The following is a 278,557-nucleotide window of genomic DNA, read 5'->3' on the forward strand; positions in this document are numbered from 1 at the left end:
TCTGGGCGTTTTGTGCCTCAGGTACTAGGGCTAAGCAGCCTGGGGCCGGCTCTTCCCATCCCGGCAGCGTGGGCCTGGATAAGCACACAATGCATGACCAAGAGCATATCATGGAACATCTAGAAGGCATCATCAACAAACCAGAGGCAGAGATGTCGCCACAAGAACTGCAGCTCCATTATTTCAAAATGCATGATTATAACGGCAACAGTCTGCTTGACGGCCTAGAACTCTCCACAGCCATCACTCATGTCCATAAGGAGGGAGGGAATGATCAGGCACCACCGATGAGGGAAGAGGAACTGATTAACTTAATAGATGGTGTTTTAAGACACGATGACAAGAACGATGGATATATAGACTATGCTGAATTTGCAAAATCACTACAGTAGACATTATTTGACCATCTTCTAGTTATTATGCAAATATGACCCATTACAATGTGATTGAAGACTTTCAGTAATGTAGAATTCATTTCCAACTACTGCTGAAGTATTCTGGTAAAAATCCGTAGCAAGTATTACACTGGTGTGAGAAAGAGAAGCCAAGAGAAATGGAGGAGCAGGGAAAAGGGACATGTTGTAGTCCCCAAGTACTGTAAGTCTCCTGTTGGACAAGGGCTTGATTAAAGAATCTTTTTAAGAATATTGGATAATTGGAGCTGAGTACTCAGGAACATGGCTGTAGAATACTGCTAGTCTCTTGGTTTCAATTCATGCAACTTGAAACGTAAGATGAGCTTTGCCAAGTAGGCAGACGTTTCAGTAACTATGAAGGAGTGGAATCCATGCCAAATGTTCCCCTTTTGGGTCCTGTGTCTTCAGGTAAATGTGGTCAGTATTCTGTGACGTTCCCTGGCTTAAATGATTACTTGCTCTGGGCAAGTGAGTACTGATTAAGCTATTTCAAAGCCACAGCATAACATGAATGTCAGATATTGAGCTCAGCTAGCCAGAGTCTGGATCTTCTGGCAGTTGGATATGATACAGCACTGACCTAAGTGATTAACCTTTTTTCAGTTTTTCAATATTTTATAAAACTACTGCCCTATCCTTATACGTTATTTTTTTATGTCTTCTTCAACCTGGGAGAGGCCTTGAATTTAAAAGTGTTCTCTAATCAATAACACATGTTTTGGCTTTCTTAACATTTGTATTTAACTCTTGTTTCTAGGGTTTCATTTTTGCAGTTTAGAAACATAGGAATGCAAGGATTTATCTCTTCTTGATACAGTGGGGGTAAAACCACTTGCCGCCTAGCCTAAGTGCAAAGTGAAAAGATCGTTCACCAAGCACAGTGATTAACCTGATACAAGTTGTATTTAGAAGGAGTGTTGTTTAAATGGCCTCTTCTAGCCTACATTTGTGAATTCTTTCAGATCAGGAAAGATTAGAAAAAGAAGCCTAAAAACTCTTAGCAGTGTGAGTCTCAGTAAACAGTTGAAAGTGAGAAGCAGTGGTAAATTCTAATTTGGTTTATTGGATGTGATGGACATATTGTGATAAAAAAATCATAAAATGACTGAATGGGAGGAAAACTGTATAAAATTTGCTATATGATGTACAGAGACTTATTTTCTTTATTAAAGTATTCTTATAAGAAAACGTATGTATTTGTAAAAATGGTTTCCTGTGTCAAGTATTTGTGCAGTCAGAGCTGAATTATAAACTATTCTTATAAAATCTAGTTATTTTGAAAGATTTATATAATGAATTCTGGATATATGATCAATAAAACTGATGAAACAAAACCAAACCAAACAAAAAAGACACAGACTAGCTGAATGGATAAGAAAACAAGACCCAAATATACTCTGTCTACAAGAGACCCACCTCAGAACAAGACTCACACAGGCTGGAAAAAATTTAAAAACTTCTGGAGGACTTTCAGGGAGAGATGGACAGCAATACAGTCACAGTAGGGGACTTCAACACCCCACTGACTTTACTGCATAGATCTTCCAGACAAAAAATCAACAAGGAATCAGTGACTGTAAATGACACACTAGATCAGATGGATTTAATTGACATTTACAGAACATTTCACCCCAAGGCTGCAGAACATGCATTCTCCTCAAGTGCACATGGAACATCCTCAAAGACAGACCACATGTTAGGACACAGAACAAGTCTCTACGAGTTCAAGAAGATTGAAATCATATCAAGCATCTTCTCAGACATTTACACCATGGAATACTATGCAGCTGTAAAATGAAGGACCCCTTACCCTTTGAAACAGCATGGTGGGACCTGGAGAGTATTAAGCTAAGTGAAATAAGCCAGCCGGAGGAAGACAAGTATCATATGATCTCACTCATATGTGGAATCTAATGAACACAATAAACTGATAAACCAAATAGATCCAGAGACATAGAAGCATGGAACAGACTGACAAATCTCAGCAGGAAGGTAGGGGGTGGGGGATGGGGAGGCAGAGATTAACCTAAGAATTTATATGCATATATGCATAACCCATGGACACAGACAATAGTGTGATGAAAACCTGGGGGGGGCAAGTAGGAGGGGATCAACGGGGGTAAAAAGGGGACATCGGTATTACTTTTAACAATAAAGATAAATTCAAAAATAAATAAATAAAAAGATTAAAGAAAAAATATATAAATTATGTACACCAACCAAAAGAAATAGCTATAAAAATATAGTGAAGGTGGTTCTTTACCTAAGTGCTAAGAGGATGCAGATTAACTAGAGGGTTTAGGTGCAAAGAGGGCAGCTTCTTGGGAGAATTGATCCTATTATCCTGCCTCGAGGAAATGTCATTATTCATTTATTCCACATACTTACATAGGGTACCTCCTCATGTCATAGGCATGGGGTAGCATGTGAAATAATACATGATGCAGGAAGGTCTTATCCAGAGGTGGATGAAGAACCCTGTACTCATTTTTTTGAGTATTTAAAGTCAAGCATTGTTCCAGGCACTGGGGCTACAGCGATAAATAAGGCAAACCCAGGCCCAATTTCCTGCTTTTGGAAAATAGTGAAACAACACTAATGATAATGACCATGACCACAGCTACCCTTTCTAGCACTGTGTTACACCTTAGACATGCACTATATCTTTAATTCTCACAATGTCCTTAGAGTGAGAGATTTTATTGTTTCATTTATAAATAGGCATCCTGAGGATCAGCAAGATTAAGTAAGTTGCTGAGGAAGACAGAGATCTCTGGCTCTGTTGTTCACTGAGGCATCCCAAGCATCTAGGACAGTGTCTGGCACGTGGCAGGTCACCGATAAATATATGCTTGGTGAATGGTTGGTGGTCTAACTCCAAAGCCCATGCTCTTAGCTATGGTGCCATGCAGCTTCTCTCACTGAGACGAGATCTAAAGAAGATGGGGCAGGGTTGTAACACTAATAAAGACCCATGAAGCTCCTCTGGTGCCCCCAGCCTTGGGCCACCACAACCAGACTGAAGGCAAAGAAAACTAACCCTGGTTCTCCTTCTCTACCACCAGGCCTCTGCGATCAACAGTTGCTACACAAGGACACCTCCACCAACAAACTGACTCCTGGCATGCCCACCCATGGGTGACCCTCACCCTGGCCTTCTCATCAGATACCAAAATGAGGATCCAAGTCACGGAGCTGGAACCCCTGTCCCCTTCACCAAATAGGCAGGGCTCCTGTCTTACTCTGAGGTAAGAAAACCCACAGTGACACTGAGCACTGCAGAAAGTGGGGGCTCTTTCTCCTACAGTTTCTGAGTGAGGAAGCCAGGCACAGCGAATTATGGCCACCCGGAATCTATTCCATGCCTGTGATTGCAGATTTATACTTTACCCCAGGTGTCTCATTGAATCCAGGGTTCTAGGTCACTCAATCTAGAACTTTCTATGTTCTCCAGGTTTCCTCAGACAGGAATTTTCCATTCTCTGCTCTGCTTTTGAAAGGGAGAGACAGATTCCTGTGGTGCCTCATGCCTCCTCCCCAGCTCTGCCCCCTGCTCCTACAGATCTGCTCCTGGAAGGGGGCTGCTGAACCCAGAATCAAGGACCAGAATGTGCCCTGTGCTTCCCAGGGTGACCAGAGGGTGGGTGTTAATGATGTGGAAAGCTTCAAAGCCAAGGTGAGGCCAGTGTTGCTGGAGGGGCGGTCCTGGGTGGGCCAAGGTCTGTCAGTAACACCAAATAACAGCATTTAGAACCTCTTCAAGGAGGAATCTCCTTTGAAATATCCCAACATTTCACAGATCTCCACGTGACAGAATTTTGTACCTTTACCACCTATTGATTAAGAAAAGATAATGACAAATAATTGTTCTATAGTGAGAGCACTCTTGAAAGAAGTGATATTTAATAAATACAAATCCTACAGTCATATGAAGAAAAGAAATAGCCACAATGAGGCATATCATTTTACTCAGTCCATTGACAAGATTTGCTGAATGATCAAATCATAAACCTTTTGATTAACTTACATGACATGCCCGTCAGCTCCTCCCAATATTGCTGGCTCTAAACTCTAGTGTTTTTATGCCTCTGTCCCCCAAGAGATTGTTAACTCCTGCAGTGACCTGCACTTGTGCACCCGTATATCTCACGTCAGATACCATGTAGGGCAGACAGTGGTAGGTTCTTCTAGAGATGCAGACAAAGTGCTCTGGGAAATTGAGGAAGGAGTGTGATCCTGGCTGGGGAGATGAGAGAAGGGGTCATGGTGAAAGGGTCTTTGAGAAACTCTTAAAGCAGAGAAACTGGGCACTCTGAGGAGAGTCCTGCTGGGGCAGACACGGCAGGGTGGAGAGGAAAGGGGGGAACGGACTTGGAGGACAAGAGGCAGATCCACACATCTGGGACCCTGAGGAAGGACTGGTGCAGGAGGAGAGGATCTGGAGAGGGAAATTGGGGCCAGCAAGGTTCCCATACCAGCCCTACCCTCTAACTCCCGGCCTTAGTGCAGGAGTGAGCCATGTCCCCTGTTAGGAGACAGGGAAACACTCTGGGGGAACACACAGCCATGCCCTAAGGAAGTCCCAGGGATCTGGTGAAGGAGAGAGGCCTCAGGAGGCCAGAGTCATGAAGACACAGAACTGGTGCGTATCTCTGGGAAAGCTTAGTCTTCCTTTTGGTAAATGAACTCATCAGGACCAGCAGACGGTACCTGCAAATGCAGTAGCTCAGTGCAGAAAAGGCCGAGGTGTTAGGCTTCCAACCTAAGGAGGTCCCATATCATTTACTACTCATGTCTCCACCCACACCCACACCCCACGCCATGCTTCTGTCAGAACAGGGAGATTCTACAATGACTCACACCTAGAAGGGATCAGGACTCAGCCATCGAGACCCCCAGCCCAGGGCCATGTCCGGAAGCCTCAACCACTCACTGGGCAGAGGATGCTGGAGAGAAAAGGGCCCTGTCTCCATGAGGAATCTGGGCTCTGGAGCTGGTCTGGCCACTCTTCCCTGGGCTCCTCTACCCCCATCTCACTGCTCACACAGACCAACTATCTGACAGAAGCCTTGGTGGGGTCAGGGTCTGGTTGCTGGACATGGACAACTTCGTTGGCTCCTTTGGTCACCAGGGCTGATACCCGCTCATCAAGGCACTGTAGCTGGAGCTAAATGAGTAAGGGGCAAGGACCACAGACAGGATTCAGTATTCACCTCTCCCCCACTTCCAGAACTGTTCCTGGCTCCTTCTGAGGAAATGACTTTGCCCCAAAACCATTGTTTCCCAAATTTCATGCACCCCAGGAGCTGAGGAAACTGTTAACATTATTGCCTTTTTACGCTTTTCTTCCTTTTTCTGATTCGTGCAACACCCGCCCCAGGTATCAATAACCAGGGCCTTCCTGAAGGGGCCCGCAGCCTGGCAGCACAGCTTGCTTCCCTCTTCTCAAGAAACCCTGTACTCGGCCTCTAATGTGGGACCTCCACAAGCCCTCGCCAGTATATGGCTGGGGTTTACAGGTGGTAGGTGGCCGTTAGCTGCCTTTCACACATGTAGCCAGTGTTCCTGCCGAGCTCTGCTGTGACCACAGGCGTGGCTGTTGTCTGGCTATTTTCTGCCTACAGGGTGTAGGGTGTTGACCTGCCGCCTGCCCCTGTTGCTGGCTGCATACAAGGCCTAAGGGTTTGGGGTTTCTTGGGGGAGCCTTCACTGAATCTTCACTGATCCCCAGTTCTCCTATAGGTGCCTTTAGGACCCCAGATCCTGAAGTTCCCACACCAGGTCAGCCTCCTGAACCTGAGTATGGCCCAAGGGCAGGGCTGAGAGGCTCTACACTAACCCTCAGGGCAGGTCCTGCTACTACAGATTGTAGGGGTGTGGTGGTTCCAGCAAAGCTTCCCAAGAAGCCTGGTGTTCAGCTCCTCCTGCCAATGCAGCATCTGGAGTTAAGTCCCCAAGGCGTCTCCAGCCCCAACCCCCAAGCCAGAGCCCAGGATCCCTCCGCAGCCTGACTCCAAAGCTCTCCCTGCCACTGCAATCTGACTCCTGAGGCCTTTGTGTGGTTTTTCTGTACCCAAGATCTTTGCTGTCAGACCTGGGTTCCTTGTCCTCTGGGCTACCTTTTCTACATGCAGAATAAATCTTTGGTTTGCACCCCACTGCACCCAGGTGTGGTGACCTACAGAGGCTCTCTAAGCATATTGTTACTTCAAAACTGCCCTCAGGAAGGTAGGCAGGCAAAAGAGGAGGGTGGCATGAAGCATGCATAAATAAGAGCCAGGTGGGAAGGCAGCTGTTTCAGAGCCTGCACAACCATGCACCAGGATTCACCTTGAGAACTCCACATTTCAGTGGGCAGCTTCCAGGGCACAGAAGACCACATCCGGGGCACACTCATTCTTTATTGGCTCAGAAGCCACGTGACAGTTTTTCCTGGTGGTGCTATTTAGGCGTTATTCCCAGGATGCTCACTAGATGGCAGCAGAGAAAAACATTTTTGGTAACCTCTCAAGTTTTCCTGGAGAGCGCACACTACATAGCAGAAGTGTTTCCTGGTGACCTCCACTTAGGTGTTATTCCCAAGATGCGCTAGTTGACAGCAGGCAGGAGGGTGTCTCTGCCTTCACGGCTCTGCCCACACTGAATTAAAATTTAACGAGAATCCAGACCCAGTACTGAGCTCACTCTGAGATACATCCAGTTTTAGGCCCTTCATATGTTCTTATCTCATTTACTGTTCCCTTTAGCCAGTGAGGCAGGAACAATTGTTATCTCTAATTATTATTATTGTAAAACAGGTATTTAAACTGATGACTGATTCTAACACACTTCTGAGTCCCGTACTGAGGCCTAAATGGACCAGGATGGGCCAGAAGGACATGCACACGCAGTATTCTGGACAAGTAGTCATGCAAATAGTCCTGGCAGCTTTGGGTTGAACCTTGGTCATTCTATTTGAATAAAATCTACACATTACCTAATGTTCAGCTTGCCATGCACTCACCCAAGCTCTTCTAGGGGGTAGGACTTAGGTAGGCTGCTGGGGGTGGGGGTGGGGAAGGGAGGAGGGAGCCTAGCCCTTCACAGGAGTACAGCCAGAAGCAGAGACCTGGAACAGTAACTCCTGCACTTCTGCACCCTGCCTGTCCCCAGCCTTTTAAAATCTGTTCTTCCTCAGTGAAGAGCACTAAGAGAGGGGAAATTAAAAGTCGATTAATATAAATCTATTGCATCAAACTGGAAACCTAGAGGAAATGGGTGATTCCCTACTAAAAATAAACATTAATAAAATGAATCCTAAGATAAGGAAAATTCAAACAGACTAATTAGCCATCCAGGGACCTCTTTCCCTGCTGGGTCTCCTCTCACTGTTCTGGGGTTTTCCTGTCACTGAGCAGGGAAAGAACAGGGACAGAGCTGTTGGGCATTTCTCCTGGTACCTGACCCCATCCAGTATCTTCATCTCCCCCAGGCATGCCCATGTAGTGTGGGCACCCTGCAGGGGGGCTCTCAGGGATATTGATTCTGATGTGTTTGTTGGCCAGGAGTTTTTTGTTGTTGTTTTGTTTTTAAATATATCTTTATTGATTTCAGAGAGGGAAAAAGAGGGAGAGAGATAGAAACATCAATGAGAGCCGGCCATAGATCAGTTGCCTCCTGCACGGCCCTGACTGAGGATCAAGCCTGCAACCCCGGCATGTGCCCTGCCCAGGAATCAAACCTTGATCTCCTGGGTCCTAGGTTGATGCTCAACGGCTGAGCCACACCTGGCTGGGCGGCCAGGAGTTTTTGATTGCAAGGGACTGGACACACTTACTGAGGTAAAATATGTTAATCATTTTTAAGTGGTAGAAATAAATGAATACTTGCAAGAGGAAAGCTTAAACCTGGTTTGTACCTGGCAGATCCAGGGGCTCATACTCTCAAAGTGGGACCTGGTCCCTTTCCCGCTCCCCATCCTGCTAAGTGCCTTTGGGGAGCTCCACTCAGGGGCACAGTCTCTCTCACTGCGTTTGGGGCCTCCAGCAATTCCAGATTGACACCACTCACCATCCATTCTACTGGGAAGGGCTTCACCTTCCTGAGGGTTCTGTCAAAAGTCACAGCTTTAAATGCCTGTGGCTGGGCTTGGGTCACGTCTTCACCCTGGAACCCCCCCCCCCAGCCCCCGGAAGATGAAACAGGAGGATTGGCTACATGTGGGACCAGCCCTCTGCAACTGTTTGGTCTGGAAGCAGATGAGATGTAGTTCCCAAAGGAAAGCTGAGGTGCAGGACTTGAGCATCAGAACAGGGAAACCAGCAGACTTCACAGCACTAATGGCCCACTGCACAGCTGCAGACCTGAAGCCCAGGAAGGAAGGATTTTACTTCAGATGAGGGGCTGCAGCCAACCATCCAGCTCCCTTGCTGTCCTCACACAGTGGCAAGAAGCAATTCCACTTGCTAAAAACACAGCGTTGCTGTTGGTGGTAAACCGTCTCCTGCCTTGGGCATTGGGTCCTTGCATCAAAGAAGCTGGCCCAGAATAGCTCATGTGCCCTTAGGTGGCACCCAGACCTCATCAGTGTCCCTGGAAGGTGGGACCCAAGAGTCCTATCTGGCCCCTGGCCACATTAACCAGCCATCTCCAAAGAACAAAGTGGCTCATTTTTCAGTTTCTTTCTCTTCTTTACAAAGAGCAGAGACCAAATGTGAGGGTGGTAAGAAAATTCTTGCCAGTGAAGTAGTGTGAGGCTCAGTGATTTTTCCATACCTGGGAACCTACAACTGGTCCACTTACTGAAGACCCAAGGGGCTGGACCATGGACACATGTGGCTCTCTGAGTCCACGCAGCCTCCACGTGAAACAGCCTGTTGGGAGATGCAGTTGCTCCCAATCTTTGATTCTCAGTGAGTGAAAATGGCAAAGGTTTGTTACAACGGGAAAGGGTCAAAAGATTGCAGGTCCAGTCTGCTGGCTGGTGGCTGTGTGCGGGGCTAATACCTCTCTTGGAAGGCTAAGAGGCCCTGAGGGAGGTGGTGCTTGTCTCATCCACATGGATGTTGAAAATTGAAAAATCCCAATGGGCTGCTGACGCTGCTCAGGCAGCAGTTCAGTCGCCCAGAAGCACGGTCAGCGCAGTTATTGGCCACGGAGGTCGACTGGGTCCAGGCTGGCCTGAGCTGAAGGAGCACATATGCCTGCCTGGATGGCAGGGAGCCAAGGGCTGTCCTGTCTCAGTCCTGACTGTGTACTGCTGGCCACTCAGATGGGACAAAGGATCCCGCCAGTCCTGGGAGGGCCCCGTCTGCCCTTAGGAAGGTGTACCTGGGGGGTGGCAGGTCATTGCACCCTGTATAAATCTACACTTGTCTACTGAGCGCCCTCGTGTGTCAGGGCTGTGTTGGAACCTGTCTAGACACAGTGGGGCCAGCACCACCCTTCTCAGGTGGGAGGACAAGAGAAAACCTTGCATGACCTCTGAGGCCCTCCACCACCCTATACTGTGGTTGAGTTGGATTTGATACAATGACCAGAGCAGACATGTCTCTTTCTCTTTGGAGATATTGTCTTACCTGTCTTTCCTCTAGCAAATCACAACCCCAGAAGGCTGCACCATGCCAGGAAAAGCCTGGGATGTCAGAAATCAAGGTCACACTCAGCTTCTGGCTGCACCTGGCAGAGGCCAGCCTGTTGTGTCTCGGTGACACTTGCAGCTTGCAGTTAGAGGGGATAACTCAACACTGCCAAGCCACTCATCTGGCCTTGCTTTTACAGGGTGTGTCCGGGGGGGTAATGTTCAAAAGGCCAGGTGGTAACCAGTTAGCTCCTGATCATGGAGTGGGTCTTCAGAGCGAGCTCAGAGCAGTGTTCATTTCTACCAAGGCTGGGAGCATTTCAGTGTTATAACAGGTAAGGCTGTGTCCATGCCCCTGCATCATCAGTTTGATGACATCCCACTAAGAGACATTCCTGCACTGCCCCTCTCACATTTCATGTATCAAAGCTGCTAACAGGAAAGTCACAGCCCCCATGCCATGACCACAGCACATGACTGTGGAAAACAGCACAGCCACAGCAGGTCTACAAGCTCTGTGGGCTCAGGCCAGCTACCAGATTAGACATGTCAGTAACAACATGAGTGAATGTGTAAACTGGTGATTATCTGAGAGCATGAACTTCAGAAACACCTCCTTCAGAATTTACCTTCATCAGCAAGGGGGTTTCCTTGGCCAAAGATATGGACACATCCTGTCAAATGAGAACCAGTCCCTGATCTATCAGGTCCCCAGCAAGGAGGCGTGGCCACAATGTACCTTGGGGCCTCTAGGGAGTTTCTGACTTGAAGATAATTGTACCAAGAAGGGCAAGGAGGCTGACTATCCCAGTTCACAGGTAATATACATGTTTGTGGAACAAGACCCAGCTGTCACCCTAAACAGTTTCATCACAAATCATTTCCCCGGATAAGAAACATGCAGGAAAAGGAATTGGGACGTCATGGACCAATATCCCAGGAGCATTCACATCCAGGTAAAGAGTGAACATGGAACCCCTACAGGGTGCCTGAGGATGGAAAGTCTGCCTCCCCTTGGGCCATTTGATAATTACCTTCTCTTGGCCCTGTCTTTCCCACATGCACAGTTGGATCACTTACATGTTTTTCCTGACTTAGTGCTGATGCAATTCTAGAGACTAAACTAGAAAACTACAAGTTCCTCTTATTTTGTTAAAAGAAACTCAACAAGAGATGCGGAGAATGTTTTCTGTTCCACAAGGATTAGAAAGTAGGCACTGTCATGGTGCAGGAAGTGCTATGGTTTTATCATTTAAAAATTTTTAGAATTAAAGTTGACATTCAATATTATATTAGTTTCAAATGTACAGCACAATGATTAGACATTTACATAATTTACAAAGTGATTATCAAGAGTAATAATTTTAGATTCCAAAATGGTGGTGGATTGAGTGGAAACTACACTGACATCCTCCCAGGACCAAACTGAAATTACAACTAAAATATAGAAAAAACATCCTGAATAATAAACTGAAGACTAGCTGGAGAGAACCTTCATAAGCCAAGGACAAAAAGTGGAGACCATGTAGAGACTGGTAGGAAGTGTGGAGGCACGAGAGGCCTGGTTGGGATCCCACAGGGAGCAGCTGAAGGTCTGGAGGGAGATCTCAGCTGTGGGTGAGCCTAAACCTCAAGCTAGGCTTCCCAACCCAGAGCTCCAGAACTAAAGAAGGTGCCCATATAACATCTGGTTGTGAAAAGCAGCGGTTGGGGGGGGGGTCTTTCTACCAGGGAGAGACAGCAAGAAATGCAGGCACCTTCTTAAAGGGCCAATGCACAAAGTTTTGTGTGCAGCCACTCACCTTGGGTTCCAGTGGTGGGAGGGCAGAGTGGACTAGAGCTGTGTGAGAAGAGTCTGGGATTACTGGTTTCGAGGGAGTAGAACTCAGAGGGCAGCCATCTGGATTCTTGTTCTGAGACAGTCCCCCATACTGCAGAGGACATATTTCTAAGGCAGATATTTAACATCCAAGCAGCTTTTGCCTGGAGGCGGGGGAAGCAACTGCCCCACCCCATGGGAAAACCTCTCACCACCACCCCCATGGCATTCCTACTGCCCTAGGTTCATTAAGAGACTGAATAACTTTCAGCCTCTGGGTGCTTTGAGTCTTTGCCTGATATGCTCTGGACCTCAGGCTTGGAAAAGCAGAACTTGGTGCACATCTCTGTCCTTTCCAAACACACCCAGCCCCTGCAGAGGAAGCCACAAGCTATGGAGTGAGGAAAGCTTGAAACAAGGTACTCAAGGCCAATCACAAACAGCATCTGACATTGGCTTGCACCAGAGACCATCCATAAGACTGGGAGTCCTAGCAGATCTACCTAATACATAGAAACAAATCCAAACAGGCAGCCAAAACGGGGAGATAAAAAAACAAGTCCCAAGTATAAGAACAAATGAATTCTCCAGAAGAAGAGCTGAGTGAAATGGAGATAAGAAATCTATCAGATATAGAGTTCAGAATACTGATCACAAGGACGCTCAACAGCATGAAGATAGATATGGAAATTAAGAATAGTATAAACAAAAAATACAACATTGGAAGTAATAAATAGCAGATTAGAGGAAGTTGAGGATTGGATCAGCAAATTAGAAGACAGGGTTGAAAAAAATCACTCAATCAGAGAACCGAAAAGGAAAAACAATTAAAAAACAGGAGGACAGCTTAAGGGTGCTGTGGGACAACATGAAACGTTACAATATCACATCATAGGAATGACCTAAGAGGAAGAAAGTGATCAAGGGATAGAGAACCTGTTTGGAGACATAATGGCAAAAAACTTCCCTAACCTGGTGAAGGAAAAAGTCACACACATTCAGGAGGTACAGAAAGTCCCAAGCAAGAAGATCCCAAAGAGACTCACACCCAGACACATCATAATTAAAATGCCAAAAATTCAAGACAAGGAGAGAATAGTAAAGGCAGCAGGAGAAAAGCAATCTATTACCTACAAAGCAGCTCCCATAAGGCTTTCAGCTCATTTCTCATCAGAAACTCTACAGGCCAGAAAGGAATGGCATGAAGTATTCAAGGTAATGAAAAGCAAGGATCTGAAACCAAGGCTACTCTATCCAACAAGGCCATCATTCAAAATAGATGGTAAAATGAAGAGCTTTCCAGGCAAAAGAAGTGCTAAAGGAGTTTATCACCACCAAACCAGAATTGCAAGAAATGTTAAAAGAACTGCTGTAATAAGAAGTTGATATAGAAAGTGAAACATAGCCACAAAGAAATAAAATGGCAATAGATAAGTACCTATCAATAATAACCTTAAATGTAAGTGGATTAAAGGATCCGATCAAAAGACATAGGGCAGCTGAATGGATAAGAAAACAAGACCCAAATATATGCTGCCTACAAGAGTCCCACCTCAGGACAAAAGACACACACTAGCCATCCAGTGTGCATGAATCAAAATTATACCAATTTTTGTCAGATATACAATTTTTTACCTATATATTATATTTGTGGGACAAAATTTTAGTGATTAGTTTGTGTCTCATGAGATGAAAAAGATTGAAAATTGTTACTCAGGTCCATCCTTGATTTTGCAAATGGTATGATTTCATTCTTTTATGGCTAAGCAATATTTCATTGTCCATATGTACCACATCTTTATCCAATCACATACTGAAGGACACTTAGCTTGTTTCCTTATGCTGACTATTGTAAATAATGCTGCAATGAACATAGGAATACATATATCTTTTAGAATTATTGTTTTGGATTTTTTGGATAAGTGACCAGAAGTGGGATTGCTGGGTAATATGGTAGTTCTATTTTTAATTTTTTGAGGAACTTCCATTGTGTTTTCCATGGTGAATACACCAATTTGCAATCCCACTAACAAGGCAAGATGGCTCCCATTTCTGCACATCCTTGCCAACACTGGTTATTTGTTAATTTAGTCATTCTGACAGGTGTAAAGTGAAATCTCATTGTGGTTTTCATTTGCATTTCTGTAATGGTGAGTGACTTTGAGCATCTTTTTATATGTCTATTGGCCATCTTAATGTCCTCTGGAGAAATACCTATTCTGGTCAATGCCATTTTTTAATTGGGTTGTCTCCTTTGTGTTAAGTTGAATGACTTCCTTATATATTTTGGATATTAACCCCTTATCAGATGTATCATTGGCAAATATCTTCTCCCATTCAGGAGGTTGTATTTTCATTTTGTTGATAGCTTTCTTTTCTGTGCAAAAACCTTTTAGTTTAATGTAGTCTCATTTGTTTATTTTTTCTTTTGTTTCCCTTACTCAAATACATATATCCAAAATAATATTACTAAGAGTAATTCAGAGAGTTTATGAACTAGAACTTTCTGGGTTTTTTTCTAGAACTTTTGTGGTTATCAGTCTTATCAGTCTTACATATAAGACATTTAATCCATTCTGAGTTTATTGTTATGTATATCTGTCAAGTATTCCAAACACCATTTATTGACTAGACTGTCTTTATCTTATTGTATATTCTTGCCTCCTTTGTCATATATTAATTGACCATATTAAGTATGGGTTGATTTCTGAGATCTTTCTTCTGTTCCATTGATCTGTCTGTTTTTATGCCAGCACCATGCTGTTTGATTACTATAGCCTTGTAGTTTGATGTCAAGTAACATGATGCCTCCAACTTTGTTCTTCTTTCTCAAGATTGCTTTGGCTATTTAAGGTCTATTGTGGTCCCATATAAATTTTAAGATTATTTTTTATAGTTCTGTGCAATTGGTATGTTAATAGATATTGCATTGAATATAGATTGCTTTGGGTAGTATAGATCCCAGACTGCATCATGGTTGACATAAGAGAGATAGTAGGATGTGCAGGAGTTTTAGGAATGACTCAAGCAAACTTAGGGTAAAATGAGCAGCACTTTCATGAAGTGGGAGCCAGAGTATGTTTTGGTGGAAGTGTTAGGTGCCAGAAACCTACTAGAAAGAATTCCTCATCCAATTCAGAACTGAGGTTGGTTTGCTTCATTGTTGCCAGTAACTACATTTCACAATTTTGCTGGTGATACTTTTTGTTTGTTCCTTTCATTGTTTGTTTGTTTGTCTTTAAATCCCATAGAAAGACAACACTGATGACACATTTATTTCTGCTGTTAATTTTTCAACTATTAGATGGTTAACTTTTTAAAAATAGATCGATTAATAATTTGAAATTGTTATATTTTATGATATAAACATTTTACACTAGATAACGAGGAGCAATGTCAAGTGGCCATTGGAATTAGTCATTAGTGAAGCTCACAGCAGCAAGTTTGATAAAGTGGAGGAGGGTAGAGGACTTTAGCGCACTTTTTTATTGAACTTAATGGGGTGACAATGGTTAACAAAACCATACAGGTTTCAAGCATACAACTCAACAAAATATCATCTGCATCGTGTATCTAGTGCCCACTGCCCAAAGTAAAGTCTCTTTTTGTCCCCATTTATCCTCCCTGTGCCCTCTACCACCTACACACACACCCCTTTCCCTCTGGCTATCATCATACTGTTTTCCATGTCTATGTGTTACATATATTTATATATTTTTGGCTAAATCCCTCCACATTTAAAAATATATATATTTTTATTGATTTCAGAGAGAGGAAGGGAGAGGGAGAAAGAGAGTTGAAACATCAATGATGAGAGAGTCATTGATCAGCTGCCTCCTGCACGGCCCCAACTGGGGATCGAGCTCACAACCCAGGCATGTGTCATGATCTCCAGGATCCTTGGTCGATGCTCAATCACTGAGCCATGCCTGACTAGGCCCTCTCACATTTTTTCACCTAGCCCCCAAATCTTTCCCCTCTGACAACTGTCAGTCTGTTCTCTGTATCTATGCTTCTATTTTGTTGGTTGAACTATTTTGTTCATTAGATTCCACATACTAGTAAGATCATATAGTATTTGTCTTTTTCTGACTGATTTCACTTAGCATAATACTCTCCAGGTCCATCCAAGCTGTCACCAAAGGTAATATTTTCCTTTTTTAGAGCTGAGTAGTATTCCATTGTGTAAAGGTACCACAGCTTTTTTACCCACTCATCTTCTGATGGGCACTTGAGCTGTTTGGAAATCTTGGCTATTGTTAATAATCACTGCAATGAACATAGGGGTGCATGAATTCATTGGAATTAGTGTTTCCAGTTTCATCAGCTAAAGTACCAGAAGTGGAATTGCTGGGTCAAAAGGAAGTTCCATTTTTAATTGTTTGAGAAAATTCCATACTGTTTTTCACAGTGGCTGTACCAGTCTGCATTCTCACCAGCAGGCACGAGCATTCCCTTTTCTTCACATTCTTGTCAGCACTTGTTGTTTGTTGATTTATTGATGATATCCATTCCGACATGCATGAGGTGATATCTCATTGTGGTTTTAATTTGCATCTCTCTGATGATTAGTGACAGTGAGCATCTTTTCATGTCTATTGGCCATCTGTATGTCCTCTTTGGTGAAACGTCTATTCAGATCCTTAAATTAGATTGTTTGTTTTTTACAATGATGAGTTGTATAAGTTTTTAATATATTTTGGAAGTTAATCCTTTATCAGATGTATCATTGGTGAATGTGTTCTTTCATTCACTGTGTTGCCTTTTTATATTTTTGATGGTTTCTTTTGCTGTGCAAAAACTTTTTAGTTTGATGTAGTCTCATTTGCTTAATTTTCTTTTGTCTCCCTTGCCCAAGGAGATATATCAGCAAAAGCACTGGTACCAGAGATGTCTTAGATTTTACTGCCTATTTTTTCCCCTAGGGTTCTTATGGTTTCGCAATGTACATTTAAGTCTTTACTGCATTTTGAGTTTATTCTTGTATATGGTGTAAGTTGGTGGTCTACTTTTTTCTTTTGCATGTGTCTGTCCGATTTTCCCAGCACCATTTATTGAAGTGACTGTCTTTACCCCATCGTATGCTCTGGCCTCCTCTGTCAAGCACTGATCAACCATGAAGGAATGGGTTTCTTTCCTCTTCCTTTGATCTGTATGCCTGATCTTATACCAGTACCATCCTCTGGTGATTACTGTAGCCTTGTTGTATAGTTTAATATCAGATAGTGTGACGCCTCAAACTTTGTTCTTTTTATTCAAGATTGCTGAGGATATTCAGGGTCTTTTGTGGTTCCATATACATTTTTGGAATATTTGTTCTAGATATCTGAGATATGTCATTGGTATTTTAATAAGAATGGCATTGGATAGTATGGACTATATAATAAAGATAGTATGGACATTTTAATGATGTTAATTTTCCTATCCATGAGCATGGTATAAACTTCCACTTGGTATCTTCCTCAGTTTCTTTCTTCAGTATCCTATAGTTTTCTGAGCACAGGTTTTTACCATTTTGGTTAAATTTATTCCTAGATATATTATTTTTTGTTGCAATAGTAAATGAGATTGCTTTCTTAATTTCTTATTTTGATACTTCATTATTGGGGTATAAAAATGCCACTGACTTCTGAATATTATTTTGTATCCTGCTGCTTTAACAAATTCTTTTCAGTTCTAGTTTTTTGGTTGAGTTTTTAGGGTTTTCTTTATATAGTATCATGTCATCTGCAAATGATGACAGTTTTTACTTTCTTCTTTCCAATTTAGATGATTTTTATTGCTTCTTTTTATATGAATGCTGTGGCTAAAACTTCCAGTGCTATGTTGAATAAGAATGGTGAAAGTGGACATCCTTGTCTTGTTCCTGATCTTAAGGGAAACACTTTTAGTTTTTGCCCATTGAGTATGATGTTAGCAGTGGGTTTGCCATATATGGCCTTTATTATACTGAGGTATGACCCCATAATTCTTACTTTGTTGAAAGTTTTTATCATAAATAGGTGCTGGATTTTGTTGAATGCCTTTTCGGCATCTATTGATATGACCACGTGATTTTTATCCTTCATCTTGTTTATGTGATGTATCATGTTTATTAATTTGCAAATATTGTATTAACCTTGCATCCCTGGAATAAATCCCACTTGATCATGGTGTATGATCTTTTAAATGCATTGCTAGACCTGGTTTGCTAGTATTTTGTTGAGGATTTAGCATCTATGTTCATTGGGGATATTGGCCTATAATTTTCTTTTTTAAAAAATATATCTTTATTGATTTCAGAGAGAAGAAAGGAGAGGGAGAGAGAGATAGAAACATCAATGATGAGAGAGTCATTGATTGGCTGCAAGCCCTCAACCCAGGCATGTGCTCTGACTGGGAATCAAACCCTGATCGCCTGGATCTTAGGTCGACGCTCAACCGCTGAGCCACGCCAGGCTGTATAATTTTCTTTCTTTTGTGTCTCTATCTGGTTGTGGAATTAGGATAATGCTGACCTTATGAAATGAGCTAGAAGTCTTCCCTCCTCTTGAATTTTTTGGAATAGTTTAAGAAATATAGGAGTTAGTTCTCTGAATGTTTGGTAAAATTCACCTGTAAAACCATATGGTCCAAAACTTTTCTTTGATGAAGATTTTTTATTGCCCCTTGATTTCATTATTTTAAATGGTTTATTAAGATTTTATGGTGCTTCCAAATTCAGTTTTGGACGATTGTATGTTCGTAGGAATTTATCTACTTAGTCCAGGTTGTCCCTTTTGTTGGTATATAGTTGTTCACAATATTTTCTTGTAATGCTTTGTGTTTCTGTGGTGTAAGCAAAAACGTGCATTCAAAATCATTCAAACACTTTGATGATCAAGTAAAAAAAAATGAAAACAATGTTTCTTCCACAGGCTCAGATCCTGTTCTTCAGAGGTAAGCAATTTTTATCATTTTCTTTTTTCACTATGTACTATTTCCTTGAACTCTAAATAATGCTATAGAATAATTTAATTTGTTTAATCAATTTTAAGTAAAATCTACTGACTTTTATGAATGATAGAGAATATAGCTCATTTTTTCCACTTTCTTCTCCTAAAAGCACATTTTCCATTTGTTCTTTAACCTAAAAATTTAAGGTTTTTAAATTGTTTACTTTCTCTAAATAATATACTTACTATACTTATTATTATGTTTAAATAATATAGTGTCTTTCCACTGTGACCAACATTGGCTGGCTCAGTAAGATGCAGAGATTAGGGCCCAACTTTTCCTCCCCTACAACATTCCCCACCATGCTTTCAGGTTTTAGCAAATACAGGTCAATGTTTATATGGTCACATCTTATGTAATTTACATTCTCTTTTGTAATTATATTAAACTGTTCCATACTGTGTCCATAGGTTGATTTTGATCATGGAATCTCAAATAAAATAACAGTACCATGATTATGGGTTGTTGTTTTTTAAACACAAGTGCAGGTAGCATGAATTGATTTGTATGAAGGAAATGAAATCATATGTGAACACCTAAGCCTCCAAAACACTCCAGTCTCCAAAAATCAAGAAGATGAACTATCTTTTTTCTCTCTCTCTCTCTTTTTTAATATCTTTATTGATTTCAGAAAGAGGAAGGGAGAGGCAGAGAAAGAAAGAAACATCAATGATGAGAGAGTCACTGATTGGCTGCCTCCCTCGCAACCCCGACTGGGGATAAAGCCCGCAACCCGGGCATGTGCCCTGACCGGGAATCGAACCCTGATCACCTGAATCCTAGGTCGATGCTCAACCGCTGAGCCATGCCCGGCCGGGCTCTTTTCTCCTTTTTAAAACATGTATCTTTATTGATTTCAGAGAGAGGAAGGGAGAGGGAGAAAGAGAGATAGAAACATCAACAATGAGAGAGTCATTGATTGGCTGCTTCCTGCATGCCCCCTACTGGGGATAAAGCCCTCAACCCGGGCATGTGCCCTGACCCAGACTCAAATAGCAATCTCCTGGATCCTAGGTCAATGCTCAACCACTAAGTGATGCCGGCTGGGCTTTTTTTTCTTAATTAATTGTTTGAAATGTCATTTTTTTAAAATGTTTTTATTGATTTGAGAGAGAGAGGAAGGAAGAGGGATAGAGAGATAGAAACATCAACAAGAGAAACATCGATAGCTGCCTCCCACACCCTCCTACTGGGGATCGAGCCTACAACTGGGACACGTGCCCTGACTGGGAATCAAAATGGTGACCTCTCCTCAGTTTGGGTCAACACTCAGCCACTAAGCCGCACAGAGCCAGGTTTAAATGTCACTTTTTAAATTATATGCCATCAATTGTAAAATACATTTCTGAAAAGAGACGCAATCTACAACTGATATCATTTTAAATACCTAAAAATATGGCAGTTTTACTCAACTATTGTACATTTATGGTACATTATTTTTTATTTTCCAGGAGTTTGACTAACCTTTATTTTGAATGACTAAAAAGAAACATAACATCTCTTGCAGCACATCACCAAGATAACCTAATTCTTATCATTCTCTTTGATAAATGATTGATTTTGGACAGAGAGGTTGGTAGGCCTGCTGCCAGCTCTCAGCATCAGTTTCTTGGATGTTCATTTCAAGTACATTCAGCTGTTCTTGGATCTAATGACTGTTTCTTTCATTAAGTTTCTTTCTCATATTTTTCCCTGAATGAGTGTATGATAGTTAATTTTCCTGTGTACTTAAGTGTCTCAGGAAGGTTTTAATTTCTCTCATTTTGCATTAACATTTTAGTTAAGTGATTTACACCCTTTGTTTTGTAACATCCCGTCGAGATGATAGAAAGTAAGACCATCCTTTAAAGAAGCATTGGCTTTCATTGACATCAGCCTTTTCAACAGCAATGCTGGAGACAAGACTACAGGGGAGGAATATTTTAAAGAATTGAAAAGAAACAAATTTTAAGCCTTGGATTATATGCAGCTAAGGTCTTTTAAACAGGAAGACACAGGAAAAGATGTTATCAGAAAACAAGGCTTCAAAAGTTGTATTTCACATAAATCCCTTTGGAAATATTTCTAGAGGAAATACTCCAGTAGGAAGAAAAATAAATCTATGAACACGCTATTACTTTGTGGAAAAAATGATTGATGTTAATGGCCTTTATTGTATCCTAAAATGTACATGAAAGTGTAGCACATTCAAATAACCCAGAATTAAAGCTCCAGACAATATCCCCTTGCAATAAGGGCTGTCATGACGCAGAAAGCAAAATCAGAGGAGGTGAGAAGAGGCAAGAGCACTTGCTCGGTTTGCTGAGATGATGCCAATATTGACACACACAAGACACTGAAGAGGAAATTACCATAATTAATGGCATAAAGCATTACAATGTAAAAAATTTCCAAATTACATGTAAACAAAAAGAACATTTGATCTATAAAGTGGAAGATGGCAAGAGGAGGGGGGAAAAAAAAGTATGGAAAATAAAGAATAAACTAAGATGGCAAAATAAATCATAATAGAACAATAAAAGAATCAAGGTAAAGATAGTCAGATAAGAGTTTTAAATGTAAAAAAAATAAACAAAACATTGAAAATAACTGAAAAAATGCAGAGGGAAAATATGAATACAGGACAACCTAAGCCCAAATCCTGATAAAAGCTTGAACTCCAGGTGAGAGTGGCATGAAGGAGGAGAAGCCTGCGGCCCACAGAAGTGACAGTGACGCAGGAACGTGCTCGTTCCTGACAGCGCAGCCAGACAAACGCAGATGCCCTTGTTCCCGGAGAGCTGTGTAAACTATTACGACCAGCAAGCAGGACACGCATTCTTTCTAGGTGTACCTGGGTGTTAAGACACTTCCCATGGGAATCCCTCGGTGGGTCCTGACCACTGCTGAGGGGATGCCGAGGGCGCCACAAGGGAGGCTTGTGTGGTGCTCACAGCTCTCTCCAGGCGGTTCGGCTGGACCGGAGGGTCCGGAGGGGAGGGCGCGCAAGGCCAAGGCACACTCGGAACAGAGAACATGTACAGGACACACTAGCGATATCTGAAGAGGCTGCTTAAGATCTGAACCAGCCCCAGGCTTTGACCCCTTGTCTCACCTTCCACCCTACAAACCTTAAGGGTCATACCTTAGCCCACCCTAGCCCACTCCTGGTTTCTGGGTGTAGCACATGTGCACATGTCTGAAGGTTTGTGGGCTCTCCCCAGATTTATATGTTGAAATCCTAACTCCTAAAGGTGACCAGTGGTGGTGCCATTGAGTGGTACTTATAGTCCCTTATTAATGGGATCGGTGTCTTATAGCAGAGGCTCCAGAGAGACCCCAGGCCTCTTCCCACCATGTGAGGACACAGCGAGAAGGCTCTAGCTATGCACCAGGAAGGGGGCCCTCACCAGGAGGTGACCTCGTGCCTTGACCTTGGACTTCCCAGCCTCTAGAACTGGGAGAAGTAAATTTCTATTGTTTTTAATCTACCCAGTTTGTGGAATTTTTTTCTAGCAGCCCTAATGGACTAAGACACATGTTTCAAAACTTATGTGGAGAGTAAATGTTCAAGAGAACATTTGAAAAAATATTTTAAGTAGAAAATTACGGATTCTTGGATTTGAAAATATTGAATTGGTTTTTGAAAGGATGTGTGTGTGTGTGTACACGTTTCAAAGTCTTTGTGCAGTTTAAAGATTTCCTAATTCCAGAATTATAAATGCTATAAATTTATAAAATTATTATTTAAAGGCTTAACTTCATATAATTCTTTTGTACTTAGATTTATAAATGTTGAAAAATAAGTTATTTTAACTTTTTGTGTATAGGTCGCTCTTATGGAAAATGTGACAAACACTACCCCAAATTCATAAAACTAAGTAAGTGTAAAAGTTCTGTGCCTGGATTTATACAACCCAAGACCATTGTGGGGAAGCTGGAGTTGAGGACAGAGGAAATAGAGTGAAAATCCCCAGGAAATAGCCCAAATTTCAGGGTCAACTTCAGATTTTGAAGAGGTATGAAGCTGATGGGCCTCAAGTCAAGATCTCTAAGGGACAAAGGGAACCGGGTAACATCTGGGTTCCAGATGAAATTGATAGAAAATTGGCTAAGGTCTGACAGGATGAGAGGAGCTGGAAGGAGAGAGCTAGAAAGCCCAGAAGGATACAGGGGCAGGTGGGGCTGGATGGTGGGGCTGGATGGTGGGGCTTGGGCAGCCTCCGCTTCTTATTGTCCCTCCCCCGCCTTCAGGAACCTTTGTGACAAGGCCACAGCTCTGTGATGCGGGCCGGGTTTCTGCCCCAAGGGAGCTGCCAGTGCTCAGTTCCTGAGGGCAGCCGAGCACTTCAGATGATGGAGAACCCTCTCTTCTCTCTGAAAAGCGTCATTGCTGCCTGGCTGCGCTCCAGTCCCTCCTTGGTGACTGAGACCGTCCTCGGCATCCTGTGTGGAGCGCTGCTCTTCCTGGTGCTAGTGCACTTCTTGGAGAGCGAGCCACCCTCACCACCACCTAGGAAACGCAGAACCACCGGGAAGGTAAGGAGCCCTGGGCCCAGACCTCACAGAGATGATTGTTTTTCTATTATTTCCACATTTCTGAACCACCTAGAGAGACTCCTGAGTTGGGAAAGATAGAATTTCATCCTTCTAGGAACAAGCCCAGTGGGGCTGGGGTTAGAGCAGGCAGGAGGATTTCTACACAGAGATCTCTGACCAGGAGTCCAGGTGTGGTGGAGGGCTCTAGGCACAGCCCCAAATGCAGTGACCAGTGGCCAAGGCCTGGGTTCTAAGAGCTGGATCACTGTGGGGACAGGCCCAGAGCCCTGGTTGACCAGCCACCTCTCGTCTGTTGGGGCTGACCCGCGGGCAGGGATTGGAGGGAGGCCCTGAGAGCCTCTGAGCAGAGGCTGGGGGGGCTGCGGTCAGGAAGCAGAGGCCTACCTGAGGGAGCTCAGGCCGCCTGGCGGTCTGAGAATGTGTGTGTGTCTGGAGCAGAGGAGCAGTGATGGAGGGAATCGATGGTGGGTCTCACATAGAAAATTCTTTTCTGCATTTTTCAAAAGAAAACAAAATATTTTACCCACTTTAAAAATAAGTAAAAGCCATCTTTTAAATCAACATGGCCTTATTTCTATCATAAAATACTCAGTGTACCATGCATTTCTGAGTACTTTGGAGAAGAAAAAATAAAGCTGAGAATCCACAGCCTATTTTAGCATCAAAGAAACTCTGATACTGAACATCAGTAATAACAAGTAAATGGAAGAACCAGGGAGCCCCAGAAGGTAAGTGTAGAGTCGTGTTCACGACCCTGAGTGTCTGCCGCTCATCTAGAGAGGGTGAGACTGGGGTCCCGGCCCCTCGTTTCTTCTTGTCTCTCAGCGGTCGGTGGAGCCAAGGCGGAGGAGTAGGTGCAGGAAGAAAAGAGGAGCTTTGAAGGGTGAGCTTCTGCCCCCAGCCCTGCCCTCCGAGACTTTGCCTCCATCTGTCCTGTCCCTGAGGGCCCAGGGTGAGGTCCCTGAGGATGCCAGTGGCAGAGCCTCCCGGAGGCTCCTCGGAGGAGGTCAGAACCCGGATTCTTCCCAGATTCTGTGCTGGGAACGAAGCCTCCAGGGCCTAGAAATGGGTGTTTCCCTAGCAGGGGTGTCCCAGCAGGGACATTTGGGCTGCGTGGACCAACAGTGTCTGACTGGGAGGGGGGACCTCCAGGTCCAGCCGTGGGCGTGTTTACCTTCATTCAAGTGCCTCTGAGGTGGCCCTGCCCTTTCTCCCCGCAGGGCAGTGGGGAGGCCAAGGGGGTACTGGATGTGGAAGCACTTTGTAAATGACAGAGCGCCACTGTCAGGAGCCTCCCATCGCTGTTAGGGCTTATGTGGCCTTGGCCCCAAGGCTTGGACTCCTGAGTCCACTCTCCCAGGCGTGTCCCCTAAAGCCCCATGGCACTCAGCCTCCTGTAAGACCCCCGGGCCCTGCTCCACCATGTGACCCAGCCTCCTGATTTCCAGCCTGCAGAGAGTGCCTGCAAGAACTGGAAAAGGCTCGGGGCCTCATTTCTCTTCTTGGAAGGTAAAGAATCTGCCCCTACTCTCCTGGGTCTTCTTTCCTCCCAAACCTATGATGTCAGCTGAGAGCTACAGGCCACCGTGCACTGACCTGGGGGGGGACAGGTTGTGGCTGCGGCCCTGGGGTGAGGGACAGCAGGAGCACTGGGAAGTCAGTGTTGGGGCCATGGAGCACCCTGGGCCCCAGGTGCCCACCCCCATCTGACCTGCCCACCTGCTCCTGGCTGCAGCCTGTGCCTCCATCTCCTGCAGACACGTGGGGAGGCCCCCTGAACAGGGCGGCTTTCATCACCTCTCATGTCAAGACCCCCCTGGTGAGGTGTGCAAAGCAGCACCTGAGGGAGCCGCCTGGCCCTGCGGGGAGCCTGTGGAAGATGCTGCTCCTGCCATGTCCACATCCAATTCCCCAGCTCCTGTGACTGGGTGCTCACCGCCTCTGGCCTCCACCCCGTCACCAGGTCCAACAACCCCATCAGTTTCCATTCAGTCACACTCATCCCTGAGTGCCTCTCAGCCTCCAGAGCCTTTCCTCCCCTTGGATGGCCTTTCACCCCAGCCACATGCACTTTCCCAGCCCCCCTCATGTGCCCCTGATTCAGAGGCCCTCCCTCCACCTCCCACAGCCTCCTCTGCACCCCCAACACCAGACTCCGCTCTCACTGTTCCCCAGGGTGGCTCAGTGGCATGGCCACTGGGCACCATCCCACAGGGTTCGTCTCCACATGCCCCTCAGTCGACTGCTCCGACCCCAGCCATCTCAGGCCTTGGGAACTCAAGCTGTCCCATTTTGGCCCTGTCCCAGTGGCACCTGTCCCACCACCCACCAGAGACTTCGTTCCAGGAAGACTCCACAGGCAGACAGGTAGAGGTCAGTAGCCTCCCTTTCCTCACCTCTGATGAGCAGAATCTCCTGGAGATACATGTCACAAAGAAAATCAGTGTCAAGGTTTTGAAAGAAAATGAAAAAGATGCATTATATCAGAAACAAATGAACCCAAACTACCACCTGAATTCTTTGGGAAATACGTGGAAATCACCAGTTGCTGAGCAGGACACCACAACCCCCCAACCCTTCTGGAGCATGAATGACAAACAAGAGCAACTGGCTAGTCCTAAGCAGCTCTATAACCAGCTGTTTTGGGGGCTCCCTTCTCTGCACAGCGAATCCCTGGAGGCTACTGCCTGGACCTCTGAGGGCTCTTCCACACTACAGTCTCCACCTTTCTTATTCAATGGCATCTCGAATGCCTGCCCAGTTCAACTGCAGCCTACAGTATCTCCACTGCTTTCCCATTCCCAGCCCATGTCTCACTTGGAGTTCCCACCTCAACCCTTGTTTCCAACCGTGCTTCAATTCCAGCCCCCACCTCTGGCTCAGCTCCAGACCTGGAGCCATCTCCAACCCTCTGTACCAAGCCTACCGCTGCCTTCTCCACCTCAGATTAGGGCTTGTGGAGTATCTTGCCCCACAGCCCAGAATAAGCCACAATCTTTAATTCCAATTGAGATTCAACACCCAGAAAGGCCCTTGTTGGAGACGCAACTAGAAAGTAGGTGGCATTTATCCTCTGTAGTCAAAAGATCTCAGGAAGTCTTCAGGGTCTTCACTTCCAACCACCCCAAGGGCAGAATCCTTCCTGAGAATTTTCCAGTCAGGTCTGAGCTCCAGAAGCAACTGGAGCAACACCTCCAAAACTGGCATATACAACACAGCTGGGAGTTGTCCCCCAAGATCCAAGAACCTCTGGAACTAAGGCAACATCAGGGCGAATTACCAGGGACATGTCAGGCAAGGGGCAAGCATGGGCCCTCCCAGCCCTCTTCATTCACAGGTGAAAGCAGCAAGGATGCACAGAAGATGGGGATCCAGCTAAGCCACAATACAGGGAAGGTCCAAAAAGATCTCTCCAAGGACTCAGAAAGCTCCCTAGTGACGATTCAGATGGTAGACTCTGAGGAGTCAGAAAGAGACCTGATGCTTTTGAGGAGGGACTCCAGAAGTGATTTACTGAGAAACTTAGACAAAAATCCAGAAAACACCCTAAAAGGCCATTTGAGCAGTGAGTTGGGGCAGATGAACAATATTTTGATCCCTATGAGTGTGCATGGATCCTGGCTTGCTGTCACCCACTCTTCTGCCACAGCTGACACTCATGTGGAAAACAAAAATCTAGGAATCTTAAAGGGTTGGGAACCCTGTGTGAACACCTCCCACAGGGTTTTCTTTCTTGATACAGACATTCAAAAGGTGCTAGAAGCACATATCACAAAGTTTCGGGTGAAGCACAGGTGGGGCCTGCCCCTCAAGGTGCTCAAGCCCACGAATCTCATTAAGTTGAAAAAGGCTAAAGCCTCACACACTCAGCAGTTCACCCTTCCCTCCTCATCCGCCTCTGTATCTGGGGCCTACCCGATAGTCAAGTTTGCTGAGTTCCTGGGAAATCCTCCTGAGGCCTGTCTGGGAGGGAGAGTGAAAACAGAAGAGTCAGTTCCCACACTAGCGAGACCTTGCCCTGGCGCCTCACCTGTGTGTGAGGAAATCCAGAGTGTTCTGGGGGGGACTCCATTTGGTGACGACCATGGGCCTTCAAAGGCCTCTCTGACTAGAGAGAAGGGTAGGCCAACTTCTCAGTCTCTCACGCTAACCTGGCAGAGTGGGACTGTGGAGTGGGCTGAGAGGGGCAGACTTGATCTCAGTCCAACTTCAGCAATGGTCTGCAATGAGCCAAGAGGGAAGACTAGGGGTGGGGACTCACAAGACCCCTACAATAGGGTAACAATGCTGGAGGTGAACTTAGGATCCCAATCTTTGAGGGCCAGGGAGACAATGGAGGCAAATGTGTCCCCTGCTCTTCAACCAGAGTTGGGAACCAATGTACTGACAAAGTCCCAAAACATAAATGCACATTTGAGGAGTTTAGGAGCTGCAAGGACCAGTAAAAGCTCCCTATTCCCTATAGTGTCTGTTCTCCAAGATCCAGAAGAGCCATGCCTTAACAAAGAGGTCGTTAATGAAGTTATGTCCATAGTGAAGGTACAGTCAAAGAACCAACCTCAAGACTGTCCCACGGACATGACCCTTGCTGCAGACAACTTGGCTTCTCAGATGCGCCACTGCCACACCCAGAGGATGCCCACTGGAGAAAGGCTAGCTTCCCATGTGTTATGTTGCCTTAAGACAGCCCTAAGGAGCAGCCTAGGGAAGCAGGAGCCCAAGATCTCTAATGTCCAGAACACTTGGAAGAATCAGAGACAAATGATTGCCCCTACCTACAAGAGAGAGGACTGCAGGAGGCCTGACCCAGGAGAGCATGTGGAAGTGCCTGAAAATTTGGGGACCTCTCAAATCAGTAGAATGAGGCCCTCTGCCAGGGCTACAGGAACAGTAGGCTCTGTTGACAGGAAATACTTCCAGCTGCGGCCAGAGAAGAAACAGGGTCCTCCAGAAAGTTTCTTCAGACAAAGAATGAAGCTCTTTTTACAGGGGATTTTCCCCAATAAAACACTCAAAGGTCAGGATGCTCTGCAAAAATACAAGCCCAAATCAATCACTGCCCAGAGCCAAGGACCAGTCCAAAGCAGATCAGTTACGGACAACACGATCCCTGAGGCTCAGACACTCTTAAGAGTTGTGGGACAGATGCTAGAGGAGAAAGTGGCCATTCATCATGGACTTCATACCACAAAGTTAAATGAGCAAAAACAGGAACCCCAAACCCCAGGGTGTGGGTGTTTTTCCCACCACAGGCCTCCCTTCTACCCCCAGAAAGGGAGAATGATGAGTCATACAGGCTGCAGTCACCAGGCCAACTCCAAGGACCAGAGTTGCTCCATCAGGGAAGGGCAAGTCAGACAGAAAGAGTCCTTGAAAAGTGTCAGAGCCAATGATGAGCCATTGGGTCTGAGTCACCTCCCATCCCGGACCCTCAAGAAGACTTTGTCTCCAGTCAGTCCCTGCCAGTATGGGCCAAATATGCCAGGTGCCCTAGGCCACCATCAGCACTGCCCGAAGCAGTGTTTTTCTCAGGGAGGTGTCTTGCCTGGTCAACCGTAGACATGTCTCCAACAAAAAAATCAGCCCATTTTCTCATTAACACGTTCAAAAAATTTAATTTTCCTCTGTTTTTTTCCTCATAAGGCGTTGGTGTGGTGGCTTTTGTCTGTGGTGTGCTCGGTATGCCCTTTGGCTTCTACAAGGGAGGGGCATCGAGGAAGACTAACCGTGGCATTGCCAGCTCACTCCTTATCTCAAGTCCCTTCATTGCACTTTCCGTTTTCACAATTCTGTCATGACAAACAACAAAAACTACTCTAAAACAAAATGAGGAAAAACCATGAAGACCCCACCCCAGGACCGGGTTCAACCCACCTTTCTCCTGCTTCCACTCTACTTTGAACTTTATGCAACTCTAGGGGACAGGTTTACAGGGACATCACAGGGCTGGACATTCCCACTCAGTCTCCAGGAAGTGTCAGAGCAAAGTGGATGAATGTTTGTGGGGTAAGGGAGTGGAGGTTGCTGGGCCCTGAGTTCAGAAGCAAGAGAACTCTTGCCCCTGGATATATCGGTGGGAAATAGATAGCATCTGCCCTTAAGGCCCCTTCTCTCCCTGATGAAGGCTGGGGTGGAGATAGCCCTGTGAACCCTCTTAGCTTCTCCTGGATAAAATGTACAGCTCCCCCCCCCCCCCACTCCTGCCTTTCCCACACTTAGAGCCCAGTGAGGATGGTACTTCTTGCTCTGTGTGTGTATAGGTGGGTGTCAGGGAGTCTGATGAGGGCTGTGTTCACCTCTGCACCAAATGAATGAATGGCCATGGCCGTGGGCCACCTGCCTTCCCCTATGTTAATCCTAGAGAAGCGGTTCTGACTGAATGAAAAGGAGTGTGACTGAATGTGGTAACTGACAGACGCTCTGAACCTTGGGAGGAAAGTGGGTGAAGAATTGAATACTTTGGATCTAAGGCAAAATGGCATCAAGTGTTCATAAATGTGCAGTGACCAAGGAGCTCTGATGTCCCACTGCCATCTACTGGCCTGGGGGGCTGCAACCCAGGTCTTCACCTGCTCCAGCTCCAAGACGACAGACCTAAAGAAGCCACCTCTAGGGCCAAACTTGTGAAAGTGAAGCAAGTCAGGGAGGGTTAATGTCCTCACAATAGTTAATAAGCTTGCACATGCTCACCTCCTGAATTCTAGAAAGGATGACCTGACAGGTGCGGAAGCCAGACAGGTAGGGGAGTGGAGGTTGCTGGGGCCTCCCAGTATGGTAACCTTTGCAGAAACACGTGGCCCAAGGACTGCTCCATGGGGGATGTGGGGACTCAAAATCTGAGAGACTAGCTGCCATCACGTAGTATTACCTGGCTCCAGTCTTGCTTACCCCAGAGCTGGGAAGGAGAGGCCATCAGACAGGATTTGCCACACGGGAAGGTGGAAGTGATCCGCCCAGAATGGGGGGTGCAGCCCAGGAGCGGTCCCTTTGTGCTCTACTCCTAGTGCAGCTTGCCTCCTCCCCACCCCAATCGCACAGGAAGCAGGAAGACAGCAATTTCTCTAGTGACTGTGAGGGTGGGTGCAGCAGTGACAGCTCGCTCAGGACCTGTGGGAAGGGGAAGACCAGGAAAGAGAGTGCTTTGGGCCCTCAGGAGCTCAGGACCTCGAGCCTGGCTGTCACTGGATGTTCTCGGGCACAGAGAAGTGAGTTCTTGGCGTGGGGGGATCTCGATGTGGATCCCACGTTCCTGTCAGAAGAAGTGCCACAGACTGACTGGGATGCTGACGAAACAAACACGGAGGAGCAAGTCTCACTGCCCATCGGATGCTGCTGAGCCTTCCATAAGGTGCAGGATGCCAACTACAGAGAGGCCCACACAGGGACCTCTCTCGCAGACACCCCCCAACGGAGACACACAGAGACATCAGAGACACTTCCCAACAACGACCTCTCAGACACACACAGAGACTTCACAGAGAGACTCCTCAGACACTCCCAACAGACACAACACAGACCTCACACGCTCCCAGCAGAGGCAACACAGAGACCTCACGGAGACACCTCCCAACAGAGACGTCCCCCACTGAGATGACCCACACTCCACACACACACAACTCACAGAGACCTCACAGATATCTCCCAACAGACATGTCTCACAGTCACTTTCTGGAGACCTCATACTAAGACCCCACACAAATTTCAGAGACTTCTCAAAGATACCTCCAACACAGACCTCACCCAGAGATGATGCAGAGACCACATATGGCCTCACAGGGATCTCACATGGGAACCTCACGGAGAGGCTTCATCTGGAGACAGGACACAGAGACTTCCCACAGCCCACACGACTTGGCACAGAGACCTCACATCCATTCTTCAGGATCCTGAGCATCACCCATCGACAAGTCGTTCCCCCGGAACATGAAACCCCTTAGTGACTGGCAGCACCGAAGAGGCATCAGCTGTGCCCCTTTGAAATCTTCCAGACACTAAATGCCGTCAGTGTTACACTGAATGGGGGCGTCTGCTTGGGGCAGTGCTTGGGAATTTTTGTTCTTTTGTAGTATCACCGCCTCTGAACACAAAATCACAAATTCCCTGTATAGATTTGTAAAATTAATTGTTCCACAGGTTTTCATTAGTTGGAGAATCACAAATTTTAAACACAACTAAAACACTGTCAGTCTCCAATGAGAGAAAATATCCTTCGTCCAGTTTGTTATTGTCCAGTCAAATGCTGTCACTGTCACATTTCTATTTTGTTGGGGACAAGACCTGAACTTGACATGCCTTGCTTGTTCACTTTGGGACATAGCGGTGTATAATAAATGGGCGTTAGGAATGAAATAGGCCAGGAAAGAGCCTCTGGACTTCACAGCCACCTCCCCAGGGCCAGCTGCTATCACAACACCGTGCACATCCACAGCTCACATCAGATTGGTGGTGGTGGTTTTATTTTTAACAAGCTAACAGTCATGAGGGCTTTCACTGGCAATATTCTTATATCACCTGGCAAAATTATACTTTTTAAATATTTTACTCCTTAAAATGTAGCAATGCCTTCTGATATGATTGCACATATTCCAGGCTGTAACACAGCCGTAAGGTTCAGCTGACATACTTAAAATGTGAGCTATTAGGGTTTCATTTTTTAAAAATTCTATGAAATGTGTATTTTCTAAGACAGCCAGCATCCATTGTTAATTACAGAGCTGAAAAAAGGACACGTGGCCTAAACTAATTTTGAAATATTACAAAATGCATCAGTCCATGCTGAGAACGACAGCCTAATGGAGGCACAGAGGAGGGGCTGCTTTCACACCAGAATGGAAGGCAGTGGACACTCAACCTTTGCATTATAATAATGAATAACAAAAGGCCTCACCTGTTGGATATCCAGCACTTCCCAAAGGGTGCACTTTGATGAGGCTACATATTTCTCACTGCTCATAGGAAACCTGTCCTTGCCTTGGTGAAATCTCTAATGACAGTTGTCAAGCAGGTATCGCTGGTTAAGTCAGATTACCCATCGGGATGATGGCCTCACAGCCCTTTCTCCAAGAGGAGCGGGGCTGACACCAGGGCTCTCTTGGCCTATTTATTTCAACAAAAAGTAATCATTTTTTCTGTTCTCCATAATTAACAAATGTGGAACTGTCAATATTTCTACTCTACTCCCTTAAGTCATTGAGTCATAAAGTGATTGAGTATGGTCATGGTATCATCTAATAGTCCATCGGATCTTTCTTACAGCACAACATATGCTGGGTAAGTGTATTAATCAGAACAAAATGGGATCAATTTGGGGACAGTTCATAGGGGAAAATATCTTTTTCAAGTTGACTTTTAATGGGGTTAAAATAAGTGATTGTTCTTTCATCGTTCGAATTAAAGTTGCTCATCAGGGTGGTCAGAAAGTCTGGAAATATGGGAAATGCCCGTAACAAGTCATTTATTACTACATGTTGAATGCGCTGGTCTTCAGTAATTCATAGTTCAAAACCATCCAGTGGCATTCCACCTAATTGTAATAAATCCAAAGTCTCACCTGTGCCTCAAAGTCCTGCCTGATCACCTCCCCTTCTCCATGTTGCTCTTCTCACCATTGGCCCCCTTGCTTGAGGCAACCCAGCCAAACTTGCTTTTCCTTCTGGCTTTTACTCAGCCACCACAGGTAAACAAAGAACTCTTATAACTTAATGGGCAAACAGTTCAATTATGTTGGGCAAAAATTTAATGAGTTACTTCACCATAGAAGACGCATGAATGGTCAATAAGCACATGAAAAAGTGCTCAGCATTATTGGTCATCAAAAAAAATTAAAACCACAATGAAAATAACTTCACACCCACTAGAATGACTAAAATTAAAAAGATTGATCACACCAAATGCTAAGAGTGTGGAAAAACTAGAACTCATCCATTGGTGGTGAAAGTGTAAAATGATGTACTACTTTGGAAAACATTTGGCACTGATTTACCATATAACCCAAAAATCTTACTCCCAAGAAGTTACACAAGAAAAATAAAAACATGTCCACACAAAATGTGTATACAGAAGTTCATAGCAACAACTTTATTCATCATTGTCCCAAACTGGAAACAAAGGTCCATCAAAAGGCGAATTAATAAATACATTTTAGTATATCCATATTATATAGAAGGGAATGAAATGTTAAAACAACATAGTTGGATCTCAAAATATCATGGGTAAAAGATATGGACACAGTACACACTGTAAGACTCTATTTATATAAAATTTGAGAACAGGAAAATTATAGTCACGGGAAGCAAATAACTGGTTGCTTTTGTAGGAAGGTGGGGATTGATCACAAGGTGCCTGAGGAAACTTTCTGAGTAATAGAAATTGTTTATATCTTGATTGTGGTAGTGATTACACAACTGGAAAGCACAAGGTCTCGGTGGCCCTCAAGCTGGGGTCCTGCACGTCCAGGCGGGGCCAGGCCTGGAGCCAGCCCAGACTGGGCTTTCCCCTGCAGGCCCCTGGACTTGCTCCAGCCTGAGTCTCAGAACTGGACCCAGGGTCTCAGTGTGGCTTTCTCCCTTTTCGGGGAGGGCAGTTTGATCCCAAGGACATGCGGCCTACGGTGCTCTGTGAAAGGCAAAGGGGCTTCTGGCCACTGTTGGGGAGACTGGAGCCAGTCAGAGATAAAGCCACAGTTGTTTCGTTGTTTGCTTTTGGTGTATTTTTTTTAAACCCAGAGCACTGAATTTTCGTTTGCAGCTGCTCACCTGAGGCTTTGGTGGAGGAAGGGCTGGAGTGGGAGGCACTGGAGGAGACGTGGAAAAGCGGTGGCCGGGAGACCTGCAGCCTGTCGTACCCCCCTAAAAGAGAAGGCCATTTTTCCTAAGGGGTGCATGCCCCTCACAGCAGCCACAGCTCAGGAAAAGGAAAATACCTCTTGCTAGGAGATACAGCTCACCCCACCCTCAGGGAACTTGCCCACCACCACACCCACCACCTTCCCTGATATCTGAATGGCACTTTCCTTTCATAGGAGACACAAAAGTCTTATACTCCCGATTCCACCTAAAGCCCTTTTAGAAACTGACTTTTCAGTGATTAGGATTGACAGCTGGCCAGCAGGCGAAGGCAGGCAGAGGCAGAGCCCGGGAACCTGGGGAAGTTGGATAATCCTTCCCTGGGCCCTGTGTCGCTAACAAACTGGCTTAAAGAGCAGCGTGGCCCCTCCCTCAGCCAAATCCTGTGCAGACATTCACAGACTGTGGAGTACTTGAAGTTTCCAACTGGTTGCTGAGAGCCAAACACGCACAGCTCCTGACAGTGGCCACCACCAAAGTACCTTCCGGAGGCCCACAAAGGCAGACAAAGGGGCCAGCCTCAGGCAACAGAGGAGCCGCCCATAGGGAGCGCCCGCAGCACTAAGCTCCCCGGAGCCCAAGGCCACCTGGCTTGTATTTGCATCAGCATCTTTATTGCTTTGTTATTTTTGTCTTTCTTTTTTTCTTTCATATCTATGACTTTCCCCTTTCCTTTTCTTACTCTATTTTTCCTTTCTCCTGCTTTCTTTTTTCCCCTTTTCTTATTTTTTGTCTTTCTTCTTTCTCCTTTTTCATAATTTTTTTCTTCCTGTTTTTATACCATTGTCCTTCCCTTATTCTTTATTCTTAATTTCTTTCCCTGCTACATTTTCATATTATTTTTTCTTCCCCTTTTATTCCTTCTTGTATATTTTTACGTTTCTTATTCTTGTTCTATTTTCTCTTTCCTAAATCTTTTTTCTTTTGTGGTTACTTTTGTTGTCAATAAATCAACAAAAAACAAGTGCTGGCGAGGGTGTGGGGAAAGGGGAGCCCTGGTACACTGCTGGTGGGAATGCAGACTGGTGCAGCCACTATGGAAAACAGTATGGAGTTTCCTCTAAAAATTAAAAATGGAACTGCCTTTTGAGCCAGTGATCCCACTTCTGGGAATATATCCTAAGAATCCTGAAACACTAATCATAAAGAATATATGCACCCCTGTGTTCATAGCGGTTTACAATAGCTAAGCTCTGGAAACAGCCCAGATGCCCATCAGTAGATGAGGGGATAAAAAGCTGTGGGGCATTTACACCATGGAATACTACGCAGCTGTAAAGAAGAAGGATCTTGTACCCTTTGAGACAGTATGGACGGACCTGGGAAGTATTATGCTAAGCGAAATAAGCTAGGCAGAGAAAGATAAGTATCATATGATTTCACTAAAATGTGGAATCTAATGAACAATATAAACTGATGAACAAAACAGGACCACAGGTATGGATGCATGAAACAGAATAACAGGTTTTAGTGGGAAATGGTAGGAAGAGATTAACCAAAGGACATATATGCATAACCCATGGACACAGGCAATAGTGTGGGCAAGGCTAGGAGTGGGGTGAGGGTTGGCTGAAGGGAGACAAAAAGGGAGAAAATGAGAGACATCTGTAATACTGTCAACATCAAAAAAGCTAAAAGGGAAGAAAAATTTAACCCCCCATAGGTAATAAGAAATAACAAATAAGAAAAGACATTGATGTAGGGCTGGAGTAGGTTCTAAAGAAATTTAGCTACCTAGAGAGTAGGAAGGTTATAGATAGTTCCAGGTGAGAGGAGAGTGAACAGAGCAGCAGGGAGCAGCACTCAAGGCTCAGGGAAGAAGCTCTTTACCAACCAATATAAAAGTGTAATTTTCTACAACTTCACAACTGGTACAGCCTCACTTCTGTGTGTCAACTAAATATCAGCCCTAATAATATAGACCTTGTTCTCACTGTTTTATAATTTGCTAGTTTTTCATTAGGGATATGGGGTTTCAACATGATTTTTGTGTATTTATTCAGATTATTCTTTCTTCTTAATCTATTCCTGTCTAATTACATTGATTTTTTAAAAATATGTCTTTATTGATTTCAGAGAGAGGAAGGGAGAGGGAGAGGGAGAGAGAGAGAAAAACATCAATGATAAGAGAGTCATTGATTGGCTGCCTCCTGCACGCCCCTGACTGCAGAGCAAGCCTGAAAACCGCACATGTGCCCTGACCGGGAATCGAACTATGATCTCCTGTATCCTAGGTCGATGCTCCACCACTGAGCCTTGCCGGCCAGGCTCATTATACCGATTTTTGAAGATAAAACCAACCTGTCATCCTCAGAACAAACACCACTTGTGTATGTACTAGTCTTTTTAGATATTGTTGGATTTGATTTGCTGAAATTGTGTTAAGAATTTTTCCATTTATACATTTTGGTTTTGTTGGGTGGATTCGCATAATTACCTTAGGCTCTGTTTACATTTCTTGATTCCTTTCTGCTCTGAGAACCGATTAATTTTAAATGACTTGTCTTGAAGATTGCGGATGCCTTCTTCTGCCTGTTTGAGCATTTTTGAACCCCACTTGTGAATTTTTCAATTTAGTTATATTGTTCAGCTCCAGATTTCAGGCTGTTTTCATTTTAATAAATTATCTTTTTTAAAATATATATATATTGATTTCAGAGAGAGGAAAGGAGAGGGAGAGAGAGAGAAACATCAATGATGAGAGAATCATTGATCGGCCGCCTCCTGCAAACCCACGATTGGGGATGGAGCCCGCAACCCAGGCATGTGCCCTGACAGGGAATCGAACCCCGATAGCTTGGATCCTAGGTTGACGCTCAACCGCTGAGCCACGCCCGGCCGGGCTTAATAAATTATCTTTGTGATATGCTCATTTTGTTCCTACATCATCTTCCTGATTTCTTTCTTTCATTATTTGTGTTGTCCTTTTGCTCTCTGAGCATATATAAGACAGCTGTTTTATAGCTTTCATCCAGGAAGCCTGTGGCCTGTGTTTCTTTAGGGCCTATGAAGGGGATTTACGATGTTCCTTTGAATGGGCCATGTTTTCTTGTTTCTTTCTATGCTTTTTGAGCTTTTGTCAAAAAATTCGCACTTGGAGAAACAGCTCACCTATTCTTGCAGACTGGATATGTACAGAAGACTACCATCACTAATCAGCCCAGAGTAAAAGTTTAAGTCTTCTGAGATCTTTTCTGAGGATGATGCATCTTCTCTGGGCCTGTGCATGGGCCCCTCTCCCCTCAGTGCTCCCACATATACAGCTGCTTTTAAATGTCTTAACTTTCCTAATACTCTCACCACTGGCTTCTTGAGCCTTCAGTGTTCTTTTTTATTTCTCTGCCTGTAATCTTTGACCTCCAGGTGTGTACAAGTCTGCAGTTGCTGTAAAGTTTCCATGTGCCATGGCACCTATCCCTGCTTTAACAGCCACCTACCTGATATACAAAATGTCCCACCATTCCCATCTCAGTTCTGACTCATGTGAGACAGAAATCAGTCTCTCAGCTCCTGTCAAGCCAAATACTGCAATCAAGTTGCACTCTTTTTCACTCTTCTCCCACAGCAGAACCAGTAATTGGGTGGTTTTCACCCTACTATCCCCTACTGAGGCAGGAATGGGTCAGGATGAGAGTGAGCAAAAATGTCATGAAAGATCCTACCATTCTGAATGTGGATTTTTTGACTGGTTTCTAGAGCTCCCAGCAAGCAATGATACTTTTACTCGGTCCATTGTTTACTTGATGCTTTCACTGTGGTACAGGCCTGAAGCTTCCTCCTCTGTCATCTCACGTCACTCTTCTCCTCCAATTTTGAAAGATGGTTTTGTTGAATAAAGAATTCTTGGTTAAGAGTTTTTTCAACATTTAAATATATAATCCACTTGCTTTCTCTCTTGATGCTTTCAAAATTCTCTATTTGTTTTTAGCTTTGACACTTTACTATATATACTCTCTTTGTGTAGATACCAAGTTTGTCTTGCTGAAGTTCACTGAATTGCTTGGATATGGAGATTCCTGTATTTCATCATATTTGCGAAGTTTCAGACAATATTTCTTAAAATATTTCCCCTTTCTGTCTCCCCTCTTCCTCTTGAATCCCTACTATGTGTATATAGTCTTGTGCCACATAACAATGTTTTCATCAATGACAGACCACATATACAATATAAATGAGCTGAAAAATTCCTATTAGCCTAAGGATATCCTAGCTCTCATAATGCCATAGCTGTCATGACCATCATAACGTCCTAGTGCAACACATTACTCACATGTTCTATACAACCTATTGCACTGCTAGTTGTATAGAAATATGGCCTATGCAATTCTAATAGTAAATGTCACCATTGATGTGTAAGTGCACTCTATGATGTTCACACAATTCAAAATCGCCTGCTGATGCATTTCTCAAAATGTATCCCTATCATTAAGCAGCACATGACTATTTCAGCTAATTGGTGGTGTCTTATAAGTCTCTTAGGTTCTGCTCATTTTTCTTCACACTTTCCTTTTTCTGCCCCCACAATGGATACTCTCAATCAGTTCTTCATATTTGCCAATTCTTTATTCTCTGTGCTCAAGTCTGATTTTGAACCCATCTAGTGACATTTTCACTTCAGTTACTATGCTTTTCAATTCCAGTATATTTGATTTTGTTTTGTAATCTTCATCACATTATTAATATTCTTCACTTTGGGAGACACTGTTCTCCTGATTTCCTTTAGTTTTTTTGTTCTTTCCTTTAGTTCATTTACTTCTATGGGAATATTTAAGAGGGTGATTTAAAGTCTTTGTAATGCTGGGTTATCTCATAGACAATATCTATTATTTTTCCCCACACACAGGCCATGCTTTCTTGTTTATTTCCATGCCTCATAACTTTTTATTGAAAACTTGTTATGTTGAATAATATAAAGTAGAAATTCTGGCTATCTCTTCTTACCACGGTTTGCTGTTGTAGCTGTTTGCTGTTGGTGTTGCTCCTGTTTGACTCTAGCTTGCATTTGGGAAGATGTAATGTTACAGGTGGACAGGAACTTTCCTGATGAGAACCCTATACTGCTTTTATGATTTTATTTTAAATTAACATCAAACAGCATTGCTTTTCTGGACATATTCTTCTGTTCCAGGTTTCTAACATTTAACATTTAAACCTTTGACAAAAGTGTATTACACATGGTCACCTAGGACTTTTGTGTTTTTTAAATCTATTTGATGGAAAGTATTCAGTGGTGAGATTATATATATATATGTGTGTGTGTATATATATATATACACACACACATATATATACCTTCACATTACACCATGGACTGTGAGTGCCTTTTAAACCACTGCAAATAGTCTTTAGTGCCTTTGAATCCAATCAGACTAGAGAACCAATTCCAGAAATCCCAGAATCAATTCAGAATCTTTTGTTAAACTAAGGTACAAAAACAAGATTGGCCCTGGCCAGGTGGATCAGTTGTTTAGAATGTCATCCTGTACACCAAAAGGTTGTGGGTTTGATTCTGGTCAGGGCACATACCTAGGTTGCAGGTTCGATCCCCATTCATGGCATTTAAGGGGAAGCAACCAATCAATGTTTCTCTCTCTCCCTTCCCCTCTCTCTATAAAAGAAAAAATACAAAAACAAGATTGAATGGTTGTTCCTAACTATAATGGATGAAGTGAAAGAAATGAAATCATTACCTTAAGTCTTCAAATTCCGAGCTAGAATTATACATAAAAGACCGAAAAGAATCTACCTCTATCTGCCCTGGCCAGTGTGGCTCAGTTGGTTGGAGTGTCATCTCTGCCCCAGAAGGTTGCAGTTTTGATTCTGGCCAGGGCACATACCTAGGTTTCCAGTTCCATTCCTTTGTTGGGCACGTGCGCAGAGGCAACCAATAGATGTCTCTCTCTCACAACATTTCTCTCTCTTTCTCCCTCCTTAAAATCAATTTTAAAAAAGTAATCTATGTAAGCCCTGAAAGAAGCTTTTATCTCCTGCTGTCACAGAGCTGACATTTTTTAAAGCAAAACCCAGAGATTCAGTTTTAATTACAACGTGAGGTAAATTTCCAATTCTGCAGAGGGAATTCTGTTAAAAGTGAGTTTATTTATTTGGAAGAATGGATTCTTGAACACTGAAAAACATATGTAAAGGTTCTGATGAAGCTGGGGGCAAAATTTTACTAAAACTTTTTAGCTTGTAGAAATAGGCATACCACAAACCACCTGAGTTTAACCTTGCTTTGTTTCAATAAACTCTAATAACTTCCTCTAAGGAAGTTGCCTTGCAAGTCTCTGTTCATTCTCCTCAAGACACCCTTACAGCCCCGCCTCATTTCTAGTCCTCAGTCTCAGAAGACCACGAAGAGTGAGATAACAAGTCTGTCCCAGGAAGTGGTGCATTACACACCAAAGAACTGCCTGGTTTTTCTAATTTAGAAAGACATAAATCCAGGTAATATGTTTGGAAAGTGACATAAAGGGTGCAGGATAATGGGGGAAGGGACATAAAGTTGTATCAGGCCTACTTTTTTTGGTAATACTGAGACATTCTAGACTCAGTGTTTTAGCTTGAATGGAAATACAGGGCTCTAACAGTTTGGTTGGTTAGCTGCAAGATGGAAGAAAAAGATGACCTATAATAAATGAAGTTGAAATGCCAGAACTGTCTTGGTGTATTATACATTACAGTCTCCAAAGACTCAGGGAGACTGGAAAGTTAGAGAACACTTACTATATATACTCACTCCAGGAAGGACCAAAGCGTTGTCGTAAAAGGAACAATTCCCCGTGCGCAAGGAGGTCTGAAAAGTGTGGGGACAAATCCCAGGGCCTTTGGGGCGTTGTGCTCAGCCTCGGGCAGCTCTAGACAACCTGGGTATCCTAGCTCCGCGCGCTAAGAGCATTGTGGGTAGCGCAGTCCCGCGCCCCGGGGCACTGTGGGTAGCGTAGTCCCGCGCCCCGGGGCACTGTGGGTAGCGTAGTCCCGCGCCCCGGGGCACTGTGGGGACCGTAGTCCCGCCCTGGGCACTGTGGGTAGCGTAGTCCCGCCCTGGGGCACTGTGGGTAGCGTAGTCCTTCCCTGGGGCCCTGTGGGGACCGTAGTCCCGCCCTGGGCACTGTGGGTAGCGTAGTCCCGCCCTGGGGCACTGTGGGTAGCGTAGTCCTTCCCTGGGGCCCTGTGGGGACCGTAGTCCCGCCCTGGGCACTGTGGGGAGCGCTGTCCCAGGGCCGGCCGGTAGAGCTTGGTGTATGGCGAGACTGCTTTTGTGCTTTTGGAGGGGAAACCGAGTGGTTGTAGGTTGGGGGAGGGAACGGTCGCGAAAACCAAGGATGGCGGCGAGGCCAGGCTCGCGCTGGCCACGGGTTCCTCGAGGTTTGACTTTCGGGCGGGTGGGCGGCGGGGGCCCAGCGCCCTGTCCTGGTGGGACCTGCAGTAGTTCCTGTGATTTAGGGAACACAGGCGCCCCGGCTCAGAGCAAACGTGCTCACAGCTGTGGACTTGCAGCTCGGGCTTCCGTCCTGGGTATTCAGGAGGGCGCCGGGCCAGGTAGTGCCCGAGGACCCGGGTTTGGGGGAGCATTGGCTTGCAGACTTAGATGGGTGGTGGGGCGGCTGAGGCCCAGCGACTGGGGTCCGCGGCCTCAGAGCCTCGGGGAAGCTGGGAGTCCAGGCGGGGTCAGGGTGAAGGGTTGCGTGGGGCTTCCACGTGTCCATATGGCTCCCGCCAGTGTGGGGGCCCTTCCAAGGGCCTGGGGTAGAGTAAGTGGAGTGGCGCCCACGGGCAGGGAACTCCCCCATCCCAGCAGGGCTGCTGCCCCTCTGAATTACCGGGGAGGGGGGAGGGTAAGACATCTACACTTAAGTTTGTATTTTCAACTTTTCATCATGAAAACATTGCAAGATGTAGCCGTGAGGCTCCATGGATCCATCCCTCAGATTCACCACTTAACGAGAACCTGGCCTTTCCCCCAGATCTGCAAGTGTGCATCTCTGTGGGCACTGTCTCCACCCGGGAGCCCCTGCCAGGCCTGCAATCCCTGCCTCGGTGGGGAGTTCAGATCCGGGTTCTCACTGAAGCTGCCCTCAGTGTGGAAAGAGGTAAAACTTGTGTCCAGCACATGCTAAGTGCTTTGTGTTTTTACTGAACTCCATAGGCTCAAGGAAGATGATGTCATGCTGGGTGTTAGCATGACCTCAAAGCAGGCTTGCTCTAAAACCCACACCCTGACTCTGTAGGGACAGAGAACCTTCCAGGTTCTGCTACTTCAGTGAAGTGGACCCCAGCTGCAGGCTTGGGGGTTTCCAGCCTGCCCCCTGGGCTGGGAGAGGATCCTATGGCCGGAGCTGCTTCTCTCATGCCCAAGTCAGCCCTGGTGCACCCCATGCTTCTCCCACATCCAGAGGCATTGCCTGTTAGGTGGGGAGAAGGAGGGGCCTGGCAGCCCCTTCTCGGGTGGGCGGCGCGTCCTTGTGTTCCTGTGGTGCCTTTGCTCACAGTAGAGGGTCATTGCTTTGCAGGTCCCTGGTATCTTGTGTGTAGCATTTCTCTGTGGGCTGAGCTGCAGGTGGTTTCTCAGGTGCTTCCCGACATCTCCAGGGAGCTCCCTCCCTGACCCAGCTGTATTCTCTCGGCCTCTGAGCCCCGGAAGAACAAAGGTGGTGAGAAGTAGTGTTTAGAGAGCAGAAGTCCTATGTTGGCGGTGTGCTTTCTGCGCACTGCACAGTTTGTTTCCTCAGCCATCCTTGTACATTATGTAGAATTCTCATTTTATAGAGAGGGAAATGGTATAGTAACTTTTACCTTGGAGCCAGCTGTTCTTTAACTTTCAAAGTTTCAATGAAAATTTAAAAGGAGGTACTCTTTCAGGTTTGTCTTGTGCATCTGTGATAAAGATAAAACATTTGTTCACTTTCTCCTGATCCTTTGTCCTAGCCCCTAATGACATTAACTTTCCTTGATGACAGGGCACCAACAGAAGGCAGGAATCAGACCATCCAGTGTTCGTAGTTTATCCCCTCTTAAGGTTTTTTTTTCTACTTTTGGGGGTGTGTGAAGGGAGGTGGCTTATTAAATTTAAAATTATTGAAATCTGACAATACAGCCAAAACTAGTGAGAATACTGTAAGAGCACCTGCGTGTCCCTCTCAGCTTCAGCAGTTAGCATTCTGCTCTTTCAGTTTTCTCTGCTGAAGTACTTGCAGCAAACCCCAGATAACATTTTACCTGTAAATGCTTCAGGAGGTAATACTTTTGAATTCAGACTTTAAAGAAAATAACCTTTATACCGTATTTTCTTACCCTACAAAATTAACCCCAATTCATTAATGTCATTTAATATTCAAGCTGTGTTCAGTTCCCCCAGTTGTCACAAAATTCCTTGCTATACAGTTCAAAGCCTGCTGTCAACAGCCCAGGTAAGAGGCATGTATAGGACAGTATTGGGATTTCTGCCTTCTGAATCCCTTCGCTCTTCTCACCCATTCCAGCTCTGCTGATCTTGTTAATGGCAGGAGTCCACCTCTGGGCACATACTGCATGACCTCAGGGGTCTTGCCTCCTTGAGTTTTCCAGATTTCCCACTATCTGATAAGCTGTTAAGTCTTGTCCATTCTTGCTCTTCTCCTTTCTCCTCACCTTCAGTTAGCTCAGCATATTGTCTTTCCCCATGTTCCAGTTCACCTTCCTGCTGCAGAAAGGTCCTCCTCTCTTTATTGTGGGTTTTGAAGTCAGACTCAACCTCCATTGGTACGGACTCTGTGACCCTGTGCATTTGCCTTCACTGGGTGTCACTCCCTTTTTCCCATCAGTAAAATAGGGCTAATAGCAATGTCAGGGTTGGGAGGTGGAAAGGTGATCTTCAGAAGTGGTGAGGGCTCAGGGACAGTGCACTGAGGTGATGGTGATGCTCCATTCTGACCTGGCCACTCAACAGCCTTCCCAGAACCATCACCCTTCACTCCAGCTGGCTTACTGCCACATGGGAGTCTACTCCACTGAGGGGAGTTTTACTCCCTCATGCCTTTATGCTATACACATTCACCCTGTCAACTAGCTGAGATGCTTCTCTAGTGCAGAGATTTGAGTGTTCTCTGACTGTTATTCCTAGAGCACTTCTACGTGAGGACTTCGGGGCTCGCCTGGTGCATACCGACTGAGATTGTCCCACTGGTGTTGACATGGTTCTCTGAAGGACAGGCACCTTGTCTAGCTCCCGGCTCCTCCTGAGTCACTGCTTGGTACCCAGATGTGAGGCTATGAGGGGTTGTCCTTTCTGCCTGGAAATCAACATTTGTGGGGGGAGGAGTGATGGAAACTCAAGTGGGAAATGGTGTTGGGCTATTATTGGGGAGGGTTGTGGGTGGCAAGATAATAGGTGTGGATCTTGTTCTGTGGCCAGTGAGAACCACTGCTGGGTATTGACCAGAGGAGGATCATGATTTCTTCCTTCAGTTATTACCTCATTTCTTTGCTCCCCTTTATAATGAAAGTCATCCTGAGAATTGTTTGTGCTTGATAAATGCAGTTTTTCTCCACCCAGTGTCTATTTAATTTCCAGACATTTTGGGATTTTTCTAGATAGCTTATTGTTACTGTTTCTTATTTAATTCCATTCAGGTCAAAGACAAAGTATGTACAATGTCAGCCCTTGTAAGTTGGGAGTTATTTCCCGACCCAGTATATACCTGGTGAATGTGCCCTGGGCCCTTGAAAAAAATGTATTCTGCAGTTGTTGGGTGTTGTTCTAATACTGTGTTAGCTCAAGTTGCTTGATTGTTATATCCAGATCTTTTATAGCCTTATGATTTGTTTAATTATTTTTATCAATTTACTGAGCAATAGTTTCATCATTTTATCATTTACTGTGACAGGGTATTAAATTCTTCAATTTGATTGGATTGTGGAATTTTCTTTTCTCTCAATTCTGTTTTTTTGTTCATTTGTTTTTGTTTTTTTGCTTCATGAATTTGGAAGCACTATTATAAAATGTGTATACATTTACCTTTGGTGTATTTTCTGAAGAAGTGACTCTTTCATTATGATGAAACGTGTCTTTGTGTCTCTGGTAACACTCTTTGTTTTGAAATATGCTTTGTCTGATATAGCACCACTCGTCTTCCTATGCTGACTGTATGCATGTTGTGTCTTTTCCCACCTGTTCTTTCAGCTGACCTGTCTATAGTTAGTATGCTGCTTTTGTTTTTTAAATCTTCACTAGAGGAGATGTTTTTCATTGCTTTTTTAGAGAGAGGAAGGAAGAGAGAGAAACATTGATGTGAGAAAAACATCAATTGGTTGCCTCCCACATACACCCTGACCAGGATTGAACCTGAAACCTTTGGTGTACAGGACATCACTCCAACCAGCTGAGCCACCTGGCCAGGGCTAAAGTGTGCTTCTTGTGGACAGCATATGATTGGGCCTTGTGTTTTTTTAAATCCTCACCAGAGGATATGCTTACTGACTTTAGAGAGAGGGGAAGGAGGAGGGAGGAAGAGAGAGAAAGAAAGAAACAGAGAGAGAGAGAGAGACACCTCAGTGTGAGAGAACATCAATTGTGCTCTGTACATGCCCTGATGGTGCCTCGACCGGGGATTGAACCCGCAATTTGGGTATGTGGGAGAATGTTCCAGTCAACTGAGCCACACCGGACAGGGCAGAGCCTTGCTTTTTTATGCAGTCTCACAGTCTATTCCTTTTAATTAATTGGTGGGTTTATTTCATGTAATTATCAGTATGGTTAGATTTAGGTCTCTGTTTTCTATTTGCCCCTCTGTTTTTTGTTCCTCTGTTATTACTCCTGCCTTCTTTGGGTCAATTTCTTTTTTTTGGAATTCCACTTGTTTTAATTGCCATTTAGCAATTACTGCTTTGCATTTTTACTTTTTGTAGTGGTTGCTCTAGATAGGACCACATACATCCGTAACTTTGCAGTCTACTTAGAGTTAATATTGTACCAGTTCATGTAAAATGAGGGAGCTTGCAGTCCTTCACTCCCCCATTCTTTATGCTTTAGTTGTCGTGGGTATTGCATCTACATATGCCATCAATCACAATGTGATTTCAACGTTTTTGCTATAAACAGCCATATGTATCTTTAAGAAATCAGGAGGGAGGAAAGAGGTAGACTTTTCTTTGTATGAACACACTTACCAGTTCCGGTGATCTTCAACCATCACAGAAGATCCAGGTCTGCTGTTGGCATCATTTCCCATGAGCCTGAAGAAGTAAACCACTTCTCATAGCAAAGACTGCTGGCAATAACTTCTTCTGACTCTCTCATCAATCCCAGGTACTTTGGGAATGGCTGGATCATAGGTATATGTTTTTCATTACAGGAAACAGCCATACAGTTTCCAAAACTTGTGCAGTTTTACACTTCCACAAGCACTGTATGAGGGTTCTGTTGCCTCCTGCCCTTCCCAACACTGGTATTGTCTTCAAGCCCTTTTAGTTGATACAAAGTTTGTTATTAAGTTGATCTGTTTTATACTTCTTTTCCAATCTTTATTTCTTTTAATTATTTTTTTCACTGTTGGCATTATTTATGTCTTCTAATCAAAAGTTGCTTAGAGCTGGTGAGATCAGACATCTTTTCTTTGTTCCTGATTTCAGGAAATTCATTCAATATTTACTAGTTTACTGAGAGTTTTTAACCATTGACTCTTGTCATATGTTTTTTCTGCATCTATCAAGGTGATTTTTATACTTTATCCTATTAATGAAAATAATTGATTTTTTTTTTTCAACTGTTAAACTAACATTGCATTTCTTGCCTAAAATCTCACATGTTCATGATACATCATCCTTATATTGTTAGGTTCAGCTTGCTAATGTTTTAAAGGACTTTTACATGAAAGATACTCGTCTGTGATTTTCCTTCTTGTCATGTCTTGTTCAGGTCTCGGTATCTGGGCTATGCCAGCCTCATAAAGTGAATTGGGAAGTAATCCCTTCTCTTCCTACTTAATATTTGATAGGATTTATCAATGATCCTGAACTTCTCTTTCTGATAAAGTTTAAAATTATGATTTCAATATCTTGAGCAGATATAAGACTATTCCAAATATCCATATTAATTTTGATAAGTTTTGTTTGCAAAGGATCTGTCCATTCCATCTAACTTTGGATCAACAGTTTATTCTTATTTTTTAATTTTCTTTATTTTTTAATCCTTACCTGAGGATATTTATTCTATTGATTTTTATAGAGAGTAGAAAGGAGGGAGGGAGGGAGAGAGAGAGAGAGAAACATTGATGTGAGAGACACATCGATTGGTTGCCTCCCACCCCCCCCCCCCCCCCGCAGCTGGGGCCGGGAATTGAACTGCAGTGCAACCCAAGTAGGTGCCCTTGACAGGATCGAACCTGAGACGCTTCAGGCTGACACTCTAACCACTGAGCCAGGGCAACAGTTTATTTTTTAATAGGAATCTCTCCCTGTCCTTTTAAGGCTTGTATGGTTTGTAATGTGTCCTCTTTCGATCCTGGTATTGATTGATTGACTTTCCTTTTGTTGTTATTTAATAACTCTTCCTAGGGGTTTAGCACTTTTTGTGTAAGAGATTTGACTCTTTTTTTTATTGTGATAACATATATTTACCCTCTTAACAAATGTGTACAGTACAGTACTGTTCATTGTATCCACACTGCTGTACAGCAGATCTCTAGAACATTTTCATCTTGCACGAGTGAAACTTACCCATTGAACAACTGCTTGTGTCCGCTTCCCTCCAGCTCTTGGTAACCAACTGCCAGCTATTCTCCATTCTGTTTAGATACCTCACATAAGTGGAATAATGCAACATTTGTCTCTGTGACTGACATTTTTCACTTTGCATAGTGTCCTCAGGGTTCATCCATGTTATAGGAAAAGGCAGGATTTCCTTCCTTTCTAAGACTGAATGAATAATATCCCACTTTATGTTCTTGCCACTTTTTCTTTACCCTTCATCTATGGATGGACATTTAAGTTGCTTCCACACCTTGGCTAACATGGCTGTGTAAATACAGTATCTTTTCAAGATCCTGTTTTCAGTTTTTTGGGGTATATATCCAGAAATGGGTTTGATGGATCATACTTTTATTGTTAATTTTTTTAGCAACTTTCCTACTATTTTCAATAGTGGCTGCACCACTTTATAATCTTAGCAGCGGTGGATTGGGTCTTTCTCCACACCCTTTCCAAAACTTATTTTCTGTGTTTTGTTTCGTTTTTTAAATAATGGCCATTCTAACAGGTAAAGATAGTATCTCATTGTGATTTTGATTTGTGTTTTCCCGCTCATTTGTGATGTTTAGCATCTTTTCATGTGTTATTGACAATTTGTATCTCTTGTTTTGGAGAAATGTTAATTCAAGTCCTTTGCCCACTTTTCAGTCAGGTTATTTATTTTTAGGTGAGGAGTTGTAGTTCTTTTAATATTCTGGGTGTTAACCCCTTATCTGGTATATGGTTTGCATCTATTTTGTCCCATTCTGTACGTTGCCTTTACACTGTGTTGTTTCCTTTACTGCGCAGTTTTTAAGTTTAGTCTCATTTCTCTACTTTTGCTTTTGTTGCTGGTGCCTTCGGTGTTATTGACAATTCCATTGTTATGAAGCGTTTTCCCTGTTTCCTTTTTATAGTTTTAGGCCTGGGGCTTAGCAATTCTAATATTTGCAAATTATCAACCTTAATTATCTTTATAGTTTTATTTATATTTCATTGATTTTTCCTGTTTATTGCTTATTATCTTGTTATTTAACTTTTGTTATCTTCATTTCCTAACTTGGGTGGGAGCTGATTTTTTTTAATTAAAAATGTTCTCCTTTTCTGGTGCATTCATTTAAAGATACAACTTTCCCTTTAAGAACTGCTTCAGCTGTATTAGTTTGCTAGAACTGCTGTGACAAAGCACCACAAACCAGGTGGCTTAAATAGCAGAAATGGATTTTTTCACAGTTCCAGAGGCTGGAAGTTAAAGATCAGGTGTTGACAATGCTGGTTTCTTCTGAGGCCTTTCTTGGGCTTGTAGATGGCCTTCTCCCTGTTTACATCCTCTGCTCTGGAAACCTCTATTCAAATCCTTCTTATAAGGGTAACAGCATATTGGACTAAGCCCACCTTAATAATATCATTTTAACCTATTACCTCTTTAAACGGCCAATCGCCAGATACAGTCACATTCTATAGTACAGGGGGACGAGGGCTTTGACATATGAATTTGATAGGGGACACGTGGTACAGCCCATAACAACGCCATGTCACAAATGTGGTTAGTTGTGATATGTTTTCTGTGTTATGTTTATTAGAATCATTCCATTCATAGCATTTCTTCATGTCCCTTGGGATATTTGCTTTCATCTATATCTCCTTTAGACCAATGCAGCTTAATTTCTAATTATGGAGGTCTTTCTAGATGTCTTAGTGTTATTGGTTTCTTCTTTAATTCCATCTTGGGCAAAGAACATACTCTCTAAACTTCAGTCCTTGGTAACTTGTTTTATATGCCTTAGAATTTCATTTATCTTGGTGAAGAGTCTGTGTGTACTTCTGCACTCGGGTTTGTGTTCTCTGTAAGTTTAAATTAGATCAATACTGCCTGGTAGTTTTTTCAAATCTTCTGTTTCCTTCCTATTTTATATCAGTTTGCTTTTTCGTTTGCTGAAAGATGTAGTGAGTTTTCTTAATTCTGATTATGATTTTTTTTTCTCTCTTTCACTCTGTCATTTTTTTCTTCAGGTATTTTCTCCCAATCTATGACTTGACTTTTTATTTTCTTACCAGTATTTTATAGAGCAGAAGGTTTTAATCTTAACAGAATCCAATTTACCAATTTTTTCTTTCACGGATTGTGCTGTTGGTGTTATATGTGAGAAGATATTGCCACACCCAAGGTCACCTAGATTTTCTCCTAGGAGTTTTATAGTTTCACATTTTCCCTTTAGGTCTATGACCCATTTAGAGTTAATTTTTGTGAAAGGTGTAAGACCTGTGTCTAGATTCTTATTTATTTGGCATGTGGAGGTTCAGTTGTTCCAGTACTACCATTTATGGAAAATACAGTCTTCTCTCCAGTGAATATCCTTTGCGCTTTTCTCAAAGATTGGTTGACACTATCTATTTGGGTCTATTCTACGCTTTTCATTCTGTTCCATTGATTCATTTTTTAAAAAAACTTAGTTACATTCAATATTATTTTGTATTAGTTATAGGTGTACAATATAATAGTTAGACAATATACTTTACAAAGTGGTCCCCTCAATATTTCCAGTACCCACCTGGCACTATACACAGTTATTACAATATGCTGTACTTACATCCCCATGACTATTTCTTAACTACAAATCTGAGTTTTTTCAAATTTATCTTTTTGCCATAGCTTTATACTGTTGTAACATCCAGTTGTGTCAGTCTTCTGAGTTTGTAATTCTTCAGTATTGTGTTGGTCTTTCCACATAATCTTTCGAACCAGTTTGTTGCTATACTCAAGGTAAGTTGCTGGGATTTTGATGAAGTTTGCACTGAATATGGATGGATCAAGTTGAGAAGAACTGACACCTTCATATGGAGCCTCCCTATCCATAATGTGGACTATCTCTCCATTTATTTAGATCTTCTTTGGTTTCTTTCAGCAGAGTTCTGTAATTTTCCTCATATAGATCTTATACAATTTTTAAAAAATACTTATACCTAAGAATTTCACTTTACTGTGAGCTAATATAAATGTTGTGGTGGTTTTAACTTCAAATTCCATTTGTTCATGGTTGGTATATAGGAAAGCAGTTGATTTTTGTATATTAACCTTGTATCCTCAATCTTGATGTAATAACTTATTAGTTCCAGAAATTCCTTGTTGATTCCTTGGGGTTTTCTACATAGACAGTTAGGTCATCCGCAGACAAAGACAGTTTTATCTCTTCTTCCCCAATATATATTTCTTTTATTTCCTTTTCTTGTCTTCTTACATTAGCTAGGAATTCCAGTATGATACTGAATAGGAGTGCTGATAGGGGACATCCTTGCCTTGTTTCTGATCTTAGCAGGACAGCGTGGAGTTTCTCATCATTAAATATGATGTTAGCTTTAGACTTTGCACTCTTTATTTAAGCATAGCCACAGTTATTTGCAGAGGGTATGAGTACAGCCCAATCTTACCCTAAGCTGAATAAAATTAATATTATTTAATGCCATCTAATATCTATTCAGTGTTCAGATTTCCATGATTACCTCAAAAATGTCTAACCAGAGGTCCACATGTTGCATGTGATTGATATGTCTCCTAAGTCTCCCTTGATTCCATAAGAGTGCTTGCATGCCTCCCCTTCTCTCCCTTACCACCTTTCTCCGTTAACTTGTTGAAGGCCTTACATTTTAAGAAAATTACAAATATGTCAAGTCACCCCTCAGAATTTCAGCCACATTTCTTTTTTTAAAAAAAGTTCTTATTGAATTTTTAGAGAGAGAGAAAGGGAGAGGAATAGAGAGACAGAAACATCGATGAGAGAAAAACATCAATCAGCTGCCTCCTGCATACCCCCTCCTGGGGATCCAGCCTGAATCCCAGGCATGTACTCTTTCCTGGAATCGAACCTGTGACCTCTTGGTTCATAGGTCAGTGCTCAACCATGTAGCCACACCGGCAAGGCTCCACTACATTTGACTCATTTTTCTCTGTACTAGAATATCATGATCACCCTGAACAATATTCACAATAATTCTCTAACATCATTTAATACCCAGTTCATATTGAACTGTCATTCAGAGTCCGTAAAATGTTCATTTGTGCAAACAAGGCCTATAGATGACATCTGAAGAATGGTTTCTCTCTTAAGTTACTTTGCATTAAGAAAAATCTCCCTTGTTAAAAATTTCTTTATGAAATTCATTTGTTGAAGATCTGGGCCATTTGCTGACTGCCCATTCTTAAATTTCAAGACATATTTCAATTCTTGGGAACCTAGTCTTGGATATATAAGTGGAGGGGAAGTTGAAATAAGGTTATAGCTTCCACCCTGCTTCAAGTTTCCCCCAAATCTACATTCTGTGGAGCCTGTGGTGTTCTCTGTTTTGACGATCCTGGGCCTTGTCCTTTGTCCTCAGGGCAGATGTGGCTGGGGAACTTCTGTTTTCAGTATGTTAGGTCACTTTATTTCTCAATGTGAATGCTCACCTGAGGCCCTTTCCACTTAAGTCCACACAGTGACAAAGTCTCACCAGCTGCTGGGGACTTCATTTTCCAACCAATCCTTGGGGCTGAGCCCCCTGCTGGCCCAGCTCTGGGGGCCGTAGTTACAGGACGCTGGTTAAGGATGAGCTACTGCGATGCCCTACAACCTGCCTTCCGTACTGCGCCTCACTCCTGCTGAACCGGGATGCTAGCTGGAGGGGTGATCCTCCTAAGCACCCCCCACTTTTCTCTTCCCCAGCTCTGCCTGTGCACGTGACTCAACTCTTGGACGAGCACGAGGAATATGGCTCCAGGGCTCCTGACAACCAGGGATGAGGTGAGTCCCGAAATTCCTTTCTAGCTCTTGCAGGATGCGCCCATTGCATTGTCTTGTCCTAACACCTTGCTGGTATTAGGCCGTACCTAGCCTGACCTTGGAGGTGGGGCCCATCTTACCTGGAGCCTTCTCTTGGACTCCTCTGCTTCATTCACAACTCAGGCATTCACCAAGTGGGAAACTCTGATTGAAGTTAAGTTAAAAATAGTGGGTGTTCATGCTTATGCGCCCAGCAATATCCGGGCCCAAATAAAGTGGAGGAAAGCTTTTGAGGGAGGAACTGACTGTGCCCCCTGACCAACCCCCTAATGACCTCGGCAAAGTGAAGAGCTGAGGGAAGGCATTTCTGTTGAAATGGGGCAGGAACCATAGTGTGTCTCAGAGTCTGGGTGACTGACAGTCTGTCCCTCACCATATGGGAAGCTTGGAGCTGCCAGTGGCCTTTGGTCACAGCAGTTTTCTCTGTGTAGAGGTTAGGGTGCTGAACTGCTGTTGCTTGTGACTCACGGATAGATTTAGTTTGGTTGGGTCCATGCTTTATATTTATATTGGAAGATTACATCTAAAGGTCTGGATTGCCAGCTTCTCTGAGAACAGAGTATTTCCCCCTGTCCTACATCTACACTCCTGGTAGGTGACTAGTGGCTGGAGCCAAACTGTCTCCACAGTGTAGTCACACTGCTTTCACCCCAAGGCTGAGGCGCCTGCTACACTCACTCTTTATTTGCCTGGCCCCTGAAGGTTTTGCCTTCACCCCCTCTGAGCCTGGATGGAGATGATCAGGTAGGAAATAAATAGTAACTGAATGAATATATGTCCTAATAGAAAGATTTTCTAATCTAAGACGGCAGCATGGGAACTTGTCATAACCAAATGCAGTTAATATTTACTGACCATCTAAATAGATGCTGCTGGGGCACTTCCGTGCTGGTTGGGTCCATGATACATCATAGTGTCAACTGTGCTAATTCAGATTTGTATTCCCTGTTCTATAAATATGTCCAAGGTAGATTTTTTTTTGAAAGATGTGAACTTGATGTTAATACTGGGCTCATATGTTAGCTATTTGCCTGTTACTGTGTAAGTTAAAAATGTCTATAGTTTTGATGTTGTCAACATCATTGAGAGCTGTGTGTCCCTCAGCTGTCAAACATTTTATACTTGAGCAGAAATGTGTATATTGTACATATAATTCAGAATGCTCCCTATCATAACAGGGAAACTTTTCTTTTGTATGTTTCATTTTCCCATTTCTGGTGTTAATAAAGAAGCATTTTTGGCCAGAATGGAATGCTCTACCAGCTTACTTTTCCCATCCCTACTCTGCCACTTCCTGTGGGACCCTTAGCATATCCTGAACTGAATCCTGTCTGACCAACATCTCTCAATAAACAAGTTTTCCTTTGATTCGCTTCCTTGTGAAAGATTGATGCCAGGTATGAGCATCTGAGTGGGTTAGTTTTTTAAGGTGAAGTTTCCATACCTGTAAGTGTGTCAGGCACTCAACATACTTGTTTCATAAAGAGACCACTAATTTTGAAAGAATGAAGGAACAAAGGGGTTTGTTTTGCTGTTTGTTATTTGAGGCACACAAGTTACATATGTTAGGACTCTTTAAACTGCATTTCCAGGTACTTTGTATGTGTTGGATCTGAATTATATAGAATATTCTGGCCTACACATACAACATGACACTTGGCCAATTCCGCTCAGGGCTTTTTCCTGAAAGGAGAAATTTTAATATTGTATTTCCACCAACAGTCCCTTCAGGTATTTCTAACATGCACTTCAAAACTCTCCCAGACTCTACCCATTACACAGTTCCAAAGCCACTTCCATACTTTTAAGTGTTGGTTACTGTAGCGCCCCACTCTCAGAACCAAAATCTAATCTGAATTAGTTTGCTGGGGCTGCCACAACAAAATACCTAACTTGTGGCTTAAACAACAGAAATTAATTTCTCATAGTTCTCGAGCCTGGGACGTGTAGGATCAAGATGCCAGCTGACTTGATTCCTGGTGAGGGCTCTCTTCCTGGCTTGCAGATGCCTATTTTCTTGTTATGTGCTCACATGGCAGAGACAGAGAGCGTACGAGAGCTCTGGTGTCTTCCTTTTCTTATAAGGCTCCAGCCTATAATATCAGGGCCCCACCACCTTTATGACCTCATTTAACCTTACTTCCTTAGAGGCCATATTGTTATTGGAGTAATTGGGTGTCCTGTTCCCCACTGGGTGCTTGGAGTAGAGTTCTTACGATATCTCGAGAAAATTGATTTTCTGAGACTAGCCTGGGAAAATAAGTGATTTTTATTTGTGTCGAATTACAATCCTGGATTTTCAAAGACCCATTTCCCTTAATCCAGTTATAGAAGAAGTGTAGCTGGGGTTTGAGTAGAGCTAGAAGCAGAGTCAGAGTCCAGAGTTTCCTTTCCATGTTGGAGCCAGGTCCAGTTCAGCACCAGGCTAGCAGCAGTCCATTAGTCCATTCTGTTTGGCCAAATACAGAAGAGTGCGCCCCAAGCAATTAGAGTCCCAAGAGCATAAGAGTAACCAAGAGAGCGAACTCCTTTGTTTAGCACCCATGCAGTGGCCATGCCCGTTCTAGCCAATGACCTGTTCCCCGGTGTGACTGAGAGGCAAGTACCTTCCCGACATCACCCCATCTTTACTGGGCATGTGTCTATTCTCCCCTTGTCCAGTCCCTTCCCTTAGTGATCTGCAGGGAATAGACTGGTGGCTCCTTCAAAAGTGTAAACCTTTAGCTTCCTGGTGAAGCTGCCCAAATGGCATGCCTATAATGTTTGGCCTTCCCTTTTGCTCCATTCCTCTTATTAATAACTAGGTTATTAAAATGGTATCAATATCTCCAGATATAGACACTTTTGTGGGTTAGGACTTAACATATGAATTTTCAGAGGACACGGTTCAGCCCATACCACCCCATAAATCTTCGTGAATGTGGAAAAGCCTTTAGTCGAAATTTACAAGCATCAGAGAGATTCCACAAGCCAAAATTCAAGGGGGTAGAGAAAACCCTATAAATACAGTGAATGTGAAGCTCTGGATTTAAAATCAACATGCAAAAGTCAGTTGTATTTCTGTACATTTCCAGTGAACTATCCTAACAAAAATTTTTTTAATTCCACTTAATAGCATCAAAAAGAATAAAATGCTCACCAGTGAATTTAACCATTAAAGCAAAAGACTTGCTCACCCAAACTACAAAACATTCCTGCAATCACAGATGACCTAAATAAATGGGAAGACTTCCCATGCTTATGGATTAGAAGACTTAATATTGCTAAGGTGACTGTAGCAGTGAAAGGGATCTACAGATTCATTCCAGTCCCTATCAAAATCTCATGTATGTGTTGTAGGTCTAGAAAAACCTGTCCTAAAATTCATTTGGAATCTCACAGAACCCTGAATATCCAAAACCAGTTTAAATAGAAAAAGAACAACTGGAGGATTCACACTGCCTGATTTCAATAGTTAGTACCAAGCTAAAAACAGTGAGAAAATGGTTGTATTGCCTTAAGGATAAAAATATAGATCTCAGAATAGAAATGAGAGCTCAGAAAACATAATCCTCACATATGTGATCAATTGGTTTTTGGCAAGGGTGCCAAGTCCATTCAGTTGGAAAAGGACCATCTATACAAGTGGTATTTGGACCACTGGATATCCATAGTTAAAAGAACACACTTAAGATAATGAAACATTAGAAAGCCTCTGCAAAGAAACAGAAGTTATGGTGAATAATTATATGGAAAGTTCAGAGCTGAAAAATACTTACCTGAAGGAAAAGCTCAGGAGATGAGCTTACTAGCAGATTCGAGGTAACAGAAATGAATGAACTAAAGGATAGAACAATATAAATTACCCAGTTTGTACAACTGGGAGAAGATATACTGGGGAGAAAATGTACAGTCTTGAGAACTGTGGGAGTGTAACAGAATATCTAACAGTTGTGCCTTTGTAGTTCTGGAGACGTGAAGGACGACAGGGTTGAAAAAGTCTTAGAAGAATCAATGCCTGCAAACCTCCCAAATTTGGCAAGGGATGAAAACCTACAGATCCATAGCTCCAAGTGTATGTCAAACATGATAAACCCACTGAAATCCCTGCTAAGACACATTATAATGAATCTTCTGAAGACTAAAAATGTGGAAAACACCTTGAAAGGAGCCAGAAAAATAGAACACATTTTCCTCATAGGTTAAAATCTATGAGAATGGTAGTGGATTTCTCACCAGATGACCTAGGTTAGATGGAAAGGATGCAAAGTTTTTCAGGGTCTTCCAGACCCTGAAATGCTCCTATTTCTACTTCTAATTACAGCAGTTCCTTTAACATTTTCTGCGATGATGGTTTGGTGATGATAAACTCCTTTAGCCTTTTTTTGTCTAGGAAGCTATTTATTTCAACATCTATTTTGAATGATAGCCTTGCTGGATAGAGTAGTCTTGGTTTCAGATCCTTGTTTTGCATTACCTTGAATACTTCATACCATTCCCTTCTAGCCTGCAGAGTTTCTCATGAGATGTCATCTGACGGCCTTATGCGAGCTCCTTTGTAGGTAACAGATTGCTTTTCTCTTGCTGCCTTTAAGATTCTCTGTCTTGAACTTTTTGCATTTTAATTGTGATGTGTCTGGGTGTGGGCCTCTTTGGATTATTTTCCCTTGGGACTCTCTGTGCCTTTTGAACTTGTGTGAGTTTTTCCTTGACCAGGTTAGGGAAATTTTCTGCCATTATTTCATCAAACGGGTTCTCTAACTCTTGCTTAATTTCGACCTCCTCTGGCACTCCTATGATGCAAATATTGTAACATTTCATGTTGTCCCACAACTCCCTTAAGCTGTCCTCCTGTTTTTTAATTGTTTTTTTCTTTTTGGATCTCTGATTGATTTTTTCTACCCTGTCTTCTAATTCACTGATCTGATCCTCAGCTTCCTCTAATCCGCTGTTTATTTCTTCCAATGTATTCTTTATTTCTGCTATGTCATTCTTCATTTCTGACTGGTCATTTTTCATAGTTTCCTTATCTTTTTTCATGCTGTTGAGCATCCTTACAATCAGTATTATGAACTCTATATCTGATAGATTGCTTATCTCTATTTCATTTAGCTCTTTTTCTAGAGACTTCTCTTGTTCTTTCATTTAGAGGGTTTTTTTTGTCTCCCCATTTTAGCCACCTATTTGGGTTTGTTTCTATGTATTACATAAATCTTCTAGGACTCGCAGTCTTTTTGGAAGATCTCTGGTGCAGGCCAGTGTCAGGCACTGCTTGTGACTTGCCTTGAGTACCCTGTTTGGAGCTATCAACAACCCACGGCTAGAGGTCCCCTGTGTTGGGGTTGGGTGCAATTGGACTGGACCAAGATGCACACCAAAGTCTGCTTTTCCAAGGCACGGGTCCAGGAGCAGATCAGGCAGACTCAAAGCATTCTGAGGTTTGCCTCAGCCTGCAGGCTGATTAATCTGATTCTCTTAATGAGCCTCAGGATGTAGAAACTCCTCAGGGTAGGGCGAGAGGTTTTCCAGCAGGGTGTGGCAATTGCTTCCCCCTCAGGCAAAAGCTGCTTAGAAGGTAAATGTCTGCCTCTGCAGTAAGGGGGAATGACTCGGCACAGGAATCAAGAGGGGTGCCCTCTGAGCTCTATCTCCAGAGCCCACAGTCCTAGATTCTCCTCACATAGCTCCAGTCCACTCTGCCCTCCCTCTTCTGGAGCCCAAGATGAGTGGCTACACACAAAACTTTAAGAAGTTGCCTGCATTTCCAGCCATGTCTCCCTGACAGACAGAAACCTGGCTGCTTTTCACAGCCACTTGTTATGTGGGCATCTTTCTCATTCCTGGTGCTCTTGGCTGGGAAGAGTCCTCAGTGGGAAACCCCCACAGCTGAGATATCCCTCCAGGCCTTCAGCTGCTGCCTGTGGGAGCCCAGCCATCCCTCTGGTCCCTCCATACTTCCTACCAGTCTCTGTGTGGTCTCCACTTTTCCTCCTTGTTTATGAGGGTGCTTTCCAGTTCGTCTTCAGTTGCAGTGGGTCATTCAGGATGGTTTTTCTATATTTTAGTTGTATTTCCAGTTTGATCCCAGGAGACCATCAGTGTAGCTTGCACTCAGTCAACCACCATCTTTAATCTCTGAGATCTCAAATTTTAATATGTGCTAGGCAGAGGCTGACTGTGTGGTCAGCTCCTACTAAAAAAGTTTAATACTCAGCCTTTTATGAGTTTGTTAGACAACATTATCACATGTTGTCACAGTCATTGCTGAAGGAATTAAGTGGGTCATGTGTGTCTCCATTGGGAGAGGATTCTTGGAAGCTAGTTCCTGGTTTCCTTTGGACTTTGTTTCTCATACCATTTCCCTTTGTGGATTTTGCTTTGTGTCCTTTTGTTGTCACTATAGCCATGCATACAACTATATGGTGAGTCTTGTGAGTCCTCCTAGTGAACATCAAACCTGAAGGTGGTCTTGGGAACCTTGACGCAATCAAGATGAAAAAGAACACAGTATGGAAAATATGGGTAAATACAGTAGGTACTCCTCCTACACATAAATTTTCTAAGCTAATTTTGGTGTTTGAAACAAAAATAATTAAATGGTCTGATATGATTCCAAATGTATATAGAAGAAGTACTTTAAAAAGTTACATTTTAAGTCAGAAAGGCAAGAGGATATATTTGGAGGTAAGGTTTCTATACTTCATTCAAACTGGTAAAATGACATGAGCAGTAGATTGATAAGTTATGTATACATAATGTAACACCTAGAACCACTAAAACTGCTATACAAAGAGATATACTAAAAAAAACTATAGATAAATCAAAATAGAATTTTTGAAAAAGCTCAGGTAACCCACCAGAAGTCAGTAATAAGAAAACTGAGAAACAAAAAGAAGAAACAAAATTAGAATGCTCTAAATACACCAACTGAAAGAGAGACTGGCACAGTGGATTAAAAAAAACTCCTATGTGCTGTCTAAATGAAAGTTCATATGCAGTGTGTGGACAGGTTAAAAAAATACAGGGTTAAAAAAGCTGCATCATACAAACAACCAAGTAAAGCAGGAGTGACTATATGACTAAAAGGTTAAGTCGATTTCAAAGCAGGGAGAGTTTACCGGACACAGAGGGTCAGTTCACCTGGAAGACATTATGCTTCTCAATGTGTATGCATCAAATAAAAGAGCTTCAAATAGGGGAACAAAAAATTGAAAAGAGAGATAGACAAATCAACAATTCAAGACTTAAACACCTTTCTCTCAGAGGTAGATAGAATAGCTAGACCCCAAATCAATAAGAATTTGTCAACACTATCAACCAACAGAATCTAATCAACATTTATAGAACATTCCACCCAATAATAACAAAGTACATATACTTTTCAAGTGCCCTCAAAAACATATAGCAAGATAGACACATCCTGGGCTGTAAAACAAAACAAAAACTTGTTTACTGTAATAAGTTTTAAATAACTGAAATCATACAAAAGTATGTTCTCTGAACACAGTGGAATCAAACTAGAAATCAGTAAGAAAAAAAATTAACAGAAAAATCTCTAAACACTTAGAAAATAGATAACGTGCTAGAAGGAATAATCCATGAATAAAAAATGAAGTCACAAGGGAAATAAAAAGTACACAAAAAGGAAATACAATATATCAAAGTGTGTGAAATATAGCTAAAGTAGTCCCGAGAGGGAAACCTGTAGCACTAAATAAACATGTATGTTAGAAAACAGAAACTGTCTTAAGCCAGTCTTCTAAGCTTCTGCCTTAAGAACCTACAAAAATTAGAGCAAAATAAACTCGGAAAAATGGAAGGAAATAATAATGATAAAGGCAGAAATCAATGAAATTGAAAATAGAGAAAAAGTGAAATAACTGCTTCTTTGAAAAAACAATTGAAAACATCTAGGAAGACTAACTAAATAAGAGACAGTAGACACAAATTACCAGTATCAAGGGATATTCCTACAACTCTGTAGCCATCAGAAGAATATCCACTCATAAATTTGAAAACTTAGATGAAATGAACCTATTCCTTGAAAAACAAAAACTACCTTAACTTTCCCAATATGGAATAATTTGAACTACCCTATAACTTTTAAGGTAGTCCAATTTGAAATTTAAAAACGCCCACAGAAGGAATCTGTAGGCCCAGGTGATTTTACTGGGGAATTCTGCCAAATGTTTAAAGGAGGCTTAACACCAATGCTAGATAATTTCTTCCAGAAAATAAAAGAGAAGAGAACACCTTCCAATTCACTTTATGGAGCAGGTATTAAACTGATATCGAAAGCAGATAAGGACAATAGATAAATCTAAAACTGGACATCAACATGTCTCAAGACTATAGACATGAAAATCCTTAGATTATTAACAAATTGAATTCAACACTATATAAAAGCAACTGTACACCATTACCAAGTACCATTTATTACAGGGATACAAGACTGGATCCATATTTGAAACTTACTTAATGTAACCCACTATATTGACAGACTGAAGATCAAAACCACATGATTCCAGCAGTTGATGCCATAGAAGTATTTGACAAAATTCAACACCCGTTTGTGAAAAGAAACAGAACAGTAGGAACAGACGGTAACTCCTCTATTTTTTAGGAATGTCCACAACAAATCTATAGCTAATGTACTTGTTATTGCTAATAACAAAATTTCTTATTTTAACTATTTTTAAGTATATATTGGGTCCTTGAATAATGTGTTTTCCTTCAATGTCATTTTGTTCTAATGCTGAGATACTGTAGGAAATTAATTCTGGTTTATATCAATTGGCCTATGGTAAAATGATTACACATCATTTTGCTTAAAGTCACAGAATCTATGGAGAATGTTAAGTGAGGAATTAGTGTGCAGTTCAGTTGCACTAAGTATATTCACAGTGTTGTCCAGCCGTCGTTCTCCATTTCCAGAACTTTTTTATCTTCCCAAAGTGAAATTCCATCCATTAAACAATAACTTCCCCTTCCCCATTTCTCCCCAGCTACTGGTAACCTCTATTTCACTTTCTATTTCTATGAATTTGCCCGTTCTGCTTACCTGCTATCGTGGAATCAAACAATATTTGTCCTTTGTGACTGGCTTACTTCACTTAGCATAATGTCTTCAAGGTTAATCCATGATGTAGCATGAATCAGAATTTCCTTCCTTTTTAAGACTGCACAATATACAATTGTCTGTACATAATACATTTTCTTTATTTATCTGTTCATAGACATTTGGGTGTTTCCACCTTAGGGCAAATGTGAGTAATGTGTTATGGACATTGGTGCACAGCTATCTGTTTGAGTCCCTGCTTTCAGTCATTTGCTAGAGTCTATGGTAAACTGTATGTTTAACTTTTTGAGGAACTGCCCAAGTCTTTTCCATAGAAAGCACAATTTTACTTTTCTCACTAGCGATGCACAAAGTTCTCATTTCTCCAGTCCCTGTCAAAAACTGTTCTTTTCTGTCTCTTTGGTAATAGGTGTCCTAATGAGTGCGATGTGGTATCTCAGTAGTCTTAATGCTGGAGACATAAAGTTTCCCTCCTTATATCAACAAGGCAAGGATGTCTGCTCTTACCACTCTTATTCATTATTGTGCCAGAATAAAGGCAAGAAGAGGAAATGAAATGCATACAGATTCTAAGGGCAGAAATAAACCTGTCCCCGTGGCCAAGTGCCATAATTGTCCATGTAGAAAATCTCAAGACACCTAGGAGAAAAAGTACTCTGAGAGCTAATAAGTGAGTTCAGCCAGGTTGCAGGACTGAAGATAAACAGACAGACAATTGTATTTCTGTATCATAGCAATGAAAATATGGTCACTGAAACTAAAAATATAATTTGAAAAAGAGGAGAAATTCTTAAGAAAACATATATAGGACTTGCATGCTGAAAACCCCCAAATGCTGATGAAGGAGATCGAAGAACATCTCAGTAAAAGGAGACACAGCAATGAGTTCATGGAGCTGAGTCAACATATAGTGAAGATGTCAGTTCTCCCCCAGTTGATACATGGGTCTAATGCAAATCTCGTGAAAAATCCAGCAGTATTTTTGGTTGCTACTGATGAGTTTATTCTTAAATTTATATGGAAAGGCACATGCTCTAGAGGAGCCAAAATACCTTTAAAATGAAGGATGAAGTGGGAGGAATCAGCCAGCTGATTTCAAGGCCTACTGCATAGCTACAGTCATCAGAACTGTTTTTGACAGTGGCACAGACGTAGAGATCAACTGAGCAGAACAGAGGACTCCTAAATAGACTTACCAGCAACGTGGGCAGGGGATTTATAGCGTTGAACACGTGGCATCGGGGTTCAGGTTAGAAGCCGGATCTGTGGGCCTCGTCCAGGTGCCCCATGGCAGCCTTCTTGCTGTCTCTGCGCTGGTTAGGAGCTTAGGTAAAGTGGATTAGTGGCTGTGGCTGGCTCCTGGGTGAGCAGGGATGTGTTTCTGTTACAGGCATTAATAACCTTCAGAGATGTAGCTGTGGCCTTCACCGAGAAGGAGTGGAAACTACTGAGTCCTGCTCAGAGGACCCTGTATCAGGATGTAATGCTGGAGACCTACAGCCACTTGGTGTCGCTGGGTAAGGACGGCCCTTCTCAGGCCTTGGAGTCTGCCTGTGGGCATTTCAAGATCTATGCAGCAGCCACCATGCTTTGGGCTGAGAACGAACAATACCGTTGTCCCTTTACCCCCAGAAAATGTCTGGATTCTATAGATTTGGAAGTAGTGGTTATTTATGGGTGTGTATGCGGAGTCTTACTGCGTTTCATCCCATTAAGTGACTGTTTCCAGGCCTCTTCCTCCCAAGAGATGGTGCTTCAAAGGGGGAATATTTTTTCACTCAGGCACGGGGAGAATCCATGTACCGCCTTTAGGGCCGGATTACCCCGTCCCTCAGTCATTCTTTGGTAGCTTTCAGAGAGCCTTTGCCCTCCTGTGGGCTTCCTCACCCCCTTCTGGGTTATTGCATTCCCCAGCTGACTCAGTTCTGTGACAGCCTTTTAATCCACTAGCACAAGGTCACCTTGGTTTCTTTTCCTGTGAGTAGGAATTGCCTTTTCCAAACCCAAACTCATCACACAACTGGAGCAAGGGGATGAGCCCTGGAGAGAGGAGCGCGAATGTCTTCTGGACCCCTGTCCAGGTGAGTGGGAAGCACCAGGCAGACAAGGAGACAGCCCCGAGGCGCTCAGCAGGTGCGGAAGGAGTAGCGCCTGTGAGCTCCTGGGGGAAGCTCTTCTTCAGGCCTCCCTTCCACGCCCTCCTGCTCACCCCAGAGAGGGCCTCCCTGGCACACTGCCCTCCTCCCCCACTCACTCTACTCACTTGGCATCCCACCTCCAGCACCTCTAAGGTGTCCCTATTTGGGGGCTTTTCTTGGTTGGCCTGATCTCCGACATAGTACTTGCCCTCTGAGCCTATGTCCTCTGCCCCTGCTAGATACTGTCCCCTTTCTGTTCCTGACCTGGTAACATTTTTGTGCATTGGCTCTAGCCCATACTTCCATTAGCTTTGTTCCTTTTATTTTATGATGGCTTATTTAAGATTACAGCAGGGTATAAAGAATTATGCAGCGAGTGCCACTGTGCCTTCCCTGTAGCCTAATAAATGTTGTAAGTCCAGGCCTCAGCCCTGTGCCCTCCCTGGCTGTATTTTGCTCCTCCCCTGCCTGAGAATCCAGTTTCTGCATCCCTCCTTTTTATTTGGGCTGTTTCTTTCTGTTACTGATTTGTAGAAATTCCATATAAATTCTGTGAACATTATAGGTCTTAATTTTATGTGAATGTTGGGAGGTAAGGGTAAATTTTTTGTGATTTGTCTTTTTTCATTGTTTTATTTTCAATATTCCTGTCATTTTGTTTTTGTTTTTATTTATTTACTTGGCTTCTAAATACAACCATACATCTGGACGTGCACTTTACAGTAAATTCACAGCTTTGGCCCAATTTTTAAAAACTATTATATAAGCTATAATTATGGTATAATAGAAAAACGTGTTATTATGATGTAATAGTTAAGGGATAATTATATATGATAAATTATCAAAGTATAATAAACTACATATATTTAAAGTGTTAAATTTGGTTAAGTTCTGACATATGTATATAGCCATGAAACGGTCACCACTGTTGTCTCACTGACCTGTACCCCCCACTCCCATTCCCAGGAAACCACTGATCTGCTTTCCATCATAGATTTGTTTACATTTCTGGAATTCAGAGGAATTGAATCATACAGAATACATAGTGGATTCTCTCACTCAACATAATTACTTTGAATTTCACACATAGTATTGCATAGATCAGTAGTTCATTTCTCTTTGTTGCTGAGTTGTATATCATTATATAGCTATCACAATTTATTTAACTATTCTGTTGAAAGACTTTGGGTTGTCTCGAGTTCCGACAAATACAAATAAAGTTTGTGTGAACACATTCCCATCAGCAGTGTACGAGAGCTCCAGATGCTCCGCATCTTTGTCAACACTTGGTATTATTTTAGGTTTAGACATTCTCCTAGCTGTGTGGTGGCGTCTAACTGGTTTTACTTGACATTTTCCCAATGACTGACAATGTCGAGGATCTTTTCATGTGCTTCTTTGCCATCTATATATCTTCTTTGGTGAAATGTCTTCTCAATTTTCTTTTACCCATTTAAAAAATTAGTTTTTTATCTTTTTATTAAATTTTGAAAATTCTTCATATGTTCTGTATAGAGATGTCCATTATCAGATATTTGATTTACAAATATTTTCTCTGTGGCTTGCTTTTAATTTTCTTAATAGTGTATTCCAAAGAGCAATTCTTTATTTTAATGTTCAAGTTTCAACTTTCTCTTTCATGAATCTCACTATCTTTGCCCAAACTAAGGTCAAAAATATTTTCATATATATATTGTTTTCATTTTAAAAGTTTTATAATTTTTATTTTACATTTAGGTCTATAATTTATTTTGAGTAAATTTTTATACTTGATACCAGGTCTGGATTTTTAAGTACATTTGGGGTTTTTCACATACAAATATTTATATTTTTTGCAGCACCATTTATTGGAAAGAACCCTTTCTTTATTGAATTGCCTATGCACTTTTGTGGTAAATCAGTTGACCATATGTGTATGGGTCTATATCTGGACTCTATTTTTTCCCCACTTCTTTCTTTGTATATCTTTTTTAAAAATCCTCGCCCAAGGATATGTTTATTAGACAGAGAGAGAGGGAGAAGTGAGAAAGAAACATTGATTGGTTGCCTCCTGTATGTGCCCCAACCAGGGATCGAACCCAAAACCTAGGTATGTACCCTGACTGGGAATCAAACCCACAACCTTTTTGGTGTACAGGACAATGCTCCAACCAACTGAGCCACCTGGCCAGGGCCTCTATTTGTATATCTTGATGCCAATACCATGTAGTCTTATTTTATTTTAAAGGGGTACTTTTTTATTATTAAATTTATTGGAGTGACATTGGTTAATAAGATTATATAGGTTTCAAGTATATATCTATGATACATGATCTGTGTATTACATCCACATAGTTCTGATTATTGTAGCTTTATAAAAAGTCTAGAACTCAGTATAAATCCTCCAACATTTTTTCTTTTTTAAAAAGTTGCTTTAGTTATTCATGATTTTTTGCATTTCCGTATGGATTTCAGAATTAGCTTGGTACTTTTCACCAAAAATAGGCTGCTGAGATTTTTTTTGGTTTGAGTTGAATCTATATCAATATGTGGGGAATATACATGTAAATAATATTGTGCCATCCAATATGTGAACACAATATATTGCTTCATTTTTTTGGGACTTAATTTTTGGCAGCATTGTTTTGTAGTTTTTAGTACAGAGGTTTTATGCATCTCATGTCAGATTTACATCTCTGTGTTTCATATTTTTGATGCTATTTAAATTAACCTATTTTTAAATTTCAATTTTTAGCTGTTTGTTGATAGTGCATAGAAATACAATTAATTTATGTATAATGATATTGTATTGGGTAAACCTGCAAAACTTACTTCTTAGTCCTAGTAGCTTTTTTTGTGGATTCTACAGGGTTTTCTGCATAGATGACCATGTTACTTGTGAATAAGCATAGTTTACTTCTTTCTTTTCATTTGGTGTATCTTTTTCCCTTCCTTGCCTCATTGCACAGGCAAGAACACCCAGTGCGATGATGAATTTAAATGGTGAGAGTAGACATCCTTTTCTTGTTCCTGATCTTATGAGGAATGCTTTCCTCCTAAGTGTAAGTTTTACAACTGCCCTTTATCAGCTTCACAGACTTCTCTCCTAGTTCTTGTTGGATGAGAGTTTTATTGGGAGTGGATGTTGGATTTTTGTGAAATGTTTTTTTGACGTCTTTGATCTCAAAGACGTCATCTACGTTTTTCCTTTTTTCTAGTTTTTAACTTGGTGAATTACACTGATTTTTTTTTCTTGTTAAACCAAGCTTGTATTTCTGTTAATACAATGCACTGACCTTATTCAGATTTCACCAGTTTTACCTTCACTCTTTCATAAGCATGTATGGTTTATTTAGTTCTATGAAATTTTATCCCATGTACATTCATGTAAGTACTACTATATTTAAAGATACAGAATTGTTACATCACAAGGATCCCTTGTGCTACCCTTTTATGACCACAGCCAATTTCCTCCCTTCTCCCATCTCTTCCTCTGGCACCACTAATATGTTCTCTGTCTATATAATTTTGTAACTTAAAGAATGTTATATAAAATAAATCATATCATTTGGCCTTATCTGAAGTGATTGCATCTGCAAAGACTGAATTTCAAAATTAGGCCACATTCACATGTTCCAGGTAGACATGAGTTTGGGTGGGACACTATTCAACCCATTATACTGGGTCATAAGGTAACTGCCTGTGTAGTTTTATATGAAATGACTAGCCCATTTGCAGAGTGATTGTGCCACTTTTCCATTTCCATGTACAACATATAAGAGTTCCTATTGCTTCACATTGTCCCGGATAGTTTTCATTTGATCTCAGGTGATGGATGTGTGGTGATATCTCACGAGGGTTTTAATTTTCATTCCCCTAATGGTTAACAATGTTGCACATTTCCTATGTGCTTTTTGATCATTCATATATATTATATAGTTTGTGAAGTAGCCATTCAAATCTTTATCCAATTTTTTATTGCATTGTTTTTTATATTATTGAGTTCTGTGAGATCTTTATTAATCCTGGATACTAATCTTTTGCCATGCGTACATTTTGAAAGAATTTTCTCTCGGTTTGAAGTTTTCTGTTCATTTTCTTAACAATAACTTTTGATAAGCAGATGTTTAGTTTTCAGAAAGCAATTTTTCACTTTTTAAAATTTTTTTATTGCCATGATTATAATCTATACCTTCTGCTAAATGCTCTATGGTTTTAGCTTTACATTTAGGTCTATAATCCATCTTGAATTAACTTTTGTATATTCAAAGTGTGAGGCAGTGATCAAGGTTTATTTTTTTTCTTTTTCATATGGTATCTAGTGGTCTAGCACCACTTGATGAAAAGTCTTGCCTTTCCCTTATTGGATTGCTTTGTTGAAAACCCAGTGACTGGCTAAGTGTAGGTCTATTTTACACTCTCTGTTCTGTTCCTTCAGTTAACATGTCCTTAAACCAAACCACAATGCCTGATGGATCATAAGAAGTGTTGAAATCAGTATTAGTCTTCTCCCTTTGTTTTTCTTTTTTCAAGATTGCTTTAGATAGTTGAGGTCCTCTGTATTTCCATTTAAATTTTAAAATCAGCTTCTCATTTAAAAATAGTAAAGAAAAATTAAAATCTTGATAGTCTTTATTATTGAGATTTTAGTGTATCTATAGATAACTTGGGGGAAATTACATCTTACCAATATCAAGCCTTATAACCCACTACCTAGATGTTTTAAATTCTTCAGCAAAATAAAAAATCTGTGAGATGCAGTTAAAGCAGTGCTTAGAGGGAAATTTCTAGCCTTAAGTGCTTATATTTGAAAAGAAGAAAGGTCTATGATCAGTGATTTAAGATTTTACCTTAAGAGGTTAGAAAAAGAACACAGTAAATACAAAGTGAATAAAATGGAGAAATAATGAAAGAGCAGAAACCAATGAAATATACCACAGATTAACAACATAAAAATTTGCAAGCCAAATGTTGATTCTCTAAAAAGATCAACAAAATCATATATTAGGTAGACTAACCAAGGTAAAGAGAAAGAAGACATGAATAATCAATTCAGCAATAAAAGAAATGTTATCACTATGTATCCTTCAGACTTTAAAAGGACACTAAAGGGATATTATAAACAAGTTTATACTAACAAGTTTAACAACTTATACCAAATGGATGAATCCCTTGAAAAATACTAATGACATGGTATTAGTAATGAGTAATAACTGAGTAATGCTACAATTATTAAAGTAATTAAGTTGGTGATGGACCCATGAACCTACACATGGGATAAAAGTATTCAAATTGAATCCAGTCTTGTTTCAAAAGGATTATATACCATGCCCAAGTGGAATTTATTCCACACATGCAAGGCTCAAGTCTTACATTAGAAAATCCATACTATAAAATACTAGTCAGTTCATATTTATGTATCCTTTAATAAGATGGAAGCTCACTCCAGCTGTCTGTTCTGTGTCCTCACCAAAATCACCTCTAACACATCCATATTTCTACCTACAGTTTCTTCTTGTCAAATTAGGTTTTTTCAAGCACGCACCTCCCTTTACTTATTACCTAGTTCCAAACCACTTCTACAATTTTAAGTATTTGTTACAGCAGCACCCCACTTCTCAGTAGTAAGGTTATCCAGTGTAACAGAACCAATAGGATAGGATTTGTGTACACACACACACACACACACACACACACACACACACACACACGATGTAATATAAGGAATTGGCTCACACAATTATGGAGGCTAAGAAGTCCCAAGATCAGCATTCAGCAAGAGGAAGATCTAGGAGAGCTGATGATGTGGTTTCAGTCCAAAGGCCACTAGGCTCGACACTCATAAAGAACTAATGTTTCAGTTTGAGTGCAAAAACAGGAAAAATGAATACACCCTTCTCATAACCCAGCTTAAAGTCTGTCAGGCTAGAAAAATTCCCTCTTATTTGAGGGCGAATCAGCCTTTTGTTCTATTTAGGCCTCAAATGAGTGAAAGAGGGCTGCTCACATAAGGAAGGGCAATGTACTTTACCATCTACCCATTTATATGTTAAAGTCATCCAAAAACACCCTCACAGAAACATCCAGAATAATGTTTAACCAAATATCTGGGCAACTCATGGACAGCTAAGTTCATACATAAAATTTACTATCACATTTTTTAACATTTATTTTATATTGTCTTAAAATCATGGAGATGGCATATAATGAAAGTTATCCAATCTCTAAGAACTCTGATTAACATTGAAAACGTGCACCTTTTACATTTGTGGACCAAGTCTTAATTCTTTAAAGTGTTTAAAAGCAGTGAATATACATAGCATTCCTCTTGTGAGCCAGTATCTAAGGCCATTCACTTAACTCACAGCTATACTTTTATACTACATCCAGCAGCTGCAAAAGGAAGCATTTCCTTAAGGAGCCATTGAGCATTGATTTTTCTCATTGTATTGGAAAGTTTTGAGTTCATGTACAATTACTGATATACTTATTGACCTCAAAAATCAATTGGCCCAAGAGCAGTTGTAGATTTTTCAAGAGTTTATTAATGGATTAATTTTCTTCTACATCCTGGAAATTTTTTTAATAACTGAAAAGCATTACCTTGCTAAATTTTATTAGTATTTCTCCTTTTATTCAGGAACTTCTGGATGTTTAAAATTTAAAGCCCAAGCCGGTTTAGCTCAGTGGTTAGAGCACCAGCTCATGGATTGAAGGGTCCCAGGTTCAATTCCAGCCAGGGGCATGTACCTCTTGCAGGCTCGATCCCCAGCCCTGGTCGGGGTGCTTGCAGGAGGCAACCAATCAGTGTCTCTCTCTCTCATCAATGTTAATCTTTCTCTCTCTCTTTCTCTGAAATGGCAAAAAGATCCTTGGGTGAGGATTAAAAAATAAAAAAAAATAAAACCATGTTAAAGTTTAGGGTTTTACAAAGTTGACATTGTAATTCTTTTTTTAAACACTTTATTAAATTTATTGGGGTGACAATGGTTAATATGAACATACAGGTTTCAGGTGTGGGTTTCTATGTTACAAGATCTGTATATTGCTCTGTGTACCCATTACCCAAAGTAGTATCTTCTCCCATGACCATTTATTAAGACCCCTTCACCACCCAGCCCTCCACCCCCTTTCCTCTGGCAACCACCACACTGCTGTTTATGTCTACAAGTTTCAGTTTTATATCCAACATATGAGTGAAATCACATGGTTCGTACGTGGCCTTTTCTGACTGACTTATTTCACTTAGCACAATATTCTCAAGGTCCATCCATGTTGTTGCAAATAGCAGTATTTCATCCTTTCTTATGGCTGAGTAGTATTCCATTGCGTGCATGTCCCACATCTTTATCTAGTCCTCTATCTCAGGACATGGGTTGTTTCCATGTCTTGGCCACCGTGAATAATGCTGCAATAACATAGGGGTGCACATATCTTTGCAAACACGTTTTTGAGTTTTCCAGGTATATACCCAGGAGAGGGATTGCTGGGTTCTATGGTAGCTCTATTCTTAATTTTTTGAGGAATCACCAGACTGCTTTCCATAGTGGTTGTACCAGTCTACATTCCCACCAGCAGTGAACGAAGGTTCCTTTTTCTCCACAACCTCTCCAACACTTACTATTGCTTGTCTTGTTGACAGTAGCCACTCTAACAGGTGTGAGGTGGTGTCTCATGGTAGTTTTTATTTGCATTTCCCTAATTGCTAGTGAGGTCTAGCATAACATCTTCTATGTCATTGGCTGTTCCTTTGTCTTCTTGGGAGAGGTGACTGTTCAGGTCCTCTGCCCACTTTTTGGTTGGGTTGGTTGGTTGGTGTTAAGTTTTATGAGTTCTTTATATATTTTGGAAATTAAACCTTTGTGGGAGCTACTGTTTGCAAATATCATCTCCCCTCTGGTTGGCTGCCTCTTTGTTTTGTTGTCAGTTTCTTTTGCTGTGTAGAAGCTTTTTAGTTTGATATGGTCCCATTATTTATTTTTGCCTTTATTTCCCTTGCCTTTGGGGTCAAGTTCATAAAATGTTCTCTGTGACCAAGGTCCATAACTTTGGTCTCTGTGTTTTCTTCTATGTAATTTATTGTTTCAGATCTCACATTTAGGTCTTTGATCCATTTTGAGTTAATTTTTGTACATGGGGACAAACTGTAATCCAGTTTCATTCTTTTGCATGTGGCTTTCCAGTTTTCCAAACACCATTTATTCAAAAGACTATCTTTACTCCATTTGTGTGTTTCTGGCTCCTTTGTCAAAAATTATCTGTCCAAATACGTGCGGTTTTATATCTGGGCTCTCTATTCTGTTCCACTGATACGTGTGTGTTTCTGTGCCAATACCATGCTGTTTGATCATCGTAGCTCTGTAGTATAATTTGAAGAGAGGTAGTGTAATACCTCCAGCTTCATTCTTTTTTCTTGGGATTGCTTTGGCTCTTCTGGGTCTTTTGTGGTTCCATACAAATCTAATGATTTCTTGTTCTATTTCCCTAAAAAATGACATTGGTATTTTGATGGAGATGCATTAAATCTGTATATTGCTTTGGGTAATATGGCCATTTTAACTATGTTGATTCTTCCAATCCATGAACAAAAGATATTTTTCTGCCCTGCCAGGCGTGGCTTAGCGGTTGAGCGTCAACCTAGGATCCAGGAGATTGGGGTTCAATTCCCGGTCAGGGCACATGCCTGGGTTGTGGGCTGTAGCCAATCAATGACTCTCTCATCATTGATGTTTCTGTCTCTCTCCCCCTCCTTTCCTGTCTTTGAAATCAATAAAGATATGTTTAAAAAAAAATTTTTTTTAAAAAAACACACAAAAGTTATTTTTCTATTTTGTTTTTTTTTAACCTCTTTTAATAATGCTTTGTAATTTTCAGCATATAGGTCTTTCACATTCTTTGTTAAGTTTATTCCTAGGTATTTTATTCTTTTGGTCACAATTACAAAAGGAATTTTTTTTCCATTTCTTTTTCTGAAGTTTTGTTGTTACTATACAGGAAGACAGTGGATTTTTGTACACTGATTTTTGTATCCTGCAACTTTACTGTATTTGTTTATTGTTTCTAATAGTTTTCTGGTGGAGTCTTTAGGGTTTTCTATACACACAATCATGTTATCCGCAAAAAGTGACAGTTTTACTTCTTCCTTCCCTATTTGGATGCCTTTTTATTGTTTTCTCTTGCCTTATTGCTCTGGCCAGGACTTCCAGAACTATGTTGAATAAGAGTGGTGAGAGTGGACGTCCTTGTCCTGTTCCTGATCTTAGAGGAAAAGCTTTCAGTTTTTCACCATTGAATACGATATTAGCTGAGGGTTTATTGTATATGGCCTTTATTATGTTAAAATACTTCTATTCATATTTTATTGTTTTAATCATAAGTTGTGCCTTATCAAATGGTATTTCTGCATCTATTGATAAGATCATATGATTTCTATCCTTCTTTTATTAATGTAGTATTACATTGATAGATTTACATATGTTGAACCATCCTTGTGCCCCTGAATGAACCCCACTTGATTGTAATGTATTATTTTTGATGTACTGCTGTATTCAATTTGCTAGTATTTTGTTTAGGATTTTTGCATCTGTATTCATTAGAGATACTGGTCTGTAGTTTTCCTTTTTTGGTGTTTTCCTTGCCAGGTTTTGATATCAGGGTTATATTGGCCTCATGAAATGTGTTAGGAAGTATTTCCTCTTCTTCAATTTTTTGGAAGAATTTGAGAAGGATAGGTTTTAAATCTTCTTTGAACATTTGGTAGAATTCACTGGTGAAGCCATCTAATCCTGGACTTTTATTTTTTGGTAGGTTTTTGATGGTTGTTTCAATTTTCTTGCTGCTGATTGGCCTATTTAGATTTTTCCAATTCTTAGTGATTTAGTCTAGGAGGTTATATATTTCTAAGAACTTCTCCATTTCTTCTAGGTTGTTGAGTTTGGTGGCAGATAGTCTTTCATAATATTCTAATATGATCCTTTGTATATCTGTGATGCCTGTGGTGACTTCTCTCTTATTTCTGATTTTGTTTACATGGGTCTTTTCCATTTTTTCCCTAGTGAGTCTAACCAGGGGGTTGTCAATTTTATTAATCTTTTCAAAGAACGAGCTCTTTGTCGTATTAATTTTTTGTATAGTCTTTTGTTCTCTATTACATTGTATTCTAATTTTTATAATTTCCTCTGTTCTGCTGACTTTGGGTTGCTTTTGTTCTTCTTTTACTAGTTCTTTACGATGTGATGTTAGGTTGTTTACTTGGGGTTTCTCTTGTTTCTTGAGATAGGCCTGTAATGACATTAGCTTCCCTTTTCTTACTGCTTTTGCTGCATCCCAGAAGTTTTGTTATGTTGTACTGTCATTCTCATTTGACTCTATATATCTTTTGATCTCTTCTTTTATTTCTTCTTTGGCCCAGTCATTTTTTAGTAGTATGTTGTTTAATCTCCATGTATTTGTGGGTTTCTTTACTTCCTTTTTAGAGTTGATTTCTAATTTCAAGGCACCATGGTCAGAGAATATGCTTGGTATAATCTTAGTCTTCTTGAATTTTTTGATGCTAGTTCTGTGACCCAAAATATGGTCTATCCTTGAAAAGGTTCCAAGTGTGCTGGAGAAGAATGCATAATCTGATGTTCTGCGATGGGAAGTTCTGTAAATGTCAATTATGTCCATTTGGTCTAGCATGTCATTGAAGGCCGATATTTCTTTATTGATTTTCTCTTTGGTTAATCTGTCTAGAGCTGTCAATGGAGTATTAAGGTCCCCAACTATGATTGTGTTTTGGTCTGTTTCTCCCTTTAATTCTGTGAGTAGTTGCTTTATTTATTTCGGTGATCACTGGTTGGGTGCATATATATTAAAAAATGTTGTTTTCTTGATGTAGTGTCCCCTTTATCATTATAAAGTGTCCATCTTTGTCTCTTTGTTGCCTTGAAATCTATTTTGTCGGATATAAGTATGGCTACACCTGCTTTTCAGTGGATGTTATCTGCTTGGAGAATAATTCTCTACCCTTTTACTTTGAATCTACCTTAGTCTTTGCAGCTTAGATGTGTCTCTTGTAGGCAGCATATGGTTGGGTTTTGTTTTTTGATCTACTCTGCTACTCTGTCCCTCTTTATTGGTGAATTCAGACCATTTACATTTAGGGTAATTATTGATGTATGAGAATTTCCTATAGCCATTTTATCTCTTGTCTTCTGATAGTTCTGTGCTTCCACTGGTTCTTTTCCTTTGTACTTCTGTCTGTTGTTTTTGTTTGGTGGTGTTTCATACTTCTTTCCTGTGTCCCCTTTTTTTAAGCTCTGTGTCCTGGTTTGGGGATTTTTGTGTGTGGTTACCATTAGGTTGCATATATACAATAGTTTTTTGTGTGTTTTTTCTAATGCATCTGATATTCATCCTCCTTTGCTGGTTCAGACCTTTACTCCCTCCCCTTTTATGTTTTTATTGTCACAAATTATCCCTGTTTATGCTGTAAGTTTTTTGGTGACCTTACTTGTATAGTGTTGTGACCTTATGTGCTTTGTTTCAAGTAGAATAACTCCCTTGAGTATTTCCTGCAATGGAGGTTTTCTGTTGATAAAATCTCTCAGCTTCTGTATGTCTGGGAATGTCTTTATTTCTCCATATTAAAGGATAATTTAGCTGTATATACTATTTGTGGCTGGTAATTTTAAACAAATATATCTTTATTGATTTCAGAGAGAGGAAGAGAGAGGGAGAGAGAGAGATAGAAACATTAGTGATGAGAGAGTCAATGATTGGTTGCCTCCTGCACGCCCCCTACTGAGGATCGAGGCTACAACCTGGGCATGTGCCCTGACCAAGAATAGAACCTCGATCTCCTCGATCATAGATCAATGCTCAACTACTGAGTCACACCCAGCTGGGCAGGTAATTTCTCTTTCAGATGTTTGAATATTTGGTTCCACTCTCTTCTGGCTTGTAGAGTTTCTGCTGAGAAGTTGGATGAAATTCTGATGGGTTTTCCTTTGTAGGTCACTTCTTTCTTTTCCCTGGTTGCTTTGAGAATTTTTTCTTTGTCATTAATTTTTGACAGTTTAAATACACCGTGCCTTGGAGAGGGCCTCTTTGAATTGAGGTAACTAGGTGTCCTGTTTGCTTCTTGGATTTGAGTATCTAGTTCTTTCTATAGGTTTGGGAAGTTCTCATCCACTATTTGTTTGAATAGACTCTTTGTTCCCTGCTCCTTCTCTTCTTCTTTTGGAATGCCTATTCTAATATTGCTTTTTTTGATGGAGTCAGATAGTTCTTGTAGAGTTCTTTCATTTTTCTTTATGCTCAGTTCTCTCCCTTCTTCCCTCTACATAATTTCCAGATTATTAGCTTCAATATCACTAATTCTTTCCTCCATCTGGTTGGCTCTGTTTTCTATGCTCAGTAGCTCATTTATAATCTCCTAATTGCATGCTTCATTTCCAGGATTTCTGATTGGTTCTTTTTTAAGGTTTCAATCTCTTTGGTAAAGTACTCATTTTGTTCATGGATTTGTTTACTGAGTGCAATGAATTGCCCATCTGTATTTTCTCACATCTCATTGAGTATTTTCAGAACTGCAATCTTGAAATCTCTGATATTTGTATCACATATTTCTTTGTATCCCAGCTTGCTTTCTAGGGATTTTTCATTTTCTTTCTGATCATCTTCATTACCCTGGTTGTTCATGGTATTTGCTCCTCTCCTTTGTCTAGGCATAAATGTTCCTTCCATATCAGCAATCTCTGAAGGGACCTTTCTACTATTTTCCAGTAGATGGTGTTGAATTGCAAGATTTTTTTACCTCTCTCATCTCCCAGATTTGACCTCAATGGGCTTCTGTAAGACAGTACAGCAGCACTGCTTGTTTTTCCCTCACCATAATGGCGACCCCGACCTCTGTGGGGTCCCACCCTAAGCACCAAACCCAGGGATCTGTAACAGAGGGAAACAGCAGTTCCACAGCAATAGCTCTTGGTTTATAGATAAAATGTTCCTCAACCCGACACCAAGGGCAACAAACAAGAGTCAAGTTTTGGGAGTCCAAGGGGTGGCAGGGCTCTGTGTTTCAGTTTCTTTGTCAGAAACACCCCCACCCAACAGTGGGCAGCCACACAGGCCGTGCTCTGTCAGGCGACTGCTGTCTCAGTCACTGTTCATTCTGCTTGCCCTACTGGGCTGCTCCCCACAGCTCTCTGTTCCCCCTGGCCTGATAAAGGAAGGGCCTACTACTGCTGGCCTCCTCCCCTCTCCTGGCTGCACCATGAGCTCCCAGGTGTGGGGCTGCATCTGCTGGCTATCTGGGCTTTCCTCCCTTCTTGTCTCCCCATTTACTCCCATTTGCCCACCTTTAGATGTTTCAGTGTGCGGGTCTCTTAGGCGTGCCTCTGTATTGAGTAGGAAATTCTTTGTTGAATTATAGTTGGTTAATTTGTTAAAATTTCAGAGGAAGAGGCCAAGGGTATCTGTCATGCCTCCATTGCTCTGTCATCCTGTAATTCTAAATCATTTTTAGTTAAAATGTGCCAAATTACTAGCTAGGCACAAAAATTTTGATGAATATTCTTAATAGAAGAATGGTTGGAATTGGTTCCCATAAGAACAACATCAAACATATTTAAATCAGAGGACACACAAACGTGCTTCCTTTTCCACTGAAAGGCACTCCTGTAATGATGTATGGTTCACCACTGACTTTAGGATTTATGACACATTATGTATACAAGCAAGAAAAAGAGAAGGCAATGGCTGCTTTTCTCTTCCCATTGCATCACAGACAAGTAGACAGTTGTGCAATACTGAAACCTCAACTGTCAAAACTCTTATTGGAAACTGCTGGTCAGAAATGTACACAACCTTCCACAGATGGTGAAAATGTGGACAGCCTAGCTTAACAGAATAAACCCACTGACATTTCAGTGAGCTACTTGCTGATGAGAGCAACCATGGTGGGACCTCTGATGGCCAGAACTATATTCAAGGCTGAAAGGATATTCACTGTTACATTTGGATGTCCAATTGAGTCAGCAGTTGTGATTTATCAAGCCCATTTCACAGGAGCATCTAGATATAGCTGCATATACACACATGCACAGATATAAGTTTATCAAGTAGTTTGCTGAAAATTCAGAAATGTAGGGGCTTCTAAGTGTTAGGAAGTGATTTCATAGTGGCTAATTTTGTTAGTAATGAAAGTTAGCATTTTAAACCAGATGGAATGAGTCAATACTATAGCTCAGGATTCAGGAAAGATTTTCCTTAAAAGGGCCAGATAGTAAATATCTTAGGCTTTTCAGCCTTTATGTTCTTTGATGCAACTACTCAACTTTATCATTGTGTGAAAGCTCCCACAGACACTACATGGAGAGTGTGGCAGTGGTCCAGTAGACCTTTATTTACAAGACATCTGGTGGACTGTAGTTTGCTGACCCATGTTGTAGATAGTTCATAAAATGCATCTCATTTTGATTGAGTAAGAAAGAATATGGCAAATCTGAAAAAGCCTGGGATAGTCAGTTTGCTTAAGTGTCATGGTATTTTTCATAAGCTTCAGGTGGATAGAACCAGTGTAATAAAAGAAGGCATACAAATTGATGTCTCCTAGGCAAGAGCTATTGCAGGGGTATTGTTCCAAACACTTGTTTAGGATGGTGGAAACACCTTCCGGTTCATTTACCACATGGATCTCTGACCTCTCCTACAGGGCCTCTAGGTGGAATGACTCCTTTTAATGCTTTCTTGTAGGAAAAGTCTCCACAAAAATTCATAATAAGTTTTGTCATATAGTTTAACTTAGTAAAAGCATACATTTGTGGATAATGTGTGTTTACATCAGGGTTAATGACTGTGGCTTATGAAATAATTGTATTGAGGGAAATGTATACAGTGCAACCTTGGTTCTCAATTCATTCAGGAAGGCTGTTTGAGAAGCAATTTGTTTGAAAACTGAATCATTTTTTCCCATAAGAAAATATTCAGAGCACAATTTCCTGAGATGTTAACAATGAGAGGTTTGGTGATAACCTGACTCATATTCACTCATTCTCTCCTTTGTTTGTTGCCTGAGAGATGTGTGACTGATCATACAGGTATCAGCATGAAACAGCTGTCAGGTCAAGAAACAAAACTTTGTTTGACAACCAAGACATTTTTCTGTGAACAACTTGGTCAAGAACCGAATTGTTCGAGACTAGAGATGTTCGAGAACCAAGATTTGACTGTAACTCTAATGACAACAATTTATAGGGCTGGAGCTGTCGCTGATGTTTTCTGGAAACTATCTGTCAGGCTGATAATTTAGAGCTGGCTCATCTTGTGAGTTTTTTGTGTTGCAGCAGGATAGACATTAAGGTGTCACTGTGGGATGGAAGGCAGGTTTGTAAAGGAAGTGTTTCTGTGAACAACTGAGGAATAACTGCTGGGTAAGTCTCACTGTCCACAAGGTATCTGTGGTGATTGTGACAGAAACTTTCTCTCCAGCAGAACCAAGGACAGAATTCCAGCCCAGTCTCTCCTGCCTGGTGGCCTTTTCCAGTCTGCAGTTCCTCAGACAATATGTGCCGTGTGGTCACCCCCCTGAGATTTCCCCAAGCTCTTCTGTAGGAAGTCACTTCCCACTGGAAGCTCCAAGCTGCTCGAGTGGAAAAGCAGAAGACGGAGAGAGAGAAGGCTCTGGCACCATGTTTAGGAGGCTGCAGCCAAGTGGGACTTCAAGCATATTCTTTGGCCCATTTCAGGGTCAGCCGGTAGACAGGGTGGAAGGCAACAGAGGTGAAGGAACAGACCAGAAGGTGAATCCTAGGGGGCAGACACAATGTTGACAGGGGCAGAATGCTCAGAATCTGGAGCAGTCGTGTGTGAAAAATACAGAGGACAACGCAGCACAAACTTGAGCCTCTTCAGCCACCAGAAGCCTCATGTGTGTCCTGAATGTGGCAGAGGTTTCTGCCAGAGGTCAGACCTCCGCAAGCACCAGAGGATGCACACAGGAGAGAAGCCTTATAGTTGTGGGGAGTGTGGGCGAGGCTTTGTCTGGAAGTCCTCCCTCACCAGACACCATAGGAAACACTCAGGAGAGAAGCCCTACGTGTGCAGGGAATGTGGGCGACACTTCAGGTATAGGTCCTCGCTCACTAACCACAAGAGGATACACTCTGGAGAAAGACCCTTTGTATGTCAGGAGTGTGGGAGAGGCTTTTGCCAGAAGATTGCCCTCGTCCTGCACCAGAGGACACACTTGGAGGAGAAGCCCTTCGTGTGTCCTGAGTGTGGGAGAGGCTTTTGCCAGAAGGCATCGCTCCTCCAACACCAGAGCTCACATTCTGGTGAGAGGCCCTTCTTGTGCCTGGAGTGTGGGCGTGGCTTCAGGCAGCAATCCCTGCTGCTTGTTCGCCAGGTCACGCACTCAGGGGAGAAGCCCTATGTCTGTGCTGACTGTGGGCATGGCTTTCGCCAGAAGGTCACCCTCATCAGACACCAGAGGACACACACAGGGGAAAAGCCTTACCTGTGCTCTAAGTGCGGGCGTAGCATTCGTCAGAAGGTCTCCCCCGTGGGACACCAGAGACTCACACAGGGGAGAAGCCCTATGTGTGCCCTGAGTGTGGTCAGGGCTTCAGTCAGAAAGTCACCCTCATCAGACACCAGACGACACACACAGGGGAAAAGCCTTACATGTGCTCTGCGTGTGGCCTCACCTTTGGCTTCAAGACACTTCTCACCAGACACCAGAGGACACACTTAGGGGAGGAGTCTGATGTGTATGGAGCCTGTGAGCAGGGACTGAGCCAGAAACTTGACCTCACCTCTGACCAGAAGACACACTCAGGAGAGAAACCATGTGTGTGTGGAGAGTGTGGGCGTGGCTTTGGCTTCAAGTCAGCCCTCATCAGACACCAGCGGACCCACTCGGGAGAGAAGCCATACGTGTGCAGGCAGTGTGGTCGTGGCTTTAGCCAGAAGTCTCACCTCCACAGACATAGGAGGACCACGTCTGTCCATCACCCCCTGCCACAAGAGCTCTTCTCCTGACCTTCCCCTTCCTTTCTCCATCAGCATGAAGATGGCAGAAATCACTAGGAAATGTTCCACTTTTCTCAAATGCAGTGGAGAAAAGAGTACTGCATTCTTTCAGTGATAAGAGAGTTGGTTTATGGTTTCCCTCCTACACTAGGGGTGTGTTTTATTTTTCCAGGGCAGCCATAATAAAATACCACAGACTTGGTGCCTTGAAAAACAGAAACTTATTTTCTCAAAGCTTTTGAGACCAGGAGTCCAAGATCAACACGTAAGCAGTTTGGTTTCTACCAAAGCCTCTCTCCTTGGCTTGCAGATTGACTCCATTCTTGCTGTGTTCATGTGGCCCTTTTTCCATGTGTGTGCTTTCCTGGTGTCTCTCCCTCTTGTAAGGATACCAGCCATGTTGGGTTAGGGACCTTATACCATTTACCTTTTAAAGACCCTGTCATCAAATATGTCACATGGTAGATTATCCCTTCAACATATGAATTTTGTGGAACAACTCAGCCCATAACACTCAGCCCTCTAGCCTACCCCTCAAATGAATGTCCTTTCTCACATACAGAATACGCTCATCTTAAGAGCCTCAAAACTCAATGCACTCCAGCATCAACTGTATGTCCAGAATCTCACCTAAAACACATGGGTGAGACTAGAGATGTGTTTCACCCTTAGGCAGAATTCCTCTTTACCTGTGAACCTGTAAACCAGACAAATTATCTGGTTCAAAAATACAATGGTGGGACAGGCCTAGAATTCCCATTCCCATTCCAAAAGTGTTGAAGACAGGATTGATGGTCCCAAGCAAATCTAAAACCTAGCAAGGCAGATTCTGTTATGTTTAAGGCTCAAGGACAATCTTTGGTTGGATCCTCAGCTCTCTGGTCCCACTTGGGTGGCATTGGTGGTGCCAGGCACTGTGAAACCATGCAAGAGACACACTGGCTCCTCAGACTTTTACTCTCTGGGCCCACTGTGGGAGTAGCAGACCTGCTCATCTCTGTTTTACCTTTGGGGTCATTCTCTGCTCTTACTCATGGGCCACACATGTTCTCCGTTGAGTAGATCTATTCTCCTCAGCCCTCCCTAGTCTTCAGAATGCCTTCAGTCTGTCCCATGTGTATCACCATTAGTCCAACCTGCCAGAGTTTCTGCTGAGATAGCTGAATGGTTCCAAACTAATCTCTTTTTATCAAAGGACTGTCTAGCCACATCATGATGTTCTTTCCAGAACATGCTTTCTCATTTTTTATAATATGGATAGGCTGAGAATTTTCCAATCTTCAAGTTCTGTTTCCTTTTTGTTTAACAGTTCCTTCAGTTTATCCTTCTCTCACATTTTACTATAAGGAGCAAGAAACCAGGCTGCACCTTCAACGCCTTGTTCAGTGATCTCTGCTAAATATTAGTCATTTATGCCCTCTAGATTCCCAAAATTTATGTGGCCGTATATGAACTCCTGCCATAAAAATGTCTTCTGACCTTTCCTTTCCATTACCCATGAATGTGAAGATAGCAGAAATCACTAGGAAATGTTCTGCTCTGCTGAAATGGAATGGAGGAAAAACAATGTTCATGAGACAGTCTGTTTATGGTTTACTTTCTAAGCAGCAGTCCTCTATATTATATTTCCTTTTATTTTAATAAACTGCTTGATACAAAGATGCACACCTGGTTGTGTACTTCATTCTGTCAAGAACCTCAAGGTATTCAACCTCTTGGGAGACATGGGAGAGTCGCTCTATTTTGTTCTGGGCTCTGGTCCTATAAAGGGGATAGGAGCAATATTACCCCTTCCTAAGTCCTCCAACAGATATATGAGATCCCTAAGCTAGACACACAGCCTCCCCCAACACCAGATTGAAGGGCATCTATGAATACTTGTCCTTGCAGCCCAAGGCCCCATCCTGTTAGCTGTGACTACATGCCAGTGATCCAGGACTGAGGGCTTCCAGCCACAACCCTCCCCAGTCTAGAGGGTCTAGAGTGCACACCTTTTATCCAGGCAAGACACTGCCCCTTTAGCCATTGCCTCTTTTGATCTCTAATCCTCAGAGCCTAAAAAATGCCAGCCCAGGGCTGGCCATGTCCCCTTGCTTTGGGCATTGAGTGGTCATTACAAGATAATTTTTCCCAGGCCCAGGTGCTCTCCTGGCTTAAAATCAAGAGATAAAAGATTTCTGATAAAGTTGAATACAAAAGCAGTATTTTGCATGACAAAAAATACCATAAGTAATATCAAAATATAAATGACTGGAAGAGAAATATATCACATAAGTCAACATATTGCACAGATAAAGGGTTAATATCCCCACTTTGTAGGAACTTTTAAAAATCAAGGGGGAAAGACCAGAAGTTCTGGAAAATTGGGCAAGAAACATGCTCAGTTTACCAAAAGAGGTATAAACAAATGAAAAGATGTTCAACTTCACTCATGATAAGAGAAAGACAAATTACAACTTCACTGAGATACCATTTCTCACTCATCAGCTTGGCAAAAATTCAAAAGCTTGACAGTACTCTGTATCAGTGAGGCTGTGAGGAAACAGGCATTTTCATACATTGTTGCTGGGAATGCAGAAAGGTAAAGCCTTTCAGAGGGCAATTTGGCAATATGTAAACTGTACACATGTAACTATTGACACAGCAAGCACACTTCCAAGAATCTATCCTGAAGGGTCACTTGCAATTTTATCACTATACACATGCACATGGTTATTTTTCATAGCATTATTTATAGTTCCAAAATGTTGAATATTGTTTGAATGTTTAAGCATATAATTGTATAAACTGGAGCATACACACAGTGGAGTAAAATGCAACTGAGAAAAATGAAGATACTAGTGAGACAATATGGAGGAAATGTTCCTAAATGAAAAGAGCCAAGTGCCATAAGCATATATAGTTTGTCAGCTTTTGTTTAAGAAAGAAGAGAAAATAATGAACATAGTATTTTATTGTATATCCTCAGTCTTGGGCAGAGTTCAATTTTACATGTGTGTGTTAGAATTACAAACAAATCTTAAACTCTTTAGTGAGTTTGTTTCTTGTAGCAGTATGGTGAAGCAATTCTAAAACTATTTTGGATCCACCATAGAATTGAACAAATGATGTGGCTGGGAGCCAGTGTTCTCACTGAGGAAGGAAAGCCATCCAAAAATAGAATGGCACCAAGCAAGGAAGAACCTGTGAGGATGTACTGGTGTGAATTTAAGATTCCTTTGACAGTTACACACGTGTGTCTACATGTTTATGTGCTCAAGCATATGTGTGTGTGTGTGTGTGTGTGTATACTTGTATTCATTTTCTACTTCTGTCTGCTGAAAAGGCCAAGAAGCAAGGACAGTCCAGGAGCAGTGAGCACATCTAGCATACAGATCTTAGTCCCTAACACCATTTTCCATTAGTGGAAACCCTAGCTTCTTGGATTAATGGCTGCTTTCAGCGTTAGGGCAGGGTAGGTATGAGATGATCCCCAAACATCTGGTAATGCCAAGGAGAAAGGAAGTGAAAAAAAAAATCACCCCAAAACCATGATAGAGCATGACACTAAAACACAGGAGCCAGTTTAAAGGGATCCCCACCCACTGGCCACATCTGGGATGATTCAAGCTAATTGAGTTCACTGAGTTATTTATTGGGGGAAAAAGAGAAACTAACGGGTCTATAACAACATATATAAATGAAGTTTGTTGCTTACAGTGCAGTGCCAACAGCAAATGGTAACCACTTTTTTCTCCTAAAATTAACATCTTACATAATTATAATACATTTATTAAGGTCAAGAAGTTAACATTGTGACAACACTACTAGGAACCTGCTTGCTGTATTCGAATTTTCCACTACTGTCCTCTTTCTAATCTAGAATCCAGCCTAGGACCCCACATTGCATTTAGTCACTGTATGTCTTTGGTCTCCTCCAACCTGTGACAGTTCTTCAGTCTTTCTTTTTCTTTCATGACCTTGACACTTGAAGAAAGCTGGTCAGGTATTTTATTGAATGCCCCTCAATTTGGGATTCTGTGATGTTTTCTATTAGATTTGAATTTTGGACTCTTTGGAAGAATACCACAGAAGTAAAATGTCTTGACTGCATCTCATCCAGGGATACATGATGCCAACAGGACTTCCTCCTGTTGATGTTAACCCCAGTCACTTGGTAAAAGTAATTTGCTAAGTCCAGCCCATACTCCAAGGGTTGGGAATTAAGCTCTATCTTTGCAGAGAGGACCTTGGGACCAGAAGAGCAACATAGTGTCAGTGCTTCTTACATCCCCCCATCTCACACACAAAAAGTGGCCCAGTGTTTCTTGGTTCCCAAAGTAGCCCAGGTACATTCCCTCCTCCCTGGGTGGGGTGTAAGTCCTTCTGACAACACCAGGTGAGCCCAGCAGCACCAGCAGGCGGGATTGATTAGGATCCCTGCTAACAGTGGTGAAAAGTAGTGCTTTGTTTTTACATAGGATTCACAATATCCTCACCTTGAGAGAACAGGCAGTTAGGTGGTACCAGCAGGGAAACTGTGCCACAGAAATACCTGTCCTGGGAAGTGCTCTGTAATCCCATAGACCTGAGAATCCCCACCTACATGCAAGACAACTGGGAGCCAGGCGGTACCAGAAATGACATTCCCTGTAAACAGCCCAGCCTAGGAAGGGACTTGTGTGCCCTGACAGACATCTGGTAGCCAGGAGGCACAGGAAAGTGGAATCCTGACACATCAGTGGCTCAGACTGTGAAGTTTTTCCTCCCTTTTACCCTAGAGCATCCATTTCCCTATCCTGAGATAAAGCAGCCTGTTTTGGAGAAGCTCCTAATGCAAAAAAAGCAGGGGAAAGTGCTAGCAATGGTGTTACCAAATAAGCTAAGCAGACCTAAGTAGCATCCCAAGAGCTCTGAAAATTCAATTGTCATTGGAATAAGAAAAGTAGGCCAGGATCTGGGGGCTATACCTAAAAACAAAGAGACTTCCTGCTAAAATGAAAGTTGTAAATACGACCAAGAATCTCTTAACAGTTAACATTCAGGATACAATAGAAGATTAACCACCATAACAAGAACGAGGAATCACATCCTCAACGAGGAAAGATGATCGACTGACACCAGCAGTGAGATGAGTATGACACTGGAATCACCTGACAGGGATACTAAAGCAGCTATCATTACAATGCTTAAGGCAACTACAAGTTCTCTTGAAACAAATGAAAAAGTACAAAATATTATCTAAAAAATAGAAGTTATACCAAAAAATCAAGTGGCAAGTATAGGACAAATAAATACTTCATGATTCCACATCTATGGGGTATATAAAATAGTGAAGCTTCTAGAAGCAGGAAGCAGAATGCTCTTTGCCAGGGTCTGAGAGAGTATTCTACCAAACATTTGAGGAAGGATTAATAACAATTTTACACAATCTCTCCCAGAAAATAAAAAAGGAGGAAACATTTCTTAATTTATTTTGTGAGGGCAACACTACCCTGATTCCAAAGCAGACAAAGAAAGTGCAAAGGAAGACAGGTGAAAAAAATGTTCAAAAATTAGCAAATTAAATCCAAACATGATTTTAAAAAAAAGAATCATATAGTTATAACTTGGAGATATTGTGGGTTCAGTTCCAGACCATGACAATAAAGTGAATATCAAAATAAAACACATGAATTTTTTGGTTTCTGATTATATATAAAAGTTATGTTTATACCAAACTGCAGTAAATTAAGTGCTCAGTTGCATTATATCTAAAAAATGTACATAATTTAAAAAATACTTTCCTGGCACAAAATTGCTACCATCATCTGAGCTTTCAGTGAGTCATAATCTTTTTGGTCATGAAGGGTCTTACCTTCAACTTCTAAAAACTCAATTATCTGCAAAGAGCAATAAAGTTAGGTACAACAGAATGTGGTATGTTTGCACCTCATGACCAAGTAGGATTTATTTCACATGGGCAAGGCTGGTTCATTATTAGGAACTCAGCAATGAAAGAGAATGAAGAATTGATAAAAACCACCACCCTGATCAATTTGCAGAGAAATATGCTGACTGAAAAGCCAGTCCCAAGAGGTTACATAACTATATGACATTCTTGAAGTGACAAAATTATAAAGAACCTCATGGGTTAGGGATGAGGTAAATGGGACAGGAGAGGGGGTGTAACTGTAAAAGGGCAACATGAAAGATTCTTGTGGTAATGAAACTGTTTTGTGTTTTCACTGTGGTGGTGGGCAGATGAACATACACATGTGATCAGAATGCATGAAGTAAATACACATGCACACACAAACTCATAAATGTAAAACTGGGGAACCTAAAGAAGATTGATGAATCAATAGTATGAATGTGAATATCCTTGTTAAATTCTTTTACCATATTTTGTGAAAGATATTGTCACTGGAGGAAACCATAAAGGTACATGGGTCCCTATGTATTATTTCTTGCAACTCTGTAAGAATGTACAATTATCTCAATAAAAAGTTAATGAAAAAAGAAAAAAGCTGAGATCAAACAACAAAGGTAAATTTTAAGCCTTGAAAACTATTTAGAGACTCTGGTCTAATCTGGGTTTCCCTGATGCCATCATAGTTAGAGCAGAATTTTACGATACATTTTAGGCCTTTTTTGTTTTGTGAATTTCACACTATTAGGGGTGGTATGAACTTACTTATTCCTGCTATATGGAAGGAATGCATGAAGAAGCAGAGTAACTAGAAGCCAAAAACAAAAACAAAAACAAAAACAGATTCTTCCTGTCTTCCAACGCACAGGTCTTTCTCCTCGCTGCTAAGTCTCTTATTATGAGGTTAATTTTATGTCCACTTGGCTGGGCCACAGTGCCCAGGCATGTGGTCAAACATTATTCTGGGTATTTCTTAAGGGTGTTTTTTGAATGAGATTAACATTTAAATTGTCGGACTCTGAGTAAAGCAGATTACCCTCCATAATATGCATGGGCTTCATCAAATCAGTTGAAGGCCTTAGTAGAACAAAGACTGACACTAGTCACAATAAAGCTGTGGATTAAATGTGTTAATAAATGTAAAGTGCTTAGAATAGTGTCCAGCATGGTGGAAGTGTTATTTTACTCACAGAACTCCAAATCATGACTCTTGAGTCAACATAGAATGCAGTTAGAGAATGTTCTCTTAGCAAAGCTATATTTCCTTCACCCATGTCTTCTTGTAGACTGGTTGGCTCCAGTCTGAAATCCCTGCCTTCAATGACTGCATTAAAAGTGCCCAAATTAACAAACCCAAGCTAACATTCTAGATTTTTTTCTACCATTTCTCCTTATCCTATATTTTGTGTCCCAAGATAAGTAGATATCTCTCTGATATTTCATCACTTTGTAATAAAGATCTGTAATTTTATTGCCTGGAATAATTGGATAGTCTCTCCTACCTCCCCCATTCAGCCAGTTTTAAATAACAGAGTCTATATCTTGCAATTCCATTTCCAAGTAGGTCATTCTTTATCAGGAATCCAGGAAACTATGGTAGGGACTTAAACATACCAGAAATTATTATTCTCACCTAACAAGAAATCCAGTGTTGGGGAGAAAGCAGCTCAATTATGTGATAAAGAACCCAGGCTATTTTTATCACTCTGCCCCATCGTATTTGGAAAGTGTTCTGCTTTTGTGTATACATGACTGACCTGAAAAATGACAACAAAAGTTGGAAGCAGTTAGGAAAAAAAATGCCTAGAGAAAAAAAACTATAATTAATTTCATTGTGGGCCAGCACAGAGTCAACGAGAAGTCCCTGTTATGAATTTTTGAAGTATCAAAAGAACATCTTTCAATAGTGGATAGAACATCCAGACAGAAAAGCAGAAACAAACAGCTAATATGAATCATGCTATATACCAAATGAACCTAATAGATACATAGAGAAAATTCCACCCAATAGCAGCTCTCAAACACCCATAGAGCTTTCTCCGAGATAAATCACTTATTAGGTCACTAGTATTTTAGTGTGTACTGTGTGCAGTGCCGTTTTCGTTACTCTCTTACCCCTAGACTCAGGGGTGAATGAAATAATTTCCCTGTAGTCTAGAGTTTACAGCCCAGTGACCAAGACAAACACATAAGGAAATGAATGTGAAACGATAGGATCCTGCCTCTAGTACAATAAGTCCAGGACATTACACCCTGGAGTAGACAAGGGCAAACATGTCTTTGAAATTTGGATGCTTCCTTCACTCCATGGGGAAATCACTGATTGGGGAGGGTGTCTTTATCAATATCTGAAAATGTTTACAGATTGATGGTTGAAAATGATGGTTTTTCATTTTCTAGATAACTAGATTTCCCTTTTTTTCCTGTTTAAGAGTCTTTTAAATTTCCTCTTTTATGAATTACCTCTTCATACCCTTTCCCGTGTTTCCATGCATACTCTACCATCTTTTCTTACTTATTCATAGGAGCCCTGATTGCACTGTGGTCCAGCCCACACTCCCACTGGGTCAAAGGCCGGGCACTGTGGGAGTTGGGTTCAGAAGCCCACTACCTGAGGAGTCAAGGCAGGGTCACGGACGGGTCATGGCTAGGTCAGGCTGGGTCTGTCTTGGGTAGGGGGTGTAAGGGGTTGGGGTAGAACAGGGCTAGGTCGGGGCCATGGTCAGGGCTCAGCTGAAGTGGGAGTAAAGGCAGGGTCAGGACAGGGTCAACTAGCGTCAGGCCAAGGTCAGTGGCCCTGGCGATGAGCGCAGAGGTGTGAACCCACCGAGGCCGAGGCTGGCCAGTGGACCGGCTCTGGCTCCTGCTGCTACTGCACTGTTCTGCCCCAGGGCTGTCAGGATACCTGTCCTCTGTCACCCTTGCCGCAGCTCCAGGCGAGGCAGTGGAGGGCGGTGCAACCAAACCATTGAACAGAGCTTGGCCTGGATCCCCAGGTTCCTGGGAGGCGTTGTGTGGGGTGAACATCAGACACTGAAGGGCTGGGGTGGTGGGAGGGACTGTGCACGGGGATCCAGTGCCCGGGGTCATCTCAGTCTCCCCTCCTCTCCACCTTCATATCCACTAGGCAGCCCAGAGAGCACTAGCACGGGTGGGCCTCAGACACCCACTCCCCTCCTGGGCCTCTGGTGGAAACTGCCCCAGGACCTGGGGGCGGGGGTGGAACTGGCGTTGGGGGGAGGAGAACACCAGGGCTGCTGGATGAGGGGCCCTGAGTCAGGCCCAGGGGTCCTAGTCCCCTCCCTGAAGCCCAAGCAAGGCCATGGACAAGGATTCACCTCAAAGGGCCGGGGCTCACTCCTGCACCCCATCCCTCCCAGGTGTGAGTCCTAGAATCAGGGTTATAGTCATAACTCACCCTGCTTCTTTTATTTTTTGTTTTTCAACTGACAGTTGACATTTGATATTATTTTATATTAACTTCAGGTGAGCAGCATAGTGGTCATTTATTTATGAAGTACTCCCCCAATAAGTGTAGTACCCACCTGGCATCATATATAGTTATCACAATATTATTGACTATATTCCCTACGCTGCACTTTGCATCCTTGGGACTGTAACTACCAATCTGTACTTCTTAATCCCTTCACCTTTTCACCCACACCCCCAAGCTCCTCTCATGTGACAACCAGCAGTTTCTTCTCTGTATCTGTGAGTCTGCTGTGCAAAAACATTTTAGTTTGATGTAGTCCCATTTGTTTATTTTTTCCCATGTTTCCCTTGCCTGAGATATATCCAAAAACATATTAGTAAGAGCAATATCAGAGAGTTTACTGCCTAGGTTTTCTTCCAGGAGATTTATGGTTCGGGTCTTACATTTAAGTCTTTAATGCATTTCGAGTTTATTCTTGGATATAGTGTAAGAGAGTGGTCTAGTTTTCCCAGCACCACTATTGGAGACTTTACCCCACGGTGTGTTCTTGCCTCTGTCATAGATTAATAGACCAGAAAGGCGAGGGTTTATTTCTGGGCTCTCTGTTCTGTTCCATCGATCTGTGTGTCTGTTTTTACGCCAGTCCCATGCTGTTGTGATTACTACTGCCTTGTAGTATAGTTTGATATCAGGGAGCATGAGACCTCCAACTGTTTTTCTTTCTCAAGACTGCTTGGCTATTAGGGGCCTTTTGTGGTTCCGTATAAATTTTAGAACTATTTGTGAACAAATACCAAATTATTGGTATTTGGATAGGGATGACATTGAGTCTATAGATTGCTTTGGGCAGTATGGGCATTTTAATCGTGTTAATTCTCTCCATGGGCATGGTAGATGCTTCCATTTACTTGTATCTTCTTCAATACCTTTTCTCAATGTCTTAATTTTTCCAGTAAAGGTCTTATACCTCTTTGGTTAAATTTATCACTAGGTATTTAATTTTTTTGATGCCTTGGAGCATATTGGCATTCATTTACTTAAAGATAATGTAACATACTTGTGTTCATCAAGGTGCTCTCTGGATGTAATTAAACACGGATGCCCATCTTATATAAGGGATAAAACTTTCAAAATTGCAATCAACTTTTGCACTGCTAAAAATAGCTCATATTAATTGAGAAAATTTTATTATGGTCTGTTTCAAACACAATTAGAAATGACTATAAGGAAACAAAGTTACAACTTGGGTAACTGCTATGCCAGAACATTTATTCTCCCCAATGCAGGCACACTTTGCTTGACTGCGCTTTGCTTTATTGTGTTCTGCAGGTACTGTGTGCTTATTGTGTTTGTTTGTTTGTGTTTTACAAATTGAAGTTTTGTGACAACCCTGCCACAAAGTGTATAAGTCTATCAGTGCCATTTTTCCAACAGGCTCCGATGATAGCATTTTTAGCAATGAAGTCTTTTTAAATTAAAATATGTACATTGTTCAGATGTAATGCAATTGCACCCTTAACAGGCTACAGCATAGAGTGAACACGACTTTTCTATGCACCTGGAAGCTGAAAACACCATGCGACTTGCCTCATTGTGACACTCAGTCTGTTGCCGTGTTCCCGAACCGAGCCCGCAGCATCTCCGAGGTGAGCCTGTGACGGGCACTGGAGGGAGACTCACAGGGCAAGTGCTCCCGTCGGCGCCTCACGGGCTGTGCGAGAGCAGTTGTCCCTTTACCTTCACTACAGGGGGCGATGCGGGAAATGCAACGCAGTGGCCAAGCATGTTATTGAGAACATCACCGGAGATGATGCCATGGAGCCAAGTGCTTTAGTATTAACTAAAGAGTGCGTGCGGTGGAAGGTTGGAAACACGGCGTAAAGAGCCATATTTACATCAGGATTTTCCTGTTAGTGCTCTAGTTCATAACGCAGTCTACTGAGTTAGGCCTAATCAATCATGAGTTTTCAGATAGTCAAACCTGGGATGTGAAAAGAAAGAAAAAGAGTGGGGATAGCTCTGGCCGGGTTGCTCAGTGGTTATAGTGTCGGCCCGAAGACTGAAGGGTCCTGGGTTTGATTTGGGTCCAGGGCACTTACCTCTATTGGAGGCTTGATCCCCGGCCTGGCTGTGTGGGGGAGGCAAAAACTCAATGTGTCTCTCTCACATCAATGGTTCTCTCTCTCTCCGAAAAGCAATGGAAAAAATATCGAGTGAGGATTAAAAAAACAAGAGTGGGGATTAAATTACATGGAAATGCTAAACAACAAACAAACAAACAACCCAGCTCCCCAGCATTTTAACACAACCTAACTTGCAATCCTTTTATGCCTTAAGAAAAATTTCTTCTGAAAGCCTCACCAAAAGTACACTACACTCATGAAAGTAAGTTAAAAAGAGCTTCCTTGCAAGTGGCTCTAATTAGTGCCCTCTTGGAACTTACGAACTCAGCTTGGTTTTTACCCCACACCACCCACAATCTTGCCTCCTCTCGACACTGCTGTTCTTTATGGAAAGCCCATGAAGCCTCCCTTGTTCCAGAGTCAATAACAATTCCTCTAGGCAGGGTTTCCTCCAGCACGGGGAATTAAACAGCTTTACCAGTGGCTCAAAGAAGTCATTCTCAGGTAAACTAAGAAGTTGCTAGAGAGATAAAAATTACATTTCATCATCATTAGATCCTTTGAACAGTATCCACATGTAATAACCTTTCCACAGTGATACTTTTACTCTAGGGATGCAGTGAAAGGAGAGAAATTACGTGTGAGTGTTTGAGCTCTATTTGACTTCCACCATCAGAAAACTTGTCTCCTCTAAAACTCCCAACTCGATTCACTAAGAACGACTCACACACAAAAATGAATTTAATCGATATCTAATTCTCCATTCATTTTTTTCCTTTATCAGCATTTTGATTACAAAGCCAGTATGATTTGGTAAGAAATGGAAAAGTGCTTAAAATCAGGCTTTACATATAATAACTTATTTTTTCATTTAAAAAAATTATACAGCTTTGATTTCAAGGGATCTAACGTGGAGGACACTGGCTGCAGCCACGCTCAGCACATCAGAGCTTCCTCTGGGGAAGGCAGGATGAAGTGAGGTCTAACCGTCACTCCTCCACCAGGGCATTTCATGATGTCTCTGTGTGGTGGGCACTGGACACTGGATTCACCGTTTCCATTCCACTCTCCTTCTGGCCCCAGTGGTGGAAGCTACACTTGAAATTACATATTAGTGTAAATTGAGGTGATGAGATTTGGAAGGTGGCAGTGAGACAAGGTCCTCCATCTCCCCCATTCAGCTCTTTCTACCAGGAAGCAAAGTCTTGGAAACGTTAAGTTTTCTTTCCAGTTCTCCAGTATCCCTTCTCCACCCGGAGGGGTGAGAGGCTGTTAGAGCAGCTGCAGCACCTCCTCTCAATTCTGGCTTCCTTCCCCTGGATCACGGCTCCCGGTTGTGTCTTGAAATCTCACTACTGGAGGTAATGAAGGCAGAAGCTCTGCTAGGCAGTCAGTTTTGTCTTATTCTGGGTGGGATGGTGCAACAGTTTTAAGGCTTTAAAGTATAGAAAACTAAAGAATTCTCGTATAACATAAATAACACAGGAATCATCTTTCTATTGGAAACCTTGTTGTTACTAGGTTGAAACTTCAAAAAGCTTGTTAGGTGAACATGGGATAAGAGGAAAATTGGATAGGGCTTTCGCACATATTACTCAGAAATGTGTTTAATACAACCCCATCCAAACTGTCATAGAGAAGTGATGTCTACATTATCTGAATCTTCCATAACAGTGTTCATTTAAAACAGTAAGTATTGAATTTTTGGTTACAAAATATGATTACAACTACAAAGTACATATTTTCAGTGAATAAAACACAGTATTCATATCCAGTTATGAGACGTGAAAATGAAGTAACAAGAACCCAGACTATAAGAAAACATCACACATCATGTCTACCCTGGGCTTGGCTTCCCTTCCAACTAGCAATCTTTTCATGACTCAAAGAAACCCCCATCGCTTCCTCTCTAGTGAAGATGTTTCAACACTCTCCTTCACGCCCCATCCAACTACTTTCCCTCTTGACTTGGTGATGCTCCAATTGGCTTAGCTGGAGTCAACTGCCCACCCATCCGCTGGGGGAGCAGAGGGCGTCTAAATTAAGAACGCCCCAAGACTGCACACAGGTAAAGTAGCTCCTCCCAAACAAGGAGGGAAGGATGCCAGTGGCCAGAGGATGCGAACTCCTAGGCATGGTGTATGTGACCCGTCACAGCAAGGCCCTGCCAACTCTTCAGGATGCTCTCCTCCCTCCTCTCTTCATTCCCTCCCAGCCGTCCCATGTGCCGCCCTCTATGGCATCTGCCTACTTTTGGACTCTCCTTCCCTACACCTGGCTTGGTCCCCTCCAGTTCAATTTTCAAGACCCTGTTCAGCTGTCAACTCTTCAGCAAGTCTTTCCGACAACTCTCTCTTCCTCCCTCGCCGCCCCTCCAGGGGGGATGCCCTTCTCACGTGTTCCCATGCCACCCAGTTGTCATGATATGTTCAGACTGTCTGTGTACTTTCTTTCTCCCCATAGATGGTGGGCTCCCTAAGGGCAGGGCCATATCTAATTTACCTCACTAATCCCTGATGCGTAATGGAGCAGCACGTATACAACAGGCATAAGGCTATTCAATGCATAAAGGGAGCTCCAGATTTATTAATAACCCCTGGTCTATGCTGGGAAATATCAAGCTCAAACTTTTCCATTCCTTTTGACTTTTTACCAAGCATGTTTGCTTTCACAGCACCATACGGGTATTCTGACATGACTATTTTTTCATTGGTGTGTCATGCGAGGCCTGCTTCCTGAGCTACAGGGCAGCGGTCGTAGCCTCCTGTTTGTTGATTTTTGTCAGCCTTAGACGGAGGGGCCTTTGTGGACTCAGCACACAGAATCCTATTCCTTAGGCCCCTGTGCTTGCAGTACTGTGCAGCAACTCGTGTCAGACGGTTTGGTCTATCTAAAGGGTCCTCTGCATTCTAGTTTGTCAGCATTACACCTCCCAGTGCTCATCTGCACCACGGGGCTGGGAACGCCTGCCCTGAGGGGTAAGCAGGACCATGTGTGCAAAGGGCCTAGCCCAGTGTGAGTCACAGACTAGGTTTTTCCTCATAAGTTGTTGAGCACATTTATTTCCCCTGAGCTGTGTGTGTGATAAACACCCCCCTCCCTGCAAAGGTTAAAGAACAGGATGTAGTGGGGCCTGCAGGTTGTCTTATGCAAACGCATTCCCCCCTTTTTGTGGAAGGCGATTGTGTTGAGGGCAGGACTGTGCTTAGACCACATCTCCCAGGTAGGTGAGGCCCGTGGCTAAATTGACAGCTACGGGACCTGGGTAGAAGTTGTTGGGGTTCAGGAAGGGCCCTTTCTAAGTGAGGGCGTGATGGGTGGAGCCCCAGCCTCCATTCTGGCACAGGAGGGACCTTTGAGGGTGGGCGCCGATATGTAAAGATGAGAAAGCAGGCGAGTTTGGATCCCTGGGTACCTACCTAAGACTTCCTTTCATGACAGAGTTTTTAAAACCTCACGGGTTCAGAATATTGAAATTGTTTCTGTTACCTGTCGGTGACCCAGCAGCCCGGCTGTTGCACAGCAGGCACGGGGTGCCCGCCGGGCGGGGCTCCCAGCCCAGCCCCTCCCGTCCCTCCTGGAGTCGTCGGGAAGGCCCCGGGCCAGCGGGGGCTGGGTGGCAGGGTCGTGCCAGGATGGCATCAGCGCACAGAGGCGGGAAACTGGCAGGAGCGCCGCGTCCTGTGTGAGAGGCGGCCGAAGCCTGGCCGCTCCTTCCCCCCCTTCTCCCGCCCACGTCCAGTCCGGTCTGAACGCCGCGGGAGTCAGAGCCGGACCTGGGCCCGCGCCCGCCGGGGCCTCTCACCCCGCACGGCCCAGCGACCGGCTGCCTCGCGCCCTGGTCCCGCCTCCGCGCCGCCCACGGACCCCGCACAGCCCGCGCCCCGGACCCTGCAGGCTCCCAAGGCGCTCGGACTAGGCGGCGCCGGCTTCGAGGCGCCCAGAGCCTGCGGCTGCGTCGCGGCCGCCACGGGCTGCCATTGGCCGGCTCGCGTCACGTGCTGGCGCGCGCGGCAGCGATTGGTGCGGAAGGAGAGGCGGAGGCGGGGCTCCTCAACTGTGAGGCCCGGGAGGTGGGGCGTAGTCGGCGCTCCTGGGGTGCTGGGCGGGTAGCTGAGGCCGGGAGGGGTGGCAGCGCTGCGGCTCCTGCCCCTGGGCTCCAGGCGCCACCAGGGGGAGTCCTGGCGGCGGGGCCAGGGCGGCGGGGCGGGAAGTCGGCGCCGACCTCTGTGAGGCAGCAGCACCAGCGGCTCCAGGCGTCCCGACCTCCGGCTGCTGCGGTGAGCCTGGGCCCCTGCATTGCGGGGAGGGGTCTCGGCCGCAGGTTCGGGGCTGTGGGTCCGCGCGGTGGGCACCGACCTGGTCTCGAGAAGCTGAATGTCGGACTCTCACGTGGAAGCGCCCGGCTTTCTAGTGGTGGCCGCTAGTTGAAAGTACCTCGCTGAACGCCTGGGAAGCCAGGGGAGACCTTTGTGACAGTTGTAGACCCGGTTCTGCCCGCGTTTGTGGTGCCGCCTGACCTGTCGCCTCCCAGGAGGCTCCCTGCTCACGTTCTTGGGGGCAAATAGGACTTAGCGCAGTGCCCCGAGCCCTCCCAGAGGCTGCAGAGCAGAAGCAGATGTGCAGTGTCTCTGTGAGCCTTTGGTGTCCTGGGGCAGGGGATTAGGAGAGAAAATGTCTAGAAAGGCTCCTGGGGGGAGGCGGGGACCATGAGGAAAAGGTGGGAAACTGCTTTGGGGAGAAGCAGGCGGTCCCCAAGGGTTGCATGTGCATTAAGGGATCAAGGCCAACCAGCATTCACACATAGGGACACACAGTTTTACGTGGTCGTCCCAACAGGGGAAGTGTCACCCCACTTCTGTGTGAACACCCGAGGCTCAGAGGGCTTGGGTGACTTGCTGCAGTCAGAGCAATTGATGGAAGACCTGAGACTGAAACCCACCTGCATGGGTCCAAACCCACCAGCCCGTCCTGCTGGTTCTCAGCCGCCAGCCCAGGTGCGCCCCAACCTTCTGCACAAGAATTCCACCTTGTGACTTTTAACAGATGCAGATTCCCAGCAGCCCCTTCAGAAACGTGGATTCAGTATCTGGAACCGGGCCTGGGCATCTGCATTTTCACCGTTTTCCCAGGTGATTCCACTTTGGTGATCCAGGGAGCATTTTGAGAACAACTCCTATAGTCCAATTTCCCACTCAGTTCTCATGGGGTTGTACCCAGGGAACTCAAAATTTCCCTTCCTCAGCAGAGAATCCAACTCCTCTTCCAGGCAGGAGGCTGACCAAGCTTCGGGAGGAAATCCTGTGTTGAGAGAAACCAAGGCTGATGAGGAGAGAGCACCTTGCACTGCAGAACAGCTGTTTGAGAAAGTGCTGACAGTTGCTTTCCCTTTTCTTTTGTAGAGCTTCCTTCAATGCTATCCTGACCTTCCTAAAAAATCAGGTCAAGGCATTTATTTTATATATATCTTTTTTAAAAGTATATGTCTTTATTGATTTCAGAGAGAGAAAGGGAGAGTAGGAGAGAGAGAGAAACATCAAAGATGAGAGGGTCATTGATCCGCTGCCCCCTGCAGTGCTCCTGCTGGGGATCCAGCCCACAACCCCCGGATGTCCCTAACTAGGAATTGAACTGCAGGCTCCTAGGTCATAGATAGGTCAGTGCTCAACTACTGAGCTATGCTGGCCAGGTAAGGTATTTCTTTTAAAGTTAATATTAAACTTTAAAGCACCATGAAAAAGTTTAAAAACCACAGTTCATCCATAAATATCACCAGCCTAATAGAATTATTTTCACATTCTGATGTTTTGTCCTATGCATTAACGATCTTCCAGTTGTTAATCACGTAGATTGTTCAGGTTCACAAAGTTTAGGAAATTCTTCCAAGAGATGGGCTTGAACTTTAAATTCCAGTTGGAAACCTGAAAATTATCCTGAAGATAAATCTTAAATCACAGTTCTGTTAAAGGCATATCTTCCTTTTTCCAAACTAAAAATGCCTCAAAGTCTGAAGATCTTTAGTTCTAAAATAAGTAGTATAATGGAATTGAAAATGTATACATTGAAATGTTTCTTTTCTAGTGACTTTATCTGTTCTTTCCCATATCACTTCAACCTCACCAAAGGATGCATTTAATTTAATTACTTAAATTCTTATATATTTCCTTTTGTAAAAATTATATAAATTGAATAATCTAAACATTTCTTTGCAAATAGTAACTGTATCATTTAATGCACTTAGTGTGTGTTACTACAAGAAGTTATATATATATATATATATATATATATATATATATATATATACATATATAATATGTTTTTATTGATTTCAGAGAGAGGAAGGGAGAGGGAGAGAGAGAGATAGAAACATCAGTGATGAGAAAGTCATCGTTGATTGGCTGCCTCCTGCATACCCCGACTGGGGATCGAGCCTGCAATCTGGGCATGTGCCCTGACCAGGAATCAAACTGTAATCTCTTGGATACTAGGTTGATGCTCAACCACTAAGCCATGCCCAGCTGTACTATATATATATATATTTTTCTGGTTCTGTAGAGAAAACATGGAGTAGAAGAGATAAAGTGGGCTTTGGTTTAAGAAAGAGATGTTCTAATTCCAATTCCAACACTTTCTTGACCTTGGGCCAATGACTTCCCCTCTGATTCTCACTTCACTCATATTTATAGTGCCTCCAAGGTTTTATCTAAGAAAGCATGTATAAAACCCTAGTAGAGTAATAAGCACAATTATTTTTCTATGGTTAGTTCTTTCTCCTTCACTCTCTTTAAAACAATTTTGTAAGTTCCAACCCTGCTGTGATATTTGAGGTCATTTTCATTTCTGAAAAGCTGCAGCTTTTTTCAGGATCTACTATGTGTGAAGCATTTTTTAAAAAGCCATAAAAATTACGATCCAGCTTTTAAAAATATTTTTGAGAAATCTAAGGGTATACTGTCTAGCTTTTTACCATATTTTGCTATGACCGAAATCATCCATTTGTTAATTCAGTAAATACTTACGAACACTTGTTAGTACCAGGTACTAGGTTAGATGTAGAGGATATACCAGTGAAGAAGATGGGGTCCCTGATCTTACAGAAATTATGTAGGGAAAAGACAATAAGCAAATAAAACAGGTAATTACTGATTGTGGTAGATGCCTGAGCAGTGAAACTATAAAGTCTCTGAATGTTAACATGGTGAGGAAATGTGTTCCTCACTGTCATTTATAACAAAATATTGGTTAGACAAGTCTCTTAAATTCATGTCTCAAGATAGTGCAGGTAGGTTGTGTGTCAGGAAATGGGGGAACTTAAGGAAAGTAAATTAACGCAATTAAAGATTTCCCAGGTCTGAAATATTGTTTACAGTTGATCCAAGAGATGTAGTTTCTGTTTGTTCCATAAAAATGTCAGTGCTTTGATAGTCCTTTGGCTTAACTTCTAGGAAGTTCTAATCTTATTTTTCTTGGAAAATACTGCCTTTAATAGCAATTAGCATGGGCACCTAATTTTGCAAGTGACTAGTTGTAATGATGAAGAATCAAAACTCCCTAACTGCGCAGCTGGGCGTGGCTCAGCGGTTGAGCATCGACCTAGGATCCAGTGATCCGGGTTTGATTCCCAGTCAGGGCACATGCCTAGGTTGCGGGCTCTATCCCCAGTTAGGGGCGTGCAGGGGGCAGCCGATCAGTGACTCATCATTGATGTTTCTATCTCTCTTTCCCTCTCCTTTCCCCTCTCTGAAATCAATAAAGATATATTTTTTAAAAAAACTCCCTAACTACTTATACTTGCACAAAAAAATAACTTAAAATATGAATAGGGATTCTGCCATAGCATTTCCTCAGTTTATTAATTTTGTTTTCCAGCTATCTAGGTACACATTTGGACATTACTTTTTTGTCATGGTTTAAAAATCTAACATTTGTCCTGTTTGGTGGTAAACCTTATGATTTTAATCCACAACCGTTTGAGTGACAGTTTCTACCACAAGGTGATCACCTAGCCTCATTCTGGCTGCTATGAAAAACACGTCCTCTCTGTTCTTTCTGTGTGGGCATGAATGTGTATTATCTCTGGATCAGACTTTTTGTCTGGATGCTGCAGTGTTTGTAGCACAAGAAGCTGGCAGTGCAGGTAGGGAATAGCTAGGAGAAGGCCCAGATAGTTTGCTTGAGGGAGAAAAGGCCTGCCCTTTTCGTCTCTGCCTCATATCTATTCACTGTAGTCCAAGCAGCACCTCTTCTTCTCCAGCACATTTAATCTAGTAATTGTGGCATCCTGCCCTTCAAAGGAAAATCTCCTGGCTATGTGTATATACACATATATGTATACGTATATGTATTTGGACTTTATTTCATCAAAACATTTTGAGCACTTACTCTGTGCCAGGCATTGTAATGGATTAAATGGATCTACTTTAATAGATTAAATGGCAAATTTTTGTAGGTATGTGATCTTAGCTACTCATGGAAACATTTTTTCATTTAGAACCATGCCTTTGCAAAGTCATCTTTGATAAGTTTTTGCTTATAAATATTAATTCAACTCTAGGTACAAAAGGTTCTAGAGAATGACATTTTCTTCATTTTTAAAAATCTGTTTTAGAGGAATTAAATTACCCAGTAGTTTAATTAGTATTGTGACTGTGTTTTATTTTATTCTATTCCCAATACTGTTTCCCAAGAAGTTTGTATGTAATTTATATGATCTTTTAAAAATAACATTTTTTCTTATAAATGTGATATGTATTCAGTGTCAAATATTGCAAATCAGAAAATAAGAACATACACCCTGTTAATATTTTGATATATATTCTCTGAATCTTTTGTCTATATACATACTTCATTTATATTTTTATAAAAATGAAATCATACTCTGCTTTTCAGTAACATGATTCCCGTTCTTTTAAAGCAATTGTTATATCACTGGAATAGGAACCAAATAATCCATTTATTAAAAATTGCTCTGCAGGATAAATTCAGAAACCCAAACCACCCACCCAGGAAGAAAACCCACTTCTTTCCTTCCTGAGTTCTGATCCACTTTATCTCCCACCGGCTATCCTCCCACCTCTACCCACAGGAGGATTTTCTTGGGAGAGCCTCTGAAGGAAGCTTTATCTAGTCAGCTACACATAGTTAACATTTTAAGTTATCTTCTTTTCAAACCTTTTCAGCCAATTTTTGGGCATTTTTATTTTTTATTTTTTTGCTCAAGGTAAAGCATTGAGAGTGGAGTTTGGAGAATTTGGAGCAATATGGGAAAATAAATATGATGGGATTCTTTCTCAGAATTGTAGGTAAGGGGGAGGTACCTGAATAAAAATGTGTTTAGAGTTGAGTAATATATATTCAAGTTTAAAACTTTTCCTTTCCAAGGAAAATGGCCCCACTTTTAAACTCCATTTTGCCTTTTATATATTACCTCAAACTTTCCAGCAATTTTATTATACCTACTGCTAATGTGCAAACATATTTGACTATTAAATTATTCCCATTTTCAAATATACAATATTTTTGTCCTCACTCTTAATGCCTCATAGTCTGTGAAAAATTATATATAAACGACTCAGGCCACAGATTAAGTTTATATTAGATATTTAAAACAATGGTGGGAATATATTTTAAAATGTAGCATTAAATACCTAAGAATGTATGTAATAGTAACCTGTGCAACTACAGAATTTTTTGAAATATCATTTTTATTCCTTTTAAAGTCAAGCATTGAGTGTAGGAATTTGGAAAATATCAATAAGCCAAAAAAAACCAAACCCCAAAATACACAAACCCCAGAATACAATCCCACCACTATTAATGTTTCATTAGTTTACTAATCTAACTTGCCTTTCTCTTAATCTATAGTGGGTTCTATTTATAATGGTCGTATAAAGTGCCAGCGCTCTTATTCCGGCTTTGGCCCTGTTCATTTCAGTTGAAATTTTGAACCTGTTCCATGCATGGATGGACTTATTCCTATTTTAAAGTCAAAGTCTTATTCACCCTGTTTATAAACCACAGTAGATTCTGACTTCCCTTGGATCTCTACAGACATCTGGCCTGTCATGGGTATTTAGGGAAAGGTATGAGTAAACTAGTTTTTTAAGTTTATTTTAGTCACCCGAGTAAAACAAAATAAGAATAATATTAAAAAAATGGAATATACAGAAACTTTATAAAGGAATAAAAGTCAACCATACTCATTAGCATTTTGGTCAATCACCTTCAAGCCCATGAAAGAGATATTTTTCTGCCTATTTATTTTTTACATAATATGTGCACAATTCTTGTATTTGACTTTCTTTAAGAGAAGTATTTTGCCCTTTTAAGTCAATTTTTAATATTTTAATATATTGCTGAAGTAATATACTGCAGCTAATGCCAGTGTCTGTCTTTCCCAGCTCCTCCACCTGAGTTCTGCAGGCTAGGTTCTTCCTAGATGCTGACCATCCTGACCTGGACACTTTATAATATTCACTGTTATCATTGCTCTCATTTCTTTTTTTATAAACCTCACCCCAGGAGTAAGGATATTTTTTCCGTTGATTATAGAGAGTGGGAGGGAAGGGGATAGAGGGGGGAGGAGAAAGAGAAACAATATGACAGAGACACATCGATTGGTTGCCTCCCACAAACTCCCTGAGCAGGGGCAGGGATCGGATCTGCAATCCAGTATGTGCCCTTGACCAGGAACTGATCCTTCAACCTTCTGAGCCATGCTGGCCAGGGCTTTGCTGTCATTTCTTGAACCTGTGTTGTTTCTCTGTACTTTATATTGGCAGCTTACCCGAACGGGTTTGCCTTCACCATGTCCTAGAGCACTATTATTGGACCACTGTCCCTTTCTCCTCATAGCTGAATTCATTTTCTCAGCCCCAGTGCTGACTCATCTCCACATTTCCTCTATTCTGTTAGCCTGTTTTGCAAAGGTTTGCTCGCATCTAACTTAGCCTGCCTAATTTTATCAGTAAAAGGCTTTATGCAATTAGCTGACTCTAGTTCAGTGTTTTCTTTCCTTTGAGCAAAAGCTCATTGAAAACAGAGATGAAAAGCAGGACCACAGGGGAGATTTTCTTCTCTCCTTGATTAGTTGTGTGTGTTTCGTGGTGCACATGGGAAAAGTATTCTCATTTAGATCATTTTCTTCTCTTCTATCTGATGCAAATGATTAGATATTTCAAACAGGGAATTGTGGGTTTTTAAAGTGTGAACACCCTTAATGGTCTAAACTGCTATAAACAGATCCTAGGATAATTATGCTTTTAGCTTGTACGCTCCAGGGTCTTGTTATGTAATTGATTATTACTTGGATCAGTGGTAGACCTTCTTGATAGACAAATCAAACTTTAAAATTCTTCAGATTCATGAAGATGGAAATAAAATTGATATATTTTCTTTATATTAAATTTTAGACTTTTAAGTGTTATACTTTTTTAAAAACTAACATAGTATGGAAGTAAATATCATTGTCACATAATGGAGTTTATTGGTTTCAGCAGAATGAGTCTGGTTTTACTGGGCCTTCAGGGAAGCGATCTTAACATATATTAATCACTAATTTTGTGCCAATGAGCCCAAATCAGCCTGTTACTCCATCTACCCTTCATTCCTAAGCCTGTCCCTCAGGGCATGCTGAATGCCTCTGACTCTTTTCCACACAACTGTCCTTTAGGTATTTGGATTCATTGCCCCCTTAGTGTATGCTTTCATTCTTTCTACCAGACAGTGGCCTTTTATTTATTTATTTATTTATTTATTTATTTATTTATTATTTAATCCTCCCTGAGGGTATTTTTTCTGTTGATTTTTTTTAGAGAGAGTGGAAGGAAGGGAGGGGGAGAGAGAGGCTGAAAGGGGGAGCGAGACGGAGGGAGAGAAAGAGCAACATCGATGTGAGAGAGACATATCGATTGGTTGCCTCCCACGTGCACCCGACGAGGGCAGGGGATCAAACCTGCAACCCAGGTATGTGCCCTTTGCCAGGAATTGAACCTGTAACCCTTCAGTGGGTGGGCCAGTGCTCTAACCACTGAGCCACACCAGCCAGGGCCAGACAGTTACCTTTTAAAGGTCAGGGACTATTTGATTTGTCCTTGTATTCCCCCATACCTCTCATAGTTCTTGGTACCTAGTAGGGGCTCAAGTATTTATCTACTGAATGGGACTGTTGTTCATGTGAGTCTCTAACTCTCCTGGCCTCTTCCCCAGTAAACATACTCCAGTGTGTCTGTCCCTTTGAAGCTATGTTCCTGATATGTTCTGTCTTCCTACTTTGGAAAAAATATACCTGCACAAGAACACAATTTTATGTCATTTAAAAGTGGTAAAATATCAAAACTTACCTAATTTTGTTATCATTGAACATGCCCAAGTTTTCTGTTACCAGATATTTATAACTGGAAACTGCATTACTTATTTTGTTGCTCAGAATGTTCCATCTTTTGCCCTTAGGGGCTCTTTCAGTGACCTGTAGCCCTTTGATATGTTCCTAGCAGTTTGTGTTTTGAGTACCTCCCTGCTTTCTGGCACTATAGGGTGGATGTTGTAGTTTCATCTTATATATTCTGTTCCAGCCCTAAAATCAGCCACTTCAGCAATCCTTTTATTTGAAAATGGTATTAGAAACCAGGATTTGCTCTGATATGTGCTCATTGTTACTGAGTGTCATTGATTTTAGGCCCTATCAATGACCGGAGCTAGGAAATAAATGTATGTATATTAACCTGTGTGTACATACATATCTGTATTATTTCTACTTTTACTTATCAGTTTCTGTATTAAGCTAAACAGGAATTCCCACTGATAGCTGAGACACTAATACAGAGCTACCATGGTTCATTCTAGCCTTTCCCCCTTACATATCTGTGATCTCCCCCATTCTAACAGTGAGAAACCATTCACCATATTTTTACTTATTTTTTCAGTGCCAGTGTATACGTGTAGCAGTATCAGAACTTCTAGCCAGTACTTCTGTGAGAGGCAGCATTACCATCCACAGTCCTCACATACAGTTCCTTTTTGTCTTAGTTTCCAGTCATGTCCAAAGTTACTGAGGTCCCTTCCTCCCCATCTCCTTCAGTGAGGTTATGTCATACACTTATAATACAATTAAATTCTTTTTTCATAGTCTCCATTCCATTGTGGGATTCCTCCACCCACCTAGTTGATGTTTTTAAATTTTAAAATATTACATTAAGACTTCTTCTTTGTGCTATAAAGTTCCATGGGATTTGAAAAATGAATAACATCATGTATCCATCACTGTAGTGCTAGACAAAATAGTTTTATGGCCCTAAAAATTGTCTTACATGTTAAAAACATAACTGGTTTATATCCCATGAGAAATATATGCTATATATATATATATATATATATATATATTTTTTTTTTTTTTTTTTTTTCCCATTGCTTTTCAGAGAGCAGAGACAGAGACAGAGACAGAGGAAAACATTAATGTGAGACACATTGACTGGTTGCTTCCTGCATGAGCCCTGACCTGGGCCAGGAATCAAGCCTGTAACCGAGGTACATGCCCTTGGCTGGAATCAAACCCGGGTATGCTATAATTTTTTCAGGAATTTCTTACTCAGAAGTATTCAAATCAATACCAATTTCTTTTCTACAAGAAAAATAAAACTACAGCAACCACACTTTTACAAACACTGGTGACCTTTTCATTCTTTCTTAAATTAAAATACAATAGATGGATATCTAATATCTATAATTTACCAGTATATAAACAGAAAAAGGAGTAATAGCCTACTTGGGAATGCCAAATCATTTTCTCTCTTTCCAGAAATATGTCCTTCCTGTTAGTCTTTGCTCTTGCTTTTGCTTTCACCCCACCCCTCATTCTCTCCCTTTCTCATTTTGCACATTTTTAAAAATTGGGTTTTTTTTGTTTGTTTTTTACTGTTCAGGCTTAAAATGTCTTTGTATATGCAGGATACATATATTTTATCAGGTATGTGATTTGCAGATATTTTCTCCCAGTCTATGTTTTCATTCTCTTAACAGTGTTTCACAGAAAAAAGTTTTTAATTAAGTCCAGCTTAAAATTTTTTCTTTCATGAATTTTGCTTTTGTTATTGTACTTTAAAACTCACCACCAAACCCAAAGTCATTCAGATTTTCCCTTATGTTTTCTTTTAAAATTTTATAGTTTCTGCATTTTACATTTAGGTTTATGATCCATTTTGAATTGATTTTTGTGTTAAGTGTGAGTGGTTGCTTATGGACTTTGAAAGTGTAGTTTCATTTGTTGAAAAGACTGTACTCTTTCCGTTGAATTGTCTTTGTACCTATGTCAAAAATTGGCTGTATTTTTGTGGGTCTCTTCCCAAGCTATCTGTTCCATGATTGATGAGTGTATTTTTTCCCCCTCTGTGTTCATTATTGTAGCTTTATAGTAAGTGTTGAAATCAGGTAATATGAGTCCTCCAACTTTGTCTTTTTCAAAATTGAAGTGGCTATTCTAGTACCTTTGCCTTTTCATATAAATTTTAGAATAATGCTTATGTAGGTCTACAAAAACCTGGCAGGGATTTCTATAGGAATTGCAGTAAGCCTTTAGCTCAGTTTTGGGAGAATTGACATCTTTAGTAGGTTGACTCTTCCAACGCAGCAACACATATCTCTCCATTTAAATTTAGATTTTATTTTTTTATTAATTTTTTTTTAATTTTTAAATTTTATTTTTGTTTAAAATATTACAGATGTCCCTTTTTCTCCCCAATGACCCATTCCACCCCGTCCCTTCCCCCTCCCCAGTCCCTCTCCCCACCATTGTTCGTGTCCTTGGGTTGTGCATATCTGCATATAAATTCTTTGGTTACTCTTTCCACCTCCACCCACCCGCCCTCCTCCATCCCTCTGACATTCGTCAGTCTGATCTATGCTTCCATGTCATTGAATCTATTTTGTTCATTAGTTTATTAAGTTCTTTAGATTCCATGTATAAGCGAGCTCATGTGTTGTTTGTCTTTCTCTGCCTGCCTTATTTCACTTAGCATAATTTTCTCCAGGTCCATCCATACTGTCCCAAAGGGTACGAGATTCTTCTTCTTTACAGCTGCGTAGTATTCCATGGTGTATATGTCCCACAGCTTTTTTATACACTCATCTACTGATGGGCACTTGGGCTGTTTTTAATGTTGGCATTATTGCAGGTGTCCACCTTCTTCCCCCCTTTTGCCTATTTCCACCCATCCCCACATCCCCCTCCCTTGGCCTTCACCAAACTGTTGTCCATGTCCATGGAATCTGCATATATGTTCTTTAGCTAATCCCTTCACCTTCTTTATCAGTCACCCCCACCCTCTCCCCTCAGGCACCAGCTGGTCTGTTCCACATATCCATGCTTCTGGTCTGTTTTGTTCATCAGTTTATTTTTTTCATTAGGTTCCACATATTAGTGAGAATTTAATACGTTTTTTTGTCTTTCTCTAATTGGCTTGTTTCACTTAGCATAATACTCTCCAGGTACATTGATGCTGTCTCAAAGAAGTTCCTCCTTTTTTATAGCCACATAGTATTCCATTTGTGTAAATGTACCACAGTTTTTTTTATCCACTCATCTGCTGATAGGCACTTGGGTTCTTTCCAAATCTTGGCTATTGTAAATAATGCTGCTATAAACATAGGGGTGCAAATATTCTTTCTGGTTGGTGTTTCAGGATTCTTAGGATATATTCCCAAAATGGGATTACAGGGTCAAAAGGCAGTTTCATTTTAAATTTTTTGAGGAAACTCCATTTGATTTTTTTTCATCAGTGATTTCTAGTGTTATATAAACAGATCCTGTAAATATTTTGTTAGGTTTATACTTCATTTTAGCGGATGCTATTATAAACGTATTATTTTTAAATTCAAATTCCAAGTATCTTTGCTTGGAAATTAATATAGGAAAGCAGTTGAGTTTTGTAAATTGACTATGTACCTTTCAACACTGCTTAAGTCATTTATGTACAAGAGTTATTTGGTCAATTCTTTGGGGTTTTCTGAATAAACAATTATGTTATCTGTGAGTAAAGACAGTTTTATTTCTTCTTTTCCAATTTGTGTACCTTTCATTTCCTTGTCCGATTACACTAGCCAGCACTTTTAGTATGAAGTTGATTTAAAGTGGTGAGAGAGGACATCCTTGCCTCATTTCTGATCTTAGGGAAAAACTTAACATCTCACTCTTGAGAATGATAGTACCTGTGATTTTTTAAAATAGTCCTTATTAGGTTGAGGAAGTTCCTTTCTATTCTTAGTATTTTGAGAGTTTTTATCATGAATGGATGTTGAACTTTGTTTCTGCTGCATATATTAATGTCATCAAATGACTTTTTTTTGTTCAATTTGTTCATATGATGAATTACATTAATTGATTTACAAAAGTTGAATCAGCCTTGCATTGTTGGAATGAACCCCACACAATCATGATGTATTACTCTTTTTCTATGTTGCTAGAGTCAGTTTGCTAATGTTTACATCTAAATTCATGAAAGATACTGGTTTATAGTTTTCTTTTTTGTAACATATTTATCTAGTTTCGGAATAGGTAAATGCTGGCCTTATAAAATGAGTTGGGAGGTGATCTCTCTTCTTCTATTTTCTAGAAGGGTTTGTAAAAGTGGTATTATTTCTTCCTTAAGTGTTTGGTAAAATTCACAAGTGAAACCATCTGAGCCTAGTGTTTTCTTTTTTGGGAAGATTTTCTACTAATTTAATTTCTTTTTTTAGATATAGATCTATTTTATATTATCTATATCTCCTTGAATGAGTTTTGGTAGTTTGTACCCTTCAAGGATTGGTCCATTTAGTCTAAATTATCTAATTTATGGGCACAGACCTGTTTGTAGTATTCCCTTACTATCTTTTTGATATCTGTTGGATTAGTAATAATGATATGAGTAATTTGTGTCCTTTTTTTTGGTTAGTTTGGCTAGAGATTTATCATTTCTTTCCTTCTACTTACTTTAGGTTTAATTTGTTTTCTTTATCTAGTTTCTTAAGCTGGTTATTGATTTTAGATATTTCTTTTGTTCTAAAATATGCATTTAATACTATAAAATTTTCTCTAAGCACTATTTTAGCTGCATCTCATAAATTTTGATGTTGTATTTTTAAAATATTTTTAATTGTAGTATAATACTATATAACATAAAATTTACCATCTTGATTATTTTTAAGTGTACTATCCAGTGGTTTTAAGTACATTAACATTGTTATGAAAGACAATGTATTTTCATTTTTATTTAGTTCCAAATGTTTAAGTTTCTCTTGAGACTTCTTAACCCATTTGTCATTTAGAAGTATATTGTTTAATTTCCAAACATTTTGAATTGTCCAGCCATCTTTCTATTACTGATTTCTAGTTTTATTCTTGTATGCTCTAAGAACATACTTTGTATGGTTTCTATTTGTTCTTTTACATTTGTTGAGATGTGTTTTATGTACCAGAATATGGTCTATTTTGGTGAATGGTCCATGTGTACTTCTGTTGTTAGATGGAGTGTTCTATATATTTTGATTAGAACAAATTGATTGAAGTGCTGTTCAGGTCATCTAAATTCTTAACTGATTTTCTGCCTACTTAATCTGTCTGTTATTTAGAAGATGCTGAAGCCTCCAACTGTTTCTCCTTTCAGTCCTATTAGTTTTTGCCTCATATTTATAAAGTTTATATTTTTAGTTCTTGCATTTTGCTGTATGATTGATTTTGAGTTAATTTTTGTATGTGGTGTGAGAGATCATTTAAGGTTCATGGTTTTTGCATATGGACATTCAGTTGTTCTACAACACTTTGTTGAAAAGAGCGTACTTTTTCTACTTCGTTGCTTTTGCATCTCTGTCAAAAATCAATTGTCCAGTAGGTGCAGGTATACTTCTGGACATTGTTTTTTGTTCCATTGCTCCATTTATCTGGCTTTAAGCTACTACCTTACTGATTTTATACTGTTGCTTGAAATCAGGTAGTGTTAAGACTGATAATGTTTTCTTTTCAAAGTTGCTTTGGCTACTGTAGATCTTCAGCATTTCCATAAAACTATTATAATTGGCTTGTCATTTTCTACAAAAAGCCTCATGGGATTTTGGTTGAGATTGTGATGGATCTGTAGGTCATTATGGGGAGAATTGATAACTAGTCTTCTGAACTATGAACACAGTAGATACTGCCATTTTTTTTAGGTCCTCTTTAATTTTTCTCATTAGTGTTTTATAGTTTTCAGTATACAACCTTTCCATAACTTTTGTCAAATGTATCTCTAAACATTTCATACTTTTTGATGCTATTTAAATGTTTTTAAATTTTAGTTTCATTGTTTCCCTTGTTATATAACATATGATTATTTTTGTATATTGATCATGCATATCACAACATTGCTAAATTGGCTTGTTATTTCTAGTAGATTTTTTGTGTGGATTGCATTGGATGCTCTGTATAGATGAAAACATAATTTAAACTCTTCCTTTCCAATCTGGAAGCCTTTTACTTCTTTTTCTTGCATTACTGCTCTGGCTAAACCTTCATACTATGTTGAATAAAAATGGTGAGAGTGGCCCAGCCAGCGTGGCTCAGCTGTTAGGATCCAGGAGATCGAGGTTCGATTCCCAGTCAGGGCACATGCCTGGGTTGCGGGCTCAATCCCCAGTCGGGGGCGTGCAGGAGGCAGCCAATCAATGACTCTTTGTCATCATTGATGTTTCTATCTCTCTCCCCCTCTCCCTTCCTCTCTCTGAAATCAATAAAGACGTATTTAAAAAAAAAAATGGTGAGAGTAGACAGGTTTGTCTTGGAGGGAAATACATTGAATTAAATGAAATTATAATATCACAAATTTGTGGGCCACACCTAAAGCAGTGCTGAGAGAGGGTGCAAGGCTCATTCAATATTTGAAAATCAGTGTTATTCACCATATTAATGGGTTAAAGAAACAAAAACAATTATGTCAATTGATGCAGAAAAAGTACTTGACACAATTCAACAACAACTCATTCTTTTATACAGAGTGTCCCCCAAAAATGTATATACACTTTGAATGATTATAAAGTCAGTGTTTATTAACATACAGTTCATTTTCAAAATTTAAGAGAATCTACAGACGTGAATAATTTTTATTGTCAATGCCTAGTTTCAAACTGATGACCGTTCTGGTCCAGGCATTGCTGATAACCTGAAGCAATGGAATCGCAAACATCAAGACTCATAGCAGAGATGATTCTTGGAAACAGCCCAAGTGCCCACCAGTAGATGAGTGGATAAAAAACAGGTGGTACACTTACACAGTGGAATACTATGCAGCTTTAAAAAAGAAAGATCTCTTGCCCGGCCGGGCGTGGCTCAGCGGTTGAGCGTTGACCTAGGATCCAGGCGATCGGGGTTCGATTCCCGGTCAGGATTTAAAAAAAAAAAAAAAGAAAAGAAAGATCTCTTACCCTTTGAGACAGCATGGAAGGATCTGGAGAGTATTATGCTAAGTGAAATAAGCCAGTCAGAGAAAGGCAAGTATCACATGATATCACTTATATGCAGAATCTAATGAACAAAATAAACTGATAAACAAAATAGATCCAGAGACATGAAAGCATGGAATAGACTGATGAATCTCAGAAGAAAGACCAGAGGAAAGCGGGGCAAGAGATTAACCAAAGAATTTATAAGCATATATGCATAACCCATGAACACACAATAGTTTGTTGAAGGCCTGGGAGGTCAGGTGCAGGGTGAAGGGGGTCAGTGAGGAATAAGGGGGACATCTGTAATACTTTCAGCAATAAAGATAAATTTTTTACAAAAGGAATCATTTCGTTTGGTATTTGTGTGCCCTCAGTTTGTTGAACTGTTGCCAGTTTTGTACCATAAACTTTATCTTTTATGTAAACCCATAAAAAATGTCTAGTGGCACTTTAGGATAATTTGTTGTTGTTGTTCAAAGCTTAGTCTGGCTTCATCCATTATTTCAAACCAGTTTAACATGAAAAATGAGTGAAATTGAGTTATCAGCTGTTAAAGTATGTATACATTTTTTGGGAGACACCCTATATATATTTTTCTTGATTTTTTAGAGAGTGGGAGAGAGAGAAATACTGATGTGAAAGCAAAACATCGATCAACTGCCTGCTGCACACCCCTGCAAGGGATTGAAGCCCACAACCCATGTATGTGTCCTGACCTGAAAGCAAACTGGCAACCCTGTGGTGCATGGGACTGCACCTAACCAATTGAGCCACATTGGCCAAGGCAACAATAAGTCGTTCTTTAAAAAATGCTCTCAGAAAATTAGGAATAGAGGGAAACTGCCTTAACTTGAAAAAGAGCATCTTTTTCTTACAGAACTTATAGAAATAAAATTAAAAATTTAATTTAAACTTATACAATTGTTGTTTTGTATCTTGTAACCTGCCAACTTGCTGAGCTCATTTATTAAGTCTAATAATTTTTCTTAGTTGATTCTTTAGAACTTTCTAAATCCAACATTATGTCATCTGCAAATAGAATAGTTTTACATATTCCTTTCCTATATGGAAGCCTTTTATTTATTTTCCTTGCATTATTGCATTGGCTGGAACCTTCATTACAGTGTTGCATGGAAGTGATGAAAGTACATACATATCCTTGTCTTTTTCCTGATCTTAGGAGAAAGCCCTCCATCTTTCACTGTTACTTGTGACGTGAATTGTGAGTTTTTCGTATTCAAGTCCAGGAAATTCCCTTCTAGTGCTAGTTTGTTTTTCTTTTGAAAGGATGTTAGATTTTGTCAAATGCTTTATCTGTGTCTACTAAGATGATCATGTGGTTTTTGTCTTTTATTCTATTCATATATTACATTAATTGATTTTTTTAAATGTTAAACCAACTTTGCATATTTGAGATGAATTCTACTTTGTCATGGTGTACATACTTTTCTATATGCTGTTGGATTCAGTTGACTAACATTTTTGGAGAATTTTTGCCTTCATATTAATAAGAGATTTTGGTCTGTGGCTTTCTTTTCTTGGGATGTTTTTCTCATTTTACTGTTAGTGTAATACTGTACTCATAGTGTGAATTGTGACATGTTCCCTTCTCTTCTATTTTTTGAAACAGGATTGGTATTAATTCTTCTTTAAATATTTGGTAGAACTCACCAGTGAAACCATCTGGGCCTGGCTTTTTTTTTTTCTGTAGGAAGTTTTTGAAATAATAATTTCTTGTTGTAGATTTATTCAGATTTTGTATTTCTTCTTGAATGTGTTCTTGCTAGTGTATCTTTCTAGGAATTTATTTCATCTTTGTTACCTATTCGTTGGCATGCTATGCTTCATAATATTCTCTTATAATCATTTTTATTTCTGTAAGGTTGGTTATTATGATGTCTCCTCTTTTAGTCTTAATTTAGTAATTTGAGACTTCTCTTTTTCTTGATTAATCTAGTTAAAAGTTGTCAGTTTTGTTGATCTTTTTAAAGAACCAACTTTTCTTTGATTTTTCTCTATTATTTTTCTATTTCATTTATTTCTTATTTTCTGCTTGCTTTGGGTTAATTTTGCTCTTATTTTTTCAGTTATTAAGGTGAAAGGGTAGGTTGTTGATTAGATTTCTTTGTCCTTTTTTAATATATGCATTTACGGCTATAAATTTCCCTTTAAGCTTTGCGATAGCTGTGTCTCATAAATTTTGATATTTTGTATGTTTGTTTTAATTCACCTTAAAGCTTTTTATATTTTTTATTGTAGTTTCTTTGACCCATTGGTTATTTAAGCATATGTTGAACTTTTATATATTTGTGATTTTCCTACATTTTCTTCTGTTGTTGATTTCTAACTTAATTTCATTGTGGTCATAGACCATACAGTAAGTCCTCATTAATTGTCATCTATAGGTTCTGCTACTTTAAACAAAACGACTTACAACAAAACTAGTTTTACCGTAGGCTAATTGGTGTAAACAAGAATTAAGTTCGGACAGCATCTCATTAACATTACAGTGAAACAGTTGAGCTAACCAACTTTGTTAGAGGATCTGCTCTGCCAGGTTAGGGGAGTTTTCTGCCATTATTTCTTCAAACAGATTTTCTAAACCTTGCTTACTTTCTGAATCTTCTGGCACTCCTATTATGCGAATATTATTACATTTCACGTTGTCCCATACTCCCTTAAACTGTCCTCTTGTTTTTTAATTGTTTTTTGTTTGTTTGTTTTAGGTTCTCTGATTGATTTTTTTCTACCCTGTCTTCTAATATACTAATCCAATCCTCAGCTTCCCCTAATCTGCATTTTCTTCCTTCCAATGTATTTTTTATTTCTCCTATGTCATCCTTAATTTCCTTCATAATTTCCATATCTTTTCTCATGCATCCTTGTGATCAGTATTCTGAAGTCTATATCTGATAGATTTCCTATCTCCATTTCACTCAGCTTTCTTTTTGGAGACTTATTTTATTCTTTCACTTGGGGTTTGTTTTGTTGTCTTCCTATTTTTGCTGCCTGTTTGGGTTTGTTTCTATGTATTAGGTAGATCTGCTAGGACTTGCAGTCTTTTGGGTGGTCTCTGGTGCAGGCCAATGCCAGATGCTGTTTGTGACTGGCCTTGAGTACCCTGTTTGAAGTTTTCCTCCCTCCACAGCTTGTGGTTCCCTCTGCTGGGGCTGGATGCCTTTGGAAAGAAACAAGATGTGCACCAAGGTCTACTTTTCCAAGCCCTGGGTCCAGAAGCACATAAACCTGAGATATTTTTGATTATGTCTTTCAGTTCCTTTTTGTTTCTTTTCTATATATTTTGAGTTATTTTCTTAGCATTTATCCAGGGATTATAATTAGCATCTTAATTTAAACAATCTAGTTCACATTAATCCTAGGTTAATTTCAATACTCTACAAAAATTTTCCTCCAATATAACTTCCATTTCTTTACCCGCTTTTATACGGTTATTGTCTTATAATTGAAATTACATTTTTATACATTATAAGCTCATCAACTCATTTTTGTAGTTATTTCTCTATGCAGGTATCTTTTAAAGCAGGTCAAGAAAAGAGTTATATTTAAATGAATTTTCATAATGCCAGTTTAATTAGGCTTTTGGTGCTCTTTCTTTGTGTGGATTTGAGTTACTGTTTAGTGTTTTTTATTTCAGCATGAAGAAGACCCTTTCATGAATCTTGTGGGGCAGGTGTGCTAGCAGCAAAAGCTGTCAGGTTGTGTGTGTTTTTTAAATATTTGTTTGTTTTTAAATCCAAAGATGTGTTAATTTCTCCTTTATTTTTCAAGGAGAGTAGAGCTGGATATAGAATTCTTGGCTGAGCTTCTGTTTATTGCAACACTTAGAAGATGGTCATCTCATAGTCCTGGCTGGTGTTCTCAGTGGTTAGAGTGTCAGCTGTGCACCAAAGCATCACAGGTTCAATTCCCAGTCTAGTGCATGTACGTGGGTTGGGGGTTCCCTCCCCACCCCCAGTGGAGCACATGAGGGAGGCAATCCATCGATGTGTCTCTCTCACATTGATGTTCTCCTTTCTCTCTCTCTCCCCCTCCCTCCTTTCCACTCTGAAAAGCAATGGAAAAAATATCCTCAGGAGAGGATTAACAAAAACAAAAACAAGTGAATATAATCATATCCACAATATTTATATATTTCTGAAAAGGAATATTAGATAATGAACATTTATTGGTTAGGAATACGAGGTATGGTGTCCAAAATGGTATGGTATCTGGTGCTTGACCAAAAAGTGGCTGGTGTGGGGAATCTCTTTTTTCTTGCTGATGTCACCTGCATAGCAATGCCCTGATTTCAGGTGATGTGTTTGGTTTGAAATAGAATTTTGGTAGGAACATTAGTACCCAGGCCCCACCCAGGAATACGAGGTTCTTTCTAGATCTGATGGATGATGTGAAGCTTCTTAATGTATTTCAATTTTGTGAAGATTTGCTCAGGAGCTGTTAAAAGGCTTTGTGGTTTGACAGCTAAACAGAACCCCGGAGATACACCTTCACAATAGTTTGTATGAATACCTGCTGTTAGGTAAATGCAAACTGCTTACCCAATGCAGTGCTTCTCAGAACATCAACACTACTGGAAACCAATTAGAAATGTAGATTCTCAGCCACACCCAGACCTACTGAGTGGAAATTCTGGAGTGGGGCCCAGTAGTCTGCATTTCTAAGAAAGCCCTCCCAGGGTTCTGTTGAATTAGGAATTGTTGACCTCTTGATGAGCTTAGAAGTATCTGTAGTGGGGACATTGATGTGAGGTTGATTTAAACCGTAGGAATCACCCTGAGCAGTGGTTAGAGCATCAGCCAGCACACCTAAGGGTTGTGGGTTCAATTCTGGGTCAAGGGAACATACCCGGGTTGCAGGTTCGATCCCCAGCCCCGGGGGGGTCATGAGCAGGAGCAACCTGTTGGTGTGTCTCTCTCACATTAATGTTTCTCTCTCCCCCCCCCTCCCTTTCATCTACTCTCTAAAAAAATTAAGTAAAATAAATTTAAACCTATAAGAATAACTAGCCAGGTACGGCTATTTATGAGAAAAGGCAAGGGAGTATGGAAACTTGTTTGTGAAAATCATCTTCACTCTTGTTAATATTTACCCATGTGTTTTACCATGTATTTCCTGAAGACTCTGAACCAAACAGCATATTTCTTTAAATGATGAAATCTCAAGGATCTTGTTTTAGTGTTGTTTTTCCCTGAAGTGTGACAAGTCTCTTGAGAGTGAGGGCCCTCCCCAAGGTGTATTTAAGGTGTGAGATCACAGAAGCCAGTGAAGTCCATAGTGAACTGCCAGACATGTATATTCAAGGCAGCCCTTAGTACTTTCCCTGGGGGTGTTAGAAAGGCTGGGGGTGGGGTTATGGAAAAAAGAAAAGGTGGTTTTTTTGTTTGTTTTGTTTTGTTTTGAAATAGATCTTTATTGATTCAGAGAGAGGAAGGGAGAGGGAGATACAGAAACATCAATGATGAGAGTCATTGATTGGCTGCTTCCTGCATGCCCCCTACTGGGGTTTGAGCCCAAAACCTGGGCATGTGCCCTGACGGGGAATTGAACTGTGATCTCCTGGATCATAGGTTGATGCTCGACCGCTGAGCCATGTGGGCCGGAACAAAAGGTGTTTTTTAAATGGTTTTTAAATGCCTGACTGCCCTAGGGGTGATTTGAGGAGAAAAGGGATTTTATATAGTCCTGTCATTTATTTGAGGTTGCAGATTCAGAGGTGAGGAGATTTCAGTATAAAGTAAATCTGTTTTGTTTTACTATGTAAAGAATCATAAGGAGTGCTTTAATTCTTTAAGGATAAAACTACTCTGATATTAGGAAACTGTGTTTATAGCATTAGAGCCACTGGATAAATCTTCAGTCAGCTCTTCAGGAGGAGGGGATCTGAATAAAATGTGTAACTGATACCAGGCAAGGCATCCTAAAGGAGAAAGAATTTGGACTAAGGGTTGGAGTTATTGTCACCATGCTTATTTGTTGGAAAAGAAAACAGATTCACCCTTCAGGGAATTAGAAGAAAGACAGATCTCTCAGGTTGAAGATCAGCAACACGTTGAAGATATAAATGTGATAAGGAAAACTAAGTTAAGGAAGATGCTAAGTGTTGAATTTCCATAGTGGTGCTGTCATCGATGTGCTCTTAGCAATAACCTTGAGTTAGGTAAAGCATAATTACCACTCCTTTACAGATGAAGAAGTGAGTTTCAGAGAGATTAAATGATAAGGGTGGTGGTGGCAGTTGCCTTTTATTTAATGTTTATTTTTATTCATATATTCATTCCACAGATCTTTATTGAGCACCTACTATGTGCCAGGCCCTGTTGTAGGCTGTGGAGACAGAACAGTTGACAAAGCAGACAGAAATCTGTGCCTTCATGGAGTTTACATTCTAGCAGGTGAAGGCAGACAATACACAAAATAAGTAAGTAAATTATATAATGTGTTAGATGGGTTTTCTTCATAAATCCTGAGGAGAAAAGTGAAACAGAAGGGGAGCTGACTTAAATTGCAAATAGGGTAGCTAGAAAGGTTTTGAAGAGAGGGATGATATGACTCAGCTGAAGTTAACAAGATCACTGACTGCTGTGTTGAGAACAAACAATATGGATCAGGCACAGATTAGGTCTGTATACAGGCTCTTAGGTAATCTTTCTACAACCACTGGGCAGATAGTGAGTCTAAGAGATGTTAATAAATGTACCTAAGATCACGCAGCTAGTAAGTGCCTACAGGTGTATTGAAAATGTGTGTGGATTTTATGACCTTATGTTCAGACCAGCTGTATTTGTGTTTCTGTTAGGAGAGAGGAGGCTGAAATATGTAAGGGGCTCTGTTCGTGATATATGTCTTTTGGATAGCACTGAATGAAGATTTGGATGAAAGATCAGCAAATTACCTGCACAAAACAAAACAGATTTGAAAATGTTACTGTGGATATGGAGATCTGAAAATTTTCTTGGAAGCAAAGGAATTATAAATGGTGCCGAATCCAGTGTAGCTAAGTTAAATGCATTTTGTTTAGTGTGGCGTCTTTATTGTTGAGAAGCCGTATGCGTAGTGGTTTAGAGCACAAACTCTGGAGCTGAACTGTGTGGATTTTCAAATCCCAGCTCTACTACTTCACAGCTCTGTGACTTCAGGCAAGCTATTTAACTTATCTTTGCCTTAATTTCCTAATCTGTAAAATAGGAATAATATATAAAACTAAACGTGTTCTTACAATGTGACCCAACAGTAATGCTCCTTGGCGATTACCCGAAGGAGTTGAAAAACATGTCAACATAAAAACCTGTACACAGATGTTTATAGCAGTTTTATCTATAATTGCCAAAACTTGGAAACAACAAATGTGTCCTTCAGTAGGTGAATTAATGAATGAACTGTGACATCCTCAGACAGTAGAATATTATTCAGAACTAAAAAGAAATGGGTTGTCGAGCCATGAAAAGACATGGAGGAGTCTTAAATGTGTATTAATAAGTGACAGAAGCCAATCTGAAAAGGCTGCATACTGTAAGAGTCTATCTCTGTGACATTCTGGAAAAGGCAAAACTATGGAGACAGTAAAAAGATCAGTGGTTGCTGGGTAAGAGTGTGGCCGGAGGGGGATGGCTAAACAGAGCACAGAGGATTTTTAGGTCAGTGAAAATACTCTATCATGCTATAATGGTGGATACATGTCATTATACAATCACTGCAATCCCTAGAATGTCCAGCACCAAGTGTGAACCCTGATGTAAACTATGGGCTTTGGAGAGAATGATGTGTCAGTATAGGCTCATTGATTGTAAGAAATGTACTGTCTAGAGTGCGATGTTGATAGTGGGGGGGCTGTGCGTGTGGGGGTGTGGCGGGAGTTATATGGGGAAATCTCTGTACCTTCCACTCAGTTTTGCTAAGAACCTAAAACTGCTCTGAAAGTAAACTCTGTTTTGTAAAAATGAGAATAATAGTAGTACTCAATAGCGTTGTGATGAGGATTATATGAGTTAAGGTTTATAAAACACCTGAAACAGTGCTTGGCATGGAGTAAGCTTATGTGTTTGAGTTATTATTATTGTATTATTTGTGAACATAAAAATATTTGCATAGCTTTCATAGGTTCACTCATATACTTGGGCTTCCATCTCTATTTTCCCCCATACGTAAGTTTTTCATCCTCAACTTCTGCTACCATGATGGCTATGTAGAATCTAATCATATTAACAGCATTTCTTTAAGTGTGGGCAGAGGGCCTCCTACATCAGAACGAGTTGGATACTGGTAATACAGGTTGTTACACTTCTCACTAGACTTACCAACTCACATGTTTTGCGGGTAGAGTCAGGAATTTTTATTTTCCACAAGTACCCAAGATGATGTTGATGCAGACTGGAATGCTAGTGATGTGAGAGTCTGGGAAGCATTACACCACACTTCCAACCTCCCAGGCACTTCTTCATGCATTCCCCACAAATTCTCTCCAAAAAGTACACGTGTAGATTTTGTCAGAACACCGTATGTCTGGAAGATGACAGGGAAAGTTAGTGAGTGACCAGAGAACTTGGTTCATCCCAGAACCCAGTCTGACCAGAGAACTTGGTTCATCCCAGAACCCAGTCTCTGTGTGAAACGTTTTTTATGAAGTAGAATTCTTTATGTTAAACTCTCACTTCATGACTACTCTTCTTAACAGCATACATCCGTTGCCATTCTAAGTTTTAAGTATAAGGTATTAATCAGTGAGCATGTGATTAATTCTAAATAGTCATTTGGGGGTACTTTTTGGGATAAAAGCAAACTGTACAATAGAATGAGCAAAATATGTCATTAGCAACAGGAAATAAAATTGAATAATATATGATTGTGCATTGAAATAACAGGAATACTAGCAAACTCTTTTTCTCCTGACTCTACAACCAGGCACATGAAATTAGTTCAGTTGGTAATGGAGTGTTTTCATAAATCTTGAGATTCAACCATTACTAAGTGCTGGTAGGACTGTTACACAGGTAATGAAGTGAATAGTTGACAAATTCTTACTAAAGTAAGAGGGAAGGGAAGTGAACACAGGCTAAGAATGGAAAGAAAAAGATATTACATACAGATCCTGGTTTGCAAATTAAATTAACAAGCATTTATTGAACACAATGTCTGTATATGCCAGACATTGTGCTAGAGACACACACACACAGTCTCTCTTTATCCTATAGCAGCCTAAGAAAGTAGATATAATCCTTATTTCACAAAAGAGAAGATTGAAGCTCAAAATGGTTCATATAGCTGGCAATGAACAGTCAATATTTAAACACAGAATTTCTAACTACTAACTTAACTGAGTTGTATATAATTGATTAGCATTTATATACAGTTAGACTGTCAATTTGTGTTTTTATGCACAGTGAGCATTCTTGCAGAGTTCCCCTGGATTCAAGTTATTTTATGAGGGCCAAGGGGGATTTCTATTTCCAATCCAGATGAAATAACAGAGTCTAGAATTATCCTCCTGCGTTAAACAACTAGAAAAGCAGACAAAATATATAAAAAGTGGGTTTTGGACATTGCAAAGCAAGAAACTTGGGACTGTGGTCTCAGAGAGAGGAGAAACAAACATGGTGAGTTTAAGATTGCACCAGTTGCCTCCCTTGAAGCAGTTTGTAATACCGGGAGGAGGCCCTAAACAGAGCCTGTTCAGAGATGGGCAGAGAGCCAAGGTGGCTAGGATTTGCAGTTAGGGTATTGGAGAGAAGGGAGCAGCACAAAGAGGTAGCGCTGGAGACATGCAGAGGACCCCAGGCATCTTTCCTGGCCTAAGGGGTTTTGCCTGAGTACTGATGTGTGCAGACTACCAGAGACCAAGGAAAGGCACAGGAAGGAGCAGACAGACCAGTTTTCAGGGCTCTCAGAGGGCTGGAAGTAGTTTGTGTTCCCACCAGCCAGACAAGAAAGGCCTCATGATAGCTAGAGCAGCAAGTGGAAGCCTCAGAGGTGCCACCTTAGCAGTCTCCTCAGCCTTAAAGTGAAGGGCAGCTGTGGAGCTGCCATACTGATTTCAAATGACAAGGAAGAGAAGTCAGTAAGGAGACCTGCTGAATGAGTAATTGGGATTCCGAGAGGAAGATAGAAGGATTAAGTGGGCAAAACAGGATGAAAGTCTGGCAGGCGCTTGGGCAAAGAGGAAAGCTGTTGAATTTGTAGAGCAGTGAAACTGAGGCTCCTAGACTTTTAGATGAAGGCCACTGATGAGCAACCATAAGAACGAAGAGGAACCTGCACTGTGTGCTTCCAGGGGCCCGGCAGATACAAGTAGGGCTGATATGTTCTGTTTACCTCTCAGACTTTGATGGCTTTGCAATATTGTTTCTCAAGCTAATGCCTATTGTAGCTTAGATCTTTCACAATTGGTAGTTTAACTCTAAGCATATGTGGTAACTCTCGGGAATTAAATCTTTAAAATTTTCCATTCTTCCACTGTTTTTCCTAGATTAGAAGAATTACTTTTTCATTTTGTTTTATAAAAATATAGTATTTAAGCTTTACAAATGTAGATAATTTACAAATAAAGAGAATTTTTACTTTACTTTTTCAAAGTATAGTCACATTAGCATACATCTACAGAATTGATATTCTTTGAAGATGGGCCATCTTTAATTCTGTAGATGATTGTGTTTTAGCAGTAGTGCTGTCAACCTGCAACATGGGATGATATCTAGGAATCCGGAATGGGAGGCATTAAAATGGGACTTACATCACGCATTGGAGGAAGCCTTTCTCATCGTGGCAGTAGAGCCAGAAAAGTCTAAGAAAACAGACTACACAAACAATGAGAATGCTGGGCAGAACCCACATTAACATAATTAAAGCATGATAAACTGTTAAAAAGATATTTGACACATATGGTGAAGAATTGATATTTTCAATATAGAAGAACATCTTGCAAGTCAGTAAAAAAGGGGCAACTGTCCAGTAGGAAGTGCGGCTAAGCTCCGAAGCAGGCAATTTATCAATAAGAAATTCATTTTTTAAAAGTTGCCTCACTAGCCTGGCTGGGCATGACTCACTGGTTGAGCGTCAACCTAAGATCCAGGTGATTGGGGTTCGCTTCCTGGTCAGGGCACATGGCCGGGTTGCGGGCTCAAACCCCAGTCGGGGGCATGCAGGAGGCAGCCGATCAATGACTCTCTCATCATTGGATGTTTCTATCTCTCTCTCTCCCTCTCCTTTCCTCTCTCTGAAATCAATAAAAATATATTTTTTTAAAGTTGCCTCACTAAATAAAGATAAGCAAAGTAAAACAATAATAAGGTGGTTCTGTTAAAAATATTTGAAATGCCTGGCATTAATGAAGAGAGAAAAGACACACTTTTTAGTAAATTGTGTAAATTGGGTTAATCTTTGCATATGGCACAGCAGATTGGTGGCAGGAGCATGCAGGCTAGATCCGTGTCCCAGCTTTACTGCTAAAAATGTGTGAACTCAGGCAAGGTTTCCCACCTGAGAAAAAGATAAGGATAGTACATAGCTCCCCATAGTACCTGGTGCCCAGTCAGTTGTACCTGCTGAATGAGCCATCAATCTGAATATTAAAAAGGCCTAGCAGGAACCAATCAAGGTGAGTGAAAAGGGCCTGCTCCCAATACACATCCTTGTGAAATTTCAGAATACCAAAGATAATGATACTGCAGTAGACCTGTTACAAGTCTCAGGTTGGTGTCACACTTCTCATCAGCAATATTGTTAGCTAGAACACAGTAGAAAATACCTTCAAAACTCTGATATGGCATGGTTTTCAACCTAGAGTTCTGTAAATAGCCAGATTATTAGCTGAGTACAAGGATAAAATAAAGATAATTTCAGAATGAAAGTGATACCGTTATAATAGCCTGGTTATTATTTAACAGGAAAAGAGTAAAGGGAAGACTAGAGGATATAGGCATGCCATTTATACAGCTTTACTAATTTAACACTCTCCAAGTCTGGTGGGGGAAGGGACTGGACAAAGGCAGTTTACACTAATGCCTAGTAAGGTCTGAGTAACGTGGGAAGGTACCTACCTGTCAGTCACAGCTGGGAACAAATTAGTGGCCAGAATAGGCATGGCCACTGCAAGGGCACGAAACCTGAATACATAAACTCCTAGACGAAGGAATCTCTCTCTCTCTCACCGGGTTCCTGGCTGTCCTGTTGCAGGGGGCACGCTCCCTTGAGCCCACGTGGCTCACAGCCATGTGGAACTCCACACCATGGACTAATGGACTTTCAATAACCTAAATATTGGACTGGGCCTGGCTGCAACATGGAAGGAAAGCTCTGGACCGTGGCCTTGCCTTTGGCTTTACTGGAACCATACTGCCCCTCTTTTAGGACTGGCTTAAGAGGCATGGGATTTTGCCACCCCAGGAATATAACCCATGCAAATAAAGTCTTGTACCACATCTCATTTCCCATGGGGGCCTCTGAAAATGCTTAGTTCAGTGGTACCCCAAGAGCCATCCCTCTCCAAGTGAGGGTGGAATTTGATTCTCCAATAACAAAAGGACTTAGAAAGTTTACATTCTGATCATCTTTCATGAAAAACTTACTTAAGGATAAGTCAAAGCCAAGCAGCATCTAAGGACCAGAGGCCTTGACTCAAGGGTATAATAAGAGACATCCCAGGTTGACAGCTAGGTAGTGGGCCTGGGAAGTTTCTCATTCACATTAGAATAGGAATTTAGAGGACTTGGGGAAAATACCTTCAAAAAGCAGCTAGATGGTAGGTAACCATAGCATTTAAGAAGTTGAAAGATCTTAGGGATATGATGAAGATTTACATTTCTTTGGTCAATAAGAAAAAGGAGATTAAAAACCAGAGGTAAGTTTATAAGAAACACATGGTCCAAAGTTGCAGCAAAACACACAAGTATGCTCTTGTTTTAGGCAACTGATGATGAAAGAAAGGTAGTCCATTTGACACTGATGCCTAGAATGTTTAACTCTGAACAGCACAGGTGTGGTGATAAGATTATATTTTTTTTGTGTGGGCCCAAGCACAGTACTTAGTAAATATTTTTCTAAAAAGGTGTATGTGTACAGATTATGTGTGTTTATATTAGATATTATATATTTCTTTATGCCAGGAATTCATAATATGGTTTAATGATGATGAAATAATAGCCAGAGGTGTAAGTATAGTGACCTATACCCCAGAAGAATGAAAGCCAATGAGTACATTGTTATCTCTGGGGAGTAAAACCTGGGCAGGGAGACAGGAGTGGAGACTTTACTTTTTATTCTCTATCATTTACCTCACTTTAAAGTTTGAAATATGTTTAACCATTCATACTGAATGTCTATATTTTAACCTCAAAATGTATTACAGATAATTTCTAACCAGGTTTTTCTTTGACTGTTGATGTATCCTGATGTATCTTGAGCCTGCTGAAAATACTAATGTGATGTTAAGCCACATATACTGTCCAATAAGGGAACTGTTTTTGTTCTAACTTTTGATGATCACATCCCCTCTGGGGGATAGATTTCATCTTGGGCTCTAGTATATGAGTAACTATAGAGTGCAAGTAGAAAGGATATCCAGGATGGTGAAGTCTATAGCCATTACATGTGAAGAGTGGGAACAGGAACTGCTGGCGTCTGGTCTGGGAAGATGTGATTTGGGAGAAAGGGGAACATGATCACCAGCTTTAGACATGTGGAAAAAAGGGTTTATTGTTCTATGTGGGCTCAGAGGGCGGAATTAGGGCCAACTGTAGGCAGAAATCACAGAGCACCAGCATTATGAAGAGCTTTCTAACTACTAGAGCTGTGTGATGGCATCACTGTTACTGTTCAAAAATATTGTGGAGGTCATGCTTGTGTTGGGTAGGGTTCCGCTAGAAGATATCTGCCCCCCACCTCCCTAGAGGACTTCTAATCTTGGCCTCCTCATTAGAACAAAAGATGCTCCTAGTGCTCTTTTGTTCTTTCGTTCTTAGGAATTTATAAGGGTTTAGTTGCTCTGTGTCAGGAATCAGAAACAGAGAGCAATATATAAGTTTCTCATTTCACAGTTTTTATATATAATAAGAGCTTAAGAAAGGAGACGAGTTTTGCTTTCTTCACATATGAAACTATTTATTTAACTTTCCTCAGTGGAAACCATAGTGACACAACAATCACTTAATCATACAAGTTAACTGTAGGTGAAAGTCATATAAATGTTGCAAACCCTCACTTAACTGAACTAGTAAAGAATGAAGGGTTCTGTTCATTTGCCTTGTATACTGTCAAGTCCACAATAAATGTTACTCCTTGAACCCAGTCCAAATTCGAATTTCTCCTTAAAGCCTTGCAGCCACCCTGAAGTTGGACAGCCCTCCCGCTTGTCCAAGTCTTGTTTTGTGATACCAAGCACATATTAGCTTTATTTGTGTCTACTTTTCTTCTTCCTGACAGACTACAAATGTACAAGGGAGAGTATGTCTGTTTTCCCCTATAATGTCTGAAAGGTTAAAGTTCGTGGTGCGAGGCAGGCTAAATAGCCATCTCAGAAGGTGAATAAGAAAAATTTATTTAAGCAAAAGGGGATGGGGATGTCCAAAGGGGAGGGCTACACAGTGCTGCGTCAGAGGGCATTGGGGCCAGGGTGGCAGCAAAGTATACTGGGGACAGTGAGACAAGGAAGGGCATAGAAGTAACAGGAGAGCCTACACTGGGCTGTGCTGGCTCACTGAGAAGTCAGAGAAAGGGGGCCTTGGAGACAGGTTCAGGGGTTAGCCCAGGACGAGCTGCCGCTGTGCATTGCTCCCCTCGTGGCGAGTCTCCTGGGGTCCCTTAGATAGAGGAAGGGGGAGGGAATGGCACTGGCTTACTCCTCTGTGGGGGGAGCACGTGCTAGGTCCTTTGTCCTGAGCTTATCTCTCTCTTATAGGTGGAAATCTTAGGGAGGTCTCAGGGGAGGTTTTTAATAGAATATTCATCTGTTTTCTGGGCGTGCTTTCAGGGCCCTGGTCTCCACTGATGGGTTGGTCCCAGGGCAGGAGGTCATTAGTCAATGTAGCTGGTCCTGAGGCAGCCACAGCACCGCTTGTCTGGTTTCTCTGGTTATCTGCGCTTGGAGCTGAAATAGAAGGGAGACCTAGCTGTTATCTTTAGGGAGGAAACGCTCAGGGGGTCTAAACCACATGATAAGCAATATGCTAAGGGAGCTTAGGTCACCCTGGGGACAAGGTTCTTGTTTTCCCACTTTTGTCCCTTGCTAGACATCCAGGGCTTCCTGCCCTGGTGAGTTTCTGAACCTGGCCCATCGTCCCAGCCCTGCTCATGTCTGTCTAGCAACGTCTTTACAAGCACTGCACCATCCAGTAGACTATATGCAACCACATGTTCAATTTTAGATTTTCTAGTAGCACCAGTAAAAATTAAAAGGATCAGAGAAAGTAAATTTTAATAATATATTTTATTTAATCCAGTATATAAAAAATATTTCAATGTAGAATGAATGTAAAAAATTTATTTGTGAGATATTGTACATGATTTGTTTTTGTACTAAGTCTTGAAAAACTTGTACTTTATTCCTACAGCACATCTCAAATCTGTACTAGCTACATTTCAAGTACTCAGTAGCCACTTAGCTGAAAACTAATGTGTTAGACTGCTGAGGTCTAGCATATTATAGATAATTAGTAAATGAATATCCAATGGGCAGACTTGCAAAAAGTAATCTTTTTTTTCTCCCAACAGAGGATCATGGCTGCAGGAGTCTTGCCTCAGCATGAACAACCATATTCTACTCTGGTGACTAACAGTGGGCATGCTGCAAACGTGAAAGGTACTTGTTCTTTAATATACTCTTTCTGTCTGTTTGTGCAAGCGAGGGTTTAGTAAAACTATGTGAATGGACATGAAAGAAAAGGCATGATTCTTCATTCCTATTGGAAACCCACGTTGCAGGTACTACTTTGGCCTTTTATTTAAAATTCCTTTTCTAAATCCTGAATAATGACCTTGGCCAGTTAAGAAGTAACGTTGAAAACAATGTTTGTCTCCTGTACAATTCTTAGACTCAAAATATTCATTTGTTCCTCTCTTCAAATGCGCCCTTGTGAACCAAACTTTCATTCCTTTTCTTCTTTGGTTACTTGCAGTGTTACTTGTAAAGCACATTCAGAAGCATGCTAACCCTGCCCCTCCCAGTTTTTGTCTCTCTTCGATTGCCTTCCCACAGTTTTGATTTTTTACGTGGTGCCCCTGAAGGAAGGGTGCTGTGACTGGGACTCTCACTGCCACTTGCCCCTCACTCTTTCTTACCATTGCACGTTGTAAGCTGGGGGCACACCTTGATTTTGTGCTACTTTGGCACTTCAGCCAGCCAAGAGATGTTGGGTAATTTTTTTTTGGGGGGGGGGGACAGTTTCCATTGCATGACTTTTTTACTGCCCACTCTGGGTTTTGCCCAAGTTCACTTCAGTTCTCCTGTATAGGGAACTTTGCAGGATTTCCGCCCAGAGTATGGATTAGATAATATAAGGAAAAGTAAAGGAGTACAGGTCTAAAAGTATTGATTGGATGGCGTTCAACGCTTGCTGAGAGTAATTGGTTCTCAGTTGACTGTGCGCTTGTTGGAATCTAACTACTCCACCAGGGGGAACTCTCTTTCTCCGAGAAAATCAGTGTTTCCCACTTCTGACCTTGTTAGATCCTCCTTGGTCTGTCTGTGCTGTGTCTGACTATAGGGGGACCAACACTACTGGTCACTACCATTTGTGGACAGTATCTGTGTGCCACACTTACTGTATGTTAGTGTCCCTGGCTTAGAAAGAAGTGCTGTCTATAACAAATGCAACAATGATGTCTATCTACTTGCAGCTTCCATTATAGAATAACGGGTTGTTTTTCCTAAGTTCTTCAGCTAACAAGTGTAAAAGTCAGACGAACCTTTTTCCCTGTCCTTTCTTCTGTTGCATTGTTACCTCTTAGTCAGTGTTTCTCCCCAGGGATTATGTTGGCTTTAGAGGTGGGGCACCTCTTCATTGTGCAGGAGAGCTCCAGCACTACAGACGTTTAGTACCCCTGCTTCCCCCCTCCAAATGAATCCAGTAATATCCCCAAATTACAGTGACAATCAGAAAGCTCTGCACATGTCCAAACACCTCCAGGAAGGTTGTAACACCTCTATTGTGATTCACTAGGTAAGCTGATTTTTACCTTTCCCAAAACCATCTTTTTAATTAAAATTGTCCTCACTGTATACATGTAGTTAATTTTTAATTTGGAAAAATAAAAAAATTAATTTATATCTAACTTTTTCAAAGTGCATCTCATCTATAAAAGTAGTCAGTTATCTTTATTGGGTTAACATTGGGATGGGAACTATTTTTTTAAATGTTTGCTAATGAACCATGGGAAAAATTAATTAGGGCATACATAAATAAAATATTTAAATTATTTTTAAAGAGAAATAGAAAACTTATCAATAGAAAACTTTGGAATGAGATAGGCACAGATTTAAATCTTGATTCTGCTACTTTTTGGGGAAAAAAAATCAAACTTTTATTTTGGGAAATTTCAAACATTTACAAAAGTATACAGAATACAATAAAGATAGCCATGGAGGTACCACCCCCTCCCCATGGAGGTACCATCACCCAACTTTAACAGCTTCAGCTTACTCACTTCTTCCTCTCCTTTTCCATGCTTCCATTCACTTCATTTCACTCATTAAACATATCCTCACTACCATAACTAAAAAAAATTAATAATTGCTTTATGTTAGCAAATATAGATGGATGGATCTATGAATCGGGATTCAACAAAGGTCAATATATTATAATTCAATATGTATCTTACACCTTTTTAAACTTGGGGTTTCCCCCTATTCCTTCTATCTCGTTTTCCTTACAGTTTATTTGTTGAAGAAACCAGGATTTTGCCCTATAGAGTTTTCCACAATCTGTATTTTGCTGATTATATCCACATGGTGTTTTCTAAAACCTGAATTGGTAGAGGGATGTAGAGTCTATAGTCAGATTGGGGTTTTTTTGGGCAACAGTATTTCATGGATGGTACTCTTCTCTTTTATCAGGATGCCCATGATGTCTGATTGTCTGTCTTCTTGTGATGTTAGTTATTTTATTGTGAAATAATTTTAGACTTACAGAAAAGCACACAAAAAATTTCTATATACTATTCATCCAGACACCCCCATTCAAGTTTCGTCAACTGACCCAATAAATATCCTTTAATGGCAAAAAGATACATGTCATGGTTTTTTAGATTCTTTCAATGACCATAGTTTGTTCTTTCTTTACCTTTATGAAGATGACAGGCCCTTATTTTGCAGCATGATCCTCAATTCAATTTTGTCTCCTCTATTTTGTCATGATAGGATTAAGGTTATGCGTTTTGGACAGAAACATCACAGAAGCGATTTTGTGCTTTCCTCACTGCATCCCATCTTGGGACACAAGGTGTCATTTTGCCCTGTCACTGGAAATGTTAAGTTTGATTACGTTAGTAAAGTGGTTTCTGCCAAGATTAATCCATTATAAATTATTCTTTCTCCCTTCATAACTAATATTTTATGGAGTGATGCTTTGAGATTATGTAAATATCCTTGTCCTCATCCAACTTTTACCCAGTAGTTTTATCACCCATTGATGTTTCTTGGCTGAATTAATTATTACTATGATAGATAACTAAACGTAAGTTTTCTAATTCTATCATTCCTCTGTATTTCCTAATTGGCATTCTACTGTATGGAAGAACTTTCTCTTTCCATTTATTTGTTCAGTTTTTTTTTATTTCTGTGTAGATTCCTATTTTGTTCAGTGGAATATAATTCTTTACCATAGTTTTTTTTGATGCTCAAATTGTCCCATATTTGGCCACTAAGAGCCCCCTCAGGTTGCTAGCTATATCTCTGACATTTCGCCACCATTTCTGCATTCCTTGCTTTCTGGCACACCAAGATCTTTCAGTCTCATCTTGTACTTTCCCTGTCCCAGCTCTGAAATCAGCGATTTCTCCATGGGGCCTTGTAGTGGGGAATGAATTTAGAAATCAAGATGGGCTCACTAATGGTTGTGTGCACTACTACTAAAATATCATCGTTCCCAAGCTCCCTAGAAGACAAAGCTAGAAAATATGTTAGCATATTCACATGTATATCTATCCACTTTTACATGCATATTTATTTCTGTTTTTATCTGTATATATTGAAAACCATGAGTTTGTATTGGTATTTCCCATTCTAACTGAACACTGAATCATCGTTCTAGCGTTTCTCATTTTTATGTTTATAATTCTCTTCTCCACAAATGAGAAACCTGGCTCTTATTGTCCTGAATGTGTTTACTCACTCAGTCCTCCTTTTCATAACCAGTCTTCAAGCCCTGCCTGGCCATTGCCCAGCTCGGGTCTTTTTTTCCACACAGGGCTCACACCCTGCCAGGTCACATGCCATATACTCTACTAGTTGCCTCCCCTGCCTTGGCGCTGACATGGGCTAAATAAATGACCTTTACTTAGACCTGCCTGGTGGCTATTTTTTTCTTTGATTATATATACACTTTTAATTAAAATATTAAAATAATGGTACAGTAACATGCAAATATAAGAAATAATACACAAAGATCCCATTTACTCTTTATTTAGTTTCCACCAATAATAATATCTTACACTATACTAAAACTGTGTACAATATCACAGCCAGGATATTGAAATTGTTATAGTCAAAATACAGGTCAGTTCTGTCACTACAAGGATCCCTCCTGTTGCCTTTGAATAGCCAAACCCACTTACATCCATGACTCTAGCCCCTGATGACAATTAACTGTTTCCCCATTTCTATAATTTTATTATTTTAAGAATGTTATATAAATGAAATCATACAACATGCAACCTTTTAAGTTTGGCCTTTTTCACTTGTCCTAATTCCCTTGAATTTCATCCAGGTTGTTGTGTGTATCTATAGTGTATTTCTTTTTATTGCTGAGTAGCATTCCCTGGCATGGACATACCATGGGGGGTTCATCCATTCACTCATTGAATGACATCTGTGTTGTTTCCAGTTAGGGGTTATTATGAATAAAGCTGTTGTGAACATGCACATACAGGTTTTTATGTGAGCTTGAATTGTCATTACTCTGGGATAAATGGCCAAGAGTTACTTCCTAGGTCATATGATTGTTGCATATGTAGTTTTATATGAAACTGCCAAACTGTTTTCCAGAATGGCTATATCATTTTATATCCCCACCAGCAATGTAAGTGATCAAAATTCTCTGCAGCCCCACCAGCATTAGGTGTTTTCACTATTTATTTTAGGCATTCCAGTAGGTGTCTTGTAGTATCTCATTGTGGTCTGCTGAACTCACTTATTAGGTCTAGGAGATTTTTGGAGAGTCCTTGGAATTTCCTGTATAAACAGTCCTGTCTGCAAGTAAGGATAGTTTTGTTTCTTTCCTTTACAATATGTATGCTATTATTTTCCCCCTGTCTTATTGTAGGGCCTAGAACTTCTGCTGAGCAGAATAAGAGCCATGAGAGCAGACATCCTTACCTCCATCCTGATCTTAGGGAAAAAGCATTTCAGTATGATACTTGAGTTTTCAGTAGATGCTCTATAATAAGTTGAATTAATTGCCCTTGTTAACTTGCTGAGATTTTTTTTTATCATGAATAGGTGTTGGATTTTATCACATGCTTTTTCTGTATCAGTTGATATAATCAATGTTCTAAAGAGACATTGGATTATAGTGTGTGGGGGGGTACTACTTTGTCTGCTTTAGGTGAAAGAGTGACCCTAGCCTCATAAGAGGGCTTGGAAATGTTCTGTGCTCGTCTGTTTTCTGGAAGAAACTGTGTAAAATTGGTGTTTATTCTTTATATGTTGGGTACCATTTTCCAGTATCTCACCAATAGTCTTTTGCCCCAGGAGGTTGCAGATTTTTTTGTTCATCGCACAGTATTTTCAAGTAAAATTCATTACTTTCTTGTTCTGAGTACCTTGTGCCAGTCCTTCAGGTATCTCCCAGATAGGTTAGAACAAACACACACAATAATTTTCTAAGAAGGTCTACTCTGCTTCCTCTAGAAGGATCCCACACTGGAAATTCGGGCTGCCATTTTCAAGAGTGCTGCCAAGCTGTGGGGTGAATGGGGCAAGGACAAGTGAAAATGTTGCCTTTCTTTTGATTCAGCAGTTGCTTGGTTGCTGTACATCTTTCAATATTTTCCAGAGTTCTGATAAAGTTGTTTCTGACAGATTCTGATTGTTTTAGATGTTTCTGTTGGTAGGATGGGTGTTAGAGCTGCCTACTCCTCTATCCTGCTGATGTCACTCCTCTCTTTTATTCTTGAAGAATGTTTTTGCCACATATAAAATTTGTATATGACAGTTCTTTTCTCTCAAAAAACTTGAAAAATGTTATGCCACTCCCTTCTAGCCTTCATTCTTTTAGGTGAGAAATGACTGTCATTCAAATTGGGCTTTTCCTATAGCTGTCATTTCTCTTTGGTTGCTTTCAAGATTTTTTTGTCTTCAATTTTCAGAAGTGTTATTAGAATGCATCTTGGCATGGATTTCTTTGCTTGTATCCTATCTAAGTTTCCTTTAGCTTCTTGAACAAGTAGGTTTAAGTCTTTCCCCAAATTTGGGAAATTTTCAGCCATTATCTCTTTGAATACATTTTCAGTCCCACTCTCTTTCTGCTTTCCCTCTGGGATGCAATGGTATGAATGTTGTTAGCTCTTTGTCCTACAGGCCTCTGAGAATCTGTTTATTGTATTATCCTGTTTTTCTCTCTGTTGTTCATATTGTGTAATTTCTGTTACTCTGTCCTCAAGGTCACCAGTTATATTTGTTGTCACCTTCACTATACTATTCAGCCTATTTAGACAGTTTTTAAATTTTAGTTATGTGTTTTTAGTTCTGTTATTACTGTTTGGTTCTTTTTTTATAACGTCTACTTCTTTGCTGAGCATTTCTAGTCATTTTTTCTAAGCGAATTGGTAATTACCTGTTGAATTATTTTAGGATAGCTTCTTTGAAATCCTTACTGGATATCTTCAACCTATCATTTATCTCTGTTTTGATATCTGTTGATTGTCTCTTCTCATTCCCGTTGTGATTTTCTTAGTTCTTGGAATGACAAGTGATCTTCGATTGTATCGTAGCAATTTTGGATCCTATTTCTCCTTCTTTTAGTGAGTATTCTCTGTGTTGAAATGTAGCTTGAGAATCAGGTAAGTGTGTATGTTCATCTTCCCTTTGAGCCTTGTTGACAGCACCCCAACATAAGTAGAGCACTTACTTGCACTGCCTCCTTTCACATGAATGAGGTAGAATTTCAGCTCCCCCATCAGCTCCCTGACACCTTTGTGGAGAAAGTGGGGCATTGCCTTGCATTCTTATGTTACTTTTGAGTGGGGGTGTAAGACCAGTTTCCTTGTAATAAATGATCAGCTTCCCACTGGACCCTGCTGCCATCTGGGAAAGGGGAAATGAAAAGATACAACTGAAGCTCATTTTCCTGCTGTCCCCTGTGGACATGGGTGGGGGAGGGAAAGCAGGAAGCATAGTGCCAACTATCCCACCTCTTGCCATTTCTTTTCTCCTCACATATACCAGGTGCAGTTGGAGGCTCAACTCCCCACTGGGCCCCACTGACACTGGGGACAGTGTGGGGGAAGACAGGAATGCCAGCTAGCCTGCTTCACATATTTTTAAATACATTCACCAGTAGATAGACACTTGTGTTGTTTCCACTTTTTGGCTATTGTGAGTAATGCTACTTTGAACATTTGTGTACAAGTTTCGGTGTGGGCAAGTGTTTTCATTATGGGGGGTATATACTTAAGAATAGAACTTCAGGGTTGTATGCTAACTCTTTGCTTATTCATTTGATGAACTGTCAGATTGTCTTCCAAAGCAGTTTACCATTTTATATTCCTACAAAGGAGCTTCCATAAGGCTGTCAGCTGACTTCTCATCAGAAATTCTACAGGCCAGAAGGGAATGGTATGAAGTATTCAAGGTAATGCAAAACAAGGATCTGAAACCAAGACTACTCTATCCAGCAAGGCTATCATTCAAAATAGATGTTGAAATAAAGAGCTTCCCAGACAAAAAAAAGGCTCAAGGAGTTTATCACCACCAAACCAGCATTGTAAGAAATGTGAAAGGGACTGATATAGTTGGAAGTAGAAATAGAAGCATTGCAAGAAATGTTATAGGGACTGCTGTAATAAGAAGAAGAAATAAAGAGAAACATAGACACAAGTAATTAAAATTGCAATAAATAAAGACCTATCAATAATAACCTTAAGGACTTTAAGGGAGGGGTGAACAGCAATACAGTCATAGTAGAGGATTTTAACACCCCACTGACTTCACTGGATAGGTCTTCCAGACAAAAGAGCAACACAGAAATAGTGACTTTAAATGGCACACTAGATCAGATGGATTTAATTGACATTTACAGAACTTTTCACCCCAAAGTAGCAAAATATTCATTCCTCTCAAGTGCACATGAGCCATTCTCAAAGATAGACCACATGTTAGGACACAAAACCAGTCTCTAAAAATTCAAGAAGATTGAAATCATATCAAGCATCTCTGATCACAAGGACAGACTGAGGAATCTCAGAGGGAAAGTAGGGGTGGGGGAGTGAGTGGGGAGAGATTAATCAAAGAATTTATATGCATATATGCATAATCCATGGACACAGACAATAGTGTGGTGAAGGCTGGGGGAGGCAGCGGATGCCTGGTGGAGGAGATCAATGGGGAAGAAAAGGTGGGATATCTTTACTTTCAACAGTAAAGATAAATTTAAAAAAAGGGAGGGGAGGGAGAAGAGAGTGAGAAAAACATAATGTGAGAGAGGCACATCAATTGGGGCCTCCCACACACACACACCCCAATCAGGGCCAGGGATTGAATTTGCAGCTTCAAACCTATGAAGATTTTTTGTGAGTTCACTTGAGCCACTGTTGACACATTCTGGGATGCAGAATCTCAACAGATTGAGATAATGGTCCGGAGAATGGCAGTTTTGCATCTTGTTTTATGCATTGCAATCAAAGCGGGGAAATGTACATGGGTTACTTTAAATCCATTGGTAATAGATTAGGGAGGTGGGAGAAAGCAAAGTGGGCGGGGGGGAGGGGACCTCTGCAATTGGATAAAAATAAAATGATAGACATACTTCTTTTACTTAGGTGGGTGCAGGATGGTTAACAGTCAGTAATTAACTTAGTAACAATGAGGGAATTTGTAGTCTCCTCAGAGTGGTGACTGTGCTTTGAGGGGTCTGGAAAAAGGAAAATGACTTTGACATTCCAACAGTATGTTATCATAGATGCAAAAAGACAATGGACAGTCTCATTTAAGGCAAAGATTGACCTTTGTCAGGAAAGGTACTGGCCTAGGACATGACTACCCACCATAAACTGCTTTTTAATTTTAAAAGTTTTCATTTCAGACAATCCTTTGTGGTTATTTTAAGTCTCTGAGTCTACAAGGCTGCCGTGCAGGCCTTCCCTGAGCTAGTCAGGTTAGCATGTGGACCCTTTTCATCTACATTGGGAATGTCTTTATTTCCCCTTTAGTTTTAAAAGATAATATGGCTGGATGTAAGGTTTTTGGTTGACAGTGTTAATTTTCAGTACTTTGAATATATTTTCCCTTTACTTTTTGGTCTCCATTTGTTTCTGATGAAAAATCAGCTGATATGTTATTGAGGTTCCCTTGTACATGAGTAATCATTTTTCTCTTTGTGTTTGGCTTTCAGCACTTTTACTGTGACATGTCTTGGTGTGGATCTCTTCTGTATATGCTACTTGGAGTTTGTTGAACTTCTTGGATGTGTAGATTAATGTTTTTCATCAAATATGGGAACTTTTTGAGCCATTATTTCTTCTAATATTTTTTTCTGATTTTTTTTCACCTTTCCTCCTGGTACATCAATTATGTGTATGTTGGTACACTTAGGAGTGTCCAACATTTTTCTGAATCTCTCTTCTTTTTTTTTATTCTTCTCTGTTTTTCAGAGTACATAGTTTCTACCAATCTGTTTTCTAGTTATCCAATTCTTCCTTTTGCTGCATCAGATCTGCTAATGAGCTCCTCTACTGATTTTTTTCCCCATTGTTATTGTACTTCTAAATTTCTGAATTTTCATTTTCTTTTTTACCATTTCTGGCTCTTTATTTGATGAGACTTTGTTATTATAGCTTCCTTTACTTCTTGATTTCGTTTAGTTCTTTGAACATATTTATAGTGGTGACTTTAAAGTCTTTGTAAATCTGATGCCTGGGCTCTTTCACAGGTAGTTTATAATGATACTTCTATATACCCTCTTCCCTACCAGGCTTGTTTTGGGGTGTTTGTTTGTTGCTTTTGCTTGCCTATTTGTTTAGAGACTTGACTAGACCATTTTAGTGAGGTGTGTTTTCTCCACATTCCAAAGCTTCTGATGTGACTCCTTCAAGGGAGGGCACAGCCTTAGGCATGAAAATACAGTTACACTGGGATGACACTATTGTGGAAGGACTCCCTTTCTCTCCCTTTCACCAATCTTTCTGTTAAGCTGTCTCCCTCAGTTGTTGTCACATCCAGCTGTTAGGTTTCACTAATTGCCTGCTGGTCACTTTGTTATTATTATTATTACTTAATCCTCACCTGAGGATATTTTTTCTATTGTTTTTCAGAGAGAGTGGAAGGGGGAGAGAGAAAGAGAAACATTGATATGACACACATTGGTTGGTTGCCTCCCACAGGGGCCCCGACCAGGGTTGGGGATCAAGCCTGTAACCCAGGACCCTTCAATCTGAGGGCTGGTGCTCTAACCACTGAGCAAAACCAGCTAGGGCTCACTTTATTATTTTTGACAAAGTCTTGGGGCATATATTGCACTACAGTTTGATCTAATTAAGTTCAGGCAGTGGTGATTTTTGAGGCTAGTCTTTGAGGTTTGTTCTTACCCTATAAGGGCTCTTATAAGTTGTCTCTTTCTCTGGTTCTTTCTAGTAAGTTAGCTAATTTGCAGTTTAGCTTATTGCTCTCATGAATCTACCATCCTCCTCTTAATTGCTTACTACCAAAGCCTCCATCGTTTTTGTGAACATTGTTAAGTGTGAACTTCCCCACACTATGTTTCAAATAAAGACAGTTTCTTTGGAAAGAGCTTCATAGTTCTCTGTTTTTAAGGTCTGCCTTTCCCTCTGGGCAAAATCTCCTAGGCATGGCTCTGGAGCTTGGAGTGAGGTTGGCCCTCTTCTCTGTGTGATACTCCTGCTTTGCAAGCTGAGTGGAGGTAGTAGCTTTTGGTCTTTTTGGCCTACTTTTCTCAGCACAGAACCTCTGACCTACAAACAAGGTGGGGTGAGGGCAATCAGGGCCCAGTATTCTCAGCTTACCTTATTGAAAACTGCAAAACATTGCTGAAAGAAATTAAAGAAGTTCTAAATAAGTGGAAAGCCTCTGTTCATGGATTGGAAGACTTAAATATTGTTAAGGTCTCAGTACAACCTAATCTGATCTACAGATTCAGTGCAGTTCCTGTCAGAATACCCATAATGGTATTTTCAGAAGTAGAAAACTCCATCCCAAAATTTATGTGGAATCTTGAAGGACCCCCGAATAGCCAACGTAATCTTGAAAAGATAGAACAAAGTTAGAGGACCTGCTTCATTATTTCAAAACTTATTACAAAGCTGCAATAATCAAAATAGCATGTTACTGACATGAAGACAGGTGTAGAAACCAATGGAATGGAATAGAGATCCCAGAGAAAACCCCTTACATATATGGGCACATGATTTTCAATAAGGGTGCAAGACTTTTCAGTGGGGAAAAGACAATCTTTTCCTCAATTGGTGGAGGGGAAATTGGGTATGCAAATGCAAAAAAATGATGTCAGACCCTTACCTTATGCCATATACAAGGTTAACTCAAAATGGATCAAAGACCAAAACATAAGAGCTAAAAGCATAAAACTCTTAGAAAACATACAGGAAAAGCTTTATTGGTGTTGGCAATGATTTCTTGGATATGACACCAAAAGCACAGGCTATGGAAATGCAAATCAAAACTGCAATGAAATACCATTGCATATTCATTAGTTTGGCAGAAAGAAAGAAAGAAGAGAGAAAGAAAGAAAAAGAAAGGAAGGAAGGAAGGAAGGAAGGAAGGAAGGAAGGAAGGAAGGAAGGAAGGAAGGAAGGAAGGAAGGAAGGAAGGAAGGAGAAAGAAGGGAGGGAGGGAGGGAGAGAGAAAGAGAGAGAGAGAGAGAGAGAGAGAGAGAGAGAGAGAGAGAGAGAGAGAGAGAGAGAGAGAGAGAGAGAGAGAGAGAGAGAGAGAGAGAGAGAGAGAGAAAGAAAGAAAGAAAGAAAGAAAGAAAGAAAGAAAGAGAAAGAAAGAAGAAAAAGAAAGAAAGGAAGAAAGGAAGAAAGGAAAAAAGGAAGAGAGAAAGAAAGAAGAAAGAACAAGGGTTGGTGATGATGTGGAGAAATTGGAACCCTAGTATATTGTTGGCGTGTACATGGTACATAGTACAGCCACTAGGGAAAAGAGTATGGCAGTTTCTCAAAAAATTAAAAATAGAATCCAGCAATTCCACTTCTGGGTGTATACCAAAAGAATTGAAAACAGTGGTTTAGGAAGATGTTTGTGTACCTATAGCCATAGCTGCATTCACAACACCAAAAGTTAGAAACAGCTGAATGTTCAACAACACATGGATGGATAAACAAAATACAGCATGTACATACAGTGGGATATTATTCAGCCCTCAGCAAAAAAAGAAAGAAATTCTGACACATGCTGCAAGATGGATGAACCTTGAAGATACCATGCCAAGTGAAATAAGCCAGTCTCAAAAAGACAAAAATAATTATATAAGGCCACTTACATGAGGTACTTAAATAGTCAAATTCATGGAAACAGAAAGTAGACGGTGGTTGCGGGGGGCTGGGTGAGGGAGAAGTGGGGATTTAGTGTTTAGTAGATACAGAGTTTCTCATTCAGTCTGGGAAGATATTCTGGAGATGGATGGTGGTGATAGTTGCACAACAGTGTGAATATATTTAATGCCATTGGGCTGTATACTTTAAAATCGTAAATTTTATGTTATGTATATTTTACCACAATTAACAAAGGAAAAAAGTAAGGAACTTCCTCTTCCCCTTCTTTGCCTTTCCTTCCTGAACAATTCAGTCCAAAAGCCACTGAGCAAGGCCATGAAAAGTAGCATCTACACCAGATGATGGGGCAGACTACAGTGCTGTAGGCCATACAGGGTGAAGAGTACCCATATGGGGGCAGCCCAGCAGTCATGACACCTGAGCAGGATGATGTCCGCCTGAGAGGCCGGCCTGGCTCAGCATGTTAGATCCCCAGGCATCAGAGCTCAGGTGAGGCTGGGAGGCCTCTGCTGCATGGCAGGGTGGCCCTGCATGGAGCATCAGAACATAGGCAGTGTGAGGAGGCGTCCACACAGGTGGGTGGCAACCGCAGCCTGGCTTAGGGCAGTAGAGTCCAAACGGGCAGAGGGAGGCATCCAGTTAGGGGAGGGGGCCTTAGCAGTGAGGGAGCTTGGTCAGGTAATTAAATACGTTAGGGATAATGGCAGCAGTGTTCTTACCATCAGAGAAGGGAGTTATAGTTTTGGAAAAGAAGACTGGGAAAAAGTCTGTGGTGTTGGATTGGAATTAGTAGTATCAGGGCGAATTCTTCGATTTCAATGTACATGAATGCATATAGAAACAAGTACATATGTCAGTGTGTGATATGTGTGTTTGCGTGTATGTAGTGCACATATTCCTTAGCTCTGCCCTCTAAGAGGGAGTGCCTGCTGTTGACAACACTCTAATAGCACTGAGCATGCCTAGCACCAAACTTGGTTTCTAAATAATGTTCTTCACCAGTAAACACCGAGGCTTCTTGGATCTGATCATGAGGAAACAGACACATTCAAATTAAGAGATGTTCTACAAAATAACTGGCCTGTACTCTTCAAAACTCAAGGGCATCAAAGTCAAGAAAAGACTGAGGAACTTATCCTAGAGTGAAATAAGAGAAAGAGACAGGATGACTAAGTACAGCATTGTATGAACGTTTATGGTACGATTTTCTGTAAGGAATATTGAGATAAACAGTGAAGCTTGAGAGGTCTGTGGAATAAAGGGCAACTAGTAATGTATCAATCGTAATTTTCTGACTTGGGGGATTGTAGAGAAGAGCGTCTTTGTTTGTGGGAAATAAATGCTAAGTTATTTGGAGTAATGGGACAGCCTGTTTGTGGCTTTTCAAATGGTTCAAGAGAAAATATTATTTGTGTTATAACTTTTCTGTAAGTTTGACATTGATTCAAAATAAAAAATAAAATCCTCTCCAAAAAGTGTTTAAAATTAAAACTAAGTTATTCAACTGGTTTGCATGCTGCTGATCAGTCAAAACCAGTCCACCTAGAAGCAGGCGCCATTAGAGACCTTAAGAAGAGCGGTTTCAGTGCAGGCAGCGACCAGAGTTAAATGGAAGTTGAGGATGAGACCAGTGACAAATGGAAATGGCAGATGTGGACAGCTTTTTTAGTAGTTTAGCTGTGGAGGGAGAGGAGTGGCCCTCAGAAGAAGAAGAATCATAGTGAAGGATCCGGAAACAGTGATACACTAGGGATGTCTGAAACATTAAGAGCTATCCCAAATAGGGGAGGTTTTGGAGAAGTTTTATCTTCAGATATTTGAAAACCTTGCAAGTCAAAGAGATACTTGGTGGTTTGGGGATTTTGGGGGAGGAGGGTTTAGAGGGATGAACTACAACCAGTGTTTACAGAGAAATAGATTTTGACTCAACATTAGAAAACCTCTTGAGCTGTCCAGCTGTTGGTTAGTTGCCATGAGTGTGAGTGCAAGAAGTTAAGAGCCAAGAGTCAAGAGCAACAAGAGAGAATTTCTTTGTTAGGGGATTATGTATCACTAAATTTTTGCAGGCTTGCATTGTCTACACCCATTCTGGCCAATCTATGGTTCCCCAGGCTTGACTGACAGGCAAGTGCCTTCCCTAGTCACCCCAACTTCACTGTGTATATGTCTCTTTCTCTTTTGTTGGACCCCTTCCCCCAGTGATCTGCAGGGAATGGGCAGGTGGTTCCCTGGGGAGTGCAAAGTTGTAGCTCCTAGTAAAGGTGCCCAAATGACATGCCTATAATGTCTGGTCTTCCCTTTGCTCCTTTTCTATTATTAATAACTACAATTAATAACTAATAGCTAATTACAGTGGTATCCAGTGGGACTGATTGCCCCCCTGCAAGCAGGCCAGTGGCTGAAAAGTGTTGTGGTGTGGAGACGAGTGCAGCACCCATGTTCATTATGCTGGGAGAGGGGTCTTTTGTACACTGATGATTATAGCAGCTCAGGAGGGTGCTTATGGTGGTTATCTTTTGTGGTGTTTTTCTACTTTTTCTTAGAACCTGACTTTTCTTTAGAGACAGCATATTTGGTAGTGAGAAGGATAGGAACAGTAATGAGGCAGGGTCCCCTGTGATTTTATATTCATGGAATATAGAAAACTGACATTTTCTTATGTATTTAGAAAAATATGTTGTCAAAGGGAAAAATAGATCAGTTGTTAGCAGGTATATGGGAAAACAACAGTAGTGTTGGTTCTTGTGGCCTACAAATAAGTAATGATTGTGCAGGATGGAGGGAAGGAAAGCAGAGAAAGGCTAATGCAGCCAAAGATAATGAGTTTCTACAGAAGCTCTCTGTGGCCACCAGGGAAAAGGTTCTATGCCTTTTAAGTGTCTGTTGAAAGCATGGCCCTTCATAAAATCACTCTAAAAAATTCCATTCTCTATAAAATATGAAATAGAAACTAATATAGTCTTGCTGCTCCTGCTTATCTGAAGATAAGACTTATTTTTTTCTATTGATAATTTAAATAAACATTACAATGGTATTTCTAAGGGTCTGAACAATTTATCATTAGCAATCTAGAACTGATTTCAATTTAAAATTTTAGTTGATTTTTAAACTTTCTTACAGATTTGTGAAAGAAACGTGGGTATATATAACTAAATTAACCCACAAAATTAATCATGAGAGATTTCTGGCGTCTAGGAGGTTGGCACAAAACCCTATCAGAGACTGTATTTTAGTTCTGTATTTCTTGAACTGTATTTTAGTTCTGTATTTCTCTCTGACCTCAGAAATATGATGAATAGCCCGGCCAGGCATGGCTCAGCGGTTGAGCATCAACCTAGGATCCAGGCAATCAGGGTTCGGTTCCCAGTCAGGGCACATGCCTGGGTTGTGGGCTCCATCAATGACTCTCTCATCATTGATGTTTCTATCTCTCTCTCTCCCTCTCCTTTCCTCTCTCTGAAGTCAATAAAGATATATTAAAAAATATATATGATGAATAAACATATAAGCTTTGAAAATTAATTTTGCTCACTACCCCATATCATTCCCAGCAATTTGCTAAAGGAGAAAAGGTTCTAGTCCTGAAAATGTCTGTCTTAGTTTTAAATAAAATAATTGATAATAGCATAAATACCTAAGAGCTAAGGAATGATTAGGTAAATTATGATGCATCATCTAGATGTGTCATAATTGTGCTTTCATTAAATAAAAATTATAAGACTATAGCAAAAAATATATTTGCAATATGATTATAAACATACAGAAAATCCATATGCTTAGGGACAAAGACTGAAGGGAGACGAGTCTAGAGTGTTTGGGGTGGGACTGGCTGTATGCTTCCCTATTGTACAGCCATTTGGCATAAGTAAATCTCGTTTTTAAAAATGGATTTTGCTGTGAGTTGGGAGTTTTGCCAACGTATAGTTTGGAGCATGAGACGGTGGGTGACATTTCTCTTGTGTCTAGGGAAGCGCAGGCCTCTGCCCTGGTCTACCATACCCACAGGTAGACAGCACTCCACCTCAGCACCAGTGTAGCTGCAGGCGCATCCCAGCACCCACAGGAGCTCTGGGTGATGTGGAGGACATGCTGAGAAAGAGGGCTGCCTCAGGTCCACTTTCCTGAAGACCCCTATTTAGGGCCCCTGACTGTCTAGTAACTGAGTCTGCTCAGATGTTTACATGTTTATCTGAGGTCAACCCAGTTCTTAAGATTTCACAGCAAAACTTACTCTTGAGAAGATACATTAACTGTCCTGTCCTTAGCTTCATCCAGACTAGTCCCTATCATCAAACTTGCTTTCCTCTTCAGAACCATTGAGAGCCGAGTCACCTGGACTCTCCTCTGTAGATGTCCCTAGAGTTGCAGACATGGAGATCTCTCATTCTCCAGCTGAGTCCTCCTTTGTCACTTCACATGCCTTGCATCTCAAATGGAGTTTGCCTGCCAGGTTGTCACACACCTTCTCCTCACTGGCTCCCGTGTTAAGCAGCTTCAGTGTCTGTCTGCCTCTTACTTAGGCAAGAAGCCCCAGCACTGTCTCCAGCCACTGCCCTCCAGCTGTCAGCTGTCTGTCATCGCACTGTCTCACACCCATGCTTTGCTCCATTTACGCAGTCACTGTCCCAGAAGGTCCCTAGTCTTGTGCTTCCAGCCCTGTCTCTGCAGGGCAGCATGAACCTCCTCATGGAGACTTGTTCAGAAACTTGAGTGTGACTCCCTGATTCCCAAGCAGCAGACACACACCCCTTGGTTTGAGCACTTGGGGCCTTCTGCCATCAGCTTCCAACTTGCCTTCCATACTGCACCTACTCTTCACTCCTTTAAAGCTCTGGAAGCTGTGCTTTCTGGATTGGTTACATTAAAAAATTATCTGTTGCTGTACACAAGATAGCAAGGGCATGTGCTACACCATGATTAGGAATTTGAGCACCAAATTGTCTTATTTGACAGAGTGCTTCCTGTTGGAGAGATGGGGGATTCATTTTTAAAAGTGCTTGCTTCAAGCATTATTAATTGTTAAAATGGGACAGAACAAAAAAGAGCCCTATCTGTGGCAGTAGGTTGTTTCTATCTGCACATGGCTAAAATACCATTTTGGAGACAAAGACAAAAAGACAAGAAATGGGGTGTTGGGGGGCGGGGGTGGTATAGCCTGACATTAACCCAGGAGGAGGCGGACAATTGGTGGTTGTTAAGAGTTTCTGTTCCCTTTATATTCTTTATCCTCAAGTTACAACCTCCCCCTCATCCAGTTCCTTAAAAAAATGTGATGCTTAGTGAGGTTTCTTTGTAGGCCTCTGCAAAGATGTTATCCAAGCTCCTTTTTCCCCAGTCACTGACAAAAGGCACAGAATTGTGTTTTGAGCTTTTGAGAAGCCTGGCTACTGTAGCTATCCAATAAAAGCACCGCCAAGAGTTGGGTTTTCAAATTCTGGAAATAAAAATATAAAAGTGTTTTCTCATTAATAGATCAGCCCTACAGATGTCTTTATTTGTTCTACCCAAGTATTTCTTTAATAGTTCTATCAAGGAAACGAGATTTTTTTATTTTGAAAAATGGAAGGGTGTTTTAATAATGTTCTAAGATATCCAGCATGTCCCACTTTGTTACATTTAACTTTCTGTCTGCCCTGTTCCAGAGAGGGGTAAAAAGAGAATTTTTTCAACATGTTCAGAGAATAGATTGAAAGAAATAAAAGAATTTAAGCCTTTTAGTATGTGTGTAAAAGGTAATGTTTGCACCATAAAGACATTTTTCTAAATCCATTACAGTATTTTAGATGTAATATTTGGGGCAGTCAGATCTTTTAAATGTTTGAAAAACAAAATAGAGTAGTCACAATTTAGGAATAATTTATTTAAAATACATGTTATTCATCCGAATATTTGAACAATCTGTCCAAAATACAGCTCATTCATGTGGGACTTTGCCTGTGCAACTCTGTGTGGGAATCAGTAGTTTCTTTGTTCGTCACTATGGAAACAAGTCATCCTATCCTGAATGGCCGTTAGATCATGCAGAGCGATGCTCTTATCTCAGTGTAGCTTCATCACTGAGCAAGCTGGCACTGACATCCCTGGCTCCAGCTCCCCTTCGGGGGCCCAGCGCCATGCAGGACCCGCCCCGGCGGCTCTCAGCCATGCCCTTCCTCAGCTCCTTCCTACAGGGCCGCCGGCACTCGGCCTCAGACACAGTGCTGAGGCTGCCGCAGGGCCAGCGCGGCTCCGCCACCAAGATGCTCTCCTCTTCCTCTCTCCAGGTGATGCTAGCTGTGTCCTCTGTCAGCTGCGCCAAGAGAAACCCAACTTGCCCCGAGAGAAAAAGTAAAACTCCTTTTCTTCTTAAAGATTGCCACACCTTTGAGTTTAAATTTAAGGAATGTGAAGAGGCTGTGCTGTGTTTATACCTTTTTAAATTTTCACCATTCTACATTCTCCTTTTTACTGTCTGTTATGCTAAGAGTTTCAGTGCATATGTAATAGGAGATAGAATGACTGACTGTTTTGTGTTTTTTCTTTAAAAATACAGTTCTGAACAAACCTCACTCCCTTATAAAAGATCTGCTTTTACGGTTTATTGTCTTCGTGACCAGTATGACATGTGGAGGTTGTGTATGGAAGAGTTTCCTGCAGTAAGAGACTGCACTTAGATGCAATGGAAGTGGTTTTAATCTTGACACAATGAAGGGGGTTAGCACTAGCTCCTGATCTGCAATCCTGAGATAAAATGGAAGCTGTTTCCCAGGTCACTATTCTGTTTAGAGAGTGGAATTTTGAATCCCTTCCTTCATGTTTTAGGTAATTCAGGACGTCCAACACCAAAGTATACAAAAGTCGGAGAGCGTTTACGGCATGTCATTCCTGGACACATGGCCTGCTCCATGGCATGTGGGGGCAGAGCATGCAAGTATGAAAATCCAGCCCGATGGAGTAAGCAGGAGCAGGCCATTAAGGGGATCTACTCTTCCTGGTGAGTGATTCTGTCAGACTGCGGTAGCTCTTCCCTGCAGCTAAGTAGGAAAAGGGAATGAAGATGTATGTCGTTCTGGGTGGCAGGAGGCTGTGAAGAGGGTGTATGTATGGGGTTTTGAAGTCAGAACCTTGCCTCCCATCCCTGGCTTTGCTGCCTGACAAGCTGTGGCCTACTCATACAGGCACTCTGAACCTGTTTTCTCATCTGTGAAATGGAAATAATAAAACCAACTCCATAGGGTCTTTTTTAATTAAGTGAAATAATGTATGTAAGTATCTTAAAGAAGTGGTAACTAGATAGCTCTTAAATTTCAGAAATTGCTAGAAATAATAAACATGTCAAGCTATAAATTTGAAAAATTATGAAGTACATATGTAGTTTCCATTGTCATACAGGTAAACTTTAGCCTTGTTTTAATTTTGTTCCTATACTCCATCGGGCTGCGTGAAAGGACCCATTTTCACACAAACACACCTGCAGTCTGCCTGAATAGAAATGGTACAAGTTGTTGGTTCAGTGGACAGTATAAGATGCTTGCATTTTTTATAGTATATAAGTGCAGTTGAATCATCATTGAATCATACCACTTTTTATTATTAATAGTAAACTGTCAAGTATATCTTTTCAGTGTAATGATACCTGAAAAGTTTTGATAACCAAACCAAGTTCCATTTGAAACACACTTAGAGGAAATCACTGTTTAAAGAATTCTAGTGGTGAATCAGTTTATACAGCAAGAATCCACTTACAGATTAGATATTTGTTGACTAGTGTCTCTAACTTGCAACCCATACTTTTTCATATCAGATTTGCTGGGTACATGGATAGTGATATAGTTGAGAGGCCACTGTTCTGCACAGATCATATTCTTGTCTGTCACTGCCTTTCTTAAAGAATGTTGTGAGAAAACAAACACTATTCCTGATGCGTGGTCTGACAAGTAAATTTCTAGCAGTGCAGCCTAAGGCCACATTAATATTTTTGATTTATTGTTGACTAAACCATCTGAGTCTTTTTCACCTCTGTTAATTTCACGTTACCTCTCTCCTCATCTCATACTAAGTATTGTTAAATCTTGGGGGTTCCAAAACTTTGGGGGACCCTGTTGAACTTCAGGCATTACCCCAGGGAGAGCGTTGGTGTCTTTTTGGATCCTGCCCTGTTTATTTAATGCTACTCCTCTCGGGTTCATGTGACCCACAACTTTGGGCAGACTGCCTGATGTGGCTTTTAGTGATTAGAAATTCGACCAGAATGGAGTGAAGCCAGAGCCCTAATGAGAGGCAGCCATTTGTTGGGTCTCTGTCCATTGGTACAGTCAGTAAACATGCATTTGGCTGCAGGCCAGGCACTGTGCTAGACACGTTCAAATTATTACCTCATCTTCATCAAACTCTTGTGAAATAGGCGTTGGTAATATCATTTTATTGATGAAAGAATTGAGATCCAGAGAAACTTAAGTAGTGTGCTACCCAGCTAGAAAATAGAAAAGCCAGCATTTGAAACCAGGCCCAATGGATTCCAAAGCCCTTATTTTTTGCTGAATTGCAATAACTCAGCATTTATTAATAACCACATGTGGGGGGATTTGCTGAAGACTTTACATCCACATTGGGTTGAATTATCACACCAGCCCTCCAAGGCAGGTGTTTTTATTCCATTTAACACATAGATAGCTCAACTGCAGACAGCTCAAGAACTAGAAATGCTTCCTACTCCTCATTTGGTTAGTCACCTTTGGATAACTAACCTAGATTGTCACCTTTGCTGCCAGCTCAGGTTTCTGCATCATGCCCACTAGAATCTCATAAGTGTCCCTGAAAATGCTTTGCTGCAGTCCATAAATCCTTCCGCCCTGGAATTTTCCCAGAGATTTAAGCAGCTAGGTAGGGTTTTTTAGAGGCCTAATCATGATGCAAAATTGAGGCCAGGTTTGGATAAGGAGTTTCTCATCTTACAGAGTTATTGCAATCACAGGAAAAGTAGTGGCTTGATACCCTGCTCTCTCAGTCCTTGGAGCTGGAATGTGCTATGTTTTGTGCATCTCACCAGGCCCTCTTCCCACCTGTAGGGTCACTGATAGCATCCTGGCCATGGCTCGCCCATCCACTGAGCTCCTTGAGAAGTACTGCATCATTGAGCAGTTTCGGAGGTAAATCCCACATTGTTCACACACTTTAATAAGCCAGCTCGTGTTTCCTCTTCCATTGCTTTGAGTTCAATGGCAAAGTGTTTTCATTTTAATGACAGGTGTAACGTACTTATTTTAAATAAGAAATTTGAGAATAATTAGTAATGTTTATTAATGCCAGAAGTGGTTACTTTTTAAAAAAATGCTAGCTAACTCGCAGTACGACTAATTTTTTTCTTTTTCCTTTAAGCCATGGCTTAAAAACAATCATTAACCTGCAGCGGCCGGGTGAGCATGCCAGCTGTGGGAACCCTCTGGAACAGGAAAGTGGTTTCACATACCTTCCTGAGGCTTTCATGGAGGCTGGCAGTAAGTCCTTCCACCCTCTTCTCCATGAGTTACCAAGACAGCACTCAGAGGCTTTTGTCTGCTCAGCTCTTAGGTTTAAAAGATGATGGAAAAACCACTTACTGTATAGTAGTAGGGCTCCTAAAACATGAAGATGAGCTAACTTTAACTTTAAAGAATGCCACCATTCTTCTGTGGTCTTGCTGTTGAAAATGCAGGCTTTCTTTTTCTGTGAGAGGGACCTTGGGAGGAGACCCTGTAGAAACAGTGGTAACATTTGATTAGTGCTTGCATTAACATTAACAGTATGTCAGAGCTGTCATCTCACTTTATCCTTAAAGCAGTCAAGTAACGTAGTTGTTTCTGCTTCACACATGAGGCCACTGGCTTATGAGCAAGTTCTGATTTGCCCACGGTCACATAGCCTAACCGTGTTAGCAGGATTGGAACCCAGGACTCACTGATGCCTTTGCTGCTGCACAGCAGTTCTGCGCCTGAGTAGGGTGCTGGGGTTCCTTATTGATAATTCCAGGGCTCCTTAGTCACGGGAGCTTTGGGGTGGAATCCCACCAGGCTGGAAAGGATCAACCTGTGCAGTTTTGGAACATTTTTTAAGAAGCTTGTATCTAGCTCTTTTTTTCCCACTGGGTGGAAAATCTGTACTATCTTTTCCCATTTATCAGTCATTTAGACTATGCTTAAACAGAATTGTATGCTTTCTATAGCTGAGGCATTTGGGCACAGATTATTGACTTTATTAATTGGCATTCCTGCTTTTCCATAACTCTTTCTGGCTGAGTTTCAGCAGGAAATGCCTTAAGTAATATGGAATGTGCTTTGTAAGAAATGTTAACAATAAACTTACTGGAAATGTAAAAAGCCTGTTATTCTAGGCCTACACTTCAGTGAGATCTGCGTGCCTTACAGCTTTCTACTCTTCATGAATTCACTCACTTTCTTCAGATATCCTTGCAAGTATTTTTCCTGTATGTTGATGTTTTCCCTGTTCTCTTTTTCATCACCCAGTTTATTTCTACAATTTTGGATGGAAGGATTATGGTGTAGCATCGCTTACCACCATCTTAGATATGGTGAAGGTAATGACATTTGCCTTACAAGAAGGAAAAGTAGCTATCCATTGTCACGCAGGGCTTGGTCGAACAGGTAAATTCTAGGAGGTAATTTTATTGCCTTGTAGTATATTTAAACATATAAAGAATAATATTTTTAATAGCCAATGTCTTTAAAGATAATAATGAAAATAGCAAGCATTGTTTCACCTATTGTTCTAAGCATTTTATACTTGCTGTCTTATTAATAAATCTTTAGCAGCAATGTGAGTTTTGAAAAAGGGTAAGCAATTTGCTATAAATGGAAGGACCAACATTTAAATTCATGGCTGTGAGAATTCTGTCTGCGAAGAAGAGTCTATCCATGCCTAGAGTTCGATATAAAAATCAATGATTTTACTTAAAAAGGCAGCAGAATCTCAGTGCCATACTGATATTGGGGCAGAAATAAAGACCATCAGGTTGGAATCTTCATTGCCATTTGGTTCAACCTGACACCTGAGCTTGACTATCCATAGTGTACCTGTGTACCGCCATGGAGTCTCCCACCTGCTCAGGAGCTTCCTTGGGGGAATGCATAGTGTTTGTACTGTTAAGGCTGTTTTCCTTAATGTTAAATGCTTATAGCAATCTAGAATTGTATCATGGTATAGAAAAGACACATATTAGTGTAGAGACAATTCTGCAGGAAGAATTGTCAGGGGGAAAAGATGGTGAATGTAAATAATTCCCAAATTTAAAAATGTCCAGGTTGGTAGTGTGCCAGGCAGGAATGTTCCAACAATTGATGGCAAAGACAGGAGTGAGAAGTTCCAAGTGCAGTATATGGATCCATTGGATGGAAATTTTCAGTAATTGTCAAATGGGAAATAGAAGCAGGATTTTATTTCTCCCATGTTGGAGTTGGGCATAAGGAGGGTAAACATGCCAGACTATCCCCCCTGCTCCCCAGTCACTCAGCCATCTCCCCCAACTCCACACTCGCTCAGTTGTCCCCTCACTCCCCGCTTCCTCAGTGATCCCCCCAACTCTACACTCACTCAGTCCTCTCCCCTTACTCCACAATTACTCCGTCAGCCCCGCCCCTCACTCCATACTCCTCAGTCATTTCCTCTCTCTGCACAGTTACCCAGCCATCATTCTCACTCCACACTTACCAATTCACCCCCCTCATTGCACACTTAGTTGTCCCTCCCTCACTCCACAGTTACTCTATCATTCCCCTGTAGTCCACACTTAGCTTCACTGTGACAGTTTCTGTGCTCGCCCCTGGGTACAGGGGCACTGAATGTTCTCAATCAAGGCGGGGGGGGGGGGGCATATTGATAAGTAAATATATAAACACCTTTTCAAAAAGTTACAAAGTTATATTTTCTTTAAAACGTTTCTCTATTTATATGGTTTTCAAATGCCAAATATAAATCATTAAGACTGATAAATAAAAATATATATATATATAAGCTTTTCTCATCCAGGTTTTTCTTCTTCACTCCTTAGGTGTTTTAATAGCTTGTTACTTAGTTTTTGCGACAAGAATGACTGCTGATCAAGCCATTGTATTTGTTCGGGCAAAGCGTCCCAATTCCATTCAAACTCGAGGACAGCTACTGTGTGTGAGGGAATTTACTCAGTTTCTGATTCCTCTTCGCAACATATTCTCTTGCTGTGACCCCAGAGCACATGCTGTCACCTTAACGCAGTATCTGACGCGCCAGCGACATTTGCTTCATGGTTATGAGGCACGACTTCTGAAACATGTGCCAAAAATTATTCACCTCGTGTGCAAATTGCTGCTGGACTTAGCTGAAAACAGACCCATAGTGACAGAAGAAGTGGTAGAAGCACCTGGCCTCTCTGCCGAAATTGAAAAGACCGTTTCTGAGGCGGTTACGATGCAGCTGGATAGAGATTTGCTGAGGCACGACAGTGAGGCCTCGGACTTCTTCACCCCCACTGCAGTGGCTGCGGATGTCGAGAATCAGGATGTGATTCTTTCCAGTGAGCAAGAGTTTGACCCTCTTTGGAAGAGGCGGAATGCAGAGTGTCTTCAGCCCCTGACTCGCCTGAAAAGGCAGCTCAGCTACAGTGACTCAGATTTACAGAGAGCCGAGTCAGTTTTGGAGCAGTTGGGGACTCCATGGACAGTGCCTGCTCAGGTCTCGTTCTGCCACAACCCCAGGCAGCAGATGCCTATAGGGCACTGTGACACCCCACAGACTGCACAGCTGGATTTCAGTGACGAAATGCTGGTCCACAACACATTTTCTTTCTGGAATCCATCTAAATTTGGAGGCTTACAACAACTCAAAGATGATGGTTCACCAATTTTCCAAAGGAAGAATATTCCGAAGGAAGCACAGCGGAGCAAAACCTTCTCTTCAGGTGTTTCAGGGTCACACAACCCTGGGGAGCCTGTTACACTCAACGTTGCAGATATCCCCAAGGAACCACACTGTCCTCTCCAGCAGGGGACCCTGTGTCGATGTGAAGTTCATGGTGGCTGCAGCAGCCCTATGGACTGTGGCTCCAGCCCCAAAGCACAGTCCTTGGCTGGACCTAAAACCCAGAACAGCAAAGATGTGCCTGAAGTCGCCCCACACACTGCTCTGCCGTCTGAATTGAGTGTTGAGGAAAGAAGGATACTGGCAGCCAAAGCCCTGGCGAACTTAAGTGAGTTTGCAGAAAAGGAGGAAGTGAAAAGGAAGGTAGAAATATGGCAGGTATTTGCATTTCATTTAATTATATATGCTTGGGAAATACTTATGTCAGAGCAAAAACATCGTACATTTTCCCAGATTTGTTGTAGGAATTTAAAAACATGTTTGTTATAATACTTTTGAACTTCAGGTTCCTCAGCTGTAACAGGAGCCCGATGTCATAGAAGTGACAGGCATGGCTGGTGTGCAGGCTTGCTTCAGTCTCCTGTGAAAGAACGCACTTAGCACTTGGCAGGGTGCCTGAGTGAGCAAGGCATGGATATGACTGATATTGGTAGCTTCCTTCTTTCTTGCTGGGTTTGTGGGATAGACTGATGGGCAGATGGACCAGCCAGAGCAGACAGCTGTAAACTGACCTGAACAATCTCTAGGCCAACCCAAGGCCTAGCAGGGGGCCACATTTTGAGAACTACTGACATAAATTAAATCAGAGCAAATTATTTTTCAAAGGTCATCCACACAAGTGTTGAGTGAGGTCAGGAGGAAGCAGGACAGATGCTGTCTTCTCAGCATTCCCTCTGCAGACTCCCCGATCCTGCCCCAGTGAGGCAACTGTCAGATCTAGAAAGCACATGGGAGCAACTACAGAGTACCTGTGTGCCGTTGGTTTCTGAGATTAAGTCTTTGGGCTCCCTTTCTTGGCTTTTACTTGAAATTTAAAATTTTAACCCTTTTTGTATTGAACTTTCACTAGAATAACAGCCTTAAATCAGCCACACTTTCTGCCATGAATGAGCAGCTGATCTAGAGAAAAGGCAGGCCTTAATAATCTTAGTTATCAAAAAGAGGTAAACTACCCAAATGTGGGGCCAACCCAGGGAGGCCTGGCTTAGTGAAATCTTGATTTGTTAACCCATAACCTACCACAAGTTATTTGTGTGAGCTGCTTTTCTATATCCTGCCATTAATTAAGCAAGGTGTGTACACTTGCCAGGAGGACCAGAACCTTTCAGATGCAGAGATGGGAAAATACGCATGGAGCCTCACTCCAGCTTATAACTATGTATTGGGAGGAGAGTACCTCACAGGCTTTCTCCATCAGAATTGTGTTTTGCTTAGCAAATAGTTAAATGTATTGTTTTTTCATCATGAAGCATATTCTTTATTCCCTACTCATACCTGAACAAGCCTTCCACCCAGTGGGTAGGTCTTGCTGCTGCATCGCCATGTGTCACAGTAGCTAACAGCAGGCCCTTTGGCTTTAAGTGTGACAGCTTGTGCCCCTTGTGGGTCAGCCCCACTTGTGCCCACACTGCTCAGTGTGGTACATGGGCCACATTGTTTCAGCATTTAACATATATGAAAGCATTTTCTAGAGGTAAACATAACTGTTTTGTTTGGATAGGTTTGCCTTTTTTTCTTTTTTAGATTTTATTATAAGCCTTTTAGTAATAAAAACAAATTAATTGAATTCTGGAAAGAGTAAAATAAGGGGACTTCTGGTCAAGATGGTAGAAGATAATCACCTTCTCCCACAACCACATTAAAATTACAACTGAACTTCAGAAGTACCATCATTCAAAACTGCCTGAAACCTAGCTGAACAGAAGTTCTATAACTAAGGTTATAAAGAAGAAGCCATATGGAGACTGGTAGGAGGGACAGAACTAGGAACAGGCTGATCTCACACCCATGGTGTGGCAGTTATAAATAAGGAGTTATATCTCCATTGCAGAGGTGGCCCCTGAGGAGTGAGGGTCCCAGCCTCACACCAGGTTCCACCAGCCCAGGATTCCAGTCCAGGAGGAGAAGTCCCCATAACGTCTGACTATTAAAACCAGTGGGGATGGTGGCTAAGTGAGATGGAGGGTTCCTGGAGTCCCATGTATTCCACTTAAAGGGCCTGTGCACAGACTTACTCAGACTCACAGTAGCTTAAAATGTGCCAGGAACATACAGGGTGGAACTAAGTTGTCCAGCGAGGGTTGGAGGGACAGCTTTCTCCCAGACAGAAGTGCTGTCAGAGACCACATTTCCTTTGCTGAGCCCTCCCCCCAGAGCCTGCGGTGGTCACCATATCTGAGTCTCCATCAACCTGGCTAACACTGTTCACCCCTCCCTGGTGATTCCCTGAGACCCTGTTCCACCCAAATTTCAGGCCCACCCAAGCTGTTTCCAGTGGCTTTTCCATACTAACAGACTGTCTTGGCTCATGCTGCAGACTTTCCTAAAATCTCAAACAAGCAGCATCTGGCCTCAGCATGCCCCATACCTCTTGCTAAGTAGCACCAACTGGGCACTATCAGCAGCCAGCCTTGGTAGGCAGATTGGCTTCTCCTGGGCACCTCCAAACCTAGCATAAGTAGCAGTCATCTACAGATCACTTTGTAGCTCATGCCCGGTGATCCTGGGGAGGGCATAGGCAGCATCTGACTTTGCCCTGCACCTCCTGGAGGCCCCAGAGCCAGTGCACCTGGTGGATAGCTTCAGAACATGCCAAAGCACCACACAACCACCTCCACAAGTGACACACTCAAGATGTGGTCTCAGTGGTCACCAGAGCCCCACTGAAGTGAGTCCTGCTCCATGGGGTCAGCCCCTGCACAGCAGATCTTCCACAGTGGTCATGGCCAGTTTTTGCGGCCTCACAGCCTGTGGGTAAATTTTCCCATTGACCTGCCAACAGCAATAAAGGCTCAACTACAACAGGAGGGTGCACACAGTCCACACAGGGGGCACACCACCTGAGGATATTTTTTCCATTGCTTTTCAGAGAGAGTGGAGATGGGGGGCACATCGATGTGAGAGAGACACATTGATTGGCTGCCTCCTGCATGCACCTCTACCAGGGCTGGGGATAGCGCCTGCAACCGAGGTACATGCCCTTGGCCAGAATCAAACCTGCAACCCTTCAGTTCACTGGCCGACGCTCTAACCACTGAGCAAACCAGCCAGGGCTGCACCACTGAGTTCTTTAGGCCACTGTACAAGATCAAGAGACATAGCAGCTCTGCCTAATACATAGGAACAAACACAGGGAGGCAGTTAAAATGAGACTAACAAACATGTCCCAAATGAAAGAACAGAATAAAACTCCAGAAAAAGAACTAAACAAAATGGAAACAAGCAATTTACCAGATACAGAGTTCAAAACACTGGTTATAAGGATGCTCAATGATCTCAATGAGAACTTCAAAGAGGTAAGCATAAAAATGGAGATAGAAAACATAAAAGAACCAGTCAAAAATGAAGAATACTTACATGGAATCAACAGTAGAGTACATGAGCAGAGGATCAATTCAGTTATTTGGAAGATAAGGAAGCAGAAAATACCCAATCAGAACAGCGAAAAGAAGAAAGAATCCAAAAAATAAATGTGAGGATAGTATAAGGAGCCTCTGGGACAGCTTCAAGCATACTAACATTTGCATCATGGGAAGAAGAGAAAGAGCAAGAGACCAAGAACCTGTTTGAAAAATAATAATGGAAAACATCCCTAACCTGGTAGAGAAAATAGACATACAAATCCAAGAAACACAGAGAGTCCCAACCAAGATGAACCTAAATAGGCCCACACCAAGAGTCATCATAATTAAAATGGTAAAGGCTAGGCCTGCCACATGCCCATGCACTGCACCCAGCATGAGGGTTATGGCTCTGATCAGTGGTAGGAAGGACAGCTTTAACAATAATGATGCAGTACATTGCTGCTGGGCATCAGATAGTTGCTTCAGCAAATCTAAGGCCAGCTGAAAACCATGTGAGGTCTGCCAGTAGCTACATGTGTCAGACTGGGTCCTCATGACATTGATTTGTTTGCAGATGCAGTGGTTCTCCCCTCTATTGCCATACCAAAAGGGGAAGTAGTGTGGATACAAGATGAGTGTCCACCAAATGTGAAGGTGATGAGGTTGACAGTCTCTCTGAGCTTTGAAACTTGTTAAGGAAAAAGAAGTAAAAGGAATAACAGTAGGTTGTATACTTTCTGATTATCAGTAGAAAATGTGTGTAAAAGGCTTAATTTTAAGCCTTTAGCTTACCTTTGGCAGGGAAACCAAGATTTGCTCCAACAGATGATAGGATCTAAATCAGGCAGTCATCATCAAAGTAGCAGCTTTGGGTTTAGATCCACATAAGCATTTTGGAAAAACCCTAGATCAGTGGGTCCTTATCTGTTAGAGCTTTCTAAGAAATATGGAGTCCATGTTTATGGAGAATGTGGAGAATATGAAAAGTTCACATTGGATTGCCCTCTATTTAAGAAGAAAATAATTGTAGATTCATCAGAAGTAGTCATACATTCAGCTGATACATTTGTACCTGTGGCTTAACTATGCTTTTTAGAATTGCACTTGAAGGACAAGGTGTTCCCAGTGCCAGAAACTACAGAACATTTAATTATATACACAATTCTTAAAAAGTATTTTTAATCATTGTTTACTAAGCTGCCATTTTTATATGAAAAAAATTACATAGCATTTTCTCAATTATTATGTCCAGTTTTTTCTCATTACATTTTTTTTTTAAATCCTCACCTGAGGATATTTTTTCCATTGCTTTTCAGAGAGAGTGTAGTAGAGGGGAGAGATAGAGAGAGGGGAGAACACTGATGTGAGAGAGACACATTGATTGGTTGCCTTCTGCACATGTCCTGACCAGGACCAGGGATCGAGCCTGCAAACGAGGTATGTGCCCTAGGCCAGAACTGAACCCAAGACCCTTCAGTCTGCAGGCCAGCGCTCTAGCCACTGAGCCAAACCAGCTAAGGCCTCATTACACTTTTTTATTCTTAAAAATATGTATCATCAGGAAAAGTTAATAGAACCATTTATTAATTGGGGAAATATGAATGCCTTCTTCATTTTGTTGTCAAGTTACTCTGGATTCAGTCTGACTTTTGTTATCATGTTCTGTTAATGCCCTTTATATGATATGTGCCTTTTTTTTTTTTTTTTTTTACTTTGGCTTCATATACAACCCTCATTTCTGTGACACTTCTTCTCTTTCATCACACAGATTTATTTTCTTCTTTGTTTCTTGTATCATTTTTGTTTTCAATACATTCATTGTTTCAACATTATTGGACAATCAGAAAGACTATCATTAACCCTTACTGTTTATTTTGTAGCTGATTTTTAAAACACAACTTCTCAGTATTGTGCTGACTTTAGACAGCTTTTTAAAAATAGACTTTATTTTTTAGAGCAGTTTTGTGTTCACAGCAAAACTGAGCAGAACATACACAGTTTCCATATACCCCCTGCCCCCAACACAAATATAGTTTTCCCATAATCAACATCCCCCTGTAGAGTGGTACATTTGTTACAATTGGTGAATCGTGGTGTAAACTGTGAGCTTTGGATGATTATGATGGTACATTGACATATCATGGTCACCCACAGTTTATAGTTTACATTATGATTCACTCTTGGTGTTTACTGTACATTGGGCAGATACATAATGACAGGTATCCATCATTATGTATACAGAATATTTTCACTGCCCTAAAAATCTTCTGTGCTCCACCTGTTCACTGCTTATCCCCACCCCCACCCCCCAACTTCTGGCAACCATTGATCATTTGACTGCCTCCATTGTTTTGCCTTTTCCAGAATTTCATATAGTTGGGATAATATAGTAAGTTGGCATTTTATATTGGCTTCTTTCACTTAGTAATGTGCATTCATGTTCCTCCATGGCTTTTCATGAGTTTTTAAATGCTGAATAATATTCCATTGTCTGGATATGCCCAAGTTTATTTATGCATTCACCTACTAAAGGACATCTTGGTTGCTTCCAAGTTTTTGCAATTATGAATAAAGCTACTATAAGACAAAAATAAAATGCTAAAAGTTAAAGACAAAGAGAATCTTGAAAGTAGCAAGAGAAAAGCAATTAGTTACCTACAGGGGAGCTCCCATAAGACTGTCAGTTTATTTCTCACAAAAACTTTGGAGGCCAGAAGGGATTGGCATGAAATATTCAAAGTGATGAAGAGCAAGGACCTACAGCTAAGATTACTCTGTCCAGAAAAGCTGTCATTTAGAATCTTAAGACAGATAAAGAGCTTCCCATACAAGAAAAAGCTAAAAGATTTCATTACCACCAAACCAGTATTAAAAGATATATTTAAGAAGAAGAAGAAAAAAGATGAAATATATGAATAATAAAATGGCAATAAATACTTATCTGTCAACTACTTTAAATGTAAATGGTTTAAATGCTTCAATCAAAAGACATCGGGTGGCTGAATGGATAACAAAACAAGACCCATACATATGCTGTCCACAGAGGCTCACTTCAGATCGAAAGACACAGACTGAATGTAAAGGGATGGAAAAAGATAGTTCATGAAAATAGAAGTAAAAAAAAAAAAAAAAAATGGGGTAGCAATATTTATACTAGACAAAATAGACTTTAAAACAAAGGTTATAACAAGAGACAAAGATGGACTTTGTCTGGGAATTTATCCAAAGAAACCCAAAACACTAAATTGAAAAGATATACACATCCATATGTTCATTGCAGTATTATTTACTATAGCCAAAATATGGAAGCAACCTAAGTCCCCATCAATAGAAGAGTGGATGAAGAAGTGGTGCATATGTACAATGGAATATGACTCAGCCATAAAAAAGAATGGAATCTTACTATCTGCAACAATATGGATGGGCCTAGAGAGTGTTGTGCTAAGTGAATAAATCAGACAGAGAAAGACAAATGTCAGATGATTTTACTTGTATGTGGAATCAAAAAACAAACAGGCAGAACAGACACAGACTTATAGATACAGGGAAGAGTTTGATGGTTGCCAGAGGGGAGGGGAATTGGGGGACTGGGCAAAAAAAGTGAAGGGATTAAGAAGTAAAAATTGGTAGTTAATAATAGTCACAGGCCCCTGCCCGCATGGCTCAGTGGTTGAGTGTCGGCAACCTATGATCCAGAAAATCGCTGTTCGAGTCCCGGTCAGGGCACATGCCTGGGTTGCGGGCTCGATCCCCAGTAGGGGCTGTGCAAGAGGCAGCCGATCAATGACAACTCTCTCATCATTGATGTTTCTCTCTTTCTCTCTCTCCCTTTCTCCCTCTAAAAATCAATAAAAATATATTTTTAAAAAGTCACTGGGATGTAAAGTACAACATAGGGAATATAGTCAATATTATAATGACTGTATGGTGTCAAATGGGTACTAGATTATCAAGGTGATCACTTTGTAAGTTATATAAATGCCTAATCACTGGGTTGTACATCTGAAATTAATATAATATTGTACATCAAGTGTAATTGAAAAATAAAAAATAATTTAAAAGAAAAAGTAAAATGAACATGATTTAAATAGGATAATGCCACCTGTGCCTATACTAGGCCCTTTCATGTCTTTTATCTCATGTGATTTTCACAGTAATCCTTTGAGGCAGATATTATTTACAGGTTCTTTGTTAATCTATGCAGTCCTTATGAACTAAGTGTCACAGATGGGGGAACTAAGGGTCCCAAAGGTCATGTGGTCCGAATGCCCCAGGGCCAGGACACGGCTCATGTGTTTAATATTTTTCATCATCCTTATGTCTTTCCTAATGCCACTGAAGATTTCGGAAAACATAATGACATAGTCTTTAATAAGAGGGCCTTGGAGTTTTGTTGTTTCTGTCCAACTTGTCTTCTCAAAGTATTGACTTATTTATGAGGTAATAGAGAGAAATCCAGTGCCAAAAATATTACATAGCAGAAACATCATAGACAGAGAGGAGCAGACCTGGATGGGAATGTCTCTTTTGCCCATTTCTCAATTTGGGCTCCTGGGCAAGTTGTTTCATCTTTCCTGAGCCCCAGTACATTTGTCTGTAGAGGGGCCTCTGCTGGGTTGCTGTAGAATCAGAGGTAAGCCATGTATCACAGTTCCTGCCCTAAGGAAAATGTTCTTCAAATACAGAATGGGTGAACAAATTAATGGTAGCAATTACTATGCTTATTGCTATTGCAAACATTTCATTTACTAAAACATAAATCTGAAATTAAATATCCTGTCAGAAATTAAAATTCTTATCTCACTTTTCCCCTGCTCTCTGTGAGGTAAAGTTTTGAAATCATCTGCTTAAATTATCTCCAGGCATGTGGACTATTGGGAGGACTTCCTAGTTGTTTACATCCAATCAAATTTCAGGATACAGGGCTTGTTATGTGTTAAACTCTACATAGGATTCTAAAAAGGAACTTGAAAGAAGTACATATACCACATTTACCAACTTTTAGGCACTTTCGGAGGGGAAATTTGGAGTTTCAGTCAGAAGCTTTAACTTAACCCAGGTTAATTTACAAATGTTCTCTTATTTATGATTTTTAATCTACCATTCTACTTCATTGCAGTAAATATCTCTGTTTTGTTCACCAAGACCTTGCAAAGGCAGCCTCCCTCCCTGAACTGCTCCTCAGTTCCTGAGGTGGAACTTAGGTTAACTAAGTCGTTCTCTGCACTAGGAGCTTTAGCAGACCTGTTAGTCTGCTCAGCACCTGTGGGGCAGGGGCACACTTCATAGAGGGAACCAAGGCTTAGAGATGTTCAGTATCTCAGCCCAATGTGCCTCCTGGAAGTGGGGGTGCTGGGAGGGGTCCCAGCCCTTACCCAGAGCCTGAGACTTCCTCCTGGAGAGCCTGAGGTTCATCAAATGTCAGATGGTGCCTGTTCCCTCTCCCTCTTTCCCCCTCCTGTCCTTCTCTTTCTTCCCTCTTTCTCTTTTCTTCCTTTCTTTTTAGAAAGAACTAAATTCCCGAGACGGAGCTTGGGAAAGAATATGTGGTGAAAGGGATCCTTTCATCCTGTGCAGTTTGATGTGGTCGTGGGTGGAGCAGCTGAAGGAGCCTGTAATAACCCAAGAGGACGTGAACATGTTGGTTGACAGACGTGCGGACACTGCAGAAGCACTGTTTCTATTAGAGAAGGTAAAGTAGCTGTTGGACCAGTTGATGGAGTTAACTATATAAGTTTCCTCACTAAAAATTCCATTATAAAAAGGGAACACATATGGAATCCTGTACCTGGGTCTAATTTAACTTTTTGCAAGATAAAAGAAGAAATACCCAGTATAAACATTTAGAAGGTACAAAAATAAAAAGGGAAATACCCATAATCCCAGAAGAGCCACTTTAAACATTTCATGTCTTTCAGCCTTATAAACCGCGTATGTTAACTTGGTAAAAATCATTTCACATACACTTTATGCTTCATTTTTGCTCAAAATTATAACAGGTATATTTCCATGTTTAGTGTAACTTTTTCATAAATATTAACTTGATAGACAGGTACTATAACATGGTGGGGATATGTTATAATTAACTATTGCACTTACAGGTATTCGTTTATACTTATTTACCATGAGCATATAATGTGAAAGGCTGTGAGGTAGGTTGGAAGATGCACTCACTGGTATTTTCTTAGAAAGGGGAGTGTGTCACCTACATAAGTATGTGGCTCATGTATAACATGTAGAAGACTATAGAAGGAAAAACAGGAAACTGATCATGGTGGTGGCCTTAGGGAACATGCTAGAAGACAGTAGATCAGGAAGGGCGGGAGGGAGACTGGCAGTCATTGTAGATCCTTCTTTACAATTTAGTATTTTTAACCATATAGAGATACTAAATTTTCATTTAAAAATCAGCTTTGTTTTTATTTTGGGAAATAGTGTTATCTCATAATCAGCCTTGCATTACCTCCTATGCTTTCATGTCTCCTCGTTTCACATCTATCGCTAGTGCTCGCAGACACGCAGAGGGAATGAGGGAGGCGTTCTGGCACAATTGTGTCTAGCAACAGTAAGAGTGGATCATCCTTTCAGTTTACTTCACGGAAGACATTTCATTTGAAATTGTGCTTCATGTAATAACTAACCAGCTTTGATTTTATCTCCTGAAAGCTTTCAAACACATAACAGTAAACACTGGTAGAGCCCTTGGTAGGCAGTATAGTATTGGAGGTTATGAGTACTTGGTCAAAGCCAATTCCTGGCTCTGCATTTTCTTTGAGTTTATTTCTTGAGGTATTTAAAAAAAAACTTGTTTGACTTTGATTTCTGCAAAAACAGGGCCAGCACCAGACAATTCTTTGCGTGTTACACTGCATCGTGAGCCTGCAGACAATTCCCATAGACTTGGAGGAAGCCGTCCTTGCCCGTGCCATTCAAGCTTTCACTAAGGTGGGTGGCACTCTTCTTTCTCCTGCAGACCCCCAGCAGTGTGATCTTTGAAAGTTAGAATCCAGAGGTCAGCAGCTTCCTCTAAAATAAAACTGTTACCTATGTTTCCTCTTAATGGAAACATGTTTGACATTTCTTGAAAGTAGTTGCAGACTTTTGGCCAAAAAATATCCGTTTCCTAACAGTGATATTAGAAAAAGCTGATTTGTGGGGTTTTTTGAAGGAGAACATTGGAACAAAGCGCTTTTATAAAGAGAGAAACAATTGGGTATTGAGAAAGTATTTTTAAATGATGTGCTAGTAGGAGTCAGAGAATCTTGTTGAGGCAGTTCTACTTTGGTTCTAATCAAGAAATCATCTAGTGAGAATTTAGCACCCAGCATTGACGATTCGGTAGTACGTCCTGCTTGACTAATCCTAAGCAGAGAATAAAAAACATTTTATTTCTCTGCACATCCTTTTGGCTTATAGCAGTCTTTCCTGGCTGAAGAACAGGGTCAGGTTCCTGCCAAGTGAAAAGGTTCCCCTACCCATTCAGCTAATTGTTGGTACCTCTCACAATATGAAAATGTCATTAAACCAAGAACCATGACAGTGTCTGTGGTGAACATTAATGACGACAGCAGTATTGTTTGTACTCATTCATGTCTCCTCTGCCTTCACTCTTTTCAAAGTCATATTATTCCGGCAGGCTTTCCTGTTCCTCATCTGGAGCTTTATGACACTAAGTTTCCAGAATCAGCAGTGCAAACCCCAATCATCTGATCCTTTACGCATATATTTTATTGCATTTTCATAGACCTTCACAGACCAAGAGGCTACTTTCCCTGTGGGGAGGGTTGTGGTTTAGTGTTTAACAAAGTAAACAGTTGAAACTGTTCTTAATGTTAGTAAGAAGTTTCTGCAAGTAGGATAGACAATATAATGGTTAAAGTAAAAATAAGTGTCTGACTTAACTGGAAAAAAACCCTTAATATTGGCCTTTCCAAAAGTGGTAGGAATTCTTTGCAACTCCTTTTGGCCTTTTAGGGGACACTAGTGAAGAGTTAAATATACCGGTTCCAAATCTGTCTGTAAAAACAGGAAACAGTTCTTGGGTCTCTCCCCTTGTGCGTAATTGTGTGAGCAGAGTCTGCCACAGCTCTTATCCTGGGCCTCCCGTGTGAAAAGGGCGTGTCCCTTCAGGCCAGCGCTCAGCAGGCTTGCTGCAGCCCCGCGCTGGGATCCTCAGCTGGGTGCAGCCTCCACCTTGGCCTCCGCGTCAGCCCGTGGGACTTGGATGGCAAGGCGTCCCACATGTGATTCTATTGTTCAAGTTATAAGGTTGTTTGTCTCTGACCCAGCAGTCTAGTGTCTCTTGCTAGTGTCCCCAAGCTGGCAGATGAACTTGTTAGCATGTCAGCAGAGTGAAATCCCAGACCCTTCCCAGCGGGTCACAAGGGGACAGCCCTCCCTCCCTCCACATGCAGGAGGAGGGGGCCACTGGCCAAGTGATCTGATCCTGTCAGAGGCGTCACACGGTTCTTTGGGGGTGGGATGGAGGCATGGTAATTGCTCTGGTTCTCTGTCCTACATCCCTCCTAACCCTGCAGTACAGTGAGCTGGGGCAGGCAGTTCACATATGTGTATATGGTGCCTTCCCACCAAGGGGAAAGGAAACTACTACATAGGTTTTTATGTGTCACACACATGTCAGGCTCTCATATTTAGTACTCACGGAAACCCTAAGGAGATGGGCATTGTCACCTCCCTCTTACAGAGAGGTCAGGGATGACCCAAGGCTGCTCGGCTGGCAGGTGGAGAGTCAGGCTCCTGTTCAGGTTGCCCCATGCAACACTGGTGGCTGGTGCACATTGTTTTCATGAGGAGACCTGTCCCTTATGTCATCAGTGATCAGACTCTGGATCCAAAACTTACTGCACACTCGCTGCCAAGTTGCTTCCTGACAGTGTATGAGTAGACTACATATCCAGGCACTAGATTTAAGTCTCTGGATTTTCATTGATAGATTTGGCATTGATGTAATTGGCAATTGAAATATGTAATTAGAAGTAATGTGTGAAAGGTATTGTGTGTACTTTTAAATTTATATATAATTTTGCTTATAAATGTTAGGTTTTTCCCACCCCATTTCTTTTCTCCCAAAATTGACTGGTTAAAATTCTTGTTATAATGTCCTGAATATAAATTTTCTTTGTCATCAGGTTAATTTTGATTCTGAAAATGGACCAATAGTTTACAACACCCTAAAGAAAATATTTAAGCACATACTTGAAGAAAAAAGAAAAATGACAAAAGATAGCCCTAAGGCTAGTGTTTAGTGCAGCTGACTTTCCCTTCATGGTGAATATCTCAGACCAGAAGATCCAGGTGGCATTTCTGTTCATCGGTGAACATTTTCAGGAGTGGAGCTGCTGCATCTCCTAGCACTTACTTCAGTGCTTTTGGTTTGTGCTAAGAGTGACTGTTTCTGTTTGGAGCAATTATTTATTTTAAAATATTGTTGAGCTACCTTTTTGTGTTGAAAAATTGCTATGAAGTTGCTGCCACTTTTATTTATTTAACTGAATTAATGTTGTTGTATTAATATTTCCTTATTCTTTTTGACATTATGGGAAAAGTTGTAACTCTTCTTTCCAAACAGTTACCTTGTTGACAGAACTCTTTCTACAGTTTTTACCAAATATATGTCAGTAGTAAAACCTACTGTGTATCCATCCCTGATGCATGAAGTAAGGAAGTCACCAAGTGTCTTAAACCAAGTGTTTTCTATTTCTTAATAAGCCTGTTGATACATTTTAAAAGGTTTTTTTTTAATTGTTGATTTTTTTCTTCTTTTTATAAATGTGACAAAGGGTTTCAAAGTGTATTATTTTTCAAAGTAGTTTAGTTTTATGTTAATGGAATGACTGTGAGATGGTTGGATTTTGTTACTTGTAGAAAGGAGATTTGCTCTGGCTTCTAGACGATGTTGCCAGCCTCTGCTGTCACAGGACACTAGTGGTTCTCACACATCAAGCCTTATTCCCACTCCCCTGGGCTGCTGCTGAGCCGAAGAGCATCTTTACAAAGGAACTGGGATCAGCGGAGGCGCTGTGGGAATCGCTCTGAAGCAGGACTTCACAGAACGGTCCGTCTCACGGGGTGGGCTCTGGGCCCTGCTCTCCAGGCGCTGTAGCTGCTCCCCAGAGCCATGTCTGTTCATGCTGACAGTGTGACAGTGTGAGGTCTGGCCCATGCCTCCCAGTCTGCCATACTATAGACCAAGTTGCCTTTGACTGCCTTTTGTCTAGGATTAGTAAGATTTTTAAATTGATTTTGATCCACTTACGTTACATTCACCCTACTGGCTTTAGATAAGAAGTAACCTCCTGAACTAGTTCCTTGCAGAACCAAACTCTCATTCAGCTGTTGAAGCCATAACTAATATTCAAATAAATGGGTGGGGGGGTACCATAGGCCAAGCCAAAGAGAATCGAAGTTTTTCCCAGTAAAGGTGATATTAATCAAACCATTTTCAGACTAAAGAAGTTACTACTTACTCATAAAGACAGAATGTCAGGAAAAGCTCATTTACAACAAATGAAATTTCTCCAACTTCTGCATTTGTGAATCAAGCACATTAAAAATATTGTAGTCATTATCAGCCTTACTAACTGGTGGCAAACACTAAATGCCATTTTCTCCCACCTTGTTTGACTTTTCTTAGGAAATCAAATCCAATGAATTTTAATGAACTGGGTTGCCCATTCCTGATATTTCTCATTTTCAAGTGCCTGATCTGAGAAAGTAGGAGAGAAAACAATTACATTTTATCCAAAGATATGTTATTAAAATGTTTTGTACCCAAAAAGATGCCTGTTCTCTTCTTATTCAATCCCATGTGGGTGAGGTTCGTCTTATGAGAGCTGCTGGCCTGTGAGTCTGAAATAATTGTTTCAAATTAAAGGTAGATCCTACACAGCCATGATGTGACCCCAGCAATGCACATCTGAAATCTAAGTGCACCAACCTGAAAGGGAGAGCTGGCGGGAGAACTAATCAGGCTGTGTACAATTACTGTATTTATTTGAATAAAAGTGAAAAGAATAACCCACACCCTCGTCTTGTACGTCTTTAGCTTGAGAGTCATGCACACCCTGATGAAGATGCAGGTTGCGGTTAGATTATCCCGATGGGCAAACCGAGTTGTAGGCTGAATAGTCAGCTAGCCAGGCCTCCTCCATCCCGACTCTGTTGGTCAGAATGATGAAGGGGGTCGGGGACCAGGATTGGAGAATTCTGAGAGGAGTGGGTGAGGAAAATCTCACAGCTGCTGAGATCCCTGACTTTCTGTATTTGAATGGACGAGGAATTCTTTGTTGCCCGGAGAATAGAAATCTACCTACAGGAAGAAGTTACAGGGCTGCGAAATTTCAGCTCAGCAGAAGTGGGAAGGGCCAAGAGCACACACATTCAGAAGTCACTACCCTGGGAGCACATGCACCGCCTTGCTTATTTCTCTTACCAGACCTAGAGAGACATGTTATTCACACTTGCCTGAGGAGAGAATGCCAGTCTGAGTGACTCGGAAATATGTTCCACTCCCTTCTGCAGCCACCTGCCTGTGAAGCTGCTAACCAGGGAGAGCTGCCCAGCATGGGGCCCCTCAGGGATCTCGAGGCCCTCTTAGGCTCCGTGATGGCACCAGAGGGCATCATTTTGTTCATAGTGCAATAAAACTACCCCACATTTTTGGTCCTATGGAAAAGGCTATAGAGGCTGCCATACTCATAGGATCTCTAACATATCACACAGGAAGTGCATGATTTCTGCCACTTTGGGGTTTTTCTATTTCATAACGCTGGCTATGAGATAATGTTGGTTCATGGATTGCTTTGTGTATTTGCATAACTCAAAGTACTGGCTGACTGACTTAGTCATATCTCTAACCAGCTTCCCAGTATTATCTAAGAAAGAGTATGTGCTTTCATCACTCTGGGTTCCATGAAAATAGCCACATGTCTTACTTTGGTAAAGTTCCTATTTTCTCTTAAGTGGAGAATTCTTACTCCTACTCCTGGGTGCTGTTTCAGGCTATTCTCTGGATGTCTGAAAAAATTTCCAGAAACTGTGTTACAGAGTGCATGCCTCAAGTTCTCAATATTTGAAGGGCCCCAAATAATTTCAGGGCTTGCTTAAAAGTGACAGTTTACTCGTAGGATCTTTGTTGTTCCAAATTAACAAGCACTGATATATTTTTGTGCAAGTAAATCAAGAACAACATTCCCTGTGGTGCTTTTTATTTTTGTAAATGTGGCCCAAGATTAGCACCTTATTTTAAGGTCTTCTCCATGCTAGATGGTTGAACATTGTGTACAGATAAATGGCAGGACAAAGTTCCACAAATCCTGTTACGTAACGGTGCATTATTTTTTAGTCATGCTTTTAGGCACGAGCTGATCTTTGATTAGCCCAACACTGACAATAAAACTGATTTTTAAGTAATCACAACGGGGCCATTCACTAGTGGAGCTGTGGTGAATCTTCGTTCCAAGCCAGCCGATAAAACATCCAGTAATAAAATAATATCACAATAAGACTTTAATATCATAAGCCCTTTTGCATTGAAAATAAAAGCTTCGGCCCTGGCTAGTGTGGCTTGGTGGGTTGGGCACTGTCCTATGCACCAAAACGTTGCCTGTTCGATTCCTGGTTGGGACACATGCCTGGGTTTTGGGCTTAATCCCCGGTGTGGGGCATAAAGGAAGCAGTGGATCGATGTTTCACTCTTGAATCAGTGTGTTTTTCTCTCTGCCTTTCCCTTCCTCTCTCTCTGAAAAAAAAAAAAAAATCAATAAATAAAACCTTAAAAATGAGTTCCACATATCCACTGCACTTATCTCACAGCAGAAGGCTCTTATGCCTTCGTTGCCTGGCTTTCTTGATTATAATTAAAAGATGTTTTAAGATTGTCTGTTTGGAGAAGTAGTTATGTTTTTGGAATAGGTTTCTACTTACATGACCATTTGATCACAGTCTGCAGATATGCTTTGGTTTTGATTGAGTGGATTGCTTTGTCATTTTTTTTCTCCTCTTAAAAATAAAAATGTAAACAACTCAAACATTGAATTAGGTCGCACCATATGGAATGGCCATTTCTGCGGGTGAAAATGACCAAATATTGGCCATTTTATATGGTTCAACCAAGTACTAAATGCAATATTTCCGGGACCATTAGATGACATTGCCTAAATGATTTTGACAAAGATGAGATGATCAGTTATTTTCTAAGAATACCTTGTGTGCTCACAGTAGTGTTCCAGTACAAGTGAAGAGACCAATATGAGACACACGTCCTTGCAGCAATGAGTTTGTGCCTGCTCGGCACTCGGCTCTCCGCTGATGCTGGGGACACTCAGGAATCATACACTCCAGCCATTCCTCCTCCCGAGTCGGAGCACGTCCACACCAGCCACGTCGCGCCCAGCCCCCTCCTCCCTGTCAGCACTCTAACCGAATTCTGCATCGTCTGCTGCGCGCAGCTCCTTCAGGCCACCCTTCCGTTCTTTCTAGACAGTGCTGGAAGGTTAGGTCTCAACACTTTATCATTCTGTTCGTTCAGGATATCCTTCAAAACTTGGCTCTGATTCCTTGGAACAGAATATGTGATAATTAACTCTTTGTTAAATGTAGTTATATTCAGCTACCTGACCATCCTGCAGCCCAGGGAGATGGGGAGGTGCTGTGGGCTGAATTATGGCCTAAAATTCCAGGGTTGAAGTCCCAATCGCTAGTACCTCATAATGTCACTAATTTTGGAAATAAGGTCTTTAAACAGGAAGTTAAGTTAAAATAAGGTGATTAGAGCGGGCCCTAATCCAACATGACTGGTGTCAGACAAAGAGGAGATTAGGACACAGACACACACAGGGAAGATCACGTGAGGACACGAGTTGAAGACAACTGCCTACGAGCCAAGGAGAGAGGCCTCAGGGGAAACCAGCTTTGCCAACACCCTGGTCTCAGACTTCCAGCCTCCAGAACTGTGAGCAAATAAATGTCGGTTATTTAAGTTGCCCATTCTGTGGTATTTGTTCTGTATCCCAAGCTGACAGAGACAAGAGGCAGAATTGCCTGCTCCTCCTCAGTGCTTCCACTGTACCTCGTGTGTGTTTCTCTATAATTTTATCTCAAACAAGACATTGCTTGGTTTTGCCTGTTTTTAAACTTTACGTAAATTGAAAAATGCAGTGTATATCCTCCTGTGACTTGCTTTTCCTATTCAGCACACTCCTCACATTTATCTGTGTTGATGTGTATGCTACAGTTCACATGTGCTCACACGGCACTCTGTGTGTGGATAAACCGTAATTTATCCATTTGGCTTGTGATGGACACTGGGTGGTTAATATCTGTATACAAATATAACATGTGGACGCGCTCCAAGTTTCTCTAGCCTTTGTTGCTTAGAGTAGAAGTTATGGACTTCGTGGTATGTATGTGTCCAGTTTCCTATCCAGTGACAAAGTGTTTCAAAAAAACGAGGGTACCCACTTACAACCCCAGCAGTAGTGAACAGGAGTTCCCGTTTGCTCTGTGTCCTTGGCAACACTTAGTACTGTCTGACTTCTTGAGTTTTGCCTCATCCTGTTGGTGTAAGATAGTGTCCCAGTGTGTTATTACATGTGGGGACCATTTGTGTGTCCTGTCAAGTGCTTGTTCACTTACACATCTATTTCTCACAGGCCTTAACACATGGTGCTATGTTCTATGGTTTTCTTTCTTTTCATCCATGGACCTGTCACCTCTAGTGTTAACACCTAACATACAGAAGGGACTCAATAAATGTGGAAGACTTGAGAGGTGTAAAGAAGGCAACCACATGCAAGGGCGTGGGCTTGAATGCCACTGCGGGTTCCCGGGGGTCCCTTATTGCTTCCCATTGTTCCAGACAGTGCGCAGAAGCTCTGGCCCAGGACTGCCAATCGGCACAGACCAGAAAGCTCTAAGGGCCCTGGCTGGTGTGGCTCAGTGGTTAAAGTGTCAGCCTGCGCACCCGAGGGTCTCGGGCTCCATTCCTGGTCAAGAGCACGTACCTGGGTTGCAGGTTTGATCCCTGCCCCCACCGGGGCTCGTGTGGGAGGCAGCCATCCATGTGTCTCTCTTACATCGATGTTTCTCCTCTCTCTCTCCCCCTTCCCCCTCCCTTCCACTCTCTCAAAAAAGAAAAAGAAAGAAAACTCTAAAGGACACCTGTTCCCTGGGACAAAGGACCAGGGAGAGGACAGCCTACCAACAGAAGATCCTTCTGATAGCACCTGCTTCAGTCAAACACCAGTGAGGGCCACCTCCGGCAGCACCCTGCTGTCCCTCAGGGAAAGCCAGTGGTGACGGCCCCCCCACATGGTGTTACTAGGTAGGCGGGGCTGACTCTTCCTCTCCCCATAGAGCAGGCTGTGGAGTTCCAACCCCCACGCATGGGGGCAGGGGCTTCTCCGTGAGTTGAGCAGTGGAGACTTAGGCAGTGGAGGGGACTGGTCACACCCCAGTGGCACCCCTGCCCACCCCAGTGTCAGTGAGCCCAAGGGAGCCGAGCTCTCTCACCCAGCACCAATGAGACTACACGAAGTGGCACAGAGCACTCCCACCAGCACCGAGGGGCCGAGCTTGGCGACAAGGCCAGCTTAGGAGCTGACGTGCAGCCTCCTCGCTCTCTTCTCCCCGGGGGTTAGCGGGCCTAGTGGGCAGATGAGCTTACACCACCTCGAGGAAAAGCGCTGCAGGAGGGGTCGGGGCTGAGGGGGCTGCACTGCCCCCACCGTCAGCTGCCTGAGTAAAGGTGGCCAAAGGAAGGCCCCTGAACGAAACATGCTGCAGAAAGAAGGGGGCTTGGAGCTGCAGACAGGGAAAGAGAACATTGGGATGAATCGACATAATGGACTATGGTCACGTGATAGTAAATCATACTTAATGGTCGTGACAAAAAGGTAACACCACCTGATCTGGCGTAGTGTTCAGCACAGATAGAGGAAGTATGTCGGGCGATTTAAAGATGAGGGAGTGCCGTGAGTAGGGACATATGGAAGTAATGTTTCTGCACTTCATTCCAAGTAGTAGAGCAATGCCCACAGATTGCGCCAAGCCACGTGTGTAATGCTTAAGTAAGCACTAAGAAAACCATGAGTGTAACATACTCAAAGACCATGCTAAGTCAGGATGGGTTCCTTTGTAATGTTCCAGTAACCCACAGGAAAGAAAGGAACAATGAGAAAAACAGCAAACAGAACTCAATAAAATGACGCGAGCTTTGGCTTGTGTGTATTATATCTATATTAGAAATTAAGAAAGGTTTCTAAAATAATCCATTTTAAAAGAACATAAACCCATTCACTACTTGTTAACGTAAGTCTATTTTCCTAAACCAAAATAAGAGTGGTATTGTTTTAAGGTTTTGCAAATCTAATGTGTGACTTAAAAGACGGGTGGGTTCTCTGCTCCGCCTCTGCGTCTGCGTCACACAGCTTGTAAGCTCTGGGAGGTGCCACTGTACATTCATGAGGGAGACATGCACGCGGCGCCTTCGTATTGTGAAAAAGCGGGAAGCTTGCAGAAGCCTGAAAGAGCCTCAGATCCCCAGGTATCCCTGGTGGTACGTGGCCTCTGTCAACTCAAAACCAGTAACCCAGAACTCTCTCCAGCAAAGCCTCCCACCAAGAAGGTGCTGCTGGAAACAATTCAGTTTGATGAGGAGGGAGAAATTAGGGGCAAATGAAAGGGAAGGTCTATATAAAAGTAGGGAGAGAAACAAGGTATGAGGTCATTTTCTTCATCTTTGTTTTGTTACTAATCCTCACCAAGGATATTTTTAACATTGCTTTTCAGAGAGAGTGGAAGAGATGGGGGCGGAGAGAGAGAGAGAAACATGGATGTGAGAGAGACAGCAACTGGTTGCCACCGGGGGCAGGGAGTGAGCCCACAATCGAGGTACGTGCCCTTGGTCGGGAATCGAACCTGTAACCCTTTGGTGCACAGGCCGACGCTCTAACCCCTGAGCACACCAGCCAGGGCTCTTCATCATTTTTCAAAACCCGCAGAGGCCCTGGCTGGTTTGCTCAGTGGTTAGAGCGCTGGCCTGCGGACTGAAGGGTCCCGAGTTCCAAGGGCATGTACCTGGGTTGCAGGCTCGATCCTGGGCCCCGGTCAGGACAGGTGTGGGAGGCAACCAATTAATGTCTCTCTCTCTCTCTCTCTCTTCCCCCTCTACTCTCTCTGAAAAGCAATGGGAAAAAATTATATCCTCAGGAGAGGATTTAAAAAAACACACACACAGAGAAAGAAGCCCTAGAACCATGAAGGTGGAAAAGCAGTTCTGCCCCACCTCACGTAGCAAGAGCAACAGTGGAAGACTGTTGCTTACTCCCATATAAAACTATTAAAATGAAAAAGACTAATGGATTAAATAAAAAATAAATCCCTATGACTAATGAAAGTACGAGAAATGTATGTTTGCAAAATAAAACTGTTACCTAATATTTCAAAATGAGCTTCAGATATTAAGATTATAGAAGCTATGAGAGAACAGCAAAAATTAAAAAATGAAAAAACACAGAAATGAAATGATTTATTTGAATAACAAGCTCTGAGAAAAGTAGATGAACTCAAGAAAGAAAAAAAAGGAAACATTTTGAGAAATTGAAAATTAAACTAGATGGAACAAAAGAGCAAGTAAATCTTTGAGGAAAACAAACCAAATTTCAAAAATAAAGAGATTTAAAAGATTTGAGAAAAGGTGAGAGATATAGAACAGCCAAAGAAGATTCAACATAAGTATAATAGGAATATTCAAAAAAGAAAACCACAGTGATGGAAAAAATAATATTAAAAATTAATATTAAAAACGAATGCAAAATTAATGAGAAGAAAATGCCCAGTAGAAGACGACTACATACAGTGTGCACACACTTAACAGCTGATAGCTCAATTGATGTTTCTTTCTTTTCAGGCAGACTAAGCTTTGAACAAAGGAAATTCATCCTAAAATGTTACTGGAGGTTTGAAAACACAGTTGAAGTATGAAAACTGCCTTTATAATTATTCAAAATATGTACACACGTTTTAACAGCTGACAACTCAATTTTCACTCCTTTTCAAGTTTAACTGATTTGAAATAATGGGTGAAGCCAGACTAAGCTTTGAACAAAAAATTACCCACTAGATTTTTTTTTATAGAGATACATAAAAGGTAAAGTTTATGGTACAAAACCGGCAACAGTTGACAAATTGAGGGCACACAAATATCGAATGAAATGCTTCCTGACGTTTGCAATTTCATTGCTTCGAGTTATCATCAGTGCCTGGACCGGAACGGTCATCAGTTTGAAAACAGATATTGACAAAACAAATTATTCATTTCTGTAGATTCTTTTAAACTTTGAAAATGAGCCCTGGCCAGTTTGGCTCAGCAGTTAGAGTGTCAGCCCATGGACTGAAGGGTCTTGGGTTCAATTCTGGTCAAGAGCACGTACCTCGTTGCAGGCTCGATCCCCAGCCCCGGTTGGGGCATGTGCGGGAGGCAACCAATCGCTGTGTCTCTCTCACATCGGCGTTTCTCTCCCCTCCCTTCCACTCTCTCTGAAGAGCAATGAAAAAAATATCCTTGGGTAGGATAAGAAAATTTTTTTAATGAACTGTATGTTAATAAACACTTTATAATCATTCAAAGTATGTATACACTTTTTGGGACACCTTTATTTACATGGGAAAATCAACTGAGACTGGCGAACAAGGATATGTACTCTAGTAAAATTATTGGGCTTTAAAAGCAAAAGAAAAACCCCTTTGGACAATCAGACAAAACAACCAAGTTTTATAAGGGAAATAAAACCAGCTTGATATTAAACTATTCAAAAGGAGCACTATGCCAGAGAACAGTGGTACTCATGTGAGCGCCTTGTTAGGGTATCAATATTATCTAAGCCATCTACAGATTTGATACAATTCCAACAGCCTGTTTTTGCAGAAATGGAAAAAGAATTTTATTTCCAACCAGTGCAACCTTAATATATAAAAGCCACAAACTTGTATGAACATAAAATAACTCAGAATATTGTTTACATGAGTCCTTCCTGAGGAATCTTCTAGACTTAGCCAAATCCAGCCATCACTTTTTTTATTTACAATGCATGAGCCATACAAAAAATATAAAATATCCATGAATCCATAGTACTGTAAGTGGGAAGGTGAGACAAATCTCTTATACAGAAGAATTCCAGCTTAATTTAGGCAGATAGTCCTGTCTTCCCCCCTTAAATGGGGGATACATTTAGTAATTGGCTCCTAGAAAGTAAAGAATGGAAGGGGATGGGGAGATGAGTAAGTTTAAAGTAGAGAAACCTGGCAAACACACCGTTGGCCAGGTGATCAAGGTCAGAAACGTCAGTGATGTCGCGTTCAGAGCATGAATCGTGATTGGTGTGAGAAGGAGGCACTTCACCTCTGCGGTCTTTCTCCCAAGACCCAAATGACAAGTGCAAACATGAGAAAAGCATCAGGCAAAACCAGATTGAGGAACAGTCTCCAAACACCTGGGAAGTTAGTGCTTCTCAAAACTACCCAGTCCATTGAGGACCAGGAAAATCGGAGAAACTGCCACCGCCCAGATGAGGAAAAGGAGACCATGATTAAATGTCATGTGATACCCTGGATTCTGGGACAGAAAATAGGACATTAGGAGAAAATCAATGAAATAAAAATAAAGTGTTGAGTTTAATTAATAGCAGTGTACCAACGTTGGTCTTAGTTTTGACAAATGTACTGTGGTGATATAGAATGCTATCAATAAGGAATAGAGTCAGGAGTACGCAAGAATTTTCTCTACTACCTTTGAAACTTTTCTGTTAACCTAAAATTTTTCTTTAAAAATCTAATTTTCAGGTGCATTATGGACTAAATGTTTGTGTCCTCCCCAAATTCATATGTTGAAGCCCGAACCCCAGTGTGGCTCTATTTGGAGATGTGGCCTATGAGGACGTGACAAAGGTTAAATGAGGTCATAAGGGTGGAGCCCTAATCCAAGAGGGCTTGTCCCCTCTTGTGAAGAGGAAGAGGCACTGGACTCATTCTCTCCTCCAAGAAGGCCGCTGTCTACAAGCCAGGAAGGGGACTCTCGCCAAGATTCAACACTGCCAGACCTTGGTCTCAGATTTCCAGCATCTAGAACTGTGAGAAAATACGTGCCTGTTGTTTAACTCACCCGGTCTATGATACAGCACTTTAACTGTTAGGGCGGCCTCTGCGGGTGAATGTAAGGTGCTAGGGGTGTGCTGCTAGGACACTACAAAAGAGGGACAATCGGATTATGAATTCTCCATGCTACTGTACAGCACAACTTGTGGAATATTTACTGGAAATGAGAACTTGAATCACATCTAACTATAAGTTTATTAGGGGACAGAGGTTCACTTTGAAGACAACATGGGGATGCAACCAGAATATCCATTCTCTGGGAAACCATACAGGACAAATGACCTGGTTTCTTCAATAAATAAATCAGAAAGAAAAATTAGGGACAAATCTATAGGTTAAAAAAGACCTATCTACCACATACAATGTGTGGACTTGATTAGGATCCTGGTATGAACAAACTGTTAGAAGACAGTGATGATATCTAGGCACTTGATGATATTAAGGAATTACTGTCATTTGTTTTTTAAAAGTGACATATTTTGCAGATACAAACTGAAGTATTTAGAACTAAAATGAAGCAATGTCTGCAAAAATTACCTAATAGAGGAAAAAGATCACCGTAAGATCAGGGCAGAGTTATAAATGAAACAAGACTGGCCATAAATTAATCTTGTTAAAGCTGGGTGTTGGATATATAGGGAGGGATTCATTATTCTATTTTCTCTAATTTTGTAAACTTTTGAAATTTTCCATAATACAAAGTTTAAAATATAAAAGCAATATGTACAACATATTTTTTAAAACTTACATAAAACTCTATATATGACTTCCCCTTGCAGCCAAGATGGAGTAATAGGGACTGTGTTTACCTCCCTCCTAAAACAACGAAACACACACCACCACCACCATCACCACCAACTAAAACAGTACTTAAGAAAATGGACCTCAGGCAATGAAAGACAGTGACTCTTCAGAGATGGGAAACAAAGCCTGTGAGCGGCAAAACTGCCACAGCTTGCTGCCTTGAGAGGGTTTCCAGACTATAGCAGAGGAGCGGGAACTGAGTCAGCCTGGCATTTTCCTGCTTGAGGAGATGGAGCTGAGGGTCAGGGAGACCGGGCAGCTGGAGCCGCCAGAGTGCCCCTAAGGAGGGAGCTGCAGGGACAGGAGCCCAGAGGTCTGCCGAGGGGACCCTCGAGTGCTCAGCCAAGTACTGCTCATTTCATGGGTGAGGAAATTAGCATATAAAACTTAGAAAAGAAAAAAATGTATGATCATCTTTAGAGACACAGAAAAAGCGTTTGACAAAATCCAGCATTCATTCCTGGTTTTAAAACTCTCAGCAAACAAATAACAGAAAGGAAATTTCTCAACCTGGTAATGGACACCTTCAAAAAGCTTACAGTTCACCCAGCCAGCGTGGCTCAGTGGTTGAGTGTCAACCTATGAATCAGGAGGTCACAGTTATATTCCCAGTTAGAACCCAAACCGGGTTTCAGGCTCAATCCCTAGTAGGGGGGTGTGCAGGAGGCAGCCGATGAATGACTCTCACTCATCATTGACGTTTCTCTCTTTTCCTCTTCCTTCCTTTCTCCGAAATAAATAAAAATGTATTAAAAAAAAAAAAAGAAAAAGCCTACAGCTGACATCATATGTAATGATGAAAGGCTGAGCACTGTCAGGAAAAAATCAGGGAGGGCTGCACCTGCCACCCCGACTCAACATTATCCTGGAGGTTTTGGCTCATGCGATCCGGCAAGAAAAATAAATAAAAGGCATCAAGAGTAGAAAGTAAAACCATTTTTTTCCTCAGACATGATCATGTAGAAAATATGATGTAATCTACAGAAAAAGGTATGAGAACTACTAAGTGAGTTTAGCAAAGTGGGCGGATAAGATATCAATATACAAGAATCAGCTGTATTTCTGCATACTGGCAATGAACAGCCGGAAACTGACACCGGAAAACAATGCCGTTTATCATAGCATCAAAAAGATGAAATAATAAAGGATAAATCTAACAGAAAATGTAAGTGACCTGTTGTACTAGTTTCCTGGGGCCATCAAAGCCAATCAGCACACGCTTGGTGTCTTACAACAGACATTTATTTTCTCCCAGTTCTGGAGGCCAGGAGTCTGAAATTGCGTCCGCAGGTCCGCACTCCCTCCAAAGGCCCTCAGGAAGGCTCCCTCCTGCCTCTTCCAGGTCTGCTGCTTCCAGAAGTTCTCTGGTGCGTTTCTTAGCTTGTAGCCACGTCACTCCAATCTCTGCCTGCGTCTTCACATCGCCTCCTCCCCTTCTCTTTCTGTTTGTCCTCTGTGTGTCTTACGCTTGTCATTGGATTTACGGCTTATCTGGATAATCCAGATAATCTCCTTGTCTCAAGACCCCTACTTACACCTGCAAATACATTTTTCTAATCAAGTCTTGTTCTCAGGCCCTGGGGATATGGATATGCCATCTTTGGGAGGGGCATGACTCAACTCACTACACCGTACAATGAAAACTCAGAACACTAAACTTAAACAGTTCTAAATAAATGGAGAGATACACCTGTCCATGATGTCAGTTCCCTCCAGATTCATCCCTAGGGTCTATGCAATCCTGATCAAAACCCAGTAAGGTTTTCTTGTAAAAATTGGTAAACTAATTCTAAAATTGATATGGAAAGGCAAAACACCTAGAACAGCCAAAACAACTTAAAAAACAACAACAACACAAAGTTTGGGGGCTAATGCTGCCTGATTTCAAGAATTATTATAAAGCTACAATAATCAAAACTGGTGTAAAGATAGACAACTAGATCAATGGAACAAAATAAAGAGTCTAGAAACAGACCTACACATACATGGACACCTGATTTTTGACAAAGGAGCAAAAGCAAGCAGTGCAGAAAGGATAGTCTTTCAACAAATGGTGCTGGAACAATTGGATGTTTATATACAAAAAAAAATTAACTTGGATTCATAGCTGGCATTATCTACAAAATAAACTCAAAATGGACCATAGATTTAAATGTAAAATCTAAAACTACAAAATTTCTAGGAGAAAATAGGTGTGGCCTTGGGCAACCCAAAAGTACCATCCATAAAAGAACAAGCTGATAAACAAAACAACAACAAAAGTAAAAACATCGGCTCTTCCAAAGACACTGTCAAGAAAATGAAGACAGCCGCAGAGTAGGAGGGAATCTTTGCAAAGCACGTATCTGATAAAGGACTCGTATCCAGACTATATGAAATCTTTCAAATATATGTGTAACAATAAGAAAAAAGAAAAGTAGCCCACACTTTTAAAATGCAAAGTATTTGATACACCACCAGAGATACAGAGTGGCCAATAAACACATGAAAGGATGCTAAGGCTTATTAGTCATTAGAGACATGCAAGGAAAAGCACAATGCGGTATCGCTGCACACCTTTTAAAGTGGTAAAATGAAAAAGACTGACTGCACCAAGAGTTGGTGAAGATGCAAAGACACAGGAGCGCTCGTGCTCTGCTAGTGGAGATGCAAGATGGTAGAACTAGAAAACGGTTTGGCAATACCCTGAAAAGTTAAGCATGTGCCTACCACACGATCCAGCCATCCCACTGCTAGGCATTAACCCAAGATGAAAGGCCCATGTCCCCGCAGAGACTTGTACACAAGTGTTCACAGCAGTTTGTTTGGAAAAGCCAAAACCGGGAAACGCAAACGCCCAGAAACGGGTAGGCGGCGGTGCCTGGCGGCGGGACGCGCCAGCGCAGAGCGCTGGGCAGCAGCCAGGCGGTGAACTGCTCACAGTTAACAACAGCAAGGAATCTCAGCCCCGCTGCGCAGGTGGGAGAGCCGGGCCCGAAAATAAGTACAGCCTGCAGGGTTCCGTTTCTGTGAAACTCTAGAAAATGCAGAGCAATCTGTGGCGGCAGAAAGCAGGTGTGTGGTCGCCCGGCGGGGGAGGAATTACGGAGGGCCTTGAGGAGACTTTGGGGAGCTGGAGGCACTCACTGTATTGATCGTGGTATTGGTTTCATGGATGCATACACATCAGAACTTATCAAACCGTACACTTAATTTTGTATGTTGGCCCCGGCTTGGTAGCTCAGTTGGTTAGAGCGTTGTCCAAATATGCCAAGGTTGCGGGTTCAATCCCAGGTCAGGACACATACAAGAATCTACCACTGACTGCGTGACTAAGTGGAACAGCAAATTGATGTTTCTCTCTCTCCTTCCCTCTCTCTCTCTAAAATCAATTACTACAAATAAATAAATAAATAAATATTGTATGTTCATTTTACCTCAACAAAACTGTTAGAGAAAATAAACTATATTTGCAAACAAAGAAAAAGTGTTTTGGAGGGAGGAATGTTAAAATGGTCTCAGTGGTTTTTTCTGAGAAGGGGATTGAAATAGGCCCTTCCATTCAAGGGGGACTGGAGTTCTGACTTATTACTTGGATTTTTATAACACAAATGTGCCCACATATTAACTGTATTATTTTTAACTTAAAAATAAATGGCTAGCTCATAACTGGGCTCTGGTGTTTGCTGACTCTGAATCTTCAGAGAACCTCTGAGTTGCAATGTTTTTACAAAGGAGCTTGTTTTTATAATCTAAAATATCTTTCGATGAATTGCAATTTATTTTATTTAAAATGCTTTTCCTTGAGAATTTCTGAAGGACTGAGTTTGGGGAAATCTGCTTTTTAACAGATGTCTTACATTTCTTTCCCAGTTCTGTCTGTAAATATTTAAAAGTAAAATACTATTTTTCTAGACTCTGACTAATGCATGGATTTTTGGGCCACCGCCCATTCAGAGCCCAACCTCTGTTACCAGATGTTTGTCTTGCTGCTTTCCATATTTAAAGGTTTCAGAGGAGATTTAGCCATTTTAGCCACAACACTATTTTTTCAACAATTAAAAATTTTGACAACCAGAGTTCACAAATTAATTTGAAGGCACAGAAATCTCAATTTAATTAAAGGGCCTCAGAAAGGTTTCTGCCTGTCACCTCCCCATGTAGCGCTATTGGTACCCCTGAAGTCATTGCCAGGGGAATTCTAACAGACAACACCACCCAGGACTGTGAGTCATGAAGAAACCCTGTGTGTAAAATCAACTTCAGGTGAATGAGAAGTGGTACTTCAGAAAGCCCTGTGTCCGAACCACAGAACAGAAAGTTGAATTAAATACAGAACCATCTAAATTCTTTTTCTCTGGTGTCATTCATTCAGTCCTCACTAAGGCACTTTCAGAGTCCCCTGGCCTTAGGGACACAAGACGTGCAGCTGGCTCACCACTAAAGAGACCGGTGGCCCAGGAGCACACAGCAGCCCCAGACAGGACAGTCTCCCTGTGGAGCACATTCCTTTGGGAAGCTGGGGAAGGCTCCACGGTAGTGGGGACACTTGGGCTTGGCCTACAGGTTCTTGGTAGAATATAAAGGGATGGGAATTCTGGATAAAGAAACAATGTCTAGAGGGGGCTTCTGGCCTTTTGTTCAGGGGAGACCAAGTCATTCTTTGTCCCTGGACCATAGGAGAGGAGAGAATTGGGGAAGAAATAAAGCCAAGAGGCATTCTAGCGCCAAATTTCAAAGAGCCCTCCACCCCATGACAAATAGTGGATGCTGTGTGTGCTGTCTGGGCCCAGAGACATGCTGATGAACAGGCTTCAGGAACTCTGAGACTCGCCTTCTAATTTGGGGTTCTCTCTTGACCATGCGGAAATCACTCTTCTTGTTCCCGAGTCCTGGGCCGCTAAGGAGCTGGCTCCTGCAGGAGCTTCCAAAGCTCTGGGAGATGGGGATGAAGGAACCAGCTCAGCTCCAGCGTGCCCATGGAGCACTGGCGGAGGCTGTCTCAGAGTGGCCAAGAAATGGGGACCTCCAGGATCTGTCTCTCCCAGCTCCAGGGACCAGGCTTGTCTAGAGTAGCCCCTTCCCACATTCCACCCCCCCAACTCCCCAGCACCACATTCCAGCCTTCTTAGCAGGAACAGCAGCACGTTAGCCACCATGGCTCAGGTACCTCCCTCAGGAAGGCTGTCACCTAGTGGCCGCTTATTTAAAAGTCAGGTATATCGGATACACTACCTCCAGTCAAATTTGCCACTTTTCATGTTCTGGGTATTGACAAACACAATCATGTGACCACCACCGCAGGCGATACTCAGAACCTCTCGGTCCACACAGATGCCCCGGTGTCCCCAGGCAGCCCCCACCCCGGCCCGGCCCTGCACCCACCCATCTGTTTTCTGTCCCCGTGGTTTAGCATTTTCCAGAATGTCCCACTCTACGCAGCCCTCGAGATCTGGCTTCTCTCACTGAGCAACTCATCCAGACTGTCATGTTCATCAGTCACTCACTCACTTCTGTGGTTAAGGACACTTCCATCTGTGGACAGACCACAGCGCTCACCCAGGGCTGCTCTAGTTTTGGGCGATTGTGAACAAAGACCATTCTCAGGCTCGGCAGGTTTTGCTGTGAGCTCGGTGCTGATCCTCTGGGTCACAAGCCTGGGAGAGGGCTGGCAGGGCCAGGCCGAAGCACCTTCAGAAGAAGCGGCTGCTATTTTGTTCTTCCCTCTTTCTCAACTTCCACAGGACAGCCTGGGCCCTGGTTCCCCTCTCATCACCTCTGCCTCCGCCCCTCTCCCCGCGCCCCCCACAAGTGCCCACCATTCAATTTATCCACAGAGTCATGGGCACATGTGATAAAACAATCCCAGTTCAACCAAACTACTCACTCTCTCCGTCACATATTCCACCTCTCCCGGCTCCCGCACTGGCTCCCAACGGGTCCTTTTCCGTCATAGTCTCCTCTCCTTTTTGTGCCTGCGTGTCCAAACATGACCCCAACGCCCCGTCCCCCAGAAAGCCTGCGCGTCAGCCAAGATGAGCCACAGCAGGTCCAGCTGGCCGGGCGTCGGCAGCGAAGGCGGCCACTCTCCTTGCAAGAAGTTTGCAGCGAGTTAGTGCCAGGCCCTGTAGCAGCGGACTGGCCAACGGTCTGGGTCGGAGGCTCTGCTGATCTTCAGGGCTTTACTTCTTGATTGTAAAACCACCACTCTGGCTCCAAGACTATGTCTTCACACGGCTGCACTCAGGCAGGAAGCAAGGGAGCGGGAGATTTCCCTTTTATCACAGACAGAAATTTCCCCGTAACCTTCTAGCAAAGTTCCCTGACGTCTCATTGGAGAGACCAGGGCCAGGTAGCCGGGCTAGTCCTAAAGGTCCGCGTGACTGGGATAGCATCTGATTGGGGGGATGCCGTTGCTCTTACGTCTTGTCCCAGTCGGGGCTCATCTCAGGATGGGACATTTAGGAGCCCTGAGCATAGCTGGGGTGCTGTTGCCAAGCTCTGCATAGAGTGAGCAGCAAGGCACCTTCGCAGTCCTCTCTGTTCCCAGGTGTGAGTAATCCTGTAATCTCTCCGTGTTCCCAGTTTCTTGTCTCTCTCGGTTTCTGACACCTCCTGACTTGTTACCTCGGGTAGAATTGCAGACCCAGGCCCTGAGGGTGTTTGCTCACAGCAAGCTGGAGGGAGTAAGTAGGGCGCCGCTGCGGCCTGCAGGCCTTCATTGACATGGGCTCCATGTCTGTGACCTTCATGGCTGCAAAGCGGCTCCTGTGACCCCAAGTTCTGAGTCCTGACACAAGGCAGGAGATGAAGGGAAGTTGGTGAAATGCACATTTGTCTCTTTCATTGGGATAGCAAGAAAGCTTCCCCGAAACTTCTCAGCACACTTCAATGCAGCTCTTGGCCAAAATCACACAACAAGACCACCCCCAATGTCAGACAGCCTGACTGGAAAGTTGGTTCTGGCTCCATCCTGGAAGACAGCTGGGGGGAGGGGGGGGAATGGCCGGTGGGCCAGCGGGACACTCTCACCCTTCTTTCTGACTTTCCTCCCCTTTGGGCGGACAGCTTTCTGTGAGCAGGCGCAGGCCTTTCTGTATCCTGTGTGCATCGCACAGGAGCAATGTGGCGAAGAAATGCAATGGTGTGTGGTGAGCACTCGTAGGTCAAGAGCTGCAGAGTGGCTGTCACGTTACCATCACGAACAACAAGAACATCTTCAGCCCTCAGGTGCCACTGCCCATGAGGTGTCTCAGCTGACTGCTCAATCCACGTCTGAGAATGGAGGCTGAGGGGTGGTTTTGTACTCATTTCTCCCTGCTGTCAGCACATCACACACATCAAGGAGTGTAAGGAAACTACATTTTCACATCAACAGGGGCCCTCATCTGTGAGGCAGCATGGCCTGCTAGAAGCAGAGGAAGAGTAGGATAGGAAGCGACATGTTTTCATGAACTGCAGCCATGGACAAGTGATGTCACCGCTCCATGCCTCAGTTTCCCTGACTCAGGCAAAAGCTAATTACTTGAGCCTCTTAGGGTTGTGGGAGTTAAATGAGAGATCATGTGACAACTGCTGGGCTTAGGTGCTCAATCAGTGCTCCCTGTTGACCCTAGTCGATCTGCCGAGGACCCCAAGGCAGCCTCTGCAGTCGTCCCTTTATGAGGGGGTGGAGGTTAGGGAAGGCTCAGCAACGTGCCAGAGTCCAGAGGTGCGCAGAATCACGGATTTCAACATATTGAGGCCGGAGAAACAGGAGAGAGGCTGGGAGTACTGTGGGCTGGAGGCTGGCGCCCAGCCGCTGCTCCTCACTCAGTCCCCACCAACTCCTACAGCTGAAATGAGCGGAATGTGCACATGAGGTGGGCTGGACTCCAGCTGTGTTTATCTTCTAAGAAGACAGCAAACTCTTTAAGAGCTGGAATGGAAAGAAAATGTTTCAGGCTTTGCAGGCCACCTATGGTCTCTGTTACATGTCTTCCTTTTCCTGTGTTGTTTTTTATCTGTTTTTGTCTTTTTACAACCCCTTAAAACTGTATAAAAAAAAAAGTGTGGCTTGTGAGTTGTACAAACAGCAGCTGGGGCTGGATGTGGCCGGCTGGCGGTCCTTGCCACCCCACCCAGCAAGCCCCCTGCCCTGGGCGTCAGTGGAGCTTCCGTGTTTCTTCCATCCTCTGGGCAAAGCCTTGCAGTGTCCCTGGTGGCCTGCATCACACAGCCGTGTTCAATGCCTGTTCTAGAAGCCTGGTGGGGGGAGGCAGGAGCCTGTGGCCGCCATGGACACACTGAGTGCTGCACTGTCCTGCCCATGTGCGTGGAGTTGTCCCCGCCCTGTGGTGCTCCTCCCCTGCTCACACAACTTCTGCAAACAGTGCCTGGAGCTAGCCAGCACTGCGCCCACATCGATGGGCAGTTCTGCTGTCCAGCATGTAGGAAGGAGCAGTTGGGCCCTTCTACTACTGAGGCTGCAGGCTTCTTTTTCATAAACACTCTTGGGACTCTGTCCAATGAAAGAACTGGGGATGGTTGGCCTGCAAAACGAATACTGGTGGCCAGGACCCACACCTCTGAAGGGCTGTCAGGTGGATGGGGAGCAGGCTTAGGGCCCAGGGTAGGAGCTGCAGAGGACGTGCTTGTGGCTTAATGTGAGAGAGAAAGTTCTGTGCTGGGGTAAGGGAGCACCTATTGGCCCTTGCTAGGACACTTGTCCCTGTGTCAGGACCCCAAAGATACAGAAATGAGTGAGGGATGGTCCTTGCAGGAGTGAGTGGCCCTGAATACAGTGAGAGGTCCCACAGTGCAGACACAAAAGGCTCCAGAGGAGGTGCCAGCTGGGAAAGTCTACCGAGCAGGGCAGCTGTGGACGGAGAGGGCATCTGGGAAGAGTGGACAGCAGATGGCCAAGCCCAAGAAAGGCGCCTGCAACTGGAGACACTTAGGTATGATCAGTGTAGGGCATGAGAGGTGCCAGGGCACTAGGGCACCTGGAGTCAGGTTAGACATATTGAAGGAGATACTACATGCCGTGCAAAGGGCTTTGCATTTTGTCCATAAGCAATGGGGAGCCGGAAGAATTGTTTAACCTGGAAAGGATCATCACAGCGGCCTCGAAATTGCACACTGTGACATTACATTCTCCCAGGAGCCTTTGTGTTCAGTTACTTGTGCGGCATCTCCCCACAGCTGGGATGTACAAACCGTGACTGGTGTTTCTCCGGGTCTTTCGGGCCTTTGTGAAGGACCAAAGAAAATATGGAGTGAGTGGATTGCAGGAGAAAGGTGCCATCTAGGGATCTGTCAGCCGAGTGTGGGAGCAAGGGCTCAGGAGCTCAAAAGCACTGGATGCTTGGGTTTATTTATGCTTGTCATTTTTTGACTTGGAATTTTCACTTATCTGTGCACTTATTTTTAAATTATATCAAAGCAATACATACTCAGGTTAAAAGGTAAACCCTAGAAAAGAGTTTATCGAGAAAAGCCGTACTCTCTGTGCCGTCTCTTCCCAGTCCCGCTCCCCAGAGGCACCCTCTTTAACTTTTTATAGATAGTTCTTCCTGTCGTTACTTCCACAGCTCCAAATAAAGTGCTCGTTCCACCTCTTTCTTGTGGACGTTACTGGCCTTCACTCCTCTGATAGCTGAGCATTTCTCTCGAAGCCCTTCCCCCACCTCCCACCCCCTGAGTTTAAGTAACGCACTTAAGCTTCTGCTTCTTGTTCCAGTAACTGGAGGCGACAGAACCCTCTGTGGGATGAAGCAGCTGATCCCATCGCCTTCCCTCTTCTGGCTTCCCTCCCCCCAAATGCAGGCGTGGGCCCTGGAGCCGGAGAGCCTGAGACAACGCTGAGGGCACAGGGAGCGTGCTAGAGGCTTTGTTGAGCTCGGATCTGGGTGGCGTGGGTTGTGCAGGCACAGTGCCCAGAGGACACTGGTGTTGAGCAGGTGTAGCCGGTGCCTGACCCCAGCAGGACAGAGCCTGAGGAGTAGGTTTTGCTACCAGCCTGCCTGGTGGGAAAAGGAAGGGAAAGAGCTTCAGACTGATGGAGCAGAGAGAGGCAGGGAGATGAGAAAGGGGGCGAAAGAGGAATGGCCACCTGGGACATTTCAACACTCTTCAGTTTTGTTTGAAAAGAAAAGAGAGGCCAGATCCCAGGTGCTGGTACTGGGGGCCTGGCCAATTCATTTTCCTTGGCTCATTCACGCCTCTGAATTGGGAAGGGGGGAAACACACCATGACAATTGGTAGTGAATGCTAGGCTGGGTTCCCACCAGGTCCACCCCCGGAGCAGCGTTCTTTCTCACCCTGGATGGACCAGAAATTCTGTGTCGAGGGCAGCCCCGACTGCAATGGCATGCCTCCCTGCCGGGGAGGGCTGGCTGCCCAGCTCCTCGGTCCAGAGAGAGGGACAATCTAGAAAAGATATGTTAACATCACCTGTGGATCTCTAAATCTGAACCTACTTGCATTATGGGATGTCCCAGAAAGCTTAAGTAGGTGCTTTTTCAAAAACGTTAAGAAAATTCACTTTAAGAATAACAATGATAGTAACCCTTTAAATCTGTAAAGCATTTTATTTTTGATGAGTTTCCCACACAGAAGTCTAAGGAGTTGCAGAGAAGGGGCGAGGTCTCCACTTCACAGGTGAGGAAACCCAGGCTTCAGGTTCAAGTCTCCACATCCAAGTTCCCCTCAGTGTACACAATCCATACTGCAAGGTGTGTGAAGTGCACACAGCCAATGTACACTTTATCCCAATAAATTACACGTGCATGTCTCCACAGGAGGCCACTGAGACCAAGATCTGGAACATTTCCTTCCCTCCTGCCCTTCCCAGGCTGTCAGCCCCCCCCCCCCACACACACACACAAGAAACCATTCTGACTTCTTTCACCATAGGCTAGTTTTGCCCTAATTATACAAATCATGTGGTATATATTTTTATGACTAGTTTCTTCCACTAACATAATTTCTCCGAGATTCATTCATGCTGTTATGTGTACCAATAGTTCATCTTTTTATTATTGCTATGGCATCCACTGTACACACACACACACACACAAACACAGGCACACACACGCACACATGTGCACACACAAGCACACACATGCACACACACCTACTTACTTACCTATTCTTCTCTTAAATGATATTTTGGATAGTTTCCAGTTCACAAAGCTGGAATTGAAATTTGAAATTTGGATCTTTCCATTCAGACTCTTGGGCTCAATTACCATATGTTTTCTCCCCGTAGTCGTAACAAACATATACAGTTACTTACTCACCCTGGCCCCAAAATGGCGCTGAAGGAAAGATAGCCGGGTCCAAGAGGGTTTAGAGGAGTTGTCTGGTTGGCAATCGGCAGATGGAGCCAGCATATTGGTTGTTTGGCACATCAATTTCCCTCAATAGTACGTAAGCCCCTGAGGGCAGGGCCAGTGTGTCTCTCCTGTTCACTAGGTCATTTCCAACATAGTAGGTGCTTCATAAAAGTTTGTTAAACAGATGGATTTTAAGGTTGTCAAATAGGTGGACTGTGATGGTAACTCAGGGTGGCATCTGGTCTTGTCTTTTCACTTGTTGGTTTTATTGTTATTCAGGTACCGCAAGGCCAACAGACAACGGCCTTTGATTGTTGGCTTGTAACTCACAGTTTCCAAGAGGAGGAGACACACAGGGGGCAGAGGGCAAGTGGGGAAGCACTATGGTAGGTCAGGAGGTGGGGGTTGGGAGTGGGAATACGGGCAAGAGCCATTATTGTGGTTTCTGCAAGAAGGAGCAGGCGAGGCAGGGTCAGCAGGTTTAGGATTAGCCACCTGGAATAATTTCAGCTGGCTCTGGGGCACAGGGACTGTCCCTAGCTGTGTGGTACCTGGCCCTGGGACGACTAGGGCAGGTAAATAAAGGAATAGCAAATATAAAGGAGGTGGTAGGGGTGTGGTTGGATGAGACCCTTACTCCCAGGTGGGACCCATACTCTCTCTAGGAACTGGCTAGCCTGGAAGGGGCCACTCCTGCAGGCCTGCAGGGCCCCAGGTGCCACAGCATCACAACAGTAAATAAAAGATGCGGTTGATAAACGTTGGTCTTCAATGCTTAGATCAGGTGTCTTTTCTTGCGACACCAGCCCTGATCTCCTGTGACTCCAAGGAGACAGTTCTTCCTTGTCTGTGCCCCCGCTCGTCCAGCCTCGCGGTCGTCTGTGAGCAGCCGCCTTCCCACCGGGCTGGGCAGACTCCTGGGGGAGGAAGGCGGCCCCCGGCTCTCCCGAGGGAGGCGCGGTGCTGTCCCTGCCCTGTGGATGGCGCACACACTGGCCAGGGCGGGAGCGCGCGGAGTGGGGGAGTTATTTTGCAGGGGTGAGGAGAATTTCACGGCCACTGCTTTTGAAAGTCCTGTCAGCACTCCCTCGGCGGGGGAAGGGGGTTCTCTCCCGCACCCTCGCTGGTGTTTATGAGCTCAGGAAGGAAAGGGTCTCCGTGCTTTCCCCTGGCGGTTGGCAGTGGGAATTTGCCACCAGCTCGTGCTGTCTCTGTGTCTTACATCATTTATTTGAGGGGAAGGGGAACAAATGGACTGTAGAGGAACATCCTGGCTGAAACATACTGGAAAAGTTTAAGGAAGAACTTGAGATAGTTCAGACCAAGGAACAAAGCCAGCTGGCTCAAATGTGTGAAAAGCATGAAGAAATCATGAAGCTGGTCTTCAGTTATATGTTTTCTTTCATTCATTTAGCTGCCCAGTCTGCCAAATGACCCAGTAACCTTAAAGTTGAAACCAGATATTTGCTTAGGAATAAGTAGAGGATTACTTTCTAAATAAATGCACTCACCCATGTTGACTTCATTCTCAGTGATGGAGCCCAGGGATGAGTGTGTGTGTGTGCATGTGTGTGCATGTGCATGCATGTGCATGCCCGTCTGGTAAAAGCCACGCAGCCCACAGCAGGATTTAAGGGACCCCAGAGAGAAGGTTCACATAGTTAGAGTGCAGTAGCATCATATCTAGATTTGTGAGAATTTTGCTCTTGATCGTCCCAGAGAGGGAAGGCGGGGCAAGGCAGAAGAGCGAATCCACTATTCCTTCTGCTAATTCCTGCATGCCTACTAGGAGTGGAGAGTTTGGAGAGCTGAGTATGACTCTGATGTTTGATCTTCAGCATGAGTTTTTTACACAGTATGTCCTATGAACCCAAGTCAGACTTAGCTCAGATATGAATGAGATATGGCATCAGGAATTCCGCCGCTGCAGCTTTAATTCTTTGCTGTTGACAAAGCACATTCTCAATCTTGAGCCAGTTTGACCCTCCCAGCAACCCTGGAGGAGGCAGGAGAGGCAGTTTCCATGTTTCACAGATTAGGTAGCACCAACCACCAGGTTCAGGTTGTTCTGTTATCTGTCAGAGAAACACTAAGGTGGTGACTTCTTTGCAGGAGGTCAAAAGTGATCCCGAGTCTTCATAATTTGACTCTGGCTTGAAACGCTGCAGCCAACTCCTGCTGCACAGCTGTGGCTCTGGGTGTCTGTCGTCGCAGGGCAGGGCTTCCCTGCAATTCTCCACTCTGCCGTCTTGGGTGGCTCTGAGCTCCACCAGCCTCTGCTCTGTTCCTTCTACCTGCCTCTTCCTGCCCAGACACAGTGGCCTGTGGGGGGCACCCAGCTCAAGTGACTAAGAGGGTTCAAGAGAACAGGACATGATGTTGGATTCCTATTGGGGCTCTGCCTTTAAAAATTGGTTTCATTGGCCACAAATTCTCAATGGCTCTGTCTGATCCTCAGCAGTGACCTCCCTTTCCATGACTCAAAAGTTTATTCCGAGGCTCCCCATTAGCCAAGAGGGGAAGGTTAGGGGCCAGAGCAGGCAGGGCAGTGAGGTTCCTCCTTGATCCCTTCCATCTAAAATGTGCCCAGCTTCTCTTGAGCCTGTAATGGACTCAAGTTGGTTGAGGTTCTTATGACATTATCAATACCTGCCCTGTGTAATGCCTGCTGAGTGCAGGGTACTCCACTAGACATGCTATATCCACTGTGGTGTTCAGTCCTATGACGTGGTGGCTTAGCAAAGGAAGAGACTTTGATCTTGGAGTCAGAACGCCCCCGTCTCTCAATCCCAATACTGTCTCTATCTGGAAGTGTGTCCTTGGGCAAGCACTTTTTGGAGCTTTCTCAGCGTTTTTGAACAAAACAGATTCCACAGGAGACCAAGTGTGGTGTGTGCTTGCTGGATCACCATTCAAGCATCTTAGTGCTCCCATCTCCTCTGTACTCCACACACCGGGGCCTCCTGTGCAAATGACTTTTGGTACCTGCTTAAGAATACATTCGGAATGTCATTGGCCTGGAGTGTGGCTGGTCCTGGGTGCACAGGGCTGGAACAGGAAGGGAATAAGTGCCAATGCCTTTCCTTTTGTCAATCAGATGTGCCTAGGTGACGAAGAACCAATACATGGAATGTGCAAGCTCTTTGGGGACCACAAGTCTCACCAGGTGGCTGAGATTTCTGATGCCTATGCAGAGAGGAAAGTGAGTTTCACCTAGGATACTGAGCTGGTGCTGCAGGAATCTAAGAGTGCAACACAAGGAATGCATGCAGGGCTCCCACAGCTCATGGCTTCTCCCCACATTTTTGGTTTCAGTTCAAATAGTTTTCTCTTCAAGCCACGAGGCTAGTGCTTAAATGCAAGAGAGAAATATGTGGCATCTCTAGAGATTGACTCTTCTTAAGCGTGTCTTGTAATGTGTCAAGCTTTGAAATGTGCACCTTGAGAAATGGGTGAATTCTGATTGTTTCAGGGGCTTCCAAAAATAGTAGGTTTATGGCCATATCATTACCCTCTTATAAGATGAATAAATGGGTGTGTCCTGGCTTCTATGGCCTGGTTTTCTTCATTTCATGACTTTTCCCCCTGCAATAAAGGTTTTAGGAATAAATCTCTGGATACATTTTGTCAAGAGAACAAAATTTTCTAAGCCATACACATGGGCACATGTGTGCTCTGAAGACTAGACAGTGGTTCAGAAACAAATTCTAGTGGTGAGTTTTCAGTTCTTGTAGAGGACAGACATCTACAGATGGCCAGGGCAGGGCCCCTTGGGGTCTGATTTCTGGGCCACACTAACCACCTAAGAGTTGGTGCCACAGGTTGGGTTCTCTGGAAACAGAAGCTGAGACAGAGTTTGGGGTACAACATCGACCTTTGTGCAGGAAGGGAGAAGAAAGAGATGAAAGAGAGGGGAAGGTAGTCTGGACTAGCAGTACCTGGCCAGGCAGGGACTCTGGAACCAGCATCACCCACCAGAGAGCCCACATTGTGCCAGTGTGGCCAGGTAAGTACAGGTCCTCTTGCCCAGCCACTGAGTGTGGCTGCTTTGGGAAGGCAGAGCTGAGAGCAAACTGAAGGATCTGACAACTGGGGCTGGTCGAGCCGTGGAGGCAACAAGTCCTCCCTGGAAAGGGGGACAGTGGAAGAACATCTCTGTGTCTACCACAGCTGACTTTTACAGATCTTCTCAATACCAAATGTTTGTTAAAATTGGGTTTATTACTTCCTCACCTGGCCAAGATGGAGTAACAGGGTCTGAATTTACCCTCCCTTCTGAAACAGTAATAACAAAATAAACAGAAAAATATTTGAAACAATGGTGTGCAAGGCACTGGAGCTCAGGCAATGAAGAATGATAATTCCTGAGAGACAGGATCTAAACAAGATGAGTCCTACAATTCTTCCAGCTTACCGCCTTGAGAGAGTTTCCAGGCCAAGGGGCTGAGAGGGGGAGCCCGAGCAAAGCCTGGCAGATTTCCTGAGTTCAGGAAACAGAGCTGAGAGTCTGGGGAGGTTGAGGCAGGTCAACTGCACATGACAGAGTCCAGAGAAGAGAACACTGCACAGAGAACCCCAAGATCTGCAAAGAGTCCCAGGAGTTTTCAACAAAGAACTGGTCGGCCAGCATGTTTGTGAGGAAATCGCTGCAGGTGGGAAGGAACCATAGGAAAGGATTGAAGAAACAGTGCCTGGAGCTCAAACAGGACTGGGGACAATGCCTATTCCCACTACGACTGGAAAAACTCATAAATCATGCGATACTGGAACAGTACTCAGGAAGCCTTAGCCCCATTAGACCAGCCTAACGAATAATGGAAGGAAGAACTGAGAGGTCAAACTCTTTCCAAGTAACATAAGTGTATCCCAGGACAAAATTTAATATTTCTGGAAATACAAAAATATCAGCATCCAACAACGTAAAATTCACAATGTCTGGTATCCTAACATGACCTCTAATGAAAGCAATAATCAATCACTAAAGTCAAATCAGAACTGAGGCAGATGTTAGAATTAGCAGACAAAGATATTAAAGATTGTTATAATTGTATTGCATATTTCAAAAAGTTAGAGGCATGGATGATATTTAAAAAGATTCAAGTTAAAACTACAATGTCATGGAAAATACACTGGATGGGATGAACCACAGGTTAGACACAGAAAAGGAAAGCTCTATGAACTTGAAGGCACAGCGATATAAACCACAAAATGAGATAGAGGAATGAGAATTTTTAAAAAATAGCATTAGCAAGCTGTGGAACAACTTCAAGTGTCCCAATATATGGGTATCTGGAATCCCTTAAGGAAATGATAGGATTGGGCGGGCCGGGGGGGAGCACAGAAAAAGTATTTGAAGAAACAATGGACAAAATTTTTCCAAACTTGGTGAAAATTATATAAACTCACATCTGGCATCTCTGGCATAACCTAGACAGAAAGGAATTCCAGATTCCCCCCAACCCGGTCCTCCTAATCTCAGTACCAGGCACAATGATTGCTCAGGCATCTCAGTGCCACCTCTTCCCTTACCAGGTGTATCCTCTCCATGCACCTCCCAGCCCCTTGACCCATCTCCCCTGGCCACTCTCACCGCCTCTGCCTGGACACTCTAAGGTCCACACGGACTCCTCCTGCCCACTCAGCCCCACTAATAGCCAGAGTGATCGTTCCATGTTTTAGACCATGCCATTCCCTTGTTCAAAATCCCCAATTGGTGGGGGGGTCCATTATATTTCAGATAAACCCACATCCTGGCCCCACCCGCCTTTTTGTCTTCTTGCCCCCCCCCCACCCCCAGCCGCCTGGAGCTTGGCTCAGTCCCTAGGCCTCACCACCCTCAGATATGACCATTGCTTGGCCATTGTTCAGTCCTCTCCTCAGAAGTCAGGTTCTCGGAGACGCCCTCCCAGATCACCTGAAGCAGGGAGCTGCCCCCTCCTCGGCCTCAGCCACCCCCAGGACCCTGGTTCTACCTTCCTTTGTCTTCCTTTAGAGCACTCGCCAGTACCCTGAGATTCTGTGGTGTGTCGATTATGTCTATTTGGGTTTTTCTTGTTATCCTCAAGAAGATTAGTCTAGTGAGTTAAATAAAACTCCCAAGCACATGCCGGGCAGGCAGCTCATGGTGACAAATGCTAGAATGTTTCTGTATATTGTGGACTGTAGTGGCATATCTGAGACCTGGGGAAGCCTGTGGAATGGAAGATCCTCTCATTGTCTGAGGGGGAAGGTCAACAAAGGCAAGATCGACTTGCCCAGTGCCTACTGTGTGCCTGGTCCAATGCTGGGCACTGCACAGTCAGCATCTCATTAGCCCTCTTCAGAACCCACCCCCCCTTTCACAAGGCAGGAATATGAGGTGCAGGACTATTCAGCTACAATCGCCCCATCATGCCAGGTCTACCTGACCTCACCGTCCACGCTTTCCCCATGAGGGAAGACCTGATCACAGAGGTGCCGCTGGAGCCGAGGTTTACAGGAGGAGCTGAAGGCGCTGTAGACTGTGGACAGCCCGAGAACAAGATCTGGACTTCCTAGAAATATCACAATGGGCGACTCTGAAATTTCATTCCCCTCAAAATTACTCAGGTAATTTCTTCCATTTGACTACTCCTTCAAAAAGGATCTAGATTTGATCATGATAAAAAGCCATGAGCAATGGCTTTAAAAAAATTAGGGGTTCTTTTGTACTTAATGAACTGTCCAGAGGCAGGGAGGCAAGGCTGCCAGCTGGTGACTGCTGACGCCCGGCCCTCTTCTTTCAGCTGTACTGTGCGTGCTGTCAGCACATGGTCAGAGGTGGCTGCTCCGTGTGGGCATCCCTGAGTCCTGGAGGAAGGAAGGGGCAAGACAGAGGGCAAGGCTTGTCCCAGAGGCATTTTTGTCCCAGAGGGCAAGACTTGTCCCAGAAGCTACTTTTAAGCAGCTTCCCCAGAAGCCCCACCCAACAACTCCCACTTCTGCTTCTGTGGCACACCCGGCCACCCACCCCTAACTACAAGGGAAGCAGAAAACAAACATAGTGTTTTTAGCTGCCCACCACTGCTGGCCTGAGGCGTCAGGGCTCTTTGGAGAGGAAAGAGGTGAAATGGGTAGTGGGCAGGCGGCTAATGCCCCACACCTACGGTGTTCCTGGTTCAGTGGAGCTGGGGAGGCTGAGGCCGCACCAAGAACCAGGTGCCTGGGCCTGCCCTCTGCAGACCTTCCCTAAGGAAATGTTCACACTGCCTCCACAGGACACGGGAAGCTCATTGGGGACGTGCCCACCAGTGCCGCAGACACGTGGGCCATGATCCACGCTGTTGGAGACAGTCTGCTCTGTGGCACCAAACACAAGCTTGCCAGCCCCAAAAGGCAGCTGGAGCACGAGCGAGCGTGCCTCCAGCCTGGGGAAGTCACAGCTGGTGGCCTGGTGACTGAAAGCCCCCAACAGCCTTAGGAGCAGATGAGGGTGCTCCTGCAGAGTCAGGGGAGTGCAGTGCAGCTCCTCCATGAGTGAAGGGGCTCAAGGCAGAGATGGAGAGACTTGTGGAGGGCAGCCTGTCCCCTTAGGTACCACCAAGGACACCCTCTGTCAGGCACTATTTTCAAGAGCTCATTAAAAGAATGGGGATCACTGCCTATCTTCCCCCAGCCCCCACCCCTCCCCATACTGACCAAGTGTTGACCTGGCAGGAAGACTATGCCACGTAGGGCCATCTGTCCCAACAAGCACTGGGGATACATCGTGAGAGGCAGCACTGGGGTCTATGCCAAAACCAAAAACAGGGACAAAGCTTCCCCAGAATCCATCTCCTTCCTCTGCCAGCGAGGCCTCTGCACAGGGAAGTGAGGTTGGGTCAAGGGAACTAACCGTATGATACAGTAGACAACTTTTATCTTTGGCTGCAACTCTCAAGTTGCTAGACTTCACCTTTTAAAAAGAAAAAAGAAAAAAAGATTCTACGTTGTAGTCTCTCTCTTGATTCTGGATCTTACGTTGGTAATTGATCATCCAAAGCTTTAAAAAACAACAAACAGGAATCTGTTTAAAAAGCGCTTGTTGCTTGAAGCTCATATACGTGGCCTTGAATGGTGGAGGCCACTGGATCTGCCACTGGGGTGGGTGGTGCAAGTGATGAGTCCTTGGTACAGCTAAACAGAACAGCCTTGTGTTCTGAAGACTTACGATGCACTTTTAGCTCAATTGAGCCTCAGATGCTAGAAATCACAATAGCAATGATTCCCCAGAAATGAAGCCTGTGGCTAGCTCTTGCCATGGACTTTGTTTTTTCCCCCTCACAATAATAACTACAATTTGTTGAAAGCTTAGTATATACTACTAGGCACTCTTCATGTTAATGAGTTAATTCCATTCTCAAAATAACTGAAGGCGGTAAGAATGATCATCTCTACATGAAAGAAGGAAACTCAGGGTCCAAGAATTTAAATCACTAGCCCAAGATTACACAGACACTGAAAGGGTAGACCTAATGCAAATCCAAGTCCATCTGGCTGGAGGCCTGGCTTCTTCCAGCCCACCCCAGAGTAATGACCTGTAAATATCTCCTGAGAGAACCCTGGCCTCCTTCAGGAAGAATCTCGTTCTTCTTAATTCCAGCACACCAGTTTTCAGTGTTACACCCGGCTTTTCACGAGATTAATTCACACAGAGATCAAACTGACCGTTTGGAGGTTTATTAGCCAGCAACTGCGAGCGGCCTCATGGCCTTAACAGACTCGCAGCCTCGAACAGTCTTTGCAGGGAGAATATAAAGGCAAAAACCACATTCTGTTTGGCTGAGGGGGCAGGTGGGGGACTAGCAAAGCAGTAGACAGAAGCTAAGATAAGCGTTAATTAATCTTCTTGGTTAACTATTCCCTGGAGTTTTTACGGGCAGAAATCTTTTACAAAGTTTACGAAGAGCCAGGGGAGGGGAAGAGGTCATTGTTTCTACTAAATTTTGTTGCTCCTGCTTATCTTCAAAGTAGCGATTGGAAGGGTAGAAAATGGGAGTGCTAAGATGGGAGTACTATAGTTCATCAGCAAACATCTACCACAAAATTCAATTAGGGTTATGGAATCCTAGGTTGCACCTATTGGTATGTGGTTAGAATTGTATGCAATGCTTCACATAAATGACATTATGGGAACTTCACTCCCCTTAGGAAGTAAACAATGGGGTCCCCACTGCAAAGGTGAAGAAACTGAGAAGGAGATTAGTGGCTTGTCTAAAATCACACTGTTAACAGCATGGATTCCGAATGTCATTCTCAAGTCCCTCCTCCTTCCAGCTACCTTGTTTTCAGTTGTGACTAGTTGCAAGTGACACACACTCTGCCCTGCTGCCCCGCTCAGCTGGGACGGAAGGGAAGGGACTTCTGAAAAGCACCGGGAAAAGGGTAGGGAGGCCTCAGAGGTGACAGGACCCAAACTCAGTTATGGGCAGAAGCCCTTTTCTCTCTTTTGTCTATTTCTCAGTGATTGTTTTGCTTTTTTCCTGAAGAATGACCTCTTCTCCTCTGTCATTACAGCTTGGAGTCTGAAGCTAAGGGGTTCTTTTCTCCCAGTTTCTGTCCAATACATTCCCAGGAAAGGACTCTGCTTGGCTAACACTAAAGCCACTGGCCCAAGTTGGGCAGCAGCAGTGCCTCCAAAGAGGTGGCAGTGAGGACACAAACTCAGATGACCATGGGAGCCAGGCACTTAGCAAAAATGAAGCAGCCTGGGAGATAAGGGAGGCTGTGACAAATAGCAGAGGCCATGCTGCATATAAAGAAAACATTGTCCTGTTGGAACATAGGCTGAGTGTAGCCAGAGATTCCAGGGTTTTTTTTAGAAAAGCAAGAAATCCAGATTTTTAAAATATTAAATGGCTTGATTCTTTCGAAAGCTGTCAGCTAATTAAAAATAGATTTTTAAAATATTGCAACAAAGCACTTCTGTGAACCAGATGGAAACTCCAGGCCATCACCAGTTTGCAACCTCGGGTGGTGTGTGGGGATATTTGCCTTGCCTGAAACTTCCCTCCTTTTGCTGTGACTCCTCAGGCAGCAGCACTTCCCTGCAGGTTCACAGGAAAGCACAAGGTCCCTGGGAAGTTAGAGCGAGACCTCAGGAGGCACTGCCCAGACATCATCACCCTGATCTACGCGTCCATGCTCTGCATGAAGAGCTGGCCCTCTGTGGTGGGGATGCAGGATTATGGGCAGGGAGTCTGAGCTGTGAAGAGCGGGGAGACCAGAGGCAAACTGCTCACCTGAGGCAAAGTGCTGAGTGAAGGGCCAGAGGGAGCAACCACTCAAAGGGCCCCAAGCTCACCTGGGGAGGGGTTTGCCAGGAGTGTGTTTGCTTTACTAGATTTGTTTAGGCAGCAGGAAAACAAAGGTGGAGGGAAGGTTCTGTCCTGAGGCCACCTGCAGAGAGGTGTGGGGTCTGACATGGCAGGGCCTCAGGGACACTGGGCCTCTGGGGTCCTTTGGAGCTTGGCTACTCTGGGACCCTCAGCAGAGGAGTTTGGGGTCTTCTCAGGATTCAGCATCTTCTTCCCCTCCTGGCCCAGCCAACTGCTACGCCCTCTGCTTTTTCACACCATCCTCTGGTCAGAACCCTCAAGACCTGGACTCCTGCAAGCTGTCCTTTCCACCTGTTAGTATCCTTTGCATTCAACCCCCTCTGCAAACTGCCCTAGTCTCTTGGCTTTTAATTCCACACTTCAAAAGATGTTTATTGAGCATCTGGGCCTGTTCTAGGAGTGGCTCTGAAAATGCAGACAAAGTTCTTTGCTTTCTTAGGGGGTGAACAATAAAACAAGCAAGATGGGTTCAGAGAGTGCTAAAACGCCACGGGTGCTGTAAAAATAGAGTGGTGAAACAGTGATGGGGGTTGGTAGGCTGGGTGGTTGGGAAAGGTCTCCCTGAGTAGGCCAAGCTTAAATGCCATCCGAATGACCAGGACAGCCAGCAAAGATGGGGACTAGGATTCCAGGAGGCTTGAGCAGTGAGTGGTTGGAACTGTGCCCCCACAAGCATGGGGAGTGGAGAGGTAAGCTGAGGCCAGGCTTCTGGACAAGGTCAGACTTGAACCAAAGGATTACTATGGTCTGGTTCTCCTGGGCAGCAACAAGGATTCAAATGCACACTCTTCCTGCCTCTTGCTATCACTATGAATAATGATCATTAATGACCCTTGGTTCTGCTCATCACTCAGCAGTTCCAAATCACTTCCCTACTGTGATCACATTGAACACAGGGTCTCTGCCCCAAAGTGTGTCCTGGGAAACAGGAGCTGGGACTTTCACCCCCAGAAGCTGTGTGCTCCACCCACCGAATGCCCTCTTCATCTCCTAAGAACCCACATGTAGGCATGCACTGAGTGGGCATGCCCGCCTGATCAGGCTAGCTTCCTGTGGAAGTATTCCCAGATTTCAGGGGCTTAAGTGAGATAAGTCATAGCTCTCTCACTTAAAGTCCAAGTGTTGGTGGAGGTTCCTCTATGATGCCAGCAGGGGACTGGGGTTCCCCTCCATGTGTCTCTCTACCACACCCCATCCTGCCCAGGCAGCTGGACATCAGAAAGGGGGAGAGAAAGGGCAAGCTCTCCCCTTGGAGGGCAGAACCCAGAAACCCCACCCATTCTCCTGATTATATCGCAGCAGCCAGAACTTAGTCACATAGCTACATCCAAGGTCATTCTAGTTATGCTGTCACCTAAAAACTGGGTTTCTATTTACTACAGAAAAGGGAGACGATGGATACAGGGGAATGTGAATCCTGGGGGGGGGGGGGGGAGAGGAGCCTACTAAACATGGCTCCTGGTGGCTAACTTGGCTCAAATATTAAAAAAAAACACCAAACAGAGCCTAGTAGCCATTTCTGCACAAGGGCCTCTTATGCAAACCATACTTTGCAGAAACACCTCCCTGCCAAACTGCAGGCCTGTATGCTGCACTGCCTGCCTACACTGTGTTTCTGCTGGCTGAGCCAACCCTTAAAAAGGTTTCCTGGAATCCTATTTCAGCCAATAGGATTTCGGCTTTCCCCATCCAGTGGGAGCCTTGCAGCTCTAGCCAATCAGAATAGCTCTACTCTGACCAATCAGAACAGTGCCTTTTGAACCAATCAAACTGTGAAGATTTAGTGTTATTTGCATGAAGATGGACCAATCAGGAACCAGGGGTGGGGACTTCAGTGCACACAAGCCAGCTCCCGTAGATGGAGGAGCGCGCTTTCCACCAGAGCCTGAAGGCTGAGTTTCCCCGGCTAGAGCGGAGCCCCCCAACACCTCTGGGTGGAACAGCCGTCCATAGCCGTGCAGTTTGGCCGTAGCCCTATTATGCTGTCCCCCGGCAGTGCTATAGTCACAGCCATGATGTGCCACTGTTGAGCTGTATGCACCTCATAAGCATAAAGTTTCCTTCTTTGCTGCCCCCCAAATTGGGAACTCCTGTTGGCACTGTAATGGTGCCAAAAATTGGTTGACTGGAACAACTATCCCTGGCATTGCTCTTGTATTGATAATTTTTCTGATTATGAAAGCAATACATACTGCTAAGAACACAGGAATGTGTAAAGGAAAAGATCATGAGTAATTACACAGCTAATCGTTAAGACTTATGGGGGCATGTCATACACATTATTTTGTAATCTTATTTCTGGAATAGCAATATGACCCTGATGACCTTTCCATATTGACAACTATAGGTCTGTACCACCATTATAGGTTTTCAGGGCATTTTTAAGTGATGACCTGTCATGAACTGGGAAGTGGCTGTGATTTGCATTTATTTGCTTACTAATGAAGGTGAACATCATTTCATATTTATTGGCCTTTTTTGTTTTGTCTGTTATAGACTACAAAATTGTTTTTCCCACTCGTCTTTTAACTTAAAAGTCCTCCCTAAATCCCGCCCACCTATCAGGCCCAAGCTCAACTTTTCTTTCTTGTAGTTTCTTGTTCACTTCAGTCCACAAAGTAACTCTGCACCTTAACTTCTGTTTATTGCAAGTACTAATACAAGTGAGCTCATAAATGTAAACGTAACCGGTACACTCTAAGTAACGTTAAAAACAGACATTATCCGTGGGGGAGGGGGCAGGCAGACTTAACCAGAGCTCTCCCTGGGCCTAGTTTGGGAAAGTTCTAATGGGCACACGGAACTAAGCTTTAGGTTAATTTAAAAATTATTTATTAATTCCAGAGAGGAAGGGAAGGGGGGAGAGAAAATCATTTGTTGTTCCACTATTTATGCATTCAGTGGTTGATTCTTAAAATAGGAAAAGTAAGGATTGCTTTGACAAGCACCTGAAGGTGAGACTCTCCAAAACCTGCAGCAGTGGGCTGAAAGCAGCTCCAGCTCCAGCCGGCTACTCCGCAGGGCTGCCCTTGTGGGTCGCCCAGCACGTTCCCCAAGCGGGAGGCGGGAGCACGGCCGCGCAACGTGCTCTGGGCCGCCTCGAGAGGGTGCCTGTCCCACACGCGCGGGGAGGGCGGGGGGCGGGACACTCCCCCGCCACTCTCCCGGCCGCTCAATAGGAAAGCCGGAGCGGACGGGGTGGGCGGACCCACGCGCCCTTCCCGCGGTGAACGCCCAGCCCTGGGCGGGCCGAGCCACCGCCCTCCAGTGAGGTCCGGGCGTCCGGCTCGGCTGAGACGAAAGGGCAAGGCGCGCGTCAGTCAGGCAGCCCAGCCAATGGACTCGCGCGCTACGCTCGCGCCCGCCTCCGCCTCGGCCTCCCGGCGCCCGCGTTGCTTTTCCTCAGGCCGCCACGGCCCTCCGCCCGCGCTCCCGTCGGCATCTTCGCACGCGTCTCCGGGGCGGTGGTGGCCTGCGGCTGGCGCGAAGGCCGGGCCGACTCCGCAGAGGGCGGCTGCAGGCGGTGGCCTTCAATACGAGCCCGAGGTCAGTGGGGTAAACGGACGGCGCGCACGGGCCCGTCGCCATTTTCCTTCACTTGACTCCCGGGGGCGGTGGGAGAAAGGGAGCGATGGGGCCGACCGGAAGAGGCCTGGGGGTCGGGGTGGGCGGGCAGGCCTCGAGGAGGACCGTGGGTGGCAGTGGCGCAGGCTGGGGGATGGGCGCCGCGTGGCGCGGCCGGCTGGCCCCAACCCCCTCTGTTTCCCGCCCAGCGCCTCAGGACCGGGGGGAGGGGTCATTCTTCACATTCTTCAGTCCTCTCCCTTCCCCCGCCCCGCTGCAATCTAGCTTGGGCGGGGAAGTCCGGCCCCCTGTCGTCGCCCATTGGCCAGCGCCTTCTCCCGCTCTAGCTTGACTGGCTGCGGGAGTCGCCAGGTTCCCCCCTGACGTCACTTCCGCTATCAAGTTTGTGGGCCGGGGAGACCTTGGCCTTGGGGGCTGGGATGCGGGAGGGAAGGTAGGAAGTGCGGGGGTAGTGCCCGGACGAGTGGGCGCGGACTGGCTGTCCCTGGGCCGGCTCCCTGCCACTAATCCGCTCGGCCGAGCCCAGCCTCGGTCCCGGAGCAGCTGTGCCTCCTGATCCACCACGACCTCCGTCCTTGGCTGGGGAGAGGGTCGGGCGGGAATTAGTGGGATCCGGGGGTGGACTTGTGCCTGGCTACCTGGGCCACGACCAGCATCCCCAGCTCCGAGTCGGTGCTGCACACCTGGAAGCAGGCGGGCTGTACACGTCCCCGGCAGGCTCGGGTGTGAGGAATGTGTAACCTTTATGTCCTTGGCCAGCAATGGCCTCTGTCTCTCCAACTTTTACAGTAGGGCCTGGAACCCTGCCTTCTGTGTTTTAATACACTTATTTACGAGAGGGTTGGCAAACGAAAAGAAGGCATTGGGCATAGTGAGTGTTACATTCTTGAAGTAAATCGGGAGACTGGATGAGCCTACTTCTTTAAACCTTACTGATAGTCGTCTTGGCACTCAGTTCCTAAGTTAAAACCTCATTTAGCAGTTCCCTAAATTATTTATATTGACCTGGAAATCTTGTAATAGTAAATTTATGTATTTTAGAACAGAATTTATATCCAGGTTTTTCTGTTGTATGGCCGTCAGGTTCGCTTGCAGTAGCATATTCAGGGAATATGTGTATAGTTAAGGAACTAAATACTTGTAAACTTGTAAGTTACTTTGGGTTTTGTGAGGGTGTTTGATTTATTATACATAGTTGCTAAAAGGACTGTTTTGAGCTTTTCAGTTAAGATTAAATAGCATTTTAAAATGTGTCACTAGTGTGTACACAATTACAGTTCATGGGGGGGGTGAACCCTGTTTTGGATACTTTTGCAGTGACAGTGAGAGGGTGTTTTCCTCTTGAAACAGGCTGTAGGTCCTACCCTCCCCTAAACAAAATTGAAGCTCTGTCGAATTTGAGAGACTCGGGGAATTTTGCACGTCTCATAAAAAAGAAAGTTTCTAAATCACCGAGTTCAGACTTAATATAATGAAAGAAATATCGATACACAAGTTCGTCTCCAAAGTTTACTCATTATGGGCACTTTATTCCTGTTAGCATTAACTAGAATTTCTTGCACACTAGATATTTGTGTACGTTTTTTCAATAGCTAATATAGTAAGTATCACTAATAGTGGGAATTGCCCAATATTAGGAGATCTAAACCAATGTTTTTAACTGTAGATCCTGACTCATTGAGTCATTAAATCAATGTAGTGGGTGGTAATCAGAATTTTTAAAAAATAGAATAGAAAATATTTATTGATTCAGCTGTAGTCATGTGTATTTCTGCAAAATATCTTTCTAAGGGTGTCAAAAAAGAGTCAGAAAAACAACCCTTCTAAAGGGTATTTTTATCCATAGCACTGGTCTTCAAGGAGTGTTAAAAGCAACCCAGTTTGTATTTCTATTTGGTGGAGCATGTTCTCCTCACCTTAGTTTTCAGGAATTGGCCATCAATGACCAGCATAGATTTGTAATCACTTCATATTTTAATAGTCTGAGAAGCTTTTATTTGGTCAGTAAAGGATGTTCTCGACCCCAAAATATTAATTGCCAATGATTTTTGTTTTCCATGGCTAGATGAGAATTGAATTCAGGTCCCCAGTCCTAGCAATGAATTGTTAACACTGCCTCATGTGACTTGACTGGAGTAAAGGAGGCCCAGTCACTGCATGCTCTTTGCTTGTGTGGGTGTTCTAAGCATTATACAATTACTTAAGAGTGGACTTCATTAAATAACCAGATAAAATGGGAGACACCACTTTTTTTTAATTTTGATACTGTTTTTGAAATCTAGAGTGTATTCAGCATGTCTCATTTTCAGCTAGTCGCATTTCCAGTGCTCAGTAGTTAACATGGCTAATGGCTACTGAACGGATTTGGACTTCTAGTGGATTGTCTACACTCTACAAAAGTTAACTTTTTCTACATGATATTTGCGGTTTCGTATTACAGTCAAAAATGTTCCGTCTCCACAGCCTATTCTCAAATATGAGGAAATTGGATCAGGTAATTTTCTTAGACTCTTTTCTAGGTCTAAGATTTAAGTATTCTGAAGCAGCAGACAGCTACACTTTTAACATATTACTTTGCTTCTCTAGGAGTATTTTAAGAGATTTTAGAGAATGTTTTTAAGTGGCAGATATTAATGATGAATATGATTTGGGAGTGTTCTATTAATTGGTCATCCTTTTTTGCTTTGTGACAGTGTAACGAAGTTACTCTTTCTAATTCACTTGGGAGCTGCCCCCCCCCTTTTATTTGGTCAAATATGTGATTGCTTGACGCATAGGAGGGAACATTTTTCTTAATGAATTCACTCATGTACAGTGTAGAGTATGAATTATCTGTTAAGGATATAGTTAATTATAGTAAACTGTGGAATCTAGATTTAATAACTAGAATCTATTTTGGGGGGCTTTTGGATGTGTAGATTATACAGTGATTTTTTTTCAACCTGGGAACATAATTGGTATAATGAAGGTAGAAGATATTAAAGGACTGAGAAATAATGGCATATAAATAAGGACAGTTAAGCAGAACAGGTCAGCCGAGTGGAATACTCTACCTTACCCTAAATATTTGTGTGCGTTATAGGGTTTGTAGCAGAATTTATTTAGGCATACAGGGGTAACGGAATGCACTTGTTGTAGCAGGGAAGTTGGCTCCAAATTAACAATTTGCATTTGAAAACTTAACAAAGGGATACTTGGAGTTCACTTGACATTAGTTACTGTTTGTTTGTTTTTTTAATTCAGAATTTAGATAATTTCGTCTAATTTATAGCATCTTATGTACCTGCTATGAGTCTGAGTAAATGAAAGGAATTGATCCTTTTGAAAAACATGGCCTAGTATTTAGCTGTATAAAACTTTGGTAGGATATGAAATGGAGATCTTAGAGTTAGGTTAACTTTAGTTACATCTAAAAACATCTTGTCAATTTCACATGCCAATTTACACTGATGGGGTGATCCATTGCTAAAAATAATGTGGATGCTCTGTCCAAGGAATCAAAATACTGTTGGAGAGTTTGGTGAATAATAATGTTTTAATATTCAGTCAGCATCATCAGATAATTTCATTAATATTGAACCTGAGTATTTGAGAATGAAGGAAATCTTTGTTAGGTAGACAATATTCTAATTTTGATTTGTATTTGATAATCAGTAAGTCAAACGAAATGATGAGACTGAAGGAAATAGTTCTTGTTATTTGTACGGAAGTTTGGCAAAAATGAAATTTATACAACCATAAGAGAGCACATGAATAAAGGCTTTTAAAAATAAAGTGTTCTGAGCTACTTTGTTTATGAGAGTATGTAAATTAATGTAAAGGTAGGCAGCTCAGACTTCTGGAAGAACATTTTAGCTCGGAAGCTCAAACTCTTAGTAGGTATTAAGTATTTGGAAAGTAGAGTATATCTGCCTCTGGACTAAGTGACTTTAGCATGTTTTAAGAATTTAGAATCTAGTTTGTTCAGAATACCACCTTTGGTGCTCGCTTCAGCAGCATGTGTACTAAAATTGGAATTAAACAGAGAAGATTAGCATGGCCTCTGTGCAAATATGACATGCAGATTCATGACGCATTCTATATAAAAAACAAATAAAATACCACCTTGATAAATGCAAAGGTGAAATTTATATATTTTACTTTATTAATATGCAGCCTTCAGAGTGTGTTTTTAGGATCATCACCCTTAACCTTTTTTTGGTCAAGACTTCTTTGCGAATGTGATAAAAGCTATGGATTCTTGCAGAAAACCTGTACTGTATATACAATTTTGGGAGGTTACTGAGGCCCGTTATGGATATAGATTAAGAACCCTGACTTTAAAGTGTTGACTGTACAAATATGTTAAACATTATGATATATTATAAACTATTCATTTACTAAAATATAGGTGGATTTTTTTTATATATATCTTTATTGATTTCAGAGAGAGAGTTGAAACATCAATGAAGAGAGAGTCGCCATTGATCAGCTGCCTCCTGTATGCCCCTGACTAGGGATCAAGCCCGCAACCTGGGCATGTGCCCTGACCAGGAATCGAACCGCTGCGCCACGCCTGGTGGGGTTGTAGGTGGATTTTAAAATGTGAATGTTGCCCTGGCTCATGTGGCTCTGTTGGAGCATTGTCCCATACACCAAAAGGTAGTACATCGAAAGGTCTTGGGTTCCATTCTTGGTCAGGGCACATATCCAGGTTGTGGGTTTGGTCCCTGATGAGGATGCTTACGGGAAGCAGTTGATTGAAGTTTGTCTCTCACATTGATGTTTCTCTCTAAAATAAAAATTAAAATAAAATGTGAATGTTAGTTATGGAACTTTATTTGATATAAATACCAGATACTGACAAACAAGCTTATTCATAATTAGTAGATTTCTTTCACTTATTTTTTGTTGATTTTTTTCCCCCCCCCTTTTTAAAATTCAGGTATTTTTTATTAGTTACACTTGTCATTCAGTATTGTTTTATATTAGTTTCAGGTGTACAGCATAGTGGTTAGAAATTTATATAATTAAAGAAGTGATTCCCCCAATAAGTCTAGTACCCATCTGCACCATACACAGTTATTACTACAATATTAACTATATTTGCTATGCTGTACTTTACATCCCCATGACTCTCTTGTAATTCATAGCACGTTTTAAATTGCAGATAAGTATTTTTGACGATCTCCAGTATATATGAAGTAAAATTATTGTCTTAGTTTCTCAAATTGATTCATTAAGAATAACTATCCATTTATTGAATATTCCTGGATTATTAAGGGGCTTTGCATGTGTTACCAATCCCCAAAAACACCCAATGAGTTGTGGCTGTTACAGTTTCCCAATTGGAGATAAGAGAACTAATTAAGTAACTTGTACAAGAAAGCAGCCACTAAGGAGCTGCTTGACTCCAAAGCCATTAACCTTAGCTCTTTTCCTTTACCTGTGCTGCTCTGTTGGACTGAAATCTGTTTCTTACACATTTTGTCCAAGTTGAATTATGATTTTTAAGTTGTTTTTTTTTTTTAAAGAGAGAAAAACATCGATTTGTTGCTCCACTTATTTATGCATTCATTGGTTGATTCTTACATGGGAACTGAACCCACAACCTTGGCATATTGGGATGGTGCCCCAACTAACTGGGATACCTGGTCAGGGGGACAATCTAATTTTTAATGGGCAGGGGCAAGCTACAGATTGAGGTGGTATGTAAGGATAGAATATGGCTATTAAAAGGTTACTTTTTAAAAACAAATTATCTGAAAGGTAAAATTCAGAGAGGTTTGGCTAATAGCATCTTGTAGTGAGCATCCACTATGTACTTGGTGCTTTTTGTCTATTATTTTTATTTCCTCTTAATAGCCCTCTAATATTTGTCTGATTTTTGTAAGTTAAAATAACAAAGCCCCAGAGATTAAACGATGTGCCTAAAGGCATGATAAATAAGCCAGGCTTCAAGCAGCTCTCTGATTCTGCAGTGCACTTTAACTATAGAGGAGACAATCTCAAGAACAGAAAATAACACTAGCTAATTACCGCACTCCTTTTCTCTTTCCGAGCATTATATGGTTGTGATCAGTGTACATGTTAGGATTTTTACTTCACCTTATTTCTGAATGAACATTTCCATGGGTCCTGGTAATCCATAAATTCTAGTACATGGGTTGTGTTCTGTGTTTCTGAAAGCTTGCTTAACAAATAGTGCCTCCTCTTAGCTGTTAGATACTAGTTTCCAAAATTTACTCTAATCAAATAAATGTTTTCTAAAAAACTGCAAGCTGTGAACCATGAGTGGATCACAAAGTCACTTTATTGTGTATAAAAAGAAAACATAAAATTAAGGATTGGTGATGATTTGTGAACAGTATTAATATTCTGTTGTATTAGTATTACATATTTATAGATACGTACTAGTTAGAAATATAAAATATTTTTCTTGCTGTGGATTGTGGAAAGGTAGAAACCACTGCTCTAATGAATAGTGATGCTACATAGTTGATATCTTTCTCTCCTCACCCATCAACATCCAACTATTGGATTTTATTTGTATGTATTTCCCCCAAATGGGAGATCATTTTAATAGCCCTTGGTAGATAAATTGCCAGATGGCTTACTTCCAGCATGGTACCTATTTATATTGCTGGGTGAAGAAAAATGGTACAAAGTAAGCATGTCACACTTGCCAAGACTGATTCTACATTATTTAATTTTAGATAACTATGTTTGATGAGGATTCGAACATGTTTTAAATGGGAAAATTGGTCAGGGTTGAGGGCTAGGCTAGAGGTACCAGCTGGTTTTATTGTTGGCTGAAAGAACCATGTTGGTTCAGAACACAGCCCGTATATTAGAATTAGAAAGGCTTGACTTTTTAGGAGTAGTTGTCTACTTGTTCTTAACCTTGAATCATCTGGCCTTATAGAATAGAAATTGATTGGCTCAAGTGTAGTAAGTTTGGAGATCATTTGGGCAAGTTATTAAAACTTCTTAGCACCAGTTTCTACCTATGTAAAATGGAGATGATGACTATTAAATAAGATGGCACACATGAAGGACTTGACATAGACCCTTCTGTATGTTGGATGCCTTTTTAAGTCTTTCCCTTTATTCTTACAGATTATTTAGTTCAGTATCTCGATGTTTCAGCTAGGAAAGCTGAGGGGCTAAAAAGGCTAAATTACACGAGGTTTCAGTGGTAGTGAGTAGGGCCAGGATTTGAACCTTGGTGGTTTTTTTTACTCCAAATGAGTATTGTTGCCATGAACATTCATGTATAAGTTTTTGTGTTTAATTCTCTTGGGAGTATGCCTCTGAGTGGAATTGCTTGGTCATGTGGTAACTATTTGACTTTTTGACAAGCTTCAAAACACCTGCACCATTTCACATTTTTGCCAGCAGGATATGAAGGATCTCCACATCCTCGCCAATACTTAACTGTCTTTTTGATCCATGGTTTTAATTATATCCAGCCTAGTGGGTCTGAAAGTGGTATTTCATTGTGGTTGGGTTTTGGTTTCCCTAATAACTAATAAATGATGTTGAGTGTCTTATTTACTTATTGGCCATTTGTGATTGTGAGTCATATCTTTGAAGAAATGTCTATTCAAATCCTTTGCCCTTCTTTTAAAATAGATTATTTGTCTTAAGATACTTTTATATATGGTGTGAGTAGGGTTCCAAATTCATTCTTTTGCATGTGAATATCCAGTTGTCCTAGCACTCTTTGTTGAAAAAACTTCTTTTCCCTTTGAATTATCTTGGCACTCTTTTTGAAAATCAATTGACCCAATGTATGGGGTTTATTTCTGGACTTTAAATTTTATTGCATTGAGCCGTATGCCATAAGAGTGTGTTGATTACATGTTATGGTTACTAAGCTACTGGTTAGTAACTTTCTTTGATATTAAATTTAGTGCATGCCTTATAAAGCAAGTAATCTTTATAGTAGTTAATTTTTAAATAGTCTGTAAATTGAAGACTAATATTTAATATGGTTTAGATTAATTTGGGTATTGTGATTTTTATTACAAAACCAAACTGATCATATTGCTTTAGTTCAGAGATTATTGTACCAAGGTATTAAATATCTTGGTTCCTGTCTTTGATCCTCAAAGCAGCTTTGGTGGCATGGAAAACATGAGTAAGTTTAATTTAACAATTAGGATCTTTTTGTATATATACTTTTATATCCTTTTGTACATTATGTATTTAATCATGGAGTATGCATGAAGTATAAGACTTTTGGGTTTTGAAGTCATTAGATTTTGTTAGAGAGGTTCTTGTATTCCTTTATAATGGGGATATATGTATGTTTCTTTAGGTAGATAAGTGATATTATGAATTTTTATTTCCAGCAACTATAAGAAAATCAAAAGTTGATAATAAGTGATGTAAGAAGGTGATTTCTGGATCTTGTAACTACATGGTATTAGGAGTGAATTGAGGTAACCAAGCATTTAAAATAATGTTAACCAAGCCCTGGCTGGGTAGGTCAGTTGGTTAGAGCATCATCCAATACCCCAAGGTTGCAGGGTCAATCCCTTGTCAGGGCGCATAACAAGAAGCAACCAATGAATGCGTAAATATAAGTGGAACAACAAAATAATAATATTAACCAAATACAGAAAATGAAAGTAATACATAGATCATACATAGCTACAGTTTAAATTGCTGATTGGTGGAAGGTTTTTCAATTAAACTTATATTCAAATTAAGTGAAAGAAAGTGATCTAATACTTCTTTTCTTTTCTCCTTTAATCACACAGGAGAACCAGGATTACTGAGTAGAAAGCCTTCCTGTGGTGCTCCACTGTGGTCCCTTTTCAGCATTCACCCTGGATGTTCTCTTCACTGTGGGATGAGGTAGTAGGTTGTATAGTTTTAGGGTCACACCCACCACTGGGAGATAACTATACAATCTACTGTCTTTCCTAACGTGATAGAAAAGTCTGCATTCTGGCGGCGTCTTAGGAAGTTCAAAGCCAATTGTACAGTATCTATTTAAGGTTAATGTGTAAAAGTGCTGTAGTACACCATTTCTTTATGGTGCACACATTGCTTATTCTTTCAGAGACTAAAAACTTTAGCAAGTAGACTGGATGGGGGGGAGAAACTTTTTGCTTCTCATTTCTCTATATCAGAATAACTGTTTTATTGACGCTGATAATTTTATGTTGCATTTTCTTTTGAAAAAGATTGTGCTCTTCATTTCAGAAGAAAAGATTGCTCTATCAGAGTGAGGTAGTAGATTGTATAGTTGTGGGGTAGTTATTTTACCCTGTTCAGGAGATAACTATACAATCTATTGCCTTCCCTGAGGAGTAGACTTCCTGCATTTTGTTTTTATGTAGATAATATTAAAACTCAGAAGAATTGCCTGGCTGGCGTGGCTCATAGGTTGGGCATCGACCTATGATCCAGGAGATCGGGGTTCAATTCCTGGTCAGTGCGCATGCCCTGCTTGTGGGCTCGATTCCCCAGTAGGGGGCATGCAGGAGGCAGCTCATCAATGACTCTCTCATCATTGATGTTTCTATCACTCTCTCCTTCTCCCTTTCTCTGTGAAATCAATAAAGACATATTTTTTTTTAAAAAAATAAAACAATTTTGACATTGTTTTGTATTTACAGTTTGTCGGTTGCTAATTTTCTCTGTTCAGATATAGTGTACCTGCAATAGTGATTTAGCATTTTTCACATGTATATTTCAGAAATTTGAAATTAAACAAAAGTCTCAGAGAGGAGAAAGTTTCAGGCACTCTTAATAGGGGAGCAGGCCCCTTTGGAATTGTGAATAGGTTTGTCATCCTACATCCTTCTTCACATGTCTGAGGGAGGTCCTGGGTGATGGAGGTAAATGCAGAATCAAAAGGCAGGCACTGTTTGAACTAACATGGAGTCAGGTTGATTATGATTCATTCTCCCTGGTTGGGGTTTTTGGGTGGTCTTGGACAATGATGTTAACCACTGTTTCATGGATGTGATGATTTGGATGGCTTCATCTTTCCAGACTTTGTGCTCCCTGATAAGTCACAAAGACCTGAACTTTGCCCCCCAAATCCTAAGTGATCCTTTATTCACAAAGGAGGTGCTCTGATCCCCTGAGGCTGTCAAATGGGGACATGCATAGTTTGCTGTTTAAAGAAGATGTGAGGGTAATGCTTAAAAGGGCTACTTGATTTTTAACACCCATGAAGGCTCATGTTTTAGCTTTTTTCCAGTGGCCAAACCATATGTTACCTTGGGCCTTTATAATCAAGAAAGGCTTAAAGCTCTGTTTTAAGTGCTTGCTGTTTTTATTTTGTTTTTGGAGAAGAAAAGGCAAAATGTGGAGTTGATCAAGAGGTAACCTTCCCAAATATTTACATTTATCCTGAATTTTAGTGTCTGAGACAGTGATTTTCTACCAGTGTGTTGCAAGAAATTTTAAAACGTGCAATAACTAACTAGTCAGGGGCACTGACTTCTTTTCCCTTAGGTTGTCAGATTTAAAAAATGACAACAGCCAACACAATAGCTGTTGTGTGAAAAAAATTATACCTTTTTTGTCAAATTGGGAAAATACATATTTCTTTGGTGTGCCACAGAATTTTAGTAATTAGTTCATGCCATGAGGTGAAACAGGCTGACAGTTGCTGATCTCAGTGCAGTGTCACTGGCATCAGGAACTTTGCATGAGAGAAACCATCAAATTCTTCAATGGGTCCAACCCAGGTGATTTATCTGAGCCAAATTAATACTTTTTGTTTCATCCCTGGCACATATGGACACCTGCATGGTCCAGAATTAGATTTTGTTATAAACGACATACAAAAATGGGGAGGGTGGAGACCTTTTACATTCATTGCCTTTTAGTGTGCCAAAGAAAAGTGGGAAAGTTTGAGAATAGTCATGGAGTTTTGTGGGTTTCCGACACATGCTGCCTTTCCTGTGGATGTTGTCATCACTCTGCAGTTGGAAACATCCTTATTTAATAACTAAGGTCTGAAGAAAAATGAATTTGTCTTTTATTAATTACACAAGGGCCCATTTCATACACATACTAGCCAAGCCCAGTAAGTGAATCAGATTATGGAGAATTACTATTTTGTAAAAACACTTGAAAGTACCTCTATGGAAAGTGTGATAGTCTCTAAAAGCTTGTTTTTGATAGTGACAAAAAAGTGATTAGAATTTCCTTCTGTTTACTATATTGGAAAATTTTAAATGAAATATCTGGGCTCAGGAGGGGCTGGCCGTAACCTAGGAAATGAGCCATCTAAAGGGGACTGGCAGCAGTTGGTTGCAAGCAGGATTTATATGTAGTGTCACCTAATTTTCCAGCTTATCAAGAAAGGTAAATTTTATGAAATTCTATGTTTAAATTTTGGTAATACATTAAAAATATAAGGTGGGCTGGATATTAGGCTTCTGGTTTGCATCTGATGTAATTGAATTTTTGTTTCTTTGTAACAAGAGGTTTGATTTTAAGCATATGTGTGTGTGTGTGTGTGTATATATATCTTTGATGTTTACCAAGATTGTATGACCAGTAACATTTTAAAGCAGAGTGGAAGAGTTCTAATTCGTTGGGGGTGGGGGGGAAGCCTAATTTAATAGGTTAATTTCAAGTACCTCTGCCAAGTAGAAGACTGCCAAGAAAAAACATGGGTTCCTAGGAAGAGGTAGTAGGTTGCATAGTTTTAGGGCAGGGATTTTGCCCACAAGGAGGTAACTATACGACCTGCTGCCTTTCTTAGGACCTTACTATTCCACGGTAACCTGTTTCCTTGCTTCCTTGCTTTGGTGTAAACAGAGTTCTTACAAATGCAGATTTTCTTACAAATGAAAACATTGCAGGAATACAAAAGGAAGCAAAGCCTGCCTTCCTGATTTATAAACAGCTGCATGGTATCAACATCAATTAGTAAAAGTCAACTAATGAGAATTTAAGATTTCTGAAGTATATTTAGTTGCTTATTTGCCTCACTTTGGGGTCGCTGGAAAGTTCTGGAAAGCAGTGACTGTTTTTGGGCAAGTTCCCATTTGATCTTGAGAGTGCCAGATGTTTCTCCTCTAGTCTGTTACACCTAAAAGAAGACATTTAATAAAGCTATTGAAATATTTTCTGTTCCCTACACTGTAACTACTTACCTTGCTAAGTTCCTGGGTTTCTCTTCTGATCTTAAAATTTGGTGCAGTTCTTAGGGTGGTATTGCATATTGTGGAAATCATTGCATTGAGTGTGCATTATGGTATTAACGCTCTGATTGATGGAATTACTGTAATTTGTTCAACACCTTTTCAATAAAAATACTTGTTTTACTTTAAAAGCTGTGTTTTTTAAATCATTTCATCTCCATCCTTGCAGAATTAGATGTATAATTTTATGTGTAAGTATTTGTATTTATTTGTAAGACTTATGATCTGTTTACTTGATTTCATTTTTTTATTTGCAGTGATTTGCCAATGGTACTCCTCACTTCCAGATGTATATTAATGAAGCTAATTTGAGCCATATGCAACTCTTCCATTTTTGTAAACACTTGTATGTCTTTGAACACAAAATTACATGTGCTGAGGACGTCCTAGTTTTAATTTCTCATTCTTTGAGTCTGAGCTCGAGCAGGCAACTTGCAAAAACAATATTCCTCAAGTCCCCAGTCTGGTTCAAACATTTACGAGCCTGGGGTATGTGTGCATTAGCATCCCACGGTAGATTTAATTTATTTCGAGCTATTTTGAACAGTAATATTTTAAAGGCTCCAGGGTAGAAAGGTTGAGGAAATTCAGTGACGTTTCCTGTCCTTCCCCTCCACCTCAGTGAATGTTTCAGTGGAAGGTCGGGTGGGTTCTAAGCATGTTTTCCACTTATGACCAATTGGGGCTTTAAATATCCCTGTAAATTGAGATAGTTGTGTGTGGCTTGGCTTATAAGGTTTTTTTACATTATGCAGTCCTTTACAATCAAAGATTTTAAAATAAAAATTTCAATTCATGAGTGGCAAAATTGCATCAATTTCATGTACACTGAAAATTTTAATTCAAATTTTGTCCAGTTTCTTATAAAAGTATTCTAATTATCTCTAATCATTTTCCTTATTAAAGTATTTGGCCCATACCAGCCAGCTATTATTCCTCCCCTTCCCCCTTCATTGAACTGGTCAGGTTCCTTGCTCCTTCCCATTCTGTTTTCTAGTTTGCCTCCTACTCAGGCTCTTGTTGGGAGGGGGCTTGAGAAATCCTCTGGGGAGTGGACATAATTCAGCACTGTTTGGTGGTTGATGGCCCACCCAAAGGAAGCATCTATAATCTGACTCCTTGGGATTCTGAAGTCTTGCTCAAAAATCATAACTTAAAACTTTAGTTTGATTTAAAAGCTATTTTTCCCTGAGTGAGAAGGGGGTATGGTGGAGTAATTGTATCAAATTATATTAATATAGAACAATGGGTTAGGCAAATTAGTGTTTCAAAGGACTATGGAGGCTACCCAATGCTAGTATGGAAGCATAAACAACATCCTAGGTTCTTTGTGGTTTCCATTCTCAAGGTGACCACTTTGTCTCAACATCAGTGCTGTTAACTGGCCATCATGTCACCCTCTTCGGGCTTGGACATATGAGGAGAGTAGGCACATTTCAGCTGGCAAACCCTTTTGAACGAAAGGCCACCTAATTGTGCTGTCTGTTGCACACTGGCTGCAAGGAAAGCGGGGAAGTGGCTTAGGCCAGTTAGTAAGGAGGAGACAGAAGTGCACAGGTGACTGCAGCAGCAGGCATTAGGAGAAACGGCATGAAGACTGACGTGTTCTGTTCTACCCCTGCCATAATACAGGCGTAGGGAACCTCTGGCCCACAGACCCTATGGTCTGGCCCTGCCAATGCAGCCGCAGGCGGGACTCAAAATTCAATAAATCCAGGCGCTTTTTCATGGCTAATGTTTAAGTTGGTAGTTTTGTATGGCGTGAATGATGTTATAAAGATTCAGATGGCCCTTGGCAGAAAAAAGGTTCCCCAAGTCTGTATTAATGCCTGGGTAGCCTCAGTTGGGCGGGGCCCCTACCACCCCTTCTGGGCTTGGTGAGAAATTCTTAGACTGGAGAGGTTCAGTCAGAAGGGCTCTATGGGACTTGACACCTCAGCAGAGAGCTGATTAGGACATTTACAGTGTACATTACCTTTAGCACAGACTGGTACAGAACTGGAAGTAACAAAGCAGTGTTTCCCCTTAAACTATTGTTTAGAACGGTTTTAGGTTCACAGCAGAAAGTACATAGTTCACGTATACCCTGTCTCTAGCTCCCACCCCCAAACTTCCCCACTATGGACGGACAACCTGATGACAGTGGTACATTTTAATAAAGTATTTTTTGTTTTACCCTTTAAGTTCTTTCACCATTAGTTAGGCTAAGAAGTTTAACTTACTTCCTTACTTGAAGGAAGGATACAACTCAGCAATGACCAAGGGACAGTTGCTTGGCTCTATGAGGACCAAAATTGACTGGAAAATTAGCGGCAGAAGCAGGTACTTTATAACTAGAAATTTTATATAAACTTGCCAAGAGCCAAATTCGGAGGACTGAAGACAGTTGTGTTAGACCAGCAGAGTCGGGGGAAGTGCACGGTGAGCATTCTTCACCACAGAGTTATCCCAGCAAGTAGTGGTAGGGAATGAGACTGGTTGGACTTTGATGAGTGCTGGAGACATGGTCCCTGTGCTTTGAGCTCTCTGGGGTGAGCATGGTGGGACTCCCTTGAGGAGTGGGGATGGGGGGAGTCAAGGGACAGAACTTTCCCCAGGGCATAACCTGGGGGGAACCACAAATCTATCAAAGCCTGTGTACAGCATGGCACCTCAGCAGCGAGGGCTGGAGGAATGCTGTGGCTACCGAGGAGGTGCTAGGGAAAACACTGAAAGGGCTACCTAAATGAATTCCTCCTGGCAAAACGACACAGTGGGTCTGGGCTGCCTGTAGCAGCTTCAGCCAATTAAGCAGAGATAAGGATGAGTCAAATATGAACATTTATTCCATTTTTGCCAGCAAATGGGAGAGCAGTGGGATTTGTCCACATAAGATCTGCTCTGCCCTTCCCTTATTACCTGGATGGTTAAATAGGGCAGCAGGCAAGGGGGTGGGGTGGGGATGGCTGCAGGGTCTGTGGTCCCTGTGTCCCCTTCCAGGATCTTGAAGTCAGATAAACAAGGTAGTTAATTTTCAGCATTCCTGAGGGGGTGGGGGTCAGGCTCCAGGCTCAGCAACCAAACCAAAGCGCATCCTGTCCCTTGTGTTTTCAACATGCATTTTCTTTTCTGAGCAATGGACCCATCCAGGCCCCAAGGTGTCTCATCTTTTTACAGCTCTGTTCTTCTTGCAGCACATCCTCCAGTTTCCCAGGGTCTGTAGGAAAACTTATCTATAGTTAGTAAGGGGAATAATCATTAGACAACGATGGTCCTATTCCTATTAAGTGCCCTCCCCCTTTCACAGTCATAGTAGCAGCATGAGCAACATCTCTGCCCTCAGCACTGGGAGAACCATGATTCCACTGGGGTATGGAATCTTAGGTAAGGTGCCCTGGCTCTTGGTCTTGGGGTAGATTGTGACCAGATCTGATCAATGAGGTATTAAGGAGTGGTGGTGGAGGGGGAGGGGCTTCATAAGAGGAAGGTTCAGAGGAGAAACTGCTTTGTGCTGCACTTTGCTGCCTTGAACATGGTTGTGTGATGACCAGAGCTACTGCAGCCATCTTGTGACCACAAGATGAACTGATAGGGGCACTTACAATGTCCAAAGATGGAGCACCTGAATTAATCTGAAATATATTACTTATAAAATTGTAGAACACATATACTTATGTAAGCAGGGATTTAAGGTTTTTTTGCTTAGACATCTTTCTCCTAGGCCTTTGCACCCTGCACTCCCCTTGATGCTAGACTGAAGCAATTAAGGAGGTGGCCAGCTGTGAACAATGGATTAAGATACCACCTTATCAAGACATCCCCAGGCGACCAATATAAAAAAAAAAATGACTTCCATGACTGCATGTAGCTGCATTCCAGTCCCAGCCTCAGTTTGCCCCATATGACCTGATCCCTCAGGCTGCTCCTTAAGACAGGTTTTAGATACTCATATGCTCCGTTTTCCTTGGCCAGCTTTATATGATTCAACCCTGCCTCCGTTGAATTGGATACAGCGACAGGCAGCCCCCAGCCCCACTGGGGTTTCCCGGTAACAGAACTACCCCACCATGAGTGGGTGTGTTGTTACTTGCAGAGGAAAGCTCCCCTCACTGGATTCCACATAGCTCGGGGAAGTCCAGGGAAAGCCTCTTAAGTGTGCTGAAGTGTAAGGGAGAAGTGAAGGTGCTCAGGCCATCTGCTAGGAAGGAGCCCTGTGGCTGGCGTAAGGATGGTAGAAACTGCTTCTCTGGCATATGGAGGCCATGGTGGGACCCTGAACCTGAGCCTGCATGTGGTGGGGACATTTCAGAAACCTGGATGTTAGAAGTTGTCAGCCAGCAAGGACCAAGCTCAGACAACCTGTGAACCAGACACTCCTCCCTGGTGCTATGATAGCCCTTTGGAAACTTAGATCACCCTCAGGGAGGAAAAGGGGTAGGTGGAGAACCTTAAATTTTATAGACTTCTAAAACTGCTTTAAATCAAAACAATTACCTAAAATGGACGAGAGTTAAGTGTTCTGCCATTCACAGAAGTAGGGGCTCAAGATATTCAGAAATAAAAATTTAAGTTACATTTCTGTGCAACTGCAAATTTTGAAACTCTGCAGTTACCCTAGTCAACTTAGTGCTTCTTTGATGATTTGCAATGAAATACTGATACAGAAACATTTTAAAAGCAAACTATATAGCTGATCTGTTTCTCACAGGTAATGTAGACTAACATTCTTTCAACATCTCATTTTATATACCTAGTATGTTATTCAGAGTGCTCAATATCAGCATGTTTCACATGACAGGCTCTCAGTAAATTCAGTGTGTATATACAGTTCTTGCTTTTCACAGTACCTTGTTAACAGAAATTCATGCAATTGTGTCCTTCCTTTGCCTTGCCTGGTAGAGAACCATGCAAAGTGAGAACAAGGTTCCAATACGAATGTGCTGAACAAAGCAAAAACTACCCTTTGCTTCTTAAAATGTGCCCAGCTTTCTTCCATGCCTTTTTTTCCCTATTAGTACAGGAAACATTGATCACAGGTCCTCATGGGAAACTGAGTCCTCTAAACGCCTAGGTTGTATCATCAGCCCATTGTCAGCTGCTTAGGACGCCAAATACTAAGTCCTGAGGTGTCGTGCTTTAACCAAATCTGAAAGTAGAGGAGACACCCAGCAGACGTAGGACACTAATCAAAATGAGGAAAGAGATGTTTGAGAAAATCTGAAAAGTTACACAATGTTTGAGATCTAGCAACTTCCTAGATTGTAAATAAGAAATCTTAACAATGATTTAAAAAATCATCCCCCAATCCCAAACCCTAGTGGGACAGTATGGTGAATGTCTGGATAGTGAGAAAATATATTCTAGTTACTGGGAAAAGTCCACTGAAAAATAATACCTGGTTTATATATAGTTATTTTGTGATCGAGGGAATGGTAACCTAATCCCTAAGAGAATCATGCAAAATGCAATCCTTTGAATATGGCTTCTTTCACTTAGCATATTTTAAAGTCATTCGTATTGCAACATATATGAATAGTTTTGTTCCCTTTTTTGCTGAATAGTATTCTATTGTATGGATATGTCACATTTTGTTTATTCTTTCACTCGCTGATGGGCATCTAGATTGTTTCTAGATTTGGCTTTTATAATTGATATTGCTGTAAACATTTGCATATGAATCTTTCTGTGGACATCTGTTTTCATGTCTTTAGGAGAAATACCCGGAGTAGAATTCCTGGGTCACATGGGAAGTTGATGTTTAACCTTCTAAGAAGTGAATTTCAACCAGTGTGTCATGGCAGGCACATGGGTGTGCCACAAGAATTTTTAAAACATGTAATACCTGACTATTTAGTTCAAAAGAAACACAGTAATTCACATAAATGGGTTTTTAAATAAGATTCTTCTCAAAATAAACTTACGATCTCCAGCGATTTACACAAATATTTTCAGAATGTTTTATCAAAATGACCACCCATTAATCTTCACTGTGTACTTCAAAGTGCTGGGCTGGTGGTGTCACCTACATGGAAGGGGAGATGTGAGTAGTCCCCACTCTGCAGTGTGCAGGTGGACACAGCCCTCCTGCTACTCTAAAATTTTGCTTCTTCAGATATAAAATTGCTGGGTGGCCTAGATAGCCTATAAGAGACCTTTCAAAAGGATCTAAGTCAGCTTGAGACTCCACCTTGAGCAGACACTTAGGGTGGTAAAAGAAATGCATGAAAGTGGTGGGTGAAGCATTTCTTACCTTTTGATGCCATCACTCGAAACCCTTCTGCACTGCGTTTCAGGAAATCTTTGATATTTTCATTTAAAGGCTAATATTGGCAAATGAGGCATCTAAAAATGAAACTTTGGGTGAAAATATAGAAAGGCCATGCCAAGTTTGGGTAGAAAAACAACGCACCACCGTATCAACCCAGGACTTTCTGCCTCTGAATTCTAAGAACCATCAATGTGGTCTCAAGAAGCATATTCAAGCCATTCAACGAAGATCTATGGAGTGCAGCACACCTATCCAGAATGGGTTTCCTGAAATCCTCCAGGCAGTCGCCTTTCATGAAACTGGTTGTAACAGAAAGGATGTAAGAGAATTAAGTGCAGGGTAGGATTTTTTTTCCTTTACAGATCAGAAAAGACTTATCCAAAGAGAGTGATGGCTTCTCATTTTCTGTGCCCTAAAAATAATACATACATCATTCTAGCAATCCAGCACACTGCCCTTTTTTTCCAAAACCCATCACTTTATTTTCCTAGTAAGGCAGCCATGCGTTATAGATCTTAAGCACATGACAGTCGCGTGATTTCTTCAGTAAGCCAAGTATTTCTGTTACGAGAAAGGGGACCTGGCCCTTGGTGGGTCTGCATAGGGCCAGCCGGTGGTATGTGGCTTCTTGACTTTGTGCAGGAAAAATTTCACAACATGAGTCCCGATGGTTATTCCCGAGGGAACATTTATTAATGCTGGGGACAGTAAAACAAGAAAGGGCTTAGCACAGGCGAAGCAACAGAAGAGCCTAAGCTGGGCCCCCCTGGCTCTCAGGGAAGCTGAGAAAAGGAAACCTTGGGGTCAGGTTCAGGGGATTAGCCTGCAACGAGCTGCCTCTGCCCCCTGCTGTTCTGGTTGCAAGTTTCGTGGGGTCCCTTAGAGTTTAGGAGACGCGTGCCTATGCGGGAAGAAGAGGGGAAGGGGAATGGTGGTGGGGGTGCTCCCCAAAGGGAGAGCACACCGGGTCCTTTGTCTTGAGCATATATGGATTATTTTTGTTAAAAGTCTCTCACCACATATATTTGGGGCAACTATCATCAAATAAATTGATGACTGTTATGTATTTCTTTGAAGTGGAAATTATTTTAAAGCTGAGGCAGATGAGGGAGTCAAAAACTATGATTTGTTTTTGATGAAACATGTGAATCATGGTCTCAGAGTTAGAAGACAGATTAGTCTTCTTGTAGGACCCTGGATCTAATGCAGGAATTCCATCTGCAACATCCCTAGTGGAAAATCCTAGTAGCTCAGGCAAGAGGCAGTCCTCTTCTTAATACTGCTTCAAGATCCAAATCAAGAAGTAATTCCTGCCTAGCTGGTTGGGCATGGACCTATGCGCCAGGAGATCCGGGTTGGATTCCCGGTCAGAGCCCTGGTTACAGGCTCGATCCCCAGCAGGGGGCATGCAGGAGGCAGCTGATCAATGATTCTCTCTCACCATTGATGTTTCTCTCTCTCCCCCTCTCCTCTTTCTCTAAAATCAATAAAAACTTTTTTTTTTAAAAGAAGCAATTCCTACATGATGATCTCCCTGATGGGTATGTTAGGACTTCTTTTAATCAGAGAACAGTTTTACGTAGAGCCAATCTCACATTTTTTCTCTTTCTCTTATTTTCTATGCAGCCTTCTTGTGATAATGGGAGGTGATACATTGCCTACATGATGAGATGAAGTGAGGTACTCAGTGTGCAATTTAAAACTTAAGAATTGTTTGTCAGTGGAGTTTCCCATTTAATGTTTTCAAACCTCAGTTGACTGGAGGTAACTGAAACCTAATGTGGTCCTTCTCAGTCTCTGTTGTCCAGAGGTAAACGCCAGCCTCATCCTTGGGGCCTAGAATTTTCACAGCTATATTGAAACCAGCTAACAGTATCTTATCTGAGGGTAGTTGTTAGTTGGTCGTCTTGTGAGGGAGACTTTTTCTTCTCCTCTCCTCCTCCTGGGTCTGCCATGGGTGTAAACAGTATGCTCTTGCCCGTCTCCTATTAGACTTGAAGTTCCTTGAGGGCAGAGTTTGTGTTTAATTTAGGTTTTTATCCCGATGAGTTCTGTTTGGATATTGCATATAACTAACCACAGGAACTCAGTTCTGGATCACATAAGCTTCCCAGGTCGTCTTTCAGGAACCTTGCATTTTGGTTAGTTGTCTGGATGCTGAATGTGGTACCATCAGAACGAGAACAGAGCTATATTTTCCCTTCACCCAGACAACACCTAGGAACACAAACATACAGGCTCTTCCTATGAGAAACTCACTTATTGGATGACTGGTGCCACCTCTTCCATTGACCTGGAGGCTGAAACTCCAAGACCAAGGCACTGGCATGGTCACATTCTGGTGAAAGTCCTCCTCCTGGTTCATATCCAGCACCTTCTTGTTATTTCCTCATGTGGTGGAAGAGCCAAAATTTTGATGAAATCTAAATTTTGAAAATTTTGCTTGTGCTTTTGGTGCCATAGCAAAAAATCCATTGCCAAATCCAAAGTCATGAAGATGTTCCCCTATGTTTTATTTTAAGATTTTTACAATTGTAGGTCTTATATCACATCATCAATACATTCCGAGTTAATTTTTGTATATGGCATGTGGTAAGAGTCTGACTTCATTCTTTTGTATATGGCCATCCAGTTGTCCTGTCGTTATTTTTCCACCTATTGAATGATTTGGGTACCCTCATTATAAATCAGTTGGCCACAGATACACTGTTTTATTTCTGGATTCTCAATTCTATTTCATTGGTCAATATGTCTATTGTTATGCCCACATCGAGTGTTTTGGTTTCCGTAGCTTTGCAGTAGATTTTGAAATAGGTGCTGTAAATCCTTCAACTTGGATCATTTTTATTTCTTGGCACCTCAGTGCTCATGCAATTCCTTGTGAATTTGAGGATTGGCTTTTCCATTTCTATAAAATAGGGCATTAAATTTTTGATAGGGATTTTTATTGAATCTGTAGGCTGCTTTAGGTAGTATGTCAAATTAACATTATCAAACTCAGGAATACAAAATGTCTTTCCATTTATTTCAGTTTTCTTTAATATCCTTTAGCAATGTTTATAATTGTCAGTGTAGAAGTCTTTAATCTCCTTGATTAAATTTATTCCTAGGTATTCTTTTAGATGCTATTGTCAACAGAATTGTTTTCTCAATTTCCCTTTTGAGTTGTGCATTGCTGCTGTACAGAAATAGAAATTCTTTGTGTGTTGTTTGTATTCTGCAAGTTTGCTAAGTTCATTTATTAGCTCTAGTAGTTTTTTATAGTTTAATAGCAAACTTACAGTAACAGCACAGAGACAGACAACTTTAAAAACATTTACTTGCATTTAGGACAACTTAGATAAGTACAGTGAATGGATAGAATCTACTGTATGATAAAAATGCTGCAAACACCATTTAGTTGCCATCAATAAAAAATTTACTTGGTTTTTAATAAATCTAAATTCTGGCATTGTCCAGAAAAATTTAACAGGTTTATTATTGTTACAGAGTTGAACTGCTGAAAATTACAGAGTGGTTGAAAGCAGACATTTCTCTCTTGTTCCTGTTTTTAGGGGGAATGGTTTTAGTTTTTGCCCATTGAGTGTGATGTTGGCTGTAGGTTTGCCATATTTGGCCTTCATTGTGTTGAGGTATGATCCCTCTATTCCCATGTTGCTGAGAGTTTTTATCAAAAATGGGTGTTGGATTCTGTCTACTGCTTTTTGTGCATCTATTGATAGGATCATGGGATTTTTGTCTTTCAGTTTGTTTATGTGATGTATCACATTTACTGACTTATGAATATTGTGCCAGCCTTGCATCCCTGGAATAAATCCCACTTGGTCATGGTGATAGTGAGAAAGGGCACATAATGAGAATAGAGCCACAGGTGTTTAATAATTACTCACCTTACTAACTATAGATAAGTTTTCTTACAGACCCTGGGAAAATGAAGGATGAAACAAGGTAGTAAAAAGATAAGGTGCCTTGGTGGGTCCATTACTCAGAAAAGAAATACATTTTGAGAACAGACCAAGGACAGGATACGCTTTGATTTGGTTCCTGTGCTGGGACCCTGACCCGCCTCTGGGAGTTTGCCTCAGGAATGCTGACCACACTTTGATCTCAGGAACAGGCTGAGCTGTTTGTAACATAGAAGGTTAGCCACCTGGTTATTGGACTTTGAGCTCCTGAAGGCTGTACTGCAGACCCAACCCTCGCTTTTCTCTGTTACACTTGTAGCTCAAAGCTGCACATAGCCTGTCTTCTCCCTCATTGGTATATAATTAGCCAACTGGCAAGGAGAGTCAGAGCAGAATTTCCAGGGTGACAGACTGCTCTCCCGTTTTTGCGGTCAATAATGGAGTAAATGCTCATATATGATTCAACCCTGTCTCTCCTTAATTTGGCCCAAGTAGTGACAGGTAGCCTTGGACCCCTTGTGTCGGGTTTCAATGGTATATAATCTTTTTAATATATTACTGGATCCAATCTTCTAATATTTTGTAGAGGATGTTAGCATCTATGTTCATCAGGGATATTGGCCTGTAATTCTTTCTTTGGAGGGTCTTTATCTGGTTTTAGAATTAGGCTAATCTTGGCCTCATAAAAAGAGCTTGAAAGTGTTCCTTCCTCTTGGATTTTTTGGAATACTTTGAGGAGGATAGGGGTTAGTTCTTCTTTGAATGTTTCGTAAAACTCCCCTGTGGAGCCATCCAGACCAGGGCTTTTGTTTGCTGGGAGCTTTTTTATTACTGCTTCAATTTCATCAGTTGTTGTTAGCTTACTCAGGTTTTCTGATTCTTCATGATTCAGTTTTGGAAGATTGTATTTTTCTAGGAATGTGTCCATTCTGTCCATGTTGTCCAGCTTGTGGGCATATAGTTGTTCATAGTATTTTCGTACAATTCTTCATATATCTGTGGTGTCAGTTGTTACTTCACCTCTTTCGTTTCTGATTTTGTTTATTTGAGTTCTCTCTTTGTTTCTTGATGAGTCTGGCTAAAGGTTCATTAATCTTACTCATCTTTTCAAAGAACCAGCTCTTGGTTTCATTGATTTTTTTGTTTTTTTTTTTTAGTCTCTAATTTATTTCTGCTCTGATCTTTATTATTTCCTTTCTTCTACTTACTCTGGGCTTATCTTATTGTTCCCCTTCTAATTTTTTAAGTTGTAGGGTTTATTAGAAATTTTTCTTGCCAGGCTGGGCGTGGCTCAGCAGTTGAGCATCGACCTAGGATCCAGGAGATCACGGTTCAGTTCTCAGTCAGGGCACATGCCAGGGTTGCAGACTCAATCTGCAGTCAGGGTCGTGCAGAAGGCAGCCGGTCAATGATGACTCTCTCATCATTGATGTTTCCATCTCTCTCCCTCTCCCTTCCTCTCTCCGAAATCAATAAAGATATATTTTAAAAATTGTTTTCTTGTTTTTTGAGCTAGGCCTGTAGTGCTATGAATTCCCTCTCAGGACTACTTTCACTGTGTTCCATAGGTTTTGGATTGTTGTGTGTTCATTTTCATTTGTTTCCAAGAAGTTTTTAATTTCTTCCTTGATCTCTTTGGTAACCCATTCATTGTTTAATAACATGTTATTTAGCCTCCATGTGTTTGAATGTTTTTGAGTGTTTTTACTGTAGTTGATTTCTAATTTCATGCCATTGTGATCTGAGAAGATGCTTGATATGATTGCAGTCTTCTTGAACTTGCAGAGACTTGTTTTGTGTCCCAACATGTGGTCTGTCTTTGAGAGTGTCCCATGTGCACTTGAGAAGAATGTGTATTCTGCAGCTTTGGGGTGAAATATTCTGTAGATGTCAATTTTTGTGATCTAGTGTGTCATTTAGAGTCACTGTTTCTTCTTTTTTTTATTTTCCCATTTTATTGACCCTACCCCTGTCCCACCCCAGCGTCCGATTCAACTGGCCCATGCCCTCACAGGGTGCTGCAGAGAGTCAGTCCTTAAAAACAAACCCTAAAAATAAATAGGCAAGGATCTCCCCAGTCCAGGGTCCTGGGGCTAATACCCTGCGCCACCTGGGGCTTGAAGGCGTGGTAGGCACTGGTGATGAGTGCGATGAAGAGGCTCAACACCATGTAGGTGAAGGGGCTGATGAAGCAGTAAAGGTAGATCTGGGAGAAGAGCCGGACGAGGCTGCTGCGGCCCTGCTGCCTCTGCATTGCCGCTCACGTCACGAACATGTCATCTCCACTGATGAGCGAGAATAGCACCCCGACGCCTTGGACCATGAGCGGAACTTCACATGGTAGGGCCCCAGTACCATCCAGGTGCAGAAGCAATAGCCCAAGTAGATGACAGCCACACAGCAGCAGAGTCGCATGACGCTGGGCAGGGCCACCTGCAGCCTAGTGATGGGGCTGTTGTACTTACAGAAGGAGGTCAGGTAGTGATGACACCGACCCAGACGAGCAGCGTTGAGGTGCCCAGGAGGATGCTGCAGACGTCGTAGCTGGCCAAGTCCTTAGCTTCATTGCCATTTCAGTGCCCCAGATGGTGAGCGCATCATTGGTGATCAACAGGATGTACCAGACGTTGACAAATTGCAGCCGCTCCCACAGGCTGATGGCCTGTCCCTGCTGCTGCCACATGAACCCCACAAACTCATTCTGCAGCAGGAAGCCAGGAGCAGGGAGCAGGCGCACAGCAGGAAGGAGAGGGAGCAGGTGAGGCTCACTCCCATGTAAACAGGAGCGGAAGCTGTGGTCTCCCTGCCTGAAGGTGCTGGGGTGCTTACACTCCTGGGGTGGGCCTGGGCCTCCAGGCTGGTGGATGCCTTATTGTCAAATGTGATCAGGATCCTGAAGGTGTAGCAGTCTGGGGTCTCATTGGTGATCAGGCTTTGAAGGTTGATGGTCTTCAGCTGAAAGTGGATGGTGACGTTGATCAGCTTGTGGAATTTGAGCATGAGGTTCTTGTAAGGGGCGTTGCCATCCAAGGGGGAGAAATCATCACTGGGGGGCAGAAGGGATCTCTCAGGGGGGTCCACCAGGATGCAATCAGTGATGACCATTGAGTCGATGTCAAAGGTGTCATTGGCTGGGTCCACGTGGCCGCGGTGGTAGTGCCGCTGGCAGAGGGCCAGGGCTGAGCCATTGGCCCAGGGGCTGCCCTGCCCTGTACATATGCTAGCGGCCCAGGGACACATCAGGGAGCATCAGATACTGGTCCACAGTGTAGAAGATAGCCTGGTAGAGACACTTCTGTGTACAGGCTGCGAAGGTGTCATCTGCCCCATCAGAGTAGCCCAGAAGGAAGAGGTGGCGGAGGCAATGGTGTTCTCCTCTTGGAATGTCACTGCCAGCTGGTTGCTGAGCCTGAACAGAATGAGCTGCAGAGTGACTACCAAGATCTTAACCACTTGAAGCATCAACTTAAAGGGCTTGCGGCCCTTGGCCCAAAATTTGTCACAGGGGTTCATGAAGAGGTACTTGAGACAATGGCGGAGGTTTCCTCTTCCACAGGGGTTGGAGGGGCCGGCAAAGCCCCAGCCTGGGTCCCATACCCGAGGCTGGGGCTCAGGAGGTGCTCGGTTTCTGAGTCGCGCTGGTCCATAGGGCTGCCATACCTGCGGGGGGGAGCGCCCACCTCTGTCATCGCTGTCCCGCTCCCTCGCGGTGCAGCTTCAAACCCCGAGTCACTGTTTCTTTATTGATTTTTTGGTGTGGAAGACCTACCCAGTGAAGCCACTGGGTGTTAAAGTCCCCTACTATGACTGTATTGTTGTTGATATCTCCCTTAAAATCCTCCATAAGTTTTTAAATATATTTAGGTGCTCCTATATTGGGTGCATATATGTTTACTAGGCTTATATCCTCTTGTATCAATCCCTTTAATATTATGTAGTGGCCTTTATTGTTTCTTGTGATGGCCATCATTTTGAAGTCTATTTTGTCAGATATGAGTATTGCTACCCCAGCTTTTTTTTTTTATTACCATTTGCATGGAAATTATTTTCCATACCATAACTTTGGTCCTGTGTGAGTCTCTTCTTCTGAGATGGGTCTCTTGTAGACAGCATATATATGGGTCATGTTTTCTTATCCATTAAGTTAACATATGTCTTTTGATTGGAGCATTGAATCCTTTTACATTTAAGGTTATTACTGGTAGATACTTATTACCATCTTAATTCTTTATGCCTATGCCTCTCTCTCTATTTATTATTATTATTACAGCAGTACCTTTAACATTTCTTGCATTGCTGGTTTGGTGGTGATAAACTCCTTTAGCCATTTTTAGTCTTGGAAACTCTTTATTTCACCATCTATTTTGAATGGTAGCCTTGCTGGATAGAGTAGTCTTGGTTTCAGATCCTTGCTTTTCATTACCTTGAATACTTCAAGCCATTCCCTTCTGGCCTGTAGAGTTCCTGATAAGAAATCAGCTGACTGCCTTATGGGAGCTCCTTTGTAGTTAACAGATTGCTTTTCTCTTACTGCCTTTAAGATTCTCTCTTTGTCTTGAATTTTTGTCATTTTAATTATGATGTGTCTGGTCATAGACCTCTTTGGGTTCTTCTTGCTTGGGACTCTCTGTGCCTTTTGAATTTGTGTGACTTTTTCCTTTACCAGGTTAGGGAAGTTTCTGCCATTATTTCTTCAAACAGGTTCTCTTGCACACTTTCTTCTCATTTTGCTACTCCCCTGATGTGAATATTGTTACATCTCATGTTGTCCCACAGCTCCCTTAAACTGTCTTCCTGTTTTTTCATTGTTTTTTTCTTTTTGGTTCTCTGATTGAATGATTTTTTTCTATCCTGTCTTCTAAGTTGCTGATCCGATCCTTAGCTTCCTCTAATCTGCTGTTTATTCCTTTCAATATGTTTTTATTTCTGCTGTCATTCTTCATTTCCAACTGATCATTTTTTATAGTTTCTATATTTTTTCTCATGCTGTTGAGCATCCTGATAATCATTACTCTGAACTCTATATCTGATAATTTACTTATCTTCATTTCATTTAGCTATTCTTCTGGAGAATTCTCTTGTTCTTTCATTTGGGGCGTATTTTTTTGTTTCCCCATTTTGGCTGGCTGCTTGGATTTGCTTCCATGTATTAGGTAGATCTGCTATTACTTCCAGTCTTTTTGAGGGTTGCTGGTGCAGGCCAATGTCAAATGCTTTTCTACTGGCCCTGAGTACTCTGTTTGGAGCTAGCAGTGATCCACAGCTTGTGGCTCCTTCTGTTTGGGCTTGGTACATTTGGAAAGGACAGAGATGCTCACTAAGGTATGCTTTTCCTAGCCCCAGGTCCAGAAGCAGATCAGGAAAAGACTCAAAGCACCCAAAGATCCACCTCTGCCTGCAGGCCGATTGTTATTTTGAGTCTCTTAATGAGCCTCGGTCTGTAGATCACAGCAAGGTGTAAACTCCATAGGGTGAGGCAAGTGGTTTTCCAACGGGTGGAACAACTGCTTCCACCACAGGCAAAAGCTGCCTGGTTGGTAAAGGTCTCCCTGAGAAAGATGTCCTCTGCAATATGGGGGAATGACTCAGCAGAAGAAACCAGGCAGCTGCTTTCTGAGCTCTATCCCCAGAACTACCAACCCTGGATTCTCCTCAGACAGCTCTAGACCACTTTGCCCTCCTCCACTGGAGCCCAAGGTGAGTGACTGCACACAAAATTTTGTGTGTTTCCCCTTTAAAAGGGTGCTTGTATTTCTTGCCTCCTCTCCCTGGCTGACAGATACCCCACTGCTTTTCACAGCCAGATCTTATGTAGGGATCTTTCTCAGTTCTGGTGCTCTGGGCTGGGGAGCCCAGCTTAGGGTTTAGACCCCAGAGTTCTCAGTGGGAACCCCAAGCAGCTGAAATATCCCTCCAGAAATTTAGCTTCTGCCTGTGGTAGCCCAGCTAGCCCTCTTGCTCCTCCACACTTCCTACTAGCCTCTGTGTAGTCTCCACTTTTCCTCCTTGGTTATAAGGGTTCTCTGCAGCTAGTCTTCAGTTGGTTATTCAAGATAGTTTTTCTATATCTTAGTAGTAATTCCAGTTTAGTCCTGGGAGATTGTCATTATAGCTTCCACTTAATCCAGCACCATCTTGGAATCCCAGGTGCTGGGATTTTGATGAAGTTTGCATTGAATGTGAATAGATCAAGTTGAGAAGAACTGACATCTTCATATCAAGCTTCTCTATCCATAATATGGACTATTGAGATCTTCTTTGGTTTCTTTGAGCAGAGATCTGTAGTTTCCCTCATATAGATATTATGAAATTTTAAAAAAAGATTTATACCTAAGAATTTTACTTTACTAGGAGCTAATATAAATCTTGCAGTAGTTTTAATTTCAAAATCCATTTGTTCTTGGCTGGTATATAGGAAAGCAGTTGACTTTTGTACATTAACCTTGTATCCACAGCTTCAATGTAATCATGTTAGTTCCAGAAAGTCCTTGTTGATTCCTTGGGGTTTTCTACCTAGATAGTTAGATCATCTGCAGACAAAGACAGTTTTATTTCTTCTTCCCCAATATATTTCTTTTATTTCCTTTTCTTGTCTTCTTACATTAGCTAGGCATTCCAGTATGATATTGAATAGGAGTGCTGAGAGAGGACATCCTTGCCTTGTTTCTGATCTTAGCAGGACAGCGTTGAGTTTCTCATCATTAAATACGATGTTAGCTGTAGAATTTGCACTCTTTATTTAAGCATAGCCACAATTATTTCCAGAGGGTATCAGTTTAGCACATTCTTACCCTAAACCAAATAAAATTGATATTGTTTAATGCCATCTAATATCTAGTAAGTGTTCGATTGATATGTCTCCTAAGTCTCCCTTGATTCCATAAGAGTATTTGCATGCTCTAGCTCATGCTCCCTTTCTCTCCCTTATCAACTCTCTCCATTAACTTGTTGAAGGCTTTACTTTTTAAGAAAATTACAAATATGTCAATTCACCCCTCAGTATTTCAACTGCATTTCTTGACTCATTTTTCTCTGTACTAGAATATCAAGATCACACTGAACAATATTCACAATAATTCTCTAACATCATTTAACACCTAGTTCATTTTGAACTGACATTCAGAGTCCCCAAAATGTTCATTTATGCAAACAAGGCCTGTAGATGACATCTGAAGAATGGTTTCTCTCTTAAGTAGCTTTGCATTAAGAAAAATCTCCCCTGTTAAAAGTTTCTTTATGAAATTTACTTGCTGAAGATCTGGGCCATTTGCTGACTACACATTCTTAAATTTCAAGATACATTTCAATTCTTGGGAACCTAGTCTTTGATATGTAAGTGGAGGGGAGGTTGAAATAAGGTTATGGCTTCCACCCTGCTTCAAGTCTCTCCCAACACTCTGTGCTTTGACTTTCCTGGGCCTTGTCCTTTGGCCTCAGGGCAGATGTGGATGGGGAACTTCTGTTTTCACTATGTTAGGTCACTTTATTTCTCAATATGAATGCTCACCTATGGTCACTCTGAGGCCCTTTACTCTTTATCGAGTCCACGCAGTGACAAAGTCTCACCAGCTGCTGGGGGCTTCATTTCCCAAACAGGCATTGGGGTTAAGCCTCCTGCTGGACCAGCTCTAGGGGCTTTATTTACAGGACGTTGGTTAAGGATGAGCTACTGCAATGCTCTACAATCTGCCTTCCGTACCACCCCTCACTCCTGCTGAACTGGGATGCTACCTGGAGGGGTAGCCTCCTAAGTACCCCCCATGTCTCTTCTCTTCCCCCAGCTCTGTCTGTACAACATGACTCTTCTCTTGGATGAGCATGAGGAATATGGCTCCAGGGCTCCTGACAACCAGGGATGAGGTGAGTCCTGAAATTCCTTTCTAGCTCTTGCAGGATGCACCCATTGCCTTGTCTTGTCCTAACACCTTGCTGGTATTAGGCCGTACCTAGCCTGACCTTGGAGGTGGGGCCCATCTTACCTGGAGCCGTCTCTTGGACTCCTCTGCTTCATTCACAAGTCAGGCATTCACCAAGTAGGAAACTTTGATTGAAGTTAAGTTAAAAATAGTGGATATTCGTGCTTATCTGCCTAGCAATATCCAGGGCCCAATAAAGTGGAAGAAAGCTTTTGAGGGAGGAACTGACTGTGCTCCCTGACAACCCCCTAATGGACTACGCAAGGTGAAGAGCTGAGGGAAGGCATTTCTGTTGAAATGGGGCAGGAACCATAGTGTGTCTCAGAGTCTGGGTGACTGACAATCTGTCCCTCACCATATGGGAAGTGTGGAGCTGCCAGTGGCCTTTGGTCACATCAGTTTTCTCTGTGTAGAGGTTAGGGTGCTGAACTGCTGTCGCTTGTGACTCATGGGTAGATTTAGTTTGGCTGGACCCATGCTTTATATTTATATTGGAAGATTGCATCTAAAGGTCTGGATTTCCAACTTCTCTGAGAACAGAGTCCTACATCTACACTCCTGGTGGATGACTTGTGGCTGGAGCCAAACAGTGTCTCCACAGTGTAGTCACACTGCTTTCGCCCCAAGGCTGAGGCGCCTGCTACACTCACTCTTTATTTGCCTGGCCCTTGAAAGTTGTGCCTTCACCCCCTCTGAGCCTGGGTGGAGAAAGTTCAGGTAGGAAATAAATAGTAACTGAATGAATATATGTCCTAACAGAAAGATTTTCTAATCTAAGACGGCAGCATGGGAACTTGTCATAACCAAATGGAGTTAACATTTACTGACCACCTAAATAGTTGCCGCTGGGGAACTTCTATGCTGGTTGTGTCCATTATACAACATAGTGTCAACTGTGCTAATTCAGATTTGTATTCCCTGTTCTATAAATATATCAAAAGATTTTTTTTTTTGCAAGAAAATCTGAACTTGATGTTAATACTGGGCTCATATGGTAGCTATTTGCCTGTTACTGTGTAAGTTAAAAATGTCTATGGCTTTGATGTTATCCAACATCACTGAGAAGCTGTGTGTCCCTCAACTGTTAAACATTTTATACCTGTGGATAAATGTGTATGTAGTGCATGCAATTCAGAATGCTCCCTATCATAACAGGGAAATTTTTCTTTTGTACGTTTCACTTTCCCATTTCTGGTGTTAATAAAGAAGCATTCTTGGCCAGACTGGAATGCTCTACCAGCTTACTTTTCCCGTCCCTACTCTGCCACTTCCTGTGGGACCCTTAGCATACCCTGAACTGAATCCTGTCTATGACCAACATCTCTCGATAAACAATTTTTCCTTTGATTCACTTCCTTGTGAAAGATGGATGCCAGGTATGAGCATCTGAGTGGGTTAGTTTTTTAAGGTGAAGTTTCCATACCTGTAAGAGTGTCAGACATTCAATATACTTGTTTCATAAAGAGACCACTATATTAACTAATTTTGAAAGAATGAAGGAACAAAGGGGTTTGTTTTGCTGTTTGTTATTTGAGGCACACAAATTACATATGTTAGGACTCTTTAAATTGCATTTCCAGGTACTTTATATGTGTCAGATCTCAATTATATAGAATATTCTGGCCGACATATACAACATGACACTTAGCCAATTCTGTTTATAGCTTTTTCCTGAAAGGAGAAATTGGAATAATGTATTTCTACCAACAGTCCCTTCAGATGTTTCTAACATGCACTTCAAAACTCTTCCAGTCTCTACCCAACACAGAATTTCAAAGCTACTTCCACACTTTTAGGTGTTTGTTATAGTAGCGCCCCACTCTCAGAACCAAAATCTGAATTGGTCTGCTGGGGCTGCCATAAAAAAATACCTAACTTATGGCTTAAACAACAGAAATTAATTTCTCATAGTTCTCGAGCCTGATAAGTCTAGGATCAAGGTGCCAGCTGACTCGGTTCCTGGTGAGGGCTCTCTTCCTGGCTTGCAGATGGCTGTCTTCTCCTTACGTGCTCATGTGGCAGAGAGAGTGGCTATAAGCTCTGGTGTCTTCTTTTTTCTTGTAAGGCTCCAGCCTATTGTATCAGGGCCCCACCTTTATGACCTCATTTAACCTTACTTCCTTGGAGGCCATATTGTTATTGGAGTAATTGGGTGTCCTGTTCCCCACTGGGGGCTTAGGGTGGAGTTCTTATGATATCTCGAGGAAAAAAAAATTCCTGGGTCTTGCCTAGAAAACTGAGTGATTTTTATTTGCATTGATATACAATCCTCGGTTTCCAAAGACCAATTTTCCTTAGTCCAGTTACAGAAGAAGTGTAGCTGGGATTGGAGTAGAGCTAGATGCAGAGTCAGAGTCCAGAGTTTTCTTTCCATGTTGGAACTGGGTCCAGTTCAGCACCAGGCTAGCAGCAGTCCATTAGTTTATTGTGTGTGTGGGTCTTAAGACCAAGGTAAAAACAGTGAGAAAATGGTTGTATTGCCCTAAGGATAAAAATATAGATCGCAGAATAGAATTGAGAGCTCAGAAAAAATAATCCTCACATATGTGGTCAGTTGGTTTTTGGCAAGGGTGCCAAGTCCATTCAGTTGGAAAAAGACCATCTATACAAGTGGTGTTTGGACCACTGGATATCCACAGCTAAAAGAACACACTTAAGATAATGAAACATTAGAAAGCCTCTGCAAAGAAACAAGTTATGGTGAATAATTATATGGAAAGTTCAGAATTGAAAAATACTTACCTGAAGGAAAAGCTCAGGAGATGAGCTTACTAGCAGATTTGAGGTAACAGAAATGAATGAACTAAAGGATAGAACAATATAAATTACTCAATCTGTACAACTGGGAGAAAATATACTGGGGAGAAAATGAACAGTCTTGAGGACTGTGGGAGTAGAGCAAAATATCTAGCAGTTGTGCCTCTATAGTTCTGGAGAAGTGAAGGACAACAAAGTATAAGAAGAATAAATTTCTATCACCCATACTTTTATGTGTAATAAGTGTTTTGTTTTATTTAGTTGAAGTTGTTGTATTTGATATTGTTTGGGGTGATTGGTTGCCTCCCATATGCTCCCTGACCATGGCCAGGAATTGAGCCTGTAACCAAGGTATGTGCCCATGGCTGGAATTGAACCTGAGACCCTTCATTCCACAGGCTGACACTCTAATCACTCAGCCAATCTGGCTAGGGCTAACCAGATTTTGTTTTGTTTTGCTTTTTTGAGGAATCTCTTGATTTTTATTAGCAAATATCTACCATAGAAACACTGAATAACAACAGCAACAAAAACAAAACATTAGGGGGAAAAATCCCTGGATAGACAGCATAACATAGGTTAAAAACATGGACTCTGGAGCTGAATAATCTCAGTGCCACTCCTTACTAGCTGTGTCCTTAGGTTGGTTTCTCAACATCCCTGCCTCCGTTTCTCTGTTTGCAAAACTGGGATGATAATGGCACCTACCTCATAGAACTAAGGGGATTGATCAGGTTAGTAATTGAAAAGCATGTGGTAAGTGCTGTATGTGTTTGTAAAACTTAAAAAAAAATTTTAATTAACTGAGTTAATTTATCCATGGGTCTTTCCATTCCTTATCCATATACATTTTTAGATGTAATAGTAGATATGTATATACAACTCTGCTCTTTGTTATTCCTTCAGGTTATGTTTTCTGATGCAGTGTCCATAATTGTAACTTACGGTGATTGCCTAAAACAAATCACAAACGAATGTCCAAAAATGCAGTAATGAGTAAACCATGAACACCGACACACTGCATTAGTATTGTCACCTTTTGTCCCAACAACATAAGTCTCATACTTCTAGGCAATAACCTTTCCACTATTAGTGATCTCATTTAGTGATCTTTTCTAAGGTTAATCTTGATCAATAGTAAATGTCCCATTCAATATTATTTTTTCTTAAATTATTATTTCTTAAATAGGAATATTCTATTCCTTAAAGGGTACCCAGACCCTTCCCCTTATAAAATCAAAGTCTGTGTTTCCATAATTATGCACAGAATGTTACTGTAAAACTTCCCATCCAATACTACAGCTTGATGCAAAACAGTGTATTATCAGCTGAAACACATTTCCTAGCACAAGGTTTTTCCCTTACCAATGCGCTCTGATCCACAATTATTTGAGATCTCTTACTAAAAGTTGTCTCATTCTCTACCTTGAAGTTTCTCAAGCAGGATTCCTGGTGGACCATAAGAGGAGTTTGTAGTTTTCTTTGCTTTAATTATCTAAAGTTAAATAAGGGCTATATAACTGCTAACCTTTCCTCCATTGTTTTCATTTATTCGTTTCTTCTAAGAAGGTATTTTGTATTGAGTAGTAAGGGGAAGTTTTACTGAACTCTTACTAAAAATCAACCCCTCCTGATTATACTTACAGGGCTTTTTCAATGTGTTATCAAATGTACAATGAAAGAAAACTTCTCATCAGTTCAGTTCACAGACTTTCTCTTCACTGTAACTCCTCTGGTATTGAAGAGGAGCTGAGTGGCCATTATAGGATTTTCTACAGTCATTGCATATAAAGCAATTCTCTCCACTGTGCATGCTCTGATGAATAATAAGAGAATTCTTACAGAAATCCTTCCCAAATGATTACATTTATAGGGTTTTTCTCCAGTATGGTTTCTCAGATGTACAATAAGGGAAGAATTCTCATTAAATGCTTTTCCACATTCATTACATCTATATGGTTTCTTTCCAGTGTGAGTTCTCTGGTGAGCAGTCAGGTGAGAGCTACAGTTAAAGGATCTTTCACACTGATTACACTTATTGGACTTCTCACCCATGTGAATTCTCCAATGAGCAATAATGTGACAGCTCTGGCTGAAGGATTTCCCACATTTATTGCACTCATACGGCTTTTCTCCAGTGTGAGTCCTTTGATCATGAGCCATCTGGCTACAGGATTTCCATATTTATTATATTTATAGGGCTTAATGCCCGAATGAGTTCATGTTTAGTGAGAAATGAACATTCTCTGAATATTTTGCCGCATTCCTGACAGTTATTGGGTTTCTCTCCCATGTGAGTTCTCTGATGGGCAATAAGGTGAGAGCTCCAGCTGAAGGATTTTCCACATTCAGTACATTTTTATGGTTTTGCTCCAGAGTGAGTTCTTTCATGTTTGCTAAGAGCTGATTAATTCCTAAAAACTTTTTCACATTCGTCACATTTAAAGGGCTTTTCTCCAGTATGCATTGTCATGTGGGCAATAAGATGGGAGCTCCAGCTGAAAGATTTCCCACATTCAGTACATTCAAAAAGTTTCTCTCCAGTCTGAGTTCTCTGATGTCCAATAAGATGGGAGTTCCAGTTGACTTTCCACATTCATTACATACGAAAGGCTTCTCTCTTGTATGAGTTCTCGTATGCACAATAAGATGAGAATTCCAGCTGAAGGCTTTTCCACATTATTGCATTCATAGAGTTTTATTCCGGTGTGAGACCATTCATGTTTAGTAAGGGCTGAACACCTGAAAACTTTCCCACATTTATCATATTCATAGAATTTCTCTCCAGCATGAGTTTTCTTATGTTGGCTAAGGCAAGAACTCCAGATGAAAGACGTTCCACATTCATTGTATTCATAGGGTTTTTCTGCATTGTAAGTGCTTATATGTTGAGTGGGCAATGAGTCATACCCAAAGACTTTCTCCCATTCATTGTATTTATATACGTTTTCTACAGTGCCAATTTTTTGATGCTCCGTAAAGGATGAGAAGTAAAAGATATTCTCATATTCTTTGTAACTATACTGGTTTTCTCCAATATGAGGTCTTGGATGTTCAATAAATGATGGGCTCTGGTTAAAGATTTGATGGCATTCCTTATATTCATAGAGTTTTCCTTCTGTATGCATTCCCTTATAATCACCAAAAGCAGTACATGATTGAAAGATTTAACAGCATCAGAACATTTGTAAAGGTTATCTCCAGTTTGCACCCTTGTAGGGTGAATAGGTTGCATGGACTGGTAGAAGGCTGTGTCATAATCATTTTCACAGGTAATCTTATCTGTATACATTATGGCCGGGTTATACCTCCAACTTTTAGCATTTGTATCAGGATCATAGTCATGTTCTAGCTGAGAAACTCTCTGAGGTGGAATAATGTTTAAGCTCTGGATACACTCTGCCCCAAGTTCACAGAACTCAGAGCCTCTTTGAGAGAGTACTTGCTTTTGCATGAAGACCATCTGCCTCCTAGCTGTACTCCAGTTCACATGGTGCATTTGTAATTGTTCTTCACATCCCAGAATTTCTAACCTGGAGAACCAAGGATTATCCCACACTTACTGTTCCAACTTTATGCTATGGGATTTTTCTTCCTCAAAAATGCTATGTGTTGAGATCAACGCTTTGCTTTCAGGATTTCTCACCATTTCCAGACAGGTGCTCTGAGGACATGCATGCTCCACCAACCATGGCTCTCCTCCTCGCTCCAGCAGGGAGATTACCTTGGGTTTGGTGATCTGATTCCCCACAGAGAGCAGGTGCCTGAAAGTCTCCAGCATCACGTCACAGTACAGGGTCCTCTGAACAGGATCCAGCTGACCCCACTCTTCCTGGGTGAAGTCCACAGCCATGTCCTGGAAGGTCACTGGTTCCTCCTGAGGCATCAGCTGGATCCTGCTCCTCCAGGGCTCGGGACCTCCCCGAGCATCTTGAGCCTCTGGCCCAAACCACTTGCGCAGCACCAGGCAGGCTGTGAGGCCTCAGGAGCTGAGTGAAGAGCTGTGGGAGCTCCTTAGGACAGGGGTCAAACTTGTCCTTGCTCCCCTCTCAGCAAGGACAACACTCACCAGAGAACGTCAGCCTGAATCTACACTGGACCTGGGCTGTTGGGAGCTTGGCAGCCATGCTCCCCACCTCAGGAGTCTCCTCCCCATGCCAGGCAGAGTCCTGGTTCTTTGGGTCCAGTCCCTGGCCGTAACAAGCACTGCTGGGAGAGGCCACACCACCATAGCCAATGTGGCCAATGAGAACACAGGCTCTTGACTCACTCCAGGAGGCCCACAGGTCAACAGCTGCTGTCTCCCAGGGCTGATTGGTAAGACACCTGGTACCAGCCACTCATTATGGTGGTTAGTAGTCTTCAACATAAGCTCATCTACAAGCTAGCTGACTGTGTTAAGGCCTTTGACTGCCATAGCTGAATCCAAGCATACCCCCCAAAATTAAAAAATTCCAAGGGCATGGCACCACAGTTATGCTGTGGCATGGGCTGACTAGTCATTATCCCACTGACATGTCTTATTTAAGGGAAAAAGGTGGGTGATTTTAGGTAAGATGGCCCTGAAGTAAGAACCAGACACCATTTATGGCCCAGTTTAGAGACCCCCACATGTAATGGGCCTGGGTGAGAAGAGGGACACGTGTTGGGTGGGTTGCTGGTTTCTTGGAAGTAGGTAGTTAAGAAATGATAATGGCTGTGATATGCCTACTGGCTGGAATTGATTTGACTTAATGGTGTACAGATAATTTTATGTACTATGTCTAATCAAACATGTTGTGAATATTCATGGAGTTGAGCATTTTATGTTTGGTAATCTATGTATTATGTAAATAAATATGTTAATGTACTTATATGCATGGGGTAAATAATTTAATGAGCGATTATACATGTAATGCATATAATATGCAGCATACAACTTAGTGCACAATTATACATAGGCCAGTTGAGACAATACATGGGCAGAAAATAGAATTTATGGTTTTAAAAAATTTAATACAGATGAAGCACATTAACTTTATTGGTTTACATGATAAGTTGCATTCGAGGGTAGATGGTCAAGGAGTAGTTTAAGTGGAATTTCATCTTTGGGTGCCGGCGGTGAGACTCACGCTTCTTCCTTGAGTCTTTGGGGGAACTGTTCTTCCCCTTCTCTGGTTTACGAGACCAAGATAATAAATATACTACATAGACTCTTCATTTTAGTGAATGATTTTCTATGAGGCTAGCTAATGGTATTAAGAATAGGATAGTGAGCCTGGTTGGCTTGGCTCAGCAGTTGAGCATCTACCTACGATCCAGGAGGTAAAGGTTCAATTCTCAGTCAGGGTACATGCCTGAGTTGTGGGCTCGATCCCCAGCAGGGTACATGTAGGAGGCAGCTGATCAATGACTCTCTCTCATCATTGATGTTTCTCTCTCTCTCCCTTCCTCTTTCTGAAATCAATAAAAATATATTTTAAAAAATTAGGATAGTGTAGAAATATAGGATTGATGCTAACTGGCCAATAATAATATATGAGTGTTCTGGTTGGACTCCAGTTCATGTTAAAGTTAACAAATTGGCTGCTGGTAGTCAAAATAAGCATTGGCTGAGTGGATGGAAGTTCTACTATGCTGTTTAGAGGTGTGGAGTAATGGGATAATAGCTAAAATTAGGATTGAGAGAATGAGAGCTAGTATGCCTCCTAACTTATTTGGAATTGGACATAAGATTGCATAGGCTAATAGAATATATCATTCTGGCTTCATGTGTGCAGGGGTACTGAGTGGATTTGCTGGAGTGTAGTTATCAGGGTCTCCTAGAAGACCAGAGGAGGATAACACTAATGCAAGGAGTGTTAGCATATAAGTAAAAATCCTAGAATATCTTTGATTGTGTAGTATGGGTAGAAGGAGATTATATCTATATAGCATGGAATTCCTGTTGGGTTATTAGATTCTACTTCATGTAAGAATAGAAGGTGAACTATTACTGTGGTTGAAATAATAAATGGAAGTAAGAAGTGAAAAGTGAAAAACCAGGTAAGGGTGGCCTTATCTAGTGAAAACCCCCCTCAAATTCACTCTAGGAGGTCTGTTCCCATGTAGGGAATTGTGGAGAGTAGATTTGTAATTACCGTTGCCCCTCAAAAGGATATTTGTCCTCACAGTAGTACATAGCCTATAAATGCTGTTGCCATTACAGCGAACAGTAAAATAATTCCAATGTCTCTCTGAAAGTATAGGATCCATGGTAGAGTCCTCATCCTATATGTAGATAAAGACATAAAAAAACATAAAAAATATAGAAACTCCATTTGCACATAAACAGCGGAGGAGTCCACCATAAGTTACATCTTAACAAATGCAGGTTACAGAGTTCAGTGTGGTGGCCATATCAAATGAGTAGTGTAGAGCTAGGAACAGTCCAATTAGATTTGAACAGGTAGGCATGCTCCTAAGAGGGCACCAAGGTTTCATCAGGAAGAGATGTTTGGTGGGGCTGGGAGGCCAATTAATGAGCTACTAATAATCTTAGCCGGGTGGGTGTTTTTCGAATGTTGGTCATTACTGTTCTTGTGGTTGAAATACCATAGTGATTTTTCATATCGTTGGTTGTGGATAGAATCCATGTGAGAATAATGATAACATATATTGTATTTATTTTAAGTACTATTTTTGTGGTTGGTTTTGTAGGATTTTGAAACCTGTGCCAATTTATGGGGGACTTGGGTTGTGGGGAGTGGGGTTGTGGTATTGTAATAAATTTTGATGGCTCTTTCTTAGATCTGATGGTGTTTTTAATTTACTTGGGAGGAATGGCTGTGGTTTTTAGCTATACAACTACAATGGCTACTGAACAGTATCCTGAGGTATGAGTTTCTAATAACACCATTCTAGGGTCTCTCCTAATTGCTTTGGCCATAGAGTTTGTGTTAATTCTAGATGTATTGAAAGACGAAGAGGTGGAAATAGTTTTTATGTTCAATAGAATAAGGATTGAGTTATTATGGCAATGGTGAGTCTGAGTTTTTTAATAAAGAAGCTACAGGTATTGCTGCTTTATGTAGTTATGGTATTTGATTAGTAGTGGTTACTGGCTGATCTTTGATAATTGGTGTTGTAGTTATTAAAGAGACTACTCATGGAAACGAAATATAATTAGGCTTAGGGTCAGAGTAATTTGGAATGAGAGAAAATATATTTTGATTAGACCTTTTGGTCAGATACTAATGTCGAAGTGTTTAATTGAAAATAAGAAAAAAATAGCCCCGGCCAGCATGGCTCAGTGGTTGAGCCTCCACCTAGGATCCAGGGGATCTCAGGTTTCGGGCTCCATCCCCAGCAGGGGGCGTGCAGGAGGCAACCAATCAATGACTCTCATCATTGATGTTTCTATCTCTCCCTTTCTCTCTCTGAAATCTATAAAGATTTTTTTTTAAAAAAGAAAAGACAAAAGTAAACAAACAAAAAGACAATAAGAGATCGATTTTGGCAATTCGTTTTCTCGTCAAACTAGGTCTAATAAAAGAGATGCTGATTTTTGGCTTGCTGATAAATTCATGTAGACAGTGAGTGATAGTTGAGAAATACCCAAGAAGAATTAGAGAATTTGAATGTGGTTGAAGGATAATTGAATTTTAGGTTTTGTGTTGTGATGTTAAGTTCAAAGGTTATAACAAACCCTACCACAGTTACAATCAAAGTTGCTAGTTTTAGATAAGGAGCTATGGTTATTTATGGGATGGTTGTGGGAGTAATATTATTGGAGATTAAAAATCCAGCAAAGATGCTCCCAGTTAAGAGAGGTTAATGGATTTATTAATAAGGAGTTGTTTTCATTAATGAAAATTAACATAAGAAAGCGAAGCTGTCCTAGTAGTGTGAAGAAAATAATTCAGGCACCATAGACAGCTGTCAGGGATGTGGCAGTAAGAGTAATTAGTAGGGCTCAGGCATTGTTTTCTGACGTGTTATCGGTTTCAATGATTAGATCTTTGTGTAAAACTCTGTTAGGACTTCCAATAATTAGTGAGGTAGTGGTAAAGGGTAGTGCTTTAAATAGGCCTCCTATTTTTCGAATATCTGGCTCATCACCTTGACCGTGAATGATGGAACCAGAGCATAAGAATAGCATGGCCTTAAAGAATACATGTGTGCAGATATGAAGGAGTGCTAAGCACAGTTAATTGATGCCAAGAGTAACTATTATTAGGCCTAGTTGACTTGAGGTGAAGAAAGCTACAATTTTTTTTATGTCATTTTGAGTTAGGGCACAGATTGCTATAAAGAGTGTGGTAATTGCTTCTAAGCATATAATTATTGTTTGAATTAACTTATTGTTTTCTGTCAGTGGATAAAATCGAATTAATAGGAAAAGGTCTGCTAAAACTATTGTGCTTGAGTGGAGTAGGGCTGAGACAGGTGTTGGGCCTTCTGTGGTGGAGGACAGTCATGGATGTAAGCCGAATTGAGCTTATTTCCCGGTAGCAGCCAGAAGCAGGCCTACAAGTGGGAAACAGGTATTTTCTAGGTTAAGTAGGAAGATCTGTTGTAGTTCTCATATATTGGATTTTGATATAGTAAATCCAGTGTCTCCAATGCAGTTGTGTAGAATTGCCTGTAGAGTCAGTGTGTGCTTGGCTGTATTACCAGCCGATGAGTAAGTAGGATATAATTCCCACTCCCTCTCAGCTGGTAAATAGTTGGAAGAGTTTATTAGCTGTAGCTAAAATCAGTATTGTAATGGGGAATATTAAAAGATATTTGAAGAATCAGTTAATATTAAGGCCTGAGTGTATATATCATATTGAAAATTCTATAATCATGTAACAAATAATGCTGCTGGTACAAATACTATTGAGAAGTCGTCTAGTTTAAAGCTAAGGGATAGAGCTATAGATTGGATTGTTATTCAGCGTCAGTTGGAGATGACTATTTCTTTTTCTTTTTTTAAATATATCTTTATTGATTTCAGAGAGAGGAAAGGAGAGGGAGAGAGAGATAGAAACATCAATGATAGAGAATCATTGATTGGCTGCCTCGAGCCCACAACCTGGGCATGGGCCCTGACCGGGAATCGAACCTAGATTGCCTGGATCCTAGGTCAACGCTCAACTGCTGAGCCACGCCCGGCCAGGCTGGAGATGACTATTTCTTGGCTGTAGTGAATAAATAGTATGGTAGGAATTAGGCTAATAATAAAAGAATATGAGATGATTGTTTTTAGATAGTTTTGGTAGAGAGTGTGTTTTTGAATATTAGAGGCAGTTACTAGGACTGGTATAATTAGTATGATTAATGACATTATTATTGAGGTAGAAAATATATTTATTACTTTTACTTGGAGTTGCACCAATTTTTTGGTTCCTCAGACCAGTGTATAACTCCCATCCTTTAAAAGTTTGAAAAAGCCACACTATTAGGTGTGGTGGCCTGACTTAGCATACTTTTTCGGTAAATAAGAAATTTAGTTTCTGTTATTATATTCATAATCTAATGTTTTTATTTAAACTATATTTGCAGTACAAAGTTCTCAAAATGATCTTTGGGATAGTTGTTAACAGTAGTAGAGGCATTAGGTGCAGTATTATGAAGTGTCTCAAGTAAAGGAAGGCTTAATATTGTTAAAGTGATATGTGTGCTTACCTCGTTGAGTTATAATTAGTATGTAGACAGTATATAGGGTGGTAATAATAATGCTAATTCTTAACAAGATGATAGATATGTTGGACCACGAAAATGATACGACTATAACTAGTTCTCCAATTAAATTAATTGAAGGGGGTAGAGCTAGGTTAGTAAAACTTGTTAAAAGTGATAAGGCTGCTCTTAGGCGGAAGATCATTTGTAAGCCCCGGGCAAAGATTATGATTCGACTGTGGACTTGTTCATAATTAGAACTTGGCAGGCAAAATAGTATTGAAGATGTAAGAGCACAAGCGATTATTAATGATGTTGCTCCTATATAGCTTCAAGGTGTTTGAATAAAGAATAGCTATGATTACAAGGGTCCTATGACCCTTGTAATTAGTGACTTTAAGTATGCAGTTAATGATTTTAAGTCTGTTTGGCATAGGCAAATAGAGCTGGTTGTAATTATGCTTCATAGGGACAGTATCAAGAAAGGATAATGATTGTTGTGATACGTAGTATGCGATAGCCTTCTAGTTTTAGTGATACAGCTGCTAGGACCATAGAGCCTGCAACAGGGGCTTCTACATGTGTTTTTGGTAGTCAAAGGTGGAGGCCATTTAGGGGTATTTTCACTATGAAAGTCATCATGCATGCTAGTCATAATAATGTATTAACTCAGGTAGTTGCTAGTGGTTTAACTTTGTATTAAATTAATAGGAAATTTAAGGAGCCCCTGGTATTTTGAATATAAGTTAGTGCAATTAGTAGTGGTAGTCATCCTACTAAAGTGCAGAACAAGTAATAATAATGAGAGTAGGAACTATCATTGCTTCACATAAAATGTAAAGTTAGATTAGTTCTGTAGCTGAAAATGTTATAATTAAAAATACTTATAATGAGAGTAGAATAGTAATATATATTTTCATGTTTGAGACTCTTTGGTCAGGTGAAATTGACTGATGATAATTATTAATGGTAAGAGTCATGTTGATAGTAACGGGGTAGATAAGGAGTCGGAAAAAATATTAATGATAAGTTGAGGCTATTGTCATTAAGCTGGTTTATTAGGGACAGGAAGGTCAGGCTAATTATGACTATATTGGGGAGTTAATTCAAATTATATTGTTTCTTGAGAGTCATGTAAGTAGAATAAGTATTATTGTGGGGACAATAATTTTTAGCATTGAAGAAGATGAAGGTTTTGTACATAATCAACTCTGTATGTATTAGTTACTATAACTAATAGGGATAATCCTAGAAGAGCTTCACAGACTGTAAATACCAATAAGATAATTAGTGTCATACTGTCTACCGTTAAATGGGAAATAAGAACTGTTATAGCCACTATTACAAAGAAAGTATCATTCCTTCTAAGCATAAAAGTGAGGATATTATATGGGATCCATATATTAACAGGCCTAGAAGGGATGTTATGGATGCTAGTAAAATATTTATATAAGTTAAGGACATTTGATAACTAAATATTGTCATAATCCAGTGAGTCAAAATCACTTGTTTGGTTTAAACTATCATATTTGAATCACTCGAATCCCTTTTGAGATTACTCATAAGATAGACTAATGATTAGAAGTGAAATAAGAATTAGAGATATAGAGAGTATGGTTTTTAAGCTGTTAGTTTGAGAAGCTCTAGGCAGACGTAGTAGGAGGGCAGTTTCTAGGTCAAATAGCAGAAATATGATAGCTACTAGGAAAACTTTTATTGAGAAAAGTAGATGCCAAGCCTATTGAATGAAGACCACTCATAAGGACTTGTTTCCACGGCATACATATTTGTTTGGAGGAGTCAAAATGCAAATGTTACAAGTAGAGACTCTAACAGGGTATTTTTAAGTAGTGTGAGTGCTAAATTGATTGTTCTTTTTCGGGTTTTACCAAAGCTAAGTGATTGAAAGTCAGTTGTACATCTTCGCCCTGGTCTCCCAGTGAGATACGGTCACCTCTCAGCATAAAGTGTCTCCGTGAGAAGCCCTGCAAGGTGCTGGCCATTCTCAGTTCTGGGCGCACTGTCCTGCTGCTTTCTCTGAAGTACCTAGAAGCCATCATCCCACACAGAAACTGTTCCCACAAACTTCATTTTAATGACTTGGCTTTTAATTCTCAATTTATTTCTGTTCCTAAGCTTATATGTCTTTTAACCAAAACATGAAAAACATCTTCAAAAAAAGTAAGGTGACCTTCAGATAGAACATGCCAAGCTTTAACCTAGTAAGTCCATAAGGCTGATGTTTTCCAAAAAACAAGCTTTCTTGTTTGCTCTGAAATAATAGAGGTTTCATGTAAAAATAAGTATTATACACTTATTAGTGAGAAAACTAACAAAAATATTGGTATCTTCATAGTTGAATTCTTAACATATTTTCTGATATATATAAAAGAGAGGAAAATTGGCAAATATTTTAGATAAGTTCCAATATTTAAAAAATAACAGGAGGGAGGGAAGATGGTGGCACTATAACAAGAAGAAAGCGCCCTTGCTCCCAGCCACTGACTCAATTTACTGCTAAAATACTGTGTAACCAGCTTGGAAAAACAGGAGAAACATACCTGAGTGGACATATTTTGAGTAAGGAGCACTGAAGAAACATCACAGAGTCTGGTAAGAGAGAGGGGCTATAGAGAGGTGGACCCCCCCTTAAGCCAATGCTGCACTGCGAGGCCCAAGGGTTAGAGGCTGCAAAGCTCCCTCCCCTTGGGAGTGGGGACTGGCATCCAAAATCTGGGATCTTAAACCTGGAGTGGAGGAGAAAGGAAGGTGAGCCCATGCATGGAGGGCAGAGGGATCCAGAGGAACAGTGTGCTTACGAGGAGGAGACCGCGTCTTCCCAGTGAAGCAAAGTGCCTAATGGCACAGCCTGGACAAGAGACTTTCACCCCAAGTGCTGACCGTAGGTAAGGCTGTCCCACAGGGTGTGGCTTCTGAACAGAAAGGGGCCAGAGATCTGCACTCAGCAGTCACCTACAGGGACCCTCTGCCTTCCTGTAAGACACTGTGTAGGACCCCAAAAAGCACTTGAACTATGTGGTGCTGGAAAGGGGAAGAGAGCCCTCCCACTGCCAGAGGAAGACCAGAGCCCCCTGCATGGCAGATCGGGACTCCAGCCACTGGAGCTGCTGGTGCAGTGAATTAGGATTTTTTGACCCACTCTGAGGGGAGCCAGGATAGTGCACAAAGAGCTGCCCCAGCTTTACTGAGATCAGCCGTGCAAGGGGAGCTCCGTGGGGCTGACTTTGTGACCCCTCCTTTGGTACCAAGGCACAGGGGCAATGGGACTTTGCAGGGCATGTTCTCTGCCTGTGTGTAGCTTTGTATGTTTTTGAGGTTTTGATTGCTGAACGGGTGTCCACCTTCCTGACTTGTACTGGGGAGACAGACCAGCGGAAGCTGGGTTTTGTGTCTGGATAGTTTGAAATTAGCACCACGTGAGATCAGCCAACCAGATCTGGGAAAAGAAGGATGGAGCACGCCTAACTCTCCTGCAGCCTGGGAGCACCACCTCCAACAGGAAAAGGGCTGGTTCAGCTCACTGAAGCCCCAGATACCCCCCATAGGGCAGAGTCCTGAGGGGGAAGGGAGATCAGCTCACAGGACAACAATACAAGAATAAGACACTCACCGCTATGTTTGGGAACTGGAGGAAAAGCTTAAAACACCTTCTGGGGGCTGGGCAGGCAATGTGCTCACTGGATTTTTTTTTTTTTAATCAAACCCACTGAGCCCAGGTTGCTGAAACTGCCCAAACAGAAAATGCAACAGACTGAAGTCAATCTGAGCCTGCAATAGGCCAGTGGATGGGGAACTAGAATTGGGGGATAGGGTAGAGACTGAGGAGCTGGCTGTGGAGCAGATACTAACTTCCCTACAGTGAGTTTCTGACGGAGAAACCTCTAATTAAAGGGAGAAATATCCCAAACTACACTAGCCGGCCTGCACCCTAAAAACTCTTCAGAAGACTCTGGAGTAAGACCAGGCAACCACAAGGGGAACACAAAATAGCTGACAAGCAGAGGTGGCCCACAGAGAGCGCCTCAGATCAGCCAACTACCTAAGGACACCTGAACCAAACCTAGACAGCTCCTGACATTGGCTTACACACAAGTACCTCCTAGGAGAACAGAAATCAGCAAACAAAACAGTGAGCTGCAGACAACATAAGCTGCACAGATGAAGCTCACCTGATTGACTTTTTTTTAAAAGAAATTTTACTTAAAAATTTTTAAATTGTTTTTAATTTTTTAATTATTTTTTTAAAAATTCGTTTTTCTTTTTCTCTTTTTTTTTGCTTTATTTTGTTGTGTTTTTTTTCTATTCTCAAGATTTTCTTGATATTATTGGGATATTATCATTGTAACCAATAAGTTTAATGCTTTTCTCTATAGTTTCCCCCATTTCTCTTATTGGACGCCCTCCCTGCCCTTGCTTTAATCTCTCTCTCTCTTCTTGTTCCATTGATATTTTTTTTCTTTTCTTTTTCTCCCATTTTATTCTCTTTCTGTCTTCCTGTTTGTTTCTGTTTGTATCTTTATTTTATTTTTATTTTTTTCTTTTCCGACTATTTTCCTATTCCTACACTCTGCCCTCAATTTTTTCTGCACCCTTTCAGATTCTTTACTCTGTCCCGTTTATCTCCCAGTAGCTTCTCTACTTTTTACTTTTTATTTTATTATTATTTTTTTCTTTAATATTAGCAACAATGTCCTTTTCTCTATATATTTTTGTTTGTTTTTATTTGTTTGTTTTTTTATTTGTTTCTGCTTTAGCATTCTTTAGCATTTGTGTTCTTGCTTCACTCTCTCAATTGTACTTTCTCTTGGGTTGTTTTCATTGTGATTGTCAGGATATTTTGTAAGATACTGCTTGTTTCCTTGCAGTTTGGTTGTGTTTTGATTTGCCTTGTCAGCACCTGTACAACAGCTCACATGATGTGGTTGGGCTGAGCTACATACTTAGGCAACCTGAGAAGAGAGTCCTCCCAAGAACAGGTCAACAACAATCTAGACCCAGTCACAACAGGACAGCCCAAAGAACCCACAAAAGTGACATGCCTAGAGCATATTGCTCAGAAGTATAAGGAAAACCCACCTTTGTGTTCCACTGGACATACACTACAAAATCCCACCCCATAAGACTGGGAGACAGCAAGTATATCTAATATACAGATACAAACACAAAGATTCACTAAAAAGGAGAGACAAAGAAACAACCCCCAAACTAAAAAGGAAAAATCACTAGAAAAACACTTTGATGAGATGGAGTTAAGCAAGTTATCAGAATTAAGAGTTCAGATAATGGTTATAAAGATGCTCAAGGAAATTAATGAGAACAATACACTTAATGGAAAGGTCCAGGAACTTAGTGAAAACATGAAAAAAGAACTAAATATCATAAGAACCAGGAAGAAATGAAGAAAACTATATCTGATATCAAGAATGCTCTGGAAGACATTAAAAGAAGGCCCAGTGAAGCAGAGGATAGAATAAGTGACTTAGAAGATAAGGTAGGAAAAAACAATCAGAGCAGCAAAAAGAAAAAAACACTTAAAAAAGCGTGAGGACAGCCTAAGGGAGCTTTGGGACAACATGAGGCAGAACAACGTTCACATCATAGGGATAGCAGAGGTGGAGGAAAGTGAACAAGGGATACAGAACTTAGTGGAGAAAATAATGACAGAAAACTTCCCTAAGCTGATGAGGGAGAAAGCCACACAAGTTTAGGAAGCACAGAGGGTTCCAAACAAGAGGGACCCAAAGAGACCCACTCCAAGACACATCATAATTAAAATGGCAAATGTCAAGGTCAAAGAGAGAATATTAAGGGCTGCAAGAGAGAGACAAGCAGTGACCTACAAGGGAACCCCCATAAGGCTGACAGCAGATTTCTCAACAGAAACACTTCAGGCCAGAAAGGATTGGCATGAAGTTCTCAAAGTAATGAAAAGCAAGAACCTGCAACCAAGATTGCTTTATCCAGAAAGGCTATCATTTAAAACTGAAGGTGAAATAAAGAGCTTCCCAGACAAAAGAAGGCTCAAGGAGTTGAGTACCACCAAACCAGCATTCCAAGAAATGCTAAAAGGACTGCTTTAAGTAGAAAAAGAAGGAATAGTGAGAGAAAGGTACATTGGCATAAAAGGGAAAAATGGCATTAAATAAGTTTATATCAATAGTAACCTTAAATGTAAACAGAATAAATGCTCCAATCAAAAGACATAGGGTAGCTGAATGGATAAGAAAACAGGACCCATATGTATGCTGTCTACAGGAGACCCACCTTAGAGCAAAAGATTCACACAGGCTAAAAGTGAAGGGATGGAAAAAAATATTCCATGCAAATGGAAAAGGAAAAACAAGCTGGAGTAGCAATACTTTTTTTCTGACAAAATAAACTTCCAAATAAAGACCATAACAAGAGACAAAGATGGTCACTACATAATACTAAAGGGATCAACAGAAGGAAATAACCCATATAAAATATATGCGCCCAATATAGGAGCACCTAAAAATATAAAAGGTTTCTTTGTGGACTTTAAGAGGGAGATCGACAGCAACACAATCATAGTGGGGAACTTTAATCCCCCACTGTCATCATTGGACAGATCATCAAGACAAAAAATCAACAGGGAAATAGAGACCTTAAATGACACACTAGATCTAATGGGCTTCATTGACATTTACAGCACACTTCATCCCAAAGCGGCAGAATACACATTCTTCCGAAGTGCACATGGAACACTCTCAAGAATGGACCACATGTTAGGGCACAAAGCCAGTCTCTACAAATTCAAGAGGATTGAAATAATATCAAGCAACTTCTCGGATCACAATGGCATAAAACTAGAAATCAACCACTATAAAAAAACCTAAAAAACACTCAAACACATGGAGGCTAAATAGCATGTTATTAAACAATAGCTGGGTTACCAATGAGATCACGGAAGAAATCAAACACTTCCTGGAAAAAAACAAAAATGAGCAGACAACAACCCAAAATCTATGGGACACAGTGAAAGCAGTTCTGAGAGGAAAGTTCATAGCAGTAAAGGCATACCTCAAGAAACAAGAAAAAGCTGTACTAAACCATCTAACAACAAATAAGAAAATTAGAGAACAGCAAGAAAAGCCCCGAGGAAGTTGAAGGAAGGAAATAATAAAGATCAGAGCAAAAATTAATGACATAGAGACTAAAAATGCAATACAAAAAAATCAATGAAACCAAGAGCTGGTTCTTTGAAAAGATAAACAAGATTAATGAGCCTTTAGCCAGCCTCATCAAGAAACAAAGGACCCAAATAAGTAAAATCAGAAATGAAAGAGGCGATATAACTGACCCAACAGAAATACAAAGGATCATAAGAAAATACTATGAGCAACTATATGCCACCAAACTGGACAACATGGGTGAAATGGACAAATTCCTAGAAGCATACAATCTTCCAAAGCTGAATCATGAAGAATCAGAAAACCTGAATAGGCCAATAACAACTAATGAAATTGAAGCAGTAATCAAAAAACTCCCAGCAAACAGAAGTTCTGGCACCAGATGGACTTACAGACGAATTTTACCAAGCATTCAAAGAAGAATTAACAACTATTCTCCTTAAACTAATCCAGAAAATTCAAGAGGAGGGAAAACTCCCAAGCTCTTTTTATGAGGCCAGCATCATCCTAATCCCAAAACCAGATAAAGACACTGCAAAGAAAGAAAATTACAGGCTAATATTCCTGATGAACATAGATGCTAAAATCCTCAACAAAATACTAGCAAACTGGATCCAGCAATACATTAAAAAGATCATACACGATGACCAAGTGGGATTTATTCCAGGGATGCAAGGCTGGTATAATATTTGCAAATCAATGAATGTGATACGTCACATAAACAAAATGAAGGACAGAAATCATATGATCATATCAAGAAATGCAGAGAAAGAATTTGACAAAATCCAGCACCCATTTTTGATAAAAACTCTCAGCAAAGTGGGAATAGAGGGAACATACTTCAACATAATAAAGGCTATATACAACAAACCTACAGCCAATATCATTCTCAGTGGTCAAAAACTAAAACCATTTTCCTCAAAAACAGGAACAAGACAGGGGTGTCCACTTTCACCACTCTTATTCAGCATAGTACTGGAAGTCCTTGCCATAGCCATCAGACAGGAAGGAAACATAAAAGTTACCCAAATTGGAAAGGAGGAAGTAAAACTCATTATTTGCAGATGACATGATATTGTCCCTAGAAACCCTAAAGACTCCACCAAAGTACTACTAGATTTGATAAATGAATTTGGCAAGGTAGCTGAATACAAAATTAACATCTAGAAAATGACTGCATTTTATACACCAACAGTGAACTCTCAGAAAGAGAAACTAAAAAAAAAATACCATTTACCACTGCAACTAAAAAAATAAGATACCTAGGAATAAACTTAACCAAGGATGTAAAAGACCTGTAGTCAAAATACTACAGGATACTGAAAAAAGAAATAGAGGAAGATTTAAACAAGTGGAAAAGATACCATGCTCATGGAGTGGAAGAATTAATATCATTAAAATGTCCATACTACCAAAGCAACCTATAGATCCAATACAATTCCTATTAAAATACCAACAACATATTTCACAGACCTAGAATAAATATTCCAAAAATTTATATGGAACCAAAAGAGACCCCGAATAGCCGCAGTGATCTTGAGAAAGAACAGAGTGGGAGGGCTCACTTTACCAGATACCAAACTAGACACTTCTCTAAAGAGGGCACAGATGGCCAAGAGGCATATGAAAAATGCTCAACATCTCTAGTAGTCAGAGAGATGCAAATGAAAACCACAATGAGGTATCACTTCACACCTGTAAGAATGGCTGCCATCAACAAATCAACAAATGACACATGCTGGCGAGGGTGTGGAGAAAAGGAAACCCTAGTACACTGCTGGTGGGAATGCAGACTGGTGCAGCCACTATGGAAAACAGTGTGGAGGTTCCTCAGAAAATTAAAAATGGAGCTGCCATTTGACCCAGTGATCCCACTTCTAGGAATATATCCTAAGAAACCAGAAACATTAATCAGAAAGAATATATGCACCCCTATGTTCATAGCAGTGCAATTTACAATAGCTAAGATCTGGAAATAGCCCAAGTGCCCATTAGTAGATGAGTGGATAAAAAAGCTGTGGGGCATTTACACCATGGAATACTACGCAGCTGTAAAGAAGAAGGATCTCTCTTTTTAAAAAACAAATATATATATTGATTTCAGAGAGAGGAAAGGAGGAGAGAGAGAGAGAAACATCAGTGATGAGAGAGTTATCATTGATTGGCTGCTTCCTGCATGCCCCAGACATGGGATCAAGCTGTAACCCAGGCATGTGCCCTGACTGGGAATCAAACTGTGATCTTCTGGATCCTAGGTTGATGCTCAACTGCTGAGCCACACCTGGCTGAGCAAGAAGAAGGATCTCTTACCCTTTGGGACAGTATGGATGGACCTGGAGAATATTATGCTAAGGGAAATAAGCTAGGCAGAGAAAGACAAACATCACATGATCTCACTTATACATGGAATTTAAAGAACTTAATATTATGAACAAAACAGATTCAGTGACCTGGAAGCATGGATCAGACTGACGAATCTCAGGGGAAAGGTGGGGGTGGGGGAGTGGGTAGGGAGAGATTAACCAACGTATTTATATGCATATATGCATAACGCAAGGACACAAACAATGTGGTGAGGGACTGGGGAAGAGGTGTGTGGGAGGTAGAAGGGCTCAATTGGGTGAAAAGGGGACATCTGTAATATTTTGAACAATAAAAAAAATTTTAAATGAAAAATAACCTAAATCCCTACATTTACCAATTTTATAGAATAAGAAAATAACATTATAAAATAAAAATTTGTAAAATACAATTTTTAACTGGTAAATATAGGCAACAAATGACTTGCCCAAGTAACAGACCTAGTAGGTAGAGTCCAGGGGCCACGTTCTACAAAATGGAGTTATTGATACTGTTGATAGGTATGTAAAGCGTAACTAGTAGAAAGTTGAGGTGGGAATGAAAAGGGCAGTGACCCTCCACCTGAAGTGTAAGAGTGGTACCTGAGCCGAGAGATGGCTGAGTGGAGGTGGTCACTGAAAACAAATGGCAGAACTTGTGAAGTCCCAAAGAGCAGATGGTGTCAATTCCAGCTTTGGGACTCAGAGAAGGAAAGAGGAGTGCAGACGTCATCGCTACAGTGAGTGAGGGTGAGAAATTCTCAAATCAGCTGCATTTCCCCCGATCCAGGGGGCAGGTAACAGACAAAAAGGCTTAGGAGCAGGGAGCTGTGCTGTGTTACCAGCATTCTCTACAGAAGATGTTGACATACTCTAGAACCTCATCTTATCCACAGCTTTCTGGGAGCTCCATCAGTGCCACTTGCCTGTCTGTGGGATGACGTGGCTGTGGAGAGTGTGGGGGGTGTGGCCCTGGTGAGCAGCTCCTGTTGTCACTACGGTGAGAGTCTGTTATAAAGTGTATGAAATGCAAAGTAATACGGTAACCTATCAAGGGGACCCACCCTTAGGGCTAACGTTGCGGACAGTGGCTCTGGAAATGACCTGTACCCTTGGAGTGTTAGGAAGTGCTCCCAGCCCTGGCCGGTGGCTCAGTGTGCTGGAGCGTCGCCCCAGACACCAGAAGGCTATGGTGTGACTCCTGGTCAGGGCACATACGTACATCGTGGGTCACATCCTCAGTCGGGCGCATACGGAGACAACTGACCAATGTTTCTCTCTCACACTGATGTCCGTCTGTCTCTCTCTCTCAAAGCAATAAACATGTCCTCGGGTGATGATTAAAAAAATAAAAAGTTAGCACGTAATTGCCTCCCTCCACGTCATGTTCTACAGAGCCCGATACATTGAAATCAGCGTGAGACCAGTTGTAAATAAAAATTGATTTTAGATCCAAATTTGTAATATGTCCTAAATATCATGTAGAGAGTCTTATCTATAGATTAAAAATTACTTTATTTTCAGCAAAATGTTGATGTAAAATTTTTTTAAATAAAGGGATATTTTTCTTTTTTCTAACTTTTGATACCCATTTTGTCTGGTCATATATAAATGACAAAAAAGTTTACACAATTTGTGCTAGGTGAATCTTATTAAAAATAAAATACAGATGACTGTAGAGTCTGGAAATAGTAATATCTTTTTATTTATTATTTATTTTTAATCCTCACCAGAGGATGTTTTTCATTGATTTTCAGAGAGAGGGGAAGGGAGAAAGAGAGAGAAGCATTGATGTGAGAAACATCACCGGCTGCCTCCCGTATGCGCCCAGACCAGGGACTGAACGCATAACCTCGGCATGTGCCCTGATGAGGAACTGAACACAGACCTTTGGTGTAAGGGATGACTCTCCAGCCAACCGAGCCACAGCAGCCAGGGCAGCAATATCTTTTCAATAGATTGATCCTCTTTGTTTTCTTATTCTTAGGTAAAGGTGCACGTTTATTCCATGAAAATTAGGCATGCAACTCATAGGCAGTGGATGACAGATGACTGTATGTCACTGATGGGAATGTTGTTTCGTGCATTGTTTCCTGCAGTTTTGCACAGCTTATTCAACTATGAGTGACTGAAGACCAGCACATTCAACATGTGTGTATAGGTATTGAGAGGGGGGAGCCCCCCAAACAGCTGGTTATAGAGCTGCTGAGGACTAGCCAGTTGCTCTTGTCATTCATGCTCCAGAAGGTTTGGGGGGTTGTGGTGTCCTGCTCAGCACCTGGTGATTTCCACATATTTCCCAAAGAATTCAGGTGGTAGTTTGGGTTCATTTGTTTCTGATATAATGCATCTTTTTCGTTTTCTTTCAAAACCTTGACACTGATTTTCTTTGTGACATGTATCTCCAGGAGATTCTGCTCATCAGAGCTGAGGAAAGGGAGGCTACTGGCCTCTACCTGTCTGTCTGTGGAGTCTTCCTGGAACAAGGCCTCTGGTGGGTGGTGGGACTGGTGCCACCAGGATAGGGCCGAAATAGGACAACTTGAGTGCCCAAGGCCTGAGATGGCTGGGGTGGGAGCAGCCAACTGAGGGGCATGTGGAGACGAACCCTGTGGGATGGTGCCTAGTGGCAGTGCCACTGAGCCACCCTGGGGAACAGTGAGAGCGGAGTCTGGTGTTGGGGGTGCAGAGGAGGCTGTGGGAGGTGGAGGGAGGGCCTCTGAATCAGGGGCACATGAGGGGGGCTGGGAAAGTGCATGTGGCTGGGGTGAAAGGCCATCCAAGGGGAGGAAAGGCTCTGGAGGCTGAGAGGCACTCAGGGATGAGTGTGACTGAATGGAAACTGATGGGGTTGTTGGACCTGGTGACGGGGTGGAGGCCAGAGGCGGTGAGCACCCAGTCACAGGAGCTGGGGAATTGGATGTGGACATGGCAGGAGCAGCATCTTCCACAGGCTCCCCACAGGGCCAGGCGGCTCCCTCAGGTGCTGCTTTGCACACCTCACCAGGGGGGTCTTGGCATGAGAGGTGATGAAAGCCGCCCTGTTCAGGGGGCCTCCCCACGTGTCTGCAGGAGGTGGAGGCACAGGCTGCAGCCAGGGACTATAAGTACCACTCAATGGCCCCACCACTGGTCACCTTTAGGAGTTAGGATTTCAACGTATAAATCTGGGGAGAGCCCACAGACCTTCAGACATGTTCCCGTGTGCTACACCCAGAAACCAGGAGTGGGCTAGGGTGAGCTAAGGTACGACCCTTAAGGTTTGTAGGGTGGAAGGTGAGGGGTCAAAGCCTGGGGCTGGTTCAGATCTTAAGCAGCCTCTTCAGATATCGCTAGTGTGTCCTGTACATGTTCTCTGTTCCGAGTGTGCCTTGGCCTTGCGCGCCCTCCCCTCTGGACCCTCCGGTCCAGCCGAACCGCCTGGAGAGAGCTGTGAGCACCACACAAGCCTCCCTTGTGGCGCCCTCTGCATCCCCTCAGCAGTGGTCAGGACCCACCGAGGGATTCCCATGGGAAGTGTCTTAACACCCAGGTACACCTAGAAAGAATGCGTGTCCTGCTTGCTGGTCGTAATAGTTTACACAGCTTTCCGGGAACAAGGGCATTTGCGTTTGTCTGGCTGCGCTGTCAGGAACGAGCACGTTCCTGCGTCACTGTCACTTCTGTGGGCCGCAGGCTTCTCCTCCTTCATGCCACTCTCACCTGGAGTTCAAGCTTTTATCAGGATTTGGGCTTAGGTCGTCCTGCATTCATATTTTCCCTCTGTATTTTTTCAATGATTTTCAATGTTTTATTTATTTTTTTACATTTAAAACTCTTATCTGACTATCTTTACCTTGATTCTTTTATTGTTCTATTATGATTTATTTTGCCATCTTAGTTTATACTTTATTTTCCATACTCCCTTTACTGTTTCTTTCCCCCTCTCCTCTTGCATCTTCCACTATGTAGATCAAATGTTCTTTTTATTTGGAATAAATATTTAGAATTTGGAAATTTTTAATATTGTAATGGTTTGTGTTATTAATTATGGTAATTTCGTCTTCAGCTTCTTGTGTGTGTCAATATTAGTATCATCTCAGCAAACCGAGCAAGCACTCTTGCCTCCTCTCACCTCCTCTGATTTTGCTTTCTGCGTCGGGACAGCCCTTATTGCAAGGGGATATTGTCTGGAGCTTTAATTCTGGGTTATTTGAATGTGCTACACTTTCATGTACATTTTAGGATACAATAAAGGTCATTAACACCAGTCATTTTTCCACAAAACTAACCACTGATATATTCTGCAAACAGGTCCTCTCACTCCATTGCTTCCTTTTCATTCTCTAATAAGAAACCTTTGCCTAACTCCAGGTCACAAAGATTTTCATTTACATTTTCTTCTAGAGTTAATTTTTATATTCTTATTTTTGCATTGGATATACAGTTATTATAAAAACTAACCGTTCTCCATTTAGTTACCTTGGGACTTCTGGCAAAAATGACCTACCACACATGTAGAGGTCTATTTCTGGACTATTCTGTTCCACTGATCTACACAACTACCCTTATGTTGGTACCACACTGACTTGATTATTAATTTAAAGTGAATCTTAAAATTAGGTAACATTAAGTCCTACTACTCTGTTCTTCCTTTTCAACATTTCTGTTGCTATTCTAGTTCCTCTGCAATTCCATGTGGATTTTCAAATCAGTTTTTCAATTTCTACAGAAAAAAAGCTTGCTGGGATTTTCATTAAGATGCAGTAAATCTAAATAACAACAGTCTTTTGATCCATGAACACAGCACCTCTCCATTTATTTAGGTCCTTCTTTAACTTAGACCATAAATGTGTAGTGGCATCCACCTGTTCAGCCGTGTGCTTCTCAAGAGGAGACGATGCTGACTCCAGCACCTACCTCGGGTGGAGGGGTTTGCTGCGCAGGGGGGATGGAGGAAGAACGAAGGGAAGAGTGACGCTGGTACAGCCAGTTCACGGGAACCTACCGGGAGGTCCCAGGCTGGCGCAGGAAAGAGAAACTGTGAGAAAGTGGGCCGAGGGCTCCACGGAGGGCCAAAGAGCAAAGTGTCAGCTTGTGAGAATACTAAAGGTAGAAGGCAACGGTGACAGAGGAAAGAAAGGACGCTAAGGTTTCAGATAGAGGAGGAGCCAGTGCATGACTCTGGGCATAGAAGGCTACAGTACAGTCAGTAGAGGGCAGAGCACTAAAGTTAAGGGACACAAAGAGCACGTTGTCAGTGGGCAATCTCCAATACACTGAGCTCACAGGATTCTGGAAGGCAATGGGAAAGACTGATAAGGTCCCCAAAGCTGTAACAAATGACAAAAGTGACTTCAGAGGAGTGACTAGGAGCAGTAAAAGGTGGTACATTTAGGTGGCCTGAGTCTCAAAAGAGTTATCCAGGACCCCATCCCATCAAGGAACGTGGAGACAACCACAGAAAGTATCTGCAAATCACGTATCTGATTAGAGATGTAGATCCAGAATATACATATATATATATTTTTTAAATATGTCTTCCTTGATTTCAGAGAGAGAGAGAAACATCAATGATGAGAGAGTCATTGATCGGCTGCCTCCTGCACGCCCCCAACTGGGGACTGAGCCTGCAACCTGGGCATCTGCCCTGATTGGGGATCAAACTGCGATCTCCTGGATCCTAGGTCGATGCCCAACTGCTGAGCCATGCCCGGCTGGGCAATCCAGAATGTATTTTTAAAAATTTACAATTCAATGATAAAAAGACAAATAACCCAATTTAAAAATAGATAAAGGATCTGAATAGATACCCAAAGAAGACATACAAATGGCCAGTGAGCACAGGGAAAGATGCTCGGCATCACCAGTCATTAGAGACTCGTAAACCAAACAACATCACACCCCCAGGATGGCTAAAGACAAAACAACAGATAAGTGTTGGTGAGGATGTGGAGAAAGCAGAGCCTCGCACTATGCGGGGAGGGATGGGAACAGCATAGCTTCTGTTTTCCTCAAATGTTAAGCAGAGTTAGCACCTGACCGGCAATTCCCAGGTATATGCCTGAGAGAAATGAAAACATAGATCTACACATGGACTTGTACATGAATATTCACAACAGTCAATAGGTAAAACAACCTGAATGCTCATCACCTGATTAATAGATTGATTAACTGTGATATAGGCTTCCTTGTCACCTGAGCCTGGAGCTCTAGGAGTGTCACTTGTGTGGGTTGTGTGTGCCTTCCTTGATTGCTATTGGCACATCAGTGGGTGGGGCTGAATGGCTGTAACTGCAGTAGACATGCCATTGCGTGGGGGCTGATCCACCGAAAGAAATTTGTTTTAGTGGGGCTCTGGTGCCTGCTGAGTTGCTCTGGGTGTGTCATTTGTGGAGGTGGTTGGATGGTGCTTTGGTGTGATCTGAATCCAGCCAATGTGTTTGTTTGTTTTAGGGCCTCTTGAGAGGGGCTGTCACATAAGTGAAGGTCAGCTGCTACTTGTGTCTGGCCCAGGGCCACCTGGTAGGAGCTATAAAGTAATCTGTAGTTGGTAGCCACCTGTTCTGGGCTTGGGGATACCTGGGATAACTATGTTTCAAACTGATGATGCTGGTTACCACTAGTGCTGAATTTGAGGCTGCTTATGGAGAGATATAGGACTCACTGAGGTCAGCTGCTGGTTGTTTAAAGTTTGTGAACTTTAGTAGATTTTATGAAAGTCTCTGACTCATGGGCTGATCCCAGGAGTTTGAGAGGAGCAGCCACAGAAAGAGGTTCAAGACAATGCACATGTTGGGTACAGCGCAGGTATCAAGGAATTACCATCCTGAGATGAGCGAGTGTTGTCAGCCAGTTTTATGGAGACTCAGATTTGGCACCTTTCTTTGCCTGCAGGCAGGATTGAGAGAGGGCTCAACAAGGGAACAGTGGTGTCTGCTTGTTGGCTATGTGGTGGGATGGCTTAGTAAAGGTCAAGTTGCAATTTTCTAGCATTTCTCCCTTTGTTGGACCTTAGGGTAAGTATTTGTGAATGAGTGGGTATTGTGCTTGGGCCTTTTAAAAGTACACCTGGATCTACAGCAGCCATCTGTCTCACCCAGACAGAATCCCCACTGATTTTCATCACCACATGTTGTGAAAGCTATTCTTCCTAGCACTGGTGCTCTTGGCTGGGGAACCTGATATTTGTTTGGGACCATTCATCCTTCAATAGGGTCTTCTGCAGCAAGATATCCCTGCTACAAGTAGGTTGACACCAGTTTGGTTTGAATCTCCACTCCTCCTACCAGTCTGAATGTGGCTTCTTTATATCTTTAGCTGTAGGAGTTCTGGTCAGCTAATCTTCTGGTGGTTCTCATGGGTGGTTTTTTTGTTTGTTTTTTTTTTTACAGTTTAGTAATTGTGATGTGGTTGTGGGAGGAGATGAAGACAGCATTACCTACATCATCTTGACCAGCAGTTTCAGCACCATTTGTTGAGGGCTGTCTTTTCGCTATAAAATGGCCTTGGCATTCTTGTAAAAAATAAATTGTCAATGGAAGGATATATAAAGAGCTTCCCAGACAAGAAAAAGCTAAAGGAGTTCATCACCACCAAACCAGTTTTACATGAAATGTTAAAGGATCTTCTTTAAGAATGAGAAGAAGAAGAAAAAAAGCCATGAACAATAACATCGCAATAAATATATATCTATCAACAAATGAATCTTAAAAAACAAATGAAGCAGCAGAACGGAAAAAGACTTTTAGATACAAAGAACATTTTGACGGTTGCCCAATTGGGTGTGTGTGTTGGAGGAAGGGTGAAAAAGGTGAAAGGATTAAGAAATACAAGTTGCTTGTTACAGAATAGTAATGGGGATGTAAAGTACAGCATATGGTACATAGTCAATAATACTGTAGTGACTATGTATGGTGTCAGATGTGTACTAGATTTATTAGGATGATTGCTTAGTATGTTATGTAATGTCTGATCACAAGAGCGTACACCTGAAACTAATATAATATTGCATGTTAACTGTAATTGAAAATTAAAAATGATTTAAATTAAAAAGAAAAATTTTTTTAAGTAGAAAATAATCAACTGTCTACTTACATAAGATTTTATGTCAGGGTTCTCTATTCTGTTTCATTGTTCCATGTATTTTCAATTATGTCACTATCACACTGATTACTCTAGCTCTGTAGTAAGTTGTGAAATGGAGAAGCGAGACTTTTTTTCTTGTTTTTCAAGGTTGATATGACAATTTGGAGCTCCGTGAGATTCCACTTAAATTTTAGGGTTTAGTGCTCTATTTCTGTACCTTTTCAAGTACGCGTGGAATATTTTTCAGGATAGACCACATGTTAGTTCACAAAGCAAGTCTCAATAAATTTGAGAATATTGAAATCATAATAAGCATCTTCTTCAATCACAATTGTATGATTTTGGAAATCAATTACAAGAAGAAATCTGAAAAGCACAGAAACGCATAATGGCTATGTAACATGTTACTAAACAATGAATGGGTTAACAACGATACCAAAGAAAAAATGAAAAGATACCTTGAGACAAAAGAAAATTAAAACGCAATGACCATAAATCTATGTAACACAGCCAAAGCAATTCTAAGAGGGAAATTCATAGCAATAAGTCCTACCTCAAGAAACAAGACAAAATTTAAAATAATCAAAACTTACACCTAAAGGAACAAACAAAGCCTAATGTGAGTAGAAGGAAGGAAATAATAAAGATCAAACAATAAATAAATAGAATAAAGTCTTAAAAACAATAGAAAAGATCAATGCAACAAAGAGTTGGTTCTTTTAAAAAGATAAATGAAACTGATAAACCTTTAACCAGTTTCATCTAGAAAAAAGCAAGAGGACCCAAAATAAATAAAATCAGAAATGAAAAAGGAGAAGTGACAACTGACACCACAGAAATACAAAAGGTTATAAGAAAGCACTACAAATAATTATATGGCAACAAATTGGGCAATATGGAAAAAATGGATAAATTTCTAGAAACATATAATCTTTCAATACTAATCAAGAAGAAACAGAAAATCTGAACAAACCAATAACTACTAATGAAATAAAATTAGTAATCAAAAAACTCCCAACAAACAAAAGTCCGAGACCAGATGGATTCACAGGTGAATTTTACCAATCAAAGAGGAATGAACAACATATCTTTCTCAAACTATTACAAAAAATTGAAGAGTAGAGAAGGCTCCCAAGCTCATTCTATGAAGACAGCATTACCCTGATTCCGAAACCAGACAAAGACATTTAAAAATTTTTAAATTATAGGGCAATATTCCTGATGACACAGATGCAAAAATTCTCCATAAAACATTAGCAAACTAAATTCACCAATACATTAAAAAGATTATACAACATGATCAAGTGGAATTTATTCTTGGGATGCAAGTTTGGCTCAATATCTGCAAATCAATTGACATGGTACACCACATAAGCAAAATCAAGAATAAAAATCATGTGATTATATTAATAGAAGCAGAAAAAGCATATAGCTGATAGGGGATTAATATTCAGAGTATATACAAAACTTCTACATTCAACAACAAAATACCCAAACACAATTCAAAAGTGTGTAAAATATTTGAATAGACATTTCTCCAAGAAAGATATATACTGATAGTTGATAAGCATGGAAGATACTAAACATCTTAATCATCATGGAAATGCAAATCAAAACTAAGTGAAACACACCTAGTAGAATGTCTACAATTTATAAAATAAAAAATAACAAGTGTTGATGAGTATGTAGAGTAATTTGAACTCTTATATAATGCTGGTGGGAATGTAAAATACCGGAAGCCACTATGGCAACAGTTTTTCAGTCTCTCAGAAGGCTAAAGATAGACTTAACTATATGACCCAACACTTTACTCCAATGTATTTAGTGAAAGGAATTCAAAGTATGAAATCAAACAGATATTCCAATGTTCATAGCAGCACTATTCACAATAGCCAAAAGTTGGAAACCACCCAAGTGTCCATTTACAAATGAATGGATTTACTAAATGTGGTATATAAATACAATGAAATATTGTTTAGCCATAAAAAGGAATGAAGTATTGATACCTGCTAGAACAAGAATGAAATAAGCTAGATACAAAAAGATAAATATTACATAACTCCTCTCACATGAAATGTGAAGAGTAGACAAACTCATAGAGAGAAATTAGCAGGGGTTACCAGGAGCTTGAGGATGAAGAAATTGGGAGTTATTGCTTAACGGTGCAGAGTTTCTGCCTGAGTTGATGAAAACTTTTAGAACTAGATAGTGGTGATGGTTGCACAACATTGTGAATGTAATTAAAGTTACTCAACTGTACATTTAAAAATGGTTAAATGGGGAATTTATGTAATATATATTTTACCACAATTTAAAAATTAATATTGTAATATACCAAAAACCATTGATTTGAATACTTTAAATGAGCTAATTGTATGTGAATTATGTATTAATAAAGCTTTTAAAAAACCACAAGATCCTACTACATGGCTACGAAAATGGCTAAAATTAGGAGTGCCCATAACTAAGTGCTGACAAGGATGTGGAGGAAGCGGAACTCTAACACTGCTGATGAGAAAACAGTCTGGGACTTCCCTCTGGCAGATGTGGCCCCTGCAAGCCAGAGGGTGTGGCAGTAATTTCTGTTGGTTTTTTTCCCCTTAATCTTTTTCCTCTCTCAGCCTGGACCTGAAGTCGACCTTAGACACAGAGAAGCAGTGCAGAGGCCGACACAATGACACAGTCAACGTAACCCCGGGGAGAAAACCCGTCTTTCCAGCCAGGGGAGGCAGAAAGTAGTGACCCTGTGGTCCGAAGAATGTGGAAGAAATTCATGTTAATTTTGTTTGTTTGTTTTCTCTCCTCTCTTTGCCTAAAAACAGTTTCTTTTGGCAAAATCATAGGGCAGGCTATGTAACAGAGAGACACCTCATCTTTCTAGCCAGAGCCACAGGAACAGGGACCACTGGGTGCCAGAGAGTCTGGGGGACATCTTGGAGGGGAGAGAACTGGAAAGGGGGCTCCCCAATTCTATGTATGAGCAGACATATGTCCTTGCTCAGCCCTCTCATTTGTGAAATGTCTTGAAGTTCCTTTAATGTGAGGTTTTGCTGGTGGCCCTTCCTCTGGGATGCCTTCACCCTTTTGTCACAAGCGCTTTCCTCATGCATTTGATAATTTCGACTTTACTCAGTCGCTCTGGCTGCATGTCTGAGTGTCTGGAATGGCAGCAAAGTTGACGTCCCCACAGTCACCCGTTTCTTTGGTGGCTCCATTTATGTTTGACTTGAATTTCATTTTTACTGTTTTCAGTTTTCATTTCTTTGCTGCACTTTTACCTTTGTTGGCTCATTCCCTTCTTCAAGGGTCCATTGTTGTAAACTGTCATGTGGGTTTATCACTAGGAGAAAAGAAGGCAACACAATCGCATTCTTTGCTGTCTGTGTGTGACCTACGAGATGCTTGTGACCATTGGCCAACAGACTCTGCAAGAAGGGACGTCATTGGTCACTGAGCATGATGCCACCTGTTATTTATGCAGTAACTGGCGGACTGAGGAGCCAGCAGCCAGTTTGCACTTAATACAATTACTCATGGTTAACATGCTGTGGTAACTAAAGTTGGCACCATGGTGTTGGTGTACTGGTGTCAACTAAACTGTGGTAACCAAAATCCCAGAATCATAAAATGTCACTTCTACCATATTCTATTCATTAGATGTGAATCACTAATTCTGGCTCACTCCTAAGTGGACAGAAATTAGGTTCCAAGTTTTAAGTGGAGAATTGTAAATGGTTTTGTGGTCATATTTTAGAACCACCACAAAGAATAGTTTCACTGAATATAGAATTCTGTGTTAATGATTCTTTTATGTTAATACTTTAAAGTTTCCCTGCATTCTGGCTACATGATTCTTGATTAGACAGCTGTGGCTATGTCATTCCCTGTATTGAATGTGTTGTTTCTGTCTGCTTTTAAGACTTTTTTGTCTTTGGTTTCTGGCAGCTTGATTTTGATATATTAGGCATCTTATTTAGATTTTGCTAACTTTCTTGAACCTGTAGATTTATATTGTTCAGCAAAGTTAGGAAGTTTTGAGCAATTATTTATTCAAAACTTTTTTTTAAGCCAATTTTTTTCACTTTCTTCCTGGGACTCCAATGACAAAAATATTAGGCCTTTTGATATTGAGGCAGAATAGTAAGAAGCTAGGAAAATTCCTTGGCAAGTGGAATGGGGAAACTGAGACAGATAGGTAAAAAACTGATCTAGCAATTTATAGCCAGATACAGGAGGTCACGCCCCTGGAGATAATATCTAGGCCTCAGTTGTATTTTAGCTCCAGGCCCAGAAAAACAGCAAAACCAGGTGGGCAATGCCAGGACCAGCTACAATGACTAATGACCCCCTGCCCTGGTGCTGACCAATCAGGGGAGACCATGACCCTGAAAGGGCACACTTGGAAAAGTGATGAATATTCTATTGAGGTCCTCCCCTAAACTCCCAGCCTTTGAAAACCCTAAAAACAAAGGACCCAGGGGCACTCTCTCTCCAGGAAGCACTGCTGAGCCTTTCCTTTCCCCCCTCCTGCCCCTACAGGTGTGCATCTCCTAAACGCTAAGTGACCCAATGAGACTTGCAGTCGGGGAGCAGTAGGCAGTGGCAGCTCATCCTGTTAGTGTAGGTAGCTAGATATTAATGCAGGAAAAAAGCAAAGGAAATCAGAAATTAAGAAGCCTAATCTCTTTATAGCAGCCATGCATGTCTAGCATGGGACAGTCCTTTGATTTTGCTTCTACAATAAATCTTACCATTACACCTCAACCTCCCATGTGTAGGTCCCCAGAAATGCTTTTCTTGTGACTTTGTGAAAGGACCAATTTCCACTGACAACAGTCCTGGGCTAACCCCCCTAACCTGTTTCAACACCCCTTTTTCTCTGACTTTTCAGTGAGCCAAAGCAGCCCCACCTAGACTCATTTCTTTCCTACAACATTTCCAGAGAGCCAGAGCAGCCCCATATAGGCTCTCCCGTTGCTTCTTCTAGCCTAAGCTTTCTCTTGTTTCACTGTCCCCAGCTTTAATAAATGTACTCTCGCCCTAGCCAGTTTTGCCCAGAGTGTTGGCCTGTGGACTGAAGGGTCATGGGTTGGATTCTGGCTAAGGGCACGTACCTGGGTTGCAGGCTCCATCCCCGGCCTTGGTCAGGGTGTGTGCAGGAGGCAACCTATCGATGTGTCTCTCACATTGATGTCTCCGCTCTCTCTCTCTTTCTCCCTTCCACTCTCTCTGAAAAGCAATGGAAAAAAATATGCTTGGGTGAAGATTAATAAAAAAATTTAAAAATAACGTACTCTCAAAATAACCTAGACTTGTGTTGTGAAACCTTCCCTGCACAAAGGCAAGAGCCCACACACTGCTGGCCGGCCCTGGGGACAGTATTGCCTCTCACATCCCCGCCTCTGTTTGTTTTGTTTTATCCTTTATCTCAGTGTTCCTCGGGTTGGTTAATTTCTGTTGATCTGACTTCAATTTACTGACTCTTTTTTCTGTTATTTCCATTCTGTCATGAAGCCCATTCATTACATTTTTTTTTTTTTAACATTATGTTCATTTCTTTCTTTTTTTAAATATATCTTTTTATTGATTTCAGAGAGAGGAAAGGAGAGGGAGAGTCAGAGATAGAAGCATCAATGATGAGAGAGTCATTGATCGAGCCCGCAACCCGGGCATGTGCCCTGACCAGGAATCGAACCCCGATTGCCTGGATCCTAGGTTGATGCTCAACCACTGAGCCACGCCCGGCCGGACTCATTACATTTTTTTAAATATTCAGAAGTGATACTTTTTAGCTCTAAAATTTCCACTTGGATTTTTATAAATTCTAGGTCTCTGTCAAGCACTCCCGTCTTGCCACAGCCATGCCTCAGAGCTGTTGTGGGCTGCGTTCCAGACCACAGTAATAGAGCGTGTATTGAAATAAGTGAGTTGTAATCTTTCTGCTGGTGGAAGGTCTTGCCTTCAATGTATAAAAACCGCAACAGCTGTGAAGTGCAATAAAGTGAAGTGCAGTTAGATGAGCTATGCCTGTATCTGTCTTAAGAACATGGTTATAATAGCTGCTTTCAAGTTTTTGTCTGATGACCAACATCTGGGTCATTTTTGACTGGACAAGTGTTTTGTCTTTCTTCTTGTGAATGTCATATGTCCCTGGGCCCTTGTGTGTCTAGTAATTTTGTATTTTATCCTGAACATTTTGATTATGTTGTGAGACTCTGCAACCTGTTAAAATTCTCTGAGGATATTGTTTTTAAGCAGGCAATCAACCCAGTTAGGTTGAGACTGCAAGTTCTTTTACTCCTTCTGTGGGTGGTGGTTCCAATAGTTCAAGTTTCAAAGCTTTTGTTCACTTCTTTGGGTAGAACCATGCATGTCATTACACCTGAGCCCAGGACTTACGCCATTTTATATGCAGTCGGGGGTGCACTTGTCCAGCTCTCTCTTCTTTAAGATTCCCCAGCACACACTGTTTGGCTCACAGGAACTTCTTGGAACTTTTGCTACCCATTGTACCTTTTAGTAGTACCAGGAGTGGGGTCCCCCTCAAGCTGGGCTGGGAATAAAAAGCAAGATGTATATCTAATCTACATCTATATCATCTGTATCTACATCTATATCTATACCTATAATCTATTTAAACTTTTAAAACTGGTTTTAGAGAGAGAAAAGAAGGGAGGGAGAGAAACATCGATGTGAGAGAGAAACATCAATCAGCTGCCTGCTGAATGCCCCCAACCCGGGAACCAGGGATTGAACCCACATTCCAGGTACGTGCCTTCACTGGAAATTAACCCCCCACTTTCTGGTGTATGAGACGATGCTCCAACCAACTGAGCCACACTGGCCAGGGCATGTATCTATTGAAAGAGAGAGAGAAAGAGAGGACACAGGGATTTTCCCTGCAATCTCTCTGGCTGACAGAGGCCTCGTTTCCTGGTCCCCTCTGGCCAGAAAGTCAGGGTTTTCTTGGAGTTTTTGTTGCATGTGCTAACTGGGGAGTTCTGTGACCGGGGCCACCTTCATGCCAAAGCTGGCAGAGTTAAGAGAACAACATCTGGAAAACTCATTCTTGTACACATCACTTCTTCAGATTTTGGCTTCCCCACCAATGTGCCTGCCAGTATTTACTTTTCAGAGTCCACAGGAAGTTGATATAAAATTTTGTCCAGAAATTGTAGTTGTAACAATGGGGAGAGAGAAGCTGTAGTGTGCTAACTCTTTCTTGGCCAGCACAAGAAGTCCTAATACTTTAAAAATCTTATAAAATATAAGCTCGAGTTTATTTTATTTTTTTAAGGTAATTGTGTGTGTTGTTTTCAAGTGGCTTCAGCATTCTTTTTTTCCTTCCATAGCAACAGGAGGCTTTAGAACAGTTGGTTTGGCGAATGAATTTAATATATTATGGTCTTTTGTTACCAAACAAGAAACTTCCAAACTGTTCCTTTGCTTCACCTGCTCCCTGATTGAACAGAACTTAAAGTTAGCATTTCTTAAAGATGTTTTAAAAAAGATTTTGATTTCTCAAAGTAGTATACTACTGCATTTTTAATCCCAAATTGGCTTCTGCTGTATATTTAAATTTTGCATAAAGTTATAAGAATTAATTTGTGACTAAATTCAAAACAGTTTATATGAAGCAAAAGTTAGCAAGAGAAATATTTTGAAGGAGTTTTGATAATCAACTTAAAAATCATGTTTATTTTCTTTGGTTTAAATGTAAGGGGAAAGATTTAGCTTATTTCAATGAAAAGGAATCTTCATAAGCAAAACAATTATTTTAAAATCAAATCAAACAAATATGCAAATGTTCATAGGTAAAGTTTGATGTAGAAACATACATTTTCTATCTTGCTGCAGTTTAAAGACAGAAAAAATTATACAGTCCATCAGTAATACAGCATAAGAAACTGTATCTGTAGTTATTTGATGAGTAAGAGTGTGTGGAGGTTCCGATCAACTCTTTTTTAGTAGCCATAGAAGGAAGAGCTAGTTAACCTGTTGCCAAGCAACAAAGCCTCATAGACCAGAACTTCTGGAAACCAAAGAGAGGGTTAGGGGTATGAATTGTCCAAATTCACAAAGAGACAGAGAGGATGCAGAATATAAATGAATAGAGACCCGGGAAACTACCTTTTGAAAACTAAGCAAAGGCAATTCAAGTGAGTATTTGAGAAATAAACCAAAGGCCCAGTTCTCAAGTTCCTCCATGCACACAACACACACTGAACTCTAAGGAGTTTTGCATGAGTAAGGGCCAAAAGATTAACCCCCAAAGAGCTTAATAAAATCAAAGCAAAAGATAATAGTAAAGTGAATTTTTATTAACACACTTAAGGAACTTTTATTTTAAAAAAATGCTGCCTCTCATGGGTAATAAAAGAAAATCAACACTAAAATTTTACTAATAGATTGTAAAATTTCAAATTTGAAGCACAAAGAATTCTGCAAAATCAAATGAAAAGGTTAACATTTTAACAGATTTGAGAATTGGATTTCTCTGAAATTAAATTGCTAATAGTATAGAGAGAAAGTGTTTAAAGAAAATATGGATAGTGTGTTGTAGAATTGTGCACCTGAAACCTGTTTAATTTTGTTAACCAGTGTCACCCCAATACATTCAATAAAAAAGAAAAAATATAAACATTTCTGTTTTACATCAGTTGTGAAGAGATTAAAATTTTATCTCTCTTTAGAAAAATCTTACTTATGTAAATATAATTGATTTCAAGCAGAACCACCAAGTAGTCCTTTGCCCATAGTCTTCCTAAACCTGGAGGAAATATTGAATTGAAAACCAGGAGAACAGTTGGAATGGGAGATACTGTTATTTCAAATCTTACGTTTACCAAATAATTTTCTTTTTTTGTGGTTTTATTAAAAATTTTTCCAGGTTTATTTAGGTAAAGTTGACAGATAAAGTTGCAATATATTTAAAGTGTTCAACGTGATGATTTGATGACTTGATATACATATATATTGTGAAAGGGTTCCCACAATCACATCCATCACCTCACATAGTTACCTTTTGCGGGTGTGTGTGTGTGTGTGTGTGTGTGATGTGAGAATGCTTAAGATCTCCTGTCTTAGCAAATTTCAATTGTCCAATACGGTATTATCAACTGTAGTCACCATGCTATGTATTAGATTCTCAGAACTTATTCATCCTATAACTGAAAGTTTGAAGCCTTTTACCAGTCACCCCCCATTTCTCTACCCTCCAGGTCCTGGCAACCACCATTCTACTCTATGCTTCTTTGAGTTCAACTTTTTTTTAAGATTCCATACATAAGTGATACCATGCACTGCTGGTCCCTCTCTGCCTGGCTTTTTCATTAGCGTAATGCCCTCCATTTTCATTCATCTTGTCAAAAACAACAGATGTTCTTTTGTAAGGCTGAATAATCTAGAAAGTAAACTGTTTTCCTGAGGTCTATGAGCTGCTCTAGCAAATTAATTGAATCCCAGGAGGGGTTTGTAAGAACCTCCAATTTATAGCCCAACAGCCAGAAGCACAAGTAACAACTTGGAGTTGTGATTGGCATCTGAGGTGGGTGAGGGGCAACCTTGTGGGACTGAGACTGTGGGATCTGATGCTATGTGAAGCAGAATTGAATTAAATTGGGGGACACCAAGTTGGTGTCCCAGAATTGATTAGCGTGTGGAAAATCTACTCATCTGGTTGCTGAAGTGAGTGATGGTGTAGTGAAATATTGAGAGTAAAGGCGACAAGCACAAGAAGCGAGTTTTACCTCTGGACCTTACGTTCATGGGGGCCTTTAAATGTCTTGAGTTCATAAGAGTCTCATCTCTGGGTTTTGTAGGGGCCTCAGCTGTTCTATTGCATTCCTCAGTAAGGAGTCTCTTTCCCCAGATTGTAGACCCTCGAGGATATCACAGCCAAGCCGCCTGCTTCCTGCAGATCGCCCTAACCTGAGACGCAGGCAGTGTTGCTTTCGGCCGTCTGTGCTCTAAATTCACAAGCAGTCCCAGCAAGTTGGATCCTTTCAGAGTCAGTCTGCTATGCTCTCTCTGAGGCGAGTTAGTGTGCCTGGAAGGTATAATTTATCACTTAATCTACTTTAGTGTGTTCTCTACTATTTGCCTTTAGCACTTTCTAAATGTACAGATGTTTCCAGGGAACTCTTGTAGAAAATTAATTACACGTTAGAAAATTAACTAACTGAAAGTGGCTGGCATGTAGGTAGGTTCACATGCAGATTCAGATGAAGTGGCAGGTTTATTACAGTAAAATACAACAGAGTTTCTTTGTTCTCATGTATTTGGGTCTTTCTTCAACGTGCATTTATTGCTTGCCTACTGTATAATAGGTACTGGAGATAAAGTATTGACAAAGTGATACAACCAACCCCTCCCACATGAAGCTTACAGTGAGGAAAGACAGACAATACACAAACAGGAGGAAACTTGGCATGCCAAATGCTAATGAGAGCTGCGAAGAGAAATGGGGCGGGAAGGTAGTAAGGGGAGGTGACATGTGGGGGTGTCATTACTGTTCCTACTTGGTGATCCTTGTAAGGGATCTAGGTGACCTCGTTGACAGGGAGACATTTGAACAGAGACCTGAAGAGAAGGAGGGAGACAACCATGTGCGTGTCACGGGCAGGGATTCAAGGTGAAGAGACAGAAAATGTAAAGTCCTGTGGCAGGAGTGTCTTGGCACATTAGAGAAGCAGCCTGTGAAGTGGAGCAGAGAGAGTGAGGGTCCAGCTGTGGGGTTAGATCAGAGAAGTGACCAAGGTCAGACCATGTAAGACTCATGGGAGACGCATTTTGGGTTGAACTCTGATGAGTAGAATGCTATCGCAGCTTTGAGCCAAGGAGTGACTAGACTGGATCATCTGGTACCAGGTCGAGAGCAAAGTGCAGGAGTGAGGGCAGGAGGAGGGCATGGCTAGGAGATGCTACAGTCATCCTACCAAGCGGTGATGGCAACTCTGAGCAGACAGAGAAAGGGGAAGCACACAGGGTGGAGATGGAGATGGAAAGATGAGGGCACTTTCTGAAGCTGGATATAGAAGTTTTGCTGATGGGGAGGAGAAGAGTTGGGGAGAGGGGAGAAGTCAAGAAAGACCACAAAGCTGGGGCCTGAACACCTGTCAGGATGGAGTTGCTGTCGTGGAAAAGAGGGAGACCATGTGAGAGCAGGTTCAGGGGGAAGTCTGGTTGGTTTGGGCACCTTAGGCACCCTATGGAGATGTCAGGCTGGCAGCTGGGTGTGAATCTGGACTGTGTGGAAAGGTCTGGATGGAAAAGTAAATGTAGAGTCATAACAGTATAGATGCCATTAAAGCCATGAGCCTGGATAAGGCAGGCAAGGGGATGAGTTGCTGAGGAAGGAAAGCGTTGCAAGAAAAAGAAAACACCAGAGATGGAGATGGAGATGGAAATCCAGTGATGTGAGGAAACACACGCACAGGTGCAGGGGGACACTTCCTGTGTTAATAGGCAAGACCCACGCACAGGCGTACCTCGTTTTATTGCACCTCACTTTGTGTTCCCCAGATGCTGCGTGTTTTACCAATTGAAGGCCAGACTTTCCACCCTCAAAAAGATCACAACTCACTTGGTTGTGACACTGGCTTTGTTGCGGGGGTTCACAGTTTCTCCAAGGTAGGCCTTGCATAGATAGGGTTGTTGGATACCATAGGGACTATAAAGTTCTAAAAATTTATCAAGTCATACACTTAAGATTGCTATTCCTACTATGTTTTAATTTATACTGATACAAAAGCTACAGATAGAGATGAAGGAGAATGTTCATTACCTAGTAACGCAGGCGAGTACCTTTTACTGACAAATCTCCCCCATCCCAACCATATCACTGATGAGCAGTCTGGGTCTCCAGTTGCTGGCCGGGTTCCATATGGAATGTTGGGGTGTCCCCGGGTTTGTCATGGCCAGAAGCTCCACTATGGAGGGACAGTCCCTGTGCGGATGGTCCATGGAGGGGCTGTGTCCTCTGTGGAGCTGGGCTTTGGGCCCATCCTTGGGAAGCTGGGCGAGGTGGCAGTAGAGCTGCTGCCCAATGTCCTGAGTCCACGCCTCACTGCCCGCATCCTCCAGTGGGGGACCGTGGCTTGTCCAACTGTCTTCGGCTTTCTTTATTTAGTCAGAGTTGTTGGGCCTTTTCGGAGTGTAAGATGCAAAGTGCAGCTCACAAAAGCTCTGGCTGCACAGGTTGAGGAGAAATGCCAGCTCCTTGACAAGTTCAACGCCAGGGAGACCAGTAGGCAGGGACCCATCATTCTTAGATGATGCCAGGCAAGAAAAAGAGTATTAAATACACCCATGGGTGGGGGATAGTAAAGGGTAAACAGGCCAAATATACGGTGACAGAAGCTGATTTGACTTAGGGTGGTGGGCACACAATGCAATACCCTCATCATGTATCACAGAAATGCACACTTGAAATCTATGAGATCCTATAAACAATGTCACCCCAATAAATGTAATAAAAGTAAAAAATAAATAAATACACTCGGCCTTACTGATGCTTACAGAAAGGTGAGCACAACCTACTCGATGCTGAGGCAAGAAATTTCTTCCCTGGCACAAGAACTGAAGGAAGAGAGATCCAAACACGAGAAGAGGCGGAGATGGCGGAGGCTCGCAAGACGCTCGAGTCCCGAGAGGAGGTTATGAAAATCATCACTTCACAAGGAGCTTTTCCAAACCTGCCAGGAGACGGAGAGTCAAGCCCTGGTGGGGACCTGGGTCGTAAACAGTGCTGTCCCCTCCTGTCCAATCAGGCCTCCCCCGCTGCCAGGGGCATCCGCCCACGTCCACCTGGCCATCGAGCCGCCTCCTTGGGCGGAGGCCTCGTCCTCCTCATGCACACAGCAGTCAGCTCCTGCAGGGACAGGCCCCAATGTAAAGAACATGACACTCCTGGACACACCAAGAAATGGGGGCTTCTTTATAGTAACAACCTTTGGGTTCTTTCTCGGTAGCAGTGAAAGAAATGCTGCACGTAAGAGATGCATCTTTTACTCAAGTTGAATCTTCATGAAACTACAGTTCTCAGTGTTTTTAAGCATTACCTATATATTAATCTTTTAGGTAAAGTACTTTTAAGTACAACTGAAAGTACTTAGCATACAGAAACCTGACTCTGGATGTTTAAGTGCTAACATATCTTAATCCTGGGGGGGTTAGACCAGATAGGGGGCTATGGCTCTGGATGAGGGCCAGTCTCTCCCCGGCCAGATGGGTTTTCAAAATGTCAAATATGGAGGTGATGTCAATGTTGTGGCTGCAAAAGGCATTCCTCTTTCTCTCCCCTTCATTTAACAACTAATTAAACATCCAGGCATGAAAAATGCTCTTCAGAGAAAGGACCCAGGGAACTCTCGCCCACCGTACATTCAAAGATAAGGAGACCTGTGGAGGGCTGCGGATCAGAGGGAGCGGCAAGCTGGGCCCACCCAGGGTGGCTGGCGGGCGCTGGGGCATAGCTGGGGCGTGTTGACCTGGGCAGAGGCCCCTGGACGAGAGGGAATTTGGTGAAGTCCAGCCTGCCTGAGGGGAAATGCCAGCCGCTGGAGAGGGGCAGAGACAGGCCCAGGAGGGGAGGAAAAGCTAGAAGTCCAGAGGAGCTCGCCCTCCCAGGGTGTCCCTGCTTGGGGCCAAGCGACCCTGCGGCACGGTGGCCCTGGCACAGAGGGGCAGAAAGCAGGGAGGGACTGCTTGACTGTCCCAGTAGTGCGGTCACGGCCGAGAAACCCATTTCCTTCAGCGGCACCCTGACAGCTGAGGTCGGGCCTCCCTAACTGGGGTGGGAGGAGAAAGGAAGGAAGCGGATTCTACAGCAAAGGCATAAAGATCAGGGTCCTGGGGTCTCCCTCAGGCCTCTGGGGGCGCCCACTCGAGGGCTTCCCGCCAGGCTGCAGGTGCTCCAGTGCCCAGGTGCTCCCACACTTCGCCCACTCTGCAGGGGAAGTCCTGCGTGCACTTTTTTTTTTTTTTTTAAGATGATAACCTTTTATTTATTTTTAAAATTTTTTATTGTTTTTTAAAATTTACCTTTATTGTGGCAAGTATTACAGATGTCCCCTTTTTTCCTCATTGAACCCTTCCACCCTGTACCCACTCCCCACCCCAGGCCTTCACTACACTATTGTCTGTGTCCATGGGTCATGCATATATGCATATAAATTCTTTGATTAATCTCTCCCCACCCCCCCAACCCTGCCTTCCCCCTGAGATTTGTCAGTCTGTTCCATGCTTCTATATCACTGAATCTATTTTGTTCATCAGTTTATTACATTCTTTAGATTCCACATCTGAGTGAGATCATGTGGTAGTTGTCTTTCTCTGCCTGGCTTATTTCACTCAGTATAATACTCTCTAGTTCCCTCCATGCTGTCCCAAAGGGTGGGAGATCCTCCTCTTTTATAGCTGCGTAGTATTCCATGGTGTAAATATCCCACAGCTTTTTATCCACTCATCTGATGGGCACTTGGGCTGTTTCCAGATCTTAGCTATTGTAAACTGTGCTGCTATGAACATAGGGGTGCATATGTTCTTTCTGATTGGTGTTTCAGGATTCTTAGGACACATTCCTAAGAGTGGAATCACGGGTTCAAAAGGCAGCTCCATTTTTAATTTTTTGAGGAACTTCCGTAGTGTTTCCCATAGTGGCTGCACCAGTCTGCATTCCCACCAGCAGTGCACTAGGGCTCCCATTTCTCCACACGGACACCAGCACTTGTCATTTGCTGATTTGTTGATGGAGCCATTCTGACAGCTGTGAAGTGATACCTCATTGTGATTTTAATTTGCATCTCTGATGATTACTGATGTTGAGCATTTTTTCATATGTCTCTTGACCATCTGTATGTTCTCTTTGGAGAAGTGTCTACTCAGGTCCTTTGCCCATTTTTTAATTGGATTGTTTGTCTTCTTTTTGTTGAGTTGTATGAGTTCTTTGTACACTTTGGAAATTAGCCCTTTATCAGGTGCATTCTTGGCAAATATGTTCTCCCATACAGTGAGGTTCCTTTGTATTTTGAGGCTGTTTTCTTTTGCTGTGAGGAAGCTTTTTAGTTTGATGTAGTCCCATTTGTTTATTTTTTCCTTTCTCTTGCCCTAGGGATGTATCAGTGAAAATTCCACTACGTGAGATGTCTGTGACTTTACTGCCTATGTTTTCTTCCAGGATTTTTATGGTTTTGCGACTTACATTTAAGTTTTTTATCCATTTTGAATTTATTCTTGTGTATGGTGTAAGTTGGTGGTCTAGTTTCATTTTTTTGCATGTACCTGTCCAATTTTCCCAACACCACTTATAGAAGAGCCTGTCTTTACTCCATTGTATGCTCTTGCCTCCTTTGTCAAATATTAATTGACATAATGGCATGGGTTGATTTCTGGGTTCTCTGTTCTGTTCCATTGATCTATATGTCTGCTGTTGTACGAACACCAGGCTGCTTTGATTACAACCGTGTGCACGCTTGAGTGAGGCAGCGAGAGCAGGCAGGCCATCAAAGTGCTCACAGAAAAATGAACCCGGTGTGGACCAGGGGGAGCCCCAGGCAGGAGCTACAGTGCCCTCTGCTGGAAGGGAGGAGAGGTTCCCTGTGGCAGGCTGTGCGCTGAGTCCAGGGGGCCCCGCGGGGCGCACCGAGGACGCGGCCCCATCTGAGCACAACCAGCGATGCCTCGGGCGCAAATGCAGCAACGCAAACACGGGGCACTTTAAAAGTCGGGAAGCTAGTCCTCGCTAAAGATATAATTCCCCCAAAACCAAACCCAAGACAGAACACTGCAGCCTGGCGGAGGAAGCGTCGGGAAGGGCCGCGCTGGAGAACCGACGGCCGCCGGAGGCAGAGGGGCGCGGCTCCCCGGGAGCGGGCGCCCGGCCGGGCGAGCGCCTGCGAAGGAGGCGGGGCCATGGCGGAGCCGCGGAAGCTGGAGCCGCCGAGCCCGGGGCGAGGGCCCGACGGCGGGCGGGCATCTGGGGCGGGGCGGCGGGGTCGGAGCGAACGAGCCGGCGGCCAGGCACCGCGGGGTAATTACCAGCGAGCAGGGAGCAGAGGAAAAATGAGCAGGAAGCACCCTTTTGGTCC

The 278,557-nt window shown here is 41.9% G+C and overlaps 3 protein-coding genes, 1 non-coding gene and 4 pseudogenes across 9 annotated transcripts; 6 read left to right on the plus strand and 2 right to left on the minus strand.

The window, feature by feature from the left end:
- The window catches only part of LOC107538163 (multiple coagulation factor deficiency protein 2 homolog pseudogene), a 438-nt pseudogene extending 46 nt beyond the window's left edge, over positions 1–392 (plus strand).
- A 22,712-nt stretch (positions 393–23,104) lies between these two features.
- LOC107538155 (spermatogenesis-associated protein 31A1-like) lies at positions 23,105–30,644 on the plus strand. Its single transcript, XM_016214314.2, has 3 exons — positions 23,105–23,287; positions 25,484–28,793; positions 30,313–30,644. Exons 1-3 carry the CDS (start codon positions 23,105–23,107, stop codon positions 30,642–30,644), a joined length of 3,825 nt encoding a protein of 1,274 aa, XP_016069800.2.
- Positions 30,645–41,948: 11,304 nt separating this feature from the next.
- Positions 41,949–80,873, plus strand: LOC107538169 (uncharacterized). The gene is given in 7 exon segments (XM_087822586.1): positions 41,949–42,245; positions 52,557–52,634; positions 63,122–63,248; positions 63,717–63,812; positions 79,323–79,642; positions 79,645–80,404; positions 80,407–80,873. Coding segments are annotated over 6 exon segments (1,803 nt in total). The 5' UTR covers positions 41,949–42,245; positions 52,557–52,601.
- Positions 80,874–96,518: 15,645 nt separating this feature from the next.
- Positions 96,519–166,887, plus strand: PTPDC1 (protein tyrosine phosphatase domain containing 1). Of its 6 annotated transcripts, XM_087822579.1 has the most exons (12): positions 96,519–96,590; positions 105,726–105,864; positions 118,060–118,195; positions 127,474–127,561; positions 146,461–146,632; positions 148,707–148,787; positions 149,017–149,135; positions 150,141–150,278; positions 151,682–152,904; positions 161,596–161,781; positions 162,924–163,034; positions 165,239–166,887. In XM_087822579.1, exons 4-12 carry the CDS (start codon positions 127,480–127,482, stop codon positions 165,353–165,355), a joined length of 2,229 nt encoding a protein of 742 aa, XP_087678705.1. In that variant the 5' UTR covers positions 96,519–96,590; positions 105,726–105,864; positions 118,060–118,195; positions 127,474–127,479; the 3' UTR covers positions 165,356–166,887. The 6 variants fall into 6 exon arrangements, with proteins under 6 accessions (XP_087678705.1, XP_087678706.1, XP_087678709.1 ...); XM_087822580.1 differs by lacking the exon at positions 118,060–118,195; XM_087822581.1 differs by lacking the exon at positions 105,726–105,864 and having other exon boundaries at positions 96,553–96,590.
- LOC107538167 (diphthine--ammonia ligase pseudogene) lies at positions 156,262–158,196 on the plus strand (annotated as a pseudogene).
- A 39,374-nt stretch (positions 166,888–206,261) lies between the features above and the next one.
- On the plus strand, positions 206,262–206,368 carry LOC148091765 (U6 spliceosomal RNA). The gene has a single exon (XR_015715477.1). It is a non-coding gene; the product is annotated as a U6 spliceosomal RNA (small nuclear RNA).
- A 14,885-nt stretch (positions 206,369–221,253) lies between these two features.
- Positions 221,254–228,241, minus strand: LOC107538154 (mucolipin-1-like; annotated as a pseudogene).
- Positions 228,242–236,960: 8,719 nt separating this feature from the next.
- Positions 236,961–239,063, minus strand: LOC107538170 (uncharacterized; annotated as a pseudogene).
- Positions 239,064–278,557: the final 39,494 nt, after the last annotated feature.

Source organism: Miniopterus natalensis, chromosome 12 (assembly GCF_054644295.1).
Source record: "Miniopterus natalensis isolate mMinNat1 chromosome 12, mMinNat1.hap1, whole genome shotgun sequence".
In the NCBI taxonomy this organism is placed as follows: domain Eukaryota; kingdom Metazoa; phylum Chordata; class Mammalia; order Chiroptera; family Miniopteridae; genus Miniopterus; species Miniopterus natalensis.

Coding starts and splice junctions, on each gene's coding strand:
- LOC107538155 (XM_016214314.2), top strand. CDS start 23,105: ATGGAGAACCCTCTCTTCTCTCTGAAAAGCGTCATTGCTGCCTGGCTG. Junction 23,288..25,483: donor AACGCAGAACCACCGGGAAG/GTAAGGAGCCCT, acceptor ACTGTTCCCCAG/GGTGGCTCAGTGGCATGGCC. Junction 28,794..30,312: donor GTATGGGCCAAATATGCCAG/GTGCCCTAGGCC, acceptor CTCTACTCCTAG/TGCAGCTTGCCTCCTCCCCA.
- PTPDC1 (XM_016214325.2), top strand. CDS start 145,773: ATGCAGGACCCGCCCCGGCGGCTCTCAGCCATGCCCTTCCTCAGCTCC. Junction 146,633..148,706: donor AAGGGGATCTACTCTTCCTG/GTGAGTGATTCT, acceptor TCCCACCTGTAG/GGTCACTGATAGCATCCTGG. Junction 148,788..149,016: donor ATCATTGAGCAGTTTCGGAG/GTAAATCCCACA, acceptor TTTTCCTTTAAG/CCATGGCTTAAAAACAATCA.